Source organism: Anas platyrhynchos, chromosome 3 (genome assembly GCF_047663525.1).
Source record: "Anas platyrhynchos isolate ZD024472 breed Pekin duck chromosome 3, IASCAAS_PekinDuck_T2T, whole genome shotgun sequence".
In the NCBI taxonomy this organism is placed as follows: domain Eukaryota; kingdom Metazoa; phylum Chordata; class Aves; order Anseriformes; family Anatidae; genus Anas; species Anas platyrhynchos.
Window position 1 is genome coordinate 16226358 of NC_092589.1, and position 243793 is coordinate 16470150.

Genomic DNA, 243793 nt, shown 5'->3' on the forward strand with positions numbered 1-243793 from the left:
TATTGAGATCTATTTTTCAGGTGGCATATTTGGCTAGGTGCAGATAAGGCTAAATAAGATAGAGTGTTGACCTCTTCTGTCCTGGGCAAATTATCATTAGTTTTCACACCATTGTGATTCATGGTGGTTCATAACCTCATGGGGTCCATGATGATTCTTCCCACTTTTAGAGTCAGGCTGTATGTGAAAGGGTAAATATTGCTGATCCTTACGGAAACAAAACCAGGAATATTATTTCCATATAAATGTTAAAATCATCATGGTATCTACTAGCTCTGTTCCAGTTAAACAAACAAACAAACAAACAAAATCTTTAATGAACAAGTGGCTCTATTTTTTTCCTTTTTTTTTTTTTTTTTTTTTTTTATATCATTAATGCTTCACAGATGGCTGTGGTGCTGCCTGAGTTTATAACAGTTTTATTTTTTATTTTTTTTTTAAATAATAAATGCTGCAAGGGCCATATGTCCCCTCATAACCTTGTCCTTCAAAAATTAGAAGTGAATTAGTAGTTCAAGGGAGGAGGTTTAATAAAGTGCTTTGGTAGCAAATAATCTATTTAGAGGATGTTTATAATTTAAAAACACCATGCCAGGGATTTTGATACTGCACATCAGCAGGAATAAAAATATTGGATGTGAAAGCAGAAACTGTGGTGACAGAACTGTTAAGATATATGCTTAAAAAAAACCCAACAAAAGAAACAATAAGAACAACAACAAAAACATTCATGTTCATTATCTGAAGTGCTCTACAGAACAGAAGCAGAAGTGAGTTACTAAGTGAAATAATGCAGATTCCAGCGGGTGCTCAAATGTGAGTTCTCTGCAGTACTGTTGTATTCAATGAAAAGTCGCATACAATTCTAACAGCTTGCACTTACAGAAATACACAAGTAAATTTATTGAATGAGAGATGTTAGAAAGCTGTGAAGGACTACTAGTGTGCAACAAAACCCTCTGTCACCTCTTCTGTTGTAGATGAGAAAAAGCTCCCCACTCTCAATGGGTTTGTCCAGGCTGTGAAACCAGTGCTTGCACAGGTGAGAATTAGGTAGCTTTGAGGAGGTAGATAGAAGAGATGCTCTGAAGCTGATGGGGGGAGGTTGTCGTACTTGAAGCCTTGCTATACACTTTCCATAATTACAACTTTACTTGCAAGGCTCTGTTATTCTTTTTAGTCTCCACATGTATCACATTGTACAAACATCTCTATTATGCCTGTGAATTTCACAGGAGAGTGGAGAGAGGAGATTGAATGCCTCCTGAATGCTCAACTGAAAATTATTTCCAATTGGCTTATACAGGGTGTTGTCAAGTGGCTCGAGAACTGGGGTATCCCGTAGATGTATAGGAAAGATGTCTGGTTGAGTAACTTGCATATCATACTAAATATTTTTGTTATTGATCTGGAAAAGAAACAAAATGGAAATCCCCAGAAACTGCTAAATAATGAAAAGTGGTGAATGTTTGTGAAGAGAGACACGTTTACATTTGCAGAGGTACTTAAAAGCTGAAGAAAGGGCTGGAAAATATATTAAAAAATTAAAGTTCAGGGATGTGAACTTAATATATCTAGAAAATAATGTAGCTATTCAGTGGGAGGGAAAAATCAGCAAGACATCAAGGAATGAATTTGAACAGCAATTTTCATTTTATTATGCAGATGAAAGTCTGGAAGAACTCCATTGATTCCTAAGAGTAGCAAATTATACCTTTCTGACACGTGAATGTGATTCCTATTGATACATCTGCATTAAACTCTCTTTTATATCTGAGAACAGGGACTGTTGTTGCAGAAGTACAGGTGGTCTGAAATCAGGGGATGGCTGTGCACCAATTTGCAAGCTTAACTGAACCTCTATCTAGCCAAGGTCTTAATTACGTGTTTAGCTTTAAGCTGGCTGAAGTCCATGACCTTAAATTTAGTATTCTGGATGAGAGTCTGTGTACTGTTCACTGTATAGGAAAAGCATGATATATTATCTTGATCTGACCATTTAACAAAGTAGTTTTCCTATCTACACCCACTGGGAAAGTCCACTTGACCTTGGGCAAGTCACTTAAACCATTTGCATCTCCACCCCCAGCATACACTTTTAAGCTTACACATCTTAATTTTATGTGCTGTTTACTTCATCTGGAAACTCAGGTGTCTGTTATGTGTTTGCATGATGTAAGCATTCCGGACATTGCTGTGCTTTAAATAAGAATAATAACAGGATGGAAAGGACGGACATAAAACCAGAGGTGAGAAAGAAAAGCAATACTTTGGGTATATGTTCGGCTGTCACTTAAGCAGAAGAGCTTTCATGCTTTGGCTTTGAGAGCAAGGCATTTAGCAGTATCCATTGCTGATGTGTAATTTTATTTGCTGAGGTGTGTGCCACATAGTGTCAGTAGAACAGGGCACTGGACTCTGCCTCTTTGAAACACCCGCAGGCAGTTTGAGTGTATCACACAGCCTCAAGGGTCACTGGCAGCCTGCTGTCTTTAACTGAGCTGCAGATTAGATAGTACCCTCATTACAGTATGTTTAAAATTGATTAAATTATATATATATATATACACACATAATAATACATAATAATACAGTGTATATCACAATTTTGGGGCTGCTTACTATAATCTCTTTTTTTTTTTTTTTTTTTTTTTTTTTTCGAGGAGTGAAGCAAACACAGTTTGCTGTTCACTGAAAACCTCAAGCTGACAGAAACAAAATAACTGCCTGCATTCTCAGTTATTGTCTCTGAATTATGATCTAACATGCTGGAGTGCCTTTTCTCCAACTTCCTTCAGTTTTCTTTCCTTGTCTTGGTGATGGAGAAGCTGTAAGTGCAATGCACGCACTCTCACTGATTAAAGCCTTAGAAATCCATGGGTAGCAGTGCTTCAGGGAATGGGTGATATGTTACCTAATGAGAGATGATTGCCTTGACTTGCCCAACCCCAGCTGCTTCCTGGGTGATAAGGAAGAGGAAGGGTTACACTGATGTGCCAGTGGCATATGGGTGCTCAGAAGGTCCTTGAGAGGGTGCTCTGTTTCACCAGGTGTAAGTACAGACCTGTAGTCCTCATCTGCATATAGCAAGCCACTATCTTGTTGGGAGCTATATGAAAACGCCAGCAGTTGTTGATGTCAGTGTGTGACAGTGGCCTTTGGCACGTTATTGGTGTTCTGGCATTATCATTTCTTGATGATTCAACAGCAGGGGGATTATCAGAGCTTTCCGTGATGATTTCTCAGCATGCATTTTGTTTGGCTTGTGGCGTTGTGGTCTTCACACAACACTTCTGTGTCTTTGTGACAGGGCGAGTTTCTGTGGTTAAAAACATGTAGTACTTGATTTCACTCTTCTTTTCTTTGATTTTAAATGTGCTACCTTTTCAGTACTTCATTGTATGAGCTTTAGTAGTCACAGTTCAATATAAATCATCATTGGCCCATGTACATCACACTGCTTTTTGTATGGCTTATATAAGTCTAAGTTTTGTGCTAGAGTGGTCAAATACAAATAGGTACTGGCACTGGCATATGAAGAGGAAGAGGGCCAGATCTCTCTGTTTTACAGAAATGGATGCTTTTTACAAGGCCTGGGATTTTCCTGATGGGTAAGGAACTGTCAGCACTGAGATGCTGAGATAAGCCTCAGAAACTCAGAAACAAAAGGCATGAGTGTCTAAAGCAAAATAAATACTTTCTCTTTGGATTGGATGAGCTAGAATATTACTTCTCTGCCTTACTGTCATTCTGTCTATGGTTGGGTATCTTCATTCTTGCAACCTGTTGCTTTCTAGAGGCTATTGTCATTTTTTGAAGTTGTATACCACTCAGATGTTTATTTCTAGTTGCTTTTTTAAATCCTAAAGTGTGTTAACTTCTGTTTTAGTTACATTAAATTTTCACATCAACGTAAATAAACCAACAAGTTTGAAAAAAAAAAAAGAAGTGACCTGGCCTAGAAGTGCACCAGCTGCCTTTGTTTTGTTTTATTCAAATTCAAATAGAAACATTACTTAAAAACAAACAAACAAAAACTTTTCTCAAGTCTAGAATCTCTCAGGAGGCTCTAGGAAGCATAGGAAGCATCTCTCTCTTTTTTTTTTTTTTTAAAACTTTTCCTTTTTTTTTTTTTTTTTTTTTTTACTTTTCCATGGCATGCTCCCATGCCTTCTGGTCAGCACAAAGCAAGTTTATCTCACTGTGGTTTTATGCAAAATGTGTCATTTGCCAGGAACTCCATGCCTGTTGACATTGAACTTGCATCCTTTACTCTCCTGCTGAATTTACTCCTTGAACATCTTCTGGCAATGAGACTTTTCAACTTAGCTATTTATAGACTAAAAGCGAAAGTTAATACAATTATATTTAAAGCAAAGCAAAACAAAACCAAACCCTACTGTGTTATCTTCAATTCATATTTATTAGTTTCCCAAGTGACTACATAATCATATTGTCCTTCTGCCTTGTCCTTCTTTCTCCTTCACTTTTCTCTTAACTTAGTTTATAAGCTCTTCTGTACAAGCAGATCCATCTTTACAGGCATTCCTGAAGTCTATGTGCTACCCTGTTCTCTATTACCACTAAAAATTGGCTAGGTATGAGAGAATTCCTCTGAGTGCTCCCTAAATAGCCTCCATCGCTGCAACCTTGCACGACAACTCTTCATTATTGCATACAGCCTTGCTGACTAAGCAAGTAAGTATCATGCCCTTCATGTGTTTGCTGCTGCAGGAATTGGTGATGGCTTTTAGTATGGGCAGGGAAAGACCAGCCAAGAATTGGAGGTGAAATCAATAGAGAAAATAGAAGAGAGATTTGGTCCTGCTCTCATTTCCACAACTTTCTATTATCTGGAGTCTTTTTTTGCCTCAGATGCTGTTGTTCTTACTGGCTTGTCATTGTCATTTTCCATTTTGGTCTAAAACTGTCCATGGCTGATCCAAAAGGATGTCATTGTGGTGATTATTTACAGAGCTTCACAGTCTTGATTACCCAGAAAGACAGTGAGGGCATTTTGCCTGCCTTTTGCCTTCAGTGAAGGTTTGGACCAGTTGTTGGGTGCTAAGGGAAATCCAAGGCGACAACCCACAGAGAAATCTGTAATTCTGTACCTTTAATGGAAAACTTTTGCTTTAAACTCCCGTGCTGCTGCAGGGCTCTCTTGAAGCGTATAGCTCAAAATTCAAAGCTGAAAGTCCCTGCTTCCTCAGAGTTGTGAAAGGATGAAAAAGAAAACAAAGCTGTGGAGGCGGAGGGGATTAGCTCAGGATCACCCAGCAGGTCAGTTGCTGTGCTGGGACTGCCATTGAAATCTGCTGCCTTCTAGATCTTTCTGAAGACTTGAGGGCAAAGCTGTTTGCACACGTTTAATGGAAAGAAACCTTAAATACTGAGAAATTTCAAAGAGTGAGATGCTGTCATACTTACAGACAGGAAGAAAGATCTTAATAGGGAATGTTAAACTGCATACCAGCCGAGTGTTGAACAGCACATTCACTTTGAACAAACCCTCATAGCTAGTCAATACATTAAAAATGTGAACATCAGCTTTAGAGATTCAGGATTTCCACACCATTAATTGTGGCCCATCAGAAGGCTGGGCTGGGTAGTTTTTAGTTCTGGTGACTTACTTCACATTAATACTTTAGTTTCATTGAGATGTCCAGGACAGCAAAACTTTATAGGTCATCTGATATGTAGTCCATCAGTGTAGAAATGCACCTGGAGAGCAGTTCAGGTGTGTGCTCTTAAAAATATTTGACACAGATGCATCATCTCAACTATACTATACATCATCTTAACTACAGTATAAGGAATACCTCTGGGACAGTAATTACCTTGCAATCCTCTGTGGTGAGATCTGCTGTAAATGAATAATTCACAGTTGCCAAACATAAGTGAACTCTTCATATTAATTTAGAACTTCTTGTAGATAGGCTTTCTTCTGGAAAGTATCACAAGGGAACAGATCAAGGATAGCTTGAACCTCAGAGAATTTCTGACTATTAAGAGAACAATAGGGTTCCTTTTTTTATATTTATGCATTAAGAAACCTAATTTTCTGTTCCTTCATTTAGAGCTTCTTGCCAGACAGAATTTTTTCCCCTGCTTGGGTTATTGGCAAAATATAGTATAAACAAATTAGCACTTTTTCAAAAGCTTTAATCTTGTTGCTTTTGCCATACCAAATAGTAAAGAATAGGCAAACCAGAGCCATGCAATCTTAATTTTAAGCCTCCAACTAATTTAGTCTTCTTGATATTTTTAGCCTTGAAGCAAGTATATTGCTTTTGAAATATTACATTGCATATTTGATTCTATCAGTGTTATCTTTTTCATTCACTTTATGTTCTATTGGGAATGGAAGGGGTTTGGCAAAGTTGGTGTTGATTTTGTGCTTATTTATAGGAGGTGTATGTATACATGTATATAAAATGTGCACTTAATCTCCAGAGACACTTTAATGGGAAATATCAGGAATCGTTGCTGAATTATATCTTTGATTTGGAAAAGCCTCTTTATTATCAGCTATAATGCAATATCATCTAGCTCAGTGTTTTACACATTCCAAGTGATGTACAATTACTGTTCAGATTATTGCATCATAAACTTCACAAATTATTAAATTGTATATATTTTTTCCAATATCAAACTGCTTTTGCCAATGTGCATTCATTCAGGCAGGATACATTTTTAATTAAAAAGAAAACTCTCAGAAATAAATAAATAAATGTGGATCCGTTTTATCCATGGTGAGCTGTTGATATTGAATTAAATTCAAGTCAATCTCAAAAGCTAGTACTAATTTACTGAGATCTGCTGAATGATAAGTCATTATGAACTGCAAGCCCATTGAATTGTTCTCATCTTTTCCATTCATATAGGTTATCCAGAAAACATCAAAGAATAACACACACCCTGTGAAACAACCACAAGAATGGATGATGTGGTTCATTGGGTATGATGCACCCAAGGACCTCACTCCTGTGATGGATGCCATTCCTGCCTCAGAAAACTATGTGATCAGTTTGTCAAGGGTAAGTTTAATAGCATAGGAACAGTCCACGTAATATTATTTTAGTTTATTTTTTGAAGGAAAAATGAAGTTGTGACTTCCTCTCTTCCCTACATTCACCTGCCAGCAACTGTGGTCATACTATAACCACTTCAGACAGAAGATTCAGGATCTGAAAGATGATAAGTTTCTGCAAGTTTCATGAAAACTAATGACTTTGCTGAAGCAAGAGGTTGTGACTTGTCCTCAGTGCAAAAATTGCCAGGTAAGAGGATATATTCTGTTTGGCCTGCCACTTGAATGTTGAACATGAACCTGTTTGCTAGTTGGCATATGTACATAGCTTTAAAATACCTACAGCCAATGCTACATCATGCCAGCTTGCAGCCAGGGAAAGGAAGCATGGGATATGAAGGGAAGGTGGAGAGGGACTAGGAAGAAGCATGGGGTACATTGGAGCTATTACTGTCATGGCTGAGGAATGGGTGGACTTAACAGGTCCATTGGATATGAAGGGAAATTAACAGCATTGACTCTGATAAATGGGATTTTTGCTGTCAGTAATGTGTAAATCCACAGGAAAGGTGGCACCATTTATTCTACTTGTCTTGGAACAACCTGTTTGTTACCATTAAAAGATTGGACCTTTTTTGTTTCATAACTGAGCAGAACGCTTCTGGGCATCTGAGCTGGCCTAGCTGTTACAAGCTGCCTTAGCCTGCCTCTAAATTTGCAGTCTGGTGGATTCTTCTTTATCCAGCCTAATTCCAGTTTCAGCTTCTCTGCTGAGTTTGCCTAGAAAGTCTACTGTTTTCCTGCCAGGTCTGAAGGTAAGAATAAGCTTGCAACAGGGAAACTTTTGTTTGAAATAGAAACACAAGAAATTTTTACCAAGATGGGGCATGGTAAATAGACAGGACAAACCATACATTTTTCTCCTGCAGTGTGTCTTGTGTCACAAGGAATTGCACTAAAAAGATTGTAGTGGTTCTGCAGTCCCTTCCTCATGAATTAGGACAGAATTGCAGCACTTCCAACATCTCTGTAATCTTTCCCAAATTCTGTAGTTGGTTGACTTGGTCTTGAAATGCTATTAGCTACTGTAGGGAAAGACTAATTCAGGTGTAACAAGTTATGTGTCTTGAGGAATGGAGCTCCCTGTAAAATACTAGGGTATTTCTGGAATTCTTGGATATACTGTAATGGAAGCATGGCCTAATATCTGCTGTGTTTCTCCGTCCTGTGGAAACAGATGAGGGGTTGCAAAGCTGTCTGAATATTTCTGAAATATGCCACAGAAGATATTGATATTTGTAGAAAATGTACAGAGAAGGAATTCCTGTTTTATCCCAGAGTAATGAATTCAAGCATTTTTTTTTTACTATGCTAACTAAAATTGAGATTGTGGAAGAGGTAAATAAAAACGCTGAATGTACTAGAGTCTTTTGCTGTTTTATTTTTTATCAAGAGACTGTTTAATCTGGTCTCCTGAGTACTCCTCCATGTCTTGCCTCATCTTTCTCCAGTATAAATAATGTATTGGGCACATAGAGGTATAAGTGTATTGAACCATTTTCATTTCATGTGGGCAGCAGTGAAGCTTGTAGGCATTTCAATTGAGACATTTAAAAATTGTATGAACACGCTTCTGCTACATGTAGCTAAAACCATTTTGTTTTGCTTTCTGTTACTTCACCCAAGAAAACAATCTGAAAGCATAGTTTGTGTGCAGTCTATTGAGTTCTGATCATGCCTAATAAATAATAATAATCCTAACTGCAAAAAGTCCTTCTACCAGATACACAAATCATCCAGAAATGAGACTCCTACTTCATTGCACTTTATTTATGTCCAGTAGGAGAGAGATTGAGGGAACTTAAATAAATTCATGCTCCATATCAGCTGGTTTATACTAGATTTCTAAGACAAGTTTTGCAGGCAATTCTGCTATAAATTAATGGTTAATTTAATTTGACCTTTTTAAAATGCACATACCATAAGTAACTTTCTTAAGTATCTTCCATGAGTTCCTTGATTAAAGAAATGCTACTTGCTTTCTTTTATTTATTTTATTGCTTGTTGTGTATTTTCAGAGTTTTATGCAACTACTTCCCTAATGTAATACAATTGAAATGAAAGATAACTATCAAATGACTAGGCAGCTCTGAACCCAATGAAAATGAGTAGAGCTTTGTATTATTAAAGTGCTGTAAGACAGATGTCTTCAAGCTGTTGCACGATGTTTTCATTGAGGTTATGGTACAAATCATGTTCCCTCCTATTGCACAGGCTTCCTGACTTCCTTGTGAGAACATACTGTCTCTTTGTAACTACAATAACCAGTTATATGGAAAACTAAAATTAGGAGTATAGTCAATGATTGTCTCACATTTTCTTAAAAAAAGTTAACCAATTATATACCAATCCTAATTGGCAGCCTTAGCAGCCCTACTCTCTGTCTCCCTTAACCTAGCACAGTGAACCCTGCCTTACCCCATGCTAACATGGTCAAGAATTGTATCTTTAATCCTGCATCTCATCAGGGCTGGTGTGGTAGGTTAGCTTTGGCCAGCAGTCAAAAACGTCCCCAGCTTCTCACCACTCCCCATTCAGCGGGATGGGGGGAGAAAATGGGATGAGTAAACTCGTGGTTTGAGATAAAGGACATGAGATTGCTTACAAGTTCCTGTGACAGGCAGCAGAGACTCCACTTGGGGAAAATCAATTTATTGTCAATTAAAATAGGTTCAGTAGTGAGAAGCAATAAGACAAACATTGGAAACATTATGTACATTAAAGCAACACATTTCCTTCCCCCTTTGCCAGGCTTAACTTCACGTTAGCTTCACCTTAACTTCAAAGTCCTTTACGTTCCCAGCCCATCCCTGAACAGTGCAGGACAGGTGGGGAACATGGGGATGGAGTCAGTTCATAATAGCTCCTCTCATCCACTCCCTCATTTTTTCCCTGATCCAGTGTGGTGTCTCCACACAGGCTGTTTGTCCTTCAGGATAAATCTGCATCTGTGTGGGCTTTCTGTGGTCCTCGGTTTCCTTCAGGAAGCCTCCACCTGTTCCAGCCTGGGTCCTCCATGGGCTGTGGGGAATCACTGCTGTGGTGCCTGGAGCACCTTTGCCCTCTCCTTCTCTGACCTTGGTGCTCTCAGATGTTTCTCACTTTTTTCCTTCTCTCCTCCTCAATCTGTCCAGCATTTTTTTCCCTTTCAAATTATGTTTTCCCTGAGGTAACCTTGGTTGGGGCTGATGGAGACAGCTGGAACTGGCATGGGACAGACCCACAACTGACTCAAGAGGCTATTTTTACCTTGGAAATGAGAGTTTCAGAGTCCCATGCTGCCCATGGAGCAGCCAAGCTCTAGTGTTCCTGTCCCCCATCTGCAACCCCACCTTGGGGTGGGAAGGAAAGATGTTTGCTTTCTTTCTCACCTCAGTACCATAGATACAGCTCCAAGGCCTTGCAGTATAGTAAGTAACTGATAGCTAACGTTTTCAAAAGTTCTTTAGATAACAAATAACACTTTTATGCAGCCAAGCTGGCAGTGAAAAAAGTTCTGAGAAGAGCTGTGGTTATAAACTGCATGTGAGGCTTCTGCAGCTCCTCTGATTTTTGCTAGAGGTGAACGCTAGTCCTTGTCGACATGTGGTAATTGCACCTACTCTGCACGATAAGTGAAATAATCCTTTGTGGAACAAGTTATTGCAGAATTACTAAACCAGTTAACTAAAGTGGCAGAGATAAAACTACCAAGTATGTACCTTTGGATAGGTCTCTGTAGTCATCAGTGTTTGTGAGGAAATAGGAAGAAATGTGGTGAGGCCAGAAAGTTGAATATTGTATCACAGCAAGGGGTAAAAAAAGCAATATTAACCCACAAGAAAGAAACTTTTTTGTTTAAAAGAAGTTAGAAACTGCCTGAAAGAAAAAAGTTAGGATATTATATCCTAGACTCAGCATGGAGGCACTTAAAGAGCATCCTATTAGCATCATAGAAGGAACAGTATGCACACCCCAGAATGTAAAAAGGAAAAAAAATCGAGGAAGGAGAGAGCCCCTGTAATGTGTTCAAGAGATAAGATACAATAGTTTATTGAAGCTAAAATCTATCCTTTAGAAAGAGACTAGGAGTCCAAACTATTCTAATAAAATGAAAGGGACTTTGGCAGATAAGAGAAGTCAAGCAGGAGTTTGAAGAAGTAATATTCAGATACAAAGACAAGAAATAAGTGATTTAAGGTAATCAGAAGTAATCAGCCTGTGGGGAAAAACGTTGGATCTCTTAGACCAGTGGGGTAGAAAGAGGACAGCCAAAAATGTGGCAATTTACAGAGTATCTTACGAGTTTTTCTTTATAGGATAAGGGTCTTTCCCCCTCTGAGCTCACAAAAGGCTAAGTGCCACTTCTTGGGAACTCTGACACATCCCATTACAGAATGCAAGGTGTGGGTTCTTTTTAGGTAGAAATTCTGAAGTCACATAAGCTTTATTTTGGGGGTGTCATCTTTGGGATATCAAACAAAGATGAATGGATAATAATTTCATGGTTATTTTTCAGTATGATGGGTTGATACATCGGTGGGATGTAGGATGAATTATTTTAACCTACCATCCACCTCCTTAGCTTGAAACAATAGATCTTTTTTGTTGACTTCACTTTGTGTTGGAAATCCTTTTTGAAGCTCTTCTAGTTTTTTGACCTTGTTCAATGCAGGTTGCAACAAATTAGTTTATTTTTCCCCCACTTTGTCTTCTTTTCCTCTAGTCTAAGCAGTCACTACTCTTTTAAAAGCTCAAGGTTATTTTCATTCCTACTAAAAAAAACCCAAACAATACCTCTAAACATTCTGCCATTTTGTCTTGAGCCTCCTTATGCAACGGTTTTAGAGATACAACCGCCATTAAAGTTGGAAATAATTATAGGATTGATTCTGTTTGATTGAATACTGTGTGATTTTGTCAATGGGAAATGGCTTATATCCTAGACCTGTGGAGGAAAAAATGAATTTTCTGCTGTTTGCTATTAAGTAGTTCTGAAGTTACCTAAATTAAATATATTCCTATTCATTCGTTCTTCAAAACTCTACTTCATCAATTTTGTTCCTAGTGTTTAGTTACCAGGAATATACTTAGAATTTCTGTCTTTTAGCTTTGTTGCAGCCTTTGTAGTTTTCTCAAACAGGATCTGAAAGAAATATGAAAGGTTTTCTTGTGGGATAAGAAATGTGTAAAAGTGATCTACATCACATCTAGAGCTAAACATGTCTGATATGCTGCTCAAGTACTTCAGCAGTGATATAAGTAATCTACCAATTTATACTTTTTATATTTTGTCCAGATTTTATTTAAAATAACTGTTAATATAACTTTCATTTCTCTGTCATTTCCTTGTGGTTTTATATATGTTTATATATATTTTGTAATTATATTCAAATTTCTTAGTTTTCAGGAACAATGATAATAATATTTGATAACAGGAGTTGGAGCTCTATATGGCTATCTAAATTGTTTCATCCACTTGGCTTTTACTGATTAAGGAAATTTTGCAGGTTCATCAGAGACAAATGATCTGTCTTACTTTATTACAGATGCAGAAAAAAACAGGCTATTAACAAGCTCAAGCACATATTGTGTCCCTATATGCTTCTTCTGTAAGAAATTAAATAATTTCATTTTTTGACTTATTGCTGTTGACAGACTGACTTACTATTTAAATTTTATCGTATAAATAATATACTGGTGATACTGCTCATTAGTTCAAAAAAAAACATATGTCAAAAATTGTCATGTTAGCAGATTTTCTTCTTATTCTTCTTCTTCTTTTTTTTAAACAAACAAACAAAAACTTCTTTATGCAAATTAACGTATTTACTTTTTTAGTCCTTTCCAAGTTCTGACTACCTCATCAAAACAGCTCTGAACAGCCCTGGTTAATCAGCATCTGACAACATTTTAGATATAATTGTAGAATGATAAAGACTGATTGAACTGAAGTTAATTTCCATTTGGCTTTTACCTTCTAATTATTTAGCAGCTGAGCATCAAAACCCCTTTACCATGACATGCCTGCAGGGCCCTTAGTAGACAGTACATAGCTCGGTAGAGTTCAGTTACCTGAAAAAAAAGTGTTACAGCTCAAGTGATTTTGAAATACTTGAAAGCTGAGAGACTTTGCTGCTCATGAGACTATAATGAAAATTGTCAATTAGAATACAAATGTACTAATTAATGTATTGAAAAATTAAAACTCCAATAATCATATAACAAAAATTAACAGCCAACTGGCTGGCAAACAAAATTAAGGCTATTCTGAACTCTGCATTTTGGGCAAGCCAGAGACGCTATCACAAAAAAGAAAATTTGTAACATTATACTTGGTAAAAATAAGGCATTTGCAGGCTCATTATTTTTCTTCTCGTAAGATGTTGATGGTGTATTATCTTCATGGCATGGACGAGATCATAATTTTTTTTTTTTTTTTTTTGGTAGAAGACAGTCTCTTAATGCATGTGCATGATGGCATTTGCTCAGTTTAATGCCCAGAGGACCTGGGCATGTGGTTGCATAAGAAGCGAAGGTGTGGAAAGCTGTGTTATGATTCAAGTTAAAGGCTAAATTAAACTCTCTAGTGAAGTCTTGGGATAACAGAATTTCTAATTAGAGAGTTTTTCATTGTTGTCAATGATATATACGAGAGAGGATCGTGAGGGGTTAAAAACAAATCTTGGGGTTATTGGGATTTATCAGAAAAACAATTATTTTCAAAAGTGAATAAATATTATTCTTGTTCATTAGGGCATGACAGCATACAAAAATTGATGTCATTGTAAAAGAAAAATAATGTAGGTGTAACTTGAAAAGGATGAGGACTACGTTTTCTTGTAAATTTGTGGTAGGAAATTTTCAATGTAGCTTTTTGTTTTCAGACCTAATTTGTTAGAGTTAAGAATAGTCATACTAATTTACAAATTCAGTGTGACTCTGGGGAGAATCACAAGTGGTATCAGCTGTTTTATGAGTGGCAGTCCTTTATTTTGAAGTAGATAGCAGTACCTCTGCCTTTCTCCTCCCTCTGTGTGCACACGTATGCCTGTATGCATACATTATGCATACACACTCCTTGGCCTAAATGGCCTTTTAATGTGATGGAAAAAACAAAATGCAGGAGGTACCATCTTTCAGATGTGATGTAAAGCTCATATTCCTGTGATTTATTGTCTTTAAAACACTATTTCTGCGGGAATTAATAATAATTTTGAGAATAAGTTGTAATTTGGATAATTACATTCTGCCTACCTGAAAATCCTCCTGTAGCTTCAGTTAATTAAATATTCCACACTATTTGTCTTGAATTGCTGTATCTATCTGCACTTATAACAAAGAAATGTTCTAAATTTGTGGAAAAGCAGTGTTTTAGGGGAATTATCATTGCCCTATCATTTTCTTTTCTACATTAAGGAGGCACAGCTGAGTTCTCTAACTGAAGATGAATGGAAAAGAGTAACTGCATGTTTAAATACAAATTTTCAAGTTTCTTTTCTACTATAATTTGATTGCTCTTCATGAACCTGAAACTAAGGTAAGTTTGGAATGCCTGAAATCCAAAGAAACTTTTGTATTACAAAAATAGGATACAATAAGTGTATAAATTATTTCTTCTAAGAAAAAAAAAATCTGAAGTATTCTTTAGCAGAAAGATTCTCATACATTATTAATATATAAGATGCAAATGATATACCTGGTGCCTGTATCAATAAATTATCTTTGAGTTAGATCCACAAAGAAAGTTAAGACATTTTTGTGCTGCATTTCCTCATACCTGGATGGCTCTGAACAAACTAATTCCCTTGAGCTATGTGATGGAAAAGGTACTTCAGGACCACTTTTGTTACAGGGAGTATTACTAGGAAAAGTTATATGTTATATAACATATGAAGTTATATGAAATAGTAATGTTCATATTAATTTTAATATATTCAGAGTACAGATAAATAAGCCTGTAAGTCCACACCTGTCAAGAGAGAGAAAAACAAAAAGTAAATTATGGAGTTTAATATTTCTTTTGAGGGTTTCCATATTTTCTCCTGATTGGCATGCCTGTAATATTCTTCTGATGACATGAATTCCAGCACTGTTTTTGCCTTCATTTTTCTTTGCACAGTGGTAGACTTCTGTGCTGAAACACTGGTGGTGCTATTGAGAATCACACCCCCAAGCAACTCAAGATAAATAGTCTGCATGTGTAATGACAGGCTGTGTCCTCAGCATGATGTTGTGTAAATACAGAGGCCATGGCAGGTGTCAGAGAGGAAAGCAATTTGAGAGATGTCTTCAAGGACAACGGGGAACCTAAAAAAAAAAAAAAAAAGTAAAATCCTTCTACCCCTCCCACACCAAGACTTTTGGTGGTGTAATAGTCCATGACTTCCTTACCTGTGAATGGAGAAGGAAAGAGAGGGACACAGAATGACTGCTGAGACACAGTGTAGTTTGAAGGAGTTGAAAATTTGAACATTAAATGCTCTTTTTGTTCCACCTGACAGTAAAACCTATAAAAACCCTCAATGTAACCAGGGAGAATATCCAAGGTTTTCTGCATCCAGAGACATCTCAGTGGATTTCCACAGAGAAAAGAACAAATACGCCTTTCTTAGCAGTGGAGCTGGGGATGGGGCTCATTCTCTCTTGGCTGTGCTTACTTCACAAACCTCATCAGAATAAAAAGTAGCAGCTGTGTGTCCCTTTTGTCATTCAAATCTACAACCCTGACATCAGTGTGATGTGAAGAAAACCACACTTTTTCCTTTGTGGGAGATCCTTTTCCTGTGTTTTAACATAATTTTCCACATTTGCTATTAAAAATAATAATAATAAAAAAGCCTTCCTGTTTGCTTAACATATCTGGAGAACTTAGTGCTGGCTGGGAGCAGATCCATGCTGTTCTGTTGTTTTTCTGTCTCTAGATTTTGTAATATTTTGCAGAAGTAAACCTAAACACAGGCTTTATGCTGCTCTTTTAGGACAAGTCCAGCCACCTGCTCCACATGCTGACAGTTTACAGAATTAATTAATTTCCTGCAGCATGGATGTTCTGTTATTACAGTTTAGCAGGCTTAAAGGGACCCCACATTAAAGACTCTTTGAGGCCCTTATTTCATTTCAGGGAAGGAGAAAAAAGTAGAAATTACATTTGAACACCAAGATGAGGGGTGTGCTTGACAGTGGCTATCAATTTTTTTTCCCTTCTTTTTAAAAGAAATCTTATAATAACCCATCTGTTGTAACAGCTTTCTACATATTTTCTGACACTGGGGGAATCTATATTTGTGAGTCTTCTGTTGCTCTTTGACAATATAAGGCATGCTAGAATTGTAGCTTAGTTTTTGAGTATTTTTTTTCCTCCAAGTAAGGGAAGCTTAAGTCTGAAGAGGTTTATTTTGACATTTTTGGCTTAGCAATGGAGTAGCCAACAGGCATTTCTAAGTCTTTGGGTAAGTATTTTTAAATGCAGGAGGAATCTCTAATTGAGACTTAATTGTTTAGGAAAGGACTCTCCCTAAGGAATTCTAGTTTATTTTTGTACATCTTAATATGGAAACACTCTTGACTGTCAGCTGTGATTTCTGTTTCTGAAGGCATTGGCAAAATCATGCACATCAGCCTTGTGGTGGCACTTGTCTTCCACGTAAGGTGATCCACCACTGGAGAGCCATGTCTTAAAAAAATTAGATTTTATTGCTTTTGAATTCAACTAAAGGGTTGTGTATCCCTACTTTTCTCTCATCAGAACTCAGGAATCCAGCCTGAATTGAGTCCCTCACATCCTGCTGTTTGGAGTATTTGAGTAGTCCCTGGTGCTACAGTTGGGATTTTTTTTTTTTTTTTTAATGTGATGGGGTGATGTATTAAGTTGATTTTTGAAAGAACTTAGGTCAAGTGTGACATTAAATATGTCATGGCAGTCATAGTGCAGGAATCTTCTGCAGGACATGCATAATACAGGTATATTTGGTGCCTACGAGGATTCCTAAATACTATTAGATCTTTAAGCTGTAAGAACTAACACAGAAGAGAGAAAAACAGCTGTTTGAAGAAGTATGGTTGACATGCAATCTTTGCTCCCTAATGGAATTTTAAGGCCAAAAACATGATAAAAAGTACTGGGGATCACTTAAAATAAAGCTTTTATACACAGTGTGTCTTTGTCTGATGCTGCTGTGAAATGCTTTAAAACCCACATGTGCATTATTTTTAAAACCAGAAAAGCGAATGCTTCAATAGCATAAATATGAAAGAACTTTCTCTTTCTCCTGCTAGCAAACATTGTGGTTTGAACGCTTTATTTTTGGCAGATTATAGACCCAAAGACTTTCCTCCTCTGGATGCACATTTAACTTCCAGTAATATCAGTAAATCTTTAATGGTAATAATCATCATGTATTCATGACTCTTTAGCACCTCAAGAACTGTGTGTTTTGTCTAGTTTCCTTTCAATGCGAGCCTTTGTTTTAGCTGTTTGAGGCAGGCTGAAGTTCAAGACACTACTATAGCTTGGAGGATTCATGTAATAAAGAAAGGTTAGCTAGGCCAGACCATTCTACATCATTCAACAGACTTACTGGCTTGTGGTCTTCTTCATTAACTGTATACTCTCTTATCACATAGTGGTTACTGACAAAAGTCTGTCTTTACAAATTTACGGCATATGTTGTAGAATGGCTTAAACAATACCCTATCTTTTTATTTGCTTAGTGATGCTACAGTTAAATTCTGACTAGAAGCTCACACAAGAATAAGAACAGTTATAACTTAAACGTATATCTTCCCTCTTATGGAAATTAAGTTCTTATCGTCTCAGTGCCTTATTCACAAAGGCCTATATTTGTAGCACTATTCATCTTCCTGAAAGGGATTGTATGAGACCCTGGAGATGAGTAATGGCTTTTCTTAATCAGCCTTTTGAAATGCTATTGTCTTGTCTGTCTTTGTTAGAACATCAGCACAGTGGTGGGTGTTTTGTGGTATAATATGAAACAAGGTGCTTGCTGCTGAGAGCTTGTAATTTAAACAAAGAAGCAGCAATCAGGAAAGGGGCTGGCATACACTGGCTCTTGATATTCAAGGGTTGAATGCATTCTGCACTGAGGGCAAGAGTGTGGGGAAGAATGAACAAACACCAAATGGACGAGAGTCCCCTTGAGTGTGCTGGGCAATCTGCCAGGTCCTACAAGCAAATTCTGCTGCTGTTGGTTTGTATGTTCTAGGTTTATGTAGCTTCTCCTTGCCTGCTTATTTTGCTGTTAACGTTTTCTTTGATAAGCATGTGAGTATTGTGTAAAGATTCAACCTGCATATGCTTTTATATGCCTGATCCCTGTTATTTGTTGCTTTTTCTGCTCTAAATAAAAGATATTTCTCAAAAGCTGAAATAATCCCAAAATAAAATGAAAGCACAAAACTTATGACTATGCAGTGCACTTTCAGCACACAGTAAAAATGTAACATGGGATTTTCCAGTTTAGGACTTACAAAAGACAGAAGGGGGTCTGCAAAGGTCATCAAATCATGTCTTAGACGTGCACAGACAAATGTACCTACTGACCTGCTATACCCTAACTGACTTTTTCCTTAAATTCCTTAAAGCCTTCCAGTTAAAGAGCTGCCACACCAGTCCTACCCAGCCAGTTTCCCTGTTTCACCATTCTAATGACTGAAATCATCTCTAAATCCACCCCAAATAAGCTGTATAATTCCCTATTCCCTCCTTTCACAGAAAACCTTTGTATTTGCTATCGACTCCCTCAATGTTTTCTCATAGCTTTTTTTTTTTTTTTTTTTTTTTTTTTTTTTTGTGTGTGTGTATGTATCTTTCTAATATTCTCATTTGGCTTCTGTCTAACTGGTCTGCTTGCTATTTTAAACACCCCATGCAAAACTGGCTACATATTGAGGTCTCATCTGAGTGAGGAAGAAATATCTCCTATGTGGTGGTTGACACTGCATTAATGTACTTAGCATCGAGGCTTGCTGTTTTGTCTGTACTACTGTGTGCTTGATCTGTATCCTCTTTGTGGTACAAACGTAAGTCTCTCTTTTTTAATTTTTTTATTTTTATTTTTTATCGTGGCATCACCAGTTACTTCCCATTTTGTAGTTGTATTTTCATTTTCTCTTTATCCTGTGTAGCACGTCAAACTTGCCTTTATTGAACCGCATCCTGTTGATTTAAAACTCTCTTTCCAATTTATCTGGTTCATTCTGGATTCTGATCTTGACCCTTAGCCTGCTCGAACCCTCCTCTCTTCATCTGCTGATTTTGTAAGTACACACTCTGGTATACCATCCAAGTCACTAATGAAATATTGAATAGAATTTGGCAGCTGTAGGATGATGGGTAGCCAGAGATGAGTAAGGCCAGAGATTTTGGACCCAAAAATGGGGCATGATTTTCTAACTACAGTGGAGAGCCATTACTTTGCTATTTCCTTTTATTTATTTATTTTCCCCAGAGTGATGGAGACAGTGCAATCATTAGTTATGATGCAAAATGCTTTGATTTTATATGGTGCTTTGTATCCCATGTTAATTTTAAAAAGCAATAAACACCTTTATCTCCATTTTATAGGCAGAGGACAAGGTAAAGCAACAGGCCAGAGGCAAAATCAGTGCTGGAGTGCAAATTTCCCTGAGTAGTACTGGGGACTCCTGTTCTGATCTGCCTTGCTTCTTGTAGTGACTGCCTTCCCTATGTTTCTGTCTACCCCACAGAAAAGTTGGTGTGGTAAAACAAACTAGCAACATCAAAATAGGCAGGCTCTCCACCTTGAATAGTGTCTGTAAAATGCCAGAGAGTTGGTTAGTGATACTGATATTGTGAGCAGAAGAAAGACATGGGTTACAAAGGAAAATCATATAGACTTACCACAGTGGTGCATATAACCCTGTAATTCCTTCTGTCCATTCCCCAGCTGTAAATGGGTGATGTATTGCACCACTGTGGACGCAAGCTGTGTGCCCAGCTCTTCCCTGCTATTTATTGCAAATAGGTGAGTGCCCTGTACCGCTGATGTCATTACTATTGATTCAAGATAAGTGAATATGTCACAGCATGTGGATTTATCTGTTGTCTTTCAGCTCCCCCACTCATTGCAACAGGAAATATATTACGGGGTTGAGTTCAATGGGGAGTGCTAGGATTTCAGGCATGTAGGGGGAGATACTTTCAAACCAAGTGAAATTAAAGGCTTTGGTGTCTCCTCTCTGCCTAAAGCTGTTTGTGGAGTTCTGATGTTCTACTCTTGAATAAGGAAGAAAAAAAAAAAAAAGCAAGATCTATCTATCTATTCTGTTTGCTTTGCGCTAAAATTATCACCCTTTTTACCTGAAAAACAGTACTTGGAACCTCAAAGTAAAATGCACTTCAGGAATTATTTAACTGGCTGTTAAGCGAGAGTAGATGTTATTATTTAAGTCAGAATTAGAAAAGATTGAAATAGAATTGATCTTGGTGTTTTCACATACAAATACATTGCAACAGATGTTAAGATACCTCATAACTCCTAAACTCCACTGAGACACAAGTAGGCTTAGTATGAAAAAAAACAGTGATCTGGTGTAAGTCTTCCAAGATTTCTTGTTTCTTAGGCTATGAAGGGTAAAGATTAACCCTGATCCTAAAACTAATCCCAGGTATTAAAATCTGTGGCAGAGTTTGCGTTCATCGATGCCAGGGAAACCTCCATAATCCCCCCCCAAAAAGGTTAGAGCAGTGAGGACCTGCTTAGAAATACAGTTAAGAGAAAGAAAAATGAGTTGCCCTTCATGCAACCTCACTGCAGTAGTCTGCAGATGCTAAATTACAATTCTTGCGTTTTTCAGCCAAAGGTTCAATGCAGAGCAGTTGTTGTGGTATCCTCAGCCAGAGACCCCATGAAGGGACGCTGCTCAGGATGGCGGAGCATCCACCCACTTCTCAGTGGTGGAGCCAAGCAGAGTTGCTCTATAGCTCTGATCTGCAATTTTGGGGCTGACCTTTTTCGAGGAAGATCACAACAGGATGGCTAAAATGCTGACCCTCTCTTCTTTTTCACTGTGGTTTATTTATTGGAGGACTGCTGGGAGTTTCTTCAGCACTGGAAGAGTATACTGCTGGCAGAGTTGACCTTAACAGGGGCTTGGACCTACTTTTTATAGGGATCTGTGCACATGCAGCTGTCAGTAAGTTCAACAGGGATTTCCAGACTTTAATGTGTATTTTGAACTGCAATATTGAGGTCAGTGATGACCTTTCTTAGTGCTGTCTCTAATATAAAGTAAGTGCTTGCTATGGGGAGATGGATGCAATATCCCTACTCCCATTGAGCTGGGATCTTTATAACTATTACAGCCATTTATTGTAGGGAATGGTGGGGTGCAAAACACCTAGTCCTCCTCATTATGGAAATATTTTTCCCTTAAGATATGCTTCTATTATGGGAAATAACTTTGTGACAATGATGTCGTGGGGCTTCAGGTGGACAGAAATTGTTCCTGTTACTAGAATATAACTGCAAAATTATTTTAGCCGAGAATTTGCTAATTTACTTCAGCTTAGTTATTTGAGCCTGAAGTTGAACCACCAAATCCTTCCTATCAGCTCTACAAACAGCCTGGCACTCAGCAGCCAGTCTGCTTTCTGATTTATGGATTATGGATGGTAGAAAAGGTTTGGTAAGTCAAATGTTGTCCCAAGGTGAGGCTGTCATTTCACTTCTTCCATTCTACCTGACATGCTGCTAAGAGAGAGGGGAACACTGAGGACACTGCTGCTGAGGAAGCATGTGCCAAAGGGAAAGGGAGTCTTCTGTTTACTCCCCAGTTGCTAGCATTAAATATGGCCCTGAACTGCAGGGTGGAAAATGTCACTGTTTCACTGTCCCTTCTCCGAGCTTACCAAAACTATGCTTGATAAACAACATTTTCTGCCTGCACCTAGTTTTCACAAACCTTGTTATTTGGTTGTTTTACCAACCTAATTGCAACTTTCTCCTCCCAATTGAAAACAAAGCTTTTTATTTCCACACTGCCCACTGCTGCTCTCTCTGACTACCAAGGAGGCCAGTATGTTCAGCACACTTGAGGGTAGTCAGTGGCCAATCCCACCTTCTTGCTGTAGTTCTGGCCCCTTTCCTTCCTAACAAGGGAAATGCCTACCATAAAAATGGAGTGTTTGGGGTATCCACATTAAATGAAAAGCAGCAACATTTGCAGGAAAATTGGAGAACTGTCCATGCTTCACTGTTCACTTTATTATTTATTGTTGTTGTTTTGGTTTTGGTAGCACTTCAGCTGTGAAGTAGCCCTGCCATGTCTTTAGAAAATAAACTTTCTTGGGTAAATATCTCAACATTCATTGCTGCTCTACTAAGCTGAATTAGTATTAAATTTTGCGTGCTCCACATTGAGGGGTAGCAAAGGATGTATGAAGCTTGGGTGAAACAAAATACTTCCTCGGTCAGCTCTTTTATTTTGGGGAACCAATGCCAATGCCATTTTCAAAGCAGTGGCCAGCAACAAAGAAGACACTCTTTATTGCTGTGCTAAGCTTGTCATAGTGCTGAGTGACAAGTAGGTTATGAGAATGTCCTCTATGCAATATTTGAATATTGTTAATCGAGGAGATTACACCAATCGTTGTTCCTGGTTAATGCTGCTGTTGTGTGTGGAGATCGGATATGTGATGCTGTTCAGCGTTGTAGGAAGCACAGCCCACGTAAGATCATAACACTTGGTAATGTGTTGGCAATAACTAGATGGTTACACAGTGCTATGTTTTTCACATAATGTCAGATTGCAGGAAATAATAAACCACATGTAGAGCTCTGTTTGCTAAGCACTTGGTCTGTAGCTTCAAACAGGTTGCCAGAATCTAGGTCAATACATTGATGATACTGAAGGTGGCTGTATTAGGCTGTTCAGATGAATGAGGCAAGCTGATGTCTTGCCTCAGAATAATTTGAACTGACCAAATGTGCAAGTTTTAACTCTTCTTCACATAGTTGTCCCTCGCCCATTTTGTAGCAATATGTCTTGTTATCCACAGCTGCATTAGAGAGGTCATTCAGGGTGTTCAGAGAGTTAAACAGCTTTTAGACTTTTTCTCCAGCCCATTAGGCACAGGCTCTCTGCTGTCAGTGTCACGTGACTGTCTTTTTGACTTTTTTTCCTTTTTTTTTTTTTTTTTTCTTTTTTCTTCTTTTTTTCTGAAAATACACTTTTTTTTTTGTGGGTAATGCAAGGAAAATTATAGTTTCTGCTAATGTTTAAAACCTGTTTGATGGCATCACAAAACCATGACTGTTTGGTACCTGCAGTATGTCTTTTTCTTTAGGAACACTCAAACGATAAGGGGAAGATGGTGGAGTTTATGACTCTGCTCCATCAGAAGTTTCCTCTCCTCTGTCCCTCTGTGCAGAGGTAGACTTATTTTACTGTTGCTGGTGATGATTCAGAATGACACAAACAGTTTTTTCTTCTAGCCACGTAGATCTTCCCCTTTTTAATCATGTAAATCCTCCTGATTTAACAGGAGTAGGAAAAGCTGGGGTGAGTTTATTTCTGTATTATTTGAAATGAAAACATTTTATGCAGAACAAGGAAATGTGATGATAATCTTATCAGGCAACATGACTGCTGAAGGGTAGAAGTTAGTTGAAAATACAGTCCTCCAAGAATCCCTGGAGTGCCCTCATTTGCTTTTGTTTCAGCCTGTTAGAAGACTTACAGAAGCCACCTCTCTGCTCCACCTAAGAAATTTTTAAGCTTGCTAGTAGGCATTCACTGATGCCTACTGTTGCCTACTACAATTGGGGTGGGGAATACAGAGAAAATAAATTATGTAACAAGAATAATAATCTTTTAGAATAAACACATTATTGATGCTGCTTCATATAACTTAGCTGGAATTTTTTTCATTTCAGTGGCTGTTTTACCTGTGTGCACTCTTCTGTGTATCAGTAGAGCATTGTGCCCTGTTGGACACAATGTGAAATTCCCTGGTGAAGTTTAATTTCTTCCACCATAGCTACTATGGTTGTTTAACAGTGTACATCATGTTCATGTTGTGTGGCTGGCATGGTCACTGTTAGCTTCCCAAGTTATTGCTCTGCAATCTGATTTTAATTCAGTTCTCCCTACTAAGAATGATTTCAAAAATAATTAAGTGCAGGAGCTAATAAAAGTCATGAGAAGCCAAATTCCTTTAATTCCAGTACTGTTCATTCTCACTTTTGATAATTCCCTAAATAGGAGATTGCTTACATAAGAGGGAATGAGAATAAATCCCTTTATTAAAAAAAATAGCAGAAAAAATGTATTTTTCAGAGGCTGAGTATAGTGTGATTTTTTTTATTTTTATTTTTTGTCATTTTTTCTTTGCTCTATTACCACTTTGGAGTTTTGTCTTTGTGCTTTTCTTGGAGAACAGTGGCTTTTATTATGCAATTCTCCTTGTTCTGACTGGCAGTGATTTGAAGTTCTCAGAAATATAAAGATCTGTGGGCTATCCAGCTCTTTTATTTCTTCCAGAGGTGATAATATCCACTGCTGAAGTACAGTGTGCTCTGTCTTGTTGCTGTTCTTATTCACCAGGACTCATCTGTATCTTCACGCTATTGTGTTTCCCCAGAACCTCAGGGAGGTGGGTTTGTCTGCAGATGAAAGTCTCTGAGGGGGGAGATTTCACTTCACTCCAATATTTTTAGACATGCTGCTTCAACTCATCTATTGATGCCTGATGGGTTGGAGTGGGGTGGAATATATGGTCTCCCAGTGGCAGTCATTAGGTTTCCCTGATCTTCTGCAAGCAACCTGAACTGCTATTTGCCAAAAATAATCCCAAGTGCCAAGTCAAAATCTAACACTGAGTTAGGGTTAGTGCACTTAACTGAAAGAAAGCCTACAATAGGCTAAATGTGCCCTTCTAACTCAGTATTCCTCCTCTTCCCCACTCCAAAATTAATTTGCAGTTATTTTCTATAGTGGATGACACTTCTGTAGCACATAAAATAGCTTTGATGCTTGTATGCTAAGGTATTTTGCAAAATAATGAATTAAAGCACCTTTGTAGGTAGGAGTGAGATTTAGCAAACAAGTCATTGAAGTAACTTGTGACTGATGACACATCACAGCATAATTTCCCATGGATTCTGCCAAGCTAGGCAACAACTGGCCTCAACAAGAATCACATATTTTTACTTAATTACATTAACGCTTTATGGGTCCAAGGGATATTTTTCCAGCACTAAAATATTTATTAACTCTCAGATTCAGGCACACACGTATTTTTGGTGAAACTCTATTAGCATATGTAGAAATTCAGGCAAGTGTGCTACATGCAGCTCTGTACCGAGAACTGACATTCTGTACTAAACTATTTTTTTCCTTCTGAATCTGACTGAAAACATAATTTTTCTGATTTTCAGTGAAGAAAGAATGATTCTTTTAGTATTTTTTTATTTTTATTAAACTATTTGTTTAATTTTACTTGACTAGGTATATAATAGCGATGGCAATATAGCACAAAACCAGTTTCAAATAAAAAATAGTATTGAAATGAGACACATGATTTTTTTCAATGTAAAAACAAGCCATTACAGGATTTTTTTTTGGTGATTAAAGTCCTGTTTTGTAGAATACAAATTTTTTGAATTTATCTCCATAACCTGATTAAAAACAATCAACGGCAAACATTCTTTTGAAAACTCTTTGACCAATGCCTGCTCAGCATGCCAAAACAGAAGCATATGCTCCTTTTGTTCAGAGCTTGGTTCTTAAATTTTAAGAAGGAAGAGATCCAGTGGGATCTATTAGGTTTTCTCATATTCGATAAACTCTTTTAAATCTGACCCTCATTTGTAGGAGCTGAGTGCCTAGAATTGTGGCTCTGAGCTAAGCTCCTTCAGGTTATAATTCTCGCTTCATCTTCTGTCACTTCATACAGAAACATCTGCTCCTTTTTGGCAAATTTCCATGTAATTTTCCTTCATTTCAGAAAAGAGAATTTGATAAGGTTCTCCAGATTTTTACATATTTCCATTTTCTTTTGGGGCTAAAACATTATTTAACTTCTGAAACCTTCTGTATATTAGAAAATACTTCATACATAAACACATTTCATCATTTAATTGCTCTTGAAAATTGCTGTATCTTCTTTACTCCTTAATTTTTCCAGGCATATTACTCCAAAATTATCATTATTCTCCAGCTCTGTTTTTGTGATATTGAAGCACAGTTTAGAGTTGTATATAAATGATTTCAGTTTCAAACCAATGAATCTCATTTAAAGGCAGTAGTCAGAAGAAACTTCTTTGTTCTGATTAAAGCAGGCTGTTCCCGAGTCCCATAAGGCGAGCTGGAGTGGAAGAACACTGGTGTGGATGAACTGGAAACATTTGTTGAGACTCCGGGAGAAAAAGAGAGTGTACGTCCGCTGGAAGAAGAGACAGGCTACTTGGGACAACTACAAGGAAGTTGCTAAGAGATGCAGAGAGGAAGTTAGAAAGGCAAAAAGCTCAGCTTAAACTCAGATTGGCCACTGCAGTAAAAGAGAACAAGAAATCCTTTTACAAATATATTAACTGCAAGAGAAGAACCAAGGAAAATTTCCATCCTTTACTTGATGCAGCAGGGAATGTGATCACTGAGGATAAGGATTAGGCTGACGATCTCAAAGCCTTCTTTACATCTGTCTTTAGTAGTCAGATCAGTTATCCTCAGGGCACTTTACTCCCTGACCTGACACCCCCTGTGATTCAGGTAGAGAATTACCCCCTGTGACCCATGAACAGTTAGAAACCTGCTCCTCCACCTGGAATGTCACAAGTCCGTGGGACCAAACTCCACCCTTGGGCGCTGAGAGAGCTGGCAGAGGTAATTGCCAAGCCACTTTCCACCATCTATCAGCATTTCCAGTTATCTGGAGAGGTCCCAGAGGATCGGAGGCTTGCCAACATGACTCCCATCTACAAGAAGGGCCATGAGGAGGACCTGGGGAACTACAGGCCTGTCAGCCTGAACTTGGTTCCAGGGAAAGTTATGGGGCAAATCATCTTGGGTGAGATCACCCAGCACTTGCATGGCATCCAGGGGGTCAGGCCCAGCCAGCACGGGTTCACAAAATGCAGATTGTGCTTGTCCAACCTCATCTCCTTCTATGATGTGTGACCAGACTGGTAGATGAGGGAAAGGCTGTTGATGTAGTCTACTTAGACTTCAGCAAAGCCTTTGAGATGCTCTCCCACAGTATTCTCCCAGGGAAACTGGCTGCCTGTGGCCTGGACAGGTACACTCTTCTCTGGATAAAGGACTGGCCAGAGGGCCATGCCCAGTGGGTAGTGGTTAGTGGAGTTATGTCCAGCTGGTTGGTACTGGGGCCTATCTTGTTCAATATCTTTATTGATGACCTGGACGAGGGGATTGAGTGTTCCCTCAGGAAGTTTGCAGACAACACCAAGGTGGGAGGTAATGTTGATTTGAGGGTAGGGTGGCCCTTCAGAGGGATCTGGATAGGCTGGACGGCTGGGCTGAGGTGAATGGGATGAGGGTTAACAAGGCCAAGTGCTGGGTCCTGCACTTCGGCCACAATAATCCCATGCAATGCTATAGGCTTGGGGCAGAGTGGCTAGAAGATTTTGAAAAGGAAAGGGACCTGGGAGTGTTGATCGATGCTTGGCTGAACATGAGTCTGCAGTGTGCCCAGGTGGCCAAGATGGCCAATGGCATCCTATTAGAAATAGCATAGCCAGCAGGAACAGGGAGGTGATCGTCCCCCTGTACTCAGCTCTGGTGAGGCCGCACCTGGAGTACTGTGTTCAGTTTTGGGCCTCTCACTACAAGAAGGACATTGAGGCCCTGAAGCATGTCCAGAGCTGGTCAACAGAACTGATGAGGGGTCTGGAGCACAACTCTTATGAGGAGCAGCTGAGGGAGATGGGGTTGTTTAGTCTGGAGAAGAGGAGACTCAGGGGAGACCTCACTGCACTCTACAACATCCTGAAGGGAAGTTGTGATGAGGAGGGGAGTGGTCTCTTCTATCAGATAACTAATGATAAGACTCAGGGAAATGGCCGCAAGGTGAGCCTGGGGAGATTTAGATTAGATACCAGGAAAAACTTTTTCTCTCAAAGAGTGGTCAGGCACTGGGATGGCCTGCCCAGGGAGGTGGTGGAGTCACCATCCCTTGCAGTGTTCAAGAAGCACCTGGACAAGGTGCCACGAGATCTGATTTAGTAGCTTAGTGGGTAGTATTGGTGATAGGAGGATGGTTGGACTAGATGATCTTGTAGGTCCTTTCCAACCTTTTGTTTCTATGATTCTATGATTCTAATAAGTCTGAGTTTTCAAGATACCAAATATTATAAAAACTTCTGCACGATAAATATACTAAGTAGGAATTAAAATCCAGAAATGGTCACTTGATTTAAACAAAAACAATTTTATCCCATGCAAATTCTAAATTAAAACAGAAGGCATTTGTAAGAAGACTGAAGTTGTCCTAATTTCCACTATATTATCCAACTATGTAATCTCTACCTATGTAACTAAAAATATGGAAGTGTACTTTCAGGCAATTCTTGATTTTTTAATTATTTTTATTTTTGGTGTTTTGCCCATTCAGACTGTTTATTTATTGGTTTATGGTGTAGTCTGCAACCTCAACAAATTGAGAATGATATTCAGGTTTAAATGAATACCCTTCACTGGTTTTGAGGGGTAATGCTCCTAGGATTTGAAGGCTTGTGCTATGCATATTGAGGAAATTAATATTTTGGTCTTGGTGTGTTGTTACAATTGAAAGTGTTTCTAGATTACAGCTGAAGGCACACATGATACTTGAAACCTGCAGTTAGAGACCCCTTGTGATCCACTGGAATTTTATTTTCGATGAAAAACTAAAACAATGCCACCACAGTCAAAATCCTACTATTTATAGATAGTAAAACAGTCTCATTGAGAGGAGAAAATATTACCTTTACTCCTTAATCCTGCCATAGCCTGATCATTTGCTTCCCTTGGTGTCTCAAGAAGCATGCACAGCTTTTTGAGATTTCAGCTGGGATCAGTTAGTTTTCAGAGGCTGCCTTTATACCTGTTGCCTGGATAAATTGCTATTGAATTATAAAGAAGACAGACATTGCTGCAGTATATCTGCCAGGAGATGTAATTTTCTGGCAGGACTTTCTGCCTGTCCGCTAACTCTATATGGTAGTGTGCTTTGATACTTGTCAAAGATCTATGGTTGATCGTAGTTCAGGGGCAACATCAAAAGGCTACTTCAGTCAGGATGAGACATTGTTCGCTGGGAGGGAATTTTCATAAACATATTGCTCTAAGCTATGTGAGCCTCATATCTGTTTTCCTATGGCCCCCCAGCCTCTCCCTCGGCTGCTATTAAAACATACAGGCCGTATGTATCCAGACATGTTCAAGGGAACAAATCTTGGGTAAAGGAATAAATGTTTCCATGGCAATACATTCAGGGTGCAGGGAGCAGGAGCAAAGATTGGACTTATTGTTACTGTCACATCAAGTGCTATCAAGTCAGATTCAGTGTTTTGTATAGTAATTGAAAAAGTCAATTAAACCAGCAGAAACCTTTATTCACATGCCAAGGCTAATCAAAAGACTGCTATTTAAGTCATCACTTAATGAACGCTTGCATCATAGACCCATTGCCGGTTGATCTTATTTATTTGCTAACGGCTTTTTTAGGAATTCCTTGAAGGAAAACATAAAAGTGTTTAATCACTGCTACCCTTAATTTTCTTATCAAAGAAAATGGTATTCTGTCATAGGATCTAGCAACGACCACACTGGAGACCTTCACGTACTTCAGTACCAAAGGTGAAGAGGGGTTCTCTCCTGAAATTTAAAGTAGAACAACAACAACAAAAAAAAATAGTCAAGAAAGAAAGTGAAAAAGAATCTTTGACGAGTACGATGCCTTTAGCTTGATTTATATTTACATGAAAAATATTGTTTTGGGGAGGGTCCAGGAGTTATCATTTATCCCAGTGCCTTTTCTGTGCTAGTAGCTAGTATTGGATGCTTATGGCAATAATTAAAGTACTAACAAGTGCAGTCTCATATTTGTTTGCAGTTTACACATTCAGTCTGAAGTGCCGGAACTTCATAGAGTTATACGTGCTCTTTTAATAGCCCTTGACAGACTTCCATTAATTTATCTGATCAGTTTTTAAGCTTACATATTTCTTACATAAATCCATGCTTTCTAATTTATCCCTTTATGCTTCCATCATCTTACGGCAATGAATTCCACAATATAATTATGTCTTTTCTGAAAAAAAATCCTACCTGCTGAAGTCAGGATACAGTGTTGGCATAAATGCAAGTGGGTGTAAATTCACATGAGTATATTTAGGTTAGAAATAAGAATAATAGTCAGACTGTCAGGGGCAAAAAGTCAAACTGGTCCAAAGAAGGAACATGAAAAGATCATCAGAACAGTTATAAAAACACATTTGTAGGTGACTGAACTTAATCACCCAAGTACTTTCTTACCATGAGATCCTCTTTTTCTTTAACTTTTAAATCACTGATGGTACATCTTTCTTCCTGCAAAGCATGAAAAATTAGGGAGCACAGCTCCTGTCAACATTAATTACAGTTGTTATGAAGTCAGAAGACTGTTGGGAAAAAGGCTCTTAAAAAGCATTTGTAACTTGTAAAACAAGGACTGATCTATTGTTGCCACTATGAGCCTCAAATTTCAGAAGGCACCATAAATCTTATGACTTGTGGAGCCCTGTTCTATACAAAACATCATTTTGGCACCCTGGAAAATCACCATGCCTTTCAGTCTTCAGCTGTGGGCACCAGAATAGAGTCATAAATTATCTTCGGGCATTTTTATTTCCTGCCTCATCAGGATGAGTCCTCTGCTGTATTTAGGCTTTCGATTGCCTAATTTGTAAACACTTTTCATGAACTCTGTAATTAATTGGCAGGCAAGATTACACACTGGCTGGAAGTAATTGTAGATTGCTCTTAATTGTAAGAGCATACTTTTGGTGGTTCGTTTAAAATACATATGCAGATTAAAGACAAATATAAACAGTAATTAATGTCTGAATGCAAACAGTGTGCTGGTTTGGAAGGTGTGCCATCAGAGTTCATCCTGTTTTCCTCAGCCTCCTTACTCCCTGCCTGCCTCCAGGCTGGGCTACAGCAGCATGGCTGCTGCACCCAAGCGAAGGCTCAGAGCAGAGGAGGGAGAGGAAGGTGAGACTTAAGAACAAGGTAACCCACACACTAAGGGCATTCCCCACCTGACGGCTACCCAGTCAAGTTGCACCTCTCACAGAACAGTCCGTCTCCTGTTATCGCCAGCTGAAATAAATCAAATGCTGGAATGAGTCAGCAGAGCTAAGTTAATGCTTCTTTGCAGGTTTGCAGCAACTGTTCATCTGTCTGGGTGCGCAAAGGCACCCAGCCTCCTTGTCAGGAAGATGGATTATTATGTAGATATAATGAGATTCTGACTTAAACTTGTATAAATGAAATCAGAATTGGTCTCTCTAAAGTTGGCTGGTTGAAACCGTCGCTTTTTATGTTCTATTACTTTACATGTTTTCCTGCTGCATTTCCTGTGTTAGATAGGTGATTATATTAGGCTAGGAATTGGAGGATTTTTACATCTTCTTAGTCGAGCAAGCAGGCCTAAGACTGAAACTATAAATCTGACATGCTGATGCTAGTCAAACAATTGACTATGGAAAATGTAATTTTCCTGTACAAATATGAATATTGCACAGGTACCTTCAGAGATAGGTTTGAATATTTGATTCTTGCTGCTGGAGCCATTATTATTTTAGCAGGCTGCAGATGCTTATGCTGAAGCAGTGAAGCAGTCTGATTTTTGATGTTTTGCCCATTCAGACTGTTTATTTATTGGTTTATGGAGTTGTCTGCAACCTCAACAAATTGCTTTGATAAAAAATCCTAGATAGCTTCTTTCTATTTAAAAATCTTAATAGGGCTAAAAATGCTTCATGCTGTGCATTAAATTCAGCATTTCTGCAAGCATACAAGCGTGGACACAGTGCTGTAGTCATTTCTTTTTTTTTGTTAATAATTCTTTTAATTCTTTTTTTTTTTTTTTTTTTTTTTTTTTGTAAGTTTGGTTCCCCCTGGAATTGCTTATATAAATGATTGAAATATTATCTAAGTAATCATATTTTAAATATTTAAACGATACCTACTTGAGTCAAATCATCTTGTCAATACATTGAAAGATATTTCTGTGCAAGCTCAGCAAAAATGAGCATCAGGATATTCTGGTTATTGTGTTTGATATTTGATGCAGATAAATTGGTAGATTTGTGGCTTAATTCTTTCTATAAAATTCCTTACATTTTCTCTATTCTGTTTGAATCAAAGCTTGCATTGATTTTTTATGATTTACTTTCTTTATTTGTTAAGAATGAGAATCAAAATCAGAATTGTGGAAAAACTGGAAAAACTTTCTGGAAAAATATTGCAAGAGTACATCCATTGGGTAAAATTTCCCAACTTGTTCAACATAAATGAAAGCTTTATTTTTGATTTCTTTTCTGTGAGATAATAGGTGCTCTGTAAGGAGAATGTATTTTCAAGGTTCTTGCAGTTTTTATGTTCTGGTAGAAGAGAAGGGATGAAAGAATATTAATTGTTTCTGCAACTTAATGAACAAAAAGTATGTGTTCAGACTAGAAAAGAAAGCAGGACACTCAAATAAAAACAGGGAGCTATGCCTGGCATTACGTATATGACGATAAATTCTGCAAAAAGAAAGCAATTTGAAGAGTCTTTGAAGTAACTTTCTCTCCACTATCAACACTGAAATGAATTCTTGTTTCAAACAGAGAGGAAAAATGTAGCTCTTCACTTCCAATTCGGTGGAAATTTTAAAATTGATCAGAATTATTTGGATTACTGCAGTACAGTAGTCTGTTTATTGGAGTCGTAAAATTTGAAAATATGTATTTTTTCCTATTTTTTTCCTAACTCTTACTTTCCCATGAAAATTTTATTGCCAGGCAGAAGTTGCATATCTGTATACCAATGGATATTTTTATAGAGTTGTGCTTGTATTAAAAACTGCTTTAATTACAGAAGAAATATTCTGATTTTACCAAATCAGGAAGGATGTAGTTAGGCTGGAGACAGGTTGAAAAGAAGAAAACTTTACAGCATGTTGAACCCAAAATATGAATTCCATAAACCAACATTTTTTTCCTATTTTTTTCTTATGTTTTTTTTTTTTTTTTAATTATTATTTTTATTTATTTTTTTTTAACAGAAAGATATGTTTTGTGGATTACCACTTTTTCCCCCGCTCATGTAATGTTTTATATATAAAATGACTTCATAAGTAATTAACTGACCAAACCATACTGAGATCAAACAATTAGAAACCAGATGTATTAAAGAACATGAGTTGCATTTAAATGGCAGCACTTCAACAGTTTTGGTAGAATAGTTGCTTGTATATATGTCGTTTGTGCTTGAAAACATTTTAGAATACAAAAAATATGTGATATCACCTTGTCTCCAGCTACCCTGTTGCTGTGGAGCATTAATGACAAAGTGAATTTTTAGATTTGTATTCGATTTTGGGCCGCTGTTACTAGATTATAAAAAATTATGACTTGTTCCGTTAAAAACTTGGATTGCCATCAACAAGGTGCTCATTAAAAACTGTTTTGTTAGGAAATTTAATAAGAAGACATTTGAAAATCTATAGTGGTGTTTAGATACAAAATATGAGGACTGAAAGATAAATTGCCTGAGTTACTTGTTCACTGGACTAAATGTAGTAATTGACTATTTTTTAATTGGCTCTTGCCCTGTATTTTGCTCAGATATAAAGAGCTTGATTCTAATCACATTTATGGATGTTTTGTCAGTTAGAGTATAATTTTACGGCAGCTGTCACATTGGAGAATTGAGTAAAATATATTTTACTCAAACACATTTCCTCTCTGGCCTGGCTGTGAAATACTTGTTGTGAGTACTCCTTTGAGTATATTATATCTGAAATTCAAAACCCAGGTTATTTGCATGAACTGGACTACTTCATTTCTCTGATCTCGTTGCCACAACTCTTTAAATGTAGTAGTGGTGTATGGATGTATTTATTTACAAATATCCTGGACTCAAAATATATATGGTACTCAATGGAGTTTGAAACTAAGATGTCATCTGAGTGAAGTCACATGAGTAAGGCAAGGCTCGAACAGGCTTCGTTCGAATCCTGGAATGCAAAAGCTTTCAACTAAAATGCACATACACCAATCCAATAGCTTTTAGGTAACTTTTCATTACCATGGTCCTTCTCACCTCCTTGTTCCCCAGTTTCTGAAGGAAGGAAACCTACATTGTGAAGGTCTGTGTATGTCAAATACTGTACCTGTCTTATTCAAAGTGCTTTATTTGAGGCATCTGTTTTTTTCTACATGGAAGTGTCACAGCTCTAGTGGCTTTATGTGTTATCCTTACTGGCTGCAGAGACAGAGGGCTGCTTTTCCTACACAGGATGTCTAATATGCTGCACCATTTGCTGGAGACTCGTATTTATCTCTTGATATATTTGCTTTCCAAATGCAGAAATAACTTGTAGCTGCACGCATTGGTTTGGTTTGAAATGATGTTCAGTAAGTAACGATATTAATGGATAGGAATACTTCTGCAAGTTCGCTAAGATGACAATATTGGACATTAGTGTGCAAGCTAGGATGCCTGGACCCTATTTGCAGGTCTGTCACTCACCAGCACTGGGGAATTGAGAATGTTACTTATTGCCAATTTTTTTTTCATTCTTCTCCCTTTTCTCATTATTTTGCTATCCAGCCAGAGATCGCTGTGTGTTACATTTGGGCAGTCTTAAATTCTCTGGCATCTTATCCCCTGAGTCATGAGGTGCAAGTAATGGTCCTTGCTCTTGTCTGCAGATGCTTTAGCATTCAGAATTAGCCAGATTCCTTTCTAATACTATTTCATTTTTAGTTTTTGGTAATGCACAAAATACTCTATCAAGGTTGAGAATTTTTGCAGAAATAGGTAAGACGCTAATAAGATTTTGGGTTCCAAACCTACTTGTCGGCAGGAAATGAACAACATTCTTGGCTTACTCAGACCATTTGCGTCAATAAGAAATTAAACAATCCATCAGCAGTGAAGTTGGCACAAGACTGTCCCAGTTCCAAAAGAGTGTTCCAACGCTTTATTTTAACAGTATAAAAGAGCTATCTTATTCCTACTTGTATACTACACAGGCATATAATTTAGTACACTCACTTCTGAGAAGCTCAAAATAGATGTTTTTATTTATTTATTTATTTATTTTATTGATTTTTGTCTTTTGTAAATTATAGAAAAGCAATATTGCTTCCCACAATTATAAATTATTTGAAAATTTCATGTTTTCATTTGTAGTGCTGGGAGAAGGGAATTTAATCTCATGATTTAACTTTGAAGTCTCTGTTTTTCTCTTGAGGTTGCATTAGCACTGCTAGTATTTTCCAAATTCGCAGAACGTATTTTGACAGCTTCAGAGATTTTGACAAATTTTTTCTTGGACTGCCCAGCACACCATGATCTGCACACCATAGATGTCAGTCTCACTCTCCTCCCATTTCAAAGTTAGAAGTAAAATTGATGGCATGCAAATTACAGACCGTTTGAAAATGTTTCTGTATACATCACTTCTCTGGTCAATGTTCATATAAAATGAAAGCCAGAAAATACATGAGCTTAATTTAGAGGATTACATGGCTTTTGGGAAATAATTTGTTACGTGGATTTCATTCTCTGTCCTATGATTTTCTTTTTTCCTCATTTCCCTCTGACCAGGGGCTGCAAACAGCTTTCTCTTAGTCTTGATTGCAGTTCAAAATGCCAGGCTGATTATTTTCCTTTCATTTTAAAGAAAGAGCTGAAATGAATGGTGATTATGGGTCAGATCCACATATTCTGGAAAGCTGAAGTTCATAAAAATAGGGTTAACTTATGACTGCTGTTTCAAATTATTGTGATGACTGACTATATCTGATAGATCAGCCTGTCCCTGGATCAGGTGAGCAGATGTCTAGTTACAGCCAGTTACCTACAGCACCTTGCATTAAAAAGTTCATTGGATAGAGGGCAAGAGGAAAACAGAAGAATGTAGCTTAAGCAAGTTCATTGTCATTAAGATCATAAACATTTTTTAGGGAAAGGCTATAATTTTTGTAAATACTTCACTGTTTTTAAAATACTAGCACTGGAAATCAGCCCTATCACTGGAGATCACTGAAAAACAAAAATGATTAACCCTAAAAAGCTGAACGTTTATAAAAATGTAGTAATCATTACTATGACACTGAATACTGTCTACCTATAGAGACCCCATTCAAAATTGCAATTAGTCAAACCTTTTTGTCATCAGTCTTTGTTTCTGAAGCTATTTTTATAACCAGAAGGATTAAATCAGAATAAAATATAGTTATTAAAAAAAAAAAAAAGCTGGGAATCCAAAACACAGAATATTATTTTGGCAATGTTTGTTGGCAGAACTGTCAACAGCTCTTCCCAATCCTTTTCTAGGCTACTGATATTTAAATTTTTTTTGCTGACTGATTCTGCTAGGGACCAAAAAAATCTATTAAGTTTTTCAAAGAAGACTTAGTTTCCTATGCACACATTTAGGGCGTCTAGCAAATGGACAAACAAGATTGCAGTCCAGCCCTTTCCACAGAACTCTGATGTTATCATGGTACTGGGAAATGTACTGGGTTAAAATCAAAATAAACTGAAAATGCTCACTGTGTTAGATTCTCTTTCCTGAATTATCCGGAAGATTAAGTGTGTATTTCCTGGACAGCAGGTGATTAGCTGTGGATGGTGCTTGAACTCTCAGAAGCAACTTTACTATTTCCTCCCATTTCCATTTTGAGTTGCACCTTTAAACTGTAAAAACAAGGGATTTAGGCATTTTCATGTGTATATTAAGGCAGGTGAAATACAACAAACATGCAGCCACATCCTCCAGCTGCTCCTGCCCGGGACTGTGCCTATCTATCTGCTGGAGCCCAGCCTGGTGCCCAGGGCCCTGGGGTCTGGTTTGGGAACACACATTGCACCAGTCCCAGTGTTTGCGAGGTCTGCTCTTGTGATACTCTCCCACCTGAGAAGTCCTCCATTAGTCAACCCTGCTCATTCTTGTCTGCTCTCATAAATTAGTGTGAGTGACTTGGTTCCCATCACTGCCTCCCATTCTTCTTATCCCTGCTGCTTTGGAAAAGGTCCTTGACCAGATACACTTGCAGGAACTTACACTGTCCTTCTACATACCCTCCCAGCATATAATGTATTTCTTGTGATGAAGTGGATGCCTTAGGATGAAGCCTTACCTGGTAGATGCTCTACAGATGGTATGGAATGCATGGATGTGATTTTTGCCTTACTGCTTTCATTGATCCCTGCAAAAGTTACCTGACATCACCATCAGATGCCATGTGAACTGCTCTCAACCCCAAACCACTTTTCTTTTGTACTTTTAAAGCATCTCAATTCCAGGCTTTTCTTATTCGAGAATGAGCAACCTGTCCTCTTAATCAATGCGATTACCTTCACCATTCCCATGTAGGAAATTTCTAGTGAGGTGAATTTCTGAAATTGAATTTGAAAGATAGCGACACCCCCCTTTTTTAGTGGTTTGACCTTATCGCAGCTTTCAATTTAATGAAAACCCAATTAATTTTAATCTACATAGGCCTATACTCCCACGTAATAAATCACTCACATTCCAGAGCACATTGTAGAGTTAACATTAATGAAAGTATACTTTAAGTGTGTATGTAGGGAAGCAATCAATTGGATCTCTTTTGACTTGAGGTTTTCCATTTCTTGTGCTATGGTGCTGAATTCAAATATCCAGACTTTCTTCTTCCTACTGGGCCACAGGAAGGAATGAAATCAGGCTTTCTACATAGAATACAGATTGATAAACCAATGACATGGCGGTATAAAATAAATTGCCTATAATTCATGGAATTTTTAGTTATTCCTTGCTTCCATTCTCCTTCCTTCTTTGTTTTAAAATAAAGAGGCTAAGACAGGATGCTATTCAGATCTTCATCTGACGTTCACACAAACCAGAAAGGGTCTTTCCAGTGGACTCTGTATTATACATGTAAATACCTGCAGCACAAATTTGACTAAGATGTATGGTACAGAATATACACGTACAAAATACATGTGAAAGCCTGCTTTTGAACTTTGTAGCAAAAGTGCCAAGTTCAGTAGGGCCAGGCTTTCAACACAGATTTATGTTATATTTAACACTTTCACTGTCCTTCCTGTCAAAAAAACTTGCTGTGTTAAAATCACATTTTTGATAAAATATTAAGGTTAACAATACGTTGAATAAATTTTATTTTATTTATTTATTTGTTCTTCTTGTCATGAAAGGGAGAGAATTCAGTTCTTGATCACTAATTATTATTTCTAAGGCAACTCCTGATTTTTCTTTATTTAATTGCCAGACTGTATTTTTGAACTAATAAGACCCATGTGTGATGTGAATGCACCTCTAAGAAGCTTTTGTTATTTAAGGATTTGTGTTTCTCTTCTGCAGTGGAGAGATCTGTAGCTGACAGCAAAGTTAGAAAGAAGTTCATTGGTGGATTTCTCTACTGAGTAGTAACTGGAATCAGTTGAAGTTCATGTTGACTTGAAGTTGTTTGCTTTGTATCTTGAATATCCAAATGCATCTTCCCATATAGAGATTCTGGTACTGAGCAATATGTTCAGTACTGAAATTTCCTGGAAACTTGCTCCTCCCAGCACCTTATAAAATATTTGAAAGACAAAAGATTTAAAGTCTTATCTATGACTACCAATTTACCATTCAGTATCTAGTTGGTGTATATGAGCATAAATAGTGTATTGCATGATGATAAACTGAATGGAGTATTGTATGACAATGAACTGTCTCTATTCTAATGTTATTCTTCATGTCCTGTTTTTGTGTTTCTGTTTCTATAGTATGATTTCTTTCTTCTTTATATCTTGTTTAAAGTTTGTATTTATTGTAAGTTCATATTTTTACATCCTCGTGTTTTGTGTAAAATGAAAGAAAAAAAATAAAAGGCTGCAGTTAGGCAACTTTTTTTTTTTTTTAAAGTTTCCCTCTTTTCTAATGATATTAGAGCTATCTATTTAATTGTCTGCTATTCATTTTCATTCTCCGTATCTGTACTCTCATGCAGCATATGAAGATTTTCATCACAATCCTCTCTTTTAGATTGATGATTTTAGGAAACTATCTAGTCTTCTCATCTTCTATTTTAATCTGTGTAGAAAGACATTTTGACATCAGTCTTTACAGTCTTTTTCACTCTCTTTTCCTAAGTGTGGAAGATTAGAACAATGTTTCATAACTATCTGAATTTCTTCAAATTTGAAGTTAAGCATTAGTTTTCCTCAACAAGTGATGTGGTTGGAAATGAAGGAGTGAAAGACTGGACAGAGGTTTCTGGAAAGGAGTTATAGATGTACTTTTTTCGTTTCACTTGGCATTCATTGTAGATAACCACTGAAATTAAGTTTTATGCACTAGTGATATTGCTTGACTTGTATTATGAATGGGTGTGATAAACTGTGTAACTTGAACTGTAGCTATGAGCATCAGTAAAAATACAAGGATAGATGGAAGACATAGCAAAATTAAAGGTTTGGCAATAAACAGGCACAGGCGGAGTAGATAGGATTTGAAATCTGTGGCATAGGATAGCAAGAAGACCCCTTTTTTCTCTGAATTCTCCTTAAAGTGCATGCAAGGCATCCTTTTGTCTGTGATGTACACTTGCAGTGGAGAATTAATCATACTGGGCCAAGAAGCTGTGCTGATGGAGGAGAATCTAGAGCTAATTATATCCATGGAAACTGATCTTAGACACCACAGATCTGACAGCTGCTGCAGAATCTGCTTAAAAAAAAAAAAAAGAAAGAAAAGAAAAGAAGGGAGGGTGGGCAGGGTGTCTTATACTGCATGTTGCTCATGTTGCTGTTAAATATAAAAATTCAGACCTCAACATTAGGCATTAGGTTTTAAATTAGCTTTGGAATAGACAAGTAGTTAGTATGAAACAATCGAATTAGTGATGTGAATGAGAAGTCTCTTGCAGTTCAGTATGGTATATTTAAGGTAATTTGTATGGTCTATTTTGTTACTTTTTTTTTTTTTTTTTTTTTTTTTTTTAACAGTTGTAGTGTTCAAGATGGGGGAAAGAAATAAAAAGGGGGGGGGACTGCAAGATTTACATTGATCTAATTCACTACTTGGACCCAATTTAAAGTGATGAACAAAATTAATGACATTTGTCTTTCAGGCTTTAGATGAAAAGCTTGTAGCAGCTATTATCTCGATATGTAATTCATCTTTTAAACTGAGAGAAGTCAGGCGAGATTCTGAAAGGTTGCAAATTCCCCATCCCACAAAAATAAAACCAAGCAAACAAATATAAAATAAATCAAAACAACAACAAACCACAACCTTACTCAATCAGAGCCTTTATTTCCTTCAGCTGCATCTTAACCACTTCCCTCCCTCCTCAGCTTCCTTTCCTCTCCTCCCATTCCCCCCAGGCATTTTCCTTTAAGCATGAAGATGTTGGAAGTGGCACAGGCTCTTTCTCAAACATGTTTCACAGCTCTTTCTCTCCATTTGGCACAAGTGATCAAAACTGGTAGGTCTCATTTTTCTGAGTACTTTGTAAAGATTTCTTCTGGATTAAACTTAGTTGTGACTGATGCAAATTGAAGGACAGTGTTTTTCATGCACTCTCGTCCCACCCAGAAATGTCCCTACAGGTGCAACTCCATTGCTAAATGAAAGAAGGCAGACAGTAGTTCTTGGTTTCAAGGCTGAGTGGTGTTGACAGGCTTAGGATAATGCAGCTTAGAGCATTCTTCCTGGATAGCAAACTCTAGAGACCTCTTTGGTGCATTTTAAAACATATCTAAAATTGAACTAACAATGAAGCAATGCAAATAGGCAAAGGTCTGGTACTCAAATTTTCTCTGTGTCTGCCTTTTTATTTAGTGCTACAGACATGCCTTAAGAGTTCCTGAGCCCCTGTTACAGTGTGTATGACCAACAGACCCTAAAGGGGATCCCATGCTTCCATTATACCATAGCCTGAATAGCAGGAAGAAATGGACTTGTCTTTTGTCTGAGATTAAAACACCAAGGGGAACTGTTAATGAGCTCTGCAGGAATAAATGATGCTTTCCAAAAGAGTAGTTTAATAATATCTGCACTAGAATTGAGTATTTTGAAATGTTTGGAAATGTCCGTTTTCTTAAGGATCGAAAACTATTTATTCAAAAAGTTTGTTGAGTGAAACCAAACCTCTCGCTGATGGTGGTGATGATGATAGCTGTGCAGGAATCTCTGCGCATCACCACTCATCTGTGAGCAGCCTGCACTGTGACTCACTGCTGCCCGAGATGATGGGCTGTTGAAAATTGCTTGGAAAATAGATGAAATGGTGTCTTTGATGCTCATTGATGTGTCCTATGTATGCAGTCTAGCCAAACCACCATGATTAAAATGGCCTTATAACCCAAGCACCACGAGGCACGTTAAACAGTTTCATTCTTCACAGAAAGCAGAATTTTGGGGATTGTTAGATCCCAGACAAGGGAACATTTGGTACAGTGCACAATTTGTATTAACTGTGTTACCATCTAAGTCTTTGTGAGTCATTCTATTCATCCCCAATGACTCAGCAGCGTATTTTTGAGATTTTCTTCTTTAAATTATAAATAAAGTTTATAAATATTAATATACTGAAAAGAAGGTTAAGAAGTAACTACTGATGCCTAAACTCTCTTGTGCGAGGGAAAGCTACCTGACTCTGGAAATTTCTGTATGAAACAAAGACCTACAAAGATCAGCCAGATGAGAAAAACAAAAAACAGAAAAGTGTATACAGTTCCCTGGGCAAAATCCTGAAATGGAACTGGATACTTTTGGACAGATACACGTACCAGTTCATGTGTGAATTATTTTGACTCAACATGGAAACAAGTGATGACTTTCTATGGTTGTTGGTGTTCTGCATCTCAGCTAGATCATTTTGGTTCTTTCTATCTTTAGAATCTAGAAGGAGAAGCTTGTCCTCATGAAGCCGATGAGAGAATTATTGACAGTCTCAGTATAGCTGGGAATGTGCCATATGAGTTGGTGATAACGTATATGTGACTAGTGCATAAATGTACTATTTTGATGGGAAACAGTTTTTTTTGCATGCTGGAAGTTTAAGATTTTTAACATTCACCATTTTTTCCCTAGAAAGCTTTGTAAATGTTTCTGTTGCATTTACTTCCTGAGAAAACTTAGTGACTTGGTTGTTTTTGTCAAAAGACAGAACATTGCATTAACTAGCTGTGCTGGTTTGGAGAACATTTTGCATAATTAAGTTTTCTCTATAATGCTGAGTTCCAGAGGTGAAGAGAGAAATTGCAGGAGAGAAAAACCCGCATGTATACTTGTAGGAGGAAGTGAAATATAATACTAAATAGGAAACACAAACTACTACAAATGTGACACCCCTTAAAGTGTTGTTTTTACAGTTTGCTGGAGAGTGTTGATGTAGAGAATTTGAGTGTCAGAAACAGAGTGTTTGAAAGAACATCTCTTGCAAGTGTTGTCTTTGATCATTGTGAAGCTTTATATGTGTTTGGACTGCAGTATGTTAGCATGACTCTTTATGGTTTGTAGATCCTATTTGAATCAGAAACCTCTTCAGGAGACAGATCTGATGTGTCTGAGGGGGAAAAGTTGCAGGATCTTAACAGCAGTATTTATAATTGAGCTCACTGCAGCTAGCATTTTATAAATTGTTTTATAGCTAATTTTGAATGTCTTTTAGAAAAATATAGCTGGATTTTATTTTTAGTTTCTTCTCTAGACCTCAAGGATGTCTGAATAGTGAGAAGATGGAAATTTATGGAAAAATGTGTAGAGGCTATAGATGGGATGAATGCCTTCCAAGGGAAAGAGAAAACAAAAAAACAAGCAGAGAGAGGCTTTGGAAGAGCTCTCGGTATGATTAAGAGATGTCTTGTGCTGTTGTTATATGTACCTTTTGGTGTTCTGTTTTACAAACTGAAGTCATCGTGCTGTGTATGTGTAAGCAGCCACATTTACCTCTACCAATTTCATGCCATCACAGTACTAAACACACGCTAAATGGAGTGAGAATTTGCTGGCTGAAGGTTGATAAAATTGCAACTTATTTGAGGATTACTGTTTCTTCATAAATTTACCTCAGAGCTGCCTCCCTACACCCCTGGCAGGGATGGAGGAACAGCATGCTACCATGTAAAATGTAGATTAAAGTCAGCAACATTCAGAAAAGAATTGGGACTATCCAATAACCAGCTTCAGCTGCAGTGATGCCTGCCACTCTCTTCACCATGATTTATTGATTCCTCAGCACTTTGGCAAAGTAATTACTTGGAGAGAGCAGTTTACAAATGAAAGAATGAGTTTCTGGGCTAACAGAGTCATTATGGCAAAATGTGAGCAACTAGGCTTCAAGTTGCTGGGGGTGGTTATTGCCTGTTTTTTAATTTGTTACACCTATTTTACTCCTAATTAAACAGCTCATGGACTGGTTTGTATGTGGGCATGGTCACATCAAACAGTGAGACTTAGCTCTAAGAGTCACCAAGGTTTCCATGTTATTTATGGTCTAGCAAAAAGAGGTGTTAAAGCATAGGACTGACTTTAGTTTATCTTATTTCTGCAGGTCAGGTGTGTGGTTGATAGTATGGTGTCAACACCTCCTTTCACAATTTTGTCATCCATAAACTTTTGTAGCAGATCAACTTTACCCAGGTCTTTGCAGTGGCTTTTGAGTTATCAGGGTTGAAGGGATAATTGCTACATCAAAGAGATCCTGGAAGATGCCCAATATTCTCCTAATGTGGCATTTTGATGTAAGGGACATATCAGTCACCAGCCCAGCAGTGAGGGGAGAATGCATTTGTTGGGCTTCTCCTGCCTAAGGAGGCAATTATATTGGATGATGACTTTCATGACATTTTTTGGCAGAAAAAAAATAATAAAAAAATATATCTTCATATGAGAAAAGTTTGAAATTTTGTGAGAGGATAAATATTTATCAGATCACGGAGGGATCTGTGGCCAATCTAGTATTTTCTCATCCAGCTGACTATATGCTAACTAAATGCTCCATTGCAATGACCTGTGATGAGGACAGCCAGCAGTTGGTTGCAGTTGGGTATGAGCAGAGAAGACTAACAATACTTACTAGGTAGCACTGAATAACCAGGATTTGATGGAGTATCCTGGCCTGGCCAGGAAGATGGTGCTTTGTTGTGGGGTATTGGGGTGGGAACTGGCATCAGCCTGGCATCAAATAGCAATTAATTAATTAATAGTTATGTCTTGTAGGCACTTATTCTATAGAGGGGTCTAATGACCTAACAGTTCAAACATTTGAGGAGGTGCCTCTTTATATGACTTGTGTGAATGCTTGCAGGGGGACAGAGGGGTCCTAGCAGAAGGCTTGATTGGGCCTGAGGTAGGATGGGAGGAATGACAACAGTTCAAACAGCTGGAAATTATAAAAGAGGAATAATTACCACCTTCTGCATGGTATATTTATTACCAGGTGGTTCCCAAAGGAGTTAACACTGCAGTCTCATTAGGGAATGTCCCTTACATCTTCTCTGTCTTACAGGGTGGACAAGATAGCAGGTTAAGTTTGTGCTGTAGGGCTGTGAAGAGACTGAAAAATAATTCATCCATTTCATGAATTGTTCAGAGCTAAAGCCAATGATCAAGAATTGCAATGTTAACATAGCAGATGGCATGACTTCTTAAAAGCCCGTTTGACACATTTTTGGCACAACTACATTTCTAGCTGAGAAATTTTTGAAGCTCTTGAAGCGTTAGAGCTGTCAGATGGATTAAATCGCTGTTTAATATTTTTTTATAGAATAGAGCTTTATCATAGAGATGCCTTTCCCTCCCTCTGCTTAATGATAAGCGATTTGTGTTTCTATAATAGCTTGCTCATATTCCATGCGGTTTCAAAATATTCATCAATGAGTTTTGGTTGAAAATTAGGTGATGTGCTCTGTCTTTTAACTTAACCTCTATATTAGGAAAAACTTCTTTACCAAAAAGGTTGTTAGGCATTGGATGGTCTGCCCAGGGAAGTGGTTGAGTCACCATCCCTGGAGGACTTTAAAAGACATTTAGAGCTTAGGGATATGGTTTAGTGGAGGACTGTTAGTGTTAGGTCAGGGGTTGGACTTGGTGATCCTGGAGGTCGCTTCCAACGTAGATGATTCTGTGATTCTATAGTGTTCAAGGTTGTGATAACCAAATTATATGTTCAAACAATTTTTGAATCTGTTCTTTTGCTCCTTTGGTCATCTCAGGCTACCTTTAGTTACCATCATATTCTGAATTGTCACTCAGCTGGCACCTACATCCATAACCAGTGTCCTATGTAGCAGCAGCATCTCCTCCATCTCCATTTTTTTCTGGTTAGACCTTGAAGTAGTTGATATTTCCAGGCTTTCAAAATAGTATTAAGCCCTTCATAAATATAATTATTTGTCCTTAGTTGCTATGATTTGGAGTAAGATCTCATGTATGCTGGGTGAATGATGTAACTAGTAGGCTACCGGTTATTCTGAAGTGTTTTTCCTTCTTTTGGTCTTTTCTTAGCTTTTCAGATGGACTATGCAAATTGATCTGTGTGGCCTAAGCAACTGAGTTATATATGCAACCAACTTCAGGAAAGCGCTCATAGTGCCGAATACCAAGCCTGCTTGTCATATGCCAAATTAGGCTCTCCATGCCACCCATTTTCTGTATCTTTCCCAGCTGGTTAGGTCATGAAGTTTCCCAGCTCCATCCTGACGCTACTTTTTGTCTTCCCATGCAATATGTGAAGAGGTTGGGCACCCATTTTGGATCTGAAGGTACCATAGGTAGGATGCCTGCACGTTAGATATTACATGCCCAGGTAAAGCATAAGCTTATGGTCATGATAGCACATGCATCAAGGATTCATAAGTGGGTACCCAAAGTTTATAAATGAAATAATTTGGTTTACAATAATTCATGAGTCATCTTCTGCAGATTTTTCTATATTTTGCATTTGATTTTGAGGGAGAGAACGCATCATATGTAGGACCTGTTACTGCTTTTTCTTTCCAGGAAATTTTCAAAAGTTTTCTTTCTCCAGTTTCAGTGAGGTCTGTTTCTCATACAGTTTTTTTCCCTCCCTCTCCTGCTGTCACCTCCTGTAAGCTTTAAGACACCCAATCTTGTGGCTGCTCTGAATCCTGTGAGATGTGCAGTGGACTTCTCTGTTGTCCTTCGACTGCTAGATTCTTCTTTCTTTGCTATTGACTGCTAGTTTCTCCTTTATTTTAGATGCTGTTGTTTGGGGGGAAAAAAAAGACCTAACAGGCCTCCTCTTACAGTCAGTCAGTGCTGGGGCTGGATGGTCATCTGTATCCCCAAAAGTACTACATACTTGTGCCATCAAGATGATCAGGCATCTCAGATGTGTGTGCCTTCTCTGATCTCAGCATATGGAAAGGTGATCTGAAAGGGCTTGACCCTGCAGTGCCAAAATTGTTTTTTGTTAATGACATGAAGTACTTCAGCTTTAAAGACAGACATTTCAGTTAACAATGACAAGAGGGGAAAAAAAAAAGTAAAGAAAAAGGCCATGGAAGTAGAACTGCTGAATGGAATTAGTATTGTTAAAATCTTATTACAACTGCTGCTGAAAAGCAGTTCCAAGTTTTCAAATGTGCTTGATATGCTCTAGGAGCATGCTCAACTCGGTCAATTTAGATTTGGAGGATTTTAACAGTCTGCTTTGAAAAAAGGGGAAAAATCCATGGTTGAGAAAACTTGGAAGGATTTAACACTGTTAGGAAGCTGGCGACTCTCCCACTCTGATCAGGAGCTGTGCTTTCAGTGAAACGAGCAAAAGAGGATGCCAGCCTATGTACGTATTATTTCTGACTACACTGTGAAAGTACTTGGAGTCTTTGTTTTTTAGGCTTCAGTGTGAGGGTGGAAAAAAAAAAAAAGAAGGTAGCAGATGAGCATGCCAAAGGGCTTGGGACTCATTTTTCAGTGTAAGCTAGGTTCAATACTCTGTAGCTTGCCTCAGACTGAGGCACTGAATTCTTGCATGGTCTGCTCATCTTTCAAGATTATAGATGATTTCATATTATCAATTTCCATGCTGTTGATACTGAAAGGAAAAAAGCCTCTTCTGTGAGCTTTAACGATACGTCTTTTAATAGCACTTCAAGCTGAATCATTCCAGTAGATGTCACTGTGGACCCCTGAGTTACAGCCATCCCACTTTTAGCTGTTGTTTGCTTTGGTGTCATACACCTGCTATCAGCAACACTCAAACATCTTTGTAACGATGGTTCCGAATTACAGCTGTCTCGGCATTGCTAATTTCAGTTCTTTACTGGGCAATGTGAGGACACATCATCTCTTGATCTTGGCAAAAACTGTGAAGCCTGGAGGCAGCATAAGTAGTGAACGGCTGTGCAAGAACGTGTGAGGATGAGCATCTTTGTGCAACGTGGGAGATAGGTGTAGGCTATTTTAAGCTGGGTTATAAACAGTCCTGAGCAAATTCATCGAGTCTTATGGTAACAGAAGAGAAAAACAGCTTTGCTGAATATAACTAGCAGAGCCTAGAAGCCTAAATATAGAACTTAAACAGTAGGGTTAGGCTGATGTTCAGACCCTCATCAGGGCCCTCTTTTTCCTTTTAAAATATCTATAAGAGATATATACTCTGTCCTCTGTCCTGGACTAATGCAGAAGCTAGAGAGCTCTGCATAGCCCAAGGAGAAGCTGTAGCCTTTGATGGACTTTTCAGCTATGATTTCTTTCATTTGTTGGTCCACAAAGTAATGCTCTGAAAGGTGTTTTTATTAATAATCTTAGTTGCAAAGAGTCTATCTGAAGGAAAGAGTTTGAAGGTTAAGGTGTAGGGCTCTGGTCCAGATATGGTATATTTACCATAAACAACTGGTAATTACAACTTCAGAATCTAGGGCCAGAATGAAGCTGAAGTTGTGTTACTTCAGCACACCCTTTGTTGCAGACCTGCCCTTTTGGTATGAGATTATCTTCAGTCTTTCAGGATAGTACTTATTTTCACTTTCTGGACGTTTAGATCACTTAAAGGACAAGCAGCAAAAAAATAAAAACTTAAAAGGCAGTGACACAGGAAATCACATGTTGTGTATTTCTCCAGATGTAACAAATGGCTATCCTGTTCTTGATATCTAATTGTTAAGATATCACAAAAATTAACATTGAGATCTGCAGTTGTTAGATAGAGATAGGTTGTGTACTTGCAAGTTAACTGGAGATAGTTTCAGAATTACCTGTTTTTGCCTACATAGATATGCTTTTTTTTTTTTTTTAATTTAATTTTTATTTTTTTAGCTTTTGCTAGGTTTGTATTGAGATTCTTTTGTAGAAATTGGTATATTATGTAGCTGAAAACAAAGGATTTGATTTTTGTGCTCTCTTGCTTTCAGCAGCACTTGTACGTGGTCCTCCTCAACCTGCTGGCCACTCCTCTGTTGATGGAGTCTGGGATGCAGATTGGCCTTCTGGACTGCAGGTGCAAACTGCTAGTTCCTGTTGAATTTTTTGTCCACCAGAACCCCAAGTCCTTCTCTGTAGGGCTGCTATCGATGAGGTCTGAACCCAGTCTGTCTTCATGTCTGGGATTGCCTCAACCTGTGTGAAGCACTTTGCCTTGGCCTTGTTGAATCTCATTAGGTTCACATGGGACCACTTTTCTAGTTTGTCTAGGTCACTCTGGATGGCATCCATTCCTTCTCGTGTATCAACTGCACCACTCAGCTTGGTGTCATCTGCAAACTTGTTGAGGGTGCACTCAATCCCACTTCTATGTCATTAATGAAGATGTTAAACATCACTGGTCCCCAGATGGACCCCTGAGAGACACCACTTGTCACCAGCCTCCACCGTGACATACAACTGTTGACCGCAACTCTCTGGCTGCAGCCATCCAGCCACTCCCATGTTCACTGAATTTTCCACCTTTCAAATCTTTCTCTCTCCAAGTCACAGACAAGGATGTTGTGTGGGACCGTGTCAAAGGCCTTTGAAAAGTCCAGGTGGTTGATATCTGTTGGTCTTCCCTTGTTGATTCATGCAGTTACTCCATGATAGAAGGCCACTGAATTGGTCAGGCATGATTTACCTTTGGTGAAGCCATGCCAGCTGTCTCAAATCACCTCCTTGTCTTGCATGTGCCTTAACTTGGTTTCCAGGAGGATCTTTTCCATGATATTGCCAGGCACAGAGGTGAGGCTCACTGATCTATAGCTCCCCAGGTCCTTAAAAATGGGTGTGATATTTCCTTTTTTTTTTTTTTTTTTTTTTTTTCAGTCACAGGGGACTTCACCTGGCTGCCAGGACTTCTCAAATATGATGGAGAGAGGCTTGGTAGCTACATCAGCCTGTTCCCTCAGGACCCTGGGATGCATGGCATCAGGCCCCATAGACTTATACCTTCCACTAGATCAAGTTGCTCAAAGATCTTCCTTGAAATTCCTAGTCTTTAGTGGCTCTCTATGATTATTGTTACTAAGAGCATGAGAAAACAAGGCTTGTTTCATCCTTAGCAGTGTTAGCCATTGTATTTTCTTAACGTTTTCTTCTACCTTTTAAAAACATTCCCAGATTTGATTACACTGCTTCCCTGCACACACCCCTCTGAGATAAGCAAGAAAAAGAAAGCTTCAGGCTTTGACATTCCTGGCCTGCTTCTGCACCTTCTAACTCATCCACTTAATGACTATAGTAACATATTGTCTATTACACCAGATTTTCAGCTGATCTAAATCAGCAAAGCTGCAGTGACTTTAATGGTGATAGGACATTTTGTAGCAGCTGGAGATGAGGCTCAGTGTATTACCTAGACCAGACTTCCATCATAATTATCTAATTTATGCCATTGAAAGTGTGCTATAAGCAAGGTGTCTGAGCTAATGGTGAAGAAGTAATCATAACACTTGAATTTAATGTTTTTGAATACTACCAGTCTCATCTAGCTGTTTTATGGCTCCCATTGCCAGTACCTCAGAACTCTAGTCTGTCTTGTGTTATTGCTGGACTTAGCTTGCTCTAGAAGTGATCAGGACTCCCATAGGATGCCAGATTTTCATTTTGAAAAACACTGAGCTATGCTGATTTAGACAGTGCAATTCTAGGAGCTTTACTCATACACTTTGTCATAGAAAGCTTTTGCAGGAGGTTCTCAAACAGAAAGCCCTTGAGTAAAGCTATAATCCTGCCTTGGAGCAAGAGGCAATAGACCTGTCAGTAATACGGTGGCATGGGAAATGATGCTGTAATTAAAGTTTGCTCAGCTTTTCCTTAATAAATTTCTAAAATAGAGGCTTTTTATGCTAATATAGCTGTTTTAATTTATGTTGTTTTGAAACTACACAATCAGATTGTCAGCTTTACTGTGATCATTTCTCCATAAATGTATTTTGCAAAAGTATGCTTATGTGATGTTGTAAAATAAGAAGGATTTTTAAAACTGCCAAACAATTTCTTTGGGAAGCCTCTAAGCTCAGGTGCAAAACTATGGAGACTGCACATAACTACCTGTATGTTTGCAGGTTGTTATTCTTTAAAATGCAAAAAAGACCTTTAAGTTGGAGGTTATAAACAATACTGGATTCTAAGTAACTGCTAGTACATGGACTAGCATAAGATCCTACTGAAGTCAGTTACTGGGTGGAATTCAATGTAAAACTTCTATCTTTTAATCTCAGCATTATTGTTTACAAAGCATATGTACCTGGCCTTCATGTGGATGTTGTTTGCTTGAATGATTTCTATAATAAAAACCCATAGAGAAATGAAAATCTGCTCACAGTTTGAAGCAGGAGAAATGGCAAAAATTGCCACACATGTCATTAAAAATTAGTAGTTCTCTTAGCTGTAGGGTTGACCTACTAAATTATGGTATAAAGATTCGCAGCCTCAGAATTTTGCCTCTGGGAAGAAGCAGAGGAATTATTACTCTTTTAGTTTTTCTCCCCCTACTCCTTCCTCTGCTTACTACAGTTTGAAATTGTCCTACCTCTTTTTATGTAACATTGGTTAACTCATTCAGAATTATTTTCAAGTTTGTATCTATATTCAGAAACAGCTACAGTTTAAGAAGCACACAATGCTATTTTAAAAGTTGAAGTGGTATTTCAAGGGTGAAATAAATGTGTTAAGAGGTTGGCTAAAACCAGCTCAGACCAGACTTAGAGTAAGCAAGCAAAAATTAGCCATACTGATTCAGTTTTGCTGGCAAGTCCTCCTCATGCAGATGGACATAGCTCACTGTCCAGGCATCTATCAAAAAAATCAGTTTCTGGAAAAAAACAAAAAACAAAAAAACGAACTCTAAAATATTTTCGTACCTGCAACTACGTTAACTTCAGCCAGATGAAAATATCAGAAAGGGGATCTCCCGCCCCCTCCTAACATAGTTGTATTGTCTGGAGGCAAAGTTTTAACAAATGTGCTTCTTTACTACAGCATTTATTAATGCTAGGTCTGTGATCGACAGTATTGTCTCGAACCACTATTTGCATCCACATCAGTTGGGTGCGTTTTGTTTAACTGTAAATGCACCAGTTTATTTTCATGTTAGATAACCCTTCTTGTTCCCTCCCCATGCTCTAGCTCTGGATTTTGGTCCTTCTTCAACCTCTAGATCAATTTTGAAATGCGGGTCATTTTGAAAAGGGAAAATATAAATGAAAAAATGTAATCAAAGCATGTAGTTATGTGTTTTCTCCCTGTTATGTCACCAAATATACTGTTGCAATTTGACTAATATGGAAAGCTGATCACTCTCAAAATGATAGTCTTTGGTGAATGCATGGTTCAGGGAAATGCACGATTCAGGTTTAGCACTGAATACGCTTCAGGTATAACTTTTACATACAGAGCTCTGCAGTATTTCGAACTTCAGATGAAATTCTGATTAACTTGTATGGAGATCAACATAGTAAAGACTGGGTTCTTGACCTAGGTTATTTAATTTCAGCGAGGAAAGATTGTTTGAATGTAAAGTGCTTTCAGCAAGGTTTACAGCTTAGACATTGCAGCATAGTGCTCATACAGACCAAGGAGTTAACCAGCAATGCTTGCTTACCCAATGCAGGAAATGTGTATGACCCTGCAACATACACTTTGGGGAGTATTATTAAGATCTCTTACCTGTAAACTGTTGGCTATAAACTCAATTAGTTCATTTCAGCTCAGCAGGAAGTCAGAACAGGTATTTTAAACTGTTCCTCCTTAATCAGATTTTGAGTTCAGAGATGATGAAATGGAGCAATTTCTTATATGATATTTTCCACTAGAACCAAAGAATAGGAATGAATGGAAGGTAGAAGCTAGTGATCAAACAGATGGAAGAAAACCATGGATTTGTGTCTCTCCTTCAGTTCCTCTCTTGTGATGGTAAACATCACTATTTTGAAGATCACTGTCACCACCAATTGGTGGGCAGCACTGCTTATTAAAGTGAGTAAACGAAGAATTCTTACTTTACCAGCAGAGTTAACTTTGTAAGTGGAGTAACAAGAGCTCACCTCAGTACCTATTCTGGTGGGTATGAGCACCAGGTATCCTTGCATAAAAGCAAGTTGACAACTAGGTGAAATGTTGACAAAATCATTTTTACTGCTCAACTCCTTTCAGTTTTTTTACACCCTTTCTTACTCCAGTGCCAATGTATGGGAATGAGCTGTTCTCTTTGTCACCTTGCCCTCTGATTCCCTCCTTCAGTGTGGCTTTGGCTCTGTGTAGAGTGAACTGGTATTTTAAATTTTGCTGCATTGACCATGGTAGTCTGATCTTGGATTAGCAGAGAAACTAACTGGCATGAGATAAAATGAGCTCTTTCATGCTAGCATAACTAGCGTGAGATAAAATTCTGGTGTACAGGATAGATATTGAAGCTTTCACGTGTCAAGATCTGTAAGACAGTCTAGAAGTTTGATGTCCTGTTGGTGTTAAATAGCACCACATTATTAGCACTTTAGCTAACTTGAGGTATGTTTAGCCTTTTTTTCTCCTAATGAGTCAAGACTTCTTGTTACACTATGATAGCAAAACAAACTCATGCAATTTGTTTTTAGAAGCAGATCTGTGATCTAGAAGTGCCTTTAACTTCTTATGCATTCTCTCATGACACATCTTATTGCTGATACCATATGAAATGTTTTGAAATAAGTTGATGCTTAAGTATTAATACTGTTTGGCTTCTCTTTGAAAATTTTTCATAAGAGATTCACTGAGTTTATTAAAAATATATAATGCACAACTGACCTTGCAGCTGAACAATAGTTTGTCTGCTACTACTATATACTAATTCTTCCTTCAATAGTTTATATAAGTAAATCAATTTAGTTTAACAGACTAAGTAAATAAAAAGTTTGTTTATTACCATTAACTCAATAAAAACACTGAATTTTACATTCACCTTGGTACTTGTTAAACCTAGTTGATGAATATGGAAATTATTCCTTAGCAATGGTAGTTTTTAATCACATTAAGGCTATTCACAAACTATTTATTTGCCTTTAGCTTTAACAAAGCTCAAGCATTAGCTGTTTGAGATTCTTCATCACATCACTCTTCCAGCACCTAAGATTCACCATATATTAATAGAACGTATAATTAAAAGCTACTTACTACTGCTTTAAAGTGGTCAAAGTGCTGGAGTTAAACCATAACTGACCTGAAATTTAGTTTAAGGAAAGACTTATCCTGTATTGAAGGGAAGGTCTGAAGTGAGTGGCTTGCTGCCTACTCACAAATGGAATAACAAGGAAATGGTTTGCCCTCACTGCAAAACTGAGAAATCAGGTTGAGATTGTAGATTTTGATAAATCCTTTTCCATGTTAAATAATTCATAGTCTCACCTCCAGATATCATTGAGAGATTTAGTCATGTTGTAGTAATCATAGCAATGATGAAGTAAGAGCTACACTGACATTAAAGAACAGTTATAGTCTTCACCGTTCTGTGGATTAGGGAAGAGTTGATGGAAAAGATCACAGGGTGGTTCAAAGAGCTGGTAGTGGAATAAATGCTTTTCCTCAACCAAGCTGAAACATCTCCTCTTTACTCCAAATCAGTACCAGACACAGAAACGATAGGAATAGGACAAGGAAGGAAGGGCAATTTTCTGCTGTTTCTGGAACTCCATGAAGTTCTGGGTTAATAGTTAAGCTGGAGAAACAGACTGTATTTTAGAGCTAAGCTGTCTCACTTTTTACAATTAGAGGTATGACCCTAAGATTTTAGAAATTATATATTATAAAATCTGTATGTTTCATTGACTGATACTGCCTATACTCCTATGGAGTTATGTGTGGATTATTTTTTTACCCTCTATTGATAAAATTGACCAAAAAAATATTCCAAAATTGAACTCTTGGAGACAGCTATGACAGAAGAAATACCCTTTTTTATGACTGAGGGATGAAGCTGTGTCCAAAGCTAATCAAAAAGAGGTTTTTGATTGTATTCTGTTTCAGGTAGGATTGATCCACAGCATGTATCTGATATTTACTGTGCAAGTACTTTATTTTACTACAGCAAGTGTATTATTCTCTATCACTCCTCTTATTTTCTGTCATAAAGGTCAATATTTCCCCTATTGGAAATCACATAGCACCTCTGTGATAGTTCTAGCTGTTAGGAGAGTGCAATGTTAAAGTAATACCTGCACTGTTAGAGACTGTCTTGGCAGCTGTTAGTTCAGGACAGTCTGTAAGGGGGGGGGGGAAACCACAACATGTTGTCTTCATATGACTGTTCCAAATTCTTTTGATAGCAAAAGGAATTTTTACCCTTCTTTGCTGTCCAAGAGAAAAAATGCAGCTGCCACTGAAAGTTCAATAGCATGTGAAACTGCTAATTTTGAAATCGTGCAATCTGTTCATTAGCAATCACATTTTTAAAGGTAGAAAAAAACAGTAATTATATGATTTGAATATTTTTGGAATTTTCAAGCTGAACATTTTCTTCAAACCCTTCAAAATTTTGGGTAGAAAAGGTCTGATGTGATTAGTGGGAATATTATTTGAAAATGCTTTTGTGTGTCAAATCATACTTAGTAAAATTGGAATAAAACAAGTTCAATGGGGTATGCTGTGGCTCTCTTTGAAAAATATTAACCACCTTTATGCTATATAAGTGCAAATTATTATTCTGGAGTATATTATTATACCGCACTGCTCCTGTAGCTATAACAGTACTCAGTGTACTGTAAATGATAGGGAAATGCTTCTCTACACAATAAGAATTGCACCATGGTTTTAATTAAGTGATCCATTTCAGCAGAATATGGATTTCAACTGGATAATAGTCCCTATCAGCAAGATAAATGCTAATTCATAGATGGGAAATTATAGAAAATAAGCATCCATGCAAAGTGGTAAACCATTAGCTAGTCACAATGCTCCATGTCACTGACATTTTTGCTGCTGTATCTAACAGTTCATGTAGAAATAACATAATAAATAAACGATTAAAGTAGCAGGTGGACCCCATGTTTCAGTAAAGGACTTGTAGCAGCTTTGAGAACATAAAAAGATCCCTTTTTGGTTTGGCCTGAAATCAAATGCCTGCTAATCCTGAGGCAGCTAGAAACCATCCTCTGGTAAAATTCTACCAAATTCTGGTACACCTAATATTAGTCTAAACATGTGAGAAAAGTACAGTGTCCTAACAAGCTATATGGATCCCTCAGTTACTTTCTGAATAACGGTTACAGGCCTATAAAAGAGTAATTACAATGAAGCATCAAACCAAAACACCACATTCAGGGAATGTAGGCAGTGTGGGGACAGAAAGAAATGGAGTAGTGTTACATACATGTAAACAGGAAAGAAACCAGTCCAGATTGCTTGTAGTAGCAGGTGCTGACATATATTTCCATTTACAAATGTGGTAGCAAGTCAGATGAGCTGTCTTAATTCCCTATGAACAGAGAGAAAGATGGCTGAAATAAGGCTGTGCAGATGAATCTCTTCCATTTCCTATCTAGTCTCTGCCTGACTTTGAGAGCAACGGTATCTTGGGTTTGTTCAATTTAAGGCAGTAAGGCCTGTCATCACCCGCCCCTCACCATGTACATTTGGCAGTTTCTTCATTACCTTTGGTGCAGTGTGGTGCCAGCAAGGCAGACTTCAGCGCTGTGTCTCCTGCAGCTCTTAAACAATTTGCAGTTAAGAAATAACCATGTATAGAAAGCTAAGCCCAATGGCTGTTTGTGCGGAGAACTTACTAATTGCAGGCATATTTCCTGCTTCTTACTAGAAAATGACTGGGTGATCCTTTCTTTCTTATATTTTGGATAGTAGCAGACTGCACTGCTTTAATATCATATTTAGTAATGGATTCTGGAGAGGGAGAGTAGTGATAAAATTGCTTATTACGCAGTAAGTCTGTTAAACTCTTCCCTGACTAAACTTGGAAATAGATCTGCAGCCATTACCAATATGCGTAAGATGATTTTTTGCAAATTTGGAAATACAAAAATATATATATAAAAAAAAAAGACCATTTGTTAATAATAGAAAATATTTTAATTCCATCTTAGGTATGCAATTTCAGTTGTAAAAAGATTAGCAAACCTGTGTAGATATTATTGAAGCATGCCAATATACCTTGTTCTTGGATTTAGACCTCTGTGAAAGTGTACGCAAATTACGTTAAATTCTGGAAGGGAAATGCAATGTCACCAGCAGTAATCATACTTTGTTTCATGACTCAAGCAAGAAGAATTGTGTCATATAATAATGAGAAATGTGAACCTTATTGAATCTACTCTTGTCCAATAAATATTTAAAGAAATGACATACTGTTAAGCGTATGGTTACTTTAGGGAACAACAGGTACATTGACGTTTCAGTTCTTCATTTGAGTTGTCCTTCAAGTCCGTTTGTAGGGTATTAAGTCTGCCAAGTGACTTTTTTCTTTGTCCCATTTTAAATGCAATGCTTTATGCCTTTAAAAAAGGAAGCTGTTTTTTAGACATAAGCAAAGCCAAGCCCATTGAAGAGGTAGCTGTAAATGCCAAAGAAGGTGAAAGTAATGAAATGTAGGTAGCTTTAGAGAACAGCTGTGTTTATTAAAGACTGCATTTTGACACATTTAGATTTTTCCTTTCTATCTGCCAACATCTGTTTGAGGGATTTGCTTTTTTTTTTTTCTTAGCAACTGAGGCCACAAATAAACACGATGAAGTAGCTTTTAGTAAACACTAAGTAAAATGTATAGTACTCTTTCAAATTAAAGAAATGATGACCTTTGTGAAATACATTCTGAAAAAGGTGCCAAAGCAGTAGCCATACAGAAGACCTTTTACTGATGTAGGCTGACTTGACTGAAGTAAATTCAATCAATATCAGACAAGCTACACTGCAGTCTAAGGCAATTGGAAATACAATGAGACATGCCAATTCACATGGCAAATTATTTGTATATAGATCACCTCTGTTAAGAGGACCAATTGTAATTTCTGTAGTAGTTTTGAGACCCGATTTTGATCTCATGCTATCAGAGGTGCATCAATTCTTTTTTTTTTTTTTTTTTTTTTTTGACTAGGAAAGCTAAATCAAACATACCCCTTATATCTAGAGACAAGTATGAGACTCAGTATCAAAACATATCAGAAAACGACACAGGGCAGCTTGTTCACAGCTTTGCATTGGTTGATCTTAATGGAAAGTACTGTAGACTAATATTTAGGAAAAAAAAATTAAAATTAAGTATATTCAGGGAATTATCTGGAAAAGGCACTCCACTCATTCAAAGCGTGTTTCTATACGAAGTGAGAGAGTGTGATTTCCACTGCCAGCTCAGAAGATAGAGGACATTTAGCATCTCTTTATGCTGCAGGTAAATTATTTCCTCAGTATAATATCCAGCCAGTCCTGAAGAGTATCTGAAACAATAAAACACCTCTTTTGATTGGTAAAATGTAATAAGAGCTGTGGTAAAGTATAATAAGATCTGTGTAGCAAGCAAAAAAATATGTTCTGGGTTGGCAAGACAGAAATATGTTTTGTTGTTGTTGCTTTCACCGTGACAAGAAGTGCAGATCATATCTTCTACATGTCTTCGTACACATTAAGACCTGCACACCAGGTGTTTAACTGGAGTATAAATTATCAATAAATAGATTGGCTAGTAGTGGTCTCATTTTTAGTATAGGGTGACACAGGATAGGGTGTCTCAACAGGTTTCTCCTCTACCTTTGCAGGAATGTAAGTGTTTAATTTAACTTTCTGAGATGAACCCATCTATCTTTTGTGAGATAAAGGAAGGGTTAATTTGCCTGAAAGATATTATATCTGATAATATGTTTCCGAGACCTCAGGGAATATATAGTTGCATAAAGCTGGCAAACGCAATTCAGAAACACAATGTTCTCGCTTATCGATATTCCTGAGGGCATGTGTTGCCCAAAGCTATAGCACATGAGATAAGGTAAGATTTTGCTTAGCCTATCAGAGCATCAGTGATGCTCGTATTTAGGGATGTTCCCTTCTATTAAAGAATCTCATTCTGGTTTGTATATTTGAACTGCCTCTAAACTATATTTATGGTTTAATATAAATGTTTTCACATAAATTTGTCAGCTAGCTATGGTGAAATCAATACACTCCAGTGATTGCTATCACCTCCCCATAAAACCTTTATTTTTTTTGCCTTCACTCTTAATTGCAATTATGTAGGTTTGAGTCTTCTTGAAAACTTGGAATATTACTGGAATATTAGAGTACTTATATCATCTTTCGCACAAAATTATTTATGTGAATGAAGGCTTCTTAAATAGAAACATCTATGAAAACCTCTAAGTCAAAACCCCAAACCTTGAAATTACTTTAAAATATGTTCATATTTCAAATAGCTTTTTTTGTCAGTAAATATAACCGTACTTCAAACATTACCGTACAATTTTCAAATTTTATCCTGAATTCTTACTCAAATGCAGCTATGCTTATTGTAAATATAACTTTGATATATTTCACTTATTTCAGAAAGAATGGTTTAATTTTTCTTTTTAGTATATTTTTATGGGACTTCATTTAAAAACTGAAACAGCATTTTAGTTGTATTATTTTGTGTGGATTTGTGGCTTAGATATATATATATATTTTCTGTCACAATTAAACTGTAGATTTAATTAAACTGTGAATGAATTTAAAGGAGAATTTATTGCAGAAATTTGTGCCGCAGTTGACTGCTTTTTGATGCAAACAGTGGTCCTCTGTTTAGTGACTGAAGCTGGTCTTCTGCCAAGCCTGTTTTCAGCTATGGGTCTGACTTCCCTCTTCTTGATAGCTTTCTCTTTTTCCAAAATATAAATAGTTTTGATCACTGATGCCACAACAACTGATAACTAACTGTCAAACTGGTGTGGCTGCCAGGCTAGTTTAATTGACCTGACCAGTCTGTGTTGGAAATTCCTAGTAACAAATCAAGGTTTGATGAATTATATTCTAGTAGTAGTATTATAAAAACATTTAGGAAGAAGGTGACAGGTCTCTCTTTTTTTTTTTTTTTTTTTTTTTTGTCTTATAACTGTGAAAGACTTTTAAAAATATATTTATTTTTAATATTTGATGTTCACATTGTTGTAAGGCAGCTGGATGTAGCTGAAACAGCTAGCAGGTATACATTGAGCTTTTGCTCTGGTGCATAGCTTAGCCTGCTGAGTAGGAGCTCTGTAGGCCAGGTCACTGGAAACGCCAAGCCTAGCAGCTCAAGAGGAATTTCAACTGCCAGTGTGTAAGCTTTGTAGCATTTTCTGTGTATGAGTGGGAGCTCAGGTCGACTAGAATAACAGCAGTGAAATTTTATGTAATGCCAGTGATCAGCAATGAATCTGTTTCTCAGAGGCTTATGGTTGCATAGTCCTGTATGTTTACTCACGGGTAATTTATGAAGGAGTTAGAACCACATCAGAGGGAAACAGGTCTGGTGAATTAAAGACTTACACATTCGGATTTACCTGTGTCTCAATAAGCTTGACAAATAGCACTGAAGTCTGTTTGTTTCTTGGGGGACTTGTTTGGTTTGTTTCCCATCAGATTTGTAAGCTTTAACCAGATTTGTAATAGTTCAGCAAATACAATCTAGCATTTGAAGAATATACATAGAACAGAGTCCTCTGAACTCTTCTGGCAGGAAATTGCTATTTTGGAGCTTTTAGGTTGTGTCTTTCATGCACTTATGCTTTTCTATGCCCTTATTTGCCTATAGACTATTATCGTGTAAAGTCTGTCATTTCCACTCTGTCCAACAGGCCCCTCCGGTGAGTGAACCTAGGGGTAAAATACTAAAATTTGGCTAAACCAGGTGAACTTGAACTGAAGAACTTGTGAGAGTACAGCGTGTTTAAAAGCATAGACTCACTTTAGGCTGAGAATTTGGGCTAACTGTAATGAGACAATTAAATGACTGAATGTGAAGATAAAGGACCTACTGGGATTTTCAAAATGATTACACTAGCTAGCTTTAAGTACCTTTGCAAATCAGGTCCTCAAATTTGCATTTAGGTGCCTAATTGCCATGGAAATCAATGGAGTCTGGATATGAGCATAGATAACAACGGATGTCCACTCCAATGTTCAGGTTTTATTATATATATATATATTTTTTTTTTCCTGTTATTGCTATTAAAAACCAACAACATACTTAAAAATAAAAATAGCTGCCTAAACACTTAGAAGGTATTGATGTGAGTTGTTTTAGGCTACACGAGACATCTAGCTTGTGTGCAGGAGTAGTCCATAAAAGCAATAAAGGAAACTTAAATGTTTATCTCCAGTCCATTGATTCACACTAGTTATAAATGAAGTAGGCCAGTGACAGTTGCCCTTTCTGTCCTGTTCCCCTGAGTGCTGACTCTTACCATGGAAGATAGCAGCATTTCACCTCAGCTTTCGTCTTCAGACAATGCAAATCTTTTGATTCCTGAATCTGTATTTGGGTCCTTGCATTTAAGCAGGTTGTTAAGAAACACTGATCAATTTCACTTTTTAAAGCAGTTCTGGATGAATTCTCAAAGATGCTACACAGCTGCCACATTATGCTATGGGGTAACCAAAAGAAAAGGTGTATTCTGCTTTGGCTGGGTGTTCTTCCATAACAGATGATTCTTTTTCCTTTGTTGTTGTTTTTATTGTTGTTAATATTTTGCTTTGTGGAGCATAATGGGAGAGAAAAATCATTTTCAGGCTTTCTCTATTAAGCTAAAATAACTATTGGATGTCCGACTGGCTTGATTAAAAGAAGCGAGACAATCTATAGCACAAAAGAAACCAGGAAATTGCTTCATGACGTTATTGTAATAGTGAGCGCAACATTTTACTTAGATTAATGAAAAAGGCTTTTTACATCTTATTTATTTTACTGTGTTTTCTGATTGAAATAAATGAAGTTAACTTTATTTTATTTTAAAAGACAACTATACATTTGTTGGGCGCTAATTTCTTTTTTTTTTAATTTTATTTGATATTTAGTGGGCAATGTATCGGAATATAAATGTTTTTCTTTGAATAAAACTGGTGATTCAATGTATGATAAAAACTTCATTTGGGGTAGTATCTGAATAATGTATCAAATGTATAACAAACGCAGGCTATAAGAACCCTTGGTATAACTTGATGCAGTTCTATTGACTTCATTGGTTGTAACAAAGATGGTATCAGTTGACAATATAGAGAAAAATGGTAAAGAATACGTCCAAGAAAAGGAGCAGAAGATTTTGGTTATGAACTGATGATTAGGCAAGTGGTTTAGATGAAGGGGTTGGGTTTTAGTAAGCTTTGGAATTTTGGGGAGTGGATTCCAAGACAGAGGAGGAAGGATATATACTTTGGATCCTTTATTTCAATAGATGACAAGTGTTTAGGGTAGAACTAGAGGGAAAAGACAACACATGGACACATTCATTGTAAAATCAGCATGAGGTATGTGAGAACAGCCTTGACACCAGAAGACAAAGGAGGAAGGATTTGTTGATTGGCAAAATGCTAATGGGAAGGATCGAGATAATGTCAAGTGAGAATTGAAATCCTCATTTGTGAGCTTAAATGCAACTTAAATTATATGACAGAGACTTAGAACAGACGTGACTGGAGTGTTGAAATCCATGGTGTAGAAAGGATCAGGTAGGCAAGCAGTCAGACTGTTGCTTTTTGTCATGTATCACTCAGAAGCAAGTGATCTTGGCAACTTAGAATTGAATCACAGCAAGTGAAATGTGGTGTAAGACTACATCATGCTGGCAGTAGATCAGCAGATAGTTGTTACAGAAAGCATTTATACTAGATCTATGCTTCATATATAGGAATCTGTCCTTGACTAGTACTGTAGGTGTCATGTGGAACACATTTTACCAGTTCTATAATATCTGTGTAGCTTAAGAAAATGATTGAAGAAAATGACTTAACTCCCCACAAAGTAATTTCAGCTATGGGAAACTGTGTATTAAAATGGCTTTCCAATATATTTACATTTATTTATTTATTTTTAATAATTTTAGAACACACCAGGAATTCCAGAAGCAGAAGTAAAGCTAAGGTTTTGTCACAGGATAAATGGGCTTACTGTCATGTAATTCTGGCCATCCACCACAAGTAAAGTTAGTGAGTGGTTGATGTGTGACTTGATTGATAAAGTGTTTAAGAAGTGGATTGTAATGAATGCTAATTTCCCACAAATTCATAAAAATAGACTTTAATAAGTTAGACATCACTTTTTAAAGGTTATATATTTGGTTGATAAAGGCACTGATGCAAAGTCTGCAACAGATATCTCTAAAACTTTAGAACTTGATAGTCCCTGCCCTTTTGATTAAAAACTAGTGTTACCATGGCCCATACTAAATTTATTAAAACAGGCTAATGCATCGCAAAATACAATTATAAACATATAATCATTTTTATACTTACGTATTTCTGGTGGAGTCCCTAGAGGGACTGTTTACCAGCCTTATCGTGTTTTATTTTTTGGTTTTAATCTGCAAGACCAAGTGGAAAATCATCACAAATTTAAGTTTGCAGATGACTAACATTTGTAAGAAGCTGGTCAGTGATGAAGAGAACAAATCGGCAGACTCTGAGTAATGATGAATCACTTGGTAAGGAGACAAGGAGACAGCATTCAGTGTGGCCAAGTGTAAAATCAGGCTTGTAGCAAGGAGCACTGAGCACATTAAGGCATAGGAATTTCTATCCTGTGGAAAAAATGAAGGGTACAGACCATCTCAAAATGACTTGCAGGATGACCTTGAAGGCTCATGTAGCAGTCAGACTTAAGAGCAGATGAATACAGGACTGAAGTGGAGAAAGTCACAGTGCTTGACATGCTGCAATTAGAGTAAAAAACTAGGTAAAGCAAAAACTGTGCACATAAGCAAAGCAAGGAATTCATTTGCTGCTTCCCATTGGCAGGCAGTTGTTCAGACACTTCCAGGAAAGCAGGGCTCATCACGTGTAGTGGTTTCTTGGGAAGACAAATGTAATCGCTCCAAACATTCCCACGTTCTTCCTACTTTCTCTCCAACTTTTATTGCTAAGTGTGACACCACATGGTATGCAATATCCCTTTCACTGTTCTGAGTCAGCTGTCCTGGTTCTGTCCCCTCCCATCTTCTTGGGCACCCCCAGCCTGCCTGCTGGCAGGGCAGCATGAGAAGCTGAACAGTCCTTGGCTCTGTGCAAGCATTGCTTAAAACCACTGGTGTGTTATCACCACTATTTTCATCAAAAATCCCAAACACAGTGTCATATGAGTCTCTCTTTGGAAAATTAACTCTATCCCAGCCCAAACCAGGGGGCTTCAGAGCATGAATTGACTGCCCTGCTACATCTCCGAAGAGTGTGATTTTTGGTACCAAAATTTACATGATAACGTCAGATGAAATCTCTGTCTACAGCATGGAAATATTATCATATGTGGAGCCAGGGAAATCCTAATTCTTGTGCTGTTCTTTGATTATCTTTCCAATGTTCACTTCTTTCTGATGTTCTACCTCATTCTCTCCTCATAAACTCTTAGACTGTCCTGGTTTTTGGCTGGGATAGAATTAATCTTCTTCATAGTAGCTGGTATCATGCCACATCTTGGATTTACAAGGAAAATAATGTTGATAACACACCAATGTTTTGGTACAAACACTGCTTATACTAAGCCAAGGACTTTTCTTCTTCTCATAGTGCCCTGCCAGTGAAGAGGCTGGTGGTGCACAAGAAGCTGGGAGGGGACACAACCAGGACAGCTGAGTGAAAATGACCAAATGAATATTCCATATACCATACAGTGTCATACTCAACAAAAAAACTGAGGGGAGTTGGCTTGGGGTTGGGGTGGGACTGTTCCTCAGGACTGGCTGAGAGCATCAGTTGGCTGGTGGTGAGCAATTGTGTTGTGCATCACTTGCTTTATGTATTTTGTTTGTTTCCTATTCTCTCTCTCCCCCTCCCCCCCCCCCCCCCCCTTTATTTTCCTATTAAACTATCTTTATCTCAACCCACAAGTTCTACTTTTTTCTTCCTGATTCTCTCTCTCATCCCACTGGGGTGGGAGATGAGTGAACTGCTGTGTGGTGCTGAGCTGCCTGCTGTGTTAAACCACAACAAGATGTCATGCAGAAATAATTTCTTATATCTAGTCAAAGAGCTGTGTCATGCCTATCGTAGGCAGCTGACTCTCTGCTTTCCTTCCTGTTTATTGTGATCTTCAAACTGTATTCATCTATTTGTCATGACTAATTGCATTCAGCTGAAGTAACTCTAATTTGCTACAAATTCAGTTTGTTTTCAGCTCCTCACTTAGCAACTTCTTTTGCCATGTCTTCAGTATGGAAATGAGTGCTTTCTGTTAATAATACCGAGGATTTTAGTATGAAGTGTTGCAAAACCTTTTAGGAATTTAGGATTATTACCTTTGAACCCTTGTGATCAGATAATGTGTGAATACTGAAACACTTTTGAATGGGTTTTAGAATACACTAGGTATTTCATGTAAAGGTTTGTTCAAATCTTTTTGTGTCATAGCGCCACAATTATGTTTAGAATGAGAAAATACATGTATATGAATTGAGAATGATAATGCTGATAAGATCTATGTGGGGATTTATATTCATGTAAAAATCTCAAAAGCATCCACAACTAAGTATGCATCTATGGAAAATGGAATGTGTTGAATGGAGCATGCAACAATCTGAAATAGTAAGAAATCAGCACTGCTATCTGATGAGGCTAATGGATTCAAGATTTTGTTCTGTTAACATCTTTGGTCCCCTTCTGAGCTTCTTAAGAAAGAAAGCAAGCATCTGATTTCACATCTTTCATGAGAAGAGTAGAGTATTGATTTCTTTTTTCTTAGACTCCATCTTTTCACTGGTTTTGGTTGGTGAAAATACTAGCCAAGGCAGAATTTTTCAAACTTCTTATGTGTCTCTTGGCATCTTATGTTAGGGGAAATATATACCTCTAACCAAACAAATCAAGAAATGGACATAAAGAATAATTGTAGATTGAAAATTATACATATAAGAATAATATAGTAATTTGGGTCAGGAGTTGGACTTGATGGTCTTTGTTGCTCCCTTCCAACTCAGGGTATTCTATGAAATGCTGATACTTTTTGTGTGACCATCAATATTTATCATCATTAACCATATCCATCCCCTTGAATTGGTATCTTTCAAATTTCAGTGAGTACACATTGAATGGGTATCTTTCAAATTTCATTAAAGATATATAATCTAATTCAAGTTCTTGTTAAGGAAAAGGCATGTAACATGATTTTGTCCTGCAAAAGTTGTCATTGACATGTTACAAGAAGCACTCATTTAGGAATACATGTATGTTGTTTTCTGATGGAAAAGGTAAGATAGGAGCTCTCTGCACATTTATGCTCGTTCATTACATTGGTTAAAGTAAAACAATATGAATAATTGTGGACAGACATAGTTTGATAGAAACATTTCTCCTAATTGAACTGACCCATACAGATAGTCTAGGTTTAATGGAAATAAGAGGTTCTATATATATTTATATATTTTTTTCTATATATATATATATATATTTTTTTTTTCAGTAATTTAACTTATATGGTTTAAAAGTTAACAGAAATAAATTATAGTATAGACATTTATAAATTTGAACTAAAAAACCTAGGGGAAGCCTGATGAAGTTTTCATTGAGTTCATAGTGGTGTCTGCAAACTCTGCCTTTTCTGAATATTTTGTGCTACTTTCACGAAACACAATCAATAGAGATTTCTTTCTACAAATGTAGAAAGTCTAACAAACCATACAGATATACTTATCAGATTCCCCTAACTCTGCCAGCCTTGTAATTCTATGAAAAAGTATTGTATTTACAGAGGCATGAAGAAACTTAAGTGTGAAACTTGCTACTTTCAACAACAGTAATAAGAGTGATAGACGTTCATTTATGTGCTCTGAAATACTGATTCCAGTAACTTGTTGCATGTGAGAGGCAACCTGTGATGCCAGCAGAAGATCCTGGTGATACAAGGGGATGTCAGAGTAAAGCAGTCATTTTTGGTTAGCAGTGTGCACCTAGGAATATGGTGAAAGATAGCATATAAGGATTTCTTAAAAATGTGTAGAAAACACACAACATAAATTTAGATTTGGACAGCATTTGAATATGTGCAATATAAATAATATAACATCAGTAACATTATATACTTTACAGAATAATATATCCTTATACAGGTTCAGAACAACTTTTGAACACATTCTCAAAAGTGCACCTAAACACGGAGGGAAGAGCTCCTGTGATGGGAGCAGTTCAAATATACACTGAGCTCTTTCAGTCAGTTACTTAGTCAAGATTACAGCTGTCAGTTTTATAGTTTAAAAATACATTACTGAAGCTTTAATGCCATCCTTGGTTTTAATCATTTTCACCAAAGCAAATCCCACTCCAGAGGTTTGTCTGTTCTAACAATGCATTTGATACAAACTTCCCTAAGGCACAAAGCAAGATGGGCAACCAATTGGAAATTATAATAATCTAGTCAAGGTTAAGATTGCCTTGTTCTGCTGGGATATTATAAATTTTGAACCATGTACATACATCTAAAATAAATTAGCTGTAAGTGGTTGCTGGAGCTTTATCACTCTAGGGAACTCATTCCTTAAATTTGAGATACATTGGACTCCTATTATTTGGTAATGCATTAATTTCAGAGGCATATATTTTTAGATTAGTGTTGGCTCCAAAATTATTTGAGTATTTGGGATAAAATGGGGTCAGAAGAAGACAGCTTGAAAGACAAAGAATATAATTATTATTTTAGAGTCCGTGACCACTGGCAATGAGATACTTGCATCTCCCCTCTATTAAAAATATGTGCTACACTGGAGGCTAAATGCCTCATCCACTCAGTTGGCCAATGCTGGTGGTCTCTGTTTGCCATTCCTAAATAATTTTAAACAATATGCAATACATTATAAACTATATATACATTCTCTTTTGCTCTAGATATCTGGTTGTTTAAAGCCCCATATTGCCCAAGTTGGTACATGTAGTCAGTTTCCTATGTCTCTGCTAAGTTCCACACAGGGCTGCAGAAGAACCCGTTCCCACAAACCCTGGAGCATGTTCAAAGCTCAAATTAGACACAGCAAGAAAGCAGACAACAGTCTGAAGGACTTGGCAACCAGGTGTAATATTTTACAAGTGTTCTTTTCATTGTTTATACACAGAGAGAGGTATACTTGAAGGACGGGTTAATGCCATGGTGTTATATTAATCCAAAGGAAACATGAAAGCTTTGATATATGCTCAGATCACAACCAAGTCAACCTGCAGATACACGTGTTGGTGTGATCCATGCTGATGTTCTCTTTCTCCTGCTGTTCCTATCTCTTCCTGTGGAAAAGAAAAAATAACATCAGTACATAGTGGCTATAAAATCAAGATATGGCTAGGACATGGATATAGCATACTGGATTGGAAGTCCTCTGGATGTCCTGGTTGAAAGAAAAACCTCTTCGACTACCTGGTCCTGTGAGGTGTGATGACTCCTGGAAGAGAAGGACATAGAAGAGTGCTTAGTGTTTGTCCTTAGAAAATGCTAACCAATTTCTGGGGTCTATCAGGTAGCTGTTGGATTACTGGAGGATTTCAGGCTATTTCAATGTTACAAAATCCAGTCATTGAATTATATCAAGATTGATGGTAACAGATAAAAGGAAGCAAAGGAGAAAGATGGAGGGACACAGAGATAGGCATCATAATAAATAACCTGTTTGGGGGGGCAAACAGAAGGGAGTAAGTGTTTAGAGAATTGAGACTGAGTAAGTGTTGTCTTCCTGATCAGTTGTTTTTGTTTAACGTTGCCCAAACCAAATTATGGTTGAATGTACTGACAAAGAACATTTAAAGGTTAGAGAGTGGAGGAACAAAAAAAAGAGAGGAAGTCAGGTAAAGAAAGGAGCACAAATATGAAGCAAAAGGTGCCTCCATGTATTAAAACTAGGTGCCAAAAGACAAAATTAAACATCAAACATAATCACGATGTTTTGCTGGGTATTTGTTTGCTGTTCAGGCAACTAACAAAGTGCCATGGAGCATGAGAAGGAGCTGATGATGGAAAAGGGTAAGGTGTAGGCAGGAGTCAGTGGGGCTAATGACCTAAGAAACTACAGAGAGAGGAAACAAAAGATATTTGGAAGTAAAAGAGACAGGATGAGATATGAGTTGAGGAACTCTGAAAGAAGGTGCAGGTGTGAAATTTCCCAGGAAGTGCTCAGCAGCTGGCTGAGGAATGGTCACAACGGCAGCCGGTGAGAAATGAAGTACGTCTTAGGTCCTAGGTGTGTGTTTAGAGTATGTGTGATAAATTACCTTCATTTGTCCAACCATCCTATCTCACAAAGGGCAGCACAGTCATTTTCTCTTGCCGTTAACTGTGTATTTCTCACTGGCATGTCTCAGAGGAAGGGAGTCAGTATGGCTTTTGCTAGCTCCCCAAACAACCAACTGGTCAAATGAGATCAGCCTAATCCCCTTTCTGCTAAAAACACTAACAGGTTTTTGTGATGAATTTTCAAGTAGCCCTGTTTTTCAAAAAAGAACTTCTCAAAGAATGTAAAACTAATATTTTTGTGCATTTGCTGTAGTTACTCTTTGTGGTTTTTAATCTCTGCATCAAGTTAATTTTAGATATAAAGAACTGTGGTTGTAAATCTTTTCCCAGATTATATAAAATCTTATGCATAATATGATATCTAACAATTTTTGAATAACTGTTTTCTCTTTATTAATGATCTTAGTCTACATATGAAGTAGATGTAATTAAGTAATCAAACCTGGGCCATGCAGTTGGCTGTCAGAAAGGTTTTGTGCTTCCAAGAACTAGTGTGTGCTGAAATTTCGTGTTTCATACCTGGCATCATGTGCTAATAGAGTTGAGTAGCCTCTGGCACTTGGACCAAATTGCATATCCTTTGTTTTGTGATTTGCTCACTGAAAAGTCTGTGTAACTCTATGTTGCACCTCTCCACAAAGGTGCCTTTAATATAAAGTCTCAATGCAGTGAATTAACTAAAAGCTTGCCCTTGGTGTGCATCTAACCCTCGCTGATGGGAGCACTCCATAACTTGCAGCCACTGTAGCAATATGGTCAGATGGAAAACGATATAAAAGCCATACAAATATTTATTAAAGAAAGTTACTTTACATTAACTTTAAAGTATTTTTCATGTTATTTTTCAATACTAGAATCTTTATGTCCACTTGTGCAGAGGCAAATTCTTTCCAAAGGGCTGGTGGGCTAATTGGCTCTCAGGCAAGAGTGTGAGCGTATGCTGCAGTGGAAAGGAATAGATGCAAAACATTCAGACTTCTGAACTTGATAAGCCTTATTACACCTTCCAAGATTAAAAGAGTTTGTCTTCATCTTATAGGAAATGGAAAAATGAAGCAGTATTTACAATATGATCTGTATTCAGTATATTGTAAGGCAAATTCACTTCTACTTCATAAAGCCCTCACACTGTGTTGCTATAATCAATAGGAATAGCATATAACAGCAAACACTTTATAAAGGTATTTCTGTGTCTCTCTCAAGTGGCAGTGGGTGTCCCAAATCTTGCTGATTCACTTCCTGGTATAAATGCTGTAAGTTCAAATATTATTTTTAAACCTAAACCACAGGTTCTCAGTCAGAGGGATTTGAGCTGCCTGGTCAGCAGTTTCAAGTTTCGGCCCAAGCAGACACCATTTTCTAGAGAGCGACATCAGCTCTGCTCAGATACCAAGCTCAGGACCAACTCCTTATGCGTGTAGAGCTTTCTTTCTGACAACCCCTGTGTTTGTGCAGATCTTGAATTACCAAAATGAACAATTAACATGTTTTTTCTAATATTATTTCTAATATTATAATTTCTAATATTTTCTAATATGTCTTTTAAAGCCAAAAGAGTAACAGTGACATCAAGATATTGAAATCTTTTTTTTTTTTTTTTTAGCTTTTTTTAAGAGCCATTAAAAAAATACATTAGCTGTCTATGAATTTATGTCTAAAAACTCTCCTGATCTTGTTTCATGTTGAAAGAAAAACTGCTAAGAATAATTGTGTTTGGGGTGGTTACGAGCAATAGGAGGAGTCTGCTTGGAGACTATCGCATTTTCTCTCACAGTACAGAGCTCTACTGACACAACTTGATGTAGAATAAACTTTGAGCGTAGTGTTAATCCCTGTTTATCCCACCACAATAAAGTTATTGTGAAAGTCAAACAGTTCACTAAAAAGAAAACATACATCATTACAGTGTAGACATAAAAATACCTCCATGTGAACAGAAACGGAAAAGATTCTCTGTTTAGTTCAGAAAGGAGGTTAGGTAGGGGGACAAGGGAGAAGACTAACAATAGCAAGATGTTCAGAGAATAGCTAAGGTAAATACAGTGCCTTTCTTTGTAACACAGAAACAAGATCAAAAAGTCTTAAAACAGCTGTCTGTATATGACCTCCAGTTCTAAAAACAACAACAACATTGGGTTGGAAGTTTTCATACTTCTGGAGCTTTTTACTTTTCTTTCCTTCCAAGGAGATGTTGACATAAAAATGCCGTTTGAACTTCTGAACCTTGAGTTTATACATCGTTAATTTGCTACTGATTTCAATGAGAGCTGTAGGAGATTGGTAAGCCTTCCTCTCCCTCCCCCCTGAAGTGTTAAACACCAGTCACTTCAAATGACATCCATGGAAATGATCAAGGTCTGGCTTCCCTGAGAAGTTAATCCTTGATTTCTTTTGTAAATCAAGGTTTTATACTCTGGAGTACAATTAATAAGTTATAGAGGACCATTTACTTGATTCATCCAAATTGTTCTGATCATGAATTTTGATTCTCAACAAATCTGATGGAGTTGAGGTACAGGCATGCCTTTCTACCTGTTGAAAAGGTTTTGATTTTGAATATTCTGATGTAGGCATAGCCTTGTGATAGTGCACGAGGTAATGTTTGCTGATTTCTGATCTTATAGTTCTTATAGCTCTTATAAGAACTTATATTCTTATATTAGATCTTACAGCTCTTATAGTTCACATAAAAGGATATTTCAGCCTTTGATGCCAGTAAACAAAGATTTTGTTGGTCATATATCTTAGATAGCTATTTCACTCTTTCAATGGCAAAACAACAGTGAGAGAATGATACTGATATTCTCAATTCATATGTAACACGAATCACTTATCAGTTATTTGACTTTGAAAGATGAAAGAGCAATTGTGTAAAATCAACAGTAAGTGGTAGATCTTTGTTTCAAGGACAGTTCTTCCTTTTTTTTTTTTTTTTTTTTTCCTTCCTTTCTCTTCCGTATGATCAATGCTGAATGTCTGAGATGAATTTTCTTGTGGTTGTTTGTTTCTCTCATGTGTTACAGGTACCGAGTATTTGAATATTTTGGATTCTGTATTTTTGGACATGCTGTGCCACTATTTTTATTGAGTTTGTATATACTTTATTTATTTATTAATAGATAAGATTAAGAATAGTCTTAGGCTAAAGGTTGAGTCGCTGTGTTGCATTGCTAATGGCATGATTATTGAGAATAGTTTAACATGATTTAAAATCTAACGTGTGTGTGTGTGTGTTTAGTTAATTCAAAACCACCAGTCTTGCTGGCGTATGTTGTTCAGTATGCTTTCCCAGACTTTCTATTTCTATTGTAGGGACAGCGGTACTACTTTTTGCACCAGGTTGTATACTTTGGAGATGGCTACATAACTGCTAGCTGCCTGTGCATTGGGGAAAGCAGTGCATCTGCTCAGCCTGGTTCCTAGTAAGTGTCTACTCTTTCTGGTGGTGGAGTGGAGGGTGTGCAAAGATAGTCCTAGTTCATCTGATGAAGCTGGCAAGATGAGACCCTCAATGAGTAATGGCCTCCAAGAAAAACGTGTGCTTTAAGAAGGACATCACTTCCATACTCCTTGAGTGTGCTGTGCACCTCACTGCAACAAGATGGTAACAAAAGCAGGTCCTGACCTTGTGCAGCTTGGAGGGTGCAATTTATAGCTCTTAATGTGAACAGAACTATTGGTACTTAGAGTTAGGGCAGCCACATGTGGTGATTTCCTGAGTCAGCTGAAATTAATAGCAAAAAGAAACAGTTTTTAACTGAATAGCCCAGAAGGTTTCATTTCTTTTTGATGACACCCAAAGAAAGGGGAAGGAAGGAGGGGAAAATAGATGGGGAAGATGATATTTTCCTTCTGTGTCCCTATTTCAGCTACAAACTGGAGCTGGAAACTTGCTCTATTCTGTGGTGGATAATTTGCAGTAGGATTAGTCTTTTAACTACTGCGAGTAGCTAGCTGTTTTCTCTGTGTTTAGAAGAGCTCTTAATGGAGAGGAGCACAGTTGCAGTATTTGTGCTCCACAGCACTTGCTTTGCCAGCAGGTTTAGTGGTGCCTGTGAAGTTCTGTGTTGCTTGTGAGTCTACCAACTCTGAGTGTTCCCCACTCATCTCATTCTCCTGTTCTGTTCTTGAATTATAACACGCCTTTTAAGTGACCTGCTGGCATGTAAAATGTGTTTCCTTACTCTTGTAAATCTTAAGTGTTCAGTGGCAAGTCTGATTTGAAAATCTTGTTGTTACAATGGAAAGTGAATGTCTTTCTTTGTGGATAATTTTTGCATTTTATTCCTGTTGCAATTTATGAGACAGAACCCCAATTACAGCAGTGCAGCTGTAGCCAATCAATATTCTTAAAATCTGCATGGTTTATCATTCAACATCCACTATTATTTGCATATTTATATACACTTGTAATAGAATGAAAAAATGGATTAGTAATAAAAAGTATTTAATCTTATGCTTTTTTTTTTTTTTTTTTTTTTTTTTTAATTTAAGATACAGAGAGGCCTTGAAATCTCTTGAAATACATGCACAATACTTTTATCCAGCACATTTACAGAATGGTTTTTCATCTTGCTATACAAAGCAGTGTGGTGCAAAAGGCTGAAAACAGAACTAGCAGCTCCCACACTTTCCAAACCTTCCAGAAAATAACAAGTCTAGTATCAGAGAAAGCTAGAAACGTATGCATAAGAATTTTCATCACACTGCTTACTGTGCTAAGTCACACTGTTCTGGCATGTCGTGTTATATTGTCTCTGATTTGAAACAGCATACCCATAAATAACAAAAGGAAAATAATACCATGTGGTTAGAAACCCTTATAGTCTTTGAAGAGTTTTTTTTTTTGTTGTTGTTGTTTACTTTTTTTTAGTTTTATTAAAATTTAATGACTACTAATTTTTTTTTTTTTTTTTTTTTTTTTTTTTTTTTTTTTTTTTGGTTGAGCTATCGGAGAAAGCCTTGCAATGCCTCCCAGATAGCACTTCTGGGAGTTTGTACCAGCTGTAACATACTGACTAACCAATGTGGACTGCAGACAGACTGCACACCTAAATGGCACCAAAAAAAGCCAAAGCTAAAAGCACAAACCTCTCCTCACCTCCCTAAAGTCTTATTGCCCTAGTGCTCATTTGCTCATTTTTCTTGCAAAGGGTCTGCTGCACTTGTGGGCTGTATGTCTGTACAATGCATCCTTCACCCTCTGGAAAATTTACGTAGTTCCTGCAAAGTGGAGCCAAGTGCAAGCTGAAGCTCAAAGATACAGCTAAGACTATGTCTTGATCATGCACTTCCATAGAATGGGTTTGCATTTCTGTAATCCTATCATTTTACCTTTTTTTTTTTTTTTCTCTAATTTTTGTTTCATTCTCCAGAATTAAAACCTGAGTACCTGATAACTAAAACCAATTTGCAAAGGGCTTTATTGATTCCTAAACAATGTCCTCAGTTCAACAGTAATTGTGCGTATAAGTGGAAATTGTATCTTACTGATGGAAACATGCTTAATTTTGTTCAAAAATAAATGTTTTATTCAGGATGTTTTCTTAGTTACCTCTAAACCTTGTAATGACAGGAGGTGAATGGGAAGGTTTAATTTATTTTTGAGTTAATGATTGGTTGACACATATATTTCTAAAGCCTTGTGATCGGGGAAAAAAAAGTAAGTGAATTTAGGATATTAAATTAGATACCGGGAAAAAAAAAATGTAGAAGAATATAGTGTCACATGATCACTGCTGAAATAAATGAAATTCATATTGAGAGGTTTAAGTGATGATAGTCTTTCTTTTTTCTTGCTATCTGGCAAGTAGCCAGTTATCTACATAGTAGCCAGTTATTATTCGTGTTGCACCTGACAGGCAGCAGCATTAGGAGCGTTATCATGTTAGAAACTGCATCTATATATTGTAAGGGGTTTCTGGACATAAAGAGTTTATATTCTAAAGTAACATGACAAGATTTTTTTTTTTTTTGAGATTCCTGTTTGCAAGAAGAATGAGTGATGCTCAGAGTATCACATGACTTTCCCAGATGTCATTGTAATGATGCTGTCAGACATGGGAACTGTGCCCAGATGAACCGATCTAAATGCCTCAGCTGCAAAGCTCATCTTCCCCTCTAGCAGAAAGTTTTGTCGTTGTTGTTTCTTGACCTTTGTTTTTTTGCTGTTGTTTTAAAGTTATTTATAGTATGATTTCAGGTGGGCACAGTTAAAAGGAACTTTATAAGTAGCACTTACTACTACTTTGAAAACAATTTGGTGAACATCTTTCTGGTTTTAGGGGAGCTCTGTCCTTGAGGAGAGTTGGCACTTCAGCGCAGCTTTAGACCTCCCAGACCTCCCATGTTTTTGATTGAAGGAAAAAATGGGATTTGTATCATAACAGATTGTATAAAAAGAATGCATTCTCAAGACTTTTTTTTTTTTTTTCATGAAGTAATGCAGAATTGAGCTCTTGGCCTAACATATGTGCTGGAGTTTCTAAAGAGATGTGTGATTTTTTGGCTTATATCTGTTTTTTGTTTTTTTTTTTTTTTTTCTTTCTACAAGGTACATATTTAAACAACTTGGTTCAGAAATAATTTCACCCGTCCCACTTTATTGAATTTAGATGCAAATCCAAGCACCCTGATACAAGTCAATGGGAGATATTTACCTGTGTCAATATTTTATTTCTTGGCTGAAACTGCAGGCAAAAGAGGTAATTGTGATGGCTTCTGGAGCTGCTTTTGGAGTCTGTCACACAGTTGATGTAATGATGAGCTGATTGGGCTGCCTTGTCCTCATGGACACAGTTTGGCTTTGATTCTTCATTAAATCTGTAGGAAAACAAGCTGCTGTGCCAGTCCCATTCAGCAAAAGACTATCACAGATGACTGTTCTTCATCAAAAGGAAATGATGTTTTCTCATGGCCATATGCTCTCTGGGATTTCTTCTTCTGCAACTCTTTGTTGCCCTTTGATACGGTGTATATACAGCAGTTGAACATTGGAATTTGGAAAGGGACTGAAAAACTAATGGAAGTGTGACAAAAGAACTGCTTATTCTAAAAACAAATGCATATTGATAACCTGGAAATGAAATAATAAAAATATTGTGGATGAAGTTCATATCTTTGTGACTGAACCAAATATGAAATTGGAGCTTAGAATATTCTGTTTCTGACAGAAGTAGTTTTCTCTTTTTGTTTTACTGAGAACAGAGATGTATTCTAGTGTCTATACAGCACATGAAAGTATTTTAAATGTGTATTAACTTTTATTATTAAATAAAATTTTATAATTAAAATGCTTAAAACAAAATGCCACAGGAATGGTACAAATGCAAAAGGGAAAAATCATTTGTGATTACAATGTAAGGGTCAAACGTAAGTAACAAGATCTTGTTAGGTACAAATCCTGCATTCATTCTTGTATGTGGATGGAAGTATTGAAATTTAGCTAACAGGCAAGGTGGTTGATACATAGTGGAATGTTTTGAGAAATAAGTCAGAGAGGAATAGTGAATTTTGTTTCTGACTAAAACCTACCTAGTTACATTAGGGTTTACATGTCTTTAAGGATTATGAATATTGGAGATCCAGACTTCTAAGGCTATACACGTAATTTTCACAGTGAATTCATAGAATCACAGAATATCACTAGTTGGAATGGACCCACAGTTATCACTGAGTCCAATTCCTGGGTCCCTAAAGGACCACTCAAAAAATCAGATTATGTGTGTGAGAGCATTGTCCAAATGCTTCTTGAACTCCAGCAGGCTTGGTGCTGTGACCACTTCCCTGGGGAGCCTGTCCAATGCCTGCCACCCTCTTGGTGAATTGGGAAACACGCTTTGCAAATCCTTGCAATAAAATCTTTATTTCTCTTTCCATTTCCCAAAAAACACTTGGAAATATATTAAAATACATATTCCATTAATCCAGAATTAAAACACATTGAGTTATGCAGTCACATTTAGCAAAATGCTTCACGCATGTGAAGTGCCCTCTAATGAAGATTTCAGTTATGTTTCATCATGTATGGGCATTTTGTGAATTCTAGTCTGAGAAAGAACTGGAGGATTTGGCTCACCATATAATTCACTCATTGAAAGTAGTCTCTTCTGGTGTTTAACAGTACATGGGCAGCTTAGAGCAGGCAGAAGAGTATCTGATCAAAGTGAATTGCAAAGGGAATTTAGGGAGGCAAGAGGCAATTACCTGAACTGGAATTTGGCCAGGAGATAGGAACTAACACTGCAGTGCTTATTAAACACTGTGAGTAATGAAGAGCTATCTTACTGGTGTATTTCTTCTGCCAGATAGTAATGGATGCTGTTGAGCTTGGAATGACTTGATATGATTCACATTTTTTCTGGCAAAAAAAAAAAAAAAAAAAAAAAAAGACTGACATTGTCAATAACTATGAAGCACTCACTGGATAAAGCTTTTATTTTGTCTAGTGTCTAGTGGGTTTCTCTCTGGCAAACTCATTTTCTTCTATAAAAAACATGTTTAGATTACTGATAAGCCTGTAAAGAGTATTCTACTTGATTTGCTAGGTGAATAGCCTAATTCTTTAGGGCCAAGAATTTGTTGGGTATTGTCATTGTTTATTTCTGAAAATTGGCAATAAGGGAGTTTGCAGTTTTTCAGTTTTGATTATTATCCTATTATTAATCATTTATTATAGTATTTTTGCTTTTCAACATGAAATGTACAATATGTACAATAGTTTTTTTTTTTTTTAATTTCATCAAGATTCTGATTCCTACATTGTATTTAACTTACAGGTTGACATGATATTTTATTATCATCTGCCTCCTTTATTTTAAAATTCTTTCAAAAAATTCAAAAAACTCTTGCCCAAGGCGTAATGTAAGCTACTGATTTTCTGTTTGTTTTCAAGTAGAGATGAAATAGAAATATTTCAAAAGCTTACATTTCTTGGAGGAACATTGAGTTCCTACTGGCTTCGTGGAATTCTTTAGGAGACTGTGAGAAATCTCAATTAGCATTGTCTGTATCTTCTACCCAAATGCAGCTGGAATAACTAGCGAAATAACTAGTGAAATTTGCCTGCAGGTGCAATATGTTTTTCTTGATAACCTAAAAATCAGATGTCTTGGTTTCTGTTCCAGTTCAATTTCCCTGTCTATATCTCTTCTCTCTTATTTTTGCTTCTTTTGTTTAATTAGACTGCCAGACCTTTAGTCTGTTTTACTGTTTTTATATACTGCATAATGTAATTATCTTAACAGTATGTGAGATTCTCAGCACTTTATAGAATAAATTTCAAGTACTTCAAAACAATATGAAATTACCACTTTCACCAAGACTCTCATTCAGCAAATGTGGTTCACTTTTAGCCTATGAATTCCACTTGATTATTATTGAGACCCTATTCAGACTTGAATTTAAACACCTACTGATGTGCTTTCTGATGAAATATATGCTATGGCAAAGTTACTCAGAAATGTATTTAACACAATAGTTTAATTCATCTCCACTCTATCCCTCCTCTGAGACAGACTGACGCTCCTAAGTGTCTTCAAATCAGACTTGAAGAATCTCGATAAAAATTAATATATTTTTTTTTCCTGAAAGTTTGTAAAGTATGTCCTTTATATAAACACATGGCTGAGGGATGTATTTAATTGCAGTGAACTTTACTAGCCTAGAACAAGTCCTTTAAGCTATGATCATTCAGATTCTTCATGTTTTAGTCTACTAGACCATGAGTCCTATTTTTTGCAACCTATTTTTGAATGATGAGATAATCATTTAGGCTGGCATTGAAATCAAAGTCTTACTGATTTTCTTTATTTTTTAAAGTGCAGGTGAATGTGTTGGTTTGTAAGAAAAATAAGGAAATAAATGTGAAACCTAGAACAAAGTAGTTGTTTGTAATCCATATAATGACTGGGAACTTGATGTATTTAAAGCAGGCACCTTCAGGCAAGAAACAAACAAAACCCAAGAAAACTAATAAAAACACCACAAAATCAACAACAAAACAAATCAAAACAAACTGAGAATTTCAGTGAAACAAAATAGTCAGGGCTTACTTTGATAAACTCATTTGATGTTGAAGAATGCTTCAGTCTGTGGGTGTACTCTGCTCCTCCTCAGTGAATTCTGTCTCCCATGCCACACAGCTGTATGGGTGAGTACTACAGACAATGCATATCACTTACTGTAACTTCTCAAACAAACATCCCCACGTCACATATATGTATCCCCTTTCACTCAAGGGTTATGGAATCTGTAGCTAGATGTGGAAAGCCCCCCCCCCTCCCAAGCCCTGAGGAAAACAATTAATATTTGAGAATCAATAGCAAAGAAAGATGGGCCATCTTTCCTTGATGGTGAATAGCAGAGCTGCAAGCAGAATGTGGAGCCCTGACTTATGGCCAAGCGTTTTAAGCATTTCGGGCTTGATCTAAAACCTATTAAAGTCTGTTCTGTAGTTTCATTTTTCCCACTGCTTTAATAGTTTTTGGATGGTGTATTGAAGTCAATAGAAAAGCACAAGCTGAATCTGAATCCTCTGGATTTAGCCAGTCTTGCTTTCACTTCAACACTGCTTATAGACTTCCCTGTCCAGTCAGCCAGCTATCGTTTAAGGTCTTTGCAATTTTTTTTTTCCCTTGCTGCTGAACAATTTTATTTTGAAGATGGTTTGCCTGGAATAAAGCTTCATTCTCAACAGTTTTCTTTAGATACAGAAAATTATCATGAGGATATGTTAAATTTTATTGAAGCATTTCATAAATGGATGCTGCTTATTCATGAAAACCCACTTCAGCCAGCTAAGTGAAAATAAATAGATATGTATTATTTACAAGACAAAATGTGAGTAAGTAGGCTACATACACAAATAGCAGATGAAAAACAAGCAGATAAAAAGCTTGTCTTCAGGCACACATGCTGTATATATACTATAAACTATAGTATATGCTAAAAAACTGATATAAAACAATTTAAACAATAATTGTCACCTACAGACTTTACTATGAGAAACTGGTGACACTGGCATTTGCTTCCTCCAGCAGTAAGACTACATCTTGATTACAATCTTCTTTCTTTATGTAAATGGAAGAAAGAGATTAACCTGTTTAATTAGGAGATTGCTTTCCATGCTGCCTAAGCCTTTTGCTTGATTTTTCTGGAAGCTATTTTCATCTGCCCCAGAAAATTATAACCAGCCAGCATGGTGTGCATAATTCTGGCAAGTGGGATTCATCCAGGCAAACCCTTCCTTACACCCATGTACTGAACACATCAAATAATGTGCAATTTTCTTTTGTACTGAACACATCAAATAATGTGCAACAGTTAACCCTGTTGCAGGGTTAACTCCAATCAAAGTGACATAATTTCTTGATATAGACTTGCACATGGGGCAGCACATGTCCTCCTTGAAAAAGGGACAGAACCACAGCACATGGTCAAGAAGAGCAGAGCAGGACCAGTGATGGTTGCCAGGGTCGACCAAGAGTTCAGATCCTCAGTCCACAATGATGAGGCAGAACCACACCAGCCCAAGAAGGCAAGTCAGTGAGTCAGGACAGCAAGGCCCAAGGCTGAGCACGTGCCTTGCTTAGGTAATTGCCTGAGTGGTTCCTGAACTAAGATAGGTGGGAGACCCAGTAAAACTTTCTAAAAGTCTTTTCATAGCAGTCTGGTCCCAAGTTCTAAACTGCCATAGCAGAGCTGCCTTGAGGGCAGACAGCCACACCCTAGGGATGTACAGAGCAAGAACGCAAAGGAGTTTGCAAAGCCTAGTCTTTGACAGTGACTCTTCAAGTATTCCCATTTTCTGAAGCTCTCCTGACTGTACCAGAACTTTCTCAATTGGTAGAAAGAACCTTGCAGACATGAGTCACAAGAACTGTTATACTCATGACTCCTGGGTACTCCAGATGTGACCGATGACAGATTTTGCATTATTAGCTGTTTTAGGCTTTCTATGAGGAATTAGAAAACTTAAAATTAAGAAGATGGGACATAATGTTAAAAATACTGAATAAAATGTCAATATTTATTTTACTAAAAACAATTTTACCCATTGTCTGACAATGGGAAAGATTTGGTTGTATCTTTGCCCTGTAAGCCTGACCTAAAGCTATGATCTGCCACTGGTTTTGTATCATGCCAGAGTGGCCCAAGAGAAAAAAGAGATCTGGCTATGCTTGTGAAGAAAACATTTCTCTGCACGTATCTGAACAAACTCATGGTTTCTGTTGATAAATACATTGTAGCTGCTGTGAAGAACCTTTATAATGTCATAAATATAAATGAGTTCTGGGACGAAGAGATGCTATCTTGGAAAATGAATTGGGAACACTTATTCATACACATGGGAAAACTATATAATTATGTCTTAGTTAATTCATAATCAGAAGTTTTTATAGTCTCCTTCCATGTCTAAACTACATGTTGAAGCTAGGGACTGAGGAAACACTGCTTGATAAGAATGGGAACTCTTTAACTCAGTACTCCAATTACATTGTGAGATGGTAAAATGATAGTTCATTAACAAAACCAAAAACAACAACAAGAAAAAAAACACACCTAAAACTAACCAACCAAAAAAACAGACCTACACTATTCGTAAAGTTTATAAAAGAATCTTCCTGATTAATATATAAGCTATTGTTAGAATGGCTGTTTATCTTAGTAAGTGATGATTCGTGAATTAACTTCTCATTTTTGATAGGAAAGTTCAAAATAAGCACCTCAAACCCTTTGGCTGTAGAAACAGTGAATATTTCAAATGGAGATTGTTTGTTTTTACTCAGTAGTGCAAAATAAGGAACTCTGCAAAAAGCTACAACAATGCAATTTAAGCATTTTTAGCATAGTATGTCAGCCCTATTTGTTGTACTGCATTATATTCTGCATTGACTTGCCTTCTCTTTTGACATTGAAATTACTGTTGAAGTGTCAGAGATTCCCTTGAGACTGAAATTTGGCTTTCTATGTAACTTTAAATGGATCTGCATCTCTTCCCATACTGGTTTGATTTCTTAATTTTTAATGCAATTACTCTTGATTTATACCACTAAATGAGAAGGTGTTTTTTTAAACCAACAAACATGAGCCACCTGGGTTTTCTTAATTGCCTGAATGAGTTGTTCACATATGCCTACTTTGTATGTGATAGAATTATTCTGTTTAATACCCACGTTTCTATTCAAGAGGAGAAGTAGTGCATATTTGCAGGGCTAATGCCAGCTAAAGTGATTTATCAGTGTACTGCTGTGCAGTGTTGCATGGATTTTCTCTCTGCTAATAAGCCATACCTTTTACTGGCATCTTTAAAAGCTGGTATATTTGTGCCTTCCTTTCATCTGCTTTTCAACTGGCATGAGTGGGTGCCCCTGCACTCTCAGTGAAGACATATTATGGGTAATTCTGTTTCACTTGAGTGCTTAAACTGCACTTTAGAATTTAGTGTTGGAACAGATGCAAAAGATTCTGCCATAGAGAAGGCAGAGTGGATAGAAGAAATCTCTCAACAGTTTTCCATTTCAAGGTCCAGTATTTTTATGTTAATCGAGCAAGTCTGGGAAATGAGAAATTACAAATGAGACATTTTAGAGACAAAAATTCTTGATTTGTATTTATTTCAATGACCATTTTACAGTGACTGTTGCTCTGTTTGGAAGATGAGGGTAAGTAAACCAGAGCACTTTAAGCACATTCTCTATGTTCATAACTATTTGGTCCTTACTAACAAAAGAGGATCTAATTAAAATACTATTTTAGGCTTATTTCACTGACTTGCACTAACTTTAGTCTTGTACATACATCCCGAATGAATGTAAAATTAGACAGGTGATCTATATCCCACTCATTTTACATTCAGTGTAATAATTAATTCATTAGCAAGATGGAAGTAGAAAGTTTACTTCTTGCTATTCCTTGTTGTTCTTGTCCTATTTATTGCCATTAAGAAGTTTTTGATGGTTTCTATATAATATCTACAAAAATATTTAAATATTTATTCTATATACTTATATACTTTATATACTTATATGTTTATATACTTAAATACTTTAAATATTTAAAAAGAAAGGTATACTTTGCACATAAACATCACACTGTTCACTTTCTGTATGGTTAAATTCAAGGTTTAATAGCCACAGCAATCACAGATTTATATTGATACAGGTGACTGACAGTGATTGAGCCAACAGGGCAGGTCTGGCTTCTGTTGAGGACAGCTCATTGAGCTAGGTGTGAAAGTGTTAAGTGTTAAGTTGGAAGGCTAGAAATACTGGCAAGTAAGATATCAAAATCTCTGTAAAGTTATAAAGACTGAATCTACCTTCTACTATAGACATAGTCACTGCTGAAGGCCAGGCTTTCCCAAGTCTCTTATTTTCTTAGTTGACTGTTACTTTTGGTTTTTCCTTTAATTGACTGTGACTCCAAAATACCACCTCTTCTTTCACATAGTTATATTGCTATGATTGAAAAATAAGGGGCTTCATTTAATTTAGATTATAGACTTTTACTCTTGTTAATGCAGGCTTTACCTCTGAGGAATGTGCCATTCCCTTTTGATGTAAGCTTGCCTTGAGCAAGTAACCAGGAGAAATTTTTTGTCATACCTTATGCTTCGTGCTACAAGGGATTTTTCTCTTTGCTTTCTAGGATTTCTAGGATTCAGTTGTGTATCTTGTCTGTTATCCATTGTGCACCTCTGCTTTCAGGTGAGAAAACTCTGTCAAGATATTTTACTCCAGCACCACTCCAGGTTATTTTTTGCTGGTGTTCACTTATACATTTTATGCTACCAGTGCAGCTGTGGTGGTCCACATGGTTGGAATGTCCTGATGTAAAGCCTGTTTCAAGCCAAAGTTTGTGAAAGCTTTATTCCTCCTGTTCTCAAGTCCTTGCCATTCCCATCTTTAGTACTAGTTTTCTTTCCGTGTTATTACAGTAATACCTATTGACTATTAGGGAAACAATAGTGATATATTATTACTTTTCCTCTTCCTTTTGTATATAATTTGTCTGTTGGGGCTTTCTAAAACTTGGACTGGACATATCAGTAAATAGCAATTTCTGGAGAAATGAAAGGTTAATAAGTCTTTGTTATAGCTGTCAAGAAAAGTAACACTAATTTAATAATGTGTGATGGTTCACTGATAAAAATCACTGATCCAATCCATAAAGCCTAAAACCTATTCAGATGCCTATTCAGGACAAATTAACTTTGATTCCATACTACAGAAACAGACAGATAGGCTAGTAAGATAATGCTTTAGTAGCTTAAAGGATACCTTAGTTCAGTTTGTCTTGTTTCACTTTATGAATTACTATTAATTTATTTTAAAGAAATACATATTTTGAAAGTATTAATTATAAAATTTGATTTAGCCGTTAAATTCCTTGGAAATCAAGGGAGAATATTTCCATTAAATTTAATGGAATGAGAAGGGCAATATTAAAAGTGTGGAGCATAAACAGACATAGCACAATATTTGTATATTAAATATTTGTATATTTGTACATAGTTTCTACCATGGGTTGTCTGTAGCTAATGATGCCCCTTTTACCCTTTTTATTTTTTTTATTATTATTTTTTTTTAATACAGCTGTAATAGCACAGAATCATAGTAGAATGGTTTGGGTTGGAAAACACCTTTAAAGATCATCTAGTTTCACACCCCCTGCCATGGGCAGGCTTATCTTACATTAGACCAGGTTGCTCAAAGCCCCATCCAACCTGACCTTGAACACTTCCAGGGCTAGAACATCCATAACTTCTCTGGACAACCTATTTCACCACGCTCTGAGTAAAGAATTTATTCACAATGTCAAATTGAAATCTACCATCTTTCAGTTTAAAGCCATTACCCCTTTTTCTGTTGTTACACTTCCTGATAAAGAATCACTCCTCATCTTTCATGTAGGCATACTTTTAAAGTACTGGAAGCCAACTGTAATGTCTCCCCAGAGCCTTCTCTTGGCTGAACAACCCCAGCTCACTAAGCCTGTCTTCAAAATAGAGGTGCTCCAGCCCTCTGATCATCCCACAAAAGTGGAATACAGGGGGAGAATCACTTCCCTTGACCTGTGGATCATGCTCTGTGGATGCAGCCCAGGATACAGCTGGCCTTCTGGGCTACAAGTGCACACTGCTGCCTTATATCCAATTTTTTGTCCACCAGTATCCCCAATTCCTTCTCTGCTGGGCTGCTTTCAATCTTGCCTTCTCCAGTCTGCAGAGATATTTGGGATTTCCCTGACCCATGTGCATATTGCACTTGGACTATTTAAACTTTGTGAGATTCATGTGGTCCCACCTCTCAGGCTTGTCTAGGTCCCTCTGGATGGCATCCATTCCTTCTGGTGCCATTCAGCTTGGTGTCATCTGCAAACTTGTTGAGGGTGCACTCAATCCCACTTCTATGTCATTAATAAAGATGTTAAACATCACTGGTTCCCAGATGGGCCTTTGAAGGACACCACTCATCACCGGCTTCCACCTGGATATGGAACTGTTGACCGCAACTCTCTGGCTGCAGCCATCCAGCCACTCCCGTATCCAGAGAAGGATGTTGTGTGGGACTGTGTCAAAGGCCTTTGAGCCTTTGATGATATCAGTTGGTCTTCTCTTGTTGATGCATGCAGTTACTCAATGATAGAACGCCACAAGATTGGTCAGGCATGATTTGCCCTTGGTGAAGCCATGTGAGCTGTCTTAAATTGTCTCCTTATCTTCTATATACCTTAACATGGTTTCTCTAAGGATCTGTTCTGTGATATTCCCAGGCAGAAGTGAGGCTGATTAGTCTGTAGTTCCCAGGGTCTTCTTTTTTCCCCTTTTAAAAAATAGATATCATGTTTCCCTTTTCCCACCCTCCAGAGACTTCACCTGTCTGCCCTGTCTTTTCAAATATGATGGAGAGAGGCTTGGCAAGTACATCAGCATGTTCCCTCAGGACATTGGAACAAATTTCATCAGGCCCCGTAAATTTATGGATGTTCAGGTTCCTCGAGGGGTCTCAAAACTTATCTTCAGTCAGTGGCAGGGACTTCACTCCCTCAGTCCCTGTCTTGAGGTTCATGGACTTGAGAGACATGGGAAGAGTGATTGCCAGTGAAGACTGAGGCACTTTTTTTTTTTTTTTTTTTTTTTTTTGAGAACCTCAGTCTTTTCCATGTCTGTTGTCACCAGTTCTCCCACCTTGTTTATCAGAGAGGGGTGCACTCTCTTTAGTCTTTCTTTTTTTTAGCTAATGTACTCTTGTGCTCTTTAAGAAGAGTCTTTAAAGAGCTGCCAACTCTAATCAGTTTCCTTATCCCTAAGGACAATTTCCCTGGGGATTTCAGCCACTAATTCTTCAAACAACTGAAATTATGCTTTCCTGAAAGTTAATGGTCCTGACTTTACTCTTTGCTGGGCCCATATTCCTCAAAATCATGAACTTACCAGGGCATAACTCATCAGCTGCCTGTATTGCTTCCTCCTGCAGGACTGATGACTCTGTAGGACTCTCAGTTTTTGACTGCTCAATGGTTTGAACTTGCAGCAATACCCCACAAAGCTGATAAAAATTATCTTTTGTAAACAGGGAAACTGAGGAGGGCTTGAATTAACATGACATACTAGAAAATTTCAGGACGTGAAACAAGTGTTTCATAATGTCTTCATTAAGCTAAGAAGAAATGATTGGTTAAGGTGGGCTAAGGCACATTTTATATCCTTATAAAGTTATAAGTTTATAAGCATATAATTACAAGTCTAAGTAGTTATTTTTCTCATATTGCTGGTTCAGAAATAAATGCATGGACTGAGAAAGTCTTCTCTCAGTAGTATGTTGATTCACTGCAAATGAAGAGAGAAAATTTGTGTCATATTTATACCTTGATAAAAACATTTCATGAATCTGAGGGGAGAAGCATGCAGTGTGTTTTTATTAGTTTGTGTATATGTGACAAATAGCACAATTTTGTGAAGTCACTTAGCATGTCTTGTAAAATATTATTTTATTATCCATTCTTACAGTTTGAGACCATCCTGATTTTTTTTTTCAATTTTGTTACTGTGAAATATTTTTGTTGTGTGAGTTACTAGTTTACATATATTTTCTTACCACTGCTGGGATTTTTGGAACAATTTCTTAATATCATATCATATTGTGTGATTTCTCTAACTGGATAACTTTGTTATTCATGGCTACAAATTAGTTATGGAAAGATCAGAAGGATTTGTTTCCGAATAGTTACAGTTTATTTCAGTTTATAAAGAAACTGAATCAAAAGAGGTGTGGTGCATTTGGAATATGAAGGTGAAATCAAGATGTATTTTGCATATTATCTCTCAAATCAAATAAACAGGGGATTATAGGCCTGATGTCTGCCTACAATCCTGGAGCTATGTATTTCTAAGTAATTCTTGTAACAGCCTACTGAAATTATTTTACTATATATTTCGTTGTTTGCCTGGACCGCTTGGCACATAAATTGTCATTGGAGGTGAGGACAGTTGCGGTTATCTGTGTTGGCTTGTCTGTTTCTCATGGTACTCTGCTGTGTGGGTACCTGCTGGGGTGTCCCAGTGCTCCTATTAATCTAGGACAGCCATTTGGGACACAGGAAAATATCTTCATGGCAAGTTCTGCTTAAGCAGATTTAGATGTTTTGACTGCAGAAGGAAGCTTTGCTTCTTCCAGATTTCTGCCTGAGCCATGAGGCATTTGTTAATGGCTTGCATTTCTTCAAGCCATTACCTTAAGAAAGGTTTTACAAAGTCTGCTTTGTCCCTGGAATCCCCTCCCGTGTGCTTCTTTTCAGGGAAGGTTCTCAGAATACTGAAATTCACCTTTTTTTTTTGGCATTCCCCTCCCCCCCCCCCTTTTTTAATTTTTATTTATTTTTATTTTTATTTTATTTTTATTATTATTATTTTTTAAATCCCTGTCAGATCCTAAGGGTGCAATGAGGTCAGTGGGAATTTAGGCTGCAAAATAAATTACTTATCAATTACCTCTTTGGATTAAAACAGCTGGATTTTTAAGGAATGTGCACATAACTGCACCCTGGCAGTTAAGTCAGTTTGACAGCAATACAATAATGACAGGTTTCAGCCCTAAAACCATACCACGAGCAAATAGTGATATTTGGATCCTTCTTTTTCATTGGCAACTTTATTGTTCTGCAGCTGCAGAAAGGATATAATAGAATTGTTCCCTGGAAGTTATAAAGCTTAACCCAAGTTTATTTTCCCATTTCATTTGTGTTAGAAATATAGAAGCTGACCTTGGCTAGCACGTCTCTTGAGACTACTTCAGTTGTGCTTGTCTTAAAGGCAGGAGATAAAGTCTTCTAAGGTCACTGGGGAGTATTTAAATATGTGCAAAACACTTCTGTTTGAAATTAGAAGAAGAAAGGTAATAAACCAACTTAAAAATTGGTGGATTTTGGCAGAACAGGCATATGAATAAGCCTGGTGAAAAGGTTATCAAACTATTTTATTTTATGCTGAAGAACTGTCTAGATAAGTAGCTTGTGTATTTGTGTTTGTACTTTATACATTTACATTCCTATTATTTTAATCTGGTAGAATATCCTAATTTGCCAATGCCTAGCCATCTAATTCATTTGAGGAAACAATCCTAATTTGAGAGAAATGTAGGTTCAGAATGCAAGGAGTTTCTTTTGGACTTAATTTATCTGTTTTCATCAGGGTGAGCAGGAAAGAAAGGATAGAGATGAGTTACTGTGGTGGTTTAACACTGATAGATAGCTAAGTACCATGGTCACTCTGCCCCTGCTCCAGCATGGGGTCCCTCCCACAGGATGCCATCTTTCCCAAACTGATCGTGCATCGGCTTCCCACAGGCAGCAGCTCTTCAAGAACTGTTCCCACATGGCTCAGTAGTTTGGGGTCCATCCCCCAGCAAACTGCTCCAGCACGGGTCCCCCACGGGTGGGTGGCAGCTCCCCCCAAACGCCCTGTGCCTGCGTGGGCTCCTCTCCACGGGCTGCAGCTCCGACCCGGGGCCTGCTCCTGCAGGGGCTCTCCATGGGCCGCAGCCTCCTCCAGGCCACATCCACCTGCTCCACCGGGGGCTCCTCCACCCATGGGGGGGCTGCAGCGTGGAGATCTGCTCCATGTGGGACCCATGGGCTGCAGGGGGACAGCCTGCTCCACCAGGGGCCTCTCCACAGGCTGCAGGGGAACTGCTGCTGCCTGCCTGGAGCACCTCCTGCCCTCCTGCTGCACTGACCTTGGGGGCTGCATAGCTGGTTCTCTCTACGTTTTCTCATTCCTGTCTCTCAGCTGTTGTGCAGTGTATTTTCTCTGTTGGTTCAACAACCAAGAGAAGATGAGCCTCATAAGACACACTGCAAATTCAACAGTGACCAGAACTGAGCTGCATTTGGCATCCAGTGACTCCATGCAACACATCACCTCTCCTGTCCTGAGCAGCAACCCATATCACACAGAATCTAAGTCATGGACTAAAAGAATTCAGGGGACATTTTATTGATGTTTAGACAGGGGTGGTCCATAGAGTAAGGGAATGATACCTGTGTATTAATTGAAGGGTGGTGATGTATTGGAAAGTTCGGGACCTGAGCGTGACATAAGTGGCATGGAGTTAGGGGTAGATTTGTGATGTTTTTATCTGAGATATTTAATTTTCCTCATAGAGGCTTGTATAATGCTGTGTTTGGGATTTTTGATGAAAACAGTGGTGATAACACACTACTGTTTTTGTTTTGCAGAGCAATGCTTACATGGAGCCAAGGTCTGTTCAGCTTCCCATGCTGCCCTGACAGCAAGGAGGCTGGGGGTGCCAAGAAGCTGGGAAGGGTGGTTTGTGATGAGAAGTTCCCTCCCTCCAGAGTCTCTCCTAAATTAATGCTGCCTAGAATGGCCCCATGTATCTTCTACATACATAGGTACTTGGATTGCAAGACATGTGAGCCAAACTACATAATTTTATTCATGTCTTTCCTGAAGACAGTGAACAAAAGTTTTTTTTTTTTTTTTTTTTTTTTTTTTTCTGGATTTATTTTCATGATGCTGACGGTTGTTTTAATTGAGTGACAAGGAGAAAGTTAAATTGTCTCTACAGATAAAAACAGTCATGTTGACAACAGAATTATTCAGAATGCACGTAAAAAACTGTTACGAGAAAGATAAACTCAATATGATAGATAGAAAGCTCAAAATGTCCTTGAGATTTTCAGCATTTCTGTTAGTAAGTCCTTGATGCTTGGTGGAGAACTGCTTAGTTGTTATTGATAACTAACTGCCTTCACCACCTCCCCCCCCTTTTCTTTTTCAGATTGCATGAAACAGTTTTTCTCTACATTGAATCCCTCGTGCTAGTGATGGTTTCCTTCCCCACCTACACCACTCATGTTTTTGTTGTTTTCTCCTCCCATGTCACACTATTCCATTCTGTTCCTCCTGACCTACAAATTATGTCCTGTTGCTGTTTATATGCCCTTGCCCTTGGCAGAATATATCACTAGCATAGTGACAAGGTATCTATTTATAGCCTTACTACTCTCTACTTCTGGATAGGTCTTTTTTTTTTTTTTTTTTTTTTAAAAATTAATGATCTGTTTTGGGACTTGTTTTAGCACCTAAATTTTCCATATGTCTTTGGCACATTAGTGTGGACTACTCAGTTTGAAAATAATGGAATGAAACTATCTGGAGAGTTACCCTGAAATTTTTGTCTCCAAAATTTTTGAGTCTCCAAATAGAAGAGATCAGAATTTAAATATCTCCGTGGAACACGAGAAGGTTCCACAGTCAAAAACATGAAACATATATATAGAGCTACATATATGTTTGTTTGTTTGTTTGTTTACCAAGTCTAGGAAAGACATTATTTGGGCAATCACAATTAAAATGGAGGATTTAGAATGTGAAACGCTTGGGGACTTGAAAGTGAAGGAAAGCATGAATTTCCAAATTCCATGCAAAATTGTCAACTAATTTTTAAAAATGGTTTACACTGTAATCCTATGTGTCTATAGTTTATATGTCAGAAATATACATGCCGACTTTTTATACCTGTAGAAACAAAATTTAGAAGCAACGGTAAACGTTTTCTATGTAATTTGGAAAATAATTATTTCCTAAGTGAACCCACATCAGTTTTTATACAGTCAACTCTACTAAAATGAGGATAATGCATTTCAATTTAGAAGTGATTTCTGATAGCTATATCACCATAAGTAATGCTTTAACCTGAGAATAGGGTAAGATAGCATCTGAAGAAACCTGGCTTGATTTTGTAGGTCTGTTGATCTTATTTGCAGCCATGTCAGTTTTCAGTAATCTCCAACCCAAAGGCTAAACTGACTTTCTTTAGCTTCAACTCTTTTGGCAACCTCTGTTCTGATTCTCTCCCACATATTTGGAAAGATAGTATTCCTGGTGCTACATTCACAGTCATTTCGTTGTTATTTTTCATCTGTGGTGTGCTGTGTGAGTTTTTTTTTTTTTTTTTTTTTTTCCCATAATCTCCACTTCATTTTAAATTCTTTAACATATTTCATAATTCTGTCATACCAAGGGTATAGGCTATCAAATTTTCTTGGTACAGAGAAAAGACCCTATTCCTGGCAATCAGGGCAAGGCTTGGCTTACAAAGTAGTGCTGAGTTACTACCATGCTTGTTGCAGTTTGTTTTGTCCCACTTGAGAAAATGTTGGGAGGTAATTTAAAAGTCTATTTAAGGAAGCCTCAAACCTTGAGCCACTGTTTTTATTCCTGTGTTTTGATAAAGAGAATCAACCACAATCACCATGCCAATTTAAGGCTAGCCTTTCATGGTAGGGTAAATAGGAGACTTGAAAAAAAAAAACAAAAAACACAACATACATAAAATATTTGATTTGCTAAGTTGCTGAGTCTGAAACATCATAGAGGAAAAAAATATATATATATACATATATATATACATTTCTGTTAAGGACTACTTTTGTTCTGTTGTCATCCAGCACTTGTTGGAAACTACAGACAATCGCATCCACTGGTACAACCTTGAAGGAAAGAACCTGCATTAACACCAGACTATCAAATTATGACCTTCCTGATAAAATGGTCATATTTCCAAGTGTCCAGTATGTGTTGTGAGTGTGAGAATAAGTACAGACTAGTTTAAAAAAAAAAAAAAAAGCTAAAAGTCGAACCTCTGGTAAAGTAAACTAAATGAAATTATCCTTACAAGTTGTTTTATCATTCATGTTATGCTCATAGTTAGAACTAAATAGAATGGTGATTTTACTGACAGTAAAATAATAAATAAAAATACATATATTGGAAAACTTTCTTCATTAAGAGTGAAGAAAAAAAACACAAATGCATGTGAATAGCAGGGGGAACGTGAAGATGAAAACATTCAGCAGGCTGCTGAGGAGAGAGCAGGGCTTACTAGGCAAGCAAAATGAGAACCAGTAAACAACAGCAACAAAAAAAAAACAAACACAAACAAAATAAAACACAGCAGTGTTATTTGAGTTCTGAGAAATTTGGAATGAAACCAAAGACAGCACTGAAAAGCCCAGGGCTATCTTATTACCTCTCAAGTCAAGCTCTTCAATGCTATTGATATGTTTCCATGGAAAATGCAGTTACACTGAAAGAGTATTTTGTAAGATGAGCGTTATTTTATCAGTGTACCATTTCTGTGTTTTCTCCCCCTAAAAGACCCTATTGAAAGCATGGAAATGAATATTGCTCTAAAAACCTGTTCAGTATTTTGTTCTGTCATTGAAAACCTTATTTAATGAACCCTACCTATACTGAACCTGTACTGGGTGCAGAATGAATAACTAGTGAGGTTTTTCTCTTTCTTACAAAAACTTCTTTTATATTAAAGGAAAACATAAGAAGACAGGATGTTATTTCGAGAGGCAGAAGACCTGCTAGAACTCCGTGAGGTTATGGGGACTTTGTCTGTGCCAAGCCACATTCTCCTGTAATGGAGAAATGCAAAGGCTGTTCTCTCTAACAGACTGACATTATGAGGTGCCCTGGGAAACATCAACATTTTCAGGTTCTTTGACTATAGATTGCTTAGTTTCCCTTTCATTGGTCTTTGAACTTTTTTTTTTTTTTTTCTGTCTCCTGAATTTCACAGTATTTTATAACTTATGGGTAAAATATGTGAATAAGACAAACAAGGCCCACAAAGAGTCTTCTAAAATGCATTTCTTTAAGATTGTTATTTAAATACCACAGGGCTAGAATCGATTGAAAAGTCTTGACTTCCTCAATGTGCAAGCCAATGGAAATCTATAATAACCTCTGGGAGAGAAAATCAAAGCTTGTGGGTTTAGTGACCTTGAGATTTACCAGCTCCAAATCCGAGTATACATGGTGTCAAAGCAGTTTTTCATCAAACGAAGGATGCTTTATGAAATAATTTCCATTGGCCAATTTCTGCAGTAACTGTACTGGCTAATCCTTACTATAGTGCAAAAAGAAACGGAATGCTTTCATGCCTGTAAGTTAATGTCAAACTGTAAAGATTGTCTGTAGGAGTATAATGATTCATGAATAATGGATAATTTTGTGGTGTTATGGACAATACGGAAAAAACACACACCAAAAAATAACCAGACAGGAGTATTTGGTGGGTTCTAGTCCTGATTTTGGTAAAGACAGGCTTAATTTTCTTCCTAGTAGCTGGTACGGTGCTGTATTTTGGATTTTAGGTGAGAATAATGCTGTTAAAACACTTTGCTTTTTTATTTTTTATTTTTATTTTTTAATCACAGGACACTAATAGACACGACACTACTCTTAATTTCAGCAGGAGTAGGAACAACAGAGATTAAGATAATTCCGATTCCTATCTAGGGAAAGGGTAATGTACACAATTAGAGTGACTTCCTTGAAACAGTTTTAAACCAAATTCTTTTATTAACTCATTTTTAACTTCAGTTGAAGAATCAAATTGATTGAAATTAGAAGATTAGAATAAGCATGATTACATTAGAATGGGAAATTCAGAACTGATAAAAGAAAATGCTTTTCCATGCAGCTTTTGATTAAACTGTAGAACTTTCAGACACAGGAAGATATTGAGGTCAAGAACATAACACTTATGAGATGATGAAGTATATATTTGTATTGGATATCCATAACTACTCTAATTAATGACAAGTACTTCTAGATGGATTTCAAACATTGAGCTTCAAGGTTTAAACAAATACTTATTGGAGATAAGGTCTGGGAGCACATTATTTCACATCTTCTCCTTGTTCTGGAAGAAGAGAATCATTGAATTAACATGGTGTTATTGCAGTGAAAAAGGCCAAATGCACACCAGGTAGCATGTAGTCATCAGGCTGAAGGAAGTCATGACTCCCTCCGTGTTGTAATGACATGTTCAGTTCTGGGCTCCACGGAATGAAACATATTGACATAGTACCACCAGTACAATGGAGGTCACCAAGATCAGGTGGCTGAAACAAGCTGTGCAAAGAGAGGTTCATAGAGCCTCTTTGTTCAGCTTGGTGATGGCAAATGGGATATTTTACTGTTGTTTATCTAAAATTTGAAGGAATAGAGAAGATGGTGCTGGACACTTCCCAGACATATGCCATGATAAAACTGGAGGCAGTAGACATAAGATGGAATATGGGAAATTCTGGTGAGTTAAGTTTTATTGGTTATTTATCTATTTTTTAACCCTGAGTGTGGTCCAGTGCCACCTGAGATGCACCCTTGCATTTTGGATTAGTTTGCTAATCCACCCTTGGATTAGTTTGCTTAGCAAGATTTCATTCTTAGAAGTACTAATATGATGGGACATACCTGTGAGAAACTTGGTGTAAGCTGAAACTGTGAGTGGAAGGTTGGACCAGGTGGCCTCCACAGACTACTTTCAGCCTAAATTATTCTATGGCATCTGTGCAGAGCTTGAGGACTGATCTGCTTGAACAGATGCAGATCTAAACATTTTTAAAATGGTGCTGACAAGAATGCAGAAAATGGCTTCATCAAAAGTGTATCCTATGAAATTAGCATGCATGGGTTGGGTAGCACAAAAAACTAATCTTTGGAAAATAGGCATTCGCTATGGGTTCAGCAGTCTATAATTTTCTGAACACCTTGATGTTTATGAATGAAAAAGACAGAAGAAAATTTACAACGTGGAATTTCCCCTTGCACATAACATCTAGTGTTATTCTTTCTGGTGCTTGGTACTTTTTAAGTCTGCTTGGAGATCTTTGTGATTCTGCTGTAATTTTCTCCAAAATGCTTTGTGTAGACCTCAGTACTCATTAGACTGCAGTAGTGGGAGAAATCTATCAAGAACTAACAGCAGTTGAATAGTATACTAGTGGAAGTTTCCTAAAACTAGTAAGTGGACATTTACTGAATGAGAAGTAAAATGTGTACCAACGTCAGAATGTTTTCTGGAATTTTGATTGCTTATATTGCAAAGTAAAATATTTGTCTATCTTTCAAAAACTGTCTTCCATAAAAAAAAAAAGAAAAAAAATTAATTTAAAAATATGCAGTGATTCTTTAATTTGTATATAAAGTGAAAAGGTTCTATTTTATACAATGAACCTCACAGATGTATTGCATTCTGGGTTTTGTTTGATTGGTTGTTTTTTCCCCAGTTGCACTGTGATTTTAAAGCAGCCTTTCCAGCTTTTCTTTTTGCTTCTCCTGGAGGATAAGATCAGCTTTCCAATTTTGAGTTCCACAGTGCCTAAAGTCTTCTTGAGCTTAAAGAAGAAAATTTATTGTCTACTGCATTAATGTCAGGACATTCTTCTATAAACTTCTCTCGAAAGGGAATCTTTGCTTGAAAATTCTGTTTGCTGTACCAGTGATTAATTCTGGGCCATACAGTAGAGACTCTTTGACTGCCTTGTCTCAGAACCCAAGATCAGGCTGATCTCTTGGCTGGAACTCTGCCTCTAATGATTGCCTCTAAAGATTTGGCTTTTATACCAAAATTTGCTGCAGTCTTTTTTTTTTTTTTTTTTTTTTTTTTTTTTCATGTTGTTTGCACCCTGTGATTAAAACCTAAAGAAACCCATACCTCTTATGTTTTACTTTTACCTGTAGTACTTTCCTAATGGTTATAATCCATATAATCCATTTTTGACTCTTAACGTCACAGTTACTATCTATAGTTTACAGATAATTGGGCAAAATATCAAATATTTGCAATGGTCCTCCAAATTTTCAGGGGATTTTACATCTGGCAGGCATTTGAGGAGCTCTGATTTTCAAACGGTTGTTTGCTTTATTCTTGTTGCTGTGTGTTCATTGACCACTCAGGACAAAGGAGTGAGTCCTGGCTGCTGCATTATTTGCAATATGAATGCCTCTACAACTCCTAAGAGACTTGTACGTGACTCATATGACTCTTTTTTAGGATAAAGTTTCCTAAAGTGCTTCAGGGATTATCTAGAGAGTTTAGATGATGTCAGTGTTGCTCTTGTGCATTATGCTGTAGTTTTTCAAATAATATCTTAAAAAAAAATTCCTTCTTTATTAAATCTCATGTTCATGTGCTACCCAGTTGCAAGCTATCTATATTAAGCACTGCTGAAACACATCTTCTATAATTCCAAAATTGTGTGCATATTATATTGTATTATATTCAGCTTTATAACGCCTTCACCTAATTTTTAAATGTAATCTTTCAATAATTCTGTCACTCAGTTGTCTAACAAGTTGTTCACAGTATAATGAAGTTTATTCTTAGACAGTGAAAGACAGAACAGCCACCTCCACTGGGAGTATGCCTGCTTTTTCTTTTTTTTTTCTTTTTTTTTTTTTTTTTGAGAATAATTTTTGTTAGGAAAGAATGTACCTGAAGGTTGATGCCTTGGGAAGCTTATTCTGAAAGTGGTATTTTGGAAACACAACAGAGGGGTATATGAGAGAGAGTTATGGTTAATGGAGTACTGTGGTAAGGAGGATGAGAAACATTCAGGGCACTACTGAGCCAGCTAGCAGGGAGGAAAGAGTGGTTTTAGCAGCACTGGAAAGATGAAGCTAGAGCATTAATGAACTTATGACTTTGACGCAGAAGAAAAAGAGAAAATAGATGATCCCTGCCTTTGAGATGAAAAGAGTAACAGGGATAAGAGGCTGAAGGAAGATGAGTTAAACTGAGCGTGACTTTAAGAATCATTCCCAGGGACAGAGGAGCTGAACCCATGCAAGAAGATGAGGTTGTATATCTTACATACTTACAGTCTTACAGTACAGTAAGAATACCTTAAACAAAGCTTTAAGCCCTGCTTCACATCAAGGTAAAGAAAGGATGAATAACCATTAAATATTAGATAAAGATATAAAGAAATGCCACATTGATAGCAAAGGAAATCATTGCTGAAACTAGGACAGTAGAACAGTCAGTCAAAAACTTGTATAGAAATGGACTAAAATTAAGTAGTCTAAGAAAAGAAATTTGATTCTTCCTTATGCTGCTGACACGTTGCCCTTGCACTCATTTCCTAATTAATATCACAGTGGGAAATGTATGGGGGAGGACATGCAAAAAAGTCTAGGCTATTCACTTTTACATGTAAAACAACTTTTAGACTCTGTAGCCCTTAAGGTAATGTGAATTCAAATGGTTGAATTGGAGCAACTATACAGCAGCACCAAATTGAAAGTTAGCGGTCAGCAAAATTCGAAGACTTTTCTATGGAATTAATTCTATCTTGACCTAAACTGACTGGGAAACTCAGTTCAGGTGAGTACAGAAATATGAAATACTTGAAGCAGTGTGCAACTTGTGAACACTGATTATTTTCCCCAAAGCCTGTTTGCATTTCTAGCACATTTTTGCCTGCTTGTTCTACTTCCATTTAATAGGAATACCAAATGAGGCATTACTGTAGTTGCAACTGTATGAAATGCACTGTGTTCATTTGTCATGCTGCATTAAACTGTAAAGGCATTAATGACCAATACAGGGAATGGTGTCATTAAACAGAGGCTTAAATAGACAGAGCTCAGATCATTAATGAAGCCAGTAGATAGAAGGGGGACAAACTTAGGGGACAAATTACCACTGTGCCCAATTTATTACTGTATAAAAGTCCACGAGATGTGGCAATAGTGTTGAAAACCAGTAGGGATGTATTTCCTGTCTTGTTTGAAATTAAGTGGTATTTGTTAAACAGAATAACTCCACTACAGGTTTTAGGCATTGCCTTCTGTTATCAGTTCCATGGGAAGTGGGCCATATAAAGCCTTACGCCCTAAAATGTAGTGCTGCTTTTTCAGGCTGTATGACCTCATGATAACTGTTTATGGAGCTATGCTGATGCTACGGTATAGATATACTGTCTCAGTGGTTAACTGGATAGCTCTATACTTTACAACCAGTTTATAGTCTCTTTTACAACGTATCTGTTTATACTCTGTATAATCTGTTACTTAGCTTACCACAAATGCACAGTCCTTAAGTAAAATGAGCTGTATGGTTTTATGTGAAGAGATGGATTATGTTTTTCAAAAGTACTTCAGTTCTGTCTCCAAAGAAGGTGCTGGCAACACTAGGTATTGCACAACTGCATCTCACATGGCATCTTTGTGCCAAACAGATGTTACAGAGTGAATGGTGGTGTCCCAAGGTACATTTTAAGACTCTCATTTCTATCTCAGAATATGTTTCATTTTGCTTATGTTGCCTGGGCCAAAGGTCTGGGCAAGTAAATACATCTCAGCCTCAGACAAGAATGAGACACAGCAGCTGGGCTCAGGAGATGTGGAATAGTGAAGAACCAATTCACTGATGTAAATAATAAGGAAATAAGGATCTTTAGTCAAAGGCAAGGGCTAGCTCTGTCAGCAGAAGGGGGCTGTGAGGATTAGTAAATGCTGCTCCAGGGGACCAGGCTTTTTAGAAATGTTTAGCTGGTGCATGAATGCATATATGCACCATCCAGTCCTGAATGCTGAAGAGGACCAGTTTTGGAGATGTGAGTTAGATACCTATTCATCTGTGTAGCTCTACCTGGCATTACATTGCATCCTACTATTTCAGTCTCACTTTTGGTGCCTGCATAATGCTTTACTGTGGCCAGTATCAAGTGTATTTTGACAAGGGAGCAGAGGACATTTGTGATGGGGCTTGTGATATCATCAAAATTAAGAGACTGGAAAGAGAGTAGTGTGCAGCCAGCACACTAATGGTACAGAGCACTTGACTGCCATACTGTTGTTACCTGGGGAGCAGCAAAGTTTTGAAATCTTTTGGGTCTGGAGATCCAGAGGCTAGTGTGGGCAATTTAACCACATAACAGCCCAGAGCTGGGCATAGCACACTCTGTGAACATCCTGGTGTTGAAGCTAATGTACCCTGAGTGCCTAATTCTCTTACTTTCTCTGGAAAGTGCCTGGATGGTTATACAGCGAGAGGTTGTGGAGGGTAAGGTGGGAGGTTTCTTTTTGCTTTCTAAATCATTTTTGTTTGTGGATAAGTGTTCACTAGCCCTGTAATGATCCTTCCAGAGGGCAGGTGAAGTAAAATTAACAGTACTTTTTCTTCACAAAGCCTGCTACTTCAATATGTCTTCATGTGCTGTTTGTTGGCATGGAAACACGATGCTGAGGCAGAGGCCAGTGTTTCCAGCAAGACCCCCACCTCTTCTCCCTGTCTCCAGCTGATCTGTTGTCTGCAGCTGAATCCTAATTGGAAACTGAGCACAAATTGGGGCTGTGTTCAGGGATGAAAAGGAGAGAGACTTTGAACTTTGTAATAATGAATATAGCAGGTTGTAAGGAAAGACCAGGGGCTAGTGGAGGAAGCAGCAATCTGGAAAGTGGAATACTATCTGATTTTCTCAGTGAAAATTACTCAGCTTCATCAGCAGCAGATTCTGCCTGGTTTCCATACTATAGTGACAGTGGTACAAATTGAGCAACATTTGCTTTCAGTCTGCTAACACGATTGTGGTTATAATATGATCAAATGAAGAATTAATGTCTGCCTCTTTGTTCCCAGAATACACTGGTGCATTTATACTTTTTTTTTTTTTTTTTTTTTTTTTTTGTGACAAATGAGTTAGAAGTTCTTAGAAATGATGTTAATATGATCTTATCATATTTGTTAACTCAATTTATTTTCCTAAATATCTTTATCACATCAATTTGTAGAAATTTATGTCAATGCTAGTTTCTGCTTTAAGTGATTAAGCAAAGCTACTACTAAAACTACCTAAAATGAATAAAATAAACCTGTTTCTAGGTACTTTACTGCCCCATAATCCCAGAATAATAAATGAGATAAAAATGGTTAAGTACATATTAAAGATTTCTCTTCACCATGATATTTCAACTTTGTTGCTCTTTGACCTGCTTCATTATCATTATTTTCCTGTGAAATAGTAGAGAAGAATGGGTGAATAAAATCATTTTGTTCTGCTTCTCTAGTGCCTTTTTCAACGATGCAATTAGCATGAGATCTTTAGCACCCTGCCCTGAAATGGTTGACCAAATAGTATCAGCACATCCTTGTTTAAATACTTCATCACAGGGTTTTGTTTAATGGGAAAACTGAAAGGCATAGCACTCATGTCTCCTGCACGTTTGACACAAATCCACAAAACTGATAGTCATAGCTTCAGAGTATCCCACAGTGGCACAAATAGCCTCTCATTCTGGTGGAATATTGTTTTAACATGACAAACTGTATTTGAGAAATAATATGATTACCCGTGGATAATGCTCTTGGCCTCATTGTGGTGATTAAATAGATGCTCAGTTTGCAGCGACTTCTGCAGCCCTCTGTTAAGCGTGACCTTTTCTCCTGGCTGCAATGCACCATGGCACATTAGCATGTGTTCTGCTCATTACAGCAAGAGGTGATTGCTGCCCTGAAAAATGTCAGATATTCCACTTAGTACATGATCCGCTTTTCTCTTCCCTTGGCCTTAACCTACTGTCACTGAATATCCTGAACAAATGCTGAAGACAGTTGGCAATATCATAGAAAAATTGATCTCAGCATCTGGCACAATGTGTTTAGCACAAGATAGCACTTTAAGAGCAAGTGTTGTGCCTCTGTCTATCTTTCTTCCTTTTCCTTGCATAAATATTTCTGTTTCTAATTCTTAATTTTCCATATAGTTTGGGGAGCATAACGCTAAGGTGCCATAACTAAGGTTCAGAATGAGTTTGTCATATAAAGCAGTAATAAAAAGACTATATGTATGCAGAAAAAGCAAAGTCTAATAGGACAAGTCTTGCTTTACAGCTTAAAGCCCATTTTCTTGAGTGTTCTAGCAATCCTTTTTTTCTCTTTGGTGGTACGTGGCTTTGTCATGACAGAGAAGTGGTATGACCACACCACAAGTAACACTGGAGATGGAAACCCGATCTTGTTACCCTGAAATTAAATATGGATTAACTTCATTAGTCGCAGTGGAGATATTTGAAGCCAACAGTGTTACAAATTTTATTTCATCAGAATCTAATTATAGAGAGATGCACTCTTCAAATTAAAAAGACAATATTTTTGGCGTGGCAGGGACAATAGGATATAGGACAGTGCTACTTACCTCAGCCCTTTCTGCTCATTGTGATGCTCTTTATGCTACCATATCCCATGATTACAGGCCTGTTTTCCAGCGACATATATATAGCCTTACTAAAGGGCAATTGCCATTGCTACTGCACACTGCAAGAAGTGTTGGATCAGATGCTGTGTTCTGCATCTCCTTATATGAGAAACTGGAAATGAATGAAGTACGGTAGATCTGATAGAAGAGCTGGTATAGGATAACAAAGGATACGTCTCTTTAAGAAGTGAAGAGTGTGTAAAAGGGTCCAGTGATTTTATGAGAACCAAGCAGGTTTCTCAAATGAATACTGTTTTACCTTCAATCCTACCACAAAAGCTCTTCTAGGAATGCTACTGAAGTGTGGCCAATATATTACTGAGGCATTAGTTTATCTCCCATGGAAATGCTGACTGGCTGAGCTAATACAGCAACTGGCAAGCTTATCCTTGAAATCCTAATGCTTTCAGACTTTGTGCAACCTTTTTCTGGGGAATTGAAGGTGCCATGCAGCTGGTTTGTATATGAGAGACTCCTGCTTCTCTGCAGTGCTTGCTGCTGTTCTGTACATGTTAAGCATCCTTTACAGAACCTACATAAAAGAGGGAGCTTGTAACTCTGTATTTTCTTTTCACATGAGGTAAAACATTGAGTTCACTCTCTATGGATTTGGGGGTCTGATTCTGATTTTGCACCAGGATTAAATGAATCAAAATTGAGTATAAATTTAATTAAATTAATTAAAATGAATTGAAATTAATCTTGCTGATTTAAATGAGCTTCTAGTAATGTAATAAATACGTAATTAGGGAAGGGCTGGAATTCTATGTTAGAAAGAGCATGGATTTTAGTCTGATCTTACATAACAGCAAAGCTCCTTCTTTCTGTCTATGTAAATAATTCTGCTGATTTCAGTGTAAGATTAGAAATAGTTGGTAATTTGACCTTTTGAATCTGTTCTAATTGGCTTCCTGCTGCTAAGCAAACTATCAGTGTATTCTTTAATTTGGAGAGGCTTATGTCACTTCACTGAAAATAGAGGTCAGATCGTCAGTTTGTGTATATTATGCCATTCCCTTTGAGTTAATAGTTATGTCTGTTTTTTGACTTGGGAGCATATCCCACGTTGTCTTATTGTCTTGTTTTGAATATATGGAAATAGATAAAAGCAACTAAGTGAAAAGAGACGGTTTCAATATGTAATCAAGTAGATATGCTCAGTTTCTGTTAGAATCTCCAGCACGATCTTTAACACCACATTATTCACTTCAGCGTTTGTTCTCAAGCACCAGGGCTTCTGCTTTAGCGAAGTGTTAATGCTTGATCAAGCCTTGAAGCTTAAAGGTTTTAAACATAACACTGAAAACATCTTCAGCTAAGAGGTGAATCAGAAACTTTGATACTCCAGCGTATCATCTATGCAGAAGAGAGAATCTTTCAAGATGCACTATGCATGCCAACACTCCTTATAATCCCTGCAAGGTGCAAGAAATTGTGATTTCTTGATATTAAATTAATCTTTTCTTAAAAAAATAAAATAAAATAGGGTGAATAGAGAGCTTAGAAATAAAAAGTGAATTACTGTATTGTTGATGCAGTGGAGCTCTGAAGAATGAACTGTTTACTGAAGCAATGGATACTTGAGAACAGTTAAGTTAATATTACCTCCTTCAGTTAATCTTACCTTTTACCTGCACATCCTTCAACATATTTTGCATATTTTATTGTTTGAAAAACATGCCTTTGCAACAAATGACTGAAAACAAAATAAAAATAAAAGTGTTCTGAGAACTAATCATTTCCCCAGTCCTGCAATAACCCCCTTAGTTATTGTCTGGACAGCTAGTATCAGATTTTGTTGCATAATGAAGATTTTCCCTGTGACTGCTGTGAGGTCTATCCAGAGCCTTCTCTTCTCCAGGCAGAACAACCCCAACTCCCTCAGCTTTTTTTCAAAGGAGCTCCAACCCTCTGATCATCCTCGCAGCCCTCCTCTGCAACAGGTTCATGTCCTTCTTATGTTGGCAGCCCCAGAACTGAACACAGTACTTTACGTGGGGGTCTAGTTTTGTACGCCACATCTCTGTCAAGGTTGTTTGCTGTTCCTCCTGAAAGCTATCAGCAATTAATTTTGTTCTTTTTACAGAATCACAGAGTGGATGAGGTTGGAAGGGACCTCTGAAGATCATCTAGACCAATCCCCCTGCCAAGGTAAATTACATGACAGACAGTACGGTGATGCCTGCTGTAAATTTTTATCTATGATATTTAGCGTGGGATGTCAGACTGTTCTGATGCCCTAACTAAGTTCCAGAAATTTTCCAATCAGAAAATCTGGTATGATGACTAGAAGGAATTGAGAGATCTGACTCCTGACCCAACCTAGTTCATTTCAGCAACCACAACTCTTTCATTTATTTGCATCACATTTTTAAATCAGGGCTGTAAAAAGGAATGTTGTTGAAAACTTCTAGGGAACTTTTGGACGTTAGCCATTTGCTATGTACTGGAGTCTGTGAGTTGAATCAAGGTGGTTTTTATGTCCTTGAGGAAGTCACTGAACCTCTTCTTGCTTCAGTTGCAAGGATTAGTTCATTCTTGTTTGAAAAATACTTTGAGATTCTCATCTGGATGGAGTCATAAAAGTGCAAATTATAAACAGTGCACCACAGTATATGGCTCAGCAAACTAAAGAAGCACTGAGAGAAATATACAACTGAGCGCTATCCAGGTATTGCTAAATCATCTTTATGTCCCTAGGGATTGTACTGCTGAAGTGTGAAAGTCTTTTTTTCTTTGAAATACATTGAAAAAAAAAAAAAGAATAAATTGTTTACTTGCAAGATGAGTGTCACTTTGAAAGTCTTCATATCCACATTTTAAGTATTGCAAGTGAAATGTGGAGCTACATTATTCACATACAACTTATCACATGTTTTTTTCGAGAAATACTGCAAAAAAAAAAAAAAAGTTTAACATATTGTTGGAAAAATTTCCACATCCTGGGTTAAAAGTCTGAGAAGGCATCTTACTTGAATACAAATACAATTATATATCATTCCTTCTCATTCCTTTTGCTATGCTTGTGTGAATGGAACAAATCTGTTGATTCCTGACACATGGTTAGTTTAAAAAATGTGATAGACCAAATGTCAAAATCTTTCTAAATGCCCCCTCCCTCCTTTTCATATCTTTATATTTCATTACTGTCTTTTACCTAGGCCTCTTTTTTCCTGATCTGAAAAGAAATATTCAATTCAGAAAACTTCTGTACTTTACAGCAAGATTTAAGCAACTTAAATATATAGTTAGAAAGGTATTGACAGTCTGCAAAGAACAGCATTTAGAGGAACGTTCCTTTTAGCATTAGCAGTATATTTGTGAGCAGATTGTGGTTTACTCAGATAGGGTTTTGAGTTTTTTCAGCAAGTGTTTTTGAATGTTTACACTATTGATTGACAATGAATATTCAACGTTTAAGCTCTGTGCCTACGAGCTCTGTGCCTACAGGCTATCGATCAGAAGCATTTTATAATGGTTTTTCTACTCCTTGATTAGACAAACATGCAGGCACTCTGGCACAAATAATTGTGTGGGTGAAACTGAGGCTTATTTGCCAGGAACACTCTTTCTTGTTTTTTTTTTTTTTTTTTTTTTTTTTTTTTAAAGTTTGTCCAAAAACTTAGGTCGAAAAAAAAAGGTGAATCAAACATTTTCATATAACCAACCCAAAGGCCTTGAGCAGGGTTGAGAAAATACTTAAAATGTTCATATTAATAGTTGCAGACATACTTCTTTTCGTGTTTTCCTAGCTGTATTAAAAGCAGAGCAGAAGATGACAGAATATGTAGATCTAAGTAACCACATATGTAAATAGCAGTAGTATTAAAGGTTACTGCCTACTTGGAGAGAAGCATTTATGTTGCTCCTAATCCTTCAGCCAAATCTACAGAAACTCTGTTGGGTTTGACCATGCCGGTGCTAGCAGGGATATGGTTTGCACTGCCTCCTCCATGACAGAGCCCTTAAGTAACATGTCTAGTGCCTCTAGGCAGCAAGCTACGATGCATCTGAAAAAGGGATATAGCTTTAGTTTCCAACAAAAGCATTGCAATCAGTGTCATGCTGAGGACTGGGAAAATTATTAACTTAGGTCTCCTTAGAGCAAGAAATTCTGCACCATTCCTTATGGTCTGTGAAAGCCTCTGGTAAAAAGTAAAGAATATGAAAGGTAGTGAAAACACTGTTCAGACTCTGATTTGGCTCCTTTAAACTTGTCAGCTTTATGTCATAAGCTCACTTTAGTTCATGCAGGGGGTCAGGAAGAAGAGAAAGAATTGTGCTATTGAGCCATCTGGGAAATATCAAGCTGTCAGGCTCTGAGTGTGGAAACCAGTGGAGCCGCTGAAGTCGGGTAGCATGAGACAGTGTCTCTTCTCTTCTTCACAGCATTGACTAACTATGATTGCAGTTACATGGAGAAGCTGAGGCTCAGGCCTCACTGAGAAAATGAGAAAGGTAGATATCAATAAAAGACCTCTCACATTCTTTAGCACAACATTGTTAGAGTCAGAAGGAAGGTCAGTTGACTTCACCCTAGCCCAGGTTTTATCTACTGTGTCTGGGTATGTTCTCTCTGTACATCTTTACCAGAGCTCATAAAGTGGCTTGTACCAGGAGCAATGCAAACTGAATTATTTATTGCACTTAATGTAACTCTTCTTAAATGTTTGGGAACTGTGAGAGTATTTGTTCATACTTACTTGCCAAAGGCTGAAGTTTGCAAATAATGTGATGTTCTTTGAAGTCTTTCTTTTCACAGTGAAGTGAAAACAAGGATCCATTGAAACCAAATGAGAATTTTGTTCTTGAAATTGGCAGACCTAGGACACAAAGTATGTATTAGTTTTCCAGATTGGGCTGCTGAAAATTTTCATACTGGTATATAACTATATAACAAATGACAAACGATACCATTTTCTTGCATAAAGTCTTCATACATCAATTTTTTTCTTTTCTGGTGTTCTGAGCAGTTCAGCTGACTAATATGATACCCCTTCTATTGATTTGCTTCCTCTAACATTCGGTAGTGGTCACAATGTCCACAGTGGATTTGTCTGTTGGTAGGGACCATCATTTTGAGGCTATTTGGGACAGGGCTATCAATATTGGCACTGTAAGAAAAAACAGGTGCTGTAGCTGTAGTGAGCAGTGAGCGAGCAGGCTGATATATCCGGACAAACTGAGCTGCCTTGCAGAATAACAAGCAGATGGGTAGAATACCTTTGCTACACATGAATCACTGCTACAGTGGTTCCCTTTCATTTATTTGGCTATGTTTTCTCTCAAGCACATCTGTGCTACAGCCATTTTTCACCTCTGTTTATTTGCCAGTATAAGACATATAATACCATATTTCTCTTGCTCAAACAGAAAATAACATTGAAAACCTTTCTTTCATGTAGCAGAATATACAGAGTGCTTTGAAGGTCCTTCAGAGAGACAGTTGTAGTGATCTAAGATTTCAAGGCACAACGAGCACTCAAGGACATAGGTTGAAATTCTGGTCTTGGCCTTGAGCTTTGCTTTTACCTGTTCTTGTAGGTTGTTTTTTGTTTCCTTTCAGTTTTGAAGTTGCTGATATAAGATAACCATGCTTTCCACAGTCTCTCTTAGTTACAAACTTTGCCACAGAGAAGGAAGTACAGGCAACACCTAAAAAAAAAAAAAAAAAAAGGAAAAGTGTGATTATAATATTTCCATGAGGCAGTAGACCATTGCAGAAACCAGAATCATGTTTGCATGCATTTGCCTTGACCACAGTTTCATAGAATCATAGAATTTATTTAGTTTGCATCACTCTTGCTGTAGTTCAGCTGTGTATTCCTTCTGTCACAGTGTATACCATGTCATGCAGTCATGACCAGTTTTGGATTACTGGGAGAGGCTTCTGATAGCCTCTGGACCCTCTCTGCTAGCCACAAAGGGTCATAAATGGTGGCAAATCAGTTCTAAAAAATCTAGGCTAGATCATTAAAATCTGGCAGCTACATGCATCACTATGCAGTTAATAGGAAGGTTTGGAAAAGGCTTTTTCTTGAATCCGAGGGTGATTATTTTTCCTCTGATTTGTAAATAAGCTTACATATTGCTCTGACTTGCAACACAGCTATTCCTGGTTCTCATTTGTTACATCTCATTATATCTTGCACTTTGTTTTACATCTCTTGTACTTTTTACTTTATCCTGAATGCAATTAAAGTGCTTCTGGCATGCATTTGTGTATCATTATTGATATATTTCAAAGTAGGCTTATTTCTCAGCTTCTCATTTTCACATTGCTTCTTAGAATCTTTCTATGGAAAGAGAACATTAGGCCCAATTCCTAAAGGATGTAACCCAGATACCAAGGGCACACATTTATCTGCTGTTTGTCTATGCAAAACTACAATCCTAAATATAAATACTCATCTGTTAGTTATTTTCATGCAAAAAAGATGGTGGATGCATCCACCATCCACAAAGCTCTTTTTTTTTTCTTTTTTTTTTTTTTTTTTTTTCCCAATTGCTCTGGGGAAGAGCTCTGTGATGCTGAATTACCATAGAGTGGAAAAGGAACAATACATTACTTTTGTCAACAAGAACAATAACAAATGGAAAAACTTAATTCATTTATACCTATTATTTACTCATTTTATATATTTATTATTTTACTGATTTAATGTCTTCAGTTTGGGATTGTTTTGGCCTGGAAGTCTATATCTTTTTGGGGGGTGCTTTGGCAAAAATTCTGTTGTTTTGGGAGGCTAGGATAACCACAACACCAGGACTTGAAAAGGTCAACAATTTCCACAGATTCAATCATTCTCACTTTTCTTCATCTTTTCGTAGAGAAAATTACTTCTTGAAAAGATTCTTGACACATATTTCTGTTGTGTTGAGATTGTAATGCAGAGCACCAATTTCATTAACTTATTGTGGTTATACCTGAAAACTAAGCCACAGCTTGAGCTGATTATTCTGAAAAACTTGAGGCTCATAGTCTGCATTCATACTGATTACAGACTGAAGTTTAAAGACTATTTTGTCTTTGTTGTGCTGGAGGCCTAGGAACAAGTTAAATGTCTTCTAAACTCAGTGGTAAAACTTCTTTAGGCTATATGTTCAGTCTCGTATCTATAAAACTAAGCCTGTGAGAGCCATGATGAAGGGGACAGCTCTGTGTGAGAGAACATGGGAACTGCCAAATTATAAATGAACAAATTAGAGTGGTACTTTAGAACAAATTAGAGTGGTACTTTATTACAGTTAAGCCACAACATAAGAGAACAAGACCACCATGTAAGACAACTGTAATGTTTGATATAGGTAACAGAGCACCAAAGCCACAGCAGGTTTTGATTACTTAAAGGAAATCGATTAAACAATTTTCAAGGACTGCTAATGAAAACTTGCTTTGGGAAAGCACTCAAAGCACAGTCCTAGTACCAAATGAACTGCAGTCAAAATGTGTGTAGAGAGTTAGTAAGCAAGAAAATATGTTTAAATTGTCTCAGTAGATTATTTACTCAGCTTTTAAGGAATGTGAAGATTACAGGATTCTAAAAATGTTTTGTGGATTAACTGAGGACATTCTGAAACTCTCTAGTCATGTCTATTTTTGGTTGGAAAAGGTATATCTCTGTTCTGCTGCTATTAATGATTGCTCTTTTCGCGTGGAGAATTTCTGAAAAAGCTTTCAACTCTCATGTCAGGGAGCATTGAAATCAACGTGGGATTCACAAAGTTCCTGTTCTGTTGAAACCAGCTATTACCTTTGCTTCAGTGTCTTATCTTCTAAAAGAGGTGATCTTTGCAAATTAAGAAATAAGGTGCATATACCATAGAGACTTTTGGTGGTACATTCATTTTCAAAGTTTTAATGGTTTCTTCAGTCTTTATCTTCAATTTCTCCTTTCAAGAGACAGACAGTTTAAGCAGGGTTTGTTTATCTTTTTGGGTTTAAATGAAAGTAAGAGACTGCATGTTGAAACACATGCTTGTAATAATGATGTAAAAATACCAAGACATTGTAAAATTCTAAAAGAATACCTTGTGATATATTCACTATATTACACATACTTGAATTTGACTGGGTTTTCCAAGGTATCACTGCACTGACATGTTCATGTATTAGTGGAAGTGACCTTGGCTCTCCATGACATTGCAGGCCTGAACCTGTCCTTTCCACAGACATGGCTAGGACTGGGTAGACGTTTCTTTACCAAATCTTGCCCACAGAAAAGTACAGATTTCCTTCCCCAAGCCTTTCTTCATCCCCTGTAATACTATATGGTTACTTGTCCTGCCACCCAGAATGATAATAATAGTGATAATGCTGTTTTTTCTTCCTGTCTGTGTCAAGCTCCAACACTGCTTCTTTTGCTTTCCTCTGAAGACTTAGACCTCTGTCTGTATCAGCCAGGAAACAGAGCCCAGATAACTGCCCTCATCCTCTTTTGATTTCCGCAAGCTCCCTTCTTTTGATTTTCTCAGTATCTTCCCCATGCTGTTCCCATCCAGTGATGAAGTGGCAGGGAAGTTTTTTCCCCCTTCTATTGACATGCGACAGTGTTTCAAATCTTATTATTTTCTTGCAGTCTAATGTAAATCCATGTTTGCCTACATCTCCAGCCTGGTTAATTGTAAAGTAATACTTGCTTTACTGCACTTTTCCCCACTCATTCATAAACATACTCTGTGCCTTTTTCTATATTGTCTTATGTTTGGATAATATCATTTTAGGTTGCTTGATAAGTCATTGCACTTTTCTCATCAATATTCCTTCGTAACACTTACCATTTCCGCAAAGCCAAGTGTATGTGAGCCTGTACAAATGAAACCCTCACTTTTGGTTGAATCTCTGTGTGCTTGCTTGAAGGCAGAAACTGAATGATCTTTTCAGTTTAGGTCTTGTCTTGTCTTCTCTCTCTAACTCACATTAGCTGCATCCCCTTGAAAAGCAGGCAGTGAGCTCTTTGAGGCAATGCTTGTGACACACATGAAAACCATAGTGTATCTGGCAAGTAAGATCTTGTGTACCAAGCATAAAAACGTTTATTTGAAAACAAAGTAAATGAAGTGGAGAAGAAAGCAGATGACTGTATCGTATAACTGGCACAATAAAGAGGTTCTTTGGGAGTACTGAATTTGTATGATACCATTTGTGCAATTACCATATGATTGTTTTCTGTTGAGAAATACCTTCTTTACCTGGGTTATGTTTTGGCATTAGCCATCTGATTTGGTATGCACACTCCCAAACAATCCTATTTTTAATGTGCTGGATTCAACAGGACATTTCTAACTCAGCTCTATTGTTATTACACTGATTAGACACAGCACTGAGAGGCACAATCCCACAGCCTGATGTGGGATTGAACATGGTTTGGAGGAAATTCAAACAGAGATGCTTGTGGGATGACTTAAAAAAACAAATAAAATATTCTGAAAGAGAAACAACAAAATGCCATATTCCAGCTGTGAACATTTGTGGTATTTATATGATTCCGTAGGGATTAGAGGCTATGTGATATTGGGCTGGGAAGTAGGCAGTGGCATGTTTAACAAATAGCTAGCCCTAAGACTCTCTGCATGCATTAGTGAAAAGTAATGGTATTGGTGTGGTGACATCTGTTGATAGTTTTTCATTTCATTAAGCCTTGATTCTATCCATTCCCATAATAAATGCATGTTAATTTATGCTTGATCCCATGTGTGTTTGGGAAGGAGAATGCAGGAAACTCTGACTTATTCCTTTTTCCCCCTTCTGCACCTGGGTTGGAGCAGCCCTGGGTATATAGACAGACTGGTAGATGAGCAGCTCTGCAGAAAGAGATCTGGGACTTCTGGATGACAGCAAGTCATCTGTACTCACCTGTAGTTTCTAGGCCAGATGATGAGATGTATGAGAAACTAACTCAAGCTATTTGCAGTTCTTCCATTTGTAAGGCATGTTTTCTGACATTTTGTATGCCATTTATCTCAGCATAACCCTGTATGAACTCTCTGTGTTTGGTGTGTGCAATAATGATATGTACTCATTTTGCTGTATTTTATTTTATTTTATTTTATTTTATTTTATTTTATTTTATTTTATTTTATTTTATTTTATTTTATTTTATTTTATTTTATTTTATTTTATTTTATTTTATTATTTTATTTAAATCAAGATAATTAATTTCAGATAGTTGCTTTGTGGCAAAGTCCTAGATGGAATCAAGTGGTCCTTACCTTGACATAGCTTGGTGAAATTATGTCCTTTTAACTATGGCTGACCTCAGCCAGATATATTAAGACATTATCTACATAGCTGATTTTCTTACAAAATGTTCTAGCTAAATCAGGTTAGTTGTTTTGCTGTCAAATAACCAATTTTTCTTTCTTTCTTTCCTTTTTTTTTTTTTTTCCTTTGGCAATGAAAATACAAACTCAATGTACTTGACAGTAGAAAAACTCCATCAGATGGACTGAGGGTGGTGAAGGTAGAAGCTCATGTTCTTATGAAGTAACCCATTTGCCCACCAAAACCCCCCTGATTTTCTTTTTTTTCCTTATCCATAGTTGATTCTGGTTTTGTGAATATTTTTTATGATTTATGTTTCTGTTTGTATTTGTTGGGAAATCCTAGCAGGTGTTGTGCAATGAAACAGAACCTTTCCGGATTATTTGATTCATGATTCTGGAGAATTCACACACCAAGGATTTGTTTATAGACATTTGCATGTCATCTTTACTACCTCCTGAAAAAAAAAATCTAAAAAATCCTTTCTGTATCTGTAGATGTTGAAATTTCGTACACTTTTATCCTCCTTGAAGAAGAAATTTCTTTTCTTTTTCTTTTTTTTTTTTTTTACTTCTGCATTGGTAATATACTTACTAAATTCCCTTTTTTTCCTCTGCATTGGTACAACAACACCTACAACAGTAATTTGTTGATATGTGTAGGACATCAGCTCTGGTGATAGCATAATCTGCAGCAGAGTGAGGGATTGGAGTGTGAGGTTCACAATGCTTGGGTGGGGCCAGGAGAAGTAGTGGGATGTTTAAACGTGATGTAATGACCATTAACATTTTTGTTGCTGTTCTTGTTGTTGTTGTTTTTTTTTTTGTTTGTTTGTTTGTTTAACTTCCTCTGGAAAAGAGATGAAATGAGGAGAGATTAAATGATGCACATAAGGTCATGCCAGGATCCTGTTACAGAGTCAGGATCTGAGTACAGCTCTTCACGTCTTATGTATCTGAATGAAAGACTTTTTTTTTTTGGTTATGAGATCTTCTTTTGATCATCTCTATGATGTCATTTCAGTCATAGCAGAAAGATATGTGATGGCCACTGAACTGAATGTTTCACTTTTACAGTTCTTCCTCACTGTTTGTATGGGAATGATCTTTCTTAATTCCTCTTCTCCTTTCCCTGTTGTTTCCTGTACCTGAAGTGTACCCAGTTGTGCAATAAAATTACACATTTAGAGAAGCTGAGAAAGGAGGAAAAATTTTGCAGAACTACTTCCCCGAGAATGAATAATTCTTCACGTATGTTTAAAAAACCCCACAATAAAAAAATACACAACCAATGAAACAAAAATAAAACCAACTGAACAAAACTTTTTCATATTAAGCAGGTGCAAAATACAAAGATTGAGATTGGGGGAACATAAAATAAATTGTTTGCATAATGTAATTGCTAATGATGCTTTATTTTTAACACATGAATTCCTTGATGTTTCTAAACAAAAATCACATGAAGTACAGAATAAATTATCATAAAGCAAATAAAATGGAGTGGAAAGTCTTGCATAACACCTAATATGAAGTCTCAAAAACATGATTTCAAACATGACATTTTTAAAAAATTCAAAATAATTCATTTGGAGTTCACTCAAATTCACTTATATGTTAAGTCATTTTTAGAAAGTCATTCCTATTTAACTACTTTTGCATATTGCAGATTGTTACCTAAGGAAAAAATGTGTAAGATTTCTTGCTGATGATCTGAAGAATGTGAATAAGATAGCTGGCAGATGGCTTACAGATATCATTCTGAAATATCTTATACTGACAAATAGCAACGGTGTGTATAATTAGTACTCTGCAGATGGTATGCAAAATGATCTGCATTGTCTTAGTGCAGGAATTCTTTTTCTTTTCTTTTTTATTTGACCCACCGACTATTTTTCAGAGACAATTTTGAAAACATGGCTTGTAGAGCCATTCAGAATAGATACAGCTGTAGCTGAGAATGTATTTCCTGTCTGGTTCTCTGTCTGAGCAGCGCTGAGGCTTTGGGGTCCTGGTCCGTGTAGTGAGTGTGCTGCCACAATATAAGTAACAATGACACATAGGTAGATTATATTAGGCTTACATAAATTTTGCAGACTTCTAAAGAGATGTGATCCAGAGGCAGGGTACAGCAGAGTCATTTAGCTTTTGTTTCTTTGAATTTAATAAATTATCAGTTATTTTCAGGCATGCAATGCATTTACAGGCTAAAAGTTCTCTCTGGCACAAATTATTGTACTTGTACCTTCATAATATTGATCCTTGATGATGTTTTTTCACCCAGATATTGGCAAAGGCAACTGGCAAAAGTAAACTTTGGTGGCCTCCTATTGTAATGATGCTACTGCCATTTTTTGGTGTTATAATACCAGTAAAGAGCCTTCATCACTGATCAGTGCCCATTGTCTTAGGAAATAGTTCACACAAAAAATAATTTTCTACCTAATGTAGACTAGAGGCTACAGGTGAGCACATCCAGCTACTAGAATGAGAGTAAACAGGAAAATGATACTTTTATGATTTTAGTGTATGACTTTTTGCATATACTATGGCTGAGGAGAATACACAGTTTAGAGGAACGAAGACATAAGGCACAGTGGTACGACAAATTGATTCATTTGAAAAACAGAAAAAGAACAACATAGCAAATAAATGATGGCAGGAGGGGTCGCAAACCAAATAGGAACTGGAAATAATCTTTTAACAGGTAATGAAAGATTATAGGGAAAGTGTGCTTTATGAAGCATTTTAAAAGAGAAGTAAGAAAATTAGTTTATAACTTTTGTGGTAAAGAAAGGAGTCCATAGAAAGATACAAAGTGAAAAAGCTGCTGTAGTTGAAGTAATTGCCTATGAATATGATTTCAGTGAGCAAAATGGAAGTGAGAGTGTGGAAGTGATTTTTAGTAGCATGACAGTAGCTAGACAGGAAGGATTATAACTGAAAAATCTTATGCAAGAAAGCACTACAGAATTTGGATGAGAGCTCAGAATTGGAGGTGAGACAGAGTTTTATGATCCTGAACAACAAGCAAAGCAGTGAGTTACAGGGATCGAAAAAAAGAGAAAGGGCTTGTGGAATGGACAGGTCAGGAACTCTTTTTAGGTTTTGTTGCACCTCATGGCTATCAATCACTGAGAAGTTGGCTGAGATAATGAGTTTTTCTAGGAGACAAATATGGACTATACACAGGTATTTGAGGTTATAACAAGGTGAAGATATTTGCATTTCTGATCTTATGTCAACCTGGGATATGCTTTAGAAGAACTGGCTCCTGGCAAAAATGAGTGGAGCTAGATGGAGTTAGACAAATGCACTTGGTGATAATATGAAAGTAAAGAGAAAGAAAGAATAAAATAACAGAAACCAGAGAATTTGGTACCAGGAAGGGCATATATCAAACCACATGAAAATGGAGTCCTTGCTTGAAAATGAATATTATGAAGCAACCATTAGGGACTAGCTCTGCAGAGCATGTGGGCAAGAAAAGCAGAAGCTAGGTAAGAAGGGGTTGAGGCTGAACTGTAGAAAAGAGATTCCTGATATCCAGTAGCAGCAGTGTATTTAAGGATCTTGGAAGTGAAAGGTCAAAGAGGAATGTGACAAAAGAAAAGAGACAAATGAGGTCATAGGTAGAGAAAGAGCAAACATGCTGCAATTGGAGAGGAAAAACAACAAGGGAGAGAGAGTGATTTCAAAGGGAGAAGAACAACAAGACAGAGTCACTGGGACATATGAAGGATTAGAGAAGAAAAAGAAATGCTAAATTCTTCATCTGTTGGAAGAAGAGAGGAAAAGAGGAAAGGAAGCAAGGAAGAGGTCATAATTCATTGTGTCAGTGCTCCCTTGAAATAAGACACTCAGCTCCTCTGCAAAAACAGGAGCTGAAGTGGGAATATCTATTTGAACAGCCAGAAATGGTGAAAAGTTTGCAAGGATTATAGAAATGTGCAACAAGATCCTCAAATGACAGTCCTTACAGTGAGCATGCTGGAGTTTACCAAAAGGACTTGTAAATTCAATAGCCAAGTTTTATTAGAACAGAAACTAGAAGGAAATCTTTGAAAACAGAGAAAACTTCAGTTGAGACAGATAAAAAGGGGTTGTAAACAAATCTGCCCCTTTCTCCTCTGCTCTTGCAGGGCAGTAGTCTTCTTTCATGCTTGCTTCTTAACAACTTGGAGTGCTTCCTCAGAGAGCTCTCTGCAGGTCATTTGGTGTCTCTTTATTCCTGTTACATCTGAGGCATGTGGCTGTTTCAGGTAACATCAGCCTTTGCTGGATTCTGTGGATCTGTTTCTTCTAGTTACAGGATCTCCATGCCGACATCTTGCACTCTATGGACAATTTGCTTCCCATAGCCTGTATACTTGTTACCAGAAGGTCCACCTGACCCAGTTGTACTCTGAAAATAGATGCATACAACAAGAGCAAAATAATCATCATCCATGACAACATGGATTATGTTCAAGTGAAAGGAGAGATTTGCTTAATGATTTAAATGCTGACAGGACAAATCCATAGTATACATCTGATCTTGTTTTTTCAATCAGAAACGTTGAGAAAGCAGGAAGGGGATCATGAGGTTGTACTGGGATTGCCAGGTTAAAAGATGAAAGAAAAGAGGAGAGAAGAGATAGGCCTATGTCAGCATCTGAGAGCAAAGAGGAATTAGTCATCAGGGTGGAGAAGTTCACAGTGCTGGAGCGTGGAAATTGGTGCCACCCAGGGTGAGAAAGCCCAAGGGAAGGGTAGGCAGAGAAGTTAGAGTGGGGAATCACTACTGTAAAAGAGATGAGAGGCAGCAAGAACAGTGTGTCCTGACATGCTGCAATTACTGGAGTGGGATGACTGAATAAGAGACATGAGGAGCCATTCAGTTGTGGGTAGTATGGGTCACGAGTGTGAGAGCTGAATTCATCTGGGATTACAAGCACAGTTTGTGGCAGGGAAAAGGTAGAATATGATGGAGAAAGTCAGTACTGCTCAGAAGCAGACAAAGGAGAGAGAGGTGTTTGAGCAGCAGACAGTGGCAGAGAACCTGAACAGACAAGTTTATGATATGTTTACGGTACGTGTATATGATCTGATGTGAGAGCAGACAGCTCTATAAGGGAGAGATGCTGCATATTCAGGTAACAAGAGCAGTGCTAGATAAAGCTGAAATGTCTGTAAGTGTCGGCCATCTGCTGCCAAATACCTGTATGCACTACAGGTCTTATAAGCCTGCAGTCATCCATTATTATTCTCTGCACTGGCTTTACTTTCTGTCATCTGTCATTAGACAGGACAAGTAGCTGATGGCATGTATTTCAGCAGTAATGAATTCTGTTTTGGAAACCAGGACCAAGGTGGACAATGTGGTTCTGCTCAACTAGAGGGGAAGACATACAAGAAGTGGCTGAGGTCACTTGGCCTGTTCAGCCTGGAAAAGAGGAGACTGAGGGGAGACCTCATTGTGGCCTACAGCTCCCTCACAAGGAGAAGTGGAGGGGCAGGCAACAATCTATTCTCTTTAGTGACCAGTGATAGGACCTGAGGGCATGGTGTCAAGCTGTGACAGGTGAGGTTCAGGTTGGATATCAGGAAGAAGTTCTTCACTGAGAGGGTTGTTGTGTAGTGTAAGAGAATCCCCAGGGATGTAGTCACGGCGCCAAGCCTGTCAGAGTTTAAGAAATGTTTGGACTATGCTCTCAGTCATATGGTCAGAATTTCTGGGTAGAAATGTGTGGTGCCAGGAGTTGGACTTGATGATCCTTATGGGTTCCTTCCAACTCAGGGTATTCTATGCTTCTATGATTCTAACGCACGTGTATGCGGGCATCCAGTGCTGGAGTATATCTGTTCAGAGTGAAAAAAAATGGAGAAAGAGCTGACAGCTAAATAGTCTGGGAGAGGAGGAAGACCCTAGGAAGAGCCACCTGAAAAAAACTATGGTAGGATTGCATGCCTCTTGGAGAGGAGAGACAATTCAGTTGAAAACAGTGTGTTAGATGCAAATTATAGCAGTCTGGTTTTGACAGCAGGTTCAATAAACCTGATTGATTCACCACCACCCACCCCAGCATGCAGTCAGAGCATTATATTTTAATATTCCTTTGTCGCTTTCTGCTGCTACAGTTATACCCTCCTCCACAATATGAGGTCAGTTGGATTTATTGCTCACTGAGAGTGAAATGAACACTGGAGATTGAATATGTTTTTGGTTCTTCAGTGTCCGGGTCTAATGTGCACAATTTTGCTGCTATTATTCCTAGTGAGGATGAATATACCTGTGTTGATTCTGGCATTTAGCGGAACTTCAGAGAGCTGTAAGAACAGCATACCCAGGAGGACATCCTCTCCTAGCTCTTCTCTTACACTCATGTCAGGAGTAACGTCTTGGGCCATTCCTATCAATAGATATCAACATCTATTCAGCCAGTGATACCTGTTGCTCAGCCTCTCCTTGAATTCAGATGGACAGCTTTGTTTTTCCCATGTCTGACTGTGTTAAATGTGGTCTCCACCGTTATTTACAATGGATTTACTCTGAACAGTGAGTAGACTTAAGAAGAGGCCTGAAAACTGCCTTTGGGTCCAGAATCTATGGGAAATGCTTAAATTAACTTGAATGATGGGATTATCACATACAGAATCACAGAATTGAAGGGGTTGGAAGGGACCTCGAAAGACCATCGGGTCCAACACCCCTGCCAAAGCAGATTCCTTAGAGCAGGCTGCCCAGGTAAGCGTCCAGATGGGCCTTGAATATCTCTAGAGCAGGAGATTCCACAACCTCCCTGGCAGCCTGTTCCAGTGCTCCATCACCCTTACTGTGAAGAAGTTCTTTCCCAAGTTGGTGTGGAACTTCCTGTGCTCCATCTTGTGGCCATTGCCCCTTGTCTTGTCCCCGCAAGCCATTTAAAAGGGTTTGGCCAAATCCCTCTCTCTCCCACACCTCAAGTATTTAAACACGTTGATGAGATCCCCTCTCAGCCTTCTTTTCTCCAGGCTGAACAGACCCAGGTCTCTCAGCCTTTCCTCATAAAGAACATGCTCCAGACCCTGTATCATCTTTGTGGCCCTCCGCTGGACTATTTCCAGGAGATCCCTGTCATACATTCTTGAGGCTTGCACAGGGATATTTTCCCCAGTTTGTGGTGCATTACATTATAGAGTGATAAACTGTACATCTTTAAATATTCCTTTAGTTATATTGAATATATTGGGCTGCTACAGTTCAACAGAGTTTGATCATCTACAATTCTAGTCTTCACTTGCAGATGGTCCATTTAAAGCTTCCAGGAGACTGCCAATTAACTGAAATCATGATGTGGCTGGTTAAACTGGTTGTGAGTGTGTTTTATATTGATCTGATATTTTTGATTCAGTAACAACCACTGTAATAGCATGAGTGTGCCTTTGTGGACTGCAAAAGAAATGTTAATATACCTCAGAGTCACATACAACAAAACAGAAATAGTTGACATTTTAAAAAAGTTTATAAATATACTGGAGCACAGAACAAGGCAAAGTGATGACTTCATCTATTATATGAAGACTCTGTTTAATGACTTAAACAATTAAAAAGACACTAGAGAAGAAGGTAATGCTTCACTTTGGTACATTAAACCTCTTGTTTATGTTTCTACTTATTGAGTTCTCAGTGTTTGCTGTGATTGTATTCAGATTGGGAATATTTTCTAGTTCCTAGCAGGGAAGAAAATGATAGAAACACTCTTTGACTGGGGAGTGTCTCAGACAAAAAATAGCTTAAATTGTGTGTGGGGGTGTGGCACTGAACGTCAAAAACTGAGCCTCTGAACTTCCAAGCAGAAACCTCCTACTTGCTAGGCACAACCAGTATGGGGTGATTTTAAATTTTGAAAAACTGCACTAAACTGAAACAACATGGCCTGACTCTTCCTGTTAATAAAGGGATATGAGACAGACCCACCAACAAGGAAAGCAATCGTATCTTGTGCTTCTATGTACAAGATATGTACTTAGATAAGAAAAAATGGAGACTTTGGAGTCTGGAAAAAGAGAGCTGTAAGGACAAAAAAAGAAAAAAAAAATCCCTAAAGGAAGAAGTGGTCTCAGAAAGAAGTGGCTCTGGAAGTTAGAAGTGGGTGGTTTTACCCTGCTGGGCAGCTGAACACCACCACATCTGCTCTCTCTCCACCTCCTCATAGGAAAAGGGGGAGAAAATATAATGAAAAAGGGCTAACAGGTTGAGATAAGGACAGAGAGATCACGTAACTATTATTGTTATGGGTAAAACAGACTCAGCATAGGGAGATTAACAAAATTTATTACCTATCATTAACAAAGTAGAACAGTGAGAAAGTAAAAACTTCTCCTTCTCCATATACACTCTTCTATCTCCTCCGCTGAGTGGCTCAGGGGAATGGGGAAAAAAGCAAAAGATTCTTCAGCCACATATACATTTATATAAACACAAAGAACAATGAGTGAAGAATTGTTTGCTATACAGTGAGGGAGAGAGAAAACATAATCCATGCATAGCTAGGAATTGAAATGAATGGTTTGTGTTGGGATTTAGCAGGCCTGGGATGTTGACCATTTCAGCAAAGGCAAGACGGCTAACAGGACTGAAGTTATGTAAATAGAAATTATCGTTTCCGAGATGGGAACCCAAAGAGCTTAATCTTTTCAAGCCCGGAGACCAACTAATTTCTGTCCCACAATGCTGAAAGAGCTGGCACATGAAATTGCAGGACTGCTGGTGAATATTTTTAATAAACCTCAGGGGAGAATGGATATGAGTACAGAATATCAAATGTACTACCTTTATTTAAGAAGGGATAGGAAAAGTGATGTGGGAAAGGACAGGCCATTAATCTCACCTCAGTTGCATGCATGGCTTAGAACAAAGTTTGAAGGAAGGACTAATTAAGACACATGAGAAAATGGGCAATGGGATAAAGCATAACCTGGCTTTACCACAAGTAATCTAAAGAAAAGGCAGGCACCTGGCTTTTTTTTTCTCTCAAAGAAGAGTGCTCAGAAATTTGAAAGACTGCTTCTAAGCACCTACTCTCTGGAGAAGATTCTTAATTATCACTCCTTAGAGGCTCAAACTTCAGAGTGGTTGTACTCAGCATTTCCCTCCAGACTTCCCTAAAGTTTCCTGCTGAACAAACTGATTTTTAGTAGTCATTTAAAACATAGTTATGGTTTCCTCTCTGCATACCAAATGCCAAAAGCTAGAAGCAAAACTAAGGCTTACTATGATGATGAGATGTTTTATATGTTTTTTACTGCATTATTTTATTTTTAATGTTGCTAATTGTTTTGTGTATCTGCAGTTGAGTGTCCTCTCAAAACCAGGACAATGAGTACTGAACCAGGCAAAGCATGAAAATAATTTTTAGGAGGCTTAATTTGGTTCAAAACAAAAAGTCAGCATTTAACATCTCTGAAATGCTTCTTAGGAGCAGCCCTCAATCTACATCATTAAAAACAACCAGTTGGTCAAGTAAGCAAAGTGAAGAGAGCATTTTTCTGTAAATGTCAAGGAATTTAACCGTAGTATTCCAGCATTACTTAGAATATGTTTAGACTATGGATATTTTTATGACTTTATTTTGTTCTAATGTCCAGAGAAATCATAAAGGAAAGTCAGATTGTATTAAGTGCGATCTCAGCCTGTTTGTACTCTTCAGTTGAGCTCAGGCATTTCTACAATACACTCATCTGCAATACCACTGTGGCAACCTTGGCTGAAGCATGCTTGGTACAGCTGCATTTCATGTTGTGTCATATGTTGCTTTTCTTTTTCCTTAAATTTCTTGATCTGTATGTGATAGTAACCATGTGTACTGATAGAGATAAAGAAAGTAGACTGAATGAAATGCTTGAAAATTTCTGTAATCAGCAAAACATGCTAAAAATGTCTTTCCTTTAAAAGTTAGTTTACACTTTTTGCTCTCTCTAAATGATCCTTATGCATTTTGATATGCTTAGGATATTGCCTCATCAGAGAATTTTAATTGTGAGATCCTTACAGCTGTTACAATTTCTGATTCTGAAAATATTTTTGATTAGCTGCAAGTTGTTTTAGGGACTGCTGAGAAACAAGAAGGACATTGCTGTTTCAAGCTAGGGGAAAGTATCAGCCAGTGGGCCTCCTCTTTGGTCTACGTTATGAAGACTTCTGAAAGGCTTTCAGAAGGATTTCCATATGATACCTGTATGCATTATATCTAACTCCTGTCCTTTGCAGAAAACACTAGATACCAAGGAACAGGACTGGTACTTCCCAAAGGCCCTGCAAAGTCAAAGAGCTGTGTGTCCCATCTTTCCAAACACCTCCCATAAGGAATACAAAAGAATGAATATGTATGGGGCATTTAAATGAGTGTCATCACTATGAAGTGGGTGAAAAAAATAAGCCAGAAGAAATATGGAAAATGGAAAATTCCATTATTAAGGTTTAGTCATGTTACCCTCAGTAGTCGATTTTAACAGTTTCATCACATTCAGATAGAATTATAGAATTCTAGATAGAATATAATTTGTTTTTAAATCGTGACCTGTCTTTGCTTGTATCCCTTTACTTTGTAATTTATTCTAGAGAATTTTTCAGATTTACCCATATAGAATGGTCAATACCCCTCAACAAATTATGCACTTTATGATGAACTAACTTTTAATTACCATTTCACTTTGAAATGCTAACTCTTGTTTTGGCTCTGCTATGAGAGTGCTGGAAGAAAAAGAATGAGGTCCTTAGAATCAAATTTGTTCATACCTCCAGGAAGCCCTGTTAAAGACATGTGCATATGTATCACACAAACACTTGTATTTTTTTTTTTTTTTTGTATTTATACCTGGGCATTGGCTTAATATCTTGCATAGCTTTAAGGAATAGTATAATCAGAATAAAGGGACACAGCAACAACCCATGTTGTTTTACAATTCAATGCTAGATTGAATTTTATTGAATTACAGCTTTGCATACAATCTACAAACAAAGTGTACCTAAGTGGAAAGGAGTAAGTATATAATAAAACATGGAAAGCTAAAGATGACTAATGAGCGCAGCATTTTCATGTTTCTGTTTTGTAATGCTGACAAATTATTACTATCGCACGAAAAAAACAGGTTTTTGCACAAACTTGCACATGAATTTATGTATGCTGGTTTTGCTGTAAACACTTAGACATTTAATGGTCTTTAGTTATGTACAAAAAAAACCACAACCCAACCCTGTAAATCTGACTTCACAATTCCATGAACAGTGGGACTGAATCTACATGTATTGCATGACAAGTGATGTCTCCTTGTTATCAGCTGAAAGGAAGATCTCTGTCTATGAAAGATCCCTAATTCAGCTTCAGAACTGCATGTTGATTTAGTGGTAAGGTTTAATTAAATATAATCTTTGGCATATTATGGCCCATTCTAAGAACTATATGAAAGAGAATATACCTAAACAAGTTTGTTTGAACCATTTCCAGCGGATGTAAGAAAAGAATGGTACAGGTTCAGTTTGGGTTATGAGTAAACGTAATTAAGATGGATGATGTTTGAAATGGAAATTATATATAATTATTAATAAAGTATTTTTATCAAAAAATAGAAAAAAATATGGATCATACTGTGCCAAAAGCTATTGAAATTAAGCCATAAGGGAGATATAAGGTTGAAAATTAAGTTTGTACTATAGTTTCAGTTGTGGTGCAGCTATGTATCAGGGCTGTACCTGTATGCCCAGCTAGTGCACTCGACTTATTAATTCCCTGGGTAGCCCAGGATCTCATTGGTATAGAAGTGTTTGCCTAGATGTGACTAGAAACTTGCTTGAGACCATAGATTGACTTGAGATGAGGTGATTTCTGTCTTGTAACCACTGCCTCAAAAGTATTTGACTATTTGCTACAAAAGCTTTTCAGGTAGGAGTTTCAGAAAAAGCCCTACGGGTTCCCTCAGGCAACTCCTGCTGAGTCTAGAGCAATTTGTGTGTATCAGTGTTAATCAGCATGGGAAATGAGTGGAGCACGTGGCTGTACCAGAGAGTCTGAGTGGTTTCTGCTACACAACTAACCAAACTGGACATAGGTAAGATGCTTGTAACAAGCTATTAGAAACTGTTTTTGTAAATGTGGAAATGTTCTCAAAGGAGAGCCTTTTGTATGTAGTTAAGATAGAGAGAAAAACCTATGTACACATTGCAGGATAATAAACAGTGATGTAGCATGCATACGCTGGAGCAGTCAAATAGAACTAGGCCAGCTGGATGTAAGAAATCTTCCAAAGAGCAGTTCAAGGAGTTTCTCCCAAATCATGTGAACTCAGTGTTGAAAGGACACTTGTGAATGAGTCTCTTGTTGCTTTTTGGAGAGTAACTGACCCATCCTATTCAAGAGATTTGATTATCTATGCAGGTAAAATAGTTTGTCTAGGTAAAATAGTTTGTTGTTGTTTTTTAAACAAGCACTCTGTTTTCACCTGTGTGACAATACTGACAGGTATCATATAATTATCCATCACAATGAAGTAAGGGTTCTTGCTAAGATACTGAATGCTATTTGGCTCTTGAAATATTTACCCATGATAGTATTGACTTGACTAACTGCATGCCTAGCATCAGTGGAAAAGTAATCAATACTTGAATCCCCAGGCTTCCAACTGCTATTCTGAAACCAAATTACCTAATAGAACTTGCTGAATAAAACTTACAATATTTCATTCTGAAAATATTATTCTACCATTTTTTTTTTCCCTGAGTAACAGGGTGTGTTATTAGTAACTAAGCCCTCGGAGAATGGCGATTAGTCTTTGAGCGCTAACCCCCTTCAAAACATGGGTGGATAGCTGGTGAGACTGTGATGAGGAGACCTGTTTTTTAGCAGAATAATTCTGAAAACAAATCCGAAAAGGCACTAAAAGAATGTTAAATAACAAAGGAAAGTAGAAGGTGAATGGTAGAACCAATGGAGTACAAATCCAAAACATAGCCATGAGCTCACAAAACCAGTCAAAGAAGTTGAACAAAATTCTAGTGCTGGCTTCATTGGTAATACAATAGAGAATTATCACTTATTTATAGACATTAATTTGATTGATATTATTAGTATTAGTTAATATTAATGAAACCTGAGGGTGAGAACTTTATTATGAGGGTAAAAATGATGGTCATGAAGTACCAAGTGAGGAAAAACGGGAGAGGAAGTGGCAAATTTTGCCAAAATAACATATCCTATTGCCAAATTACTGGTACCTTAGAGACAAATTGTGTCCAACGTTTTCCAGTTTCTGAAAGTTAAAACTGTTATTAGCCATAGTTAAATTTATTAGCTATGAATTTGAGCAGGAAAAAAAAAAAAAAAAGGAATGATAACTGGGAACTGCTTTGGGATAGCTCAGTAAATGTCTACAAATTGATGATCAAACCCACAGTCAAGATGCTCATCATGAGAAGTTCTCATGTTAAAGACAAATGACCTGGCTAGAGAGGAAATGAAAGCAAGATAATTATCTTGTTTTCCTGGCCAAGAGGCAGATATTGGCCATTTTAAGCCAATCACTACTTTGCTTAGTTCACTCTTCACTTACATAATTTAAGAAGTAGAAGCCTGATTCAGTTAAACATAACTAACTTCATGAACACACCACTGGTAAGTTAGCACTCCTTAAGGGATAGGAAGGGCCTAAAAGAATAGAAAAAAACCCACCTTGAGTCACATTCCTTTCCCCCTCTCTCTCCCCCATCCAGTTTTTCACAGCACTACATGCATGTCCCTATTGAGACTGTTATCAAATGGATACTGGAGTCTCATCTTTTAAAGGGGAGGTGCAACTCAGAAGGTTCTTAAACAGCAACAGATTAAAGGTAAGTATTTTACATCCGGAGATCTAAATAACTCACAAAGAACTTTTATGGGTCACTGATGTTGGTGTTTTTTTCAGGATTTTTTCAAAATTATGAGAAACATCCCTGAAATGAAAGAAAACAAGTATGCAACATTTAAATACACTAAAACAGACCATTCTGGGTACTTCTTGGCCTGTCAGTCTGGTGTCAATCCTGGACAAAATAGTTCTCGATGCTTTGCTTTAGAAATGTCTGTTACTATTGTTCCTGATGAGTGGAAAACATTGAAAATTTGATGAGACAACGCATTGAAACTACCCAAATTTCTCATTAAGATCTAAAACGACACAAAATCAAAATGTTCTACAATGTATGGATGAAAAATAGCTAAGAAGTGTGTCTCAAACTTGAACTGTAAACAAGAAGTCATTGAGAAACAAATCCCATCTGAAATCTATTTCCTTTTGTCTCTTTCTAGTGTTGGCTTAAGAAGAAGATTTGTACCACCAGTGAAGTTCGAAGGTGACACAAGTATTGTGAATATAGCAGTTGCTGGAAAAGAGAAAACTGCTGGTGCAGAATGATTTGAATTGGTTGGTATGCTGAAAGAGCAAAGAAAACCATGTTTTACTGTGATTTTTTTTTCCCCAGTAGTGATAATGATGGTAAGGATAGGGAGAGTTCCCTTGTGGCAAACGACAATGGAAAAGTCTTGAAACTCCTGTGGAATATCACCTAGATGTGACCAGAATATTGTTGTGACTGAAAGATCTCATGTAATCTTGCCTATATAGAGAGAGAACTATCAAATTTGGGGTATAGAAGGTATATCATCTGTACATCTGATATATGTTCCATATTTTTTTAAAGGAATGTAGTGGTTTTACCCTGATGGACAGATGAACTCCACCACAACTACTCTCTTGCTCCCCTTCCTCAAAGGGGAGGGAGGGAGGGAGGGGAAAGAGCAGGAGGGGAGAAAGTATGATGGGAAAGGAAAAGGCTCACAGGTTGAGAAAAGGATAATTTAATGAGAGGGAAAAGAAACAACAACAACAACAAAAATCACACAAAGATCATACTGTTGTATTGACTTATACAACAGAAGTGTGATCAGACACACCTTCATGAGTTTCCCAGCAAGCAAAGTAATCTGTACCATATCAGAAAAATGTTGAAAATGCTTCAAATGTGGAAAAAAAATCCAACAAAATTCCAGCTCTTGACTGGCCCCAGAAGTTGAATTCATGATAGTAAAAGATAAAAGTACAGCAAGAGAAATTGCACAATTTACATTCTTTAAATGGCTTGAGTTTAGAAGATTAATGTACAATACATGGAGACCCCACAGTGCAGTGTCCCATCACAGAACATTATCAAATGCTACCCCTGACAGCCTGTGAGCTGAAGGTCAAGAATTTATCATCCTTTCATTAAATAATCAGAATGGAAATAAATGAACAATAGAAGGTGAGAAAATCAACAGCTATAATGGCAGTAAGATTAAAACTAGCGCTTTAAGGAGGATTACTGTTAAAGTCCACTAGATTTTAACAGTAAATGCCAAGGTTTGGGATTTTGTTGGAGATGAAAACCCTAAGCTATTTTCTTCACTGTGATGACCTTTCTGTTGTAATTTTCCTTTGAGCAAATTGATAATAGGAAAATAAGAGGGAAGATAATCTCACCCTGATATGCTCTGCCCATTCACGGTTTTGCTCAAGATTGTGTTTTCAAATGAGAAAAAGAAAGCCCTTCTTTCATTTGAAATCTCATGAACTATTTAGCCTTAAATCACAGGAGATACAACAACCTGAATGACTCCAGTAGTTTGCATTCTGTGAATAATTATGCTTTTCCTATGAGAAAATGAAGTTATTACCTGGTTTAATATGTCGCTTCCTAATTCCAGGAGAGGTTTGCCTTTTTAAGCTTTATTGCAAAGACTGAAATGCTCATTTGCTCTTTCTTTTCCCCCCTCCTCCACCTGTCCATCATTTTTATTATGTCATTAAAAGAACTAGATATATATTAGCTGCTATGGGCTCAGATACAAGGTGATGCAAAGGAAAGAGGAGGTATCTTCATCTTTGAGTTATATATATGATGACCAAAATAAATACGTGAATTTTTTCTGCCTGTAGACTTTCAATTATGCTTACAGATAAAATAAATACTAAACCCCTTTTCTTACTGCTGAAGTCAGGATGTGTCCATTTTCTATATAAACTGATCTATGTTTGAATATATGTACTGATTATAGCATTGAATTGATAGTGCAACTGTGTTCAAAAAGACAATAAAGGCAGAGTCCTAGCAATTCTGGCAGTAAATCCAGTCTCAAAATAATGTAATTATTTAATATAGTCTTCTTTTGCTAGGCCTTGATTCTGTTTAAAGGAAAATAATATATTCCTCTTTTGTTCTGCACAGCAACAGAGCAAGTTGAGAGTAACAGAATGTTCTATTAACTGAACTAACGGAGCAGCTCTTTCTGCTAAACTTATATAACTCTTTAGACACACCATGTGCTGCTTGTTCACTTCCAGTCTATCTCCTAATCATTCTAGCAAGTCAAGTAAGGTCTCTTCCTGCTTAAAGGATATTTCCCTACATCACAGTCTTGAAGCCTCACTTGCTGCTAATTGCAGTGATTGCAAATGTGTTGACACTAAAGCTTGTTGAATGCTGAAAAGAAATCTGCAAATATTTATTTGACTTAGTAAGCACATGTGTTTTCACAGTGTTCACACCCTTTGGAGATTTACTTCTACTCACAAGCTTAGTAACACAAATGGTTGCAAAGCAACGTATTTTGAATAAATATTGCAAATTTCTGGAAAGCAAATTTCAAAATCATAATGGCAAATATTATTGCTGAAAAACTGTTCTTAAGCAGACTGTTAAGACTTACTGAAGTTGGTATAATATTCTGTAGATGAAATAGCTCGTGAGTTTTCAAGAATAAGAGAGATCAGTGAATTTGCCAGTTTGCACCAGCAAAAAACTTAACTGCTAAGCCATATCTGTAGAGCCATCTGGGCATCATTACTTGAGATGTGCACAGTTTGTCCTTGGGGAAATGAGGGATTTAAATGCCAAAATAAATGTACTGTGCTACGGTTTAAAGTATACACTGAATTGTTTTAACATTCTCATCTCTCTTTCATTTTGAAAACTGCAGAGCCCTGCAGTGATCAGTTTATTAGTGAACTTTTGTGAAAAATAGTGCTCAAAGGATCCTATTTCTCTGTGTCTTCATTTTCTCAAACCTCCTTAGATATTTTCCTTACAGGATTTTTGTTCTCCATGCTATGTACTTGACAATATAAGAAAACAAGCTAATGGGGTTGAAATGGAAGAAAGATACAGGTGAGGAGACAACAGTAAAGAAGGGATACAATCCTAATTTCTAAATAAGAAAAGGGGAATAGATGATTTTGTAATTTTTGGCTAGTAAATTTCACACCTTTGCATAGAAATCGGGAAAAGATGATAAATTATATATTATATAACTATAGAACCTACTCTTTAACTGCCATTTCACCTCTGATCTACATTACTTTACATTTAAAACATGATTAGGAATATTACCCATAAAAGCTAAGCATGGGAACAAGGTTAAGCCTGAGAAATAAAATTACCTTTTCCTTTCAATTCTTTAATGTATATATTGCAATGTTAAGGGAAAAATGAAATATTATGTTGAAGCTTTTTTGAATCATTTAATCTTAGACTGCTCTTTAGGTTCAGTATACTGAATCCTACTTTGATGAAGTCACTTAAAAAAAAGAATGATAAAAATGTGCTGATGCTCAAGCTTATAGAAATACTATTGCAAGCTTAAACAAGCAGTTGTCCATTTTATACTGGTGCAAAATGTAAGATGTTGACAAAAGAATTTAAGGCAAAAAAAAAAAAAAGGAGTTAAATTCCTTTGAAAAAAATAGTGTGGTTGCCCCATATTTTTTCTTTAGATGCTTCCCTTTCTTTTACCTCAGTCCCAGCTATTTGAGGTTGCCATGTGTTATTAGAAAAAAATCTTAGATCAGTTTATTGTCAGTGTGTACAGCTTTCCCCAAACTATTATAATAAGAAGCCAATTCACCTGCAATGTTTGAAAACAATTTGCTGCTGCTGTGTGTGTATTCAGTGTCTTACAAAATGCAGGTAATTGTTTTAATTGTTTATTTAGCAGTATCTGATTAAACATGCAGACATATCACCATAATTAAGCTAGTTCTGTTCTGAACTTGGTGTAAATCAGCTCAGATGCTGAGGTCTAATCACTGGTAGTTGAAAGCACTAGTGGCATCTGGTGAGACAAATGGATAAATATCTTACAGAAGCCTGGGAGCTGGTGAGGTTACCAGCCTCACAGAAGACCATTATTTTGTCATTAACTGGTGTGAGCAACAGTGTATAACTCATTTGCAGAACTCTCAAACTATGAACGTTTCCTTCCCCTTCCTTCTCATTCCCCTCCTCCCCCCAAGCGATGTGCAAAATTTTAGTAAGAGACTCCATGTCCTGAAGACCATACCTTTGAAGTATATAAGACGGGCAAAGTGTGGCAGAAGGGAAGAACTGTTATAACTAATTTACAGGAAACTGAAGCTCAAAGATGTTAACTTTTTCTAAGATCAGACAGGAGGCTGGAACTGTGAATCAAGGTAAGGAGCTTAAGGACAGGATGTTCTTTCTGGATTTGTTTTCTTAAATATTGGAAAGAAAATGTTTGTGATCTCCAGATTTGACATAGCAGGGATATTTCTCCCCTTGGAAATCTCCATGGAAACGCATGATACAGATTGAAATGGAGACTGCAAAGCAAAAGCAATACAGCTCTGGGCTGTTTAACTGTAGCAAAGAATTTTCTATGTGGTAACATCTCCTTAAAAGTGGATTAGGATAACTGTGAATAAAGGGAGCATCTTTGTCAAGGGCTAAAACCAGAACTTTTGTCATCAGTGAAATGCTGTGGCAATGTGGCACCTATTCTGTAAGGGTTATCAGATTATAAAGGCTGAAAAGTAGGACAAATCCAGAAGAAAAATCACTCTTATAGTAGACCAGGATTGTTTAATGCACCTGTAGGATGGCATCATGATTGTTCCTTGTATGCACCATTATGTTGTGCATTTCTCTGGCTGCTCAGCAGCTAGTGGAAAATACAGAAACCTCAACCGATTAATTTGCAAATGGAGTCAGGATTTTTGTATATAGAATGAAGGTTTTGATTCCTAAAGGTTGTCTGTCAGTCTTTTTTTTCAGCCTTCTTTTGGAATCTTGTCGCATAAAGGCCAGACTCAGCCTATTCTGGGTAGAACACCACAAATTAGAAATTTTATGGTTTTAATATTTCTAAGACTTCAAGGTAGAGTTAGGCATTGTGGTCCTTTTTATGCAAAAGTAACTAGTTCAGAGACTAATGCTGCTTCTTTTTGCCCATATGTCTTAATCTCCATCATAATTTTTAGGTCCTAAGAAATGCAGATTTGGGCCTTTTCTGTTCTAAACTGACTGTGCAAAATTTGTTCTGAGTTGATGGTGCTGCTTAGTCAGTTCTACCAAGAATGAAATATATGCATATGTAGTTTACGTATGTGACACATTTATTTACCTTCATTGTTATCCTACTATGCTTATATTCTTCCCATAAAATAATGGCTAATAAAGTTTTCCTTTAATTAGTACATTTTGATTTGATATTTTCTAGCTCATTTAAGACATGCAGAATTACTATTTGCTTGTGTTTATTTTCTTTTTGCAAACTTACAGTTATGTTCCTTTACTGAGAGACAATGTGAACAGTTAATACCGGTTTTCTAGCTTTCATGCTTTCTAGCATACTGTCTTGCATTTTAAGTTATGCCTAAGAGAACTCAGAGTAATAACTCTGATTTATTCTCAAAAGATACAGCTGATATTTATGTAGCGGTCTTGATTCTGCAGATACCTGTGTGTTAAATCCTTAATACTCCTGCACTTTCAATTCCTACATTCGAGTGTTGTTTTCTGAAGTAATGGGGTCTTTGTACATGCCAAAGCACGTACAAAGTGATAATGAACATATAATCACTCTAGGAAGCTTAGAAATCACTTTCATTACAGGAAGTTACTTAAAAACATTTTAAGTCCTATATAAATTACCCCGAATTAATGAGACTTTCACTGAAATAGAACTGACATCCTTGCTAATGCGAAATGGAATCATGATTGTTAGTCTAATACACAGAGTAAGAAATCTGTGCATTATAGTTTAAGAACACAGGGCATGCGAGACTTGATAATATATTCACAATCAAAGGAGCTGAATTAAAACATTTTCATTGTCTGTCTTCTCTTTCCCCCTGGGAGGATGCCTGGTGTAGCAATGTTGTGTCCAGGCACAGACGCTGTGCCACTATGCCCAGCCAGCACACCAATTAGACTTAAATGGGGTATCACTGCTGTGAGCTTTAAGGCGTCACCTTTAAGGCATGTGGGAAATTCCTTTGAATTTTAAAGGAGAATAGGCTATTGTCACTTCCTTATTGTAGGCACACAGACTGTGTAATCGGGGGAAGGATCCTCCAACAGAGAGCAAGTGAGAGCAGGAAATTAAATGTAAGTGATCTGGAATACCCCTTTAGAAAAATTCATCCATCTCCATGGGCTATATGGTGATCCTAGGAACAGCAGGCTCTGAGTCAGTCAGCTGAAATGGGAGGGGGAGATATTTTTGACTAGAGCTAGAATAGAATTTATGTCAAAATATCTTGGTGAGAGAATAAAATCTTTCCAGCAGCTTCATTAGTTCAAGTGAACCTGTAAGTTGTGTTACAGCAGGAAGCCACTGGACTTCTTTTGGCTTCAGACAGCTGCTGTGTTCCTCTTTGTGTCTTCCTGGACTACGAGGGAGATAGATCCGTGAGCACTGCTGAGTGTAACTGGCCCAGTTACACTCAATTTGTCCAATTGCTGGACCTTCTCTTTCTCACTTGTTTTGCTGTCAGGAAATGATAGAGTTATTCTGAAAGCTGTGCTTGCCTTTCTACAGAGCAATTGAAATTCAAGCCCTTCTTCTGGACAGTCTTTAATGAGTCAAGAAATCTGAAATTTTTGGTGGAAATTGTGATTCTTCTTGGGAAGGCTTTTGGAAACACACGATTTATAAGTGAGAAATAGGGTCAGGAAAAAGCAGAATTTTGACTTTTAATGGCCAAACTGTTGCGCATTCTACCAGAAAAAGCAATTTCTAGCCTGTACATAAACTTTTTCCTGTCTCATCTCGTTGGTCTTCCTGTCTTTTGAGACCTGTTATTCTACAATTATTCACTTTTCCACAGGGCAGGCTCCTCAGCCTCTTTTACTCCTTTTGCTCCATGGACTAACCCCCCTCCCCCCTCCCCTTTTTCTTTCTCTTTCTTTACAGATGGGTTAGGTTGTTTTTGTCTAGCCTTGCAGCTGTTAATATTTCTCTTCATGGGAAATTTCTCTGGCTTTTTTCAGTCTCATGTTGTTTTTGTGGTAACTTGCCCAGAGTGGGAGTTGGAACAAATTCATTTTCCTGAAATGTAGTTATGGGAGGGCTGCACGAGAGGATGAGAGAGAATATGAGAGGATCTCCATTACTGTGTTTATAGCTACCTGTCGCTATTGATCATTAACCAATCTTGCTAGAAGTATGGCTTCAATTTTCTTTTTTCAATGTGGATTAAGCAGTGTTGCCAATGCACATTTTTCTCTGTCAGACTTTACAGTAAGTATGTAGCACACAAAAGTTTGAAAGCCATCTCCTCAGATGCTGTTTTAAAAAGGACTTTTAAATGACTCAGTCAGAGATTTCATGCTCACTGGCATTGAAAAATTAGAATTTAACACTTTCAGCTGACTTTAAAGGCTGCAAAAAGGCTAAAATGGACAGCAGAATTCAGCTGTGTGAAAGACAAAAAAAAAAAAAAAAGGAGTAGAGAACGGTGAGGAGATGCTTGCTTTTGAAAAGGCTGGAACTACAGCACCACTTAGCATACGGTGCAGTGTTTTAAAAAAGAAACAAGCAAAAAAAAAAAAAAAAAAAAAAAGCCAGAAAACAGCATGTCTCTACCTGCGTTGGGATAGCACTTGGGTCAGGATAGTGAGGCATCTGAGTATTTTCTGAGGTCAGCAGTACCCCAGGCTTTTACCTCCACTAAGCACCTACGCACACTGAAGGAAAATAGGTGAAAATGAACTCAGAGGAAACAGATAGGTGACTGGGGAGACTGAGATTTGGAAACAGAGCTTGAAGAGTCTTATATAAAATGTCCAGAATAGAGGGTGACAAAATCAATAGGAGGAATGGTGTGTGTTCATACATTGCAGGGTATAGCCATAGGAGTTTCTGTGTTCTGGATGTTTACTACTTCACATTCATTGGACACTTATTTCTACTGTTTCTAAGGCCAGAACTAGGTACTCCATGTAGGAAAAATAGGAAGCAAACAGCCAGAAGTGGCAAAATGTTGGTGATCTTGTGGCTTAGCCAGACACTGGTGCTGCAAGGTAGGCATCTAGCTGCTGTCTCATCAGGGCAAGAGCTGGGCTGTGGGTGGGCAGCTGGCCCACAGGAGAGGTGCAAGCTGATGTCCCCCTTCTCTATGCTGCTTTGGCTGGCTGGGTTTCTCCCATTCTGCCTCTTTCCCCTGTGGCTCACTGTGCCATGACAGTAGTTGCCTGGCCCACAGTTGCCTGGTGGGTTCCTCATCCATGTTCAGCAGCTACAAAGCTTTGAGCCAATGCTGGCTTGTCATGTTACAAGGTAGTTGATCCTCTTTGTTTTGGTCCCACCAAAAACATTGTCTGAGCATAATTTGAGGAAGTTCAGTGGCCTCTTTTGTAGGACTATCCACCACAACCCACATGGGAATCGGATGATGTTATTGGGTCATGATTCCTCACCAGGAGGGAGCTTTCAAGTGCTGTGGTGTTTGTAGCTAGTTGTTTCACACTGATTTACCAGGATTTTAGCAAGTCAGTTGCTTTGGTTGTATGATATTATGAAGCAGAGGTATTACATACAAAATTATTTAAGAAACATAGGGAGGAAAAGGTGGAAGCAGCATAGGAGGCACTTCATCATCAAAAGCTAAGGAAGAAAGGGTGCAGTGCTGACACTTTTTGCTGTCGCATCTGTCTTGCAGCTTGCAGCAGGCTCCAGACAGTGCAGCTGTCTCTGTTTTTACGGTGCTGCAGTTTGTGTGTGAAAATCGCAGTGCATCCTTGGCCCCTTCTCCTATCCTCCTGCAGTTAGGGTTTTCTACTACTGGTTTTTCTGGGGTCAAGGTTGCACTGCTGAGTCATGTGGAGAGGCCTAAGACATCAAGCATACATGCAGTAGGCACACCTATCTGTCAGGGTTTCCCTCAGAGGGAGCTGCCCTGTCTACTCTGCTCTCTCTGTAAATAAAATAAAAATAGAACTCAGGCAGTATGTGAAAGGATTAATGACATTGTCTGAAGCTGTATCGGTGTTGTGTACAAACTGGTAGCATGCCAGTAGTGAAATCAGATTATTTAGTAAACTTTAGTAGTAGCATTTCAAGATGATGATGCAAGATTTCAGCACAAAGTAAAAATAGTCAACTCAGATGTCTGCACTCCTGCATGTAGCTCAGCTAGTATTTAGGTGTGACATGTATATGCTGCATCTGCAATCCAACAGAGAGAAACAAAACTCCACTAATAGCTGAAAACTCTCCTGAGTTTAATAGGTGTGGTCCTTTCAGTCTTTCAGGTTTCTTTTATTTTCAGATCTATTTATTTATTTAATTAATTATTTTTTATTTTTAAGTTTTAGGTTTGGTTGATTTTGCCACATGGCAATAAAGGTATCCTCCAGCTGCCTTCCAATAAATGAGAGTTAATGTATAGAGTACCGTAAAGTGTTAGCCATCTTTGTGGAGCTATCTCCCTGCAGGACAGCACATGTAAGAAAAATGCAAGCTGAAGATTCAAGAACATACAAAGGAAGATGAAACCTGCCCTCACAAAGAAATAATGCTTCAGGTGAAAGGAAATGTGAGAAGTTACAAAATGTACCAGTAAAAAACTAGAGCTTATAGCGACAAAATAAATAATGTTAAACCACTGAAAATTCTAGTAAATGCACAGGTTATTTCAGAAGAAGAGGTCCACCTATAAATTTGGAACAGGCAGTTTCCTTCATGCTGCAAGAATGAATGAGGGAGGCAAGAGTGGCATGAGATCAAAGGGCACTTACAGGGTGTACTAAACGAATGAGGGAGAGACAGGCAAGACAGAAAGCAGGATCAAAGGACACTAATGATAAAGAAGCTCTGCTTGCCATCTCCTATAAAGAAACACAGTGAGTCAGCAGAAGTTCAGAGAGTATTAAAAGAAAAAATCTAAAAGGAGATCACATTAGAAGCAAGCTACATGTATTTCCTGACCATCAGAGGATGAAATAATAATGGGATGCGGGCGACATTCAAGCACAAGCTTGTTGACTGCAGGTGCCTTTGGCTTGCAGCTATGGATTGAAAAGCCTTTAAGGGAATAGTCTGAAAGAAGCTAAAGCAGCCAGTGCATTAAATGATGGTCTCATTAGGGAGCTTGGTGGAGCCCTGTCTAGAGTGCTTTGAGTTCAGATCCATTCCTAGCTAATGCCCTGCTGTAAGTATATAGAAACGGTGCACTTTTTTTCCCCCTCTTTTTTCTTTGGTTTTCCTTTATGTTGTTTCATTGAAAGGATAGTGAAAAGCAGCTTCAAATCATACTCTGAAAGGGTACTCAATTAAGGATATAAAAAAACCTGATTAGAATAATTAGGAAATTGCTCAATATAATAGTTAGCATTTAGATACTAGTTTTCATCCATCAGTTTCAGAGGACTTTATGTGTAGTATACATAGCTATCCTTACTGCTGTTTCTCAGAGGCCTGTTTGTGCCTGAGTCAGTAAGTGGCATGTGTGGTGCTATGCCACAAATCCAATGGAAACCTGGAAATATAACTCATATCTAAGGCTTGTAAGAGGGAGGGAAATGTGTCATTTCAGACAGTTCACAGTAGTGTGTTATGCATAGTCTATAAAAAGTATTATTACAACTGAACATTACCAGCTACCTCTAGAATGGGGAAAGGAGAAGAAAAACAAAAACAAATAGCACCAAAGTCACAATTTTCCCCTGAAAAACAGATTTCTGTATCTTTATGCATCTCCCATCACAGGCCTTACTAGCAGTGTACTACCTGGTCAGTATAGCATGGCGGGAGACAGAAAACAACTCAGGAAATTCATTGACCTGTTCCTTGAAGTAAAAGGTGTGCTTTCCATTGTCCCGGGAAATGGATGGGAGAGCCAGCCCCTATATGTAGTATCCTGTACAGAGTATTCACTTTACAGGCTGTATATACCAGAAGGTGGCATGGAGCAGTCAGTAACAGCGAGACAAGGGACTTAGGGCCAAGCTCCTCAGTTGATGCAAGTCCCTATAGCTAAGAATCTTCTCATCTCTTTTACTAAATTCCACGAAGTCTTAAGACTTGCCAAACGGAGTGAAGCTTACCTTCTGTCAAGTTATTTACTGTGTAGGTGCAGTTAATCAGTGAGTGCATTCTTTGGAGTCTCTTTCCTTTGTGTTGCTGCTTCCCTACGTATGCCTTGAGGAATTTTTCCCAATGTGGTGAATATAATCTTTAAACTTCAAGTCTCCATTACTTTCTGCTCAGTTTATTCTAGCTGGCTTAATATTTCATTCTACCTGATTCATTTTCCTACTAGCCCTTACTTCTTATTTTTTCTTGTTGGATAAACTGTAGTAGGAAAACAGATTGAACTAGCCCAAACAGTTTGAAATATGGAACTTCTTTAGCAGTTATTCCACTGTTTTACCACTCTCAATTGCAATACAGCTGGGATTCCTCCTTCTTATCCCTGATCAATGTTCTAGTGCTTTTACATCTCATTTATCTTTGTTTAAATAAACTAGTACCTGATTTTACTGTTTTTACTCTAGAAATTTCAACTATTATTTTAGTGAACATTTTTTTTTCTTTTTTCTTTTTTTTTTTTTTTTTTCTGTTGGAGTAGTTAGAGTATATTTCATTTTACTACCCCTTTCATTTTCATTTTACTACCCCTTTCCACAGACTTCAGAGTTATCTTCTCATGTGTTTTCTATGTCAAGCTTAAGACTTTAAAACTATCATCTACAATTTTCTGTACTTAAGATTTTTTGTTAGAAGGATGAAAATTCCCAAACTGCCAGATTATATGGAACCGTTTTTATTTAATGAAGTAGATTTATAAAAGCATGTGCCAAAACTAAGCAATGTATAATCCCTTATATATATGTATATATATATTTGTTACTCTTGATGTCATCCACCTCAGTGATCGAGCTGCTTGATGTTTTTTGAAAGACATGGATCTGACTAATGCATCTTGATCATCTATGGTTCTACCTTTTCAACTGAAATAAAACTCACTAATTTTACACAAGTTTTTAATTTTGATGGAAATTTAAATTTAAGATCTTGAAATTTAAGCTCACTTTTAGCATTGGCAGGCACAGCAGTAATTAGAATCAAGAGTGAAAGACTTGAATTTCTAGTCACTGAAGACTTGATAAAAATATGCAAGTTCATATATTTCATGGAACATATACATCTAATATATAGTAATGCTATAACTTATGTAAAATGTTCTGAAAAAGAAAGGAAAGGATCATATCCCCCTTTACATGCAAATGCCATATGGTGCAGTCCTATATATTTCTGTGCCAAAACGATTGCTCTCCAGAAATTATATGATGAAGTTGCCATAACAGTAGTCCTTTCCAAGCCATGTGTGGTGGCATTAAAATAGGATAAATGAACTTCAGTAGAAAAGGGAAAATGACTCATTCCAGTTGTGTGTGAATAATTACAAATAAATTTACAATATACCCTAAATCCATGATGGTTTAAAAGTTTGTAATTCATCTGCAGTCTTCTGTGTGACCATTATCACTGGTCAGCAGACCTAGTTCTGAATCCAGCTTCTTGAGGCTTCTGAGCATTGCAGACAACTTTCGGAGCTTCTGACGCAATGAACATAAAACAATTTTCCTTCTCTAAATGGGAAAAGCATTGATCCTAATCGAGAGAAAGGCTCTGAGGTATGGTGTTGTGGTTTTATTTTGGGACATAAGAACTTGTATGTTCTGTTTTCTACCCAACAAGCCTAAATGTTACTCCCTGAAAGAGATTAATGTCTCTGGTATAATCACTGGTTTCTGCTAGTCAAAACTAAACGTGGAATAAAAAATAATGAAGTAATAGAAAATGAGTCCAAACATTTTAACAACAGCGAAATATTTCCTCCACTCTGGTCTGAACAGAAGATGACCCAAGATCTGGTTAAACTGGAAGAAAACATTTTGGCCAGATTCTGTGCTTGAAGTCAGGAATCAAGTGGAGATATGCCAGTTGACTTTGCTTAAGGATCTGATCTTTGGATGAGAGAAAACAAAGGGAAAAACGTATATACCACAGCTAAAATAAAGTTTATTAAAGTGAGTTTGAATGGGAAGTAATAGTGCTAGATCTACAAAAGAGATTTAATAGGGAATTTAAATTGAATTGTGAAGACTTATTGGTAGTACATTATCAGCCCAACGTATTTTTTCATCATAGCCCCATAGATTAAAGTAAAGACCATTAAGAGATTGAGGAAGGCATTGTGAGCAATGACTAATGAAAAATAAGATTAATGTAGCATTCCCTAAACAAAGAATGGCCTTCAAATGAGAAAGAAATGAATCAGCAGGCAGCAATTCCACCCTGAAGATTAAGACACAGTTTAAGAACCAAACCAAACCTGAGAAATAATTATGATATGCCACATGTTTCTGATGACATGCAACACACATTCTAACTCAGCTTCTCAACTTCTCCTCATTCCTACTTCAAATTAGAGAAGAAAAAGACCTAACAAAATGCAGTCTGACTGAACAGCTCCCTGTTTCCTGCATCTTTCCAAGATTTCTCTGGATTTTGTCCTCCTAAGGCCTGTTGATTTATAATCCTCACCTGATTTTGGCAATATTCTGATTTTTGGTAGCAGACTTCAAATTTTGATTGGAAGTAGCAATTAATAAACGGAAGCTAAATGGTCTTCATAGAACCCCTCTAAAATGCGAAAGGTCAGAACAGCAACACACTCTCCCAACAGTGCCATCCTGACACTGTTTGGAGATTCCTGATGGTTGAAGTTTCACAGTCCCAGACCTGAAATTTATGGCCTAATTTTTCACCATTCTTTGGAAATAAGCATATTTTCAAAACACCAAGGGACCTTCACCTGTGAGAGATGAGCAATCTAATTTCTAGACTGTGAAGAACCCCTTCACTCTCTCTCACATATCCCCATTTTTGTTCATGTTGCAGTACTTGTCAGTTTTAAGAATGGGCAGGATTCACCTTGAACAAGTTAGTTCTGAGAAGACAAAAATTTAACCCTGATTTTCAGGAAGACTTGGGAACAGTAGAAACATCTTGAAATCTATTATCTGTGTCTTGGAAAACCCCTGAGATACAAAACAGGGTCTATAAGGAATGCCTTGGATAAGTATAATTTGTCTTTCATGCACGCAACTCTACCAATGTAAGCTGATATGTTAAGTAATGGATTTGGTTAATTTGACTGTCATAATGCTAAATGACATCACATTTATAATCCTATAATTAAATTGTAATTGAGGAGGGCTTGAATCAACTAGCTAGCTGCTAATATGCAGCAGAGAGTTGAGATGAATGAGAAGAACTGTACATTTAATTCTTTTTCCTTTTATGCTGCCTGTTTGTGTAGCTTGATGGTTAACTGTTTCAGAATAAGACTGGCTGGTTGTGACTCAGCTATAACACCACCAGCATGTCATGACACTGTGTCATGATAAGCAATCAAATTCTTGGATGGGGGCATTAATTTTTGGAAGTGGTCCTGCAATCAGATGGAATTACTCAGAAGTAAAACAGAGTAACTGTACTAAAATTAAACAAAAGTAAACTTAGCAGCTTAAAAATGATAAAAATGTGAAAAAGTTAAGGATGAAAAGCTGATTGGAAGTCTTATGGAGTATTTTCTAAAGATGGCAATGTGTATTGTTGATAAGAACTGTGAAATAATTTTGCATTATTGAAGGTATATATTAACATAAGAAAAAGAGTTGTTAGCAGCAATTTACAGCAGTATTCTTGTATAATAATCGCCCTTGGTACTAGGTGTGTTTATTCATCTAGATCTTCGCTTTCACGAGGATTTTATGACAGTAATATCAAGTACAACCGGAATGTTCTCTGCAGTCCATTGTTTACATATAGCCTTCTTTACGATACTTTTTCAGGTAGGTCTGTTCAAAAATTTGTCCTAACATTTTTCTTGGTTTGGTTCTACTGCAGTTTATTTTTAAATAGTTATAAGAAATTAAGTTAGTTCCACCTGAACTGTTCTCGAGAGCATAATTTGTTAAGTATGTTTGAGAAGCCTTCATTTGAAATTGAAACTCTTATGCTGAAGTATTAAAAAGAAGCAAATATTCCCTACGTGGACATTGCAGACATTGCAAAAGAGGCATGTAAGAAATACATACACAAAGTATAAATTTGCACGTTCTGGACACATTTTGTTCTTTTCCTCTTCTCTCACTTACTCCCTCCCATCCTTCCTTTTTTCTCTCTCCCCTCCTCCTCCCCCCCCCAATTTTTATATAGCTCTCAGCCAGAGAAAAGGTATGTGAATATTTTTAGAAACAACCAAGGTCATAGAAATAAAATTCAGAAGAAGTAAGAAAAAAAGAGGTGCCCTGAAGCTAAACCCCTGTTAGCAACCAACTAACTTGCTGCCTATTTGGATCATTTGGCAGGAGGGGAATACTTCGCTTCTTAGTTTTACTCATCAAATTATTGCTTACCTCCTTCATCTTTCCTCATCAAATGAAGAATAGGACTCTACTGTCCAGCAGAACTTTTAAATCAAAAAGTAAACTTCTGGACATGGATTTTTAACTAGAGTTTACCAAGAATTCCAAAGGCTGAATATATTTATATATTCATATATATATAATATATATAATATATATATAATATATATATATATATAATATATTTATATTTATATAGGATATTTATATTGAATATCCTGATGGCACCGGATGGGATGGGCCTCTCTCGGAGAGGGGTAAGGATCTTGGGTCAGGAGTTGGCAGGGCTGATAGATAGGGCTTTAAACTAGAGTCGAAGGGGGAAGGGGCTAAAACCAGGCACGCCGGTGAAGACCTAAGGGATGGTACGCTAGAATCAGAGGGGCTGTGTGCCAGTGAGGTCCTTCGGTTCGATCCACAAGGTGCTGAGTGTAAGGAGACGCACCTGAAATGCTTCTACACAAACGCACGCAGTATGAGGAATAAAATGGATGAGCTAGAAGTCCTGGCCCAGTCCCGCAACTACAACATCATCGGCATAAGCGAAACCTGGTGGGATGAGTCCTGTGACTGGGGTGTTGCGATAGACGGTTACAGGCTCTTCAGGAGGGACAGGCAGGGTAGGCGAGGTGGTGGGGTGGCGATGTATGTGAAGCAGGGGCTGGACTGTGTGGAACTTCGGGTCGGCAATGGCAAAGTTGAGAGCCTCTGGGTAAGGATCAAGGGACGAACGAATAAAGGGGATGTCGTTGTGGGAGTCTATTACAGACCGCCCGGCCAGGACGATAGCGCCGATAACTTATTCTTTACAGAACTAAGAGAGGCCTCGAGATTAACTCCCCTTGTCCTTATGGGGGACTTCAACTTGCCAGACGTTAACTGGGAGTGCCACACGGCTGACACGAGCAAGTCCAGGAGGTTCATGAAGCACCTAGATGATAACTTCTTGGTGCAGGTGCTGACGGAGCCAACTAGGAAAGGTGCCCTCCTAGACCTGTTGCTAGAAAACAGAGAGGGTCTGGTGGGAGATGTGGTGATTGGTGGCCGCCTCGGTCATAGCGACCATGAAGTGGTTGAGTTCAAAATTTACGGTGACAGAAGGAAAAGTGCCACCAAGACCTCATCCCTAGATATGGGGAAGGCGGACTTCAGGCTGCTCGGGGAACTAGTCAGCAAGGTCCCCTGGGAAGCTGCTCTTGAAGGCCTTGATGTCCACCAGTGCTGGTCACTCTTTAAGCGATGCCTCCTAGAAGCACAAGAACAGGCAATTCCTAAATACCGCAAGTCAGGCAGGCGCGGCAGGAGGCCGGCGTGGCTGAACAGGAACATTCTTACGGAGATTAGGCGGAAACAGAGAGTGTTTCGCTACTGGAAGGAGGGCCGGGTGACATGGAAAGAATACAGGGATGCTGCTCGTGTCTGTAGGAAGAAAATTCGTGTGGCTAAAGCACACCTAGAGTTGAAGCTGGCTGTGTCTGTGAGAGAAAATAAAAAGGGTTTTTTTAGATATGTGAATGGAAAAAGGAGAACTAAAGAATACATAGGGCCGCTCCTTGACAGGGAAGGTCTTCTCACAGACGATGACATAGGCAAAGCAGAGACTCTTAACGCCTTCTTTGCCTCTGTCTTCAATGCCGATGATGGGCTTCGGGACCCAGGGTGCCCCGAGCTGGAGGACCGGGACGGTGGGGATGACAAACTCCCAACCGACCCTGAACGTGTGCGGGATCTGCTACTCCACCTGGATCCCTACAAGTCCATGGGTCCGGATGGGATTCATCCCCGGGTGCTGAAGGAGCTGGCGGACGTCATCGCGGAACCTCTCTCAATTATTTTTCAACGATCCTGGGAGTCTGGAGAGGTCCCGGTAGACTGGAAGCTGGCAAATGTTGTGCCGATTTTCAAGAAGGGTCAGAAAGAAGACCCTAGCAATTACAGGCCTGTCAGTCTCACATCAGTGCCTGGTAAAATCATGGAGAAGATGGTTCTCGAACGTATTGAGGCGCACCTGGGGGACAAAGCAGTCATTGGCCCCAGCCAGCATGGGTTTGTGAAGGGTAGGTCCTGCCTAACTAACCTGATTTCCTTTTATGATAAGATCACCCGTATGGTAGACCAAGGGAAACCAGCTGATGTGATTTTTTTGGACTTCAGCAAGGCTTTTGACACGGTTTCCCATAGGATCCTACTGGACAAAATGTCCAGCATACAGCTAAATAAAAACATCATACGATGGGTGAGCAATTGGCTAACGGGCAGGGCCCAAAGGGTTATGGTGAATGGGGCTGCGTCAGGCTGGCGGGCGGTCACCAGTGGGGTCCCTCAAGGCTCCATTTTAGGGCCGGTACTTTTCAATATTTTTATAAACGATCTGGATGTAGGAATAGAAGGTATTTTGAGCAAGTTTGCTGATGACACCAAACTTGGAGGAGTTGTGGACTTGAATGAGGGTGGAAAGGCCTTGCAGAGGGATCTGGATAGGTTGGAGAGCTGGGCGATCGCCAACCGCATGAAGTTCAATAAGAGCAAGTGCCGGGTCCTGCACCTGGGACGGGGAAACCCTGGCTGCACGTACAGACTGGGCGATGAGACGCTGGAGAGCAGCCTAGAAGAGAGGGATCTGGGGGTCGTGGTAGACAACAAGTTGAATATGAGCCGGCAGTGTGCCCTGGCAGCCAGGAGGGCCAACCGTGTCCTGGGGTGCATCAAGCACGGCATCGCTAGTAGGTCAAGGGAGGTGATTGTCCCGCTCTACTCTGCGCTGGTGCGGCCTCACCTCGAGTACTGTGTGCAGTTCTGGGCACCACAGTATAAAAAGGACATGAAACTGTTGGAGAGTGTCCAGAGGAGGGCTACGAAGATGGTGAAAGGCCTGGAGGGGAAGACGTACGAGGAACGGCTGAGGGCACTGGGCCTGTTCAGCCTGGAGAAGAGGAGGCTGAGGGGAGACCTCATCGCAGTCTACAACTTCCTCGTAAGGGGGTGTCGAGAGGCAGGAGACCTTTTCTCCATTAACACCAGCGACAGGACCCGCGGGAAAGGAGTTAAGCTGAGGCAGGGGAAGTTTAGGCTGGACATCAGGAAGGGGTTCTTCACAGAGAGAGTGGTTGCACACTGGAACAGGCTCCCCAGGGAAGTGGCCACTGCACCGAGCCTGACTGAATTTAAGAAGAGATTGGACTGTGCACTTAGTCACATGGTCTGAACTTGGGTAGACCTGTGCGCTGTCAAGAGTTGGACTTGATGATCCTTAAGGGTCCCTTCCAACTCAGGATATTCTATGATTCTATGATTCTATGATTTTACATCATTTGTAAGTGAGATCCTTGATAGTCTGAGCAATATTTGGGAAAACCTCAGGATAGGTAAAGTACTAATTGATTAAATACAACTAATTGAAATGTCAATGTGAAAAGCCTGAGACCTTTTCTGAGAAGGAACTGTGATGGTTAGTTTGGAAATCTGCCTTTTTAATCTGACGTATAGTTGTGGCATGACTGGATTAGGACTCTGTTGGTAGTAAGTGGTGCCTGTTCCTAAGAGCTAGTCCACAAGAATCTGTAACAGAAGTGACTGGCTCAGTCTGAACCCATGAACTCAAATTTGTCCGACTTGCAACATTTTAGGAGTCCTCTGATTAGAAAATTAAGAATCCTGGTTTATATTGCAATAAAGCCAAGCTTCTTGGACAAAAATAACTTTTATGCTTCTTTTAGAACCTCACTGAAGCATATGATCTGGGCACATCCATTTCAGAGCTCTGGCTCTCAGGTAAAGAGATAAAATTACAACTCTGACACTATAAATGAAGGTATCTGGACAGCCCACGTGCTGGTTGGGGTGTATGAAAAGGAATGGGTGCTTAGGAAACACAACATTAAGAGTGTTTTGGCTTAATAGGCCCAAATGTTTGCAATCAGAAGCATACCCTTGGAGGAACACCTATATTTTTAATACTTAGGTGCAGCATTTAGCTCCCCAAGTTCCCATAGGGACATCTCTTTAAAAAAAAAAAAAAGTATAAGATAAAAAGGAAATAATGAGCATAAATCTATAACTGCACATGTCACTAGAGGAATAAATTTTACATTCCCCTGTTAAATATGGCCTGTCCTTTCATGTCATGAGAATATTTCTTCTTTTTGCATAAATCCTTTTTGCTTTTGAAGGTTTGAAATATTTGCAAATATTAGCAAGGTTACCCAGAAATTGAAAGAGAGCAATGGGCTTGCTCCTCAGTCATACAATTTATTCTGTTTCTGTCATTAGGCCAGTGAATTTAAGAACTGTTTATTAGTGAACGTAGATTGATTGAAGACAGCAAACAAACTGAGGTTGTAAAGGAACAGGACACACTATGGAGACCCCAGATATTCACAGCTTCAGGAAGTTATTTTGCAAACTAAATTGTGTTTCTCAAATTCTCAGAGTAATTCAACTTTGGATGATAGCACAGAGTACCAAAAATCCACCAGAGTCTCTCTTCCTCATAACCCAGTTTGATTGGAATTTGTCGGTTCCCAGATTTTAGCTTGGAACAGCAGAGGTACTCCAACTAAATCTGCGCTAGTTAGCTTGGGTACCAGAAGCACTGTAGATGTAGCAATGACAAGCATCTTTTCTATGCGGCTTCCAAGATGCTAGTTGTTTCCCAGCTGGTTCTGGTACCTCGGCATAATATTGCAGTTTTTAAGGTGGGTTGCTTGCAGGGAAATCAACCAGAACCTTTTGATATTTGTGCCATTGTTTGATTTTTTCATTATTTGAGTAAGACGTTTCAGCCTATTATTCTGGTTGGAAATTTTTCAGTATTGCATATTTATAGTAATGAAGTTAGAACTGCCAAAGCTAATATCTGCAATGATAAACTCGAGGCAAAATGAAGATATGAGCTATTCCCCATGTATCCAACGGCAGTGCTATAACTGTCAGACTCTAGAGTCTTCAAATTCCTTTGTCACCCTCCCTCCCCCGTTTGCAGAATTGTTGGAAAGAGCTTAGCTTTGCCTCCCAAGACCCTCTGACATTACAGAGCCCCTGGACATTTTGCAGAACAAAATAAAACAAACAAAACCCAACCAACCACCAAATCTCAAAACTAATCAGCCAGAGTTCAATTTAAAGGCCACCTATTAAGTATTTATGGAGAAAAAGCAAGCGGGAGTATGTAGGAAATTTCAAGAGACCTGTATGCTAAAGTAATAGGAAATTTTATTGTTAAAGCTCTACTCTGGGACAAAAGCAGGAATGTATGCCTTATTTTCTGATTACTTTGATGCAGCCCTAACACTGTGAGTGAGTTGCTAATAACCTCTGTATGTATAAACTCTATGTTTGCAGAGAGTAGAGGTTTGTATGTCCAGAAATTTGTTGTGACACAGTAAGGGAAGAAAGCTGAATCATCTCTGTGCAGTTAGCAGTAACTGGGATGGTTGTAATTATTACTAAAAACATACACAAAGACCTCAAATAAGCTGCCTGTTGTTCTGGCTTTTCACTGTATTCTGTGTAAAAAGGAACATAAAATGATGCTCTGATAATTAAAGGGGTAAAAAGTGCTCTTACAATCTCACTATGCACCCAGTATAACATGTATGCTTGGTCGCTGTATGTGTTTTAAAATCATATGAAAACCATAGAAAGCAATATAAAAAGGTACTGTGTTTAAAATCAGAGGAGAGGAAATAAAAAAGCTGACATTTTATATCTGTCTGAGTTTGGATTGTATGACTGCTCATTATTCTTAACACTGAATCATCTCATTACTGAATGACCTATCTCAGGTCACAGCAAAATACACATTACAGTATCTAACACCCATTTTTGTCATTGTAGCGTATAATTTACAAGATGTAAATATAATTTTAGTGAAAACTGGACAGGTCATGTTTTGCGTTTTGGATACAGGTTAAATAATCTGCGTTGCATATATATCAATGTCTGATTCAATGAAAATGTCCATTTTGACCTGGTTAACTCTTAGGAAGAATTGTCTTCTACTTAACACTGTGCCTGTCTTAAATTATGATGTCCTTAACTGGATATTTTTGGCTTGTCATTTTCTTCTGCTGTGTTATTTGCTGTAAATATGCATCTCTCTCTCTCTCTCTCTTTTTTTTTTTTTTTTTTTAATGCAGGGTTTTATGAAATTGTAATTTTTATTGTAACATAAATAATGCTGATTTTATAATAGATATTGATGCCAATAAACATTTACCTATTTTATTGCTGCTATGTAAATAGTGTATTAATTCTGAATGTCATTTACCACTACATAGTCATTTGTAGTTCTGCAGTTCATTGAAGAGCTAGAATATACTGATTTTACCATTTTCTCTCCAGCAGAGGCTGGAGGTGCAAGAGATAAGAGGAAACTTTAATAAAGGGACTTTAATAAGATGCTTCTTGAAGAAGTTACAAAGGTTTAGCAGAAATATACATTTGAGATAAGTTGCAGCATTTGAGGAGCAATTGGATAATTTCACAGATAACAAACCTTGTTGTTGTTTCTTCCCCTAGGGAAAGACACTACATCTCAGAGCACAGAACTAGCTTGGGAGATCTCTCGAGTTTGACTGCATTGTCTGGGGTGATAAACTCAAGGCAAAATGAAGATTTAAGCTATTCCTCACATATCCCATGGCAGTGCTGTAACTGCCATACTCTACAGTCTTCAAAATCATTTGTCACCCTTCCATATTGCAGCAGTGTTGGAAAGGGCTTGGCTTTGCCTCCCAAGACTTGTGACACTACAGAGCCCCGCACGTTTTGCACCACAGAGCTGCTGTTCTTCACTCAGTGCTGGTAACAAGTTCCTGGTGTTGACTTTGGTGTTTTACATCAACTGCATTGTGACTGGTGGCAAAGCGTCAATGGGGGGATTTGAAAGGAGCGGTGGGAAGGGATTTAAGTGCAGCACACTGGAGGAGCAGGTATGCTTGGTTGCTGGTGGCAGAACAGTGGGGCACTGGGGTAGAATGGAAAGGAAAGGGGATGGAGGAAATGAGAGGGTCTAATTGGGGATTCAGTAACTTCTCTAAAACCTTGGGTAAATTTTGTGTTTTCCTTTTTGGTTGCTGATGTCTGATGTCCGTATTAGTTTCTAGTGCACGACAACAATGTGTTTTTTAATTTTCCTTTCAATGTTTCATTTTGCATTATAATAATACATTTTAAATAATATAATAAAAGAATAGTACTTTTTTTTTTTTTTTTTTTTTTTTCTTAACAATTGTTTCTGTCCTGCAATGCAGGCCCATTTATCCTGTCCTTCACTCCCTCATGTTGCTTGTTTATCTATTGTTCAAGTCTCTGCATGTGCTGTAGGTCTAGTGAGGTTTAAAGTCTTTTCCATATGCCAGGGTGCTTGTGCCTCCCAGGGATAGCTGAAACTTCTTAAACACTACTTAGCTTTTACTCACCTTAGGTGAATCCCCCCTGCGTGCAAGTTTTGCATGACTTTTGAGGCCTTAACACATCAGAATTATACATTTTGGCAGGTTATTCTATACAATAACATTCTGTGGATTCTTCTATTGCTCTCTTTACTCTTTCACATGTTATTGGCCCTTCTTCTGACATCATCTCTATTGTGGTAAAGTTATATTTAGATGTTGTATTGTGGTTCATTCTACACCCCTCCCCTGCCCCCAAGAGTACATACATTACTGTCCACAAAACTTTCATGTTTTGGGTTTTTAGGATCTGTAAGCCTTTAGCTATTTTAAGTAAAGATTGAAGAGCAGACTCTTGAATTCTCTGTGAAGTGAAAGTAGATGTGACTGGTTGTTTCTTGGAAGAGATTCATAGAATCATAGAATCATAGAATATCCTGAGTTGGAAGGGACCCTTAAGGATCATCAAGTCCAACTCTTGACACCGCACAGGTCTACCCAAAAGTTCAGACCATGTGGCTAAGTGCACAGTCCAATCTCTTCTTAAATTCAGTCAGGCTCGGTGCAGTGACCACTTCCCTGGGGAGCCTGTTCCAGTGTGCAACCACTCTCTCTGTGAAGAACCCCTTCCTGATGTCAAGCCTAAACTTCCCCTGCCTCAGCTTAACCCCGTTCCCGCGGGTCCTGTCGCTAGTGTTAATGGAGAAAAGGTCTCCTGCCTCTCGACACCCCCTTACGAGGAAGTTGTAGACTGAATTAGTTGTAGACTGAATTGTAGATTGTTGGGATTCACAGAAGAGCTAGGAATGTGAACAGACAAGAGGAATAAGAATGCTGTTATTGAATAAGAATGCTGTTATTGTTATTAGAATGGAGATGAGACAGCCTATATAAGTGCAGATGCATTCATGTAAACTTATATGAGTCTGCTGTTTGAGAATCCAGTGAGCTGCATAATGTTGAGAGGAAATGAATGATTTTACTCGATTTGGACATTGATATGGTCAGATGCTTTGAGAAAGAGTTACTTAGCATTGGAACAAGAACCTGCAAAATATGTTGGCAATGCCCCTCCTTTTCTGAATGGCAAAACAAAGCATATATTGTCTGTATGCAAACACCGTCAGACCTTTTTGATATAAAGTTTGCCTTCACAAAACACTCAATTGGTCATGGCATTAAGATCTAAATTTGAAAGTTTCTGGCTCAATGTACTACTCATTCCTTAAGCAAAATCCTCCTTGGTCCTTGTGATCAGTTTTGAGGTTTGGGGTGCATGGAGTGGAGTAAGAGCGCAGGATAAGGGAGATCTCCCGTATTACCCAGTTACTTCACAATTACTGCCTTCCTCTCTCAGGCCTTGCACTAGGGAACCCTTTACAGAAATGGATCAAACCATACTGTAAAAATAGGAAGGTTTTGCTGGCATTTCTCCTACTGACCTGATTTATTCTGAGCTATGCTGTTCCAATAGGAACTTTTATTTTCCCTCTAGTGGCTAGGCTGTAACTATTTAGTTTTGTCCTTTAGCTCATGCTGCTCATTTCCCTCCCCAGTGCTGATCTCTTCTGTTGTCTTGCTTTCTTGGTCTGTAGGTAGCAATGTTGCTGCCTACCGGCTTTCATTTTAGTACGCTAAGAAAACCAAGCTCTTTTAGTCTGACCTCATAATAGGCTTGCCACCCCCTGTGCTCCTAATAATTCTTGCTGTCTGCTGAATCTTCTGCCACTGCTGTTCAGCTGGAGCTGCAGGTACACAGCATGCCCAAAAAGCAAGCCTGACTGTATGTTAGCTCAGTTCATTTTTTAAAAGGTGATTCTTATAATCACAGGATTCGCATGGTATTAGCATGTATGTTACAGAGAGATAATGCTAGTGCTGCCACCAATACCCATCCTCCTCCTCCTTGCTCTCCATTCCTGAGGCGTGTGCCTGGCGCTTGTGTCACAAAGGTGGCCTGTCTTTTATGTATTCCTTCATGCAAGCAGCTGTTAAAATAACACCAGCAGGCATTATAAAATAATAATGAATAATAATGATCCCAGGAGTAGCCTGCCCCTCCATTAGCTCAGCTGGAGGGTAGGATAAATTGTAGTACATTCTAGTTAAGAGTTTAAAGTCAGTGGGGGATATGAGACAACCCTGCTTTATGCAGATACTTCACACGTGGATGTCTGCAAGGCTGAGTCTCTGCTGACTTGCCTGTTTAACAGGCAACTTGGCTGCCACAAGCACTCCCTGTTAAGCTGTTTTTGTGATCCATTATCAAGGTGTGGGAAGAAAGCAAGCACACTCGTTTCTGTGATCCGTGCTGCTAATGGACACCTCATGGAAAGTCTTTTAATAGAAAGAAATGAGCATAATCAGAGGAGCTCTCATGGACACCTTGCAGGCTGATTATTGACCTTACTCATCATTAATCCCAGGATATCTGCAAGTAGCAAGAGTTACAAGTTAGGTGTTGAAGCGGCAACTTCACAGTAAACTCAAATTCTTGATGACCAGGATGAATTAGTACATGCAGCCATTTCCCCAAGTCTCTTCCACAAAAATAGTCTGTTTTACTTAATGTCCACTGACGTGTGCAGCATTTTTCTCTGCTACTGAACATATATAAGCTGTTGTGAGGCCTTATAGTGCTGGTCTGATCAGAAAAGTATTGTAAGTATTTATTCTGTGCTTTCAGTGACTGTAGGACAGCTAGAGCCCACCCATAACTCAGCTGGTTGTGTATTTAGTTTTGGTTCTGGCTTCTGGGATCATGCATGGGACTCCCCTTGGTAGTGTCGCAAAATTGTTTCCAAATTAAAAAGAATTTCACAAGTTCCTGAAGGAAATACCAAGAAGTAGCATCTTTGATAATCCAATAAATGGCTTTTCCCTTGCTGATAACTCCTCGTTTCTCACAGGGGAGAAGTTTGAAAGAAGAGCATTTTTCTTTAGGAATTTGCCAATCATTGTGGAATCACAGAAAGGATGTCTGGAAGAGACCTAGTGAAATCTGATGAAGAATGAAAAACATGCCTGGCAGCATCGTGCATGAGGCCAATAATGAATCATATGATCGTTTCAGTTAGCTTGTGCATGCCAGTGAAATGTACTTTTTTTTTTTTTTCTATCATTTATTTCACAGTTTTGCCTATCTCCTCAGTTGTAATTGTCATTCCATCGGGGTTCTGTCTAAGAAAGCAGAACCATCTGGGGAAATCAGCATTGCTTCACTCAGTCTCAGCTGGAATTAAAATGATGTGATGTGAAGATGAAGAAGGAAAAAAAAATCCCAAATACCTTGTCATGGGAATTAAATGGGGCTGTTGACCAGCATCTGTAGTTCAGTATGAGAAAGAAATTTTATTTAAATACTGTAATGTACACTAACATTACAAAACAAAACAAACAAACAAAACACAGAAATGGCTCCTGTTTTTATAGAGAAGACAGGCAGTCCTGAAATTGTGGTGCATGTGTACTCTAATGAAAGCCAACGAATCATTCCTGCTTATAAAGATGACAGGATGAGCTCAACATGTGTTAAAATCAGTGAAAAATATTAATTCTCATTCCTAAAATATGACCTCATATCCCCAAGATTGCAGAGATGAAGGATATGCAGTAAATTAGCCCAACAGCCTTTTACCTCTAGGTCTGAACCCTTAGATCACCAGCTGAAATGAATCTCTGTCTTTATCTGAAGCATGTCTTCTCTGAATATTTATTGACATCACAAAATAGCTTTGGCATCTGGCACAATTTGACATGATTAATTGTCATTGTTCAAAGAGACGACAGAAACAGAGCTGAGCTCTGTTGTGTTGTCTGGGAGTCTGCACAGTGACTGCTAAACTCATGTTGCTGCTGTCAGGCCTACACTTTCAAAAACATGCAGGAAGCTAATAATAACAAAAAAAGTTTATGTATATGTGGGCGAGAGAGAAGGATAATAAATAAACATGTTAGCAAGCCAGTTGTTCAAAACGATCATCTATCACACACAATTCATCACTGATGTCTTAATTGATGCTTGCTGCTTAAAATTTGAATGTCTCATAAAATTATCAATGCAGAGAATTCATTGGCTAAATTATCAAATAATATGAGGATTAAAGTCATGTTAAGAAATAGCATTAAATGAATAATTCTCTGAGCACCAGAGCAAATGAAGCCTGATGTGTTTTTTTATGAATTTTTATCCACTGTTTTGACAGGATAGAATTTATTATATGGCAACATTTTCCTGTTAGGATATTTCTGTCTTTTCTGCATAGATCCTAGGGTACCTGATAATGTTTTATTTTGTAGGCTGTGCCTTGGTGAGGATGACATGGTGTCTCTCCTCTATCTAGCCTCAGACATCAAACATCTGGCAGTGTAGCATTGACTCTACATGCACAGCTGGGATGAGCTGGAATCACAGCCATTACTCCATCCATCCTGCATTTATTTATTTATTTGGATAATCTGCATTGCCAATGTGGCTGTTGCTCTTGCTGCAATGAGACAAGTAAAGACCTGGGTGTGAGAGAAGCACAAGCTCTCAGTGATAAAGGCAATGTAGGTGTAACTTGCCCAGACTATTTAGCTCTCAAGCACGGTCTTTCTGTTGAATTTAGGTGAAGGTGAACCTTGTCAAAAGATGGAGACTGACAGATTTTGGCATTATATAAGACTTGCTTCCAATAAAAGCAGGTCAGCCGTTGTGCAGGAGCTGGGAGGAACTTCATGACTTCCCACTTGTGCACTTTTTAATGAATTGATGAATGGCAAATGATGACATCTGTCTGTTTCTGGAAAACAAATGCAAGGCTCAATCTTATAAAGGTTTGTATCAGAGCTACTATCCACTGTTAGCAAGGAAAATGTTTTAACTGATAAAAAAAAGCAAAGTAATGAAAGCAATACCACCAACACAGTAAGGTTAGAGATTTTATTTGTTTCTTTTTTGGCTCTGTTATTTGATTTAAAGCTGGAAGGAGACTGTAGTGTTTCATTGCACTAGAGGGTTAGAAAAAATATCTGAGATTGTCATAAAAAGTATGGGTGTAGAAATGGTGTTTTCACCCATCAAATTTTCCAGCAGCTGAGCAGAACTCTTGAGAAATGTAGGCTTCAAGTTCTGTGGAATAGCTTTTCCTCTGCCAAAAGCACAAGCTAGCTGGATGCCCTCAGTGGGTGTTCCTGGCAGACGAAAACAGGAGAGGGGAAAAAAAAACACAATGCACAGAAAATGATAGTCCTAAATCTTGACAGTGATATGGGAATATTAATAGGCAGTGCTGTTTGTTAGGGACATTTATTTTTGCACCTTTGTTTTATGTTTTGTATTGTTAAGAGTGGAAGAGCATAATAGCTGTTCTGTTTCTGTGGATGAATCTGCCTTGCTTGCTGCTGATTCAATATCACCCCATGAAGCATAATAGAAAGAAGCGAGGGGAAAGAGCTCATTCCTCTTCTGCAGTTTCATACTGCTGCTTCAGGTGGCTACACTGTCTCCATGTACACGTATGCAGGCATATCACTTTGAAAGCAGCCGAGTATTTTTCCTTTCCAGGTTGAATGCCATGCTTACTATCTTATTGCTTTGATGTGATTTGGTTTAAGTTTGAAAGTTATTTTATGTTCTATAAAAGTATACATTTATAAAAATACATGTATTGGCTCATAATTTAAGAGCTTATTATCACATTTAATATCTTAAATGAGGTAGCATACAGCTGTCAATTCAATGATCAGAGTACCTGTGTGTCAGGGGCTCGGATGTTTAGAAAAAATACTCCATGCCCTGAGCAGCTCAAAATCTAGATAAATGTCCCTCATCAAATATGGCCTGGGGTGAGGAGAGGAAGGGTAGATTGCAGAAGTCAGACAGGGGTGTTACAACTATGGATGATGAAGCATAAAAAGCTATACTTAAGAGGTTGAAGAACAAATGAATGAATGAGCAAACATTTATTTGATCTATTTATTTGTTTGCAGCTATCCAGACTTTCCTGTTTCAGACACTCAGATAAGCTCCTCCCCATACTGTGTTTAGCTCATTTTATTGTACATCACACCTGATTTCTCTGGCCACACATCTGAGCCGGTGTGGACTGATTCTGTTAGCTGTATTTTGAATCAGTCTACATTTATCCTTCACTAGAAGGACTCATTCTTCCCATTTCTTTTTTGCTCTTTCAAATAAGCAGCAATGACCTGCAAAAACACTGGCAAGTGTGTATGTTTGAAGTGGAGTGTCCACTTTTCTGAGCTTTTCTTTATGTTTTGTGAAGTAAGCTGCCTTCCTGTTAAGTGAATTGATGGTGTACTTGATGGGTACTTTCTTCTAATGGTGGCTTGGGCTTTACTTCAGGTGAAGTGCAACTGTAAGAATGGACTGGTGTTGTTCAAGAGGGAGAGATGAGTGCTTTTAGAACTGAAGATGGGTTTTTGATCTATTCTGGGACATTGTATGAGGAAGTTTAAAAAATGATGTAGGAATATGGAGGAGGTAAACAAGTTATCTTCAAGGTTTGAGGCATCCAAGGCAGGTTTTTGGAAGTGAATACGCAATTTACTGTCTTGTGCACTTTATTTATTTGATAAGAAGTTGTTCTGATGCTTATGCATTTGAAGGCTTGTTCTCCAAATCCCTTATGTAAAGAATATAAGTTGTTCCTTGCTTGGGAGAGCTGGAGGTCCATATTTGCAGAGAACAGCATGGAGGAAATAGGTCTTGAGAGGAATATGCTAAACTTCAAGGAAAACCTGCAGCAAGGCTAAGGCAGACTGAGGAGATGGTAACTACAGTGTTACATGTGTGGGTAGGTCACACTTCTGAATGCAGAGATGCCCACAGGCATAAGCACACACCCTTCAAGCAGGGAAGAGACAAACTAGAGCTGTTGATCAGAGCGTCCCCTGACTTTCAATGTCCCTCCCATGAAAAGCACTCTCTTGGAACCACCCTGTTTCTAGTGTTATTTTTGCCTCCAAAGTTGGATTCTGATATGATCTGTGGTGGTAATATTTTGGAAGAACAGCTGGCCTCTCATCCACTGTCAGAACGAAAATGTGAAAGCAGACCAAAATGACAGAGACATCAGAGTATGCAATTTGTAAGTTTATTAATTATGGATTGGTGTTTCCCTGTAAGTTTCCTATGAATTTCATGTGTAGTGTGTGTAGAAATCTGTGCCATCTCAACAGTGAATTCTGTTGATCCACATCATATAACTATTTGGCTCAATCAAACCATCGAGTGGTATATCTTACAATGCTATATCCTCTTGCTACGATGTGCTCTCTAAAAGACCTTCCTCATTAAAGCTCATTCAAAGGAAGCATTCTGTCAGGCACCAATAAGCCTTATTTGCCTAGACCAGCTGCAGCTGGGACCCACTCCACCTGTCCCTCCACCCTCTGGGAGTTTCTTGCAGAAGCTCTGTTTAAACTGCGGTATGGCTTTTTCTTCCTGTCTGGGTTATGATGCAGGTGTATTTATTTCCAATTTTGCTCCTGACTTGTTCTTTGGATTTGCTGAATTGATCTTGGACCTGTTCTATGGCCTTGCTTTTGTCTGTGCCATCCATTAGGCCTCCTGCCTCCGCTGCTCTACTTGCCCAGCTCTGGTGTTACAGACTGAGTCCTGTTGGTGAGGTGGTTGCCCAGCCTGCACTGTGGCCACACTCAGCTCACCTTCCTTCTTGAAGCTGCCCTGTTCTTGCTCTTCTACCAGGTAGGGAACTTCTTATCACTTATCCAATCGAATGAGTTTTAAATATTATTATTTCATTCTGGAGTGTCTATGCAATGTGGTACAAGTTAAATCGTTGTTAAAATCATAATAACAGATATCAAGATGTATAAGCTAAGCATGAAAGTGAAGTTAGGTCTTCCAAAAAGTTAAGGCTATTGCTTTTGACAAAATATCGAAGTTGCAAGTGGCTAAAGACAGCTGTAATGTTTTGCAGTAGAAACAGTTAAAAAATTACTCCATTTGCTGATGTTTATTTTTAAAAAGTAATCTGGGGCTAGGTGGTTTTATCATATTTGAAATGTAGATGCTGATCTTAGGTGCTTCATCGCTATTGTTTTCTGTTATTGTTATTGATTCTTTTAACTCTGTAACTACACTAGCACAGTCATATTGGATGTGTGCTTTCTGAAGGATAAGCAGTGTCACATATGTAGCTTTCCAGTAGGGGAAGAAAAAAGAAAGGGGGAAAAGTCCTTTATGCTTTGGGAGCCACAGGAGTCTGTCTCTAAAGAGACCCAGGAGCACCTTGTGTGCCTTCTTGCAGCCCTGCTGCTATAGCAGTCACTGCTATGTGCCTGGATGTGTCTGCATAAAGAAAATAAGGCCCACTCTGTAAGATGGAGTACAAGGGGCACTCAGCTGAAGAATTTGCATTTTATTCACCTCTTGTTGCACTTCCCTAACACTGCGCCTGGACTCAGTTCACTAAAAGGCAGGAATAAGGGAGGGTGAGGTGAGATGGGATGGTTCTAAGCAGAAGGTTGCTCATGAGTTTGTTGCTGGTACTTGCAGAAAGTTCAGGGGCCCACCAGTGGCTCTGAGACCATGCTGTTTTCACAGGTTGCATCCTTCTAATAACTTATTAGGTGGCAGATTTACTTGGAGCGATGTAGATATGATTGGCAAAGAATATAATTCAGTATACTTCACCAAGGACTCTTGTTTTTTTAAGCCTTTGCTATTCAGCTAGCTGAATGTACGCCTACAGTCACATTATGAAAACCCTTTAGTTACTGCACTGTTTTGAGCTACTGTGAACCAAATGAGTAAGAAATCCATGTAATGCTAGGTATATGCTTAAAACATCAAAGGCTGTTCAGGAAACTAAATGGCCCATGGGCTTTGCTAGGTTTATTAGCTTTTGAAAAGCAAAAAGTAACTTGTCTCATAAAATAAACACAGTGATCCCAAAAGCATCTGTAGTTTACCAGCAAAGATGGATGACAAGCCAAATTATGCTTGCTGCTTTGGTTTAACAACCAAAGTGCCCAACCACAATGCTCAACCATGTATTTATTTGGTAGTTTAAAAATAACATGACAGAAAGCAAAGTCTATATACGACTATTTACCAATTCTGCCATTGGAGATAATAAATGCTGTTTGAGTTTATATTCTCTTGTTGGTTAATTTGGAGGAATTTACCACCACTGTGAAATCTGAAAGGGTAAGGGAAGAAGCTATGAAAGGGAATATGTAATTTCTTTAGTCTAACTGCTGTTTCATTGCCTCAATTAATCTACATTTCCAAGGCCTTCAATTTATGGAAAATTATTGGAGTGGCAATATGCACCATGGTACAGCTGAAAGCTGGATTTTAATAAATGTGGACTATTCAGTACATAGACATAGGCTGGCCTTTGAAATCCATCAAGGCTTGTCCAGCCTGTTCTGAATAATTTTAAGAAATCTGTGCATAATTAATGAAGAATGCTAACAGATCTTCTGCCCATGGGCTATCATCCTTATTTCCATGAGGAGCAGGAAACGTGAGGTTTGTATAGTCAAGGTTAAAACTTCTGAATCTGTTCCCCTCTTGTCCCTTGTCTGCTAGCACATGAGTATGATTTGTATCTATGAATTTAAATTAAGCAGCTCTTTTCTGTTAATGAGTAGTATATGTGAACTAGAAGTGTAATTATTTATATAACACATCTAGTCATAGTGTCAGAACTGTATTTCAGTGTGCTTTGGCTCTAAAAGGATGTTGCCTTGTATCAAGAAGCTAGGGTGCAGTGGTGTGTCCCTCTTCCCCGCCTCCCACTGTCCTGATGCACCATTCTGGCTGTTAAATCTTTATATATATGTATATACATATATATTTATTTATATTTATATATATATCTACCCAGTTAATTAGTTATATTAATTACATAAAAAAATGTATGTAACTGGCAAATCTGTATGTGGAATCTGCTTCTGAGCAGCCTGAGAACAAAAAATGAAAATGATCCTGACCCAGGAAGCTGGCATTTGCCTGAGACTGAGGCCTCACCTGCCTCATTATCCCCTCTTTTTCCAGCAGTATTCATAGCGAGGAGGTTGGGCCTGGCCAGGCTCCCCAGACGTGACAGGCCCAGGCTGCGGCCTGGCAGCCATTTTTCCCCTGCCAATCTGTTCTGGTTTGGGCTGGGTTAGCGTTAGTATTTTTTATAGTAGACGGTGCGATGCTGTTTTGGATTTAAGACGAAACACACTGACTTGTCAGCTTGTTGTGTTGCCCTGCCAGCGAGGAGGCTGGGGGTATCCAAGGAGCTGGGAGGGGACACAGCCAGGACAGCTGAGCCAGAGCAACCAAAGGGATATGGCATACCATGTGGCATCATGCTGAAAAAAGAAAAACTAAAACTGGGGGGAGTTGGCTAGGGGGCCGTCACTGCTGGGCATCCATCAGCTAGCTTTTTTTTTTTTTTTTTTCTTCCCACTTTTACCTAATTCTCTTCCCACATCCCAGAGCATGGGGGAGTGAGCGAGTGGCTGAGTGGTGCTGAGCTGCCTACTGGGTTAAACCACAACATGGTTGCCAGCATTTCCATGTAGGCACTCAGATACTCAGGGCCTACAAATGGAAAGTGACTGTGCTCTAGTACACGTAATCACACATTTTCATCTGGAGATGCCACTAATTATCTTTCTAGTGGGTTTGATCCTTCTGCTGCAGTGCTTGGCCTCCTATTAACTCTGAGTGGCCAAGGGATAGATCAGGGTATTGTAGCTAGTGCCACTGGTTTCAATTACACTATCTGAAGTGAGCTTGGATTCTGAGCAGCAGAATTTTTATTTATTTTTAAACATTATTGTATATTAAAGAAGGCCTCATTTCCGAACCCTTAGAAGCTGGTAGAGTCTACAAAAAGTGAAGGGAAGGGAAGTGGGGACATGCCAAGATACCTTGCCATGAATCTCCCACTTGACAACTATTTTGTTTCCAAATAGAAACGTAGGATTATGGAGATTACCAGACTTGGCTGTTGCTTTCTATTCTACCATAATCCATTTGTTTAGCTTTGTGAGCATTTACCCCAAAACCACAATACTTTCCTCCTGCTTTTCCTGTTCTGGTGTTGCCACACATCAGTGGCTGAGTGACCTTTGTCAAATTTTCAATGCAAATCTGCTTTTGGCAAATGGTGTATATCTTTGCCCTGCATTGTCTTCTCTTAATATTATTCTTTATTTTTCTCCTAATGTCTAAGTGGGTTGTTCATGTCAACTGGCAGAGGGAAAGGCAGCATTCTGCTTGACTGCACAAGGTTGTTTTCAGAGGATCAAAGCACTGTCTGCCCCATGTTTAAATCACTCTCCAAATTTTAAAATTGCTTGTTTACAATTTACTAGTTACCTGAAAATATCACATAACCCATAGAACAGGCACAGATAATTCGCTCAGTCTTCATTGACAGTTTTTGCTCATTATAAAATGCAACTTATTTTTATGTCTGAGACCAACGCTGGGAAAGTGCATCAAGTTAGCTGCACCATTAAAAAAAAAAAAAAAAAAAACACACAAAAAAAACACAAACAAAAAACATTAATAGTCTACATTTTTAGTCAGAGAGTAATGATTGAAATGTCAGCCTTGTAGCTTGTTAAGCCCTTTGAGGGTTCACAGTTCATAGGAAAAAGGATGACTACTTTCTTCTTGACAAAAATGAACTATTTTAGTCTTGGAAACCACATTTTTTATTAAAAAGTAAATCATGTTAAATGTTCACCATGATGAACTGGTAATAATTGGAAATTGCAATTTTATTGATATAAGGTGATAAACTATTTGTGAGTAGGAAATCAAAAATACCCTTAAATTTCTATGTTTCAATAATAGTCTTTTTAATGTCTATAAGCATAGGCATTACTTTTGTGTCTGTTGTGGCTTAATGCTTTTATTATCTTGAATACCTCATAGAAATAAGAAATTGCTTTCCATCACATTTTAAATATTATTCCATAATAAACCTTGACTGTACCATTAAATCTTCAGGAGCTCTTAACTGCTTTTACAGTAACAGAATTTACATTTGGGCATACTGTAGCTGTTCGCTTAAGTACAGGACATTTAGGGGTTGGTCATAACTCCATAATAAAAGATATTTGTCTCTTTTCTAAGTATTAGATATTAGCTGGTTTGCAAATGAGGTGATAGTGCAGAGCTGTATCAGTGCAATGCGTACAGGTGTGATAGAACTGCTAGTCGTTCACAAATTACTTATTCCAAGGCAATTTCAAGGCCTATTCATTTAGCCTTTGGTGTCTGAGCATCCAGGCTAGCCTTGCATGTAAGCAAGAAGAATTGCACCACTAGAGAGATACAGCATGCAGGCAAACTGGAAAATGCAATTCTGTAATATTTTAAAGTGGATACCATGAGAACCGAGTGTGTAGTAGAACTACATTTCCCTGAGTAGGCTGGGAGATGGAATTCATTCAGCTAAATGAGGTTTCAGATTCAGGAGACTTTTTGGTGCAAATGATGCATGTCAGGGGAAGTAACCCAATTTTGCATGATTGGAGGCTTAGGTAATAATAACCATCCAGACAAACAAGTCCCCAGTGTTCTGTGTATTGTATTTAAATGCAAACTTGTGTCCCTACCACATTTTAAAATAACTGCTCTTTGCACTAATTCTCAAAAAAGGTAAGATTTCTTTATAAGAAAAAGCACTTGCTTCTATGCTTCTTTCTGGGTTCTGCAGCAAAGTCATTGTGATCAATATTTGTGAAATTACAGGTGATTCTTGTCAATAGAAGTTGTCATACTCTGTATTCTAGTTTCATTGCAGAATAAGGTAAAACCTAATTTAGGAGAGAAAAGTTGTTGTTCATAAAACTTTACATAATTAGAAAGCACAACAGGGGTAAAGGAAATTAGACACAGTAAATTGCTTTTTGTTCCAACTTTCTCTTTATTCAAGCTTGCCCCAGCGTGGTAGCCATTCTTTCAGTGTCAGTTTTCATTAGTGATGCCAAGAGATTTCAACAGCACTAAATGGTAATCTTTAGTGTCTCTCAAGCTCAAACCAATTTCTCAGTCTTCTGATTTTGGTGAAAATAATCCCTTTCAGGGCTACTTATGTCTTGGGAGGAGTTATGTGAAGAAAAATCTGATCTTTGCCCTATAAATGATGATAATTTCACAGATAGAAAGCACACTAATACACACTTGGAGGCAGAAAACTGGACTCTCAAATATTAATGTCAGGTGCGAGGCTGTGCTTGTTAAACTTATGTAGGCAAAATCAATTGTGATGTTCCAGCTTGAGTTCTGTCTTCTAAAAAGTTTTTTTTTTTTTTTTTTTCTCCTATTTGAAAGCAGCTTCCCTCCCTCCTTCCCCCCTGCCCCTCCATTATTTTAAAGCAGAGTAAGGAAAAAGTATGTACCTGTGGTACAAAATAGTCAATAAAGAACTGCTGGAGCTATGTGCTGTGTTGATAAATCTGTGTTCCAGTCTCAGAGATATTTGAGGTAGAGTCTTGGTCATGGTGGCCTTAGGAAAAAAGGAGTGTTGGATGCAATTAGGCATTTCCTGTTTAGAAGAATTAGTGCCTCATTTTTACTGCAGCATAACATTTTAGCAGCCTTGGTGACTTGGTGACTGTTTGTTGCCTTTGAAGGATGGAGTAGAGCTAATAGAGGAGGACAAATGGTGATACACTCACTCTATTCAGGCTTTCCCAAAGCTGTCACCATGCTTGGCAAACTTGAGCAAGGAGAGCTCTGCAGGACCATATTTCCTACTGTTGTGTGGAGCTGGACTATGCCGCTTCAGAGTTCAACTGGGCTCTCTGGGACTTGGCAGTGTGCAAGGGGGAGGGTTTTCTATAGTGATAGCAGGGTGGAAAACCCCTGGACGGCTTAGTGCTTGCAGTCCTAACTGCAACTTCTGCAGCATGTGATTCAAAGTTCTCCCTATCAAGAACTTGTGAGTGTACAAAAAGTCTCAAATACCACTTGACAATACTAGAAATATCCAAAACCAACACCAACTTCAATATTTTCCCATTTGTCTGAGTGTAGTGCTACCTTTTCTCCTATGTCCTCAGTGTTCTACCTGGATCATGAGTAGCTCCCTTGTGCCTTTTATATACTTCTGGGTTTGGAATAGAGTATCTCAGCTTTTGGTTTGGAAACTGAAAAAAAAAAAAAAAAAAAAAAAGGAATATTGAACTCTGCTGATCTGTCAGTAGCTAGCCACATGATCTATTAATAAACTATACTTCTGCAAAAAATGAATCACAGCATGTGTTTTACATGTTTCTTAGTCATTCAGATGCTATTGAATGTTTTGTAGTCTAGGAGTGGCTGATTTAAGTTCAGTTGGGCATGCTGTTTGTTTTTTTTTTTTTTTTGTTTCACAGCTGTGTGCCAGTAAATGGAGTAAAACTTAAATTGATTTCAGTTTGAACAAGTTTCTGCCTCTGTTAATCAGATACATTTAGATAGTGGTGGTAACTGCCATTGTTGTTATTGCATAAGCAGTTCTGCTTTGCTCAGCTGGTTTCTGCTAGTTACAGTATTTTCAGTTATAGTATAGTATTTTCAGTCAACAGTTTTGGAGAAAGAAGACTGAAAATGTTTGCTCCATGCCATGAAGACATATGAAGTCACATATATCAGTCTCTGTGCCTTGCTTATTTCTTTATCTGTAACAAATGTTTGAAGATTTTTAAAAATTTGTTCTTTGCAGTTAAATGCCCTCAAGTGTCCTGATGAATATGTCTCTTAAAACAGACTAACACACTAAATATGCAATTTTGATTAAGTCCTGTGTATATTCATTTGTAACTTTATTAAGAGAGAAGGTGGGATTTACTATCACTTACCAAGGAATTAGGGAAACTAGCTTTTGTTATCACATCTTTCAGAGTTGTGCACTCTGTCTCTGGAGATACAGGTGCATTCAGGAAATCACTAAGAAATGTCAGCATAGTTTCTGGGTTCTCCTGTGTACCCGTGTAATTTAGAACTGATTGTAACGAAACATGATTTGAAAATCACACTGAAAATCACATCATGAAATTGTGATTTGAAAATCACACAATATTCATTCTCAAAGAACAACTGGTCTTTGGACTCTGTCTAGAATATTAAACTTTCATTTATGAAGGAAAAATTATCTTTAAGATTAAACTTGTACTAACCCTCCACAGAAAGAAAAAAAAAACAAAACTCACCTCAGTGCTTACATTGCTCTAATGTAGGAAGTACTGATGTCCTCCAGTGGTGTGAGTTCAGTTCCAGGAATGTGTAAAAAACAAAAACAAAAAACAAACAGACAAAAAAACATGTGTGATATCAGCATATCTATTGTATCTCTTTCTGCTTCTTGCTTGAGCTGCGTTGGCCCACTGACAATATTTCTTGGCACCTCTTGTCCCTGTCCATTTTTTCTTATTGCTTAGAAATAGAGAAACAGCATCACTGCTTTCCCCCAGCTTTGCTCCCAAATGACTGATTTATTCCTAAATTAATCTTGTGTTACCATCCTTTTTAAACATCACATAAACCTACATAATGAACACTACTTGGCATTTATCAGCTTGTTACTCCAGTAAACTAACTGCAGACTTTCTGGTCTAGTCGCTAGTTTAATTGTGCTTCCTTTTATCAAATTCAAGCACTTTTTCAGATTATGAATTGATGGTCTTAGGTACTTCTAATAAAGTGTGTGCTTTTATCTCATCTTTTAAAGCCTTTTATGCTTGGAGTTTTAATCACTGGTCAGTACTGACATAGTTGGTGATTTATGATTAAGGAAGCAGCCAGTTCTGCATTAAAATTCATTTCTACATAAATACTTTAAAATCATCCCCTTAAACTATTTGGTTTGCCGTTATTTGCAAAGAGAACCAGAGTGATGGTAGGGTAATTTATGCACATACAATGTTCTCTTCATATGGAAACTTTTCACATAAAAGAAGCAAATCTTAAAACAGCTGTAGTCATCTAAGAGTGAAGACAGCTTCTTTTCTAAGATTTATGTCTGTATTTAAATGCTGACTAACTTTCTGTTATGGTGGTGGTTGTTTAATTTTTATTTTTTGCCGATTGAAAATGCATCAATATTTGTTCAGGCTTAGTTGCAAAATGACAGAGCAATGGCTCATGTACTGTACTTTCTTGATAGAACAATTTGATTGAAGCCCTGAAGCCCATAGGGAAACTCATGGGGGGGGGGAGTAAATCAATGCTCATTTCCAAGGGGATTTCAGGTACTGTCTTTTCAGCCATAGCTGCATAACAGATAACTATGGGGAGGCATTATCTTACAGTTTGGTATTCTTGATGACGTTTCTGCCCTCTTGAAAGACATTCAATGCAAGTGTGCAAAATATGCACAATTTGGAAAGTTTCTGGGTTCTGTTCTGAACAAATCCGTTAGTCTGGGAAATCCAAGTATGTTTCATTGTAATGAGAAATAGTTAGCTTTATAACATGGTATTTCTGCTTCATTTATCTTTCACATTTCACTCTCCCATACACACTGGATTTGTGTCTGTCTGATATTTAAAACAAAACATCTCACTGGGAGACATAAAAAGGAATAAATGGAACATCATGTTATTGCTTTATACAAACCAAGTCAGTGAAGAGCTGTAGATGACTTCTACTTTCTTCTCTAGCCATTTTCTTAGAGCTTTATAAACATAGATACTGTAAATAGGAGAAAGGATAACCATTTTTTGGTGGTTAAGCTGAGGTACCAGGATCCAGATTATAAGTGTTCTCTGCCTAGTTCTGACACAAATTATTGGCTGATTTTGATCAAATAATTACTACTATTTTTTTTTTTAACATTTGTATAAATAGTTGAGACTGTTAAATAAAGATGATAATTTGACAGCTCAATTATGATGGTCTGTACTTGAAAAGAACTCTGAATTTATGCAATAAAAGCAGTCCTGTAAACTCAAATGGCTAGACAGACAATTTATTACCAGACCTTTTTGGTGCAAATTTCCTTTCCAAGTGTATGTGCACAGCTACATAAAGTGATTTATGGGCAGCCATAGTTACTTGATTGCTGATACTAATGATGTTGATGGTAACACCTCAAAATTATTGTCCCACATAACCCACATACATGGGCTCAACTTTGTCTTCATCAAGTTACTGTATTCATGCGATTCAGAAAAGGACTGATTTTATTTTCTTTATTTTTGCCAAGCAATATTTAAGTGTATTTCTTACTCTCCAATTAACATTGTAACATAGCTTCTTTGACTGTGAATATAAAAGAAATCAAAATTAACGCTAACTGCACAGAATTTGGAATAGAATATTCCAAATACGTAAGGTGTTTCAGTATGTTATTTATGCGAAGACATCTGATAAACTGATTTGATCTATTTCAATGAGAAATAGAACTCTGAATTAATAACTTCACCACATTTTGGAATTATCCCAGGATGAATCATTCAAAAAAAATAAAAATAATAAAAATAAGGAAGAATCGTAGTGCTGAAAAATCTCTAGGCCATAAAGCAAGCAGGATTACTGACATGTGTACTTCCTGTACATGTGTCTTAATTAACGGAGGATAGCATGCCTGAATTTGTGTACTCTGTTATTTTTTTTTGTATGCAACTGTCAATTTTATGATCACCTGTCTGTCCTGTTTCAAAGCAGGTGGCAATATGTGAGAGGATTTTTATGTGTAATCACAACTATCCTATCTATCTCATTGCATTTCCGATAGTTGCATCTGTCTCTCATAGGCTAATTCAAGAGGGAATTGCTACCACTGACAAGATCAGCTTGTGCTGGGTAATCTTGAAGCAATTATGAAAGAATTTTCTGACATCAGACACTTTTCTTGACTTTCGTAATTCCCCCCAGGGAAATGCACTTTTAATACAGGAGATTATTTACAGAGTCTATGACACTTCTGGATTCTGTACACAGAATGAAAAGGTGGAAAAACACTCACAAAGCAGACGTTGCATATACAGCCCGTTTTACCTTCCAGGGGTCTCCTGTTGCTTTGAGGAGATGTGCTTATGGGTGGACAAAGCTTGCAGAAGAAATAGCTCTTGACTAGCTGAGAAGGAGGCTCTAACCCCAGTCCTAGGAGAGGTTTTTGAGTCAACCCCATTATCCATGTAAGGACGGAACACAATAAAGAAGTCTTGATCCTTTCATCCTGTGGCTTTAACATGGTTGCTATCAAGAGCTCTGCAGATACTTGGGACAAAACTGACCTTTGGACTTGGAGAAGCCTGGTGGTTCTGGCCTTTCTCGATTGTGAGTAGGAAAAAGAAGAAAAGAAACCATTAGTTTGATAGGTCAGTCTGTCACTTTAACCTTATAAAGATCATTCTGGGGAGGGAAAAAAAAAGTCTGGAAGAAGCATGTGCTAAAACTCTGTATGTTTGTTAAAGAAGAAAGAGAGAAAATTTACATAACTTTAAAAAAAATAAATAAATTTATGACCTAAAAATTGGATGTGATTTGAAGTGGTGGGAAACAAACAGGAGAGAGACTATTCTCGGGTGAGGGAGTTTCTCAGTGTGCCTGGTATTCCCTTCCTGCTGACTCATGCGGGATCTTTGTCTCCTTCAGTCTTACTCCATGCTGTTTGAGAAGATACAGTTCCAGAGACAAGTAAACTTGCTTTTCTTTACTTCCATGAGTCTGTAACAGTTCACTAGAAGTTCAGAAAAAATGGTTTGGTGGTTGGAGAAGTTTTTCTCATAGAATTTGAAGTTGCGCCTTTCAAGAAATCATGGTTAGTCTGCAACTTCTTGGAAGTTCATGGATGTCCTGGCTGATGCTTCCTCGAGATGTGCTATAGCAAAAACAAATGTTCACGAGCAGTACTGAGTGTATGGTATTTCCACTTGGGGAATTAAAAGTGTTTTGATTTCATGTATGGCAGGTGCTGCAGTGTTACTACCTCGTGCAGTCATTGCAAGGTTCAGTTAATAGTACGGATTTTTAGAACAGAATTTATTACTTCTGTATCTTGCACACTGCTCTGTGGTGGGAGTTTTTCATGTGCCATGAAGCTGTGCATTCTGCCACTTGCAATGTTTGAAAATAATTGCTTGGATCTGCCCTGGATCTGCTTTGGTCGGAGGGTGTGTCCCATGGTTCAAATACATTTAGATGTCACAGCCCCATGGCAAAATTTTGCTCCTAATGAAGGCTTTATTTAGGCTGGAATGTGTCTCGAGTCTTTATTTGTTCAATATGATCCTCAAAGCAAAGTAAATACAGTTCTGAAACAAAATGTCAGTGAAATGACTTGGTGGCCCTTTGGTAGCTTGGCCAAGAAAAAATAACCCTTTGAATATGTGTAAGCGGGTGTCAAAGATTTTTCTAAAATCTGGAGGATTAGCCCATAAATGAGAAGGAAATGGCTTTTCCCTTTCCTCCCTTTCAAAGGTATCTGCCCCGTCAAAATATCAGTATTTCTTGTATCACTAAACATGATACGCTGAGTTTCAGTGAGAGGGATGCTTTATTTAAAGTAGTGTTTCATAAAAAAGATTAATTTCTCAGAGGCAAAAAGCAAAGCTTCCTGAAAGAACTGTGATGTTGATCCAATTCCATTACTTTCAAGTTTTTGATGCCTGCTGAAGCGTAATGTTGCTTCAGAAGTGAAAGGAAGGGACTTTTTCACAGATTGTAAAGAAGTTGTGACATTTCTCAGATTCATAATAGCTTCTCAGAAGTTCCAGCATTAACTCTTTTATGCTATCGTACATCTGAACTGAAAAACCCCTTTGTTCCCTATACCAATTATCTTCTTAGAGTGGATCAGTTGCTACAGCTCATGCATACCAGAAGCTCTCTATTGCTAGGAATATGCTTAGCTTTGTTGTGCTTCTTCTATACAAAAAAAAAATCATATCAGTCTTTCCTAATTTTAATTTTTTAGTTCAAATTAATAGATGTTGCAGTAGCAGATCCAATATTAATGCAATTAAAATACTTAGAGGAGCTGATATTCCAGGAAAATGTTTGCGCAAGCTGAGAAGTGAGATTGGTATTTTACTCTTCCAGTAATAGAATAGTAATTATGCTATTTCATTGCAGGTTCAGTAGTGATTATCTATGCTGCTGAAAAAGGAAGTGGGGCAAAATATCCTGCTCCAGGCTTTGACAGTAACTTGTTGTTTGAGTCTGGGCATATTAACTAATGTCTGCCCATTCCTTTTCATGAGCAGGAATGCAGATAATGTGACAATAAAACCACAAAATGTGGCTGGGGAATAAGGTGGTGTGACAAGATCCTATCTGAGAAAGCCAGCAGTAGGATGCTCCCTAGAGGGCCAACCAGTACAGCTCTGACTAAGGCATGAGTTTGTGCAGGAAATGTGCTTCTAGGATACTGAAATCCTTTCTTAAAAGAACAATCTTTATTTTGTATTTTTTTGCTTCTTGAGAAAGAAACTTCTGTGGCAGAAGGAATTTTTTTTTTTTTTTTTTTTTTTTTAATGTCAGAAAAACAGATTATTTTGAACAGCTCTGGTATTTAGTACACCAAAGGGCATGTTGTGAGACTTTTATATGCTTCCAGGGAAATCTTAATGAGTGGAAGAATAATGTGGGGAAGGAACAGTGTTGCTCCTTACTGAGGCAAGTCAGGTGTTGCTTCTTTGGTATCATGAAGCCTTGCTGCTTGGGGCTGCAGACTGCGTCACAGAGATGTGTGAGCTACTGGAGCAGTTCACCCTGTAAGTGTAGAAGCAATACACAGCTGCATGGGAGTTCTCTGTAGAGCTTACTGGTTTTGGTGTAGGTCTCTACAGCTTTGCTAACACTGGTGCCTCAGCTTACGCTCACTACTTTGTGGATGCAGCAGACCACTGCAGGAGGTGGGAGGTTAGACACCTCCTAACACTACGTTCAGGCTGCAATATTTCAAATTTACATTTCCTGTGGCAAAGCATAGAAGAGACTGCTGCAACCACTGCATGCTTTAGGTGGTGTCAGTTGTTGCATTGAGTGAACCCTGCAGAGATTGCAGCGTGTATCCCACAAACTGTCCTTCACAGCGAAGTGTTACTGATGCCAGTTGTCCTAATGAGATGGTCAAAGTACTGTTATAGATCAGACTCTCTCTAGAAGGGAAGAAAACATAAATATTTCATCCAAGGTCAATATCATATATCAGCTAAGTTGTGCATCAGTGGTGCAATGCTCTCAATCCCCTTTTTTCCAAAATATGAATAAAATTGGAAAATTGGATGATAGTATTTGATAACTTTACTTACAGTCAAGAGGACACTGAGTAATTTTGGCATGAGTTCAGACTAGGTGAAGAGACTATATGGTATCAAGTCAAATTAAGAAGTGTCAGGGGGATAAAGGGAAGGGGTTTCTAAACCTGTGGTTTTTAGAATAGCTGGATTTTTAAATGTTTATTCTTTGCTTGGAGAAGCCACATCAGACTCAGAGACAAAGCAGATGAAAGATGAGTAGAATAGTCAATAAAGGGAACTTCCCAGTAATACTGTATTACATCTTCCAACGTAACCCAGAGGTATTCCGTACATGGAGGAGAAAACTCATGACAAGACAGGAAAGGTTGAGAACAACAACTGAAGAAAGAGATGATAGATACGTGAGTGTGTTCCTTTTTTGGGGGGGATTTATCAGTTGGAAATATAAGTGACATTAATAGCTCATAAGGCAGATCTCCTTCCCTCATAACCCCCAAAACAACAACAACAACAAAAAAGAACAACAAACTCCAAGAGGAACACATTTTACAGCTTGTAATTTGGTAGTGCTGACAGTCATGATGTAATTAAATACTACAATAAAGGAGGGGTATTTAGAGGTGTAAATTTTTATGCTTCAGGGATAAGCCAAGTGTCTAACGGCTGGAGTTTCTAGAAGAAACCTTCCTCGAGAACAAACTATTTCCAATTATCTACTGCAAGGTTTCTTAAGGGAAATATTCTGTTAGATCACATGGAGGGTTTGTACCATGCTCATGTTTTTCTGTACTAACTAGTTATAACTTGGTCATTAAAAGAAGCAGAATCAATTGGAGTCTGTGACTCCAAGTGTCACTGAACAGCCCACTATCTTCACTTTTTCTCTGAAGCACTTCTTGTTGCTGCTAGGATGCTCATCTAAGTGTAACACTGCTAAAGAGTACGTCAACTCTTATGATCTTTGTTTCTTTTGATCTCTCCTAAAAAATACAGTTTAGTCAAAAACAACGGGAAGAAGCGGAAACCAATAATTTTCTCACAATTAATGTTGTGCAAGCCTATGCACTGGCTTCTGTGTCTACTTGTATAAATAAGTGACTGCTTAAAAGTTTGACATACTTCAAGAACTGTTTTGAAACTTGGTTTATTTCAAATTATAATGAAATTTGAACCCATATGAGGTTTTTGATAATTTTGGCCTTTGTTTCAAGAGCAGTTCTGAAGGACTAATATTCTTTTATCTCACGGACTACCTGGTATTTCTCTGTTTTGTATTACAGTTGTTAAATTCACCCCACACAATCTCATTGATTTACGTGAGATTTTTCCTATAAAAAGGAATTAAATAGCCTTCAGAATTAGTTCCCCCATGAATTCAAAATATTAGATATTACCACAAATCATGTTACTGTTGCATGCTGTCAGTTTTCCACCTTGTAAAATTCTTGGTGCAGAAGCAATATGTATACACACACATATATATAAAGTCTAGGAATTTTGTTGATGCTTGTTTAGGCTACTCTGAGGATCTTCTACAGGAAAGGAAGTTCTTTGTTCAACGTTTTGCCCTTCCTCTCCTCCCCCTGCAATTCTGCATTTACTTTGTTGTTATGCATTTAAATGAAGAAAATTAACTATTTTTTGGGGGTAAATGATAAGTACATGATAAAGGCAAGGGCATAATAAAAGATGTCCAGCTCAACATGATTATTTTAACTTGAAAGAAGACCCACAATAATTTACATTTTTATTTTTTTTGTGTGTGTAATGAGAGCAAAAATGCAGCTAGTGTGTGGGAAATGGGGAGTAACATTATCATTAGTTATGCAAAATTAAAGGATTCTTATGATGACTTCTCCTTTATATGAAAGCAAACTTTGGAATACTTTTAATTTTCCTTGGCTCTTTTTGAGGTCTTGGTCTGTCAATGTAAATTTATGCCTAAAGTTAGCAGAGAGACACAGTAACAGAATTTAGAGGTGCCCACTGGAATTTACTTTGGATTTAGAAAAAGGAAGAAAAAGTGATTTAATGTACAAATTGTGAATAATGTCATTCACCTTAATCCAGCATGTGAAGGTTGCTTTTTTTCCCCTCAAGACTTTTTTTTTTTTTAATATGCATCTTCCATTGTCGCGTTAAAGGGGTGTAGCTGATTAACCGTTATGGGCCCGGTTGGATTCAGAGTACTGAACCAGTCGGACATTCACCAAAACTGGGGGTCCGTTCGGACATTCACCAAAAACGTAATAACCGCCTGGGGGTCCGCTCAGACATTCACCAAAAACGTATTAACCACCTGGGGGTCCGTTCAGACATTCACCAACAATGCATTAACCGTCTGGGGGTCTGGTTAGATTCAGAACACTGAACTATCACGGATAACCACCCTCACCCTAGTTGCATTAATGAGAGCTATCACAATGCAATCAAGTATGGTTTATTACAGCAACAGATAATCAGGTTCTTTTGGATTGCCGGTGATAGTGACTATCTGCAAAAGCAAGCTAGTATGCATGAAATACACAGGTGTTACAGGGGTTCTAGGTGTGGGTTCTAGGTGTGGGTTCTAGGTGTGGGTTCTAGGTGTGGGTTCTAGGTGTGGGTTCTAGGTGTGGGTTCTAGGTGTGGGTTCTAGGTGTGGGTTCTAGGTGTGGGTTCTAGGTGTGGGTTCTAGGTGTGGGTTCTAGGTGTGGGTTCTAGGTGTGGGTTCTAGGTGTGGGTTCTAGGTGTGGGTTCTAGGTGTGGGTTCTAGGTGTTCTGTGGGTTCTAGGTGTTCTGTGGGTTCTAGGTGTTCTGTGGGTTCTAGGTGTTCTGTGGGTTCTAGGTGTTCTGTGGGTTCTAGGTGTTCTGTGGGTTCTAGGTGTTCTAGGTGTTACAGGTGCGCAGCCTAGAAATAAACGCGTTAAAAGGATCAAAGACTCTATAGAGATTTATAAGCAAATATTCAGATCTCACCCAAAGGCGTCCCAATGGGGGGGGAAGAGAGGCTCAGCCCGTCGACTGATCCCAGGAGTCAGGAGGTCCTAAGGATGTTGTATGTCCTTGGGATGGTATCTCCCCTGACGATGGTATCTTCCCTAACATCCCCTCTCTCTTGGGCCAATTTATATTATTTTCTATCTTTTAGGTGGAGCTTGAGTGGCTCTAGTCAAGCATATCTTAGTTATGATTGGTGTAAAGTTTTCCCGTCTCCGTTTAAAGTAATAGGCTCCGAGAAATTCAGGGCGCATGCTCAGTGAGGGGTGGTCGCACCTTGGAGGCGGGTAGCTTTTGGGATGGAGGTGTGTTTTGGTATTATAATGATATTATAATGAGCAAAAAGTACACTAGGGTACAGCATTTGTCAAAACATGACAGGTCTTTGGCTTAGGGTGGCAAAAAGTGCAGCTTTGTGCACAAGAACAATCGAGGCCCCACCTGATTACAGAGCCTAGCCGTGGTGTCTCCACTCCGCTCCATGCTCCGTGGTGTTCCTTAGAGCTAGCACACCAAGTTTCCCCAGCGCGATAGCATCTAAGGTTGGGAGCCTAGGGAATGCTCAGGTAATGCAGTTATGCCCTACCCTGAAAGCCTCTTCAATGCTGTACCTTTTCCTTAAAAGTGTGAATGTTAATTTTATTTTCCTAGTTACTTCAGGCATTTACACCACATCCATGCAATTAGATAATTCTAACATGAGGTGGATGATTTTGATATGAATTCAAAAAGTTTTTTTTTTTCCAATATATAAAGAGTTTTGAGGATGTAGTAAGAAATAGACTAGAAGCATACATACAACTTTCTATGCTATGTGCACCAAGTGATAAAACAAGGGGAAATCACCTAAAGTTTAAGTGATTTAGGCTGGATAAAGTTTAGGAGGTTTAGACTGGATATTAGGGGAAATTTATTTAATGAAAGGGTTGCGTGGCATTGGAATAGAGTGCTCAGGGAAGTGGTTGAGTCATCATTCCTGGAGGTCTTCAAGAAATGTGTAGAGTTGGAACTTAGTGTGGTTTGGTGGTGGAGTTTAGTACTAGGTTAAAGGTTGGACTAAATGATCTTAGAGCTCTTCTCCAGCCTGTGTGATTCTGTGCATATACTTCATAGGTTCAGATGATTAAGTCAAGGAAAGTGGAGCTTGTCAGTCTTCCACACTAAAGAAGATAAAGTTTATTTAACATTTCATAGCTGAATGCAGTATGTATAGCATGTCCTTGTGAACTGGTGTTCTTTTAGCCAACTAAAAATAAATCCTCAGGTTATGTTCGGTTCTCAGCAAGCAACAGTTCTATGTGTTTGTTGTTCTGATTTTTTTTAAATCATTATTATTTTAAAACTGTATGTTACGACATGTCTGTGGATGTTGTGCTCCATAAATAAATCATGTACTCTGAAAGCACATTGTAACTGCATCATCTTTATAATGCTCTAAGTCCTCTGGATGGATTGCATCACTTTTTTTTTTATTTTTTTTTCCCCCTATTCTTTTATCCTTGCCACCATTTGAAACTGCTACAGGAAAATCTCTTCCTCAGAACTGGGTGAAAGCCAGGGGCGAGATTTTCACCTAGAATAGATCAGTGCAGCTTGTCTGGTTTCACAGGAAAAAAACACCCTGCCTTTGCCCTGCTGATGATCTCACTCTCTGAGAACATTTTCTTCTTGAAGAAATGTACTTCAGCCTGCCTTTCATAACAATGTTGTTCCCCTGAGATGTCTAAGGAGTCTGGCAGGTCTGTAGCCTGGCTTCCAGCACTCTAACAACTTCCCTCCCTCCTACCCCTCACCGGGCAATATGTTTTTTTTTTCTTTGCTTAAAGCAGGCTTAGATCACTTCCATGGTTTAACAAATGGAAACAATGCTTCTGCATTGGTAAGAAGCAAGGTTGAGGCTTCAGGTATGGCTTTCCTGTACTGGGCCTTATATATGGTGTGCCTTTGTGAGCTGACATTTTAGCAGTAGTAAAAGCACTACTCGTTTTAGCTCAGAAATTCCCTAGAAGACACTTGAACAGTAAATAATCTAGAAATAGCTAATCTTATTTTAAAGTAAGCACACCAGATCTTGACTTCCTGATTTAGTTTTTCATTGGTCAAGCTGCTACAGACTCCAGTATGAGCTGGTTCAAGAGACAAGAATATAAATGTGCAGGCCTGAAAATACAATAGTACAAAGGCACTGAAGATCAAGAGTGGCTTTATTGTTACAGGGCAAGTGACTACATAGGTGGTATCTGTGTGTTTGAACAAGAAGGGAAAGTATTAGTATTGTGCTACACTGAAACTCAAAACATAATATATTTCTAGTATTTTTTATTTCTCTGTAGTATGAGCTGATAGAATTTATCATCATGAGCTTCTCCTGAATGGGTTTTGGGAACAGATGTTTCCATAATGAAACCTAAGATTTGCAATGAAACCATGTGATCTCAGGAGCTAGCAGATAATGAAAAATACTGAACATCGTGGAAGCTTTCAGTTAGCAATTCTGCAAGGCAATTTCTGGCCATTTGGGATGCTGCTTGCCCAGGACTTTACTATTCATATACAAAGTCAGTTGTGATAGAGAAAAGATTAAAGACAAAAATCAAACGTTGAGGATCTGTGGTGTCTAGTATCTAACTTGTTTCCAAATACTGCAGAGTGACTGTCATAATTTTGTAATGAATAATGTTATTGTTCAAGGCCTGCACAAGATCTTGATGGAATTAATTGGAGGGAAATTCAGCATGACTTGAGGATGTGCACAGGGAGAAAAATTGGATTGCTGATATTTATTGCTGATATTTTTCAAGGAAGGGTTTTTTCTTTTTTTATTGACACACTAGGAGCTGTTTTTACTATTGTCATGTAAACCTGTAGAAGAAAGATGAAAGAAGAGAAGCAACTTCAGGGAAGATATTTATGTGACAGATTGATGATGAGTTTCACCAGATAGTTCCACTCTCTGATTGAATGTGAACCGGGAAAGGTTTGTCCCTTTCCTTACTTGATCATTTAGGCTTATCGCCTGACAGAAAGCAGGAGGCATGCTCTTAGCCATGGAGCACAGCAGGACTTTTGTTTGCAATAAAATGACACTAAAGAGAAGTTACGAGTCATTGAAGAAAGAACAAAGCAACCTTTCTGGAAAGGTTGTGGGGTCTGCTGAATCGGAACACTGTGTTATTCCAATGCAAATGTTGAAGCCTGGTGTGATCTCAGAGCACTGTGGTTGATGCATGACACTATTTCTAAATGAGTGTAGAAATGCATTTATGTGCATAGCAGAGGCTGCTAGCAAAAGGCCAAAACATGCAGGAGACCGTGTGGCACTGTACTCATGGGGTTAAGGTTTTCCCTAATAACATTCAGTTAAGCCTACTGCCTGTTGGGAGTATGCAAGTTCCTTTCCCACAGCTTTGTCAGGTCTTGAGAGTGAGATGACAGAAAGAGTATAGATAACAAAAAGACTTCCTGGAGATGGCTTAATAACTGCAGACATTTGTCATTTGGTCGGAAAAGCTTCCAGTGCAAAAGAAGCAAGCTAGTATTTGCTGACCATATGCTCAAGCAATTAATATACAATTCATGTGTGTTTTAGGAGCCATTTGATCTCAGCCTTCTAGGCTGCCGTTAGACAACCTGATCAGGCTGTGGTGGTAGGTGAGAAATCCAGCTTGCACTCAGGTGGCCTTGTCAGGCTGCTGTGTGTCAGACTGCTGGATAGCTGTATTCTGTCAGGCATAACCAGTGAAAATATTAAGAGGGGGATGGTGACCTTTACTGTGTTGCTGGCTATCGAATACTTCTAAATTTTGGTTGTGTATGTTTTTTGAACTGCACAGTTGTGCTTAAACAGTACAAAATATGGCATGGCTAGGGAATTGAAGGCCTCATTGTGAGAAGTATTCAGGAAACTCCTCAAATTTGTATGAATTTGAGGGGGTATTCAAGAAGAATAGCGAAATGGTTCAGCTATTCTGATATGAATGTATGAAAACAAGTAGAAAATTAGAATAATATAAACAGATCAGCCTGGCTGCTTCAGTTTTGTAATGGAGGAAGTGTCTGCAGGTAATCCTAATGTAGAACCACAGAGTCAGCATAGGTTACCAAGTCCAACTCCTTGATTCCATACAGGGCAACCTAAGTGTTAAACCATATATCTAAGAGCATTATCCAAACGCTTCTTGAACATGGACAGGCTTGGGGCCATGACCACTTCTCTGGGGAGCTTGCTCCAGTGCTTGACCACCTTTCCAGTGAAGAACTTGCTTCTAATATCTGATCTGAACTTCCACTGATGCAGCTGTAAGCTGTCATGATGTTGGTGGTTGAGAACTTTGTGCCTTGTCCTTTTTGCCATTCCCCTGAGAGACCTCTGTTAACTTGGCTTTGCAAAAAAACAAAAACAAACAACAACAACAAAAAACACCACCTAGAATATAGACGCAATCTCAACCTTTCCTTTAGCAATCGGATGAGCGTGGGTTTCCTTTGTCTGTTCCTGCTGTTGTCTTATCCCCCCAGGGAGACATGCAGAGCACGGGGAAAGAAATAGCAGATGGCATTGTTAGGGTAGGCAACAACAGCACAGATGATGAGGAGGACATGCCCTACAACAATAGATGACCCAGGCCACAGACATAAGTGAGGGGCAGAGTAGAGAAGAACAGGCAGGCACTTACCTCAGATACGGAGCAGTGAAAAATCTGGAAAAGAAGCTCATCTCATGATTTGCAGAGCTGTTCGCTTGTCATTTGGCCTAACACCTTTTCACTGGTGAAATGGGCTCATTAAGACCACTGTGAATCTGGGCTGGCAAATTCCTCTGCTGCCCTCATTGGGCTTGCTGGCCCTCAAGTCTCTGTATGGACTGTCTGCCCAAGGGCCATGGTGTTGCTCCAGAGGGCAGGGCCCAGGCAGAAGATGGTGGTTGATGATTCAGTGTCAGCCTATTGCCCTGTTACCATCCCCCTACCTCCTCCTTTTTGTCACTTCTTATCCATGACTGTGTAAGAAAAGGCAGACGAACATTCTAATAGAGGAAGCAGGAGTTAAATGGTACAGACGTATTTTTTTAAATAATTTATTTTGCAGTTTTAGGCAGCCTTGAGATGGGAGCTCATTTGTATTCTACCAGTGAAAGAGAGAACATTGCTTATTTCTTTTTCAAAAGAGGGTTGGTTACTAGGACTTACTGAAGCTGTGGATTTTGGCAAGCAACAAAAGACCTAAAGTTCAACCAGCTTTGCCTAAACCAGTCACATTTAACCTCTGCATCCCAGCTATAATCTGTGATTGGGTCACTTCAGCAGAAATGGTTTCTTTTGTTTAGAAGCTGTGTCATTCTGTCTGAAAACATAAAGGCACAGAATACAGGTATAATACAGCTCTTGGACCTGTATAAGCCTTCTTGCACCTTAAAAGCCCTTAAAAGCACTAAAAAAAGTGTGCAGTTAGTCTTTTGGACTGTAGAACTTTGTGGGCTCTCCATTCTTACAAAACTCCTGTATTTGAACTAGATGGGATAGGTATCTATGACCTTTTCCTCTGGTCAATACCACTAATGCTATAAGAGTACCAGAGAAATATTTTTTTAGTCTTTGCCCTGATTCACTCCCCTCTTTGTTTTCCTTTGTACACATAGAGGAAAAAATGCTAAAAATCAGTTTTATGAAAATATCTGATCTTTAGTACAGAACTGGTTACTATTACAATCCAGCTTTTATTAGCAGAAAAACACAGGTTAAAGCTCTTTATAAAAAGAAACAAGTGGCTTAGCAGTGAGAGCTAGATATCTCCTGAAATGCCCTTGGTCTGTCTTTGAAAATATCCTTGAGAGAAGAGAAAGATGTGTCATCTGTATGTGTATGTGTTTGGAAAGGAAAAGAGTCTCCTAAGGTGTACCAGTGTGTGGTGCTGGTGTGGAAGGCTGCTTTTTCTCTGTATGTGTGTACAGGAATTGAGGTAGAAAGTGAGTCTAGACTGTGGCAAATTATGATTAAATAAAGTGCCCTTCTTGTTATTTCCAAAGGAAAAAGATTTCATTACTCTATTGATTTACAGTGATTAGTGTTTTCTTTCTGTCTCTGTCTCTCTCTTTTTTTTTTTTTTTTGTTTTTTTTTTTTTTCCTTTGGAAGCTGCATTGTCAGAAGAGTGGTCATTCACAGCCTCTTATTGATTCTAGCCAGGACTGAAAAGATGATTGAGTGCTGTGACTTTTTGTGTCCTGTAATTTCTCCTTGTGCTCTGGTGGAAAAACAAACAAACAAAAAAACAATTAAAAGTATTCTTGTTCCCAATAACAGTATCTTCCTACGTACTCTTAGTCTCCAAAAATACCACTATGGAAAGCAATGGAAAAGCCAGTGACTACCAGACAACCTAGTGTAAAATGAATGCTCATCATTTTACGATATAACATCTATAAGCAGTCAAGTTCTTTGGAATGGGATTGGAGCATTAATTTAATCTGTAAAACTGCAGGCATATAGGAATAAAGAATTTTAACAAAGAAAAGATTTAAGGATTCAGCTGCACTGTAGTTTGTTTATGATAACCAAACATCTAGAAACGTGTCCGATTAGCTGATCAATGACAGTCTGTTGCTGTGCTTTTTATTATCCTGTCACTGCGATAATGACATCGGGGATGTAATTGGTTCTTTAGCTTCGTTGATACTACACATCTGAATCCAAAAATAGGATTTAGCTTTGCTAAATATAGATTGGGATTATGCAGCATTGCTAGCACTGGTTTTTAGTGCTTCAGCATTTTAGTGAACAAGATTGGCTTTGCTTCATTCTTGTGGTCTTTCCAACTCAGGATGTTCTTTTCTTTAAAAGTGCTTGTTCTCTCACTAGTGAAAAATATAGATGAAGATAAAACTGGTAGGTTGATAAGGGGAATAAAGCAGGGTGCTGGAAAAAATGTGGATTTTGAATCATTGTCAAAATTGTGGATTTTGAAGTAGTTTAAACTGTTGTTGTAATCCAGTTGCATTGGTTGACATGGCTTCTGGTTTACAGCTGTCGCCACTCTTGGATCAGAGGCACCCAGGTCATCCGCCTGGCTCCAAACACACTTTTCTCCCTTAATGGCTATTTTTGTCCCCATAAAGCTGTAGACTTGGTAGCTGTTAAAGCTACCTTTTCACTGCTGTGGGATACCACGTAAAGTTTCAAGGAGACACCCCCGATTGTTGGTCATACTGTTGCTCAATTTGCTCCTTGGTCACTGAGAAATGTCCCTCTGGGGTGACAGTCTGCAGCATCTCACAGGGCATCACGTTTGAATTTCTCATTTGATAGGTATGCAAGGTCTTTTATGGAGATGATAAAACATAGCAACAAAATCTACTTATTCATCTGATCGTATTTTCTAGCCTAAAAGTGAACAGCAGCCAGAACCCAAATAACTGGGAAGTAATATGTACGTGAGCCAGATCCTACATCTCCATTGTAGCTTGAGTGATCTTTCTACATACAAGTCAGACAGTGAAATCTACTTAATTTCTGGGAAAATCCAGGGTCCTGGGAAGATCTGAATTTGTGCTAGAAAATGTTCCTGATCTTCCCCCTCTGTTGACAATAGACTAGGCATTTGTCTGTGTGACTACTGCTGCATGAAAGGAGAGAGCTGAAATTGTGTGTGCATGAGTTCAAATGAAATGTGGGAAATGCCAGCACTTGGGCTTTTTGGTTTTACAGTAGAGAAAGCAGGCTCTGCCATTCTAGTTGGATGAGGTAAAATATTTGTTGTTCTCCCTCTTCCCCCTCACCCCTGCACCCTCGCTTTATTTAACTTGTCACTACTTGTTTTTCTCTGGCGGATGAGTGTTTGTAGATCCGACTTACCTGAGCACTGATGCTGACAGTTTTGTTGCAGTAAGAGCGTGCTAGTGCCTTTGTTATAAATTACAGCTACTGATTTGGAGTTAAATAACAGGTATGTCTTTGTCCTGTACAATCAAGGGGCAAAATAAATAATTGCTATGGATTTTAATAATCAGCAAAGTACTGTCAACTATATGTTGGTTGCTGCTGGTATGTTACTTTTTTTTTTTTTTTTTTTTTTTCCCACTATTATTAAATATAGCATTGAGCAACATGGCTACTGTCAGTTGTTAGAAGGAATGACAGCATTGCCACCAGCGCAGCTGTTTAGCTGGAAGTGTACTGTTGTCTCCCTGAGGAAGGGGGCATTTATGAGAAGGCAAGACATACTGCAGACAGCAGTAATATTCCTCCAGCTGTCAGGGGCTGACATCTCCTAGAACAATCACAATAGCAGCAGAGTCCAGTGCTAAATACAATTTCAGTAAACCAAAGAGAAGTTCTACCTAGAAATCACTATCCATATCCAGCCCAAAATGGCAAGCTGGCATACAGAGTAAATTTGAATTGGGTGATCATACTGGGGGCAGATACATTTTGGTGTCTTGCTCTAAGCTAATGGTCAAACTTCTTGCTATATGTTTCACTGGAAGCGATGCTGCTGAGTGCCCTGCAGGAGAGAATGGATGGTCAAGGGGCAATATGTAGGTTAACTAAGAGATATTATGGGGGTGTCTACTCTCCTTTGTTAAAGGAAAAAGATGCCAGGGTTTCCACGCATAGAGCACTAAAGTTGAAAATCAGCACTGCATTCAAAACTAGAAAGATTTGGTGGCAAAATCAAAATCTGAGGTTGGTTAGAAGAGGGGCTGCTATGTACTGATCGGTTGTGAAAACCAGTACTGAAGGTGTTTGCTTTACTCCACTAGGAACACATTTAGCCAATGCCAGTGTGCCTGAATCTTCTAACACATCATCTTCTAGTGCTTTGGATGATCAGTCTAAAATACTTCTTGCTACTGGAATTATTTCTATCTGGACAGGAATAGAAAGGTTCTGCTGGCATTTTATTTCTGCTGAGGTTACACCTCCTACTTAGACTGTGCTGTTAAAACTGTAGCAAACCTCTGATTTTCACTGTGTAACTACTATGTTCATGTATGAAAACTGACATTTTGATACACTGAAGAAGATCTTAAATCAAAGGTGTAAAGGGTTATTTGTAGAGAAAAATAAAGAAACTGTATGCTGGTCTCTGAACTTGCATCTGTATGAGTTGGGCTCTGGTGGAAACGTGCTTGTTTTCTCCTAAGAGATAGCAGCTCTCTCCTATAGCAGGGAATTGTGTAATTTTCTTTTAGCAGTTGAAAGAATTCTCTTCATCTTTCTGTTAGTACTCTTTCTTGTAACATGGCATGCCTTTTCTTATCTGAGTTGACTGGAGAACAAAATGTTTGTTTCCCTATTGCATTGCTGTTGTTATGATACTGTCATACTGAAAGGCAGATATGCTGAGCGTGGTGATGTTTCTTCTCTGTCGGCCTTGGAGAAGAAACCAAAACCTGTTTAGTCCTGGACAGTTCTGCCCAGGCTCAAAATCCTTACCCCTGTACCTCTGTCTTCTCATTTCTGAAGTGAATGGTTTTATGTAGAAATACTGACCTAACCCAAGAGGTACCTGCATTTCACCAGCTTTAACAGGATGGCCAAGTTCCTTGTTGTTAGTGGCTTTCACTGTAAAGGACAGAATATAAGAACGGAAAGAAAATACCCCGTGATTATTGAAAACCAGTGAACAACATCAATGAAGTAGACAGAAAGCTGCACCATATATATAGTGATGTACTTTTGATCCTTTTGAAAATTATGATTCAAGCAACTTCTTGTTTTTCTTGGATTTAATGCCTTGAATAGAAATAATCTTCGTTAATGTGTTTGCTGTTTGAATAAATCATTCAAATTTCAGCACTTCAGAGAGATCTTCATACCAACCAACTCATGCATCTAACACAGATGCTTTGAATTCCCCCATTGACTTCTCACTATTCATTACGTAAAGAATTTCATCTCCTGAATTGTGAGATGTAATAGAAAGGTACCTAAAGAAAGAGGTGGAGCAACACTGGAGTTGCTGAAACTCCCATTCAGAATTGTAAATGGATGCAGCTGAGTACTTAATGGAAAAATAGTCATATATTATTAAAGAAGAAGAAAAAATATGTGCTTAGAAACCAGGAGTCTTAAACTGCAGTGGCATACTGGGGGAAAATACTTAACTACTGTTGTTAATATTTCATCATTCCTCACGCTTCTGAGAAAAAGTTGTAGAAGTGGCACTTCAGTCAATATGTTGCTAATATATTTGCATGTTATGCCTCAGATCATGTGTAATGCTTTATGAAAAAAATAGTTATTTGTCATGAGTTTTGCAAGAGATACAACTTTACAATCTGTGTTAATATTGAAATATCCTTTGCTTTTTAAAGATCTATGTAACATTTGTAGTGCTGTTGAGGCTTTAAGTTTCTACCTCCTTGCTGATATAATTTATTAATAACTTTTATCTGAAGGATATAAATGAGGGTAGAATTGCTTGAAGCCTTCATCTAACCTGCAGGCTTCTTTGATATAGGATAATGAAGAAGCAGGACATTTTCCCATGGTGCTTGCTTATTGAAAGTCCTGTTTAGCCCAGTCCTGTTTAGTGGAGATGTATGATTTTTTTAATATATATATATATATAAATAAATATGTGCACACATTCACTCACTCTCCTGTAAATTCTGCAAGATACCATGAGAAATTTGCAAGTGTCCTTAGTTTCTTTTTAAAAAAGGAAGACAAGAGAGTTGTCAGGGCACATCATATGCAAATAGTATTTAGTTTCCTGCATTATAGATCATGACATTACCTGCAGCTTACTGGTAATACAGATGTATTATTTCCCTTGCTGGCTAAGCTACACTTATCTAGTTTCAGGTATTTTAATCTATGGGATCTTGCTTAACTTTCATCTCTTATGCCCTGTAGTTTGTGATAGTTTTCTGCCATTAAAATGTGAAATTTTAATTATAAATAAAAATGCCAGAAGGAATGTGATATAACTGATATATGGTTCAGTTTTCCAGTGGGATAGCTTTTCCAGCAGATGGAATCAAGCATGTATTTCAATGCTGTGCCTCTCGAGACTTCTGTGTCTCTCTTGAGACCTGAGAAGTATTGTTTTTCTTTGTAGTAATAGACTGTCAGGAAGTACCTTCAGTGGTTCTTAGCAGTAGACGAATGGAGCAAAATGGACATAGAGTATGATTCTTAGTAGTAGATGAATGCTAATGAAAGTGATTTGTAGCAGTAGATGAATGAAGCAAAATGGACATGCTGGGTTGGCCTGAGGAAGGCAGAATTCTTACTGGTTTCTGACTGAAGAACATCAAACTGTTGTGAGAAAATCTTGACCAGAATTAATTTTTAGTATTTTGGCTTTTCAGTGGACATTTGTTTTCTGCAATGAACTACTTTTTCCAAATTCACATATTAAATTTTTCTCTGTAGTGGGAACATTTGGAAAGATTTCTTAGTGAATAGAACACTACTGAGCAGCAGAAAAAAATCTAGAAAACTTTCTATTGTCTAACTCAGTGACATAAACCTTAGGCAGTAAAGTATGCAGAGATAAGCTTGTTAAACAAATACCAGTATTTACTTCTCCCCTGTGGTGACAAAGCATGGTTATCATTTTGATTGTTATAAGATTAAAAAAAAAAAAAAGGCATGGAAATTATTTCTGTTTTCTGACTAGCAACTTCTGACAGATTTGGAGTAAAACTAGAGTGGAGCAAAGCTTTCATGTCTTGCCTTTCAATACCAAGCCATTGTGGCTCAGGCAGGTATTCCTGACATGTTGACAGTGATGTATATAAATGATCTAACTTTAAATCCAACTCATTAGCTAAGTGCTGAGGGTATAAATAAGGAATGAACTTCAGGAGCTGTGGATTGACTACTAACAGATCAATAGAACTGGGAGGGGTACATGAGCTTTTGAAACTGCAGAACTTTTTTTTCCCTGTGTGTTTTCATGTTGTGCGGACATGGGAGTTGCAAAATTGCTTTGCTCTTCTCAGTATCTGTATTGAGCTTTTTGATAAGTTATCTAATGCGTAGCCCATGTTTGTAGATGCCTCACTTTTTCTAAAATAAATGGACTTAAAATTCTAGTAAACAGTGAAGTGGGCTTTGGATGATGATCAGTTCTGGTATTCAACTGAATTAGGTATTACCTAAAGCCAGCTAGCAGCGTCATGTCACCATGCAGTTTTCTCATGCACATCTGAATCAGCTTCCGTTTTGGTAGTATGCAACTCTGTACAATGTAATACACATGCTTCAGCTTGAATCTCAGTGGGGTGTAAGCTGCGTCTCTGTGGGACAGCGTGCAGGCCACCAGGAATGGTCCCAGCTGCTCAGAGGTGGTGTTTCAATTCTACATGGTTGTGGTGACACCGGTTCTGTAGTTTATTTGAAATCTGACTGCACCTACAGCTACATGGTGGTACCTTTCTGTAGTGGAGCAGCTAGAGATGACTACTGAAACAAATGTTCAGCAATTAACATGTTTCTGAGCCAGAAACACTTCACTGAGTGGTCTGAACCTTGAAAAGTATTCTCTATTCTAAGACAGAGTTTGTTGGCTTCCTACTTGGATTCCTAGTGGGTTTGTCCTGGAGCAAAGCCAACACCAAATAGCAAAAGATATTTTGGGCTGAAACTTTGTAATTTAGAAGCTCCTTTCACAACCCTCATACCAGCAAAAGATGCTCACAGTATGAAAGAATAAATGCTTTCATAATTTGCCAGAAGTCATCTTGGCATTGGAAACTGATGTGGCTTCAGTCTTATCCTGTATAGATTTTTCTTCACATTTCTTATGAAAGAAAATAGATGTAATAAACAGTTACACTGCAACAAAATTATAAAACATACAAGTATGAAGTCCCCTCTTGCTGACTTCCTTTTTGCTATTTGAAAGGGAGCTCTGCTGTTGAACATATCTTCCTGAAACTTGGAGGAATTTCACTTAATTCACCAGCAACTTTTAAAGACTTTTTAAATTTTTAATACCTGCTGGGGAGCTGTTTGCATGTCTGATATGGGTGTGGTGATGATGACTCAAAAAATCATGCAAACACTTTCATTTGTGGCTACCATTTTCAGAATGGCAGGTGGAAATGAAGAATTACTGTCCGTTTATATTTATTCTACATGTATATCTGCATTGCCCCATGTTGTGGTGTACCTTTTTCTTTTTTTTGCAATAAACCTGTGGGAAGCTGTTGGACGTCTGCTGCATTCATGGTTTCTCTTGCAATGTGCAGTTTACCACGTGCATCTTTTGCATAGAACGCCATTCACTCTAATGCCTCTTCCTTTACTGCATATACAATGTGTGCATATATATGCACATTTTAGAGTTATTCTTTTTTTTTTTTTTTTTAATTTTACGTCTTTTTTATTTGCTGCTAGGCAGACAAAATTTGGTCATGATACTGCTGTCTTGTTCTTGCTTTCTGTGTGTTCTGATTGGATATCACAGGCAGGCAGCACCATGTAATCTCAGAGGTTCATTGGTGGTGAGGAGGAACCTCACATTTGTGAGTTGAGGGTATTCATCCTGTTTGCAAGTTAGAGAGTGGTTTATTTTGCTTTTTGATTTGCCATAGTTATATTATGCCATTGCTGCAATGTTTTTCTTAGGTGGATTTTTTTTTTTCTCCCACAACATCTGTGAAGCTCCTCTAAGTGGTAGGAAACTAGGAAGTATTCTTTCCTTGCTGGTTAGTGCGGCTCCTCCACCTGATGCATATTCGGTATTTTGGTTTGAAGTTATTTTACCCAGGAGACCCTAAAGCACCTCTATTTTTCACGTACGTTTATACTGCATGTTTGTGTCAAGGGAAGAAGGGGAATTGTTGATGGTTCTCTGTGGCTGACCACAGGGACAAAGCTTTAGGATGATATGTCTTTGTGTCAGACATTCTGCTAATTTTCTAGATGATGAGATGCATCTGGGAAGCACAGCACCAAATCATACTGAATTCTAACTAATCTCTCCTCATTGCTTCCTCCCACTAAAAAGTGTATGTATCCTGAGCATCATTACTGGCATGTCCATTAACTACTTAGAGTAGGCAGCTGCAGTTTTGGTGTGCATGGCCTGTGGCTGTGGGAAGACTTTCTTGTTCCCCTCCTTGATCTGTTGCTTGTGCTCTTTCCAGAAATTTGCCTTGCTACTGGTCCTTGACACACTAGAGCTGAGCATCACTGGGTATTAGGCTGGATGTGGCAGGGCAAAGGATTCTGTTCAGTGTTTGTGGTGTATGTTTTTTTTTTTTTTTTTTTTTTTTTTTGTGTGTGTGTGTGTGTATGTATTTGTTTGGCTGTTCCCGTCCCACTTTTTTTTTTTTTTTTTTTTCTCGCAGGGTGGCAGGCATGAAGTGCTGATCTCCTTTCCTAAGGGGAAAATGGATTCCTCAGTCTGCCAAAGGCATTGATTTGTGTCCCCATATATCCCCATCATCCCTACTAAAATTTACAAATTCTGAGATTTATTCAATGTTTTTGTTGACTCCTAAAGAATCAGATGAAGTGTATGAAGCCCATCTGATACAAAGAAACTTAACTAATCTGTGCAATTTCTAATAACTTGCTTTGGTCTTCTTCTAGAGTATTTTATGCTTTTGCTGGTGGTATTAATTGAATCTAACAACTTAGTCTTGTTAGTGGAGACTGATATAAACCAGGGTTTATGTTCATTGGACTTCCAGATACGATTTGCTGATACTTTGGCTCTCATTTGAGCAGCAGTCCTGCACTTGTTTTGCTCTTCCTTCTCTGGCTAATCTGTTTATAGATGACTCGTCTGTGAGCTGCATCTCATTTTATGGCTTATCTGTTCTCACTAACGAGCATTGCTTTTGTTCTTCCTGCATGTTTTCTTCTTGCGTGAGATCAGCAAATAAGGTCTCATTCAGTTGACGCACCAGGCTGTGCATCGCCTGGCTGCTGGAAAGCATCTGAGTGGAGTGTACGGTGTCTGAGGGTGTGTTTTTGCACCGTGTTTTTGTGGGTTGGAAACTTGTAAGTAGTGCCTTCGGTAGAAGAAAGGTGGTTCCAAAGCTGTTGGATAATTAGGGTGGAAATTCTAGATTATATTCTTACTGCAGAGGGTATTTCATATGCTGAACATACTGTTTTCCTGCTTGGGGCAGTGTGATTTAATCTTAAAAGAGATTTTGAAAAATACCAGTGTATGAATTCTAATACTCCTTTCCCTCTCATTTTTAATATTTTGTAATGGTTTTAACAAGTGTTATCAGATGACTTTGATTTCAGGGCAAACCAAATTTTCATTTTCAGCTAAACAATTGGAAATAAGGATTTCCAGCATCTGAACTCTTTTTTAATAACAGCCATGGTTAAGCTTATAAAGTACTGCACAGTAATTAGGTTTATTGCAGTGTGCCATGGTGTACGCTTATTTAAATTCTGAACATACAGATCTAATTTGTATCTTGATGGCAGGGAGAGAAAGAGAATACGTAAAAAGGTGTTACACATACCACTGCTCTGTTGTTGAAAGGTGATGAAATAAAAATCAAACCACCCTAAGTGCAAGGGTAATGTGCACTGGATAACATTCCTTTTAGATTCAACTGTTCTATACAGTATTTTTTTCAGTGTTATTGAAAATAATGCATAGTAATTAAAATGGGGTGATTTTTCCCTTACAAGTAAGCCTTTATATCCTGTCTAAGAGCAATTGGATGATATTAGGTAAATTCATTCTCTGCATTCAGACATGTTATCTTCTTCCTGATTCATACGTTGCTATAGAAACAATTGACTTCACAAGGGCTGACTCAGCTTTCACAGAAATATGAAATGTCCTGTTTTATATTTTTTTCTGGCATAAGTCACAGAGGTGACTTCAATAGCAATAGCTGATCTTTATACCACGATTTATCTTTTTTTTTTTTTTTTAATTTGAAGATAAAACAGATTTTTTTCTTAAGTTGAATACATTCCTTTTCTTCCATATTTATTTCTATTAGCATAAATAATGAGATTTGTAGAATGAAAAATACAGATATGATTTTAAAAAGGGCAACTATGATTTTAAATCTTATTTAATTATATACATGCTTATATCGAACTTCTGTTAGTCACCAAAATTGACATCAGATGGCTAAAACCTGCATGCCACATACAAATATGCAGGTAAAATACAAGTACACAAGGTAAATGCCTTCATTCACTCACCAAAAAAGCAAATGGAAATGTTGCTCTGACAGATCTGCTCTTCTTGACTGACTCCTTAATTCCTTAGTTTGCTCAGAAACAGCTCTTTCCCTTGCCTTGTGACTTTCAAGTGTTACGGGTCACTGTCTGCCCAGCCGTATTTTATCAACCCATAAATTGACAGGACTATAAACAGATTTAATAAATGGAGTTTATTGCTGCCTTTTGACTGAGACCAGGCAATGATAATCAATCAGGCTGAGGTGACAAAACCCAAAAGCATCCTGTAACAAACAGTAAAGCTAATCATTCTGCATTTGCAGTGGAATCACTTTTAATTGTTAATAGAACCAGACTAGCTTACTTGATGTCTGTATGTCAAAGTTCACAGCAAATTGCATTATCTAGTGAGCATTTCAAGCTCTTACATCCCTTCACAGGAGAAAGGCTAAAACTGTAATTTATGTGTGCTGTTTATGAGGCAGTGACCTTGCATGGAGTTTCTAAGCATGTATTTAAGAGTTCATTTTACAGCTTTTCTCCAGTTATTAACAGAAATAATTTAATTGAGTTCTAGAGTAGAAATTTTTACATTACCTTATCATTATGAACTTCTAACGGATGCCCTAATTAGGCAGTGTTTCCACTGGGAATTTTAAACTAAATTAAAATTGGGATGAAAATGTTCAACATGCTTGGTAGCTTTAGCTTGGAAGGTTGTGCATCCCTTAACCTGCTCAATAAACAAGGGTAAATGAGAAAATGAGGCTGAAACATAGGGTGTGAGTTTCATGAGCTTTTTTTGACATCACACTGATATTGAGGTAATGTGCTGGCTTTTGAATGCTTGTTAGTGAAAAGCTGTCATGCTGTTTTCTTCCAATGTGTGAAGAAAAGCAGCACATGAGTATTGGAATTCCCATGAAATGAAAGCTTAAAATTTGGGGGCAGGGGCCTTTCCACTTAATGTCACAGCTTTTCAAAAGAGCAGGTGAAAAAGATGATATTTTATTTTATTTTTTTTTTTTTAAATCTGTGCCAGGAATAACTTTGGAATTTCTCTATACATTCTGATCTGCATCTCTTTACTTATTTGAACTTTATGTACTTTGCAACCTTGAGCTGTAAAATTGTAGCTGGACCAAAAACAGGTTATTTTAAACTTTTCTCCCCCTTGATTTCTTATGACATTACCACAGGCATGCATGAGATAGTAGCAATGTTGATGACAACTTTCTTCACTGACCTGGGAGGGTTCTACCACCGTGTGACCTCTGCCTTTTCCATTTACTCCTTACCTCTCACCTAATACATTGTAATTGGGCCTGTGAATGCCAGAGCTTAATATAACCACAGGAGAACAAAATAAACCATCTTGAAGATGGCGCAAAACAACAGAGGTGTTCAGTCATGGGACAGGTATTGCACCTGGAATACATGTATCTTGGGCACTGCATTCTCCACTCTTCTTGCCCACAGCAGATACTTGTGAGTGCAGTGCAGCCATCCCACGCAACAGGGCATATCCCTTCTTATGATGTCTGATTACAGGGTCAGAGAGAGAATAAATCTCTCTACTGTGGCCAGAAAAGTGCTGGTTATACAGTAGTGGGATCTACAGCTGCTGCATGAAAGTCCAGTTTATGTATGGAAGGGGTTCATCAAAAAAAACATAGTACTGATTTTATAAGAGACTGGGCTGCTTTGGTGGAGGGTAAATGTATAAAGAATGTGTATAAGGATGGCAAATTAAAATCGCATAGATAATCTGAATTCTGGAATAGTACGACTTTTCAGTGCCTAAATCTGCCACGGCATTCTATCAAAGTAACCTTTCTGTGTTATATATGGATGCCAATACATTTACTTTTTTTTTTTTTTTTGAGAATTCATGGAATAATCAGTAGAGAGTCGATGTTTAGGGAGCTGAAAGATTTTTGCCAGTAGTAACTATTCTGATTGAGAATGCAGGTGAAGTCATTGCATATGTTACACAATATAAATTAGCCACGCCAGTGGCTGACACATACAGGCGTGTGTATGATTTAGAAAATACGTGATTGGATGGAATGTTGATGCATTAATTTTTCTCTGAGAGTATTCTGAATAATTTTATTTTTTTGTGACAATTTCTCATCCTTGTACGTTTGTGCTAATTTTAGCTTACCTGCTAAAGTAGGTAAGCATCAGAAATACTGTTCTGAGATGCTTCTGAGTAACCTGTTGAAATTTGATTGCTGTTTCTAATTACATGAGATTAACAGGCTACAATTTATACTTCGTATTTTATTTTCTTATCTAAAGATTATCAAGTATGCAAACTAAAAAATAGCAATGCCCTGGTTTGGAGTAGAGAAGCATAACAGCAAGAAAAAACAAGAGGAAAAGTACTTGCAATGCCTAGTCAGCCTAGGTGTTAGCATTTATTTTTCGATGCAAGGTTTGAGGTATTTTCACTGCATTGATGATTGATTTTCTTCAGCTAGGAATGCCCAGAGGGGCAACTGTCATGCAGCAAGGTGTGAAAGGGCATGTAGCAGAACTGGGATGGAGCAAAACTCCCAGGATGTTATAATAGTCCCATTTGCTTAGCTGTTATGTGTCTATTCATGGTTCATTAATTTTGATGGTATCTAGCATTCTTTCAGCTTTCTCGGAAAAAGAAATGGTTCATTCATTTGTATTATCGTTTGGCTATATATTCAAAGTTCATTGAAACAAATCCTCCCTCCTCAACCTCCACAATATTCCACTTACCAGAACTGCCCTATCTGTAGGGTATTGGTAGAATATGAATTTCTTGTTGCAGTTTTATTATGTCTGTCTAAAAAAGATCTTCTAGTGATGGTTTATGGTAGTTTTTTTATAGTCTTTTTTTTTTTTTTTAATTCTGCTGACGTATTTGTGGGTAAAAAGATGAAGTTTGCATGCAGTAAATGCTGTTCTCTGTTGGACTCATAAATAGGAATCATTAAATGGCTAAACTGGTGTTCATGTTCAAATATCATAGTTTAATTACCAGCCAGAGGCTTTAGATGTGAGGACGGACTATTTAAATCATCTTTGCTTCTGGCAATGACAGATTTTTTGCTTGCTGTATATTTTCTATTCTTTTGTCCAGTTTAATTATGAATCTCTAATTAGCAGTATAACTTAAGTAAATTTCTAACAATGTATGTTTCTCGGCAGGGTCTTAAATACAAAAAGAAATACAAAAAAAATCAGTCTGCAAAGAAAAAATTTATCTGTGGTAGTTATTTGCAGTGACTCATAAATAGCATTGACATACGGACCTATACTCGGTAAAAGAAGAGAGATCTGTGCTAGGCTGAAGGAAATAGGTCATCTGGAGACCAGAGCAGGACAGAGTGTGGGGAAAATATTGTGTGCAAGGGGGCAAAAATATGTCTATTGTACACATATATATTGAATGAAGTGGGGCAACAGTAAAAGCAGTCTTTTGAATTCATATAGAAGAGAGAGAAGGTTTTACTGAGGGTTACAGCTCCTCGGTGAGACTGCACAGCTATCACATTGTAATCATGTACCACTAAATTGGGTCTAAGCTATATGAGGATAATTAAAGTAGTGAACACACTTGGAAAAAAAACCTAGCTAGATCGAATTACTCAATGTCTCTAGAGGTCTTCAAAAAACATGTAGACGTAGAGCTTAGTGACATGGTTTAATGGTGGACTTAGCAGTGCTAGGTTGGACTAGACAATCTTGGAGGTCTTTTCCAACATGAATGATGGCCTGAAGGGTCCGTGAATGGGCTAGTTCTGAGTCCATGCTGTGAGCCAGGCTGCACCTACCAGAGGTTCTCGTCTGGGGGCAGTGGGTCTGGCTCTCTGGGTCGTGCAGCTTGGTTGGTTGCCACTGAGGTGACTCACTGGTGCTGGTGGTTCTTCATTCAGTCTGTGTGACTGCAGAAGCTGGGGGATAAAGAAAGGTCAATGACAAAGCTGATGTCAGGATATGTGATGACAGTATCTTTTCACAAGAATGCAAAATGAAATACGCATAACATTAAAATCTTGGCCCCTGTCTGAGAAAGGATTTTTTGATTTAACTCAGGTGGAACTCTTTTCTGGTTGTCATAAACCCATGAAAATACATAATCCACGCTTCTGTTAGAAATAACAAACAGTTCAATGTTATTAACAAAGTAGACTTTTATTATTATTATTGTTATTATTTTTTTCTAAATGGACTCTCAGCTTTACAGTCTTATTTCCCTCCTCCAAAAGTCTCTAGCTTGCTCCTTTTCCCCATCTCCTTTACTTTAAAAAATGCATTGTAAAACTGAATGTAGAAGGAAGGAGGAAGGCTGTGGATTTATCCAGTAATGGATTCTAATAATGACCCAGGGATCATATTAAAAACAAATAAAGGAGAAAAAAAAAGATACTTAAGTCATGTACAGCCTTATACTTGGCAGTTAATTATGTTTCACTGTACAATATGTAATTCAATATTTCATGTGTGGCATTTGCACTAGCTGCATGAATGCTGCATTACATTTCTGAATGACCTGACTGTGCTGAAGTATGTGCAGTTTTCCTGCGTGCATTTCATTCTTTTTTTTTTTATTGTTCAACTTAATTTTCATCGCATTTTAGGAAGGCAGTAGATAAAAAGCAATCTTAATGATAAAGAAGGTATCCTCAGCAGAGGAGAGAAATGATGCAGGTCAAAATGTTGACTCAGTGCCACTCAATGGACTGTTTCTAACTCTGCATTGAATGAGATAATTTGCTTATGGACAGCCAAGTTTGTGTCAAGCTCACTAGGAGCTATGAAAATATCCGTGCTTAGGCTACAGCACAAGTCCCTCTAATGGAAGTTCTCACAAATTTTGCACTTTCAGGAATTATTCTTGCATCCTTCAGCCACTCTGGGCCTATGATCTCTTAAGAATGTTACAGGTTAGCTGATGGATAGGATTTTTTAAGACCACTTGAGGTATCTCTTTGTTTACTCCTTCCTCTGTTTTCAAAAAAAGCTATGACCAAGCAGAAATTTCTTTGCTCCCTCATGTCCTTGTTAAAATGACTCTGAATTTCCTATTGGAAGTGTTAAAATGGCTTTCCAGGCAAGTTCCTGAATATATTTACGAGTGAATGTAATCAGTAATAAAGGAAAAATTGGCTTATAAAGTGGGCTTCATGAGCACGGGTCTGTGCAGACATAAGCACTGTCCTGTGGGAAAGCAGTACAGTCCCAGTGGCACAATGCCTCAGTTTTCTGTGCTTCAACTTCTTCTTTTCCTTCTTCTACCATTTTGCAATTCTGTATTCCCCAAAGAAAGAAGAGTGCAAACTCACTCTAAAAAGGATGATTATGATTTGATTATTATTATTTTTATCGGCACACATGAGTTGCTCAAAGACAAAAAGACTAGGGAAAGTTTTTACACCATTTTCATATAATATATATATATTCTCCAGACTGTCATAATCTGTGTAAATATCTGAGAGATATTTCTTTCACAGTAAAGTTCTAGATTGGGCATTTATAAAGGAACGTGCTTTCCAGAACATCAGTGTTTATCTGAGTAAAGATATATTTTTATTTGCAATATAAGTTTAGCGATTAAGATGTAATTAGTGACTAAACAAGTAAGACTGAAACAGAAACCTCAGTGGCATGAGAGGTTTCTGACTCCTGGAAGGGTGTTAATCCATTTGAGAGATTTTTCAAAATAACAACAACAAAAAAGGCGATAGTAATTATCTAATTAATAGGCAACGGGGTCCACTTTCCATAACCACTTTGCTAGTGGTATGTTACATTTATTGAAGATAGGGTGGTTCACTGCAAAAACATGAGGGTAAACTTGCAACTAGGGCCAGACACAATTAAAACTGAAAATTGAGACCTGTAACGTTAATTAGAAAATCATTAACTATCACTTATGATAATACGCCTTTGTGTTTCTCGTTCATCCTCCTGTCCCTGTCTTGCTCAAATAAAAACAAAAACTTTCTGATATATCATTTCTTGAAGGGCAGGGTAATTATGTTATGCTTCCATGCAGTGTCATAATGATTTAGGGACTGAAACTCGTGCTTCATTCATAGGAAGGCCATCATGTTGTGGCTTGGGGAGTAAGAAAGCAAATGCTGGGGACAGGATAGAAGGAAATGTTTGAGGGAGAGGGTCTGATGTAAAGAAGCAAGTAGCAAGAGTCTGTCAATATAAAGATTACATTGGGATTAGATTGTTTTCTCAGTAAGCATGATTTAAACATGGTCACTTTAATTTGAGGAAGACCAGAAGAGGCAGGTGAACAAGACATTAGAGTAAACAACTGGTTATCTCGAAATCAGTGAAAAATTTCTTTATATAATCTGCAGAAGGTATATTAAAACTTGGCTGTTTTCAAGACTTGAGAGATTTTCATATTGGGAAATATATGAGGGGAGATTTATTACAGGGAGCTACAAATCAAAGTAATTTCTGAGTCATCCACAGCTGGCATGTACGCTACCCATTATTTCTGATAATATGTTCTTTCATTTCATGGACAATATGAATATTTAGTAACAAAGAAAGCTTGCAGGATTTCAAGACACTTCATTAACAGTAGTGAAGGTAGAATTGAGTAAAAAATCACCTTATTTGTTGCTTTTCATTTGGTTGGCAAAAAGACAAACAAACCGCTATTCCTGATTGGATTGACAATAAGCCTCTCTCGTTCTCTGAAATGTTGATAATTAAGAAAATAAATGTTCTGAGGTTGATCGTGATTTTCTGTGTTTTGCCATGATTTGTGTTTGAAAATATTTTGACTTTTAATGAGGTTTTCAATTCAGCTTTTTGTTTTGTTTTCTTTTTTTCTTTTTTCTTTTTTTGAATGGGAAGAAGTCATGCATATTTTGTGTGGGAACTATCTGTTTAAAATTCTGTTTATTTATTATAAGAGTGAGAAACATGGTGAAATAGGAAAATGTTATCAATTTTTAAGCGAATCCGTACTGGATACAGTTTTGTTTTTTTTTTTTTTTTTTTTTTTTTTTCTTCTCGGCATGGCTTGTTCTCACCATGAAAAGTAGATTTAGGGAACATTTAGGTAAATGGTTTGCTGGGGTAGTAGGATGGTACTTTGACACTCCAGAAAAGGTTTCAGTCCCCTCCAAAAGGCCTCTTCACACGGCTGAGGAGAACACAAAGATGATGATCTTTCTTCTCGCATATTAGGGATGTCTTTGTGCTGCACTAGTTTTCAGCTAGTTTGGGCACCTTGTATGTTTGATGCTATCTGAGCTTTCCTTTAACACAGAGTGGGTAATTTGCTTTCCTCCGACCTGGGCCATGAGAATGATTGCTAAAGGTTTGTGTTACTCTCATCAGCGATGCCCCCTCTCTCTTGCTGACCACAGCTATAGTGTTACCTATGTACCAGGAGATCTCTCATACCATAGGAAAATCTATTTGAGGTGCCTGGACCAGCTTTGTGCTGATTCTCAAGCACCATGATTCAGTCATGTGAAGCTGCTCATGTGCAACAGACAAGGGCAGATGGCACCTGATCTGGTCAGCAGGTGAAGTGAACTGTATTCAGATAATAGCACTTTGCAGAGTTGACTCTCTCTTTGCGCTGCCTTACCTCTGAACCTGCACTGCTATTTGCAGAGCAGTACTATAATTTTTTCATCTGGTAAAAAAGTCTGAGCTGTCTGAGACAGACTGCAGTGTTGTCCCCAGCCAGCGTGCAGGTTCACAAGGCCAGAGGAGAGGCTACAGAGGTATTTAGGAGCTGGGAGGCCACCTGTTTGGAAGAAAAGAGTTTGCTCAAGACTTAGCCAAACAGAGGACTCCAGCTCTTAGAGTAGTTAGATAAAACTAACTGAATGTTTTTTTTTTTTTTCATGGTAGTGTAGGCTCATGTGGCATGCCTCTGAAAATTATTATTAATGCTCCAAGGCTATAGCCATGTTTCTGAAAACTGCTGTTTTCATGTGTAACCACAGCAAACAACATATTAGGAATGTTCTGTGTAACCAAATGATCTGCTGTGTGTCCTAATTTTCATTAATGTTATTGCTCACATGGCAAATTTATTACCACATGGCAGCACCTATGTTCATCGTGCCACAATTCATCTTTATAACTCAGACTGCATAGTGTATCACCTGGGTTAGCATCAGCTTGAATGTAGGGACACACCATCCCAAAAGACACATTAAGGCAGTAAGTGCCAGCCCTAGCAGTGTGCAGAGGGTTTACATTCTCTTCATCCTAGTTTGTTAAAGAAGTGTGCCTGACCATTTTGTGTGGAAGCACCAGTTTTTGAGGAGGATTTGGGTTTAGCAATCCTTGTTCGCATCTGCTGAGACTAAGGAAGCCAGATGCCTTAGGTGGATTGGAATATTCCACATTTGATGCTGAAGAATCTCATTGTCCTGTTGGAGTTTGTAACAGTTGTCATTGGTAGCTGGCAGTTTGTAGTATTTCATTTAGCTAGCAAAGATAGCCATAAATTGTTATTTCTATTAACATGTAATTTGTACAGACGTGGATCATTACAACAATTCAATGCTCTAATCATCATGATAATGGAGCCTAATTGCTAAGCTCCGTAAAAACTTTAAGACAAAATCTATGCTAATACCGTCTGAAGGCTGGCAGCAGTTCATTATTTCTATTTTGATTTATATTATTTCTATTCTATGTCTATTTTCTGTTCCTATTCTGTAAGGGGGGGAGGGGGAAGGTGTTCTAATTATGCACTTTGAAACATGACCTTGGGATTGTAGATTCAGGCAGACAATGGGAACATTATCTTTTTTTTCTTTCTCCCTTTCTGAGTAAGGAAAGAACACTGAATTCTCACATACTATCTAATAGGTAAGCGTGGTCTTATTAAAAATAGATAATCAAGCACTCAAGGAAGAGCTTAATTAAATCCAGTGTGTCTTTTTTCATAAGGTTGCTAAAATAAAAAGAGGGCATAGCTAAGCCTGCTAATAGTCTTTTAGAATGATCTGCCTTCAGTGTCAGTCTCAGTTTTTGGGATGTACTAAAGATGTATATTGTGCACATCTACAGACAGAGCTTCCACACAAAAGTTATTTGTTACTTTCAGAAGGTCAGCAATTGCATCTCATTGCAACACAAAAGCTCAGGTATAAGGGTGACATTTCATACCTAGCACAACATCAGTGTCCAAGCATTTACCTGCAAAATCAGAGCACTTGACCACATAAAGGCCTTTTCTGAACATGCTTTCCTTTTGATAGAAAAATTGCCTTCTGAGCACCACATCAGAATGAAATTTTGAGTTAGCTAGACAGTACTCTAATATTGCTTCTGTTTTTCTTGCAAATATAGCCTAACATTTTTATCTTCTGACTAGCACCAGGATCTTCACTGTACATGTCACAAATGACGCCTATGAGCTTGTGTCTGTAATTCAGTGAAGCGCTTACACGCTTACAACCTGAATAGCACAGGCATTTCTAGATGATGCCTTCCCCCCCCCCCCCCCCCCCCCCCCCATTTTTTTTTGTTTACATTTTTCTTTTTTCCTTACTATTCAAGGTCTTCTGAGAAGATATGTGCTACTTCTGGGAGGAAAGACCATTCTCCATGTTTGTTAGCTCTGCCTTGCCCTCTGGTCTGTACCATTGGTGTTCTCTTTCATGGAGCTTTTCAGAGTGTGTTCAGCTACCCTTCAGTTTTATTTTCACCTTCCTTTTTATGTCAGCCTTAAGAGTATAAGTAAGGAAAAAATCCCTACCTCATAAAAATGGTCTCTTAATCAGCATTTGAATATCTAGTAAACAGTTCACTTCAAGTCTGATGCCAAGAAAGCTTTCCTGATGTACATAGTCACTTTGTTTCTGCAAGTTTTCATATATAGTATTAAGTATTTATCTCAAGGTTTTTACAGGTATTGCTAGTAACACTGATCCAAATTACTTTGTTGTGTGTTTTATGGAAATACATTGAAAAAATAGAAGTAATCTTCTTCTGCAGGCTGTAGCCAATACATGGGGCTTAATAAGCGAAGTTATGTCTGTCTGGGGGACTTTTTCACGAAACATAATTGAGGATGACAGCTTGGTTATGAGAAACTCGATGTATACATCAGTTTAAAAGCTTGTCACCTACTTGATGCATTAATTCAAGTATTTTGTGCAAGCCAAAGTTCCTATTCAAGGCAAAGCATATGGTCTGTCACTTAGCACATGACATGTTTTTAGAGCACTGTGTCTGCAATTGCACCACCATCCCTGAATGTGAATGTATAGACTTGCCCTGTAAAAGCTAGCACTAATTTACTGCTTTTTCGGATAGCTCTGCTGTATTGTTGTGATTATTTATAGATTAAATATGGGGAAAGATGTTTATGGTTTAGCCCACAGGTTTACTTTACTATCTTTCAAGTTATTCCTGTGAGAAATGGCTTCTATTCATCCATCAGCTTAAATAATATTCATAGGAGCATAAATGTATACACATGTGTTTCTCTGTAGAAAAGTCTCAGGTCTCATAACTTCATAGACTATTTGCTTTGTTTACTGGGAACTGAACTTGATTGTGTAAAGATTGCCTAATTCATCAGGGCTAACTAGATTTTAGTCAGATAAAGGTGAACTGAAAGAAAGAAATAAACAAAACCCCAAACACCTGAAATCAAGCGTTAAAAGGTATCTATTCATTTACACTTTTGGCCAGCAACTCTGGGTAACAGTACATTATAATTTATGATCAGGCTCATACATATAGGAATGATTTACTTTTCAGTGCATCAGAATAAGGTCCAAAGATCACTCAATATATTACACTAAAAATCAGTAATTGCTGAATACCTGTGTTCTAAAATTTCATGCAGTTGCCGGGGCATAGGTACATTAGATTAAGTGCCTTTCAATAAAAGTAAGTAGACTGTGAACTTAATGAAAAATATCAAAATCTCTGTTCTAAATGTCAAATAATATGTCACTTCCTGAATGAACCAGAAGATTTATAAATGTGATAAACTTGCAACCAAATTTTGTTTCCCCATAGAAATGTAGTAATTCAAAAAAGTATATCCCTTAATAAAACAATGAAAGAAAAAAAATCTGCCTTTAAACAATTATTTGCATTCTGGATTGCTGATTAGCATGATTAACCTTATTCCTTTTCCATTTTCTTTTTGCAGCTATCGATATGAATGTTTTCTTTTGTTTTCATACACTGATTAGCAAATGTCAGTAACAGAGTGTGTATATCTGCATTCGTACATGTCTTGAAGCTTTTGCTGTTTGTGTTATGCTATTATAATCCCTCCCCCCTCTAAGTTGTCACCATTCAGTTGCAAAGCAGAAAAGGTGCTGACCTGTGTGAAAAATTGCACACTAATGAAGTGAATTCTAAATCTTGGGATAAAAACCTGTGAAAAATGCATAGGATGTATTTCATCCAGCCCTGGGAACAAGTATGTACCCAGACTGCTTGAAGGGGTGAACTGTAGTTAACTTTTTTTTGTTTTGTTCTGTTAGCTTTTGTTTTTCAGGCCACTTTTGTCCTTCAGATAAAACTTTCAAGTATAAAGAAAGATTCTGGCATGTGATGAGTAGTATTAATTTCAAAGACTAATAAATACTGCATTGTAATTGGTTTTGGTCTGAGTGCTGTGAACATGCTCTTCCCCTACCTTTTGTTCCTCAAATTTTGTAAAAAATAAAAGTAAAGGCATGTGTGGAGGAGATATCCTTCCAAATGCACGCAAATACAAAAACTCAAGTACAGAAGATGTGAAAATTGAGAGGTATATGATTTTAGCAACATGATCAAAGTTTAAGCATTAATACTTGCTTTGGTATCTTTGAAAGAGGTCTTACAAAGGTTGTGTGAAGCTGTGGTGGTGGCATTTAAAAATGGATTTGTAGGAAAGCATGTAATGACCCCCCAAAAAGCATACCAAGGCCTGGAACAAAATGAAAGTAGTAATTGTTTTTGCACTTTGTATTTACAAAGGAAAGGTTTGTGCATTGACTTCTTGAGTCTTGAAACATGGATGTGGAAGGCGAGTAGAGCAGGTAATTGGCTGAGAAGGGGTGGCTCCAGTTTTGTGAGGAAATCGTCTAATGTCTGGTGTTTCCTGGTAACAAAATTTGCAGCCTTGCTAGCTACATTATTTACAGTGAACAGTTCAACATATGTTCTGATTAATGTTCATTTTGCTCGAGGTTTTCTCATGTCTATCTCTATTTTAAGCAACGTGCCAAATAAACCTCAGGTTAGTAGGTGTTAGTTTTTCAGGCTGTTGTATCAGAGACAAATTCTGGAAGTTGTGGGAAATGAACACATTTCTGACTTCAGAAGGAGAGAAAGTGAACACAGGAATGAGGTAGTGCTTCCTGGCTATGACTTGCTACCTTAAGTCACTGAGCTTATTGTTGACATTAGCAGGGCCAGAGCTAGGCACAAAGTACTTGAGAAAACAGTTTTCCTGTCTCACTGTTTCTGCATTCACATGAAATAGCTAGAAAATGACTTGTATTGTCAAGAGCTCTACTCAGCTTAAGTTTAAATAAATAAATAAATACTATACATAAACATATATATATGTATATACATATATATAAAATTTACTGATTCCTCTCAGCGTTCATTTCACTTCTCCAAAGAACTGAGTGGTACAGTGGCTCTTCCCAAATACAGCTTTTCTTGAGAGTGAAGAATCAAGTAATAAGATAAATGTAATTAGGAGAGACTTGTTCAGTTAACAAATGGAGCAGGAGTTTTCAAACAGAAGCTTGGAAGAAGCAACCTAGTGGAAAAAGAGCTCAAGTATTAGCTTTGTTTTCCCTCAGTTAATTGTATTCATAGTAAACAATATGTAGTATTGCTCATAAATGTGATTTTTAAAAAATCTGTGGTGACTAATGTATCTAGCCTTACTATTATCAGCTTAAAATAAATAATAATAATAAAAAAATGCCCTAGGAAAAACTCTGATTGGCCTTAGCACTGGTGCAGTTCTACTGATTACAATAGGATTTCATGAGAGAGAAATCAATGTAAAATTAAAGTCCTTATATTTATAAAGTACTCTTTGATCAAGGGCCCCTGCATTAAGTAAGTTTTACGATTTCTGAAAAATATAATAAAAATCTCATATTGAAAATGTTATTCAAGGCTGTTAAAATAATTTGCTTAAGGCTATAGAACAGAGGAATCAGGAAACAATATTCTGTTCACTTTTTTGAAGTGCTCTGACTGCAATTGTCTCTAATGTGCTTGACCAATTCTGCTAGAGTAGGGTAAAATAAGTGTAAGAAGAAAACTCTTGTGAGAGAATCAGTGAACTGCTTTTATTATTGCATCTTGCCGCATAAAGCAATCATTACTTTCAGAATACTATATTGGATTTGCACTGGGCTAAATAAAAATGGAAGTTCAGCAGTATGTTGGCAAAGACCAAGTAAACATTTAACTGTTGCTTTTTACATCTTAAAACCAACCAACCAAACAAAAAACAGCTCATCAGATGCTACATCGCCAGTCACCTTTATGGACTCTGAACTAGTATTATCTGGTATGGCTTGCAGTCGATCCCATCATGTGGCTTGGTGGTTCAGTCAGGAAGATAACTTTAATGCCAGACAGGGAATAAATATGTTGTTGCCAGTGGGAACAGTCTATAAAGCAGAATGAGATAAGGGTTACTTCAGCATTTTTAGCTGAAGTAGATTGATCTTGAGTAACTGGGAGATAAAATGGCAGATTGAATTTAATCTAGATCATGCACCCTGGGGCCAAAAAATCTTAAATAAAATGATGAGCTTTGAACTGACTGTTTCTGCTCAAGAACATGATGTTGGCATTGTCCTAAATGACAGCACCGACTTACCATTTCGCTTCATTCTGAAAAAGTGGCTTCAGGTTTAGAATTATTAGGAAAGGAATGGATGGCAAAAAAGAGTGTGTTATTAAGATACTCTGTAAACCCATGGTTCAACTGCACCTCGAACACTGCATGGAGTTCAGACTCTTCTGTCTGAAAAGGTTCAAAAAAAGTGTCAAAATATTTGGAAGGATGGGGGGAAAAAAAAAAAGGCTTCCACAGGAGGATAAATGAAGTGAGAAGTAGATGTAGAGAGAAGTATAACGCAATAAAAGCACCGAGGAATCATAAGGGGAACAAAGGGGGGTAAATAGCAAATGATTGCTTGGTTGTTCCTGTACAAGAAATGATGGACGTCATTTAACAGATGGATGGTTCCTCACACTGCATGTAATTGGGTTGTAGAACTCCTTGCTACAGGACCTTGCTACGGGATTTTGGGGAGATAAAAAGCTAACTAAAAATAAAACCTTAAAAGCAAAGAAACAAAAATCCACCAAGGGACTTTTTTATAAGATGTTAATACTGGACCCAGAAGACTATTTTGGGTTAAAGTACTAAATGTTTGCCTTATCCTCATGCAGGTTGTTTTACATTCACTAGTGATTATGCTGAGCTATAGATGTGCATTTTCTCTCATGGAGTGTAGCCGTGCTTATTGCAGTTACCCAAAGCAAAATAGCTGTATGGTTTGCAAAATTAAATCTTTCAGTTACTGTGCACCATTGTGGAAAAAAAAAATCCATATTTTTAAATGGATAAATAAACTCAGAATAGTTTGTATACACAGCTTCACTTGTTTGTCTTTATTTTCAACTGTATTAACATCTGCACACCATAATCTTGGGATATAGCGACAATAATAGCAGTGGTGGAAGTGACTGATAATCCTTTCACCTGTTGGTTCACTGAAGACTTAAAGCAGATGCCATAAAAATGTGGGACTAAGAAACTGAGGAGTAGTGATGCTTTCCCTTATATTGGTGCATAAGACTTTATGCTTTGTTTTGCTCTGGAAATATGGCTTGTGGAGCTTGCATGAGGACTTTGTCAACAAAACCAATTGGTGGTCCTCATTCCAGAGAGAGTGATTTCTGTTAGACTTATTAGACCTCTGTCCACGGAGTGGCTGGACTATCCAGATTTTGGTGTGAAGACTCAGCCTTATCACAGAACAGTAAATCAATTACAGAATTTCTGTCAAAGGATGCTTATTGCCAATTTTACCAGCTTCTCCAGGGTGTTAGAGGGTAGAACACAGATAGCAGAGCCCCACTGCTGTGGGGAAGAACAGACAAGTAGGAGTATCTTTGAAGAGAGATATTTAAGAGAATTTAAGAGAACAGTGCTGATATAAAAGGGAGATAGAGATCATAAAGTTAATTTCTATGGGGGTTGGGACTGTTTTGTTTTATGAAGGAAGGATAAATATGTGCATGTTTATCTGAATAAATTAGTAGATTAACTTTTTTTTCTAGAGTGCTTGTACTCTATAGAAATTGTCTGCTTAATAATTAAGTAGGGGAAAAAGTGAAATTAAAGCGGCTATTGAACTTTTGCCATGGAAAAGGAGTTACTTCTGCATAAATTAAACACATATTTAAATAGAACTACAGAAAAAGGAATTATTTCTTTCTTCTAAAAGTATTTTATTTTGACAATATGCCATTTCAGTCCTTATTTTCTGGATAAAACAACTCTGTTTTCAAATGTAATTGTTACCATCAAGTGATATGGACACTTTTTTCATGACAAGTAAATTGACTAAAAATGAATGTTCAGAAGCATTGAAATGACTTAGTCTGGGTCAATTTGGTGACTAAATTCTTGTTAAATTATATTGATAAGGATTTTAAAAAAAATCAAAGCATACTGTCCTTGCATTTAAAAAAAAACTTCCTTACTTGTCTGTTTGAAACAAAACTTCTACTGAAAACTCTTGTTTATATCTTAAAGTCCAATGTCATATTGGAAATGTTCAAGTTTATTTCAAAAGAAAAGATATCCGCTGAGCCAAAGTAAATGTCTGTGTGTATTTTGGAGTTATATTTCAGCAGAACAAACTGTACTTATTGATTCTGTTGCTAAATAGAAGAAACCAAATTTTTCCTAGTTGTAATGCTGCTATTGTCACATAATGTCTTGTGTTATTAAAACTAGCAAATCAGTATAATTTTTTAATAAACATCTACTAAACATTTTTTATTAACCATATCCTTAAGCGTGAATAATTCCAAGTATTGGTGGTTTCCTGGAGAATTCTAAGACTGCATGGAACATGTGAGATAAAATGTTAAATCACCAGGACTTGTATCAGTGTACTATCAGTTCAACAGAGTGGTATTGATACCTACTCAGCTGAAGGTATCATTTGCCCACAAGAGTGGGCAAATTAAGGGCAGGAACTAATTTCAGGAAAATAAATATATTTAAACATCAACTGGGGAAAAATGAAAATGATCATTCTTATCTGTTAACAAACTATTATGCTAATTCTGTTTTTATGAGACCTTGGAAAAGTAGACAGCACAGAGTTGATAACAAAAAACATATGAAATATTGTAAATGTCCGTTTGCCTGGCAGAGATGTTCAATTTGATTCTGGTAATTTTTTTTTTTGTTAACAAATTAAATACATCAACATGATCTTAGTTTGGATTTTGCACAATGCTATTTCTCTTCAGCTTAACAAGAGTTAAACACTTGCATAGACCATTCGAACACATGGGGTTATAAACAGATCTTTTATCTTTGGCTCTCAAGATAGAAACCAGTTACACTTTGTAGCTTTTGGTTTAACAGAGATTGCTTTTTGGGCAGCATGTGGTACTGTCAAACATTCTGATCGTGGTGATAACTTGCCAATCTCTTGAATATGTCCTCCCATAGTTGTTCAGGTTCAATTATCACATTATCGTCATCATCCAGAAAGTGGCAAATATACACAGATAACCTGCTATGCATGTAATCCAGATATGTGAATTCATAGTGAACTTTAAGAAAGACAGTATTTATTTTTTTCTGCGGGGGGGGGGGGGGGGGGGGAACACTTTGAAAGGTCTTTGGATGAAAATATGGCGATGTTCTGATCAAGATAAATTCAAGGTTAAATAAAGATGTGGCAGGTAGCCAAGTGTAAATAAGTTTCTGAGTATATACTATAATTCAAATAAAAGATGGTTCTTTGGTTGTAGAAGCTGATTTGATTTTATTTTTAAAGGGAAGGGAAGAAACTAGTCTTGTAGCCATCAGGTGTTTCTCAATCAGTCTTGCAGGAACATGCAGGAAATCTTAAATGCTCCTGTGAAAATGATGAGAGTTTTGCTTCTCCTGTGACATTGGTAGGTGATTTATATATACAGCACATCTGACAATGACATATAAATTTACAGCATGAAATATTTACATCTGAGCTTTATCCAAGGTTTAACAATAGCATTGAAGTCTCACTTCTTAATGATGACAACCTGGACAAGTATAAAAGACATAGATAGAAAGTATTTCTATTCTGATGCTCCATCAAACACAATTGCATGAAAGAGGAGGAGGAGGGCAAGGGGGGTGGGGGGTGGGAAGGCCTCAGCCATTTTCACTGCATCTCTCATTCCTCTTTGTCCTAGCAGCTCCCACTGTAAACAGTGGTATAGACCTAAGATGCAGGTAATTTCTCTTGTCATAATAAAACACTTCAGAAAAAGGTCTATTTGTGAAAACCATCCTGTGTTCTTATACATAGACCATTTATTTTAAATCAAATGCTATCAAGAAGTCAGTATTCTTTTGTGTTATTTTTTGACAGATAATATGCATGCATCCTGTTTGAAGAATCATAGAGTAAATTAATTACTTAGTTTCTTTAATGGTTTATTTTTAAGTTATATCAACTTTGCTGGGAACGTAATTACTAATGTCACAGTAATCACTGTGCGTAAACCCAGCTACAGAGATAACAAAAGGCACCTGAGAAGTAAGCACAAAATAAGTTTGTTTTCATTAAAATCATGATATATAACATCAGTAGTGATTACCTACAATTTCTTAAACTGATATGCAGTGTCAACTCAGGGTAAGATATGTTCATGTAATGAAAAGCTTTTTTTACAGTGGATGAGCTCATTACCCTGGACTGCTCCTGCAGGCCTGGCTTCCAAAGTGGGAGATGGCTAAATTAAAAATTAAACTTGGTATTGATTTCATTACTGACAATATGGTTAACAAGCACTGTGAAACAGAAACAAAGAGCTGGTGCAAAATCTAGCCTGGAGGTACCTGAGGAAAATGTATTGTTTTTACCCAAACTCTGGGCCAAGTTCTAAAGCAGAAAGAATGGTTCTGTGCTGGGTCAAAGCTTTCAGAAGATGGGAGATAAATAAATGGAAGAAGGATAGATTTTTAAACTATATACTAGTGCAAAGTTAAAAATAGAAGTGGATACAATTTTGATGCTCCTACTACTTTTAATTCAGGGTAATTTTTCTTAACCCTACTTGGAACAACATCACATTGTGGGTTTGTACTCATTTTTCAGCCCACTCTAAATAAGATGTTCTATCTGGTACTTCAGCTACGTTGTTTTTCCCGATTTTTGTTTCTAATCTGTCATGTGCCATCATCATAATTTTTTTAAATTTATTTTGTAATAAGAAGTCTTATTGATTTTGATTTCAGGCTATTTCTATATCAAGATCACTTGAACCCATCATAGAAATGTTTGCAGGTGATGTGCACAGTCTCTTTGTTTTGCCACCTGGGTTATTAATGGACATTTTGAACAGAAATAAACCTGAAAAAACATTCCCAGGTTTAAACAGCCTCTTGATTTGACACAAAAATTGTTGATACTCAGACATGAAGCGTTGGCTGCACAGAAAACTCTAATGTCATCACATAACTGATCTGTGGAATTGTTGAGGGGACAGTATCCATTGCTTCTACAGGGCTTGCAAAAGGCAATGTAAATCAGTAATCTTAAATATGTAAAGTTTACAAGGTGCTCATACCTCTTTGGCACCATGGATATAGATCCAAAAAAACAAAAAAGGTTGAAAAGACAAGGAATTTGTAGTGTTAGGCAGATGGTTGGACTTGACTATCTTAAAGTCTTTTCCAACAAAAATGATTCTATGATTCTATGAAAAAATATCGACCTATATATAGATCTATATACATTTTTACCTAGTTTGGCTATATAATGTGATTTTTGCTCTCTAAAAAATGCATTCAAAACAACAGATAGTGCATGTGGTTTCTATTTTATTTTTTTTCCCACTTTCTATAGCACTGCCAGAGAAGGAATTTAAACTGGATTGATGGAAATTGTTCTTGACAAATTGATCCCCTTCTGCAATATTGTGTGATCTTTTAGATGTGTAACACATTGCTTCCTTAATCATTGTATCTTTGTAGATTCAGTTTTCTAATCTCCAATTCCCAAGGTTCCCTTTAAAATTACATGTTACATTTGCTCTTTATAGGAATAATGACTTAATTGGCAAATAAATATAGTTGTAACTATTTTATGTTAATATGCACTTTTAATGAAGTAAAAAAATGTGACAAAGTAAACCAAAGAAAAGAAAACAATTATCTGTCAAATAAAATGTTTTTCTCCACTTTACCATCCTGTTGATGTAATATAACCAGCCTCAAAACGCCTTTGACATCATTCAGATGTTAACTAGTTACTATTGATTTTTGTTTGATTCTTTTTTTTTTTTTCCCCTCAAATAGAGAGAGGAAAATAAAACAAACTCTTTTTCTTTCCTTCCTCATTTTCCTGTTTTGAATCTGCATGTTGAAAGAAAGAACAGCAGCAAAAGAGCGAGGGAAAGAGAACTAAATGCTATAACATCCTGGGGAAGGTCTGTTGTGTTTCTCTGTGTTTCTGTCCACTGGACTCTAGGGAATGAAGTCTTCAAGGTTTCCACCTTGTCAGTGCTCTAATGTATTTCTGGACTTTATTCCCACATACTGTAGATGCTCTCCTGATTCTGGAGGAACATCCAGCAAAAATGTTCAATCTGCAAAACAGAAAATTAATGTAAAGACCTTGCTCCCGTATTTAAATGTTGATGTTAACAGACCTGTGTTCAGCTTGCATCAGTTGAGGATTAATCTAGTGATTGAGGATAATAGTTGAGGATTAGTCTAGTGATCAAATCACAAATATGGCTGTGAACTAACCAAAGGTCCACTTGTCATGGACAAGTGAAAAAGGTAGACTGAGAAAGCTAAAAACATTTGAAAATAATCGTAATAAGTAGTTAAATATTATTAGAAGCCTAATGTTTTTCTTAGTTTTGTAAGAAGGTATTATAGTCTACAATAAAACATACTTCTGGAATACTCAGAAAATATATGAAAATAACAGTATTTTCAATTCTCTTATGCCAGTTTGCAGCTACTTTTTATTCACAGCATGCTTCTGGTGTCATTACTTCTCAGTTTGTCTTCTGCTAACGTCAGGGATACTCCCAAGACATGCCATCTCTAGTGCTTTCAGTTGATATTCATTTACATTCTTCAAGGTCCATAGCTCTGCCCCATACAACACCAGGGAGAGCCTCTTTGTTGAGGCAGTTAAGCAGGAGCATAATACCCCACTCAGTCACTGGTGGGCTTGTGTTCCCAGAGTACATAAGTCCTAAAGACAATAAATGGTAATTTACCCAACTGATTATCCACTGCTTTAAAACCCAATCAGCTGTTGACAATGAGTTCCTATCAGCCATGCTCTATGAATTTAATAAAATCATACTGGAAAAGCAGGATCATACCTCGAGAGCTTTTCTCTCTGTGTGTGTCCCTTTATAGCTCACTCAAAAATAAGGATAAGCAAAGCACTTTAAATAAGAGCATGAAAATGGTAAATTTTACCAACTTTTTTTTTCCCTCTTAATCCACAAAGGTGAATAAAACAGGAAAGCACTAGACACATTTTCCTTTTGCACTTTTTTTTTTTGTTTTTTAGTTTACTTGGTGTGATTTATGTTAGTTACTGTTGGTTATTTACAGGTATATTTACAAGATTTTAGCATTGTTTATAGAGTTGCTTTGGCTAAGCTTGGTCCTTCACTAGCATCTCTTCACAAGAGGATTTTCACTTCAGAGAGAGCTTGAAAGAAAAGTGTTTTTATAGAAAAAGAGATGTACTTAACCAAGGTTTACTTTTTTATTTTTTTTTCTTCCCCAAAGCATCTCCTTAAGACTCTAGGGAGCAGAATGTTCAATAGGAGTTAGTATAAACGCTGTTCAGGAGCTCATGAACAGAAGGCCAGGCCTCAGCTGCGTGAATGAATTCACTGTGTTGGCAGCTTCGATGAAGAGTCATTGATGATAATTTTCAGTGTTCTTCAGGATACAATTTATTGGCCACAGGCTGAAATTTGTTTTCATTTTGACTCTAAAAATGCTATGCTCTCAGTGGACTTTTTTGCCTTGAATTTGATTTGACTCCTGATTAAAAACAAAAAATAAAAATCTATGGCTTTCCAATTCCCCGAGTCTGTTGGTCATTTGTAGGTACAATCTATCTGCTTCCCACGGCCTGTAACCAAAAGAGATATTTTTTGTTGTTGAATCAATAGTGGTAGGAAGTTTTGAGATATGATTTTTTTTTTTTTTTTTTTTGTGGAAACTTTATTGTGGGTGCTAACAAAAGGAGCAAATATCTCCTGAGTTGTCCATACATATCTAGCACCTTCTATATTAAAAAAAAAAAAAAAGCCTCATATGTAGTTCATGTTAAACAATACTACCTAAGATGAGCACATTAAGAAAGAAGAAATTAATGCAACAGATATCCAGTGTCGCTACTTTTGTTATAGTACACCTTCACTAATTTGAAGTTAGTTAATTATATTTTTGTGGTTGTGTTGCATTTAAATTGGCAGAAGTACTTTAAACACAGAACCTTTCCATAAGGATCATGAGGTATAGAGGCTTGCAGTGATCATTAGTGGGCATTTGTTGCAGAGTCTTTGAACAACTTTCTAGTAAGATGTTTCTTTCTCATTGTGTGAATATTACGACAGAGTGGATGGCGTCCAGAAAAGGGGGGCAGCTAAAGTATAGCATTAAATTTTCAGCGTGTTTGAAAAATTGTTCCTGGAAGTAAGGTATATGGATTTGTTTTCAAGTGAATTCTGTATTTGTGTGTGTATATTACATACATGTATACAGTGCATTCATTGAATGTATATTTATATAAAACTATATCTCTGTACATACAGATTTCAAAACAAAAATCAAATCAAATGCTATTTGAAGGTTTCTTTCCTAGAAGCATGCAAAAACATTTTTGGTGTATACCTCTATATGAAAACTAGCTATTTATTTTCAGGTTTCTTTAAAACATAAATCCCTAAGAACCATCTAGAGTAGAAAGTATGCCCTGGTTTGGGTTGCTTTTAATTGTTTCATGTTTTATAGAAATGATGACACAATCTTTTGGGCTAAGGTAATATTAGGAAATATACTCTCATTTTTTTCCCCATCTTCTAATCTGACCCCCCCCCCCCCCCAAACAAATAAACAAAACAAAGCAACCAACAAAACAACCAAAACAAAACAAAACACACACAAAACAGAGGAAAATTAGTATTTTCATTTAGTCTTCAAGGTGTGGAGTTCACTAGCATATTATGTCACTGAGATCATGTCAGAGACTTCCCTGAAAATGTAGAGGAAATTAAGTTTTCAGTTTTATGGTAGGGAACCCAACTTTCAACATGTAAAGGTGTGATTCATGAAATTACTGTGTTTAAATGCCATTTCCCAAATTGTCCTCTGCTGACACTTATGAGATGATTATACAGAGGTTTATTTACACTCAGACTGCCTCTTGGAAGGACCTTGTGTATGTAAAGTATTAATATTATCCTGTGTTGAGGTTATAATCCTACTCTTTCAAATTTGAGCCTTGGGGTGGGACTGAGTACTGTACCCTAAACAATTACTAAAGTAGCAATTTGAAATTCATGCTGGAGTATGGTTTGGGTAGGGCAACCCAAGTGAAGCTTTCCATTCCAGCCAGTGAAAAATCCTGTTTTGCCTAGTGCTTGAATTGATTAATGACTGTGAGCTCTGCATCCACCTGCAAGTGGTTCTTGCAAATCAAGGTAAGATTTCAATACTTTTTTCAATAATTTCTCAACTCTTCCCTGTGGTTTCTACTTTAGCAGAATAAATGCGATTCCTTGACCTGCAGGCTGCAAAATCCTGCTCTTGACAATAAAAGGCAATCTGGGAGCGGGCACAAAGACTGCAGGCAACACGTGGAACTCTTCATTTCAAATGGGTGTTTTCATCATCAGCTTTCTTCCTTGATGTTCTATTCTGCCTTCAGAGTTTAAACCCTCAGGCCTACATCCCCATTCCAAGTGGTGATGTGGTTGTAATTCTCTAACTGCCTGGCAAGAAGAATAGGGTCATTACCCATGATTAGCAATACTAAAAGAGCAGCTGGATTTTATACCAATTGTGATTTTTTTGTTAATTGTTGAATGGCTGACTGGCTGGGTACTTCATGCTAGGGTTCTTAGGTGTTTTACTGAACTTGTACCACTGCATGTACTCAGGGTTTATGAAACAGATAATACCATGTCAGCGTCTCCTGGAATTAGTATATATTTTAGGACTTTTGATTATTTTTATAGTGTTGTAAATGAGTAATCTTTGTGATTAAAAAAAAAAAAAAAAAAAAAAAAAACATTATTTTCAGTAAACTGCTGTGAGAATTGATGCTCTTTTCAATCTGATGCCTACTAGAAGCTATAGCCCAAACAGACTGAATTGCAGAGTTCTGGGACATACCTTGAACCTGGGTTGTCTGCAGACTCTGGAAGGAAATGAAAGAATAAAATCTCACTAGACAGTGAGTAGAAGGCCAGGTAACCTTGAATTTTGGTTTTAACCAGTTGCAAGGGAAGTTTTTCCAGAATAATTAACACTGCATATGTTAGAGGTGTGAATCATGATATCAATAGGGCTTTTCAAGCAATTGCTCCACACACAGAGGCTGATGTATGTGAAACACCTTACCTGCAGAAAACCTTCTGCACCTCTGATTCTGTGATTGCTGAGGTTGATGCCTCTTTTTTCCAGATGCCAATCAAAAGAGTAAATAAAACATTTTGAATTTTCCTTTTTATCCTCTTTCTTCCGTTTAAGTTAGATGAACCCTTCGTGCTTTTCAGCATTATCTTTAAGGTGTAAAAGTGAGTCTATAGCTGTTTAATCACAGAATTTCTAGGTTGGAAGAGACCTCAAGATCATCGAGTCCAACCTCTGACCTAACACTAACAGTCCCCACTAAACCATATCCCTAAGCTCTAAATGATGGTAAGTGGCTTGGCCAGCTCCTATGCCAGTTCTCTCAGTACCCTTGGGTGGATCCCATCCAGCCCCATCAACTTGTGCACATCCAAGTGCCATAGAAGGTCACCAACCATTTCTTCGTGGATAGTGAGGGTCACATTCTGCTCCCCATCCCCTTCTACCGGCTCAGGGTACTGGGTATCCAGAGAACAACCGGTATTGCCGCTAAAGACTGAGGCAAAGAAGGCATTAAGCACCTCTGCCTTTTCCTCATCTTTTGTAACAAGGTTTCCCCCTGCATCCAGTAAAGGATGGAGATTCTCCTTAGTCCTCCGTTTTGCGTTGATGTATTTGTAAAAAGATTTTTTGTTGTCTTTAATGGCAGTAGCCAGATTGAGCTCCAGATGAGCTTTGGCCTTTCTAATTTTGTCCCTGCACAGCCTCGTAACATCCTTATAATCCTCCTCAGTGGCCTGCCCTTTTCTCCAAAGATTATAAACCCTCTTTTTTCTCCTAAGCTCAAGCTGCAACTCTCTGTTAAGCCAGGCCGGTCTTCCACACCAGCTCATCTTTGGGCACGTGGGGACAGACCGCTCCTGCACCATTAAGATTTCCTTCTTGAAGAGCGCCCAGCCTTCCTGGACTCCTCTGCCCTTCAGAACCGCCTCCCAAGGGACTCCACCAACCAGTGTCCTGAGCAGCTCAAAGTCAGCCCTCCGGAAGTTCAATACAGCGGTTTTACTGGTCCCCTTCCTGGCCTTGCCAAGAATAGAGAACTCCACCATTTTGTGGTCACTCTGCCCAAGACAGCTTCCGACCACCGCATCTCCCGCCAGTCCTTCTCTGTTTGTGAAGAGAAGGTCTAGCGGGGCACCACCCCAGTAGGCTCACTAACCAGCTGCATCAGGAAGCTATCTTCCACGCTCTCCTGAAACCTCCTAGACTGCTTTCTCTGAGCTGTGTTGTGCTTCCAGGGTATGTCAGGGAAGTTGAAGTCCCTCACGAGAACAAGCGCCAATGATTTCACAACTTCTGTCAGCTGCCTGTAGAACTCCTCATCCGTCTCCTCATCCTGGTTTGGCGGTCTATAACAGGCCCTGACCAGGATGCTAGCCTTGTTGGCCTTCCCGCCGATCCTAACCCAAAGCAACTCAACCTTGTCATTCCCAGCCTCGAGTTCCACAACATCGAAAGATTCTGTAATATAGAGAGCCACACCACCACCCATTCCTGTGCTGCCTGTCCCTTCTGAAGAGCCTATAGCCAGGCATTGCAGCACTCCAGTCATGAGAGTGGTCCCACCACATCTCCGTGATGGCAACCAAGTCGTAGCCTGCCTGCTGCACGATGGCTTCCAGCTCCTCCTGTTACCCATGCTGCGTGCATTGGTATAGATGCACTTCAGCTGGGCCATTGCCTTATTCCCCGGCCTTGCCATTGTTCCCCCTGGCACAGCTCCAACAAGCCTTGTTTCAGAGAAAACCTTGTTTAAGTTATTGTAAACTTAATACAATGGGGTAAGAAGTACTTCATTTACCTGGAAGTTTGTTTAAAATTTACTGTACATAATTTCTTATTAAAAAAACAGAAGTGGTTGCTTTTCAGCTTGGTACAAAGAATCATAGTAGGAACAGATAGTGGAGAAAATAAGACATGGATGAACAAAGTGGAAGTGTAAGCAGGAAGTATTATAGATGAGGTTCTATTAAAAAAAATAACAAAGCAAACAACAACAAAAAACACCACAAACATTTTAATATTTATTTAATGGAAACCAAAACAGATTGAACTGACTGAATTCTCTAGTTGATAATCACAAATAAAAGGGCAGAAGAATATCAGTTTTCTTAATCTTTCTTCATTAGCAGGAGCACATTTTTTGATGTTGCTTTCTAGTTAACTTTTGCTTTTAATTAATATATAAATTGTGGATAGGACCTGATATTTGGTGGTACCACTATGGAGAAAAGAATGGCTCACCCTCTTTGAGCTAGTAGTCACCAGGTGGTTAGCTTTAAAAAACTGTTTTCAACCCATAGGAATTTTCATGGTTTCTGGATGAATGGGTATTACTGGGAATAAGTGGAATATGGGAATGTTCCTGGTGGTGCTCAGACCTTGTCAGTACATGGTGGACATTGCTGGCAATGAGGAGCAGCCCAAAGACACCTGCTATTGTCCGAAGTACTGTATATACAAGCTAAGTATGGTTTGTGCGATTAAGGAACATATATCTAATACTCATAGTTATAAACAAATATGTCACTGGTATTTCTACCCCTCTGGCTACCCAACCTGTCTTGGAAGAGATTGTGATGTGTCAAATTGGATATAATGACTTGCCTTTAGTGCAGAATGGTAGAAGAGCAGATGTGCCCTTCAGTGTGCTCCTGGTTAAATACAGACATCTGCAGCCTGAAAAGCACAGGTAACAGCTTAAGAATCTATATTACCCATAAAACCAGTAGGGATTACAGGCATCCATAAACTGTCACATGTAGTCAGAAGTAAAACTAATATTAAAAAATAAAAAAGAGAGAGGGAGAGAGAGAAAAGACATTTTAGAAGGGAAAACTTGTGAATAGGACTACACTGTATGCTGCTATGTTACCACTGCACTTTGTCTCAGCTCAGCTCATGAGGGCTACCAGAACTGCTGATACTGAGATAACTCATGTGCTGTGGTTGCCCCCAGAGCTATGGCATTTCCCAGGTAGTCAAGTTTGCCAATGGAGGCAGGTGTTCGCAGGGCTGATCTCCTTTCTCCTAAAGGGAGAAAGTTCAAATCTGTCTTCAGTTGCATACCTGCAAATTATATCTTATATTTGTATTATATCTTAGATCTGAAACCAAAACAAAATGAATACACATATATTTAATAAGTATTATATTTACTAAGTGTTCAGAAGCGAAGAGAAGTATTTCTTGAACAGTATGTAGAGGAAAGAAACTTAATACAGTATAAGGGCATATTGCCAACCGCACTGAAGTAGATTATTAAATTCTGATTGACTTCAGTCTGCCTTGGACCAGATATTAATGGAGGATGAAGAAATGCTCTTTAGCTGATATATCTCAGCAGGTGTTCTGCTTTCCTTCTAGCTGGTATTTAAGTTCTGGAGAGCATGTCTCTTTGTTGACAAAAGCTTTGTTCTTTAAGAAGGTGGTTCATTTTAAAGTTTGGATGTTGCACTTGTCAAGTATAGATAATAATGATTATTCCTGTTGAGATATATTATTATACTGTCCTACATAAAACTATATAATCAGCCCCTTTCTAAATTGGTGTGTTTATTGGCAGTAAAATTAGTGTGTTGGCAGAGTGCAGAGATGCTATTTAGAAGAGCATTGGTACATTGGCTTAAAAATCTGGAGCTAACAAATATTGGTGAGAGGAAAATGAAGAGTAGATTGAACTGTAATGTCAGCTTTTAGCCCAAAGGGAGTGAAAGATTATTGCGACTCACCTGCTGTCACGTATGATAGCTAATCTCTTGTGATTCCTTGTACGTTTCATACAATACTGTGAAGAGTACATATATTGAACCAGAGTTGTTTTCATTTGCCCCATTCCCAATTTAAGCTAACTTGATTTTCTCTGATCCTTGACAAGTGAGACCTGGAGTTTGTGTTATACAATCACAAGCTGTTTTGAGCAAGTGGGACAGTATAATGTGCTTCAGCATACTGTAATAGCACTTGTTTGACTGTTTTTGTATGGAAGGGCTATGCTGCTTAATGCTTGGTGTAGATCTTGACCTAGTGGCATGAAAAGGACTGGTTAAAACTTTTGTTTGTGTGTTTTTGTTTTGTTTTGTACTCCCTATTCCCACTTGAACGCTCTGGGGCTCTGCAGAGAATGTAGTACTGAAAATAAACTGCCTCACCTTGTAGTTGCCGAGGCTAAACCAATAGTTTAGTGCATTTTTATTTTGTTTTATTTTATTAATTTACTGCAAATGTAAGTAAATAAGGGATTGTGCCTTCTAGATTCTATCCAATTGTACAAAATTGTACTTAGGAACCATGTAATGGACAGCTGCCAGGAAGTGGACATTGATACCTGCCTGATGAGTTCTCTGCTGAAATTGGTACTATTTTCACATTGTAGCCCACTCCCCTCTTGTCCTTTATAATGCAGGCAGAACACACTGCTCTCATAGATGCCGGTGCTTTACCTGCTTAAAGAGAATTATGTTAAGATTTCAGGACTCCTTCCTACTACATACAACAAAGATTTGGGAAAAAAATACAAAACAAAACACATTGCTTAAAGTTTCTCCTTTTCTCTTGCATTTTCACTGCAGAGACTGTGACCTAATGGTTTGCCTTGGCAGGGCTTCCCCTCCCCTGCTGTTTCTCCCCCTGCAGCTGCTCATTTTGGAGCCCATGAGGCTGCATGCGTTGTTAAAAACCACAGCTGCTCTGCATCCATTGTGAGCTCCAGCTATTGATTTAGATCCTCCAATTTTAATGTGTTGAAAAAGAAAATGGTTGTTTAAAAAGGCATTTGTGCAGGACCTGGAGTCAGCCAGGGCCTCGAGGCAGAACGGCCACTACTTCCCTGTACAGCAGATATGCCAAAGTGCTGAAAGTGTCTCCCAGGCTCTGGTCCTTGTTTCACTAAAACAAACACAAACTAATAAGCTAGAACCAGAGATATATTTTAGAGAGAACACACAGATCTGTTGGGTCAAGCAGATTTAAATCAAAAGTTTTTTTTTTTTTTTTTTTTTTTTTTTGTTTTTGTTTTTGTTTTTGTTTTTTTTTTTTTTTAAATAGAAAACTTTTCCATCCTCAGTGGGGCCTTGAAAGATTGGTCCTTTTTTTCTGATTTTGGTTTTGACAGCTGCTGAGAAAAGCCTGGCTTTGTGGGTTGGAATAATCTCCCACACTGCCCTAGGGAGCTGCAGGTACCTCTCTTTATTGACATCTCCTTTGGGCCCCTCTGTGGCTATGCTTCTCTCTAAGCACGTGCCCTACTTTGCTCCAAGGTATACAAATCCATATTTTCACTGGAACCTCTGTGCTTGGCAGTGTCTCTTTTCTACCTGGCACGTGTTGCAGTACACAAGCTTGTTGTGCTCTGCCATTGCAGGGGAGCAGAGCAGCCCTGTCTGAATTTCTGGAAGGATCCTGACAAGACCTGAGTCCAGCCAGTGGCTTTGCTGCACAGCATCACGCCACCACAGTATAGTTTATGTAGAACACAGCAAGCCAGGGAAGCACAACAAATGGTGCTGCCATCATCACTTTGCTTTATACATGCTTTTTAGCACTTAGGTATTTATTAAAAACATGAAAAGATTTTAACTTTAATGTTGACTCTTGTGTATCACGCCTCTTTGCTTTCTTGTCAAATGGATAAACACAGCAGACTTCACAGAGCTTTTCACAGGTCATTATACATGTATTTTGTTGATACTCTGGTAGTGAGTGAAGAAGATAAGGAATAGGAAATCAGGGGGGTTCAAGATTGCTTGCAAGAAGTCCTGATTCTCATGGATGGTTTAAATCATGACCTGCCAAAAGGCAGCGTTCTCTAAGCATGATTTGAATTATGTTTTCTGTGAGCTCTCACAGGGTGTGTTGCTTTGTGGTATGCTTTATTTCACCTGTTCATAACATTATGGCCCTACACCCCTGAATGTCCCATGATGACTTGCCCATTGTCATTAGACATACGGATTAGGACATGAATGGCTGGTAAAAAGAAGTATATTAACACACTATCTCAACAGTTGCAAGGCTGTATTTTCTGTGACAACCTACAGCAGAAACATTTTTACACATAGGTAACTGAGAGGTCAAAGCAATGATATGTTTATTATTTCTCTTCCCATACTCCCACCGTCAAGATTTAGGAAAGCATATTCTAGAAAGCGTATGTGAATGGTCAAATAATAAAGTCAGCATCTTTTAAACCACTGTGCTTAAGGGCATTAAGTGTTAAATCCAGGATTTAGAGACTCTAGGTTTTGCTAAAGATTTTCTCTGCAATCTTAGGTAAAGTCATAGAATCCTACAATTCTTTGAGTCAGAAGGGACCTTAAAGATAATCTGGTTCCAATCCCCCTGCCATGGACAGGGACACCTCCCACCAGACCAGGTGGCTCAAAGCCTCATCCATGTTCAACCTGGCCTTGAACAGGGTGGGGAATTCACTGTTTCTTGGTGGAGCCTGTTCCAGTGCCTTATCACCCCCTGAGTAAGGAGGTGATAATATATCACCTTATATCTTCCTTATATCTAATCTAAATCTACCCTCTCTTTGTTTAAAGCCATTTACCCCTTGTCCTATCACTACACTCCCTGACAAAGAGTCTCTCTCCAGCTTTCTTGTAGGATCCCTTTAGATACAAAAAAGCCTGCTATAAGGTCTCCCCGGAGCCTTTTCTTCTACAGGATGAGCAACCCCAACTCCCTCAGGCTGTCTTCATAGGAGAGGTGCTCCAGCCCTCTGATCATCCTTGGGGGCCCTCCTCTGGATGCACTCCAACAGGCCAATGTCCTTGTTATGCTGGGAGCCCCTGAGCTGAACACAGTACTCTAGGCGGTTAACCATTAACAAAAATCTACTCATTAATAGAACTTTTTTTTTTTCTTTATCAGTAGAAAATACTGTACATAGCTTTTCAGTTGAAAACTATCAGACGGAGCCATCATACAGACTGGCAGATAGAAGTACAGCATTCTCAATTAATTGGAAATTTTCAATTGTATACAGTAAATACTGGTGTTACTAAGAAATGTAAATATATGTTATCATACTGGAAATTGTATTTTGAAATTAATATTGTCAAATCAACATTACTATGATTTTTATTTCAGTAGGTTAAATTATTAGTGCAGTAATAAGCTGCAAAATACACTTGATTTGTTTTCTAGAATCTGCAAGAAGAATGAAATAAGTGCCAATTGATATCAAAATAAGTGTTCAGGGTGTACCTGTATTTAATTAAAGGTCTATTTGCAGCAGTTTATTTGTATTGTTCAGACATAGAATTAGAGGTGTCTGTGGAAAAGAAGAATAGAGCTATGTCTACATATACTGAGTTTAGGTCTAGTATATGCCTTGACTGCTGCAGAAATGCATATAAACTACTGCACTCACTACAAGATTGGGATGAGATACAGATCAGAAGCAGGTTTCACCCCAGAGTTAGGGTATAGAGTGAGGTAGTGGCTTCTCCCACTACCCATTTCTCCTTACTAAATGTAACTATTTTGTCGTTCAGGAGGGATAATTATTTATTGCGTGATGTGTCTGTAGCCAGGGTCATGCATTAGCAGATGTGTAATTTGGATGGCTTATGCATGCCCATTATGGAATTTATGTTGCATCCACACTGGAACCATGTAGTGCCTAATAGCTGGGAGTTTATGGTGCATGGGTTTAGCAGCTGAGGTTATGCGTGGAATATAGGATTCAGAGTGTGCCTTTGTATATAGCATGTTTTGCATGCTTTGCTGAATACGCATCTAACATACTGTGGAAAACAAGCTGCAGGCACGTTTTGGGGAATTTATGGCATAACAAAGGAAGCTTGTCTCAGGTTTGGAAGTTTGGTACTTCAGTGTCAAACTTTTTGCGTTTGGGATGGAATGTGTGTTACCTCATTTATTGTGCTCCTAAGTTCTGCGTATGATTTGTCGTTTACTTGGTGCCAGCGCACTCTCTTGGCAGTCTCTGTTTTGAACTGTAGCACAATATTAGTGAAATGCAGTCAAAGCCTCCTTAGGGAGGCTGTTTGTATATCACTGTACAACATGGCACTATTGGTAGCTATAAAAAGGAATTTAAGAAAGCTAAAAGTGGTTGTATTTTAGAAGACAACACCTCTGTGTAGCTGCACAGCACTATATTCAGTTCCCTTGCTGTTTACTCATGGATTGCACCTGGCCTGGAATATGGAAGATTTGCAAATTCACCCTTCATCCTTTGCTTTCCTAAGAAAATATATTCATTAGGAAAATCTTTGCAGAAGGGAATGTGGTAGTAAAATTATTAATATTAAGACTGAGAGGTCAGGCTAAGAAATTTATCCTAACTAAAAGAACTAGGGCCTTTCAACTAAAAGCTAACTTGTATTGTTTCCATCTCCCCACTTCTGAGATAGGATGGTTCTTGGTGTGCCACTGCTTAAAGGCTCCAACAAAAGCCATCTCTACATAGTGTGGCGGTTAACAAGCTACTTAAGGAGTCTATCCTTCCTAGGCCTTGCTAACGGTGGAATGATTGTTTTTCCTCAACTTTATTCCCCTTCCCTTCCCCCTTCAACTGAACTATTCTATGCTATTTTATGCTATTCCTCTATGCTATTCTCTTCTATGACTATAGTTAATAAAACTTCTCACTGACCTGTCTTAAATTGTACTTACAATATTGCAGACGTTATTGTAGTCCCTGGATCACCAACAGGAAATTCTGCTGTTTATACAAATTTATCCTAGCAATGTGGAATAACATCATACATGCATAAAAGATGCTTCCAGCTCTTAATAGAATAACACTTACTACTAAGAGATTGCCAGTATGGCTTCTTTTCTATGGGAGGATGTGGGGAACACAAACTGAATGGTAAAATGAAGGTGCCAAAAGATAAGCTAATCAAGATGCATGTACTGCTTGTGCAACAGTTTTTTCAAAGGACAATAAAAATATCAGAAAATTGCAGACTGTAGAAAAATATGCAGATGTGTGCCTATGATACTAGCTAATAGCCAAACACGCGGATTAAGTAATATCATTTAGATGCAGGTATTGCCTTGGCTTCCCTCCTTCCCCCTGTATTTTCCACCCCCTTTTCAATAACTTGCTGAAGATCTCATCTTTTAACTGTATTATGTCTTTTAGGGACAGGCACTTTCTACTCTAGGGGGAGAAGGGGGGGGGCGGGAAAGAATTAGTTCACTGCCTCTGGAAAACTAGTGCTCTCTCAAGCTTAAGCCCAAGTTGTTTTAATGGGTTTTACACCACCAGATAGCAGGCATTCTGCTCTGTGACAACTCTACTTTTGAAACTCACTGAACGTACGTAATGGAAATGGATGTAAAGTGTAGTGACTGTTAAACTGTGAAGCTTAGAGACAGCACCCTTGAGGTAGAATTCTCCAAATGAACTGAAACTGCAGAATAGTTGCAGGATAAGGAAATTTGTCACATAACCACTAGGATCCTTCATTACTTCTGACTGGCAGAAGACAAGATAAAAACAGTCTCTAGCTACCTAAAGTCAGAAACAGAATTTCACAGTTAAGGAGTAAATCTTTTTTTTTTTTTTTTTTTGATGTGTTTTATCTTTGTAAACATCTGATTTTACTGAATTGCAAATAAGCCTATTAGAAGGTTAAGTTGAATACCAGCAGCCCATGTAGTACACTGACAAACCCGCTTTGTTACAGTTTCTATTTTTTTTTATTTATTTTTATTTATTTTTAAGATAAGACAACAGTGTCTTCCCTTCATGTAACTGCTATTAGAGAACTTTGGCAATGATATAATACATCTTTCCTGATCTTGTCACAACATTATCCTTCTTTATAATGCATTTAAGGCATGGTAGAGTTGGAATTTGAGGACTCTAAAGCCCTAAACAGGGAAATTTTGGAGTATCCAAGTTTATGTTAAGCTTCGTTGGGTGCCAAGTTAAGCTTATGCACTTGAGCTGCATGGCTCAAAAAAAAATTGCTTTTGCAAAGAAATGGGGACTGTGCTCAGTGGCACAGTCTCTTATAGTGCAACAGAATCTTTACTTGTCTCAAAATTAACAACTTGTGAATTAGTGTATTACGTGTTGTCTTACAGCATGATCTAACCATGGAAATCAGCATGAAAAGTTACATATTCTGGTAGGTTTACTAGTGGACTCTGATATGTAAAGCCTTTCGTTAAAAACTTTCCCTTTAGACACCAGATACTCTGAAAGCTGTAGAACTGAAGTTAGATTTAGGTGTGTCTGTTCTGTTCAGAAATACCTGTATCACGATATTGAGAAGATCACAGAATCACAGAATTTCTAGGTTGGAAGAGACCTCAAGATCATCGAGCCCAACCTCTGACCTAACGCTAACAGTCCCCACTAAACCATATCCCTAAGCTCTACATCTAAACAACTTTGTTTTGTGTGTGTTTGTATCGTCTGAGAGTTTTGCAGTCACAGTGGTGTTGAAAGATGACCTGTGTGACACTGGGTGTTCAGGGCTGCTGTTTCTAAGATACCACCATGATAAACAAGTAAATATAACATTTTTTGGAGAGCAGAGTCCTTTGGGATGTCACCATTTTAGAAAACTATAGATCAGAGTCCAGCAGATGATGATCTCCAGTATTGATCCATGGTTTCAATATACATATATGCATATACATGTATATCTCTCTCTATATATATACACACACATAAACATGTATGTCTTCTGAGAATCTGCTCTGTATTTCCTATATTCCTAGGAGCTTCTTCACTGAAACAGATCATGATGACCTGACAGTGTTTCTGTAGAGCAGGTTGTTGGTTGGAAGGATCTCTGTGCCTGTCAGATTGTGGTTATAGAATGGTCTTGTTTCTTTTATATTTTGTTGCCCCCCCCCCCCCCTTCATTTGAGAAGAGGTCTAAGAAATTGGGTTCTTTATCTGAAATTGGAACTATCCTGGATGAAATGGATGAAAACTCAATGCTTTATTTTTATATGCTCTACATACTTTAATATGTTTCTGACTATGAAATAAAATGCATCTTCTCAATGAAATAGCTTCTTTTTTACTGCTGTTTCACTCTAGAAAGCATCTTCTGCAATATGTTTAACTTCCCCAGCAGCAATTCAGCTCAGTTAATATACTACAAGTGTAGAACTTGTATTAAGTCTGTGAAATGACTGCTCACCCCCAAATAATCTCACTAAAGAAACTCTGCTAAAAACTGTTAACACATCCTAATAAAAGGATGTAATAGCTTTAGAAAGTTTTAAAGAATTGCTATGGAACTGTAAAGCATATTGCAGAATTTATTTTATTGCACTTCTTAGGTGAGCAGAGTATGAGGACAGTTGCCTTCAAGTGGTAGCTGTGAGAGGCACAGATTGAGAGAAACTTTCTTCAGAAACTGGCAGTAGGCCTGCATTTTGGCACTCAGATGAACTGAGCCTTTTCTAGACCTCTTTCATGGAGAAACTGTCCCCTCCACTATTGCCAGGTTTGTGTGTGCTGTCTGTATCCTGACGCGCACAGTAGCACGTGCCTCTTCTCCAAAACTACGAGACAGGAAGTAAAAGTAAAGGCTTGCTCTGTTTGACTTGGCGTTACCCAGGAAATGTGTTGTAAGGCACTGGCCTAGAGCAGGTGGGCTGGTAGTGCCATAGTTTGAGACTGCTGCTTCTATGGAAATGGCACATCTTTTGTGCTCTTGTCCTGTGGAAACTACTGCATGAGATATGATTGAAAGAACATGCTTCCTTAAAAGCATAAATTTGCAGTATTGAAGTTATATAAAAAGAAAAACAAAACAAAACAAAAAAGCATTAATATTATACCCGCTAAGGATGCCACTATAGCTTGCAAGGCAGTTGTGTCCTGAGAAAATATTAAAGCCATGTCCTTCCTGCTTCTGTTGTGAAATGTACCTAGCAGAGAGATGTAGAAGTTTCACTGGATGATCTGCTGCTCTTCCGCACAAGATAAAAAGCTTCGCTTCATCTGCTCTTTATCTTACTCCTGTGGCTGGGAACACCACTTGTTGATGCTGGGGGATTCAGTTATTTTCTTCTCCTTTTCAAAGTCTTGAAACATGTATACCTTATTTGGTACATTTCTACCTTTGGCGTTCCAACTGTTTAGTTATTTGTTGTCGGTTTATTTTAGGCCTGTTCAGACATGGTAATAAGATTTTTAAGGATTTTGCATTATTGCCATTGCTAATCAAACACATTTTAGGCATTGATGAGATTTGTTTATTTTCAGCAACGTGTATGTTTACATCTCACATCTTGGATTCTCAGTTAATGATGATGAGAAAAAAATAATCACAAAAAACCATGCCCATCTCTGCTTTAAGGAATTCTCAGGTGACATGTTTGGAAGGGTGATGTCTTGTATGTTGTGATGCCCATGCATTTCTTCTTCATGAAAAAGAAAACATAGGCTTTTAATATCTGGTAGTGGAAGCATATCATAGCAACAACGATGGGCTCCCTACATCAAGCAGAAGATACAGGACAAGAAAAAACGGACGGGTAGTAATTAAAGCAGAAATTGTGCATTTCTAATATTTCTATGCAGATCCATGTGAAATGCAGGGGGGAACTGGTTTAGTCCTAAGACTTCTGGTGTGTGGAGGAACATCAACAACATAGCTAAAAGGTCTGCTGATTCTCCTACCCTACTGAGCCCTTTCAGTGCGAAGACAGACAGGCTGAGCTAGCTCAGTCTTTTCTTCTAAAACATACAGAAGTTGATATTTATCTATTTCTTAATGAAAGAATCAAGATGAATAGTCAGGATTATGCACGTGTCCTTCTCTTTAAATATAAAAAGTCTGATTATTTGGCAGTAGGGCAACGTTATGATATCAGTAATGATAAGAAGCTGGTTTACACTTGCACAAACTTTCACTGGCTCCATTTTGAATGTAAAATAAATAACCTAATATTTCAGTAGCACTATTTATCAGATCATCATGAATGAATAAATATCATTTTACCATCACCTTGGCTTTACTGAAAGTCTGGGTTAATGGAAAAGGCATAATCTATTCCTTAGTTGGCTTTTTGGTGAATTATTTAACTGTTCCTTTTATATTTCTTTTTTAAGAGCTGCCTGTTCTGAAATTCTGGATGTACAGCATCTGTAAGACTTGCTGTTGCAACAAGTAGCATGAAATGATGGGGAATATTGTTGACCAGACTTAAAATAATTTTATAAACATGTTCTGATGTCTGAATTATCTGTTTCCTTAAAAGGAAAACTTCAGTTTTAATTTGTCTTCATCCAAGTAAAGATGTAAACACAGAGGAAATCTTGTGTACATGCTCTTTTTTTTTTTTTTTTAAATCACATGTAGCTTTTCTGCATATATAACTAGATCATGAATTAAGTTCCTTTCCCTTCTCAACATCTGAGAGACTGTATCATTTAGAAGTTTTTTGAAAGACTCTTAGTTTCAGTTAGCATATGTGGTTTTCTAGAAACTTTCCAGATACAGCCAGTACCTTGGTCTTTCCAGGAAACGTTATAATTACAGATTACAGAGAAAATGAAGATTAAGAAAAAGTGTTGCATGTTGTGGCTTGGCAGAATGATCCTTTTACCTGTCTTCAAACCTCACTTGAGTGAACACAGGAGAGTATAAACTTAGAAGTCTACTACTTTTTTACTGATAAAAGATTCTACATTTTTCTGGAAAGTGGTGCAAAGTGGCTATTCATTTTTCTGATTCTGGAATGAAGCTTCAGTGACAGAGATTAGTTAGAAAAGGGAAGAAAACCCAATAAACATGGCTTCTTTTTTTTTTTTTTTTTTTTTTTTTTTATCTTCTACTTCCAAGGACACTGTTGGTTCACTCAACCCTCCATCTGTGAACTGCTTGGCATGGGGTATTTCCATTAGTGTAGACTACAGAAGAGAAGGAAGACAGATTGGATCCTCCTACTCACTGAGACCTGTTTTGCCCTGAGGCAATACTCACCTATCTTTCTCTCACTGAGAAAGAATAAAAGGCAAGATGTTGGTGTGTTTGTGGCAGAGGAGATGGTGATATTTGAGTTGGTGGTGTAGCTATGAATATGCACCTTTAAGCATCTTCCAGTCCTAAAACGTGTTGCTCACCTGCAAAGCTGTCACTTGTGGGCAGTCTGTGAATGCATCTGCAGCTTACTTCTTAGTAGGAGGGACGTGTGAGCACAAATGGACTGCATGTCCAAACAGCAAGGCTGAAGTAAGTGGGTGAGACGATCACCTGGCCATCTGCTTAATGATAGGAGTGAATTTTCAACTGTTGCAGTAAAATAAGCATTTGTCTAAGTATTAAACAACGGCTAGTATTATTTTGTTCTGTTTTTCTCCCAAACAAATTCTGTGACAATTTAAAATATTTTTTTCCAGTAACTTGTGCATAAAGATCTATTAAAAAAGAAAGAAAATCTGATTGTTCCTGAAATGAACAATGGAGTTAAAAATAAAAAAAAATAATAAAAAAAATATATATAATCTATTGGAGAGAAATGTAGAATTTCATACATAATCCCAAATAAAAGCAGATATAAGTTTATCCTGACTCAATCCACTAATTTGTACTTTTCATGTAACAGAGTGCAGAAACTTAAATTTGATTTGTATCTTGTGGCACAAATGCACATAAAAAGGCTGCCAAAATTTGCTTATATAAAAAATCCAATATTTCACATATTTTCATCAGAAGTAAATCTTTTGTTTGTTTTCTTTTAATGTGCAAAGCAAACAAAATTATTTTCAGATTCATTCGTACTTAGTTTTCCAGAAGTACAGGTCATTAAACGGAATTATTATCTATTTAAACCATAGGACAAAGTATCAAATTGAATGGACCAATACTACTACTTGGTCTAAATGTCATTTTAGTTTCACCATGTAAGTAACAGAAAAAAAAGGTAGTTTTCCTTCTTTGGAATGTGTTTCATTTCTTGGTGTGGCTCTTAAATTCTTTGAGAATATTTTGGACAGAACCTTTCAAATATATGTTTGCTAAGACAACTGAAACAGCCAAAATAATCCACTTATTTTTAATAAAATATTTTTATTATAATACATAGTTATACTACATGTAATTCTTTTGTAAAATAAGAGTCTCCTTTACAGTGAAACATAGGATAATTGCAAAGTGTAAAACACATGAAATGAGAGTGAACATGAATGTAGTTTAACAATGGCAGATGATACGTTTCTCTAAAGGCTGGCTGTGATGTTTCAAAAAAACATTCTCAGTATAGCACTGTAAAACAATAAAGTAATTCAGTAACAGAGGTGGTGTTTCCATGATATACAGAAGAGCAAAATATCTATCCTGTCGTGTGTGACAGTACAGCTCTAATTATGAATCATTTCTACAGAATTATTTTGATTTTTTTCCTTTTAAACAATCTTCCAGGTTCTGCAAACCCAGCACTTGGGTTTACAGTATTATTATATATATTACCTATATATTATCTCTCTATATATTACCTATAGATATGAATAATATATTCAGGTAAACATATGCCATTCATATTTAAAATATGCTTTTGGCCTTTTTAAATTATATATCTATACTTTGGTATAGATCAAATTGTAATATAAATCATGAGCACCTATCTAATTAGATAAAATCAATTCTAAAAGCATTTAAATATTATATTTCCCCCTGTCTTTTTCCCCTGTCCTAATACTGAGCTATGAAAGTAGCACTGCTAGTCCTTCTTACCAGGATGGATCTTACCTTTCAGAAAGAAAGGTTAGAGAGGTGCTCTTGAGGGGATGGACAGGAGAGGAAAGTGAAGCCTGGTATGGACAATCAGCTGTGTAGGGTCAGTTTAATGTTGAGAATGTAGCAGCGCTAAATTCTCTTACAATGGTTTTTGCTGAGTTATCTGCCTGGATTTCTTCTTTCTGGAACTGTTTGTTTATTTATTTATTTATTTATTTTTTCTGTTCCCACTTTCCTAACATGTTCCTGTTTCTGTATTATCCTTTTTCCTCCAAGTTCATGAACAAGATACCCTTGCTCTCCTTGTCTCTGTTTTACTGACCCCTCTGGTATAAGTTCCTTGACCTGGTTTCCCCAGAAAAATAAACCCTAAGCAAAGTTTTGGAAGGACAGAATATGTGTGTATATATATATATAGATATATAGAGATATATAATATCTATATTATATAGATATTATATATCTATATAATATAATATAATAATAATAATAATAATATATATAATAATAATATAATAGATATATAGACATATAATATCTATATATCTCTATATATCTCTATATATCATATATAGATATCAATATATATATATATATTATTTTTTTGCAACCCCACTGAGGTATAACATGCTGTAAATGTTTACTTGCTAATGTCAGACTTTCATTCTCTTCATTCTAGTAGCATGGTAAAAAGTAGTTTATTTTCTGATTAACTGGTGACAGATTACCACGAGAGGAATGAAAGAAGTTTCAGAGAAAATTAACTCCATGACTTTGAGTTCCTAATACTCACCCAGCTAATTACTGATATTTGTCATTAAAGTTGGTTGTGGGAAGAATGTGTGATCCCTTTGACTCTGGCTTTCATATTTTTATTTCTCACTTAGATTGAAATGTCAAATATCTGCAAGTGGTATTGTGCTAATAATTAATTAAATCATAAAGAAAATAGCCATGACTGTGTAGACTTATCAGTAAAAACAATTGTTTATCCCAGCTGTGTTCTTCTCCAGAGCAGTCTTTCAAAATTAGTATTGGAATCCTTTTTTCTTTTTTTTTTTCTTCTTCTTCCAGATCATTATCTATTTAATTGTATTTCATTAATGCTGGTTTTTATTCTTTTGTTTTCCCTTTCTCTTGGTTTCTGTTATTTCTCATGTCAGCACTTTCTGCTTTCCATTTTTTTTTAATACAAGTTAAATTATCCAAATTAAAAAAAAAGAAAAAAAAAAGAAAAAAGATTTAGAACTTCACATCTTCACATTAAATGGCATAATTTATCCATTGGGAATTTTTGCCATAATATTTCAAATGTGTGAACAGAAAGAATCACAGATGTATGAAATCACACAATTCAGTTCTAGTTTCATTAATGTATAGCTACTGGAAGTAAGAGTATCAGCATATGTAGCATACAGATTGATGTATACATCAGCATACTGAAGATGCAACATCGGTTGGTCAAGGTCTTGATCAAAAAACGCTGACCAATAAATAGTAAATTTTTATGTCTTTTCAGCTGAACTTAAAATCTCTTAGAAATGTAGTGGAAAATAGAAGAGATCAGCAAACATCATGTGAATGAGGACTGCAAAAAATATCTTTTTCAGTAATCTGACAGCATCACTGCATATGAAATTTATCAGGATGAGGTTTCTAAAAGCCAGTGTTTGGTGTTGCATAGCAACACTCATTGAGATTTTGATGTATAAATATTGAGCTACATCAGCTCTGAAGTTTGGGATTCTCTGCTCTACCTAAGGTAGCTAAAAGTTAGACATCTACACCCACACTAATATTTCTGAGGCCTATGTTTTATAACTGGGGAAAAATAAGCATTTCTCCAAATCCGATTCCATCCAAGAAGGGTGGCTCTGGCCAGTTGTGATGTGGTGGTAATCTTGTATTTCTCAGTTTTTGGATGCTTAACTTAAAAATGAAACCCTTGTGTCAAAGGAGAAGACAGGAAGCCCTTTTTAGAAAGGTAGACCTTTTAAAGATGGTACAGGGCAACCCACACGTAAGAGTATTAATTTCAGTTTTGAGTGTGAAGTGGTAAGGAGAACATGCAAGATAAGGACATGCTGGGATATATAGAAAGTCAAAAAAAAATTGTATCTAGAATGGAAAAGCTTACAGAAAACTGGGCCTGGGTCAGCTGGAAAGACCCATGTGTTTTTTTTTTTTTTTTCTTTTTCTTTTCTTTTTTTTTTTTTCTTTTCATTTTGTTTGATTTTGGCTGTTGTGCTTAGTGGGTACGTGGGAAGAAAATGTCTTGCATTGCTGCTGTGCTCCCTTCAGATTTTGTCATCTTTGCCCTTCTGCAAGTAAACAAGTAACCGCTTTTTGTCACATTTATTATGCTTCTAGTGCTTCCTTTCCTCCCTGCACTGCTACCGTCTCCATCTGTGCAATATCATACACAAAAAAACAGTGAGGCATCAGATAAAGTAGTCTACAGGGATTATCTCAATACATTGCAAACATACAGGGGCTGATTCTGGCATCCTCTTTATGCATTCCGTCGCTACTCTGTCTGACCTCTGAAATAAAGCACTGCAGAATTAAGAATGACAAAATCTGCTTCATCATAACTCAGCTTGACTATTCAGTTAAAATAATTAACAGGCAGTTTATGTGAGATGATGTACAGAGAAATTTTATGGTATATCCTGTTAGAATTATTTAGGTGGACCATGTGAAACAGTGTGGGGACTCCTTGCTGATGTGCAGAGATAGATGCTTTGTGCTTCCGTTACAAATGCATGCATGTACCCATACTCTGCTAACCCATAGTGATTGCTTGAGGGCTTGTGTGCACACCACAAGTACCAATACTTGTACAATACAGACACATAATTGAGGCGTCGAGTTTGTATACACATACATTTGAGGCCAATGACAGATTGGCTGGGAATTTATTACATGAACTATCGATGGTGGCCCTGTGAGGATCCTGAACCATTTTTGATGCTCACTGACCACAGGTGGCTGATGCAGAGCATGAATTTGTTGCTCAGGCTTCTCCTTTTAGGCTTTCTGATTGGTTGGAAATGCAGCACTCAAACTAGAGTTAAACAGGTATATGGCAATGTAAATAACTGCTTCTTGGATTTTGACCTGCTCACATCCCACGTATTGAATCATACCAGCATTGGTTGTTATCATCTGTTATGCATCTAATGGGCATCTCTTAACTGGATCATTTCTATATCCAGATGCTGAGCCCACAGTCAAATGCTAATCACTACTAAAACTACGGTCTCAGGCCATGTAACTTTGAATGTGGTTTCTGGAAGTTTTTGGAGTTGCAAGTTGCCATTGTGCGAAATTGTTTCTGCCTCTTGTGCAAGTCAAATGATAGCCACATCATAAACCGTATTCCATTCACAAATGGAATTTAGTTGTGTATGTAGTTGGCTGCTTGATATATGAGTGATGGAGAAAGCAATGTAAAGAGGCAGCAGAGACTGAAAAAAAAGTTAATTACAATACATTTTCACTGATGTTGGTAGCAGAACACAACTGAGTTCAACATGCTTTTCAGCACTACAAAGCTGATACATGACGTGAAACATCTAATGATCTTTGTCCAGTGTTTGTTGGGCTCTCTGCCTTTGCAGCACTGTGTAGGCTATGGAAAGCATTCTGACAGCCCGACTGAAAGTGGTGTAAACCAGTTTTACTATTTTGTCCTCAGCTGAACTAGTACCAGACCAACTGTAGAACTAGCCAGATCCATAACCTTTACAATTTGGCATATATAGGTAACTTTGACAGAAACTGGTTCTATGTTTGCTTGTGTATGCAGATATGTGTATAAGCATGGAATGATTCTGAGTTGGTACATATTTTCTGTTTATTAATGAGACGAGCACATTTAGCCCTACTGAGACAGCTTATCATTTCTTGTATTGCTATAGTCATGTTCTAAGTGATGGCAGATGAGGGTTGATTTTCTAACATGCAGTTTGACTTCATTAAGCTTACTTTTCAGAGCTAATTCATCTATTAGTGGCAAATTGAATTTTTCCTGCTTTGACATGCTTCAAAATACATTTTTCAGAGACTCCCCCGTAGCTGAAGATAAGACATGCGTTCCATCTCAATTCACTTTTTCTGCATTTACCTTCTCTTTGTCACTGGCAGCAAGATATGATCCAGCAGCAACTGTCTCATCATTAGAACATTGGTTTCCCATTGAGATTTCTATTGACCTCCACTGCAGCTTTGTTTACAGCGAGAGCAATAAGCTTTCAGCGCATTGTTTGGTTCTACCATATGGGACAGGTCCTGCAGACAAAGAAGATTGGTTGGGTCTCAAATCTGAGCAGGAAAGGCATTAATGCCAACACACTGCCAAAAGCTAAAAGCAATTGGATAGTTTATGCTTTGGAAAGATCCCATTTTCTGAATTTACTGCATGGGCTCCCTGTTTATTTCTTTTTCCTTTCTTGTGTTGTTGTAACGTTTGATTTCTCTGTCCAGTTTTCCTTCTCACAGTCAAATTCCTTTCTGAGGATCAGACAACCGCTGTCAGATTTATCTTTTTCTGTGGCTGATCTTTATTCAATGAGGACAGGTTTCAAGCGAAGCTGCATGGTCCAATGGTAAGAAACCGACACTGAAAAAAAATGCTCTGTTTTTCAGTAAATCTTGGTATTAGGGTTGAAAAGTGTTAGATTATAAGTGTCCTGGTTTCATGCAGTTCTATTGCCTTCACTGAACAGTTTTCAGCTTTTATTATCTTAGTGTGATGTCAGAGTGCTTTAAAGGCAAAGTACTTGAGATCCTGGGTCCAGATTCTGGATCCAGAGGTTGTGATTAAAATGGGCTTTGTTTGAAAGGCAGTAAGCAGAGAATCTCACCCTACTAGCTGCTGAATCAAGTCCTTGGCACTTTACTACAATCCTTCTCCTTCCTTCTGACCTCATTCACCCTCCCTGCAGTGCCCCCCAAAAGGATGCTGCTGGTGTGAGAAGTGAAACCATCAGTGTAGGAATCAAGTGATTAAGTGGGCTGTGGGAAAATGCAAAGACATCATTGTGCTGCTTCAGTGACAGTCAGAAGAAGTCAGCAGGTCTATAGCCTGCTCTCTAGTTTCCTGGAGGGAATTACATGTATTCCTCCTACTGTATGTGGTGCTTCAGTGGTTGTGACTTCTCTATTGGGTAGATGCAAGTGGAGTTGATGCTTAGCTGACCTGTGACACCTGCTTGTCCACTTTGTCTGTGGTGAGGCCAGGAAGAGAGAGACATGACAGCAAGCATGATCGGGCTTTCTGCCTCCCTCTGCATGCAGCTTTGTCTCTTTCATCAAACCTTTCCCCAAAGGAGTTTTTGCCAGATTTGTGCATCTCTGAGCAGCCAGTTATTAAAGTAAGACTGAGCTCCCTGCTGCAGGAAGGGCAGTAGCAGCCCACTGGGGGCTGCCAGCATCCCTGTGCTGTGCTGCATGATACAGGTAGTTTCCAGAAAGAAAAGAAAAGACAAAAACACTGTATGCCTCCGTCTGCATCTGCTTTATGAAGATTACTGTGGAGGGTAATCTGTGGCTTTAATTGGCCAAGGAGCTCAAGGGACTGTGGGAAGGGCTCCTGAGGGACCCAGCACCTTGGGAATGGTCAGTGTGATCTCTGTACATAAGGTGTCAACAAAACTTTCACAAAGGATAAAATTAGTAGATAACAAGTGAGTGAAGTGAATGGGATGCGTTGGGAAAGTGTCACTGTGGCTTTTCCAAAGGGACATAATGCCTCGCAAATGGCTTGGATTTCTCTGGAAGGGAAAAAAGAAGCCTGTCAATCAAGTGATGAGCTAGATTTAGAAAAATGTTACAGAATACACTGGAAGCTATTAAAGAAATTAAGCTGTCATGTGGGAGGCTTTCTCATGGATTAATAAGTTGTTGGGAAGGAAGGATAGTTTAGTCCTGCTTCTGATTTTTATGCTTTTCTAATGTGTTTCTTTCTCCAGAAATGGCTAGGGGTGGATACTGAGCTGAATAGATGGATTTGGGGTCTAACGTAACATGGTCATTCGTACAATTTAGATAGTTGCAATATTTGAAGTTTCGCATTGCATTATTTTCAGTAAAACGTGATCTGTGGGAATATTTTCCTTCACTGGAAGATATTTGAAGCAGACAATGGTAGGTATAGAAAACACTTATTAAGGAGTGCTCTTTTACTGAGAGACTATTTAAGGAATACACAATAATTAATATCATGTTAGCTGGAACATCACATGGAAGTGGGAATAACTCAAGATTAAGACATTTCAGACATTAAGACATTTTCAAGACTTTACTTTTTTTTTCAATCATTATTGTAACTATTTTTTTAAGGATAATTTAAAAGAATCTAATGATTAAAATAGTTTGCAGTTCTGAGATTTAGCATGCACTACTGCTGCTGTTTGAAGAGCATTTCAAGACCTTGTTAGGTCTTGTTTGAATGTTATTTTAGTATAAAAATCATCTCTAATCCTCATTGTTAGGCTGTTGTATTTTTTAAAACCTTGTTATAGGTTTTAAAATAGGTTAGGAGGGCATCTAAGCTTTCTTCTTTTCCTGGAAAGGTTGTAATAACCTCTAACCTAGCTGAAGACACTAATGAATTAAAAGTATAACAGCTGAATGTGCTGTGTGGGTGGATGCCTTGTGCTTGTGCTGCTGGTGATCCCTGCAGGGACTAATTTATTTCCAAAGTGGCAGCTAGCTAAGAAAGCTGACTTAGACTAGAATTTATTTCAAGAGTTCAGTTTTGCTTCACTTTAACGTAGCCTATCAAATGCAAAAATGGAGTTTGAGAAGTATTATCAGAACATTGCTAATATGAAAGCTCCGTGTGAGCAGTACTATTATTGATTAAGTGCATTTGTGGTATGAAATATATGACAACCCTAATGCCAACTTATACCAAACTTACTGATGAATATTTGCTGAGCAAAGTGAGGTCTGTTTGTCCAGTATGTGCTGATGACTCTTGACTTGGACTTAATGTACTTCAGCCATAGTTAGGAGCACTGATCTGAGGGCAGGTTATGGAGGTGGATGCAGGACTTTAGTGGTGAGCTATCAAGTGACATCTAGACTTAACTGCTAGTGAGCATTTTAAATCTAGTTCTGAGATCCAGTTGTCTTAGCACTGCATAAGTGAAATCTATGTGATCCAAGTGAAGTCCCATGAATGTAAGCAGTTTAAAGCCCCAAGCTAAGTAAACTTCACTTGTAAAAAGAGTTGTGTGGCCTGTTTTAAAGTCAAAATATCATGTGGTACATTCATGGCAAAGTTGTGCTTGTTTTTTCTTGCTAAGATTTGGGAATATGTAGGTGTCATCAGTACCTTTGCCTTAGGGTTACACTAGATGTAGACAAGAGCACCCAATTGGATCTGATCATTACTGTTGCAGAGGATACAGCTGGTCACAGGAGGAACTTCTGAAATGAAAGGCATCTACCTGTATGAAGAGTAGGTACTCCCTCTGAACTAAAACCAAAATAGATTTTACTGAAAAAAAAAAAATAAAATTTTTTTTTGAAAAAAGCTTCTATTTGTAAATATTTCCATTCCAATTCAGCTTGTTGAGTCCTACTACTCTGTACAGACATATTAGCTTTACTAAAGCAGAAGAGCAAATCCTTAGGGTTAAAAACAGCCTACATGGAAAGGTAACATTTCTTTTCCAATGCTAATACAGCAGTGCAGCATATCTTAATATATACTGTAAAAGATGAGTATCTCCTATTGAATATGACAGCAATAGCTGGAATTATTCACTCTTCTGCTCTCTTCCTTCTTAACATATAGGGAAGAACTTGATCTAGAGGGATTATACTTTACCTGTGGATTTATTTTCTTCTCCAGTTCATGAAATAACAGCGACAGTAATTGATGATTGTATGAGATAAACACTTAAGATAGTTGTTGAATTCTTGAGGAAAGTGTTTTATTGAGATAATTTCACATAGGTCAAACTTTCTGCAGCTCTTTTGGCGCCTATGGGCAGACTGGAAGGCCCTTCAATAAAATTCCAGTGACTTTCAAATAATAACATTTTGGAAATATGAGTTAATGCCTTTCAAGTGCTGTGATGTGATGGTCATTTATTTGCAAAAGACCAATATTGGTATAAAAGGGGAACATTTTAATATAACAACATCCATTATCAGGATATCGTTGGTCTACATGCCTACTCTCTACTCTTTTCAACAGGCAGATGAGTGCAATGGATCTGTTGGGAAGTGAGGAACAGATCCTGCTCTACTTGTTGCTGTGTTAGGTTGCAGAGAGCGCCAGCTTGGGTGGAGGCTGGCGGAGCAGCTAAGGAAGGACTGTGTACCTTAGTGGGTGAGCTCTTCTTGGGGCTAACAGTAAGGTTTGAAGCAGATCTCTATGTATATTCAAGCTGTACTGTGGCATAGGTGCACACAGGCTTCTGAAATATGGGTAGAATTAGGGCAATAGCCTTTCAGGCATTTATAATTGACCTAGAGACAGAAATAGCTTCTTTGTTTTTCTTACACTGGCCCTTTTCTCAAAGCAAGAATAAAAAGGCCTTTCTGACTGGATCCTTCTTCTGAGGTTGTTTTTTAATATAGGCATAAATGAAACATGGGAATACTGTATCACCCTGGTGTGGAAAGCTTGTACAGGTTAGTCATTATGCACTTTGTACTTTTGCAGATACTGAAATTTTGAATTTCAGACCTTCCCTTTGTATTTTCATATCTGTTTCTAAGTACAGAAAGGGCTGGTTTTATAAATTGCATATAACTCTTTTCTGTGTGTATCTTGTGCTGCCAGTTTTTAAATAGTGAGTACAAAACTACTGTCTTTCTGTATTCCTTGCAGTGCTGTGACTCACAGTTGGGTGAAATATCCCAAATATATGGTGAACATTTAGAATATAATATCCCTTCATCCTAAACTGAACCACTTCTCTCCCATTTTATTTCATCTCCAGGGCAGCTGTTCTGGTGAGGGTCCTTCTGCAGTGGAAATAGTGCAAATGTCAGCTTAAAGAGTTGTTGCCCCATTTTCTCACATAATATTTGCTGGCAGGCGATAACTACTGTAGCTATCTTGTGAGGACTGTGGTGACAAAGATAAACCTCAGGCTAATTTTCTAAACAAAACCAGTCAGCTTGAGTGAGTCTTCTTGTTTAAAAATTAGATAATGATGATCATAGTTGTAATGTTTTAAATTATGTAGTAAATAAAGAGTGGGATGCTTCCTTGTGGTTAGCTCTTAATTGTCATCTCCAGTGGCAGTGACAGGATATGTCAATGTTTATGATTGATATAGAGATTGTTAAAAAATTTCTTTGGGCAACAGTCTGGAAAAATCTACATTTGCTTACACTGGGGAGAATAGCATCTGTTTTTCTCTCTCTCTCTCTCTCTTTTTTTTTTTTTTTTTTTTTTTTTTGACAATGGGCACTAGCTATATTTTATCATGACATAAATTTCCTGGGGAGACAGTAGGTATTGATCCATAAATTACCATTTTTTTTTTTTCTCAGTCTTTCTTCAAAAGTAGTTTCCTACAGTAAAAAATAAAAAGCTATCCATGGAGGAAGGCAACAATCAGATAGACAGGATCCACTGTAGCAAGATGTAGAGCTTCAAGCTGATCTTGCTCTACTTGTTTACCCATGCCCAAATGGTATCAATCCTATCTGCTTCTTGGTATTTGTGCATTGTTAAATGAATACATGGGATGATGCAGGCAGCCCTACTCCTCTGCACTGCTGAGATGGAAAATCCTGAGAATATGAAAATATGTCCACTAGGATGTCGATATAAGTCAGCTGTGCACGTGTGTTATTTTAGGTTAAGTCTTTCTGTTCAAGTGGAACAGTGTCCCCCAAGTGCATGAATATTTCTGTCAGTAATGAAGATACATATTCATTTGGAGCTTATGATACTCATTCTTGGTTCCCTTTCTGTCATTAGAGGAAAATGAGCTTCTATTTAATGACGTTTTCCCATTCTTGATTATACAAGAGGAAAGATTGTAATAAGTTTAACAAGTAAATCACAAGTCAGAAACAGATTTTAAAACTTTATTCCAGCGATGCCACCTGGTTTTGAGGAAAGCATAGAGTTGTCTGATTGGAAATGTTGCTTTGGAAGTGAAAGCAAAAACTTGACATTTGATATAATGAATATTAATCTTCTTATAATCAGGATTACCAGTGAAGCCCATGAGTAGAATTGTTCTGTAAAGCTTTATTCTCCCAAAGGACGTATCCATGTGGGGTCACCAATGTACTGCACACTGGACTAAAGTATGTCACTCCCATTGCAGAAGGTTCATTTGTGAGCAGGAACGCCCAGACCATGTTTCTTATGCTGGAGTAAGCCTGGGACTGCTATGTCTGAAAACACACATGGGTTTAGTTGCTTTGCATATACAATAGAGAGGATTCAGCTGAGGATATGAACTGAAACTGATATCACCTGCTATATCTGTGTCTCAGTGTCATGGGGAGGGGGGAAAATGACTTTTTTTTTTTTTTTTAATGTGTTGAGGTTTTAGTAAAGATGGTGCTGTATGAACTGAAGAAAAATTCCATATAAATTACAAAGAATTATCAATCTATTCAGACTGGAGAACAATTTGGTGTTAAAAGACAGCTCATACTCTGATGAGGCTAATGTGCTGGGAGCAGTTAGTGAGTATTCGGTCTGGCGAGCACCATATGTTTACCCAATGCAACTAAAACTTTAATAGGGGAATCATCCTGGAAGGAAAATTGTGGGAATATCATCATTTTCCAGTTTAATTTTAAATGTATTCAAAGTAGTTACATTGTATTGCACAACTAGAGATGTGAAGAGATGGACTCTGCTCAGATAAGGGTCTGAACTGGGTCTGAACCTGGGCTGGAGGGTAAAATTCTAAGTACTTGTGACTGATAACATAAAGGATCTACAACTAGAGCCTCTAGTGCTTGTTCAAAGCTTCTCCAAAATATAAACTTTTTTGGACTAGCACCTAAGTGGGACCAAAATTTAATGGGAACATGCTTGTAACCCCAAGCCAGAATATGATTCGCAGTGTGGAAATGCTGAGGAATGTGGGAGAGGCAGTTTTAAGTCTGGTTTAGATTGATTGTAATCCTGATTTATACTTTTCATCTCTAAGGGCATTTGAACAGGGAAAATAGCTTTCCCTATGGTTTAGATGGCTGAAGGACCATATTACTTAAGACCTCCACACATTGGCATGGCTGTGAACCAGTCAGAGTTTCAAAACCCTGATGTTCCCTTTGAGAGCAATCAGAAAGGTCTGTAAGAAAGAGTTCATAGAGGAAGCAGAAATATTTTGTAGGACTGTGTCAAAAATCATCCTGTAGACTTAACTATAATTGTGTGGCAGCTCTGGGCTGCAGGCTTTCATAACTAGGGTATTTTGCAATATAATTTTGTCAGGAAACATAGTTTGCAGCAAATAAGTCACCAACTTTTTGGGTCTAATATATGTAATTTAATCCTATTAAACTTGTTTTTCTCATTTACAGCAGCACCACCAGCAAGCAAAACAGTGATTCAGTGCCATTAGAGTTTCCCAGATGCAGTCTGTGCCAGAGACTACACAGACACTGCCATTAAGGCTCCCTGAGAGACTGCTCGGAGCAGCAGAAAATGTGCTACATTTTCCGGATGTCCTCATAAGGCTGAATGTGAAATGAGACTTATTGTTTGAAAGCAAAGCATGCATATAATGAGCCAATAATATTAGATATCAGATGTGATACTATTTCAAAACATATATCACGTGCTTTTACCCACTTCTGCATTTAATACTATAGAACATTTGTTCTGCTACTCCCTTCCTTTGAGTTGGATCACAGGTTTGTTATTAAATGGAAACAAACAGTGCTTTTTAGTCTGCATCATTTAGAAGACTCCTTCCTGAGAAGTTCTCACTTTCATTTTCATTTCAACAACTATATCCTTATGGTCTACAGTGTATAATAGAAATTAAATTCTGTGCTACCTAGAACATACATTTTTCCTTCCACTATTTTTTTGGATCACATGGGTAATTTTGTTCTTGTGGGGATGCTGATGCAGACTTTGAGTCAAACTTGCATTAAAAAGTCCCAGCCTTTCTGAAATGCTTTATTTTTTTTTTGCCTCTTTTTAATTTTTTTTTTTTTCAGGTTGTTGGAAGGCTCTGAAATGTATTTTGAAAGACTTTGAACTTGAAATCAAACCTGCTTTTATTTTATTTTATTTTATTTTAATTTTATTTTATTTTTAATTTTGTTTTATTATTTATTTATTTATTTATTTATTTTAATTAGCCCCACTGTAATAGATGGTGAATCACAGAAAGTTCTAAACTTCATTTTGGAGGTGTTCTTATTTCAGTAGTTTTTCAGCTACCACAGGGGTTACCTTTTTATCTGTGTCTGAATTTAAGCGTGTGTGAGGGGCCACTGTGGGGAAGGCAATCTACTACAGATAGGTCAGTGAAGTATTTTTGGCTGTGGCTGGTTTCTTTATTTTCTTTGTTGCAGAGGTGTGCTCACAGTGGATTAGCTTCTCCATCTGTAGCAGCGGTGGCTCCAAATGTCTGAAAAAAGTTTGGTTTGGCTATCTGAAAGGGGGCAATGCCTTTGCTGGCCTGGCCTTCTAGCTTAAGGAACAATATCTCACATGAAGGCTTTTTGTTGTGGCAAACTGTCACTTTTCAGATCATTTTCTGGCATCCCTTAAAATACGAACCTGCAGAAGAAAAGGTTTTTATCTTGAGATTAAATTTGGGCACTTTGTAACTATCACTCCTCATGTCCTCAGTCCAATGACTTGAGACTCATCTAAAATGCTTGGCATTTCTAGCCTGGCTTTTAGAGGCAGACTGTTCTATACCAGTTACCAGACAAAGCTTATTTTGAGCATCTTAATTAAAATTACCATAGAAAAGATATAGAAGAGATACTAGCTCTGCTACAGTATTTATTTTCCTTGTTGTGGCTCCTTGCATACTATAATGACTGCTTCAGTGGTACTGCTTAGCATAACTGCTTTCTTAGTAGTTTTTACAGTTAAAGAGATTCAAAAGAATGACAGTGGTAAGTGCTCCCCAACTTCACGTGGGATTATGAGCTGAGAAAAGCTTCCACTTTGAGAGGTCAGTCAGGCTGCATACATTTCCTTGCTAGAATTGCCATATTTGCTGGAATAAAAGCCTTCAAGGGAAAAGTCCAAGAGGGAAAAATTACACTACAATTATTAGAGCGTAGTGTAGATATTTATCTAATAGGTCATCATTTCTATAGAGATGTAAGCCTCCAAGAGGAAAAGAAATAGTTGTGGGTACTCAAACAGAGATGCACAGCAGGAGCACAGAGCATAAAGTCTGGACCAGTCCCTCCTCTTGGACTGTTCCCCCCTCTCTGGGGAGTGGCTGTCCTACTTTCCCTGGATGCAGCCGCTTAGATCAGTACAAAGCAGATTTGACATTGGCACTAGAAGTGAGTGAATCAGGGAGGAACCAGTTTGCATTGCTCCCATGCCATACACTGTGCCACAACATAGATGCCAACCCTGAAGTCAGGACTGATGGGAAGCACAAAGGAAATAAGCCTTCCCACTGCAAATATCGATCTTTTGTTTATCCACATGGAAGGTAGATCCTGGTCAGTGCTTAGCCACGTATCAAGCATGGGGTGAGTTTTTGTGTATGGAAAACGTCTTCAAATGACTTAGGGAAGGAAAGAATTTAAAAGGGAAAAAAAAAAAAAAAGGCTAAAAGCTCTGAAAACTTCCCTCATTTCTTCCTCACAGTTTGCCAGCTCAAACAATGGCCATTAGACAAACTTGTGCAACTTGCAATAATGCAGTAGCAAGCTATGCCATTTGGATGTCACAATACTGGGACTTGTTTGTTTGGATACAGTTCACTTAGTTTGCAGTTGTGTTGGTAGTTCTTGATAAATGAGAAATAAGAACTTAAAGTTTGCATATTCATACAAGTGCCATCTGATCTCTCTCCTCTAGAGAGTGCATAGGAAGTTAGCGTAATGAAAATGTCTATAAAGGAGCTGTGCTTTGAAAGCAGAGATATGTTTTCATACTAAAAGGCCATATTGTTGGACTGAAAACTAGAAAGGTTTATATTGATATCTGCCTTTTGATTCCTTCAGACCAAACACTTGAATTAAAACATGTTTTTTAGAATAAATGTGAAAGAGAATGGAAGTTACAGGTACTAGCATTCCATTATCAATCTTATTTCAAACATGTCCTTACCAGTTCACAAACAGAAAACTGGAGCCTCAGCTGGTGAATATCAGCATACTTCTATGGACTTCGGTTTGAACTGTACAGACACTTTTCAACAGACTTGGTTTAAAGTATTTTTTTTTATTTTTTTTTCCCTACATCAAACATGATCTCTGTTGCTTTCAGACTATCATCCAGTTCACAGATTATTTTTTTTTTTTTTCCTTGAGCAGGAAAGCTTCAATGTTTATATAATGGAAATGTTCCACAGCAGTGCTGTGGATGATATCACTATTATTCCTAAAATAAATTTTCTTTACCTGAAAGAAAAAATCAGAACAAATGAATTTACTGCTTGTATGCCTCTGGGGAAAAGTGGAAACAAAAAATATATTGCATGAATGATTTCACTGAATATTTTTACAGTGTTTTAAAAAATCTGTTTTTAAATTGTTTAAATAATAAATAGAAAATAGAACATAAATGGAGCTTATTTATTTAACCACT

General features: G+C 37.8%; 3 long non-coding RNA genes across 4 annotated transcripts in view; all 3 read left to right on the top strand.

The window, feature by feature from the left end:
• Positions 1–7283, top strand: part of LOC119716302 (uncharacterized) — a 9911-nt gene extending 2628 nt beyond the window's left edge. Inside the window, exons 2-3 of the long non-coding RNA XR_005264122.2 lie at positions 6888–7040; positions 7146–7283. This is a non-coding gene — a long non-coding RNA (uncharacterized lncRNA). The remainder of the gene's footprint in view (positions 1–6887; positions 7041–7145) is intronic.
• Positions 7284–40637: 33354 nt separating this feature from the next.
• LOC113843116 (uncharacterized) lies at positions 40638–129720 on the top strand. 2 transcript variants are annotated; one of them, XR_003496139.3, is made up of 5 exons: positions 40638–40800; positions 103829–103893; positions 123898–124071; positions 125729–125845; positions 126306–129720. It is a non-coding gene; the product is annotated as an uncharacterized lncRNA (long non-coding RNA). The 2 variants fall into 2 exon arrangements; XR_011808041.1 differs by lacking the exon at positions 123898–124071 and having other exon boundaries at positions 40650–40800.
• A 26727-nt stretch (positions 129721–156447) lies between these two features.
• On the top strand, positions 156448–241173 carry LOC110351424 (uncharacterized). The gene is made up of 3 exons (XR_003496140.3): positions 156448–156600; positions 156738–156880; positions 240574–241173. It is a non-coding gene; the product is annotated as an uncharacterized lncRNA (long non-coding RNA).
• Positions 241174–243793: the final 2620 nt, after the last annotated feature.